We start from the raw sequence: 288,358 nt of genomic DNA on the forward strand, positions 1-288,358 counted from the left end.
TTTTCGTGATTAAGGGCTGTAAAAATCAATTTGACTTGACTTGACTTGGAACATGTGGGCAGTGCACCTGTCGCATTTGTAGCGAGAATCTCCATCCGCGGATGATACAGCAAAGGATGCATCAAACCAAACTTCTGCGTTTAAGGCCAATCAGGGTAGAGAATGGTCAACTGCAGGCAATATGAAGATGGTAAACAAACAAATGGTGGAACAAGCAATTATTGAAGTTCATGGCACCCCGACGTCAAGATCTCCAACGCCAACACACTGTTAACATATTTGTTGAGTTGAAAATGTGCAGTGAGTTTGCGTGGATGAACATGTCGTGTGATTTTGGTGAGATGTTATGATGTAGCCAAATCTTCGGTGAAAAAATAGTTTCGGTTAAGCTAGCACCAAGATTGTATATTTAACTGTTATATAAAAAAACATATAAATAATGATATTACGAATGTTCCCCGCGACCCTACTGAGGATAAGCGGTGCAGCTAATGAGATGAGGCGAGATGAGATATTACGAATTTTACCCCGCAATTTGCAATCTGTCTGTTTACGTGCTACAAATTAAAGATCTAATCCAACAAAAATGGCGTGCTTAATGAAGACTAAAAGACAAAAAGTGGACAATGAAAACCACTGACAAATATGCGTCCATCTTGCCACCTGCAAGCACAAAACCAATGTGCTCTATGTGTTTAAAGTGAAAATGTGAAGCGCCATTATGTTAAAAAGCACAGATCTTTTAAAAAGAAGTTTCCTCCAAAATCAGAACGGAAATGTCAAGAAATTGACTGGATGAAGCAGTCATATGAACAGTCCAGCAAGGTTATAGTTAAATCTATGACACAACAACAGATTGTCGTGGGTATTGCCCAAACATAAGAAGCTTTTCTCTGATCGAGAAATAATAAAAGAGTGTTTGGCGGAGGTGATGGCAGCAATGTTTGAAGGAAAAGAAATTAGGAAATGACAACAAAAATGAAACCAATCCCACTCTCAGATTCATTAACCACAAGACACACTGAATTACTGGCTGATGTTGTGACAAAACAGCTTTGTGATGGCAAAAGAAATCCTTAGTTTTTTGTTCGGACAAAAGAGAACCAAATTTACCTCTTGAATTGCCTTGCACTTGACCGTCATAATAAATGGACCAATGCTTGTTTTAAATAAAACAATTGTGGATCTTTAAGATTTGTATTTGAGGACCCCTGAGCTAAATCATTTTGTTTCTCTCATTTTTAGTCTCTGCTGTAGTTTTTGTCACCATTCTATGCCAGTTATTAAAATTTTTGTAGTTCCTGATGTGAACAACGTAAGAGAGCGAGACAGGGTGAGCAATTAACTCTGCTGTGCCACTTGTGCAAAAATATAATCATTATATTTGCAGAATGATTGTATAAGAGGAAGAGGCTGCTGCTACAGTTAAAAAGCTGGATCCATGAATTGAAAGTTTTCATACGAGATCATGTGCATACCCGTATGCAGACAGTCTGCCATACTCTGTTTGATGCTATCATGGGTTTTGTGTACCTACACACTCTTTGTTTATTTTTGGACTCGATCCGCACATACATTGGCGTTACACCACTACACCTGATAGGAGCTTGTGGACATCCGCTACAAAGATCGATACATCACCATGGAATTGGCAAAACCACTGTAGATTGTTATTGGGCTCAGGAAGGCAGAGGCGGTGTCGGTAGAGGAAGCAAGAGCTACCGCTGCGGCTAGGTAACAACTCTCGATATTACAGGAAGTTTTGAGCCTGTATTTCAATAATGCCATATGCATTACCCATAAAACAGATAAACCTGGAGCTACACCTCTTAGAAAACCAACTGTGGGATTTTAATCATCAAAGAGACCTGGCTTAACAAGATACTAGCATGCAGCTAGCCTGCCGCTCTAAATCGCTTTTTCCGCTGAATAAAGGGAGAAGCCCTCCAATTTATTAGTGCTATTGTACAATGACAATAAAGACCATTCATTTATTTCTACTGTTCATTATCGACTTTAGTTTGATTGTTTTATTTACTGTTCGTATATTTGCCTGCTAGATAGTAGAGAAAGAGGGTCTCTTCTCCGCATGCTCAAATCAAAATCTGGGTTGCAAGACTTACACTTGTGAAAAGAAGGGCTGGAGGAGAGCGGTTCCCTCAAAGTATTTTATTACAATAAAACACATTATACTGAATTAATTCTGGGACGGTGATTAAAAAAACAGCTATTTTTCGTGTCACGAGGTTGTCAACAACATGGCTGATCATAGTTCAGAGAGGTAACTTCAATCGTCACGCAGAAATCCGAATACCATTTAATTCTAAATACAGGATAAAATCGCTACAAATGTAGACTAAATGACAGGTCAAATTAAGACAAGTAAATATGTCACTCAAATATATTGATAATCATGTCGTGGATTAATTACAATAAAATGAATACAATAAGAACACAGTTAGATAATGAAAATAATCAAAGTATTGGAAAAGTCATCCAATTTTGACTTTACATATACAGTGGAACCTCGGTTCTCGACCATAATCCGTTCCAGAACCCTGTTTGAAAACCAATTTGTTCGCTCACCGAAATCATTTTTCCCATTAAAAATAATGTAAATCGTTTTAATCCGTTCCAACACCCTGAATGCTTACCTTGAAAGTTTAACGCAAACATAAAGCATTATCTTAATCATCCGTACAAAAGATTACGCTAACATTAACGTGTAAAAATAAAAAAAATCAGGTCGTTTACAAGTCATTTAGCACCTGGGTACGGAGGTTCCACTGTATTGACATATATAAATATTCTAACACTGGCTAACGACCAATAGGAACAGCGCAAAGCTTGTGTGGGGCGGGGCTGAGTGTGCCACCCACTAAAGGGTTCAGGTCTAATTGGTCCTCGGTGACCCCTGGCATGGGCTGGAAGCGGAAGTTTTGGAGCAGCGTCACAAAGAAGAGGAAGAGCTCCATGCGGGCCAGACTCTCGCCCAAGCAAACCCGGCGACCTGCAGCATATCCAAGACATTTTTTTGGGTTGGAACAACCAGCAGGTTCATTCTGTATTAGTTAGATACTGTATCAGACAACAAAAACATCCCATTGTTTGCCGCACCTGCCGAGAAGGGCATGAAGGCATCAGGCTTGAAGAACTTGCCATCCTTGTCCAGGAAATGTTGGGGATGAAACAGATTAGGCTTCTTCCACTTGCTATCGTCATAAAGGACGGACGTCAGGAGGGGGCACACAGTGGTGCCCTGAAAGTCGGTCGCGAGGTTAGACGTAAACAAGTAAAAAAACGACTTATACTTGGTTGCACACTTGTAAGAAAGTAGAATATTGAGGTAAAGTAAACCCATCTAAGAAAGGTTTACCCACCTTCTGGATGAAGTAACCCTGGAAAGTGACATCCTGGCTGGTCCTGTGAGGGATCGCCATTGGAACGATATCGGCTAGCCTCTGAGTCTCGTGAATGACGGCGTCTGTGAATGGCAGGTTCTTGCGATCCTCCACCTGTATCTGACGATCTCCAATCACCTGCTTTAGCTCCGCTTGGACCTTGTCTGCGGTCCGTGTGACAAAAAGTAGAGGAACACACTGTAATTTATCCTAGAACAATCCCTGATTATTCAGGTATATTTTGTTCTATCTGGTGTAAGGTGATACAAGTGGCTGAAATGAGTTTCCTCCGCAGGGTGTCAGGGTTCTCCCTTAGAGATAAGGTGAGAAGCTCAGTCATCCGGGGTGAACTCTGTGTAGAGCCACTGCTCCTCCGCATTGAGAGGAGCCAGTTGAGGTGGCTCAGGCATCTGGTAAGGATGCCTCATGGACGCCTCCCTCGGGAGGTGTTCCGGGCATGTCCCACCGGCAGGAGGCTCCGGGGGCGACCTAGGACACGCTGGAGAGACTATGTCTCTAGGCTGGCCTAGGAATGCCTCGAGATCCCGTCAGATGAGCTGGAGGAGGTGGCTGGGGATAGGAACATCGGGGCTTCCCTTTTTAAGGCTGCTGCCCCCACGACCCGACCCCAAATAAGCTACGAATACACCAACCCCCAACACCCTTCCAGCTACTGACACGGTGTTAAAAAGAAGGTCATTTGAAAGAACACCCTTTCCTTTGGATAATTGGAGTACGTGCGCCCCCGTATAGTCAGAACTACACTCATCTCGCTATGCCCCCCTGATGGACAGCACTACGCCCTATGATGAAAAGAGACACACCCGTCTTTCTCTATATCCCTGATGGACAGCTTCAAAAATTCACTACAGTTGTCCACAAGTGTGCTTTTGAACACGTTCAAGTTGTAGGAAAATGACTTACCTATATAGATTTTGAGAAGGAAGCTTCTCACACTTGCTCCAGAATTTTAAATGGACCAACAAATGTTTGTTATAATAATTTGTTTAAATGATTGTTATAAGAAGCGTCCAAAGTAATTTTGGGGACGATTCTCTTATAAGCCTTTGGCTTCGAACTGTCAATTGTTTTTCAAGGTGAGCTGTTCATTTTGTGATAAGAATCTTGAAGCAACATGATTCAAATGCAAAAAAAACAAAAAACAAAAATACAGAATACAAATTAATATGTATTCATAATAAATCTATGATTAAATAATTCGTCAAAGTGTTAGCATGTTATCAAAAGATTGGTGATTCATCATTTATGTCTACATTGCCAGGAGTTTAATTGCAAGTCTTTAAAAGCAGGTGGCATGCTCTCTTGCCCAGGACTCAGGAACCGCAAGTGCCCACGCTCATGCCACGTGCGTCAAGAACTGTCTTAAAGACAAGGCAAGTCCTAGTCCTATGCGCCTCGCTCTTTCCACCCACGCACGCCAAATCAGTTCCGCCTCTCTCTCTCCGAGACACGACCTCCAGATGACCCGAGCGACCACCACGTCTCTTACTCTCTCAAGGTACTTGTACACAACACCCTAACGATGTGTGGTTGGGCGATGGTTTGAGAATAGAAAGGGAGAATATTCACTTAGCTAAGACTTTCTTGAACATTGCCGAAAAAAGTACTAGCCAGATGAATTAAACCGGAAAAACTGTTTGATATGCAGGGTTGGGTAGGGTTACTTTAACTGGAATACTTTCAATTACTTTTGGATTACTCCAATACCAAATATGCTAATAAAAGACAAAAGAAACTAAATATGAATAAATTACTAAATTTTGTGCAGGCTTGGGGAGTAACGGAATACATGGAACGGCAAAAATGATGTTGGCAAGGTGTATGGATTTATTTTCATTTTGTTTCTGTCGCATTTTATGTTCGTTTTGCTGGAGATTAAAGAGATCAAAGCCTGGAGATAAAGCTTACCACGTGTTGTGAGTCATAATTTTATTCATTTGACAGTTTATTTTGTCTTTTATTAGCATATTTTGTATTGGAGTAATCTAAAAGTAATTGAAAGTGATCAAGTTAAAGTAACCCTACCCAACCCTGTTGATATGGATATATGAAAATCTGACTTTAAAATACATATTTACTTTAACTCAATAGCCACCAGCGCCGATAATACTTTGTCAATTTCCATCAAAGGTAATCATCACGACTTAAGGCCATTTACTTAACAAAGCCTAAGCTTACCTGACATAAGCTAAGATAACCTAACCTAACCTTATTTCAAATATACTAAAAGGATTATGAGAGGTCGGCATATGACTTTCTCGATAAAATAATGCCATCAAAACCAAAATTAACCTGTTGTCCACTGTTGTTACCTTGTATGTCGGGATATTTGGCCATGAGGAGAAGGGCCCATCTGAGCGTGGTGGACGTGGTTTCTGTGCCTGCAGCAAACAGGTTCAAGACGGTCTCCATAAGGTTCGAATTGTGGAAGTAGCCGACGTCCCCTGAGTCCTGCATACAAGAGAGGCCCAAATTTGGTTTTACTCTGGATTAATTCACTCACTTCGTAATTGTCAAGAATCCATTGGTGATGAGACCTCCTGTTCGCGCTGCCGGATCAGAAAGGCGTCCACCAAGCCTCGGCTGCATTGCGGGTTTAGGGTCTCCTTCAGATCCTCGATCAGTTTTGTGACCTGCTTCCAGTTGGCCTCTATCTGACTTAGAAGCTCTTCTCTCGCCGCTGAGAACCACTTGCCAAGCCACGGAAATATGTTGTACAACTGTGACAACGCGACATTTTGACACAATGGATTCATCTGTTCTGGATCTGACATCGTTACAAGAGAATGGAGGGCATTTTTTTGGGTTACCTGCATGGACGGAGTACCCAAGAGCTGAATATTCCTGCTCATACGCCGTACCATGGCTGTGAAGGCGGGGTCATCGTACTTGAACCTGCTGCCAAACACCATCGAACAGATGATGTTGGACACTGCGTAGTTCATCGGCTTGTGTGTGTCGAATGCTTCTCCTGAAACAATATCAACCAGCACCGATAATTACTGTGTCAACAAAAATGAATATTTTAGATCATTTCATATGCAAACTCTTCGGATATTGCAGCAATAATCGTATATACCATCTATACTCCTATGTAAGCCTGCTAAAAACAAAGCACAGTTACATTATTAAAATGTGTCACTGAACATGTATTCATGATTGCACAGGTTTTCCAACTACACTGTACTTGTTTCATTATTCAAATCATCACATTATTCATTTAATTATACTAAATGCACCTTATGCCAATTCATACATTTGAGTCTTGTTGTATTTAATTGACGTCATAATATATTATTCATACAATAATTATGTATCACGGGGAGCACGGCGGCGCAGTGGTTTGCACGTGTGTGGCACAGTTCTGAGGTCATGAGATCGAACCTCCTGTGTGGAGTTTGCATGTTCTCCCTGTTCTTGCGTGGGTTTCCTCTGGGCACTGCGGTTTCCTCCCACATTCCAAAAACATGCATGTCAGGTTAATTGGCCGCTCCAAATTGTCCCTAGGTGTGAATGAGCGAGTTATTTGTCTGTCCCTGTGTGCCCTGCGACTGGCTGGCAACCAGTTCAGGGTGTCCCCTGCCCACTGCCCGAAGACAGCTGAGATGGGCTCCAGCACCCCCGCGACCCTACTGAAGATAAGCGGTGCAGATAATGGATGGATGGATATTATATATCACTGTGCTAAACATCTGCAAATGCAGACTGAGGCGTGCAATTATATAGCCTCAGAGGGCGATATTCAGACCAAGGATTCTAATTAGAAAAATCCTCAGCCACCCAGGAATAGAATTAGTAATAATGTTAGCAAGCCAGCAGCACAGCAGCTGAGTGGTAAGCGCGTCCCCGACAAAGTTCTGATGTAATGAGATAGAACCTTCCTGTTTGGAGTTTGCATGTTCTCCCTGTGCTTGCGTGGGTTTCCTCCGGGCACTCCGATTTCCTCCCATAATCCCAAAAACATGCATGTCAGGTGAATTGGCCGGTCCGAATTGTCCCTTGGTGTGAATGAGCGAGTGAATGATTGTCTGCCTGTGTGCCCTGCGACTGGCGGGCAACCAGTTCAGGGTGTCCCCTGCCCACTGCCTGAAGATGGCTGGGATGGGCTCCAGCACCCCCGCAAACCTACTGAGGTTAAGCGGTGCAGATAATGGATGGATTAGCAAGCCAACAGCAAGTGAAGCCATACCTTATATTTTTCTTCTTTTAGAGACTTATGTTCATAATGGAGGAATAACTAACCATCCGAGATTTTACCTGTGCAGAGTATTTTTAGATGAGTGATTCATGAACCATGGTTCGAGGTATGTGTTGGTGATGTATGTGTTGACGTTTGAAGTTGGATCCGGCTATCTCTGTCTGTCCCTCACCCCCCTCATACATCCCCCTCCAGAGGAAAACAAAGCCTGCAACAAGGACAATACAAACATCTCCTTTAAACATGTTCCTTTTTCTTCTTTGTTTTCTTTTATCCTCACTGTAAAATGTGAACCTGGAGTGCCACGTCCAATTTCATTGTCACAATATGTTCAACCCATTTTGTAACAATGACAATAAAGGTATATTCTTTTCTATTCTATTCTATTCTATTGAAGGCAGGTGTACCATGCGACTTATTAAGAAAATGATTCACTAGCTTTGAGTGTGGTTCGAAATGAAAGCGGCAAAGAAACACCCTCAGAGTTGAGAATCCCTTTCCGTACTGGGACTAAGGAAATTATGCACGTCCAATTCTTTACAAACTTGCTCTCAAACCAAATATGCCCCCCTTCTTCTGCTGTACCATGAGAAAGATTTTTTTCAAAAGCAGGTCAAATTTTCTACAAAAAAGAAACCGACTGTGTTCAAAAACCTTGGAAAAAATATTGTTTTTAAATAAAAATAAATAAGCACCTTATTTTACTTATTTTTCTCAATTTTTGCATCAGGTTACTCTTCTTTTAGTTTCACACCCTTTAGGGCAGATCTGCTTTTGTATCATAGGAGCGTTTTTTAAAAAAGAAGTGCCTCAGGGGAAGGCCTTTAGAACAGATGAGACTTTCTTATCTGAAGGCTTTCCTCTGTATCCTCCTTGCAAGTTCAAAACCCATTCATACTTTCTCTCCTTATTTTGAGGGTCCTACCTAAGTTTATCGAAGTAGGGTTAGTTGTTATTCTGACGTTGGCTCACCACTTGTTAAACACATCAGAAATCCCAAAACTTGACATCATACATCTTATGCATTACACTAGTCGCCACTATTAATGCCTCTGTTGAATATATACTGTAACTGTAAACCCTTGAGCATAAATTTCTTAATTTACAAAATCATGTTCTTGATAGAAATATAAAAATCCTACGCATCACCTCTGAAATCGTTGATGACTTCCAAGAGGTGATGACACTCCTCAATGATCTTGTCCTCACAGGCCTTCTTCCCCATCCCAAAGTCTCTCAAGTTACTGAGAGCAAAGCGACGCATCTCCTTCCACGATTCTCCATTGGCCCAAACAACGCCTTCGGCAAAAGAAACAACTTAAGTCACTTTCTGCTGTCCTTATCTTTGAGTGTGATTTGTGGGCCTACCATGGAGCATCTGCCTCTCTTTGACAATATTCAGAGGTTGTCGTTCTCCAAACTCTTCGGCATGCTGGACCAGAGCCTCCTTGACTGTTTTGTAACCGGCCAGAACCACCACTTTTTGGGGGCCCAGGTGGAAGGTGAACACTGGGCCATACTTCTTGGACATCTTGGAAGGAGAAGGTTGGGTTTCATATGACTTCAACGCCAAAAACGTTTGCTTCACAATATCATGTTTAATAACGCCTTCTTTGATATGCCATACTCAAATCAATATTTGATGTTCATAATGTAGTTCATAATGCCGTTTCTACAGGGTCGCATTCATACACAAACACCCCCTATATGCCAAAGTTCCAGAGTTTCAGGGGTTACTGACGTCATAAAGTCACTTTGAAAACACAGAGCGAGCACCACCTCTCTCTCTTTCGGGGACCCCAGGTCTACCCATGCGCGGCCCAACCAAATACGGCTCAAGTACACTTCCTTGTCGCCACGCGTCTCGCCCTCTTAACCAAAGCATTCCGAAGCAACTACGACTTTCTCTCTCTCTCTCTCTCTCCCTCTCAATCTCTCTCTCTCTCTCTGTCATAAGGTGTCGGACAGACCCAAATGCAGGACACAAGGAGACGTAAAACAAAGGATGTGATCAAACCCTACTAGGGGGTCGTTTATTTAAAAGCAACACAAAACTTTACTGGTGAGAAGGGGCTGTGGGACTGGAACTGCTGAGGGACTTTGAGAGGGAGGCATGCGATGGAAACCAGAGAGGTGAGAGAGGTATGGGTGAATACAAATGTTGAAAGGGAGATTTGGGAGCACCTTTTAGAAAGATGGCTTAAGTGAATGATCGTAGGACAAAGAGGGAACTGAAGAAGGTGGTCGGAGTGGGTGAAACTGGAATGAGGAAGGTATTGACAAAGTAGGTGGTGGGAGGATAAGCTTGTCGTTCTAGCGAGGTAAATACTTCGGGAATCAAAACGGATCAGTTACTTGAGGTGGGAATCCGTAGTATTTAGAGTAGAGGTGACTAATTGTCTAATTGAAAACACCCGGGAAGGGGAAATGTGAGGGGGGCTGTAAAATCTGCTTCCATCTATTGGAGAAAAGAGAGACTGCAGACACCAAACCATGACACTCTCTCAGAGACCCAGGTATATTTGCGCAACCCCCCAAAAAATTAACTGCTGATTTGGTGGGGCAGGTCCAACCCTTCCTATACTCCATAGAAAATCGAGATGTTTGTTTATGATCTTTAGTTTGAATCAATTTAGTTGTGTTTTTATCAATCAATGTTTGTGTGTATTTGAATTAGTAATCCACCTTAAACTCAATGAACCTCAAATTAAAAAATAAAAGTGTAGCTCCCTAAAAATTGGACACTTGGCATCCTCTGAAGTAACTGAAATCGGCACTTCGAAATACTAAAACTATTTCCATCTACACACAAGATAAAAACGCTATACATGAAATCGTTGTTCCTTGTGATGTTCCTAGTGTTGGGAGGGATGCCTTGAGTCTTGTCAAACCAACTGCAGGATTCAGTCTGGACAAAGGACAAGGAACGTGTGAGGCTGGGATTTTGGGAATTCTCCACTGACTTATGTTTTTTTTTTTTCACATGTTCTGCCCCTTTGGTATTAAAATGATTGTCAGCTGTTTTGAAAGTGCATTTCTGAAACCATTACAGCCATGTTCTGTACTCACAAGCCCAGAATATTCAGTTGTATGTGTTTGATTTGTTTTTAACATAATGAAACCTTAACAGAAATGCTCCTCACACGTTAGGTCTTGCCACTCAGTTGTTGATTTTGAACACGCAGAGAAAGAAAATGTCTGCCCCCACTGGTCTAAATGTGGGATTCTGATTGCTATAACTAGCTTTAGGGAAGTATCAAAACCAAGTATTGTATTGTAGCAGACTTTCAGAGGGTATAAGGTTTAATAATAATAACTGGATATTTAAAGAATAACAGACTGTCGTTAAATGAATGCACTATTAACACAAATAAAACTAAGGGGAAGTGTCAGAGACCGGAACAGAAACAGGACCCACTTGCGTTGCGTTTCTCACAAGTTTTATTGGAGGAAATGATCCGATGTTCGCTGGACGCAGGAAGCAAGTCGCTCTGGTACTCGGATTATGCTCCGAACGCGTAAGTGGATCTTTCATGGCGCGCGATGGCGGTATCAGGGACGGAAAAAGCGGGTCCGTAGCCGGGACAGGTGGGCGAAAATGTGGTCTGGGTCGGAAGCGAGTCGTAAGCCAGAATAGGAGAGAAGACGTAGTCGGGGACAAAAAGAGGTCGAAAGCCAGGACGGGAGAGCAGACGTGGTCAGGATCAAAAACGGGTCGAAGCCAGGGACAGACAGGAGTAAAAAAACGGGACAGATGGGAGTTAGGGTCGAAAAAGGCCTAGTGTTCACTGAGGTTCGTAGACGGACTGACAAAAGGGGACGGACAGGACTGGGTTCAAATACGGACAGGGAGCCAATCAGAACCCGCAGCAGTTGGACTCAAAAGAGCTGTCATTATGACAGGAAGTGTGTTTCTTCGTCTCTCAATGTGAGATGCGGGCGGACAAACTGTCCGGTTTTATCGATGAGGAACCAAACAGAATTGATGTTTATCAGTTAATTTTAGGTTGATTGCTCTGTTGTAACATAGTTTTCTCAATTTTTTGACTCACAAGAATGCCAGAAATTATTTCAAGCAAAAAAAGATTGTTTGATTTCTTTACAAAAGCAAATGAACAAACAGTGAGTAAGTGACTACATTCAAGTCCTGTACTCATTTTTGTGTCAAGTAAATCTGATATTCTATTAAAAATCAACATCTTGTTGAAACTAATTGTTACGTCAAATTTACCTGATTTTTTTTTTAATGTGAACCACCAACCATTATTATGTTAAGTGATTTTAGAGCTGGATACAATTGTGTGGAAAATATACTATATTATCTTGCCAATAATAATAAAAATGACAGTACAGTAGATCAAAATTGTAGTTGTTTTGCTCTACAGAAAAACAATTGTGCTTTATTAGGAAAAAACATAAATGTTTATTGAAAAAGGCAATGAAGTCAAGTTATGTTTATTTGTATAGCTCTTAATCACAAGAAGTCTCATTGTCATGAACCGGAACAGGAGGAGGACCCAGATGCGTGACGTTTCTCACATAAGCTTTATTTTATGGGAAATGGGGCAGTTATGCACGTTAACCCAAACGCCAGTGATTTGGCGATCGTTGGGCGGAAGACGTAAGGCAGGAGTCGGGCGTGGAACGACAGGAAGCCAGAGGGCGACGAGATCAATACTAATTGCACCAGCAGATATTAGACAGATGGGGTCGATACCGGACAGGATTGATATCGGGCACTGGAGACCGGGGTCCGATAACAAGCAGTACGAGATAGACGGGAACGCTACCAGACACTGGAGATTGATATCAAACAGAACAAAATATCCAGGAACGAAACTGGAGATTGATATTAAACAGGACAAAATAGACGGGAACGATACTGGACAGGAAACACAAGCAGGCCACCGGACAGAGTAAAAGCCCACATATTTTTATGACTCCATCAGTCAGGTTTGCTAAGCGGTTTAAGGTGCTACATTCCTACTCCTGTCATTCAACTTTTATGGACTAACCATTGTTAAAATGACTGAGATTTACAGTACTGAAAACATTTTAGGCAAAACATATTTCTCTTTTTTTACCTCATGGGACATGGTGTATTTGTTATTTAGCGCCTTGTTGGGGTAAAAAAAAACAACTTTATTCAAAAACAATGTACATTGAAATATCATAATAAGCAAAAATATATGTATTATTTTACAAATGTGCATTTTTTAAAAATAGTTTCAGGTCGAAAAAGGAGTACATGTTTTTTCATAACATGAGGCTCACCTAAAGGCTGGACAAAAAAAATGAGAAGAAAAAACGTTGCAGTTTGAGTCTCCGTAGTTCTTATTATTCCTTGTGCTTTGTAGCATTGGTTTTCAGTTGCAGTGCGCAACAGAGCGGCATCTAGTGGTTAGATACATCACAGTGTTTGTTTAAAGTGGATTCTTCAATTATTTTCAACATAATAACCTTACACCAAAAGTACTGCATTATCATTTCCAGTTTTTGGATGGAGAAATTTTAGCTTCACTCAGCGTAAAACAAGCCCACACTCGTGTTGTTTGTGTGTGCATGTGTGGTCGTTAACCATTATTGCTGCTAACTTTTAACTAACATTGTTGGGATCATAGCAAGAGTCCAAAAGTGCAAACATTGAAAGTCCAAGACCAAGTGACAATGGCACTTCATTTTTAGAGTGTTTTTTTTAACCTAGCAAGACTTTCAAAGATATTTACATTTGACTCCACATTTCCCACCAGGAGCAACTTAGGGCTGCTTAAAAATACAAAATGAGAGCACTATATTTCTAGACGACAGCGCCAGGACAACTATACTTTGGAGAATCGTGACAGATTGTAACACAGACGTGTAAACGTCGTCATTTTGTGTTGTTGTGGTTGGTGGTTGCCGTGGTAACGGACCAAATTGTATCTGCTTGTCATCGTTCCTCGAGCATTAAAGGAAAGTCGGGCAATATGACAATAACTCAAATGATACAGAAAGAGATATGTAACATTTTTGATGACTTTCGATGCTGTCCAATTCTGATGTATAAATTGAGGATTTTGTTTGTGGGTGAAAAAGTCGAAATATCATGATTACGTTGTCATTTTGAATAAAGTACCGTTAAACAATGTTCCCTCTAATCTTTCACGGGCCTGGGCGTTCACACAAAGTCGGTGAGCAACACTTGAAACAACAGTGAGTAACAGCAATCCCAAGTGTGGCAACTAAATCATTATTAAACATGTCCAAAACTTGACATCACGTTACATTTTACTGATTTTCCGGCAATACAAAATCATTTTTTACTTTTGAATGAATTGACTAATGTACGATTGCAAAGGTTGTACGGCCTACAAACACCATTTGTTTTTACAATTCTTTCACAAGATATCCATTTCTTTTTTTTCCTAGTATCTTTTGCATAATACTAACATTTTTGGGGGCTTATTTAGTCGGTTGCACGATACAGAACTGTATATAATCACATTTTTTAGTGGAAGTACAATGCTCGCAACAAAATTGACTTGATATAATTGGAAATTATTTGAATGCAACACAAACTTTTTCCGCTTTTTCCCTGTTTTTTTTCTACTTTTTTAAAATTCCTTTAAAAAATCTCATCTTGTTTATTTTTTCCTAGCTGTTACTTTTTTTCTTTTTGTTCTCTATTTACTTTTTTCATTTGTTTCTTTCTTTTCTTTTTTTCTGGCTTTTTCTGAAATTTTCCTTCTTTTTCTCTTCTTTTTGTTACTTTTTTCTCAGCCTTTCACTATTTTTTCATTTTGGTATTTTTTTCTTTTTTGTTCTATCCCCCTTACTTTAAGTCATTTTGTGCATAATTTTACATAATATTTGGTCATGTTGGGATTAAAGAAGCAAGAACCATCCGAAGTGCCGTTTAGGACCCGAAAGAGCCGGTACCTTTTAGTGAGCCGAGCCGAAAAAGCCGGTTCTCGAAAAACTCTACTGACTTTACTCAACTTCGTTCTACTTTGACATTGACTTCAAAATACCGCATTTAGCAGCGTCAGGGGAACCCGTGTATTTTTACCTTCATGCACTGTACTTTTGACTTAATTCGCTTCTTAATTAGCAATTTCGAGCCCTGATTTTTGTGAGCTGGCTAGATTTTCTTGTGAGGGGAAAAGCTCTGTGCAGTGCGCAATTGCGCACACACGCAGCTTAGAGGGAACATTGCCGTTAAACCTCCTGTTTTGCTTCTGCTATGTATTATGTGAAAAATGTTGGCAAAAACATCGACTCATTTATCCTCGAGAAGGTTGCATGAATGTTTTCACATGTCACTGAGGTGTTTTGAGGAATTTGACCACAGAGTGCCGACAATATTAAACAAGCTTGTATACTCGATGCCATTGGCGTTAACTGTGCAGGTAGCTTTAGAGTTAACAGCCTTTTGAAGCATTATGAAACACCGTGAAATCAATTTTAACTGTAAGGTCAAAGCATGCCATCACTCGCCAGAGGGCGCTGTTGGGACTGACTACCTGATTAGGTATATCTGGTGCTCATTAAAACTCGAGCATTTAAGGACAGCTTGGACAGATCCTCAGCATCAGTTTGTTGATGTTCATGCCTTTCTACACCGTTCTCCTAAAACCCTCGCCATTTCCTCTATGAATAAGTAAGACTGTATTTTCATTTTTATGGACTGTGGGCTTCTTTTTTTCCCCTTATTTAATTTCCTTCTTCTACAGTGCGCCTTTTCCTACTTGCCTTGTCCCCATTAAAGACTGTCAACTTGACACATGTGCCTGAATTTGGATCCTCTGCGCCCATTATAACAATAACACTGTGTTTCCAACAGCCATTCATTGGCCTGGTGGTCTGCCCAAGTTTCCCTTTTATAATGAATTTATAAAAACATAAAAACAAAAGCATCAAACTCTTTTTGTATCACCTACCTCCAGCAGCGTCCTGTGCTGCCCAGCGCGTAAGTTCAGATGGAGCAGATTCCCGAGCAGCGGCAGTGGTCTGGGACCAGGAGGCTCTCTCCGTCCCGGTTGTGGCGGTTTGGAGTTGGCTGACCAGGCCAAATAAGCGAGGAGGAGCACCAGCAAAGAGCCCAGAACTGAACTGGAGCTCAGCAGGAACAAAGCGTCTGAATCGTCCATACTTGAATGCATGAGTGATTGTGAGAGCCTTCCCACGTCTCCGCAATACGGCCGGAAAAGTGTAGCAGTCAGCACGGGTGTGGCTTTTTTTTCTCCAGAAAGATTTTTACACAACGTAGATTTTATATGACTAAATACTAGGCTTATGTTTAATGTTTAACACTATTATAAAAATAAAGGAGTTGACTTTTGACCTGCCTGTGATTGGCTTTATGGACTTATGATCCTGGGAAATGAAAATAAATGATCCAAACTCTTAGCCTTCTGGTAGGGGATTGAGAAAATGTCAGAAAAAACTTACCAGATCATCTCAACTTCATTGGGAGTTAATTGCTGGATTTATATGTGTCACTGATCCTAAATTACGTAAATTAGTTATTTTTGAGTCATTGGGTAAAACATTTAACCAAGGACCCGTTTCCGGAGACCTATCTAATTTTTTTATAAATATACATGGAGACATCTACATGTTGTTTTCTTTTTATATTTGTTTTAAATGCGATTAGTTCATCAATTTGATTTTGAAACGATCACAATTAAAGCATTCATTTATTAAGCACCAAAATAAATATTTTCTGCTAGAGTATTACTGTAGTTGCATCGTTTGTAGTGTTTCTGTAGTATTTCCGTAGAAGCAATATTTCTGTTGTGTTTTTGTAGTATTAATGTAGATGTATTAGGTTTTATTTCTTTAGTACTTTTGTAGTAATATTTCTGTGTATTTTTTTCTTCTCAAAAAGGAATCGTAATAATACATTAGGTCCCTGTTTTAAGCCCTAAATTTGTTATTTAGCATTGTAGTATTTTTGTAGTATTTCTGAATCAGTAAAAGGGACAATGGCTACAAACGTGGCACCCAAAAAATCCCTACATGTTTTTATTAGTAGTATTTCTTTGATGATTAAACATCATCATTATACTTTAACCATTTTCGTTTAGCGGGCCAGATTAAAAAGCCTGGCTCATAGTTTGCACACCCCTGTTTTAAACACACCCCTTCTGCGACAAGGGGGTGCAGATTTTTGCAAAATTCTGTTCTCACAAATGGAGATTTTAGATTCAGAGTTACGGATTGAAGATGAGGTTTATACAACTTATTTTTTTGCAATGTTAGATCATAGTCTTTTATTTTATGGAATGGAGAGCTACCAAAATTATTTATATATGCAACGGTTTTGGATACTTGCAATGGCAGCCGATACCAGTTACCGGTATCTGTGCTGATATCATCTTCTTTAAAGATTTTGGTACTTCTTTTAATAAAACCTGTCATTTGTCCAGAGCGAAGGGATTTTACTGACTAATGGTATGAATGTTTACTCAACATTTGAATGTTGGCATTGTAGTAAAGTTGAAATACCGTACGTCATTGCCTATATTTACTCATAATTCATATAATTTCTCTATAACTTTTTATTCATTTAGTCGTAATTATGTAACTTCATTTGTGTTTTTTTATCCAGAAGTAGCCTTATTAGTCTGTGAGTAGAATACAAAATGAGATATGGTAAACAATAAATGTTAGCTCATGAGAAGATGTGTGAACAAGCATTGTCCTGAGTGCCAGGGCGGAAGCCAAGTCCAATTCATCCTTATTGGACGAAATGCAATTGATTTCTTCGGGTAAATGTCGAGCGGTTTGAGCAAGATTTTCCTCTAGGATGAAGAGGCTGTCGTTAGTAGGACAGTGCTCTATTCAACCGTAGGATCCCTTAATGCAGGGATGTCAAGCTTATTTTAGCTGGGGGACACATGCTAGAAAAAAAATCTCACGGGACACAGATTAGTATATTTAAGAGACAGAGAGAAAGAAAGAGGGAGAGGGAGAAAAAAAGGAGAAATAGACAGTGCACAAAATAAAGTGAAATGGAGATCAAAGGAAAGAGGAAGAGAAAGAAAGAGAGATAAAAGAGAGAAACAAAAAGACATAACAAGAGAGAAAGAAAGTGAAAAAGAGAGAGGCGTATAGAGAAAGAGAAAAATAATGAGAGAAGTGAAAAAGGGAGCATAAAAGAGAGAAAGAAAGTGGAATTGAATAAAGGGGGATCGAGGGGGTCTGACAGAAAGAGATGGAATAAAAGAGAGAGAAAGTAGGAAAATAGAAAAAGAGAGCGAAAGAGTGAGAACAAGAGAGAAAGTAATAAAAAAGGTGAGAGAGAGAGAGAGAGAGAGAGAGAGAGAGAGAGAGGAGAGTTAGAAAGGGAAAAATAATGAGGGAGAGAAAAAGAGAGAAGAGGAAATAAATAAGGAAAGAGAAAGGGGGAGAAAAGCGAGCGGAAAAAGAATAGAGAGAGATAGACAGACAAAAAGAGAAAGAGTGGGAGAGGGAGAAAGAGGGAACGAGAAATACAGCTCAGTTGATTTCCGAGTGGTGCCTGGCTTTGGGAACATCAAGTGCACATATTTGATACTGCAGCTCATTTTTCTTGTGCTCCTATCCCCATTGTTTTGCAGGCCGGATTACAACCCTTGGTGGGCCTGATGTGGCCCGTAGTCCACATGCTTGACACCTGTGCCTTGATGTTTAACTTTGTAATAGATTTCCAATAGCTTACAGAGATGACCTTTTGTATAACAATGATGAAAAACCACCTCAGTCTTGGCAATTGTGAATTCCTACACCGATTGCCTGTAGCTTATTTGTGCCCAGAACATTTTGAAAATAAAACCATTGAAAAAACTGCTCATCTACAGCCCTTATTATGACGACCTCTTTTCTCATAACTCGGGTATAAAAACGAACACACGGAGGAAGGAAAGGTGTTCCTCATCAGTATCAGTCTGAACAAAAGCTCCTGAAAATATTCTATAAGGCAGTTGTGGCAAGCGCCCTCTTCTATGCGACAGCGTGTTGGGAAGGCAGCGTCAAGAAGAAGGATGCCTCTCGTCTCAATAAACTGGCTAGGAAAGCGAACTCTGTTGTGGGCAAAGAGCTGGACAGCCTAACAACAGTAGCTAAGAGACGGGCACTGGAAAAGCTGCGGTCAATAATGGACAATCCATCGCATCCACTACACAGCATTATCTCCAGACAGAAGAGCAGTTTCAGCGACAGACTGCTGTCACTGTCTTGTACTACGGACAGACTGAAGAGATCTTTTCTTCCTCATGCCATGAGGCTATTTAACTCTACCCGGCAGAGTAAAGGCCCACATCAAACCACACCCCCCTACATTGCATATCACCGTATTTTATTGCAATATGTATTCTGTGTAGCACTATTTAGATATTCTATATAACACGCTACAGTGGGCATTTGCACGTCACACTGGGTATTTGTATATTGTATTCTTTTTGCTTTATTATTGTTTTGTTCTCCAGCGCAGGGATGCTGCTGGAAATGTGAATTTCCCTTCGTGGATGAATAAAGTATCTATCTATATATCCATCTATCCATCTATCTATCTATCTATCTATCTATCTATCTATTTATCTATCTATCTATCTATCTATCTATCTATCTATCTATCTTAGTGGTATTCAATGTTCCCTCTTATTTTCCACAGGTCTGAGCGTTCACACAAAGTCGGTGAGCAACGCTTGAAACAACAGTGAGCAAGAGCAATCCCAAGTGTGGCAAATCATTATCAAACATGTCCAAAACTTGACATCACGTTACATTTTGCTGAGTTTTCGGCAATGCAAAATTATTTTTCACTTTTGAATGAATTGACTCATGTCCGATTGCAAAGGTTGCAGGGCCTACAAACCTCATTTGTTTTTACAATTCTTTCACAAGATTTCCATTTCTTTTATTCCTGGTATCTTTTGTCGCATAATACTAACATTTTGAGGGGCTTATTTCGTCGGTTGCACGATAAAGAACTGTATTTAACTACATTTTTTGGTTGAAGTACAATGTTGGCAACAAGATTAACTTGATATAATTGGAAATTATTTGAATGCAACACAAACTTTTTCCTCTTTTTCCCAGTTTTTTTCTCCTTTTTTTTAAATTCCTTTTTAATAAACTCTCATTGTGTTTATTTTTTCCTAGATGTTACTTTTTTGTTGATTTTTTTATTCTCTGTTACCTTTTTTCGCTTTATTTGCTTATTGGCTTTTGTTCTGAATATTTCCTGCTCTTTTTTCTCTTTTTCTCTCCTTTTTTTTGTTTTTTTCTCAGCTTTTCACTACTTTTTCATTTTGGATTTTTTTTCTTTTTTGTTCAATTTCGAGCCCTCATTTTTGTGACCTGGCTAGATTTTCTTGTGCGCAGAAAAGCTCTGGATAGTGCGCAATTGCGCACACACGCAGCTTAGAGGGAACATTGGTGGTATTTAACATACCTACTTGTTTTAAAATTACAATCGTAGATCTCTTTACAGACAGTAAAAAGCCCATTAGCCACAAATCGCAACAGTATATTCTCACAATTAACAAACTTTACAAAAGTGTCCAAAGATTTTTATTCACCAACATTGTAAAACACAATTTTTTGTCTATTAGCATCATTTGCGGACCCATGCGTATATGCGCTTCATTTTTAGTTCCCAAATAATCAGGAAAAAAGGAGTACAATTTTCTTCCTAGCTGGCTAGCTCTCAATGGGAATTGCTCGAAGCTTGTGAGGAGAGGGGCTGAGGGTGCCGCCCACCGAAGGGGTCAGGTCCAGCTCGTCCTCGGTGATGCCTTTCGGTGGCCGGAAGTTAAAGTGCTGCAACAGCGTCACGAAAAACAGGAAGAGCTCCATTCGGGCCAGGCTCTCTCCCGGGCAAATGCGGCGACCTGGGGTATTGTATTTTAGAAATACAAAGAAATTTACATTCGACAATATTCATGAACTGATAGAAAAATGTAACTTCAAAGTTCCCCAACAGGATGATTTTTTTCCCCCCAATTTTTTGCTCAGCCTTTCACAACGTTTACGTTTTTTGGGGGTACCTGTAGCAGCAAGATGGGCAGACAATTATGGCAACTTCCTTTCAGTGAGCCTCATGTATGTAAAAAATGCTAATTTCTCCACCTATGAGAACTTTTCAAAATGCATGTCAATATGATATCAATTATCCTCTGCTTATCCAGAGTTGGGTCGCAAGGTCAGCAGCCTTAGAAGGGAAGCCCGGACCTCCTTATCCCCAGCTCATCCGACGGAATCCAGAGGTGTTTCCAGGCCAGCCTAGAGAAGTAGTATCTCCAGCGTGTCCTGGTTCATCTCCAGGGTCTCCTGCAGGTGGGTCATACCCGGGAAACACCCCCTAAGATGCCTGAGCCACTCTGTTGGCTCCTCTTAATGGGTAAGGGAAGCGGCTCTACACTGAGTCCCTACTGGATTACAGAGCTTCTCACCCTATCACTAAGGGAGAGCCCAGTTACCCTGTGGAAGAAACCTAGGATCTTGTTCTTTCGTCATGACTGACAGTTCGTGACCATAGTTGAGGGTAGGAATGTAGAATGACTGCTAAATCAGGAGCTTTGTCTTTCGACTTAGCTACTTCTTCACCACAAAAGACCAGTACAGGGTCCGCATGATGGCAGACGCTGCTCCTGCTCCTGTTCCTTCCTACCCTCGCACGTAAACAAGAACCAGAGATACTTGAACACCTCCACTTGGGGCAGTATCTCAACCCCAACCTGGAAAGGGCATGCCACCCTTTTCCGTCTGAGGATCATGAACTTGGGCTTGGAGGTGTTGATCTTCATCCTGACAGCTTCACCCTCTACTGCAAACCGCTCCAGTGAGAGCTGAAGATCACAGTTTGAGGAGGCCAACAGCACCAAATTATCTGAAAAAAAACTGAGATCTAATGCTGAAGGCCCAAAACCGGACCCCTTAAACACCACAGCTGTGTATGAAAATTCTGTCCATTGAATTTATGAACAGAATAGGTGACAATGTGCAGCCTTGGCAGAATCCAACCCCCTCTGTTAACAATTCCGAGTTACTGCTGACAATGCGGATCAAACTCTGCCACCGATCATACAAGACTGTCTGGTACCCCATACTCCTGACGCACCCCACAGGGCTACCAAAGGAACATAGTCGAATGCTTTCTTTAAGTCCAAAAAACACTTGTAAAATGGATAGGAAACTCCCATACACCCTCGAGGGCTCTTCAGAGTGTTTAGTCCACTCTACCATGGCCCCTACTAAACAATACTGATCCCACTGAATCCGAGATTCAACTTCCTGACGGACTGTCCTCTTCAGCACCTCTGTGTAAACCTTACCAGGGAGGCTGAGAAGTGTGATTCCCCTGTAGTTGAAACACACTATCTGGTCCACCTATACCTGCCAGATGTTTCAAGAGTCCCAAAGCCCAGGAAGACCCAATAAGAATCCCTTTAAAGCTTGACGGCATCCCTCACTGCCAGTGACCACCAACAGGTCTTAGGGTTGTTGCCATGGCAGGCACCGACTACCTCATGGCCACAACTCCGATCAGCCGCCTCAACAATGAAGGCACATAAACATAGTCCACTCAGACTCAATGTCCCTCGGGACATGGGCGAAGCGAAATTTTGCAGGAGGTGGTAATTGAAACTTATTCTTACAGCATATTGTGCTAGACTGCCTATCATTTAAACCAATACAGTAATACCTCGCTGTATTGCTTACTTTTTCCTGTTTTGCTACTTAGCCTGATTTTCATCATGCATTGTGCTCCAAGTCCTGATTGGCTTTACAGTCACCCTGCCCCTTTTCTGCCTGTGTCTGCCAATGTGTCAATAATGTTACGGTCTAAGTTGTGCGCACACATAAAACAGCTTGGTGCACTTACATTCATATGAGCCAATCTGTTTCAATTTCTCTGAAAGAGAGCATGTCAACAAAACGCTCTGGGGCTACAAAAGCTGACAAAGGCTGGCTATAAAATATCATCTGAAGTAAAAAAAAAAAAAAAGAAGTGTATGGTGTCCTGAAATCATTTTCAACCCTGTTTTGGATCAATAGTGCAATATAGCAGCATGATTATGTTCTACATTATAAGTTGGCAGGACAGAAGTGATTTAAAAAAAATGCTTACTTTTATTTATCAAACAAATACTAGAGCTTGTAAATTGTTTTTTGTTTTTTACTTTGTTTTTCAATGTATTTAATAAATTCATATATAATTAAAGGTTTCTGCTTTGTGGGATTTGACTATCAAGGGCCCATTATGAAAAGTGAAAAAGAGGAATTACTGGTAGCTCAGGAGGTAGAGCGCTTGTCTTGGGATCAAGGGATCCCAGTTCGAATCCCGGCTCATCCGTGTTACATGTCGAAGTCTCCTTGGGTAAGACACTGAACCCCTAATACCCCCAATAAGCAGGTTAGCGTCTTACATGGCTGCAATACAAGGCCGCTATTGGGAAATGTGGAGCACATTGTAAAGCGCTTTGGGAAGTCATTGACTTGAAAAGCGCCATATAAATCCGGATCATTTCATTCATTTCATTTTAATGAATGATGTTATTTGAGCACTAAAGTGTCATGGTTGCCATGGCGCCCAGTTGGCTGCGCCCATTTGGTACCAGCTGCGGCTCGTTGAGAGATTGGCTTTTTTCCATATAAAGCTCAGCGCTCTCTTGCTTTCTTGTCAGCCCGTCAAACGAACTTCTGCCCACAAAACGTGGGTTCTGACTCGGTCCTGTTTGCCTGTTGATATCTTCAGTCCGGTATTGTTCCCGTTTATTTTTGTCCGGTTTAATTTCGGGTTCCAGTTTTGTTTCCGTCTATTTATGTCCTGTTTATTATTCCCATCTAGTCTATCCTGTTAGTTATCGATATCCTGATTTGTTGTCAATCCTGTCTGTCCCTTTCTGTCCAGTATCAACCCCATCTGTCCGATATCAACTTAGCCAATTGGAATCGGTCTCGTCGATCTCTGGCTTCCTGTCCTTCCACGCCAGACCGACTTCCTAACGTGCATGACTCCCCATTTCCCTCAAAATGAAAGGCTTGTGTGAGAACGTCATGCGATTGGGTCCTGTTTCTGTTCTGGTTCTGACATAAAGGCACCAGATATTAGAAAATGTCCTTTTTAACTCCCTAAATATTTGCCCGGCAACAGATAACAACACAAATTTCCGGATGTATGCCTCACCTGCCGAGAAGGGCATGAAGGCATCGGGCTTGACAAACTTCCCATCCTGGTCTAGGAAATGTTGCGGATAAAACGAGTTTGGTTTTTCCCACTGGGTCTCGTCAAACAGGACTGATGTGAGGAGGGGGCACACGGTTGTGCCCTGGGGAAGAAAACAAGTTTAAAAAAAAAGCCAACATCATTGGTCCTCTATACCAGTGGTTCTCAACTTGTCTGACTTTATGACACACTACCCCATCCTGATTATGTGTCCTGACCCAAATCAAGAACAAAATTCTGACTTCCTAAATGTATTGAATGGGAAAAAAGTGTATTTTAGACAAGAAATAGTAGAATATATTCATGTTTTTAATAAAATGACCAGCTAAATGTCTTCAGGTTATAATATTCCCTCTAAAGGTAAATTTACTGCATTTTTAATGAAATCTTAAGCCATTTTGTTTTTTTCATGTATAATATGCACAAACACCAAATGAAAATGTGACTACTATGGTATGGGGGAGTGGGGTGATCCCTTAACCACTAGGGTCGTAGGGGCACCATTCCTGTGGTGTGTCTTGGTAAAGTAGTGCCTGGTGGCTCCCATCCCTCTCCAGGCTTACACATGTTTAAAAGAACTCAACTCAAAAGCAGAGAAGCGCCACTCTCTGGACCTAAAAATGGTCAACTTTGTACCCGTATTTACCTATTTCATCCATCGATTTTCTGCATACCTCTTTAAGGCAGGGGTATCAAAGTCAAGGCCCAGGGCTATTTGCACTCCACAGGATGATAATGTGAAACCCCCGCCTAAATAAGAAAATTAAAGGAACAGTGTATATTATTTGACCACTGGATGTCTTAATATTCTGTTGTGCAACCAAAAACGAGTACTAAAAATCACAACTAAAAATGAAAATTATGGATACTCAAAGTGACCAGAAATCATAAATGTTCTTTTTTTCTCCTGCCTTGCCTGTCACCAAGTTTTTGGTGTTTTGTGTATACGTAGCAGCAAGATGGTGCACAATTATGTCAGGTCCCTCTAGGTGAGCCTCGTTTTATGTAAAATATAACAAATTCTTAACCTATAAGTATCTAAAGACAAGAAACATATATCTGATGGTTGTGAAGGATTTTGCTAATTATTAAAACAATATCTTTTCTATTTTTAACAACTTTTTTCTAGCAAGCACAGAATGATACACACTGTCCCTTTAAGTACAGCCCCAGCTGACCTTGGGTCAATGTATTACTGATTGACTTATTTATTTTCATATGAATTCCTAATGTGTTCTTTTTAATTAATATTATTAGATCTTATTTCGTGTTGAGAATTTAAAAAAAACAACGATATTGCAAAACAGTGGACATTTTTTTTTCTGATTTATTTTTTGTGGAAAAACAGATTTTGCCCAACCTCACGCAGACCATAGCTCCAGTGGCCCCCATGTAAATTGAGTTAGAGACTACTGCTTAATTAAGGGACTTTTTGTTAGGGTCTAGCAGACCTCCCACCACCAGAGGGCCCCAACTGGCGTTTTAGTATCACACACATGTGCCCAATCATCGTGAACTCTTAAAAAGGATTGTTCTGTTCGAGTCGTTTTGAGTTTTTCTGTCTTCCCTTGTCATTTTCACTTTCACGTCAGGTTTGTTTGTTACTTTGTTTTTTACTTTCTGTTTTTTTGTTTTTCCTTGCAGTTTGATTTAGATCCCCCAACCCAGAGCCAACCGACCCGGTGCTCATTTTCACTAACAAGCAGGTTTTTTTTTTTTTTTTTACTTCCAGAGTACTGTCACCTGCTGTAATTTTCACTTCCATGCCAGGTTTGTTTGTTAATTTGTTTTTTCCTTGCAGTTCAGTCGTTTTTAGTTTGAACTTTGTCGAGTTTGTTTTTTGTTTCTAGTTTTTTGTTTGGAAATGTTTCTAGTTTATTACCCATTTATTTGAGTGGTACTTTGCTCTTGATTTTTGTTAATAAATACCGTCTTATTTAGGAAAACCTCTGCCTGCAGTTTCTCTCATGGGTTCGCTAACATCAAATCAGAACAATACAATAACCTGGAAGTCGTTTTGGTTATCTTGGTCATTTTTGTTTAAAAACCGAACGTGAATATATATTCTACTATCTGTGGTTTAAACTTTACATCTTTCTATTCCATACATTTGAAAAGTGGGTCCTTAGGTCACACCTGAGGAGAACCACTACTTTACATACAGGGAGTGCAGAATTATTAGGCAAGTTGTATTTTTGAGGATTAATTTTATTATTGAACAACAACCATGTTCTTAATGAACCCAAAAGTCTCATTAATATCAAAGCTGAATATTTTGGAAGTTGGAGTGGGGCTTTTTTAGTTTTAGCTATTTTAGGAGGATATCTGTGTGTGCAGGTGACTATTACTGTGCATAATTATTAGGCAACTTAACAAAAAACAAATGTATACCCATTTCAATTATTTATTTTCATCAGGGAAACCAATATAACAGCTCAACATTCACAAATATACATTTCTGACATTCAAAAACAAATCAGTGACCAATATAGCCACCTTTCTTTGCAAGGACACTCAAAAGCCTGCCATCCATGGATTCTGTCAGTGCTTTGATCTGTTCACGATCAACATTGCGTACAGCAGCAACCACAGCCTCCCAGACACTGTTCAGAGAGGTGTACTGTTTTCCCTCCTTGTAAATCTCACATTTGATGAGGGACCACAGGTTCTCTATGGGGTTCAGATCAGGTGAACAAGGAGGCCATGTCATTAGTTTTTCTTCTTTTAGACCCTTTCTTGCCAGCCACGCTGTGGAGTACTTGGATGCGTGTGATGGAGCGTTGTCCTGCATGAAAATCATGTTTTTCTTGAAGGATGCAGACTTCTTCCTGTACCACTGCTTGAAGAAGGTGTCTTCCAGAAACTGGCAGTAGGACTGGGAGTTGAGCTTGAGTCCATCCTCAACCCGAAAAGGCCCCACAAGCTCATCTTTGATGATACCAGCCCATACCAGTACCCCACCTCCACCTTGCTGGCGTCTGAGGCGGACTGGAGCTCTCTGCCCTTTACCGATCCAGCCACGGGCCCATCCATCTGGCCCATCAAGACTCACTCTCATTTCATCACTCCATAAAACCTTAGAAAAATCCGTCTTGAGATTTTTCTTGGCCCAGTCTTGACGTTTCAGCTTGTGTGTCTTGTTCAGTGGTGGTCGTTTTTCAGCCTTTCTTACCTTGGCCATGTCTCTGAGTATTGCACACCTTGTGCTTTTGGGCACTCCAGTGATGTTGCAGCTCTGAAATATGGCAAAACTGGTGGCAAGTGGCATCTTGGCAGTTGTACGCTTGACTTTTCTCAGTTCACGGGCAGTTATTTTGCGCCTTGGTTTTTCTACACGCTTCTTGTGACCCTGTTGACTATTTTGAATGTAACGCTTGATTGTTCGATGATCACGCTTCAGAAGCTTGGCAATTTTAAGAGTGCTGCATCCCTCTGCAAGATATCTCACTATTTTTGACTTTTCAGAGCCTGTCAAGTCCCTCTTCTGACCCATTATGCCATAGGAAAGGAAGTTGCCTAATAATTATGCACACCTGATATAGGGTGTTGATGTCATTAGACCACACCCCTTCTCATTACAGAGATGCACATCACCTGATATGCTTAATTGGTAGTAGGCTTTCGAGCCTATACAGCTTGGAGTAAGACAACATGCATAAAGAGGATGATGTGGTCAAAATACTCATTTGCCTAATAATTCTGCACTCCCTGTAAAGTGACTATAAAAGCTTTCGTTATAGTCCATCAAGTGAAGTTTTCCACCGTCAACTTTTAAAAGCAACATCAACGATAGAATTAATGAATTAAAAATAATGTTAGCAGACCTTCTTGATGAAATAACCCCTGAAGGTGACGTCGTGGCTGGTTTGGTGGGGAAGTGCTACGGGTGCGATATTGCCCAGCCTCTGAGTCTCGTGGATGACAGCGTCTGTGAAGGGTAAGTTCTTTCGGTCCTCCACCTGGACCTGACGATCTCCGATCACTTGCTTCACCTCTTCCTGGACCTTATCTAAATGTTTACAAGACAACAAATCCGTGTAACTTAGATCTGTGTTTTACAAGCAGTGTGCTGGTAATATCAGTGTCTGAAATAACGTCTGCCCGGGTGCCCGACAACTTTTTCGAGAAAAACAAAAATCTTTTGTTTTTTTCAAATCAAACGTTGGCTTTATTCCGATTTCGAAATCTTCGTTCGGTTTGGAAATTTCGGTTCGTTTGGCAATTTGCATACTCTGGCAGCCAATCAGACGCCTGCATTGAATAACTTTGTGCTTCTGGACTCTCTCGAGCGTAATAAGGTTGTGCATTTGCATATCATTTTCCAAAGTAGACGTACAGAGAACACAAGAAAAATGGATAAGTGGTTAGGAATCAAGCCAAAACCTCAGCCCCAGAAGAAAGATTCAAAAGAAGCTAACAAAATTAATGACACTACCAAACGTAAACGTACATTAAAAGCATCGTGGAAGAGGAGTTCACGTGGCTTGTAGCAGACATTGCAATGAATGAAGATGAGTAAATACAGGTACTTACTGATGGTAGGTGGAAAACGGCGATCTCATATACATGCAATGAATATTATACGTAGATTTATCTCATCTCATCTTATTAGCTGCACCGCTTATCCTCAGTAGGGTCACGGGGATGCTGGAGCCCATCCCGGCAATCATCAGGCAGTGGGCAGGGGACACCCTGAACTGGTTGCCAGCCAATCGCAGGGCACACAGGGACAGACAACTCGCTCGCTCATTCACACCTAGGGACAATTTGGACCGGCCAATCCACCTGAAATGCATGTCTTTGGAATGTGGGAGGAAACCGGAGTGCCCACGCAAGCACGGGGAGAACATACAAACTCCACACAGTAAGTCCGGTAGCTGGATTTTAACCCACACAGGAGGTTCCCAATACCTTAGAACTGTACCGCACATGCGCTAACCACTGCGCCGCCGTGCTGCCCACGTAGATTTATAATAAACTTAATTCTAAAGTGTTGTTCTGTTATATGTTCTGATTATCAATCTTTAATACTTTGCAACAATGGGGTTTTTTTTTTTTGCAATTAGTCGTCTTATTGTGTTTCAAGTTGCGAAAAATGGGGCAGGCAACTTAATGGCTGGGCAGGCAACTTTTCAGAGTTGTCTGCCCTGGTGTCCGCAAATTTTTTGGCATGAGTTTCAGTCACTGGTAATAAGCCGAAACGTTCTACCCTGATCCGACAGCAATTTTCTTTTCTTTATAATCAAGTAAAACCAGCATCACTGAAACTTTGAATTGTTGCAGACACAACTTTAGGTATTGGGGGTGATAGACCCCTGGGGGAAGCAAGAACTGGAGGCAAGGGTGCTCAAAATAGGGATGGTATTTAATACCAATAGGAGTTGCAAAGTGATAAACACGGGTTCACAAAACAACGAAATGTCCAAACAAAAAAATCTCCAAATCAGAAACAAACTCAGAAACAAACTCAAAAACTGTAAATATCAAATGTAAAAAAACAAAGTAACAAATAAACATGTGGGCAATGAACCAATAACCAAATGTCCAAACAGGAAACACGAAACAAAAGAAAAACCTACCTGGCATGACGATGGATATGCAAATGACCCAACCACAAGTGCTGTCCAAAATATCCTTTAATAGACGATGTGTAATATTTAATGCCCCGTAAGTGGTAGCAAAAAAAACCTTCTTTCAGTTAAAAAGAAAACATTCATTTGAGTACTAGGCAAACATAGATGAACTGTCATGCCAATGTTAATCTTTATTATTATATTCATTGGTCAGGAAATTTGTATCTCTTTTACATAGCGTAATCTATTGTCATGATTACTGATGTGAATCACCTGTGTTCGCTAATTTGCCGCCTACCATTCTTATTGGCTCGCTGTCTCTCCTTAAACCCAGTTCTGTCTTTCCCCTGCTGTCAGTCTGTCTGTGAACTTCTGTGTATACAAGGCAAGCCTTTTGCCACCCTGACTCCCACCTGTCCCGTTTTTGCTTCCGTTTGTCTCTGGCTACGACCTGTTTTGATCCCGACCACGTCTGCTCTCCCGTCCCGGCTTTTGACCCATTTTTGTTCCTGACTACGTCTACTCTCCCGTCCTGCTTACATCTCTTTTCTGACCCTGACCACGCTTGGCTCTCCCAGTCCCGGCTACCGACCAGTTTTTCCGTCCCTGACACCGCCATCGCTCGCTATGGAAGATCCACTTCGGTGTTTGGATCACAATCAGAGTACGACAGCGACTGGCTTCCCGTGTCAAGCGAACACGGGATCATGGGCGCATCAATAAAACTTGTGGTAAACGTTACGCAATTGGGTCCTGTTTCCGTTCTGGTCCTGACATCTATACCTAGTAGTCCCCCCTGTGTTTGTCTGGCATTTTGCTGCTTCGCCATGCTCATTTGACACTGGTTTTTGTTTGCATTAGAAAATACATTGCTACCAGTGGTCAAATTTTACACAATGTACCTTAAAAAGGTTAGGATAACTTGGGACAGGAATGTCATTTATATCAGTAGGCAGCAGATTATTATTTATTTCTTATGATATCCGAATGATCTGCTCATGAGGTAGCACAGTATATTTAATATCTTATTATGGTTGATAAAGCTTTTTAATATTGCATGTCAAAAAACAAAAACAATTGAATACAATAAACCAAATTGGTATGGATGGGTGCAAATCAGAACGTGAAATATAGTCATCTATCAATTCATTAACCACCAGTTGTGTTAACATCACGTCAATTACCATCTACTGCAAGGGGGCTCCAAACGTTTTCAAGCTGAGAGTTTCTCTTTGTCACAAAAGGATGCAAAGGGCACACTGTTCTATATGCATTTTTAACACAATAACTTATTATGTTATTACTAAGTCGTTACTATGTTATTACCAGTGTTTGGCACGTTACTAAGGTAACAAGTTATAGTTACCCACTAATTCTTGCAAAAGTAACTGAGTTAGTAACTGAATTACTCAATAGTAAAATTAACTAGTTACCGGGGAAAGAAACTATTTCTGTCACTTTGAAAAGAAGTTGTATGTCAAAAAATTCGAAATTTCCTGAGTAAATACAGAACACCACAGTGAGGTCTTCGACAGGAGTTTACTTGAAGAGATGGCAATTCTCACTGGTTTTAGAAAAACCCTTTTTTATTCTGCTCTGCTCACTAAAAACAGCCGGTTCTTTCAGGTCCTAAATGGCACTTCGGGTTGTTTTTGTTGCTTTAAGTAATACGTTACTAGTTATTATGTACGGCATGACTTAAAAAAGAGTGGGGAAAAAAAAAAGACAAAACTGGAAAAAAAGAAACAAAAGGAAAAATAAAATAACAAAAGGGAAGAGACAGATAAAAGAAGAAAAAATATAAACTTTTCTTTTTCTTTATCTTAAGACTGATAAACACAGATATCAAATGTAAATATTTATAAATATACACAAAAGATCAAATACCAAACAATTCAAACATTTTTGTGCTCAACATATATAAAGTCAACAACAAATTGCAAAAAAATGCATATTGACCAATCACACAAGAAAAAAGGCACTGTTGATCGGTGTGTAGCTGGATCCCTTTGGTCACCTTTATAGAGACGATTCGTTTGCGAATGACAGGAGTCGGTAAATTGTCAGATATAGGGCTCACATTTTCGCCAATCATCCTTCATCCGCTTTTTTCAGTCCATGTGTGAACACGATATTCGTAATTGCTATATAGCAGTCGCTGTTTTGAATGGCGAGATGATCCAAAATGACGTGACTTAAACAACTCGGAGGGCAGAAAACTGCACTGCTGAAATTAGCGTCAGGTCTGCCAAGGGGGGGACACGCCACTGTTGGCGTTCTGCAGTCAAAGTAACCCACCGCTTTCGACCGTCAATAACGGTAACAGCGGTGTAATGACGAAAATAGTTCTAATTAAGTTTACCCTGTTACAAAAAAATATAACCGCATTATACCCAACGCAGGTTCAGTACTAGGTTAATTATTGGAAGTAGGGTTGAATAGACTCAGTCAACCACTAAAAATCCCTTTTACTGTAAATTCAACTCGACCTAGCACTGGTGAGCTATTTTCAAAATAGGTCTGTTGGCACCTTAGCTATCCTTAGGCGACACCCATGTGCCAGCGGGCACCACGTTGGAAACCCCAGATCTACAACAATCATCATTACTTACGTCCATTGGAATAAAGGAATGAGTGAAGTGTAGAATATTGTATTGTCCAGATGTGTTTTTGTGCAAATATTTTGTTGTTCCCTTTTGTTAGAGGTTGATATTGTTCGTGCCGTGTCCAGAATAAATTTAATTCATCCCCTCCCTGATTCCTCAAAATACTAATTACTTTTAACCTGGTTTAACTCGTAAATCAAGTGTTAAACTGGCTTAAGTGTTTCCCCTCAATAGTTAAAGCGTCAGAACCAGAACAGACGGAGGACCCAGGCGCGTAACATTTTCACACAAGCTTTATTTCACGGGAATGGGGCAGTCATGCGCATGAACACAAACAACAGTGATTCGGCGATCGCTGGGCGAAAGAAGTAAGACAGAAGTCCAGCGCGGAAAAACAGGCAGCCAGAGGCAGACGAGATCGATACCAGGTACACGAGCAGACAGGGAACAGACGGAATCGAAGGGTTAAAGTGCATTTAGTGCTTCAATAGAACAGTCAGGGCAACTTTAAAGATTTAACCTAAAATTTAAATTAACAGTAGATAAAAGGATCAATTAACATTTGGATAAAATAATACGTTTTTAATAGGAAACACATTGTAGTAAATATCTGATCATATAACTAAATGATCTAATGACATTTTTTTTAAACAGCGAACAATGATGTGTAAGTGTCATGAACCGGAACAGGAGGAGAATCCAAATGCTTGACGTTCCTTACACAAGCTTTTATTTTACGGGAAATGGGGCAGTCATGCACGTTAGCCCAAACGGCAGTGATTCGGCGATTGTTGGGCGGAAGACGTAAGGCAGCAGTCTGGCGTGGAATGACAGGAAGCCAGAGACCAATGAGATCGATACAAATCGCTCAAGCAGATATCAGACAGATGGAGTGATACCGGACAGGATGGGACAGACAGGGTTGATATCAAAACTGGATATCGAAATTAAACAGGGCAAAATAGACAGGAACAATACAGGACAGGAATCGCAGGCAGGGAACCAGACAGAGTCAAAACCCACGTCTTGCGGGGCAGAGGGTTGTTGATGGACTGACAAAGGGTGAGTGAGAGCACTGAGCTTAAATAGGGAAGCCAATCTGTCAACGAGCCACAGCTGGCACCACACGGGTGGGGCCAATTGAGCGCCACGGCAACCGTGACAGTAAGCCCATGATCCAATAAAGTTTCTTAGAAAAGACATCAAAGACATCATAGCAAGAACCAATAGCAGGTCTTTAGTCATCGCTCGTTGCGGGCAGGACGATTAGCAGCAGCAATTGTTGGCAAGACATTGCTGAGAAAACCAAATCCATCCTTTTCGTTTTTTTGACTCCACCCAGTGATGGTGTTATTCACAATACACAAAAAAACCCGATTTTGACGAGTTTTGGCCAGGTTCTTTTTTTCCCTCTTCCTTGAATCATTGGAAGATTGGAAATTCTTGTGATCCAAGTAGGGAGCTAGCCCAAGACAAGAATCCAGCAAAGATCGAATTAATCTTAAAGCTTTACATCAAGGTTATGGTAGGAATTGGATTATTCCTTTGATCTTGACAGTGGAATTATGAACTTCGAGAAACCAGCAGTACCCATGGATTTAGGATTCCTTTAATTGAAAAACATTAGAATTGTGTTTTTTTCTTATTTGATGAACCTTCTTGTCAATCATTTAAAATGTCAATGAAATGTGAAGTGTATTCCTGTGTGACTTTAAATCCTGACATGAAACCGATTTAGGATGATTCTAAAACCTTATAAGTGCGTATAAATGTACATTTTCCCATTAATAGACTGTAATAAACCAAAATAAGAGTGGATTTTAGTTGTAGATTGAACCTGGCTTAACTCTTCACTCAAGCTTCTGTGCTTCAACTCAAAAGTTAAAACACCTAATCCAAGTTTAAATATACTACAAAGATAAAGGGTGGTTGGCATGTGAAAACTGAATTTCAGTGGTAGGCCACTGTTGTTACCTTGTATGTCAGGATATTTGGCCATGATGAGAAGGGCCCATCTGAGCGTTGTGGACGTGGTTTCTGTGCCTGCAGCAAACAGGTTGAAGACAGTCGCCACAAGGTTCACAGTGTGGAAGTGACCCGCGTCCCCAGATTCCTGCGCACAAAGGAAGACCCAAAATCGACTTTGTTGGTGATCATTCACTGTCCTGGTACTAGTCAAGGATCCACGATCTAGAAAATGACTGTAGGACCTGCTGTTGCTGCTGTCTGATCAGGAAGGCGTCAATAAAGCCTCGGCTGCAATTCGGGTTCAGGGTCGCCTTCAGACCCTCGATCAGTTTAATGGTTTGCTTCCAGTTGGCGTCAACCTGACTATGCAACTCCTTCCGAGCCGAGGAGAACCACTTGCCGAGCCACGGGAATGAGTTGTCGAACTTTGGGAAAGGGATATTTTGACACAATAAATTCTTCAGCAACATGGGAATGGAGGGCGTTCTATATACCAGGAAGGACGGAGACCCTAAGAGTTCAATGTTTCTGCTCACACGCCGGACCATGGCTGCGAAGGCTGGGTCGTCGTACTCGAACCTGCTGCCGAACACCAGTGAGCAGATGATGTTGGACACGGCGTAGTTGACTGGCTTTTGTGTGTCAAACGCTTCACCTGAGGTGAGAACCGGCATCGTGAAATGGTGAATCGCCACAATAACTTGACATATCATACAGGGGTCCCCAAGATGGTGCCACCTAAAGACAGTTGAGGTGGCACGGGACCTGTAGTATTGGTTGATTGAGTCTGTTCAACCCTACTTTTAATAATTAACCTGGTAATAATGTAGTAATAGCAATTACGTGATACATTGTTATTTTAGGAATTTAAATAAATAAATTCCAGTTCATGGGCTTCATGGACCAAAAAAAATCCATTCAAGTATTGATAATCATCTTTTAGGAATTAAATAAGAGAAGAGAACAAGAATCTATTCATGTAAATGTATTTGTTACCTTTCATAGATTTATCCATCCATCCATCCATTATCTGCACCGCTTATCCTCAGTGGGGTCGCGGGGGTGCTGGAGCCCATCCCAGCTATCTTCTAGCAGTAGGCAGGGGACACCCCGAACTGGTTGCTAGCCAATCGCAGGGCACACAGGGACAACTCACTCGCTCATTCACACTTTGGGACAATTCGTACCGGCCAATTAACCTGACAAACATGTTTTGGGGATGTGGGAGGAAACCGGAGTGCCTGGAGGAAACCCACGCAAGCATGGGGAGAACATGTAAACTCCACACAGGGGGTTTGTTTATAGATTTATTTTACATTAAATACAACAAACATGCTTGCTCTCTGGCTACCTTTTTAGCTTGTAGCTATCTTCCTACATTTTTAGATATTTAGCAAGCTTGATGAAATAACACACAAAAATCGTGGTAGTTGAAACCTCTGCATTTCACCTCTGAAACCCTTAAAGACCTCCATGAGTTGATGACACTCCTCAATGATCTTGTCCTCACAGACCTTCTTCCCCATCCCAAAGTCTCTGAGGTTGCTCAAAGCAAAGCGACGCATCTCCTTCCACGTTTCTCCGTTAGACCACACGACGCCTAGGACGAGCCAAAGATTGACGTTTACTTCCTGTGCTTGCTTTCATTGCTAGGTGGTGTACGTGCATACCATTGATCAGTTGTGTGTCCTTGATGGCGTTCGGAATTTGTCGTTCGCTAAAATCTTCAGCCCGCTGAACCAGGGCCTCTTTCACCGCCTTGTAACCGGCAAGAACCAACACTTTTTTGGGGCCCATGTGAAAGGTGAACACTGGGCCGTACTTCTTGGACATCTTGGAACAAGGAGGTAAGGCTTCAAAATAAAAGCCTGTCACATTGACCAAACAACCACAGTATGCTGGAATCCAGCATGCCACTGTCCTCCAGAGGGTGTTAACGAGCAGATAGACAGGAGGATCTCCACAATTGCCTCTCATGTACAGACCTTAAGAATTAAGAATGTAATGACTGTGCGGACAGAGGGCGCTGTCAGATCGTAACTTACAATTTTGATGTTGGGCCTGTGCTTGTTTCCTGACCCTTTATTGCCCGTCTCTACCCGACTAAGGAATCCTGTACCCATGGCAGCCGTGAATTTGTTCAGGACTGTGTTTTTTTGTCAATTGTTTTCTTTCCTTCCGCCATGTGTGGAGCATTCTTTATTATTCCCTTTGCCACCTCACAAACATGTCATTCATGTGTCTGCTCCTGTGTCCACCTTCGTGAAACATAACACAATAGTTAAAATCAGTAGAAATTTGTTTATATAGACTTTTAAAAAAAGAGACTCTCAAAATGAACTGAACAAAAATATGGCACAAATTGTACAATATCAATTAACAAAAGCTTTTTTGTAGTGTTGCTCCAGTTGTGTTGCTTGGTGCATGGGCATAACTAGATCATCTTTGGGGATGCTCAAGCACCCCCAAAAATACATCATTTTTTAATCTCTCTTTTCCTTATTAAAGGAGAGGATAGGCTTAAATATGATGAAACAAAAAATATATATAAAACAAAAATGTGAACAATGCAGTGTCTGGAATAATCTAAAGCCTTGAAATAGTTTAGTCCATTTGATTCGTAGCATCAACCCCTGCTCCTCTTCTGCTTGACTTTGTTATCATCAACAGATATTATTAGATAATATTAGATATTAGATATTAGTCCTCATTCTAGTTGCATTGAATCCTGTTGTGGAAAATAGACTCGCATTTGTAGAATAGAGTTGCATACAGTTAGAAATGTAGAAAAACCTGCTTACGTTGCTTACAGTAGTGAGGGAATGTGGACATCATTCGAGAAGATCCTTGACAAGATAGTCGAGTTTACCAAAATGGGCATGAGACCTACAAGGCCTTTCTTCAAGGACTCTCTGAGCAAACTGAGGCAACAACATGTCCTAATAAGGGTACGAACAACATGTCCGTGTTGATTACTGAGGACTAGGGCCGCCTTTTGGGCTGAAGCTATAAAAGCATTGTTATGTTTGGAGTTCTCTGAGTTCTTTTGGGATGACGAAATAAAAGGCTCCCCCTCATGGCTGGTTCCCGATGTACTTAATTCAATCACGAAAGAAGACTTAAAAGATTATCGAACCTACAACTTCTCCTACATTTTCTCCTACAATCCAATGCAATTTGAATACAACACTATGGGTGCTTAGCACCCACAGTGTCGAATTAGCACCCATAGAGCTCTGAACTTAAAATCAATCGTGGCGATGTGTAAGGTACTTCACCATTCTAGTTGCTAAATTTAAAGTTGCGGTGTTATATGTCAAAAAACTGGGAAAACCAGCAATAAAAGATGTAGCACTTCCTTGTGATTAAAAAAAAACCCAACCTTTTTTTTTATGTCGATTCATATGTTGAGGGAAAATACATTAAAGATGGTGTGTGTCTTTTGAGGTGTCCTTAAAAAATTGAAACATTTTCCTTAACAAGTATGTGTTAACAATTTTCTACTGCGCTTATCTGCTTTCATTTTACTTTTAGCAGAGCTTTTTGGTGCGGAACACATTAGGTTTGAAGAATGGGGCCTGGGGGGAGTGCTGGAGAGTGACGTTATGCTCATCCCCGAAGGTTCTCTTTTCTATTTGTCAGTGTAGAACAAAAATGGTAAAAGTAAAATAAGGCCTACTTCAAGCAGAATGCCAAGAAAGATGAAATATTAAGTTTTTTTCAAGCGAGTCTAACAAATGCACGCACTTGCATGCGCATCATAAATGAGTCGACGGAGGCTGCAATGATGATATGAGCCAAGAGATGGCGGCAGAGAGTAACAGAGTTCCAAACACTGTACAGCGCCTTTAAGTGTTTGGAGAACTCCAAATTTGTTTGCAATAGAAAGCATAATTCTCTGCCTTTTGGACCCGGTAGCAATTTAGGCTGAGCGTTTTGTTGACATGATGGCTTTTAGAGAAACTTGAAGTTGATGAAGGTTGAAGGATGAAGATTTACACGTACGTAATGAACAGTTTAGAGTGCAGAATTATTGACGCAATGGCAGACACAGGCAGAAAAGAAAAGAGAACTGTTGAGCTAATCAGGTAGCGTAACCGCAAAAAATAACCGGGATTCAGCGTGGGATTTCGGTACTGAAAAAAAATTCACGCGCATCTCTGCAAGTGCATTCTTGTGCGTTGTGACCAGTCTTTGGAATAACGCTGTTATAAATATCGCCATTACGTAGCACCATTTCGTAAAGGTGATATTTCTTCAGTAAAAGGGTAACCTAATTGTTGATTTTTTTTTTTCTGCCGTTATAATGACGTATTGTGTCTGACAGTCAAAAGCAGTTTTCCGCTCTACCCCGAGTTGTTTACGCCCCGTTTTTTCATTTCATGTCACCATTCGAACTAGCGACTACCATATAGTTGGATAGCGATTACAAACATAGTATTTATTATTGCACCGAAAGAAAAGACGATAAAGGGCTGATTGGCAGAAAATAAGAGCCCTATACTTGACAGCACCACGATTTGTGTCATTTGGGAACAAAACGTCTCTATGAACCAGCTCTTGGAAGTGAACAAAAGGAGGCTGCCACTTGCCAATCAACAGCCGATTACCTCCAAGACGCCTTTTTTCTCTTGTGATCGATCAATATGATTTTTTTTCATGCATTTGTTGTGCATACAAAAAGGCCAAAATTGTTTTGTAGTTTATATATTTTTTGTAGATTTACAATTTCTTCTAAATTATATTTCCTGTGCTTTTCCTTGTTAATGTAGTCATATAAAACGTATACAAAGTAAGTATATATAAAGTTCATTCTTTTTTCTTTGTTCATCTTTCTTTTTACCTTTGCTATTACATTTTTGTTTTGTTTCCTTTTATCTACTTTTTATTTTTTTCTCCAATTTTAAATCAACCCGTGAATAATGTTACATAGTAATTGGTACTTTAGGGATAAAAGGAACAAAAACAACCTGAAGAGCCTTTTGGGACGTGAAAGAGCCAGTTTATTTTAGTGAGTAAATCCCCCCCCCAAAAATGGTGTTCTAAAAACAGTCGTGATAACCATCTCTTCAAGTAAACTCTCGTCAAAGACATCACTGTGGTGTTTCGTATGTACGTACTCCAAAAAATCGAATTTTTTGACATACAACTTATTTTTAGAGTAACAAAAATATTTACTTTTCCCTGCTAACTAGTTACTTTTACGATAGAGTAATTCAGTTACTAACTCAGTTACTTTTGGAAGAAGTAGTTAGTAACTATAACATAATACATAATCATTGGTAATGTAGGGAAGAAAGCAACAAAAACAACCAGAAGAGTTGCTTGGAAACCCGAAGGTTCTCTAGAAATAGTCAGAATTCATCTACTGTATTATCTGCACCGCTTAGGGTCGCGGGGCTGCTGGAGCCCAACCCAGCTATCTTCAGGCAGTGGGCAGGGGACACAGAGACAGACAACTCACTCGCACATTCATACCCAGGGACAATTTGGACCAGCCAATAAACTTGATATGCATGTTTTGGGAATAAGGGAGGAAACCGGAGTGCCCGGAGGAAACCCACGGGGAGAACATGCAAACCCCACACAGGAGGTTTCGGTGTCATGACCTCAGAACTGTGCCACACACGCGCTAACCACTGCACTGCCGTGCTGCCCTAGTCAGAATTCCCATCACTTGCGGTGTTTTGTATTTCCTCATAAAATGCTAAATTCTTTGACATACGACAGCTTATTTTTAAAGTACCGGAAATAGTTACTTTCCTTGGTAACTAGTTACTTTTACTATAAAGTAATTCAGTTACTAACTTTTTGGAAGAAGTAGTGAGTAACTCTAACTTGTTACTTTTAAAAAGTAACATGCCCAACACTGCTCATTCCTCACCTCCAGGAGTGTCTGGTGTTGTCCTTTCCGCATGTTGAGATCGAAGAAGTTCCCAAGCAGCGGCAGCGGCCTGGGCCCAGGAGGCTCCAGGCGCCCCTGCGACCTGGAGACCGAAGACCAGGCCACATAAACCAGGAGGAGCACCAGCACGGAGCCCACCATGGAGCTGGGGTTTAGTTGGAACAAAGCACTCGAAAGCAATGCGTCCATGCTTGGGCCTTGGAGTGAATGCGCACAATATTGCAACCAGGCGTAGAATAACAATCCCAGACGTCCCCCTCCCTCCACAAGAAGGCGGGACCAAATACAACTCAGGTGAATGACACGTGGTTGTTGATGTTGTTCAGATCACTGTGACTTTTCACACTACTAAATATTGGGCATGATGGAGGTTTAATGTTTAACACTACTGCGGTTCATCTTTGACCCACAGGTGATTGCCATGATGGACTTTTGATCGTTTGCTATAATAAATGGGCAGCCAGGTGAAAGGTAACTGTTGAGCATCTTTACATTGTACAGTTTTGAACTTTTTTACTATTAAAGTATGCCGTTTTTTCCCTACAGTAGCAGAGAGGATTGATATCAGATCATTGAGGAATTCAAAGGGATTGTCAAGTCAAGTCAGGTTTATTTGTTAATTACAAAGTGTCAAGAACTGGAACAGGATTAGGACCCAATCGCGTGACGATCTCACACAAGGCTTTATTTTACGGGAAATGGGGAGTCATGCACGTTAGGCAGCCAGTCTGGCGTGTGAAGGCAGGAAGCCAGAGACCGACAAGATCGATTCCAATTGCCCGAGTTGATACCGGACAGATGGGGTCAATACCGGACAGAACGGGACAGACAAGATAGATAATGAATCAGGATATTGAAAATAAACAGGAGAAACTAGACGTGAACAAAAACAGGAGAAAATAAAGAAAATAGCAAAAAGCGCCATTACGAGACGAAACATGAACATGAATTCAAGGCGGACACATTAAAACGCGCTGTGTCCAGGTACGGCAAACAAACACAGACCCTGAAAACATTTGTCACTGCTACAAACGCCACCACTGAAGCAAGCTATCACATTGATCACTGCATGGCAAAGCACGCAAAACCAAGTACTGATGGCGAATATATTAAAGGTGTGTGTGTGTGTGTGTGTGTGTGTGTGTGTTTCAAGTTTCTCAAATAAGATTATTGATGAATGGTATGGTAGCTGTCCATATCACTTTCCACATGTTGCTCTCAGTCATTTTTTAGTTTGTTGATGAACAAGAATAGTGGAAGATAAATTGGTCAGTTAGACAATTTCAATGAATATCCATATTGTATATTCGGACTGGTGTAAAATGACAGCTCTGTTGGAAATAAAAAAAAATGTGCGAGTCATTAATCTTGGTTTGGCACACCTATTTACAAGGACATTTAAAAGTGGCACTCCACACCGAAAAGGTTGCTGACCCCTGCTCCAGAGTATAAGTCGCACCAGCCAGAAAATCCATTATAAAGAAGGAAAAGCATGCATAAGCCGAACTCGAAGTTTAGGTTGCACCACTTGCGACTTACAGTCAGAAAAACACAGTAATATCAGAACGCATCTAATGTTTGTTTCTTGTTGCATCGACTTATTTTCATATTCTATTGATGCTTTAATCCAAAAGGAACAGCGCGTAGACTTCGCTTAAAAGTCAAAGTAAGACTAAAAAACGTCTTTCTCTATGATACCATTTATATATTGCATTCTTGCTCCGCCAATCAAATGATGCAGAATGTGTGGATTTATTCTTTTAATCTGACTGTGCAACACCATACACGAACCCCACCGAATGTCACTGCATACCGCCTACACCCAACACGTACTGACTTTATGATTTCACTCTCATTCTATCATTTATGCAACAATTAGGTTAAGTCAAGTCAAGGGCTCAAAGGGCTGCACAAACCACAGATTATTGCAAACTTTAATATCCCCCTATGTTCCAGTCCCGGATCCTTCGCTCTGAAAATGCTGGTCCACCAGTGATCCCAAGAGCCAAGAAGAGATCCACAGGTTCAAAAGTGTTTTCCATTCGGGCCCTTGTGCTGTGGAATGCTCTGCTCCCTGAGATTCGATCTGCAACGTCAGTGGAACAAAGTATCATCACCTCTACCCTAGTTTACCAGGGCGACTGAGCGTCGATTCATAATAGAAATGAATTGCTCGTTGACACCCACACAAATGTTTTGATTCGGGAATGACGTGATTTTAAAATAATTTAATGGACAATATGCGACCATATGAAATGAAATGATCTGCATTTATATAGCGCTTTTCAAGTCAATGACTTCCCAAAGCGCTTTACATTGTGCTTCACATTTCCCAATAGCGGCTGTGATCTGTGCAGCCATGTAAGGCGCTAACCTGCTTATTGGGGGTAATTGGGGGTTCAATGTCTTACCCAAGGACACTTCGACATGTAACACGGACAAGCCGGGATTCGAACTGGGATCCCTTAATCCTAAAACGATCGCTCTACCTCCTGAGCTACTGCCGCCCCATACGTCATGACAGATATTGTGAAAATTATCAACAAAAGGCATGCAAGAAAGGCACCTAGATTAATGTAGTTATTTACCAGGCGCCTTGTCATGAGTACTGATGCGGGGAACCTGAGTCTGCTCCGTTGGCGCCAACAGCCGGGGACGCTGATTGGCTGCTTCGTCTTCTTTAAACCCCCGCCTTCCTGCCAACACTCGTCGGATCGTTTGTGAACTTACGCTACACGCTAGGCAAACGTTTGTGACTCCTGACTCTATCCTGCCCTGTTTTTCTGTCTGACCTGTTTGTTTTTGGTCCTCTGTCCCGGCCATCGACCTGTTTTTCCTCGCTCTCGACAATGCCTGCGCTCGACACGGAAGTGCCACTTCTGCGTTTCCAGCGATCTGCTACCCGGGACCGACGATCCCCGGATCGTGGGTGCAAGTCCTTTCCTCCTTCTTAATAAAATGGAGTAAAACAAACGCAATTGGGGCCCGTCTCCGTTCCTGGTCTGTGACACGCCTGTCCTCACAAAGATCGAGGGGATGCTGGTGCCAACTGGTAACTGGTTTCCAGCCAGGTCCAGGGTACACAATGACATACAAACAATCATCCACACATTCTGACAATAGAATAAAAATCATTTTTATTGTGTTGCCCATGGGGAAATTGTTTTTCTATAATAAATAATTTGTGTGAGGTGTGGGAGTTGATCCCTTAACCACAAGGGTTGTAGGGGTACCATTTCCTGTGGTGTGTCTTGGGCGACTACAGCCTGGTGGCACCTATCCCTCTCCAGGCTAACAAATGTTTCCAACTGGTCTCGGGGGCCTTTTGCGTGTCGGGCGAATGTGTTAACCACTGACCATAGAAACACATAATTTACTGTGTTTAAATTTTAGTGTAGGGCTAAAACAGATGCAAGTTTATCAGGAAGTGTTTCTCATAAATATTTTGTGCTTAAGCTTTTTTAATCAGTATATTACCAACAATAATTTAATGCCGAAAATGAATTAATAATTTGAATAAGAAAATTCTACTTAATTATATGTGCATCTATTTTTTTCTTCTACAGTGAACGTCCAAGCTACTCAATTTTTGAACCTTTTTTATAATATACCTCATTCATGACGAGCAACTCAGTATCTCACAACAAAATGTTAATTAACAATATATATAACGAAACACACGTACAATATAACGTTTTAAACTACATAAATAAACATGTTTGAAAAAAAAAATGGAGTAAGATTATTTTGTATTTTGTAAATAAATACAACATTTTGTAAGGGCATGGAGCCCTGGAGGTTGACAGGTATGATGCACTGAATTGTATCGTTGCAGTTGTCACTATCGGGGGAAGTAAATTAGGCCTCAATAACACATCCCCTATGGTCACGATGGTTTGACTCGGTGTCATACCAACGACGCTAGAATTATTATTGTCTTTGTAAACTGTGACATGACACATGCAGGGAGGAACAATGGAAAGGAGTCATCTTAGTAGATTGAAGGCAGTGTGTTAAAGTTAAACTCTGCGGTAATGAAGCACATACAAAAAAGCGCCCATCTTTGGGAACGCCCTTTCCCTTGTGTTTGGTAAGCCCAACCCACAGTAGGGCAGGACCCGACAAGTCATTTCAGGTCAAGCAGTTAGTGCTGCCAAACTTGGCTTTATGCACTACTAAATTCTATGCATAAAATTTGTTTAATCTTTCACTAACACGTTGATCTTTGATTTAATTGGCTTTATGGGATCATGATTCTCTGATGTAATAAGCAAATTAGTCAGTATAAAGATAGCAAAATGTGTTCAATCAGCTTTATTGAACAGCAAAGTCAAATACGAGTTTTTATGAAGTGTAAGACAAGCGTTGGCAAAACGACAGCCCACAGGCTGGCTCAGGCCCACAAACAGATTTAATTCAGCTCGCGAGACAAAGCTGAGAGAAGCACAGGAGAAAAATAACCTGCCATTTTAAATGTGTCCACTGGATGTCAACAAAGCTAAGTAGACACTCACAAAATAAACCACCCAATGTACCTGTATTTGTTGACTACCATTTATCAACCGCAGTACAGTTGAAGAAACAAACCATCCCGATGCTGTTTGACTTAAAGTAGAAGCGACGGACGCGCTGTTAGATACAATATGATCGCACTCTCCTGGATTTCATAGTCGGTGCTCCTTCATGTGCCCCCACTAAAACTTTCTGGATTTTCCGGGACTATACAGGCACACATAGAAACCCCAAGTTGAGAGATTTTAAAGTGCGCCTTAAATAACGGAAAATATGGTGAACAAAATAGGAAATGCATAGAACTTATACTTAAATGATACTACATACGGTAACTGATTTGCCTTTGAGAAACATATAGAGTGTCCTCTCGTGGCTAACGTGTTAATTGTTGCTAAAGTTAATTTTAGTGATAAAACCAGATGACGTAATGTTAATTTATGTTCTATTACATAAATCATTTAATTTAAATGTTTTTTGGTATGCAACCCTAATTATTACTGTACTTTTAATGCTATGCACATTACAGTCCAGTCCTTCATTATGAAAATTATATCACAAAAGACAGGTTTTTGGGGGTGCGCTTTATGATCCTGTGCACCTTATAATGCAGAAAATAGGTTAATTCAAATTAATTACGTTTTTAGTTATTTTTTAAATTCAATCTTTTTGCAAAACCAATTGGATAATATTGTGCCATTTCAAACAAATAGGCAATGAAACATAACTTGCGCATGTCACGGTTGGCATGGTGCCCAATTGGCCCTGCCGGTGAGGCGCCAGCTGCGGCTCGTTGAGAGATTGGCTTTCTGTTTATCTTAAGATCAGCGCTCTCTTGCTTCCTTTGTCAGTCCGTCAAACGAACTTCTACCCCACAAGACGTGAATTCTGACTCTGTCCTGTTGTTATGTCCAGCCCATTGTTCCCGTTTATTTTTGTCCTGTTTAATTTTGGGTTCCAGTTTGGTTTCATTCTGTTTTTGTCCTGTTTGTTATTTTCTCCAGTTTTTGTTCTCGTCTAGTTACTTCTTTTTATTTTCGATATCCTGATTCGTGATATATCTTTTCTGTCCCGTCCTGTCCGGTATCTGCCCCATCTGTCCGATATCAACTCGGGCAATTGGAATCGATCTCGTCTATCATTTCCCGCCAGACCGGCTGCCTAATGTGCTGACTCCCCATTTCTCGTAAAATAATGGCTTGTGTGAGAACGTCACACGATTGGGTCCTGATTCTGTTCTGGTTCCTGACTGCGCAGGTAAATGCAAGCGGATATATGGATTGGCTTATGTTATATTTTGTCCACAGGCATTTCTAAGGAATTGGATTCAAGATCCTTTCTTGGAATGTACAAAAAATTAAAGACATCAATCAGCCATATTTATTTGTCCGGCCACGTCTCAATGCAACATTTTTCAACCCAATGCAGCCCGCGACTCAAAAACTTTGCCCCCCCCTGGTTCAAGATCATCAATTTCTGATTTAAACATTTGTGCAAAGATTGCAGACTAGTGAAGAAAAACAAATATATGATTATAGAATTTGCTGGCTAGCCGGCAACGGGAACGGCGCAAAGCTGGTGTGGGGTCGGGCACAGAGTCCCTCCTACGATGGGGGTCATGTCCAGCTCGTCCTCTTTGATCCCCGGAGGAGGCCGGAAGCTGAAGTGCTGCAGCAGAGTGACGAAGAAAATGAAGAGCTCCATGCGGGCCAGGCTCTCTCCCAGACAAATCCGGCGACCTGCAGTGGAACCAGACGTGGGTAGAGTAGCTTAAGATTTTACTCGAGGAGAGGTCCTGTTACTTCTGAATAATATGACTCAATTAGAAGTAAAATGTAGTCATCCAAATAATTACTTGAGTAAAAGTAAAAAAAGGACTATGTGGAAAAACTATAGTACTCAAGTACTGAGTAACTGTAGCAACGTCTTATTTGTTATCCACAATAAATTATTCATAATAAAAAAAAAAATAAGATAATCAAGGTAAAGTCAAGTACTTTAATAAACAATAAAATTATGATAGTATGGTCCAGAGCTGCACGGCGGTTGAGTGGTTGGTGCGTCCGCAGCGCAGTTCTGAGGTCAGCCTTCCTGTGCGGAGTTTGCATGTTCTACCCGTGTCTGTGTGGGTTTCCTCCGATTTCCTACCACATTTTAAAAACATGCACGTCAGGTAAATAGGCCGGTCGAAATTGTCCCTAGGTGTGAATGAGCGAGTGAGTTGTCTGTCTCTGTGTGCCCTGCGACTGGCTGGCCACCAGTTCCGGTTGTCCCCTGCCCACTGCCCAAAGACAGAACCCTCGCGACCCTACTGAGGATAAGTGGTGCAGACAATGGATAGGTAGTATGGTCCAGAGTAAATGTCTCTGTCCGAAGTTGCTATGTGTATTCTGGGTAGACCTAAGACATGCTTCTGAAAGACCTGAATGAACCACATCACCGTTTTTATAGTTCCGTTCCTATGGTAACGCACAGGTGCCATGAAAGTAAATAAGAGAATAATTAAAAAAGACTAAATCCATCCATCCATTATCTGCACTTCTTATCCTCAGTAGGGTAGCCGGGGGGCTGGAGCCCTTCCCAGCTATCTTCGGGCAGTGGGCGGGGGACATTCTGAACTGGTTGCCAGCCAGTCACTGGAAACCCAGAGACAGACAACTCACTCGCTTATTCATACTTAGGGACAATTTGGACCGGCCAAATAAACTGACATGCATGTTTTTGAAATGTGAGAGGAAACCGGAGTGCCCGGAGGAAACCCACGGGGAGAACATGCAAACTCCACACAGGAAGGTTAGATCTCGTGACCTCAGAACTGTGCCGCACATATATAAAATATAAATCTTATGAATGTGTTCATGTGTTTAAATGTGTACATTTTTAATACTTTCGGAAAATTGGATTGAATATGTTTAAATGCCAATTAAGGCCTTATTTTTAGAGTAATGAATTCAATGCCTATTAAGACTTTTCAAGGATCCACTGGACAATTTTTGATGGAACAAACCAACTGAACAATTCAAACAAGGTAGAAAATAAACCAAAGAGTAAACAGAAATAAGCAAGCAGCAATTCAACAAAAACAACTATTGAAGATACACACGCCGTCAAATTCTACCTAACAACAGTTGATTGTGAAGTTGTTTGCGTACCTGCCGAGAAGGGCATGAAGGCATCAGGCTTGATGAACTTCCCGTCCTGGTCTAGGAAATGTTGCGGATGGAATGAATGCGGTTTCTCCCACTGGCTCTCGTCATGGAGGACGGATGAGAGGAGGGGGTACACTGTTGTGCCCTGCAGGGTAAGGAAGAAAGACAAGGTTTAAGGAAAAGCTCTAAAACTCAATTTACTTGGGGGGCTGCCAGAGCTAGGGTCGGGGTAAAGTCGGGGCACATAGGGTTTTACACAAGAAAAGCTCTGGTATAAACATTTCACCGTGATCAAATATCTTTATTTTCATACCAAAAATAAATTATTAAAAACAAAAAAACTACATATGAGGACAATTCAAGTCAAGTCAAGTCATTTTTATTTGTATAGCCCTAAATCACGAAGAGTCTCAAAGGGCTTCACAGATTGTTACACTATATTACACAAACTATTTTCAACCGACAAGAGGAGTAGGTTATTCATATGCAATGGAGTAGAAGTGAGTTTTAAGTTTAGATTTAAACATTTCCACTGAGGTTGCAGATCGAATCTCAGGGGGAAGAGCATTCCACAGCACATTAAATACATCTTTAATAAATGAACAAAATATAAATAATATCTGAAATAAAAAATACTTAATTGTCACGGTTGCCATGGCGCCCACCTGTGTGGCCCCACCTGTGTGACAGGCTGCGGCTCATTGACAGATTGGCTTCCCTTCCATTTAAGCTCAGTGCTCTCACTCTCACTTTGTCAGTCTGTCAACGAACCTCTGCCCCGCAAGACGTGGGTTCTGACTCTGTCCAGTTTCCTGCTTGCGTTTCCTGTCCTGTTTCCATTCATCAATCCATTATCTGCACCACTTATCCTCAGCAGGGTTGCGGAGGTGCTGGAGCCCATCCCAGCAATCTTCGGGCAGTGGGCAGGTGACACCCTGAACTGGTTGCCAGCCAGTCGCAGGGCACACAGGGACAGACAATTCGCTCGCTCATTCACACCTAGGGAATTTGGACTGGTCAAATAACCTAACATGCATGTTTTTGGAAAGTGGGAGGAAACCGGAGTGCCCGGAGGAAACCCACGAAAGCACGGGGAGAACATGCAAACTCCACACAGGAGGTTTGACCTCAGAACTGTGCCGCACATGCGCTAACCACTGCGCCGCCGTGCTGCCCCTGTTCCCATCTATTTTTGTCCTGTTTAATTTCGATATCAATCCTGTCTGTCCTGTCCTGGTCGGTATCGACCCCATCTGTCCGATATCTGCTCGGGCAATTGGTATCGATCTCGTCGGTCTCTGGCTTCCTGTCATTCCACACCAGACTGCTGCCTAACGTGCATGACTCCCCATTTCCCATGAAATAAAAGGCTTGTGTGGGAAACGTCACGCAATTGGGTCTACCTCCTGTTCTGGACGTGACATTAATAAACTAAATGTGTGCAGAAAAATCCAATATTATTAAAATTCAATCGTGCAAATTTGAAACTTTGTTACTTTCTGCCACCATCTCTTGGATCTCAGCATCAGTCAGCTCCAATGTTTCCTCAAAGCTGCGCGCGTGCGCAATCGCGCACTATCCAGAACTTTTCCGCACACAAGAAAATCTAGCCAGCTCCCAATAATCAGGGCTCGAAATTGCTAATTAAGAAGCGAATTAAGTCAAAGTTACAGTGCATGAAGGTAAAAATACAAGGGTTCCCCTGACGCTGTGTTCTAAATGCCGTATTTTAAAGTCAAGGTCGAAGTAGAACGAAGTTGAGTAAAGTCAGTAGAGTTTTCGAGAACCGGCTTCTTCGGCTCGACTCACATAAAGGAACAGGCTTTTTCGAGTCCTAAATGGCTCTTCAGGTTGTTTTTGCTTCTTTCATCCCTATATGACCAAATATTATGTAAAATTATGCACAAAATGACTTAAAGGAAGGGGGGAATAGAACAAAAAAGAGAAAAAAATACCAAAATGAAAGACCAGTGAAAAGGTGAGAAAAAAGAAACAAAAGGAAGAGAAAAAAGAAGGAAAAATTCAGAAAAAAAAGTCAGAAAAAAAGTAAATAGAGAACAAAAAGAAAAAAAGTAACAGCTCTGAAAAAATAACACAATGAGATTTTTTGAAAGGAATTAAAAAAAAATAGAAAAAAACAGAGAAAAAGAAGAAAAAGTTTGTGTTGCATTCAAATAATTTCCAATTGTATCAAGTCAATCTTGTTGCGAGCATTGTACTTCCACTAAAAAATGTGATTATATGCAGTTCTGTATCGTGCAACCGACTAAATAAGCCCCCTAAAATGTTAGTATTATGCGACAAAAGATACCAGGAAGAAAAAGAAATGGAAATCTTGTGAAAGAATTGTTGTAAAAACAAATGATGTTTGTAGGCCGTACAGACTTTGCAATAATAAATTAGTCAATTCATTCAAGTGAAAAAATTTGTTGCATTGCCGGAAACTCAGCAAAATGTAACGTGATGTCAAGTTTTGGACATGTTTGATAATGACTTAGTTGCCACACTTGGGATTGCTGTTTCTCACTGTTGTTTCAAGCGTTGCTCACCGACTTTGTGTGAACGCTCAGATCCGTGGAAAATTAGAGGGAACATTGGTCAGCTCATTCATCAAGTACGAGCATTTCGTTCCCAAATAAACTCTCCTATTTACATCTTCTTAGGGGTTTTGGGTTGGCTTTTGTACTGTATTTCTGAACAGGCTTTTTCTTATTCCTAAAAGTTTGATGCTTAAAAAAACTCTGATGATGAGCATAAAGTCTCGTATTTTACATAGTGAAATCCCTACCTAAGATCAATGCCATGTTTTTAGTCTGGCAACTTGCTGCTACGCTGTGCTCTCTAGAGGTCAAATATTACACACCGGGCTAACCGTCCCAGGTCCAAGCAATCCTTTGTTCCGCATTTCAATTTCAATAAAATATTTCATGATTCATTGCAGTGATAAATCGAATAAGCCTATTTTTTGGCGCTACTGCTGCAACAACTAATCGATAAAAATGATGATTAAAAGTGTTGGAAACTAATTAGATCAATTCATTGTATTATGTGATTTATGAGCCACTAAGTACGTTACATCAATGCAAATAAGAGTTCACACAATTCTGTTGTAGAACCACTTTGGTCCGGCGCCTTTTGCAAAGCAACTGTAGCTGTATTTCTACGTCTTTTCTCCCTTTCCCTCTCTTTTTCTCTCTTCTTATTTCTCACTATCATTTCCAACTCTTTTCCTTTCTTCCTCTCATTTTTTTCTCTTTCTTTCTCACCATCTATTTTTTCAATTTCTCTCTCTCTCTTACGCTTTGTATTACTTCTCCCTTGATCTCTATTTCTCACTCTTTTTCGCTCTCTCTCACGCTCACTCTCGCTTTCTCTTCGGTCATTCTTTATATCTCTTCCTTTTTTCCATCTTTTTCTTTTCTTTCTTCCTCTTTCTCATTTTTCCTCCCTTCTTTTCTTTATGGTACTTTCTCTGGATGTTGATCTCTCTATTCTTCTCTTTCTCCAACCTTCTTAACTCTCTTTAATTCTTTCTTTATCTATTTTTCTTAAATATACTAGTCAGGCCCCATGAGATTTTTTTTCTAGCATGTGGCCCCCTGCTAAAATAATGTTGACACCCCTGTTTTAAACTAGCGTCTTGCAAATGGTCTTCAGGCCATGGGTATGAGATGCCTGATTTAAGGGGGGTTTGTTTTTTTGGGGGTGGGAGACAACCGCAAATACTTATGTGAAAGCACTTTTTGGGATATTGGGACTTCCCTTGAGTTTTGTTGTATTGACTGTAAGTTAAAAGTGTCTGCCCATTTGCCGACCTTCTTGATGAAGTAACCCTGGAAGGTGACGTCCCGGCTGGTTCGGTGAGGGAGTGACATGGGAATGATGTCGCACAACCTCTGCGTCTCGTGGATAACGGCATCAGTGTAAGGCAAATTCTTGCGATCCTCCACTTGTACCTGACGATCTCCGATCACTCGCTTGAGCTCCGCTTGGACCTTGTCTATGTGTTTATTCAAAGAAAACACAGTCAGAGTCAATTTAAATGGACAAATTGGTACTCATCTGCGAGCAGAAGAAGATCCAACACCAAAAAGGAAGGGGTGCGTGTAATATTTGACTACTAGATGTCGCTGCAATGTGTAGTGGTACCTTAAACGAGTGCTACAAATAGGGTTCCTACAGCTTAAGACAAGTTAAATTCAAGACTTTTTAATGTCTTTTGACATCCAATTAAACTAACTCAACAAAAAAGGAAACACCAGATTAATTAGAGGCAATTACAAAACACTGTTTATTTCATTTATTTTTTAAATCCCATTTTGGTACATCTTTCCATCTTTAAGACATAACACTCTCCAATGTTTTAGACATGGAAAACAATGAATAAAAAGGACTTTTCATGGATCATTAGTCAAAACTAGCAGATATCTACTAATTCTACTAAGAACTCTTATGCTACAGTACATTCATGATGCATTTTTATTATTCTTATTAATGTGTTCACGTTTTTAAGGCTTTCAAAAGTTGAATTTAAGACATTTTAAGGCAAATAAAGGCCTTGTTTTTAGAATGATGAATTCAATGCATTTTAAGTCTTTTCAAATCCGGAGGGAACCCTGTACAAAGCACAAGGAAGAATACAAACTACATATAATCAAAGTGACCAAACCTTTGTTTTTTTTGTTTTTTGGGGTTACCTGTAGCAGCAAGATGGCGGACACACATGTCAGCTGCCTATAGGTGAGCCTCATGTTATGAAAAATAAATACATATTTCTCAATCTATGAATATTTAAAAATGTGTCTTTATGTGATAGTTCCTGTGATTTTGTTTATTTTCTTTAATGAATAAAGATTTTAACACTAGGAGGTACATGTAATAGACAATGTCCCTTTGAAGAACATCTAATTTTTTGTTTATATAGAGTATTCATTTCCTGCCAAGTCTTAACTACCCGTGACCTCGACAGGTAAGAGCTTTTATTTTGAAATCATTATTCAGGAAAAAAGCAGAGGAACAGGAAGTGAAATGGACAAGCTGTAGTCTAATTAACAAATGGAAAATGTGTAAAAATGCCTTAGGTAGAATTCCATTTCACTAATTGTAGTTGCTAATGTTATTATGCTAATGTGTTTTAGGTCTGCCGCGTTAGTTTTTAAGACACATACATAAACATTTGCCAATTTTCAAATGTTCATGCATTACCTAAGCTTAACATACAACATTATATTAGTTTAGCTTACTTTATTCCAGTTTTTATTTTATTTGGCGAAACAAATGCCTGAACTAGAGCTACTATTAAAAATGTAATTATTCATAATGGATAAAACCATTTTAAAAAGTTGAAAAAAATGAGAGTAGCATTTTAGAGGGACATTTTAGGTTGATAGTGCTTCGTGGACAATGTTATCACTTCCATGGACATTGTTTATAATCTAGTGCCTCCAAATGGTAAAAAAAACTTCTGAAGTCGAAGTCAGAAGTTTGAACGTAGTGCAGTTGTGAAACCGCAAATCACTGCGGTTTTTTCAAGGTTTTGTAGTGAGTGATGGAGTTTTGGCCAACCACAATTATTACTGTTCGAGTTTTAAACGCGCCGACCATTTAGAGGCAAGTTTTAATAACAGCACAAGCCAATAAACGCTATTCAAAGTTTGCAAGCATCAACGCTATGCCACACCCACCGCGCGAGCTCATTGAGTGTCACGGCGGACTTTGTAAACATAGTCCCAGAGACAACAAACGAGAAGGAAACGAAGCTTGCACGGAAGAAGGGCGGGATATCACTTGTTTGGACCTATTTTGATTTTGACAAAGCGAACGTGGAACAGAAGAAAACGCTCGTTGCAGAATTTGGTCCAGAGGAAACACGAGTCCTTTGTACCAGCACTTTAAAAATTATCACTGCGTGTCAAAAAGGATTACAAGTAAAAGAAGGTGCATCTACAAGTGGACTGAGAGGTAAAGAAACCTCCATCAAAGCGGCATTTGCGCCTTTCACGCCATACAAAAAATTGTGACCATAGTATTCAGGTAACGACATAGAAAAATAGGGTTTTTACTACTGTGCATGTAGGAGATCGGCCCGCCAGCCATCTTGTTCGGCTGCCCGGGCCTCTCTGACCACATCCGGTTCAGTAGGCGTATTTATAGAGTGCTTCGAGGTCCTAAGATTACCCACAATGCATTGCTCGCGCCCATTTTGGAAGTCCACAAAGCTTTTCACTTCATTGTTATTGTTCAGCGAACCAGTTAGATTCTACATTGTAATGCCGAATACGTGCGTTATTGTTGGCTGTTGTAGCCGAGGGGAAAAGGGTGGGAAGGGCTTCTTTAGACTTCCGAAGTGTGTTTACGATCAGGAGATTGAAGCTCAGGAGAAAAGTGAACGGCGAAGACGAATGTGGCTGGCAGCTATCAACCGGTCGAATTTGCCAAAGCTTGACTGTGTTCGTGTTTGTTCTGACCACTTTCTGACAGGTAAATTGAATTATTTATGATGTAGAAATACATTTTAAAAAGGTTATGGGACATGTGTACTTCATGACAACAGCTCGACGACCCCAAACTACTTTTATAACATATATGTGAGGTATTTCGCCGAAAACGACATTTAAAAACCGAACAAAACTCTGTTTCTCATTCGTACACTATTTTGGTGGAGAAATTCAACGCGGTTTCAGGGAAAGAGAGTCTCCTTTCCTCAGTCAACTCGCGTCAATAGAGGATTTAAAGCCCCCGAAAGCTAAGCTAACTTAGCCACCGATGCGCCGTTCGGAGAAGCGTTGCCTTTCCCGGGTTGTTCAACATAGAACAAAAGGGAAGCAACATGAGAACAACATTCCCCTAAACCTGCAACACAGTTGCAATAGGCACACAGAATCGATGATGACTTGTCAACAATGTTCCATGGTTGTAAACTTGGCTGAGACAAACTCTGAGAATGTAGAACTTTCCCTTTCACAATCTTGTTTTCATCACCTTCGCTTGTGTGCACAGACACATCCCGAACCCAACCAGACACAAATCTGTTGTATGCTTCCATACTTTTGTAATTTTGAAAATCCTTCAGTTCACAAAAGATAGTTAACAAGTTCGATGTAGGTCACACACGGCAACAAATCGGGATCAGACTTCCAGTCCTTGTTTTTAATTTTGTAGGGATCCAATTTTCCAATAAAATGCAACTTCGCAGCGTACCGCTCGCGTGCTTGCTTGTCTAAACTCTCCACGTAGTTTTCCATAGTGTTGATGGACAAAATCCGTACACAAACAAAGCTAGTTGAGTAAATAAATAGACAAACTGAGTAAATATTTGCTCCTCTCGCTATCACCGCTTGTAATCGACAGACTTCCAAGATGGCGGCACGAAGCCGTGTTACTATTTTTAGCACAAAGCGCGGAGCCCTCTATTGAAAGGTCACGCATGCGCAGTGAATACAATAGAGTCGCGCATGCGTATTACATTACAATAGAGTTAGACTGAAAACGTAAATCTTTGAAAATGTGACTGTGTGTGTGTGTGATGATTACTTGTATATTAAAAACAGAAAAACAGGTTAAACAAATTAATTTCATAGCAGTCTGAAATACACAATAACTAAAAGTAGCTTACTTTACAGATAGGTACTTGTATTGATTGAATATTTGAAAAGTAAAAAATGGTCAAGGGGGGCGCCAGACTGCAGAAGTTTGGGAACCATTGCACTAGACAATAGAGCAACATCTAGAGGTCAAATATTACACCATGTCCCTTTAACCCCTTACCGTTCCTGTTCACCTAAAATCCCAATCCAAGACGTCCCCAAAGTACTGTAAACTGAATGCTGTTTTTGAACCGTTTTGGTCTCTTTTGAAGGGTAACACTATGAAGTTTTTTCCCAAACGTGCAACTTAAATCGAGTAGTTTGTGTTGGAACACACAGAAAAAGGTTTTTATTCTTGCCTGATTTTTTTTTTGCAATCAAATGTCTGCAGATGAGTGTAGCATGGGCATCTTATCAGGAAAACAGGTGAGACAATAGCTTGAAGCCTTACCTACTACCTTGTCAAAATTGATCACAATTTGAAAAGCTAAACATTGTGTTTTACGCATTTTTCCAATAATAGGTCGAGGCGTTTGTAAAAGTGGCCATTTAGAAACAAACCGTTCACAGCCCTAAAAACTTTGCATTCGTGTATTTAACTTCGGCCATTTTTTATACATTGCGAAAGAGTTGTAAATGTTTGACTTCTCTTTTCAAATATTAATCCATGAATGTGCACACTTGAACGTAATACCTGCGCGTAAAAATGGATCCCGGGTTGCATTTGTGCACATATATTCTCAGCTCTGATTTAAATACAGGACTAGGAATTGGGTAACCAATGTTTCAATCCACATTTGAATCAGTCACTATTTGTTTAATAAAAATTCAAGCCGAATTGGTCATGAAGTTTTTTTTTACAGGCCCTTTTACGTTGTCACAGGATAAGGACTGTGAAAAGAAGCTTGCAATTGGCCAAGAGTGGTGTCAATCAAAATCTCAGAGAATGACAACTGTACTGGAAGTTATCTGACGAGTCGGTTTATTTTTAAAGGAGAGTTTTGAGCCAAACAGATGGATTACAAAATGATTGTCAAACGAATCAGGAATGCTTTTAGGCGGATTTTTTTTTCCCTGTCAGCCTTATCGTTTTGGGCAAAATATTTTACATGGTTGGATTCACTTGACTCTTGAGAATATAAGCAGACCATGTTTGTGGGAAACCGTTTCATGAGTGGAATAATGCAAGACTTTAGGGTGAGTTATAAGAGTTCTGGTATCATGTTTCAAGCGGATCGTTATGTTTCTGTGATGAGTAATTTTAAAATGGTCATCATATCTTAAATTTCAAAAGTTTATGCTATCCAATGATATGCGGCATGACATATTCCAGTGAATTGTGACATTGTGAGGACAGGATACGGCACCTTGTTTGACATATTTTACGCATATACTAATTTTTTGCGACGTTTTAAAAGCTTATACATTACCTTTATGCTAATAAGCCTAGCTAGCTTGTCATGCCCATAGTGACATGCTACGCTACTTGTCAAAACTTATTAGTCATAATATGTATAAAATAGTGAAAAGTTTTTAATATATTGCTTACCACGGAGCCGATTATCGCACATGCAAAGCCAAGACAATACTGATCAAAATAGGTTCCGTCCGATATTTATAGAACACAATTTTAACTAGTTTACAGTCAAGGTGTCACACCAACAGAACCCGCTTTGGCTGTAAATTGATAAATAATCCTTTATATGGAAGCTAATTAAACAAGCTATTTTCATTGTTGAAGCTCCAGCAATTTGTTGGGGTGAGCGGTAAGAATGGGCGGAGCTAGCACAGTAAGCACTGAAGGTAAATATATAGTTATCCTCGATTGCAGTATTCTGTGACATTTTTACGAAACAACTTTGCTTGCACCTTGTTTTGAAACCATTAAGGACAGAAAATGACAGTCAAAATGATCCTCAATCTTCTTAAGTAACTGCGGAAGGGAGGCCGATTTGAAGTGGTATATTGTTATAGAACACAGGCTATGGCTTAATTACTATTAATAGATTTTTTTCAAATCATCCAATGTCACACGGTGAAATAAAATGCGCTGAAGAGTTAGCTTATGTCTGGAGAGTGAGTTTTGCAATTTTGTTGAATTTTGCCTTAAATATATGTTGTAGCCCTCTCTCTCTCTCTCTCTCTCTCTCTCTCTCTCTCTCTCTTTCTCTCTCTATCAATAAATCTAAATATGTTTGCTTTTATGGCTCTTTGGGTCACGAAGGTTCGGAACCCTGATTTAGAGGGAGAAAAATGAACATTCCGGATTTTTTTTTTTTTTTAGAATTTACAGTTTTCATAGAAAATGCGTACTTTGTTATTTACTGTAAACTAGAGATGAATCGTAATACTTGGTAGCTCCGCGAAACTATCCATGAGATGTTAATTGTGTGTTCACAAATTGATTGTGATAATGTAATGCAGGGGTGTCAAACTCCATTGAGCTGGGTGCCACATGCTTAAAAGAAAAATCTCACGGCAAAGGGGAGAGAGAGAAATGGAAAAAAAATGAGAAAAAGTGGGAAAGAGAGGGGTGAGAAGGAAAGAGAAAGTTAGAGACAAAGAAAGAGAAAAACAAAGAGAGCAAGACAGAGAAAGAAAACAATAGAGAAAAAAAATGAAAGAGAGAGAGAGAGAGAGAGAGAGAGAGAATATAACGAGGGAAAGAGAGAGTGTGAGAAGGAAAGAGAAAAAAGAGAAAGCAAGAAAGAGAAAAAGAGAGCACGAAAGAGAAAAAAAATGAGTAAAATGAGAGAGAGAGAGAAAGAGAGAGAGGAAGAGAATTATTACTCCAGATGCTTTGCTATTTAAACTACACTATGCACTGCACTATGTTTGTTCACTGCTCAAACAGACACCGCACAAAAAACAAAAAAAAAACACTACCTCATACGAATATAATGTTACTCATGTCTTGTTCTTGCACATGTCGACTGCACTACGTTTAATGCTCAAATTGCACAATGTCTGACCATTTCCTGTTTCATGCTGACTATTTTTGCACTATGATGACTTTGCACCAAATGCAATATTGCACAACCGTTACGATACCGACGTTATCACGACAACCCTGTATGTAACATCCCACATGCCGACATTTCTTGTGTAAATACCATGTAAATTATAACTATAGCCTTATCCCCCTTGTCTTATAACATTATCTTCTCTGTTCCTTTATCTTCTTGCTCATACCTCACTATGAATGTGTAAAACTGGAGTGTCATGCCCAATTTCGTTGTCACAATATGTTAGCCTATTTGTAACAATGACAATAAAGGTATATTCTATTCTATTCTATTCTACAGCTCATTTTTCTCTTGCGCTTCGAACAGTGTTGGGCCGCCTGTGTGACGCATGTGATGTAAAGGTTGTTTATGGATGGATAGTTTTTATGGTAAAATAAGCAGCTGAATGTGTTTGATTCATTACAGGTATCTGATTTCAATTTAACACTAAAACAAGTATGCGAGTGACCTGAATTGCAACAACCAACAGATGAGTCACCATTCTTGTTACCTTGTATGTCAGGATACTTGGCCATGAGGAGAAGGGCCCATCTGAGTGTTGTGGACGTAGTTTCTGTGCCTGCCACAAACAGGTTGGAGACGGTCATTAAAAGGTTTGAATTGTGAAAGTGGCCCACGTCTCCTGAGTCCTGTGAACAAAGAAATGGCCGTCATTAGTTTTTTGGGATTCATTCTTTCCCTGGATGGTCTTCAAGGAACAAAGATCGTGTAACCTCCTGTTGCTGCTGCCGGATCAGAAAAGCGTCGATAAAGCCTCGGCTGCTTTGTGGATTGAGGGTCTCTTTCAGTCCATGGATCAGTTCCGTGGCTTGCTTTCGGTTAGCCGTCCCCAGAACACGGAGCTCTTCTCTCTCCGAGGAGAACCACTTGCCGAGCCAGGGGAACATGTTGTACAACTGAAGAAAACCGACTGTTCAATTGATATGTTTTTCGTCATGTTCTCCCCCCGCCTGCGTAGGTTTCCCCACTCCGGTTCCCTCCCACATTCAAAAAACACGCACATTAGGTCAATTGGCCGGTTCAAATTGTCCCTAGGTGTGAATGAGCGAGTGAGTTGTATGTCTGTGTGTACCCTGTAACTGGCTGGCAACCAGTTCAGGGTGTCCTTGCCCCAGCCCGAAGATGATTGGAATAAGCTCCAGCACCCCCGAGACCCTAATGAGGATAAGTGATGCAGAAAATGGAGGGATGGATGTTCTTGGACATTAAACGTGACAAAGAAATGGATGGTGTTGAAGGTACCTGCACGGATGGACCGCCCACAATCTGAACGTTTCTGCTGGTGCGCTGCACCATGGCTGTGAAGACGGGGTCACTATACTGGAACCTGCTACCGAACACCATTGAGCAAATGATGTTGGACACGGCGTAGTTGATGTGCTGCTGATTGTCAAATGCTCTACCTGAAACGATGACCAGCACCATCATTGAAGAAGACCAACAGGGTCGGTACACCTTTTTCATGCCAAAACTCAAGCACTTATCAAGCACTTTTAAGGCCAATTCGTCCAGTTCCTTTAAAGGGAGAAATCCAGCACCGATCAAAAGAACTTTTTTTTTGTTGGCTTTGACTACTAAAATAAAGTCGCTTTTGTGCTGCTAATAAATACTTTTCGATATTGTACTCTGTTTTATCGATGATCAACTATCTTTTTGTGCTATAAACTGACATGACTTCTGCCATCCTGTTTCAACATTGCATGCACAGCTTCAATACTTCACACTTGTTTACAAACACGGAAAGGGCTCTATAGATATTGGGTAATGATGGACTTCCACATGGAAGACAAAAAGAAAAGAAAAGAAAGTACTCTATGTAAAAAGCATAAAAATGTGGATGCATTTTAGTGATATTGTTTGTTCCAAAGCAGAGTGCATTGAGTATTTCAATCTTGGAGACTGCTAATTTATTTATATTTTTGGGCTGGGTTTTTTTTCTCAGAAGCTGTGACTAAATTGGTTAAAATTGAATTGTAAATAGTTAATTTTTCTGTACATTTTATCAATTGTAGAGTTAATAAAAGTTGTAAAAGTATTTTCAGGGATTTTGTGTTTTTGTTCCACTTTAAAACTGTTCAGTGTGTAAAAATCTGAAATTGTTTTGTATTTTACCATTTTTTGTAGATCTGTGAATATTTTCATTTATTGTTCATGTGGTTTGCAGGGATCCCCTGCAAGATATATATGAAACGACTAATTATGAAATTATTTGGTGAATAATGTTTTATCATTATTAATAATATTTTACAAAAAATATTCTAAAGAGACTTTTGGGAGCCAAAGGAGACAGCTCTTCTCAGTGAGCCGCTTCTCGAAAAAGAGCGGGAATTCCCATGACTAGTCTGATAAACCTGTCCTGCGACAGTAGGGGGCATGACAACTAAATTATGAGAACTGGAGCCACCATCAGCGTCGTTTTTACACCCTATTTTTAATTTTTATGACTTTAAAAGCGTCGTCTACTGAGTCAATTTGTTAGGGTAACGCGGAAATGGAAATAATTTCAAGCATTTTCAAGCACTTCAATAAAAATTCAAGCATTTTCCTGACATTGAAAACACTGTTAAAATTAAAGCATTTTCAAGCATTTCAAAGCACCGTTCAAACCCTGGTAAAAAGACACCACCACACAAGAAGCTGATTGAGCTTTCTTACGACATACTCCAAAAGGTATTTGTCCGTATTCTGCTCTTGCGCCATTCTCAGGGATCGTGCACCTAATTCATGGCCAAATCCAAGCACTTTTTAAAGACTTTCAAGAGGTGGTTCTTTAGGCACCAAATAAAAGTTACAAATGTAACTATGGTTCTATGAGTCCCGCACAACCAACAGAGACCCCCTATCACTTGGAATCCTGGTGTTTAAGCAAGAACATTCCACAGGAAACAAACAAACATGTGGTGAGACTGGAATCAGCACACTTCAATAGTTCATTATTTTGTTGTTATGGTGTTACAAGTGCATATTATGTGGGTAATTGTCATTCTCCTCACCTTTAAATTCTTTGAAGACCTCTAAGATGTGCTGACACTCCTCGATGATCTTGTCCTCACAGGCCTTCTTCCCCATCCCGAAGTCTCTCAGATTGCTCAATGCAAAGCGACGCATCTCCTTCCAGGACTCTCCATTGGTCCAAATAACGCCTTTGAGTGGGTGAAACCATTTCATTGACTTCCTGTTCACTTAATAAACACAAGCTGAATATTTACCGTGTTCCAGCTTGGTCTCTTTGATGGTGGTCAGCGGATCTCGTTCTCCAAACTCTTCAGCGTGTTGGACCAGAGCCTCCTTGACTGTCTTGTACCCAGCCAGAACCACAACTTTTTTGGGGCCCATGTGAAAGGTGAACACTGGGCCGTACTTCTTATACATCTTGGAATAAAAAGGTTTGGTTTCTGAGTATAGTCCACCCAAAATGGTTTGCCCATACAATGTTATGTTCAATAGAACCACAGGAGTCTAGAATTAACATTCTGATCATTATAACAAGAAATGAACGAGTACCAATACCTAGAGTTGGTAGCCACGCAAGCGTTTTTGGTAGTTTACTTTTTGCAGTTTAGCTACTTTGTGGATTTTCATCATACATTGTACACTATTGCAGGTCCTTTTTGGAATGCAACCCCTGCAAATAGAGATAACTGTATTGGTAGCAGTATTGGCTGCCTTAATGAGGCTATTCAATAATAATAAATGAGAGATTGGAAGAATCATGAACTGTCGTTAATTTGTATTAGTGCAATATTAAGGAAAATGTTGAATGCTGAGGTCATGAGATCGAACCTTCCTGTGTGGAGTTTGCATGTTCTCCCCGTGCTTGCAAGGGTTTCCTCTGGGAACTCCGGTTTCCTCCCACATTCCAAAACATGAATGTCAGGTTAACTTAATGTTGGTCCAAATTGTCCATAGGTGTGAATGAGCGAGCGAGTTGTCTGTCTCTGTGTGCCCTGCGACTGGCTGGCAACCAGTTCAGGGTGTCCCCTGCTCACTGCCCAATGATAGCTGGGATGGGCTCCATCACCTCCTCGACCCTACTGAGGATAAGTTGTGCAGATAATGGATATATATATATATATATATATATATATATATATATATATATATATATATATATATATATATATATACTTTAAATAGATGTTTGACAATGTTTTATTTGCAATATTATATTTACAAATATGGGCCTATATGATGTTCTGTGTACTTTTTCTTCAGATGGCTGTGCATTGTAGTGTTGTTAACTTTTAACTGGTGGTGTTGGAAAAATACCAGCAAAACGAGCTTAGAGTCCAAAAGTTCAAACACTAAACCGTAGTAACCATCCACTGGCCATTGCAATTATAGTAAACGATGAACAAAACATCTTATGTAAACTTGAATCGAACACTAAAAAAATTAGAGTAGAAAAAAAAATCACATAACTTCCTCAAAAGTTTGCATCAACAAAAGCCTAACAAACTGACCTCCAAGAGAGTCCGATGCGGTCCATGCAAGTTCAGAAGGAGCAAGTTCCCGAGAAGAGGCAAAGGTCTGGGCCCCGGAGGCTCCTGCTGCTGCGGATCCGGCGAACTGGAGACCGATGACCAGGCCACATAGACGAGGAGCAGTACCAGTATCGAGCCCAGCAAAGAGCTGGAGCTTAGTGGGAAGAAAGCAACTGCAGCGTCCATGATTGAGAGTCCGACTGGTGACTGCGGAGAGGACGCCCCCTCCAATGTGTTTACGGAACCGATCACTAAGTCCAACCCACAGCAGGGCGGGACCAGAGAAGTAGAAAAAAAAGCACCGAAACGAAGTACAGAACTGTATTAATGATATACCTGTTAGAAAACGATGAGAAACATGAAGTTTCTAAAATAAATTGAATAAAATGTACAGGTCTCAGCATATTGTGCACAGGTGATAAAGTTTATTATTTTCTGTAATGTACTGATTAACATAAGACTTTCATATATTTTAGATGCATTACCATACCTGTCAACCTCCAGGGCTCCATGCCCTTACAAAATGTTGTATTTTCCCTTACAAAATACAAAATAATCTTACACCATATTTTTTTCCAAATGTGTTTATTTATGTAGTTGAACATGTTATATTGTGTATTGTGTGTTTCGTTATATCATATATACTGTTAATTAACATTTTGTTGTGAGATACTTGTAAAATAAGTTATCATGTTATTACTTTGTTGTTAGTGCTTGAACATCAGTTTAATTCTCGTAAGTACATGTAAATGGACTCAGTCTACCAATTAAAAAAACTATTTTACCAGAAAATCACAATGACCTAGAATTGATGAGCTACTTTCAAAACGGGTCTGCGGGCAGCTCAGTTGTCCTTAGGGGGCACTCTTGTGCCCGCATGAACCACTTTGGGGACCCCTGCCCTAGACCAACATGACGGTACAGTCAGTTTTGGTTGACATAAAATCACTAATCTCCATTTTGCTGATAATATCGCCATACTGGCAGGAGAAAAGCAGGAACTCAGAGATCTGGGCAATCACCTGGACAAAGAATCAACCCAGTATGTGATGGAAACCAGCACAGAAATAACATTTTATGAACAACAACCCCCAAGGTATGACTACAAATATCACCATTAACCACCAAGAGCTTGAACCTGTAACCAAATGTAAATATCTTAGAGCTGTCATATCAGAAAAGGGGTCAAAACCAGAAATTACGGCCAGGATAGCACAAAACACAGCCGCATTTTTCAGACTCAAACTCATTGGGAGGGACAAGAAAATGGCACAGAAATCGAAGATCAGACTCATGCAAGCGCTGGTTATCTTCATCTTCCTCTACGCTTGGGAGACATGGACTTTCACAGCAAAGCTGAAAAGGAAAGTCCACGCCATGGAGATACGAAGCTACAGGAAAGTTCTAGGCATCAGCTAAAAGCTTATGTGACAAACAAAAAAGTGCGCCTCACCATCAGAGGGCACATTGGAACCTATAAAGAACTTTTGTCAACTGTGCGCAGATGAAAACTGTAGTAGTATGGTCATATCACAAGATCACCCGGACTGGCCAAGATTATTTTCCAGGACACAGTCCAAGAGGCAGAAGAAATATTGGGCCAACATCAAAATACATTTTTTTGGTACAACATTCTGTTAATGGGTTTAATCATCAAATTACATATTTATTAACAATGCTCTAAGAACATATCTTCAGGTGCAACTCTGGCGCTCACATCCAATCAAGCACTCTGAGTTTGTGTGCAGTTGGGCTGAGGGTGAAGCCCATCCGTGGAGTCAAGTCCAGGCTGTCCTCTGAGACACCCAGGGGAGGTTGGAATTGGAAGTGCTGCAGCAGCGTAACAAAAAAAATGAGGAGCTCCTTGCGGGCCAAGCTCTCTCCGGGGCAAACTCGACGACCTGCAACAAATGGCAATGCCATGAGAGTCTTTTCTGGACTGAATTTAGGTTTCCTACCTGCAGAAAAGGGCATAAAGGCGTCTTTCTTGACAAACTTCCCGTCCTTGTCAAGAAAGTGGTCTGGATGGAAGGAATATGGTTTCTCCCACTCGTTTTCATCGAAGAGAACGGATGCCAGGAGGACATGGACTGCTGTGTCCTGTTCACACATATATGCGCACCCTCAAGAGGTTAAAGTCTTGATACAAAGTTCTGCTGTAAACCAAATAGTAGTCTGACACCCACAGGAAGAGTTTAGGCCTAAGAAATAGTACTATTCCAGAGGGAAACTAATTCAAGAAATGTTTCAAGTCTCCCCATAAGGTTTTAGAATACTATTCCTACCTTCTTAATGGAGTAACCCCGAAAGGTGACCTCAGTGCTGGTCCGATGAGGGAGGGCGAGGGGTAAGATGTTCGCTAGCCTCTGTGTCTCGTGGATGACGGCATCAGTAAATGGCAAGTTTTTCCGGTCTTCTACCTGGACTTGACGATCCCCAATCACTCTGCGCAGTTCCTCATGGACTTTATCTGCATGAAAGGGAAACCAGACCTTGATGTCCTGATACTGAAGTCTTGAAGGTTTTTTCTGATCTTACATTGGATGTCAGGATACTTTGCCATGAAGAGAAGAGCCCACCTAAGCGTAATGGCGGTGGTGTCGGTACCAGCGACAAAGAGGTTCTGAACTGTCCACATCAGGTTTTCTTCATGGAAGTGATGTTTTTTTATCCCGCTTTCCTAAATTCAAGTGATCATGGACATGGTGAAGAAAGTATTTTAGGTCTTCAGTATTTCAGCTGTAGATAGGTCAGGTTGTGTTAATCATTATATGATTATTTTTGGTCTTGGGGCCTCAACAAGCTAAGGTCAAAGAATTTGCCTTTTAGCAGAATTAGTTTATTTGTCAGAATAAAGGGCAAAATATCAAACATTTTTTATCTCCATTCAGAGGGAATGTAACAATGGGACACCAAAATGGGGGCAAAGATGACACCTGACACATTTTTGAATCAAGTCTGACTTAGTGTTGACTCTCTTCTTGAGATTGTATCTTAATCATGTCATATTTTCTGTTTTTTGTTTGATACCACTGAAGATGGGGATAATAGGGACCTCATTGGTAACCATGGACCTTTTATTCTCCAGCATTTCTACAATAACTTCTGCAGAAATCCACTCGTCTATGGAAAAATTGCCAATCTTCCGGAAAATAAAACAGAATAATTTATAGGCGGTAAAAGATAGAAACAGGTGGTCTGATCATGTTTGTTTTTTATGTTGGATATCTAATTTGTTGTCATCACCCAAGGCTAATCAGATATGAGGAGAATTTGAGTGATGTAATTTTCAGAAGCCTGCCTACTAAAATCCTGTTTATCATGCATTCTTGCCTTCAGACTGAGTTGAAGGTTTATCTTTGAGCAGGTTACCAATCATCATGTTTTCGATCTGAAAAGATTGTAAACATGAACAACCAACCCGAAACCTACAATAAAATCTGATTGAACACCTTTAAGTTTTATTCCATTTAGAACTGCAGAAATTAAGGGCCATTTGCCTCATTTTGTTCCATCCTGTACAATTTTTAAAGTGTTTACAGGTGCTTAAAAACTGCTTAGCTATTTGGAAAACAATGTGTGTTGTACACGGGACTTATTTAAACCTGTAGCACAAGCGGGTTTGCACCTCCAGCTGTTGCTTTCGCACATAAAATGCGTCCACCAGGCCTCTGCACGAGAACGGGTTGAGGGTTTCTCTCAATTGCCTCAAGAGCTCCAGGTTCTTTTCCTTGTACTCGGCCGTCAGTCGAAAAATCTCCTTGTTCTGCGAAAGCCACCTGCCAATCCACGGGAACAGGTTGTAGACCTTGGAAGGGCAGAGGATAAACGCCATAGTAAAGATGCACACAATAGAATAGTGGTTTAAACTTTTATTACTTGGGCGGCCGGTGACCCTGCTAGCTGAATTTTCCGATCCATTCCATCAACCATGTTTCTGAACTCGGCATTATCGTAGTCGAACCTATTCCCATATACGATGGAGCAGATGATGTTGCAGACTGCGTAGTTGATTGGATGCGTAGTGTCAAAGGCCTCGCCTAGTATAGAAAAAAAAACGCTGACTATGAGATCTATGATTTTGAGATCCTTACTATAGATTTGTCAAATATTGGTACATCATATTTCAGAATAGAATTTGCAGATTTTTTTTCCATAGTTGCCTTTGAGAGCATAATTTTTAAGTCAAGATTGGTTCTTAGACAAAAAGCAACAGCACTCAAACCTGCAGTTTCTGAAAAGTTCAGGAGATGGCACTAATGCACCATAAATAACCAAGGACCACCCAACATTGTCAACATATTGTTTTTTATATTTTGGTAGTATTTATTTAAAAAAGAAATATGCATTTCCTAATTTGGTATAAACTGTCGTAGTAGACTACGGAAGATTCATAGTATCTTGAAAACTATTATCACGTTTCGTGGCTCAACTTGTCGGCGCCTGGTGCCATTAGCTAATTTCGTTTTTATAACACTTTAATCATCCACAATCGTCCAGTAAAAATTGAAAACTGACATTTATAGCCATCAATAGCAGTGACATTGTTGAACAACTAACCGCGGATAGTTCATGGTTTTAGTAGATGTGATAGTTTAGGCATTACCAATCATGGTCCTCAAGGGTATTGTAAGTTTTATGTTTCCATCTTTGATTCTGATTGTTATCAGGCATAAATGTTGACAAGCTGATTAGGTGTGTTGGAGGACAGAAAAGACTAAAACCTGCAGGTCCCAAGCCCTCAAGGACCAGGATTGGTCTATGAAAAAGCCTGGAAAATACGGTTGAACATTACTCTGAATGACAATTTACCTTCAAAGTTCCTGAAGACTTCCAAAAGGTAACGAGATTCCTCAATTATCTTGTCTTCACAAACCTTCTTCCCGAAGTCTCTCAGGTGAGTCAAAGTGAAGCGTCTCATTTCTTTCCAGGAGTCTCCGTTACTCCACATGATCCCTTTCGGTTTGAAAGTAATGTAAACAAGCTGTTCTTTAAGAAGGCGATCACGTCCTGCTCACCGTGCCCATCATTGTATTCCTTCACATTTCCAAATATGTCTCTATCGCCAAACTCCTCAGCACAGTTGACCAAGGCTTCCTTTACCACATTGTAGCCGGCGAGGACCACCGCTTTCTTGAAGCCAAGGTAGATCGTAAAAACTGGACCATACTTCTTGGACATCTAATGTCATAGAGAGAAAGTGTTAACACAATTAAGCAAGTCCAAAGTTCACTCGAGCCACCAACTTCTCTTTTTTGAACAGAAGAAACAAGATGTAGGTTCAGACCTCCACCAGGGTGTAGTAGGGTCTCTTGAGATCTAGCTGCAGGAGATTCCCCAACAGAGGCAGCGGTCTTGGACCTGGCGGCGCTTTGTCGCTATCCTGCCAGCTCACTGTGAGCATTAAAAGACCAAGTAGGATGACGGCTGCGGCCAGCATAGTTGACAAGCCGTTGCCGGACAGAAGAAAAACGTCCAAGATCCCCATCTGCAGAACTGTTCGGTATGAAGCTGCACGGCAACACAAAATGTTGAAAATTGATACAGTGAAAAGCAGAAGGGGCTCATCCAACCGGTTTTGTTGCCAATATTTAAGAAGAAGTCTTGTTCACACATGGAGCACAGCATTCCAAGTCTTGCTTTGACCCTATTGTCACATAACTGAAATGTTGAGGTCCATCAGAAAGATCAATTGCCTCATTGTTTACATGCAAACTTATTATATCCTTATATTTTACAATCCATTGTTTTATTGGTGAGAAAGAAGTGAGCCACTCTAAATCTATTTACTCTAACTTTAAACGTTGCCTCTTGACCAAGGGTAGGCAAACTACGGTCCAGTGGGCATATACAGCCAACTAAGGTTTTTAACCCAGCTTACCCCCTACCCCTAATATCTGTGAAAATATAATAATGTCTATGATGGAAAAAAGTTGTACTAATCAGAAAATATTGTCTCTCTTATTGACTCTTCCTTCCAGTGCCACTTAGAGGGTTTTTGTTTTATTTATTTGTTGTTGTTTTTTTTATAGTTACCAGCCATTTTATGTCGAAGGCTAATTGTCATGATTACCGATTTAGAGCACCTGCGACTGCTTGATTGGTGCCTGGACAGCTGATTGGCTGATGCACTCTTTTTAAACCCCTGGCTTCCAAGAGGAAGCCGTCAGATCGTTATGCGAACGGTTGCCACCAGCTCAGTAAGCCTTTACATCCGACTCTGTTCCTGCCCTGCTTTTCTCTACCTGATCTTCGTTGCCAACTTGTTTCCGGACCTGACTTTGTCCCGTTCTGTCTGCCTGGTACCTGATCTGTTTTGCCCCATCACCTGCCTGCCTCCTGTTGCAGACCTCGTTTCCTATCTTGACACCGCCTTTGCTCTCTAGTCCTGGCCAGCGACTTGTAATTCCCGCATGTCTTCGATCCTCCTCGCTAGCAAAGAAGTGCCACTTCCGCATCGCCCGCTCCTCTTGTCCATCAGCCATCGGATAGAGGAAGCAAGCCCTGCTCTCCCTCTTTATTAATAAAAACTGAGAAAACGAGCGCTATTGGGTCCTGTGTCCGTTTCTGGTCTGTGACTAACATTGTTTTCATTACACTGTGTAATATTTGACCACTAGATCTTCCTTTAAATAAAAACAAATGCTACAAAGCACGAGGAAGAACACAAAATCATAACCACGCGTGGTGACCAAACAGTACAAATGTCTCTTCTGATTTTTTTAATCAGCCTTTCACAAGATTTTGGTTTTTTGAAAGGTACCCTTAGTAGCAATCATGTCGGCTCCCTCAAGGTGAGCCTCATGTAACGTTGAGTAAATAAATTTCTTGACTAACGAGTTTAACCCTTGGATGCATGACCCACAAGTTGATAAACTCTTCCATGAGTGGGGTCGAAAAATAATGCAGATAAAAATACTAATGTCATCATGTCATAAACATTTTTTATGAGGAATACCTAAAATCTGAAAATATTCACACTTATTTTATTTTTTAAAGATATTGAAGAATAACAACTAATAAGTTCATTTTTCTACCCCACTTATAAATCCTATGATTTTAAAAAATACACATTTGGTTTGTGTATTTTTGGTAGTTATTGAAATCGATATGATTATCCTTAATAAATAATGTATTTCTTTTCATGAAGGTGCTAAATAATAAACAGTCCCTTTTTATACTAGATTTTCCCAAAGATCTCTGTGTGACGGATTGAAAATTGAATAAACTAACTACACTACATCCAGTAGGAGGTGCTATACTATATCCTAAGGCGGTGAAGGAGCGCTAGCGTCTAAGATAAGGCTTCACTCTGGATTTGAAATGCATTTTTTATGCACGGTTTTGACCTTTACAGCTGGATTTCCTGCAGTTAAACTTTTGAACATAAGGAAATTCCATCTATTTGAGTTGATTTCTTTATATAAAAAAATGCATGTATTTATGTTATAACCGATCTTTGTTCTACAGTAGGAACAAAAAATAACGGAAGACAGATTGAAAGAAAGAAAGAAAGAAAGAAAAAAGAAAAAAAAAAGAAAGAAAGAAAGAAAGAAAGAAAGAAGGAAAGACAGACAGAAAGACAGAAAGACAGAAAGAAAGAAAGAAAGAAAGAAAGAAAGAAAGAAGGAAAGACAGACAGAAAGACAGAAAGACAGAAAGAAAGAAAGAAAGAAAGAAAGAAAGAAAGAAAGAAAGAAAGAAAGAAAGAAAGAAAGAAAGAAAGAAGGAAAGACAGACAGAAAGACAGAAAGACAGAAAGAAAGAAAGAAAGAAAGAAAGAAAGAAAGAAAGAAAGAAAGAAAGAAAGAAAGAAAGAAAGAAAGAAAGAAAGAAAGAAAATCAAAGACAGAAAGAAACAGGGACAAAGTAAGAGAGATAGAGAACCAGAATGAAAGAAAGAGAGAGAACTACAGAGAAAGAGAAGCAAGAGAGAAAAAAGAGAGAGATAAAGAAAGAAAGAAAGAAAAAAAAAAGAAAGAAAGAAAGAAAGAAAGAAAGAACGAAAGAACGAAAGAACGAAAGAACGAAAGAACGAAAGAAAGAAAGAAAGAAAGAAAGAAAGAAAGAAAGAAAGAAAGAAAAGACAGACAGAAAGAAAGTCAAGCAATGCTAACTTTTGTATTGACATTGTCAATGTTGTTTTTCATTGGTTATTAATGATGCATTAATGCTGTCCGATGGACAATCTGAGTAACAACAGGTTTGATATGCGTTTTTTCAGTGTAACAACCACTTTCAACTTGTGTATCATTTAGCACCACCTAGTGGATAAAAACCCTTTTTCTAAAGCCATGAAAAAAAAACAACTGTGACAAAGAGCAACCTTAATCAGATGGGTTGCTGTGACGTTGTTCTTAAATTTCAAAACATTACATGTTTTCTTTAATTGAAGTTTACTATGTTTTGTGTACTGTTACCCAATGGTTAATCTATTGCGCCCTTGTCATCCTGGAAGGGGGATTACCACTTGTAAGGCCCCTTCTCAGGGTTTCTTATTTTCCTCGTGCTGAGGTTTTGTGTTTTTCCTTGCCCGCATGATGGTTTAAGATCAGGGGATGGTGTAATTGTAATCCTATACAGTCCTTCGAGACATTTTGTGATTAAGGGTGAAGGATTTTATAGATTTTTTACTTAAGGGATTTTTTACGATCAAATACAAATTACATTTGATGCAAAAAGCTGTGGGGCAGGTCATTGCAACTTGGCGGAGAATGATGTTTACCGAAAACAGCAGGAACTGGGACAAGGGCTGACGCAGGAGGAGCCTCTGTGACACAGGAAAGCAGGCATTGTTTGGAGAAGTTGTTATGATAAGCTTTGCTGATATGAGTGTTTTAGACATCGCGGCGCCCTTCGGCGAGGAGGTGGTGAAGCTGGCACCTGGCACGCCCATGGGAGGAGCCGGCACGCCAGCTTGTGAAAAGACGTGGGAAAATCGTAGAAGAGAGAAGATCGAGAGAGACACATTCAAGAAAGGAGGCTCAACGAAGAGCGACAATAATTCGGCTAATTCGATGGAATTCACCTAGTTAAATACTTTATGAAAATAAATCTGCCCCCGTGTGAATATGTCGGCTATTCCTGTCCATCTTTTCCCAGAAAGAAACGAGCATGCATTGTTAGGAGAATGAAGTTTGTGTTTGGTTAATGGAGTCAGATAACTAATTCGAACAATTTGGTAAAAGGTACATTTTTAATGTATTTATTTCCTAACAAGGGCTATAAAAATGTGACTTGACTTGACTTAATCCTTTCTCTTTGCAGCAACACTTGTTTACGCCTTCCGCCACCAAACCCACCAATTGGAGAGTAGCAGTCGAAGGCGATGCTCCTTCTTCCCGCCTCTCATTGTTGGTTCGACCAATAGGAAACCAGCCAACCACACAGATACGAGCGACTCGACAACAGTAGGGCACCGTTTTCTCACTGGTGGAATAAGCATGTAAGAAATGAAGGAGGGAGCACTTGCAGGAAAATGTTAGCGGGATTACAAGCGAGGTACACGAAAGAGTGATTTTGGAACGAAGAAGGCTCACAAGAGGTAATGAACAATTTTCTCCAGTATGAGAGGCAACGGGCACCGCAGTGTACACGAACTAGGCGTCAACGCCAAGGAGAATACTGTATGTCTCTGATGGAGATTTTCAAAGTTAAAATACTTATGGGTTTACTTATGTTCTCTTCAATTTAATAACGTTTTGTCGTGACACAATGTCTTTTAAAATATTACATTTAGCTTTTAGCTGTACTCAGTATTTTAGTCATACTCAATATCCTAAATTCATATACGCATTCTAGCCTTTAGTTTGAATTTTGTTGTACAGTATTTCCAGCTTTAGTAATATGAGCGCGAGTTTGACAATTGTGGGAAGAAAGGGGATGAAGTTGCAAATGCTCTCAGTGCCAACACTAAACTATGAGTGCACCCGAATATAGTTGATATTTTTGCATATTTTCTTTTAGAACATTTCGATTAATTACGTAATTTTTTTGACGTCTTTACAATGACGCCAACGTGTGATGCGGTGAGTTTGAAATTACGAGTTTGCAACGAATGTCATTAAAAATGCAGTTGTACACATTATTTTAAGTTCATGCAACAGTTGTTTCTTTGCACAGTGAGCGAATGGAATTTTATCGGAGAAGAATATGACTTCAAAAGTAAGAAAGAAGCAAATTGACCAGGCGTTGCATTTGGGGGGACTCTTGACATCATTGTCACAGTTGTTGTGTTGGACCCCCATCTCTACCCCTTTCTATTTTTAGACTTTTTAGATCCTTTCCCAGTAAGTTAACAACTAAATAAACACGTTTATTATATTTCCTATCAGGGCCCACGCTGGGGTAGAAGTTTTAACGTTGTCAAGTCATGTTTATTTCTATAGCCCGTACCCACAAAACATCTCGAAAGACCATCGTTACAACATCCCCTGATCTGAAACATACACGAGGGCAACAAAAAAACTCAAAAACCTCTGGATGGGAGAAATGAATAACCCTTGATAAATTCGCTCATGAGGTAATCCCACGTACAGGATGACGACTAGCGAACACTCTCAAACCTTTGGATTTCTTCTTGGCTCTGGGAATTACTAGTAGACCAGAATTTTCTGAGCGAAGGCTCAGGGCAGGACCATAGGAAGTGGCAAGTCCATGAGAAATGTTGTATGTTACCAACAGAACCTTAAAAGTACAGCTTAAACTGAGAGGGAGCAAGTGCAGTTCAGTTAAAATTGGAGTAATGTGGTCAAACTTTCTTGTCGTAGTTGAAAGTCTTGCTGCAGCATTTTCTACCAGCTGCAATCTTTTCTTGACATACATTGAAAGACTAGAAAGTTGTACAATTCATTAATCGAGACGCAAGGTGACAAACGCACGAATTATCTCACCATCTTAGATAGATAGATAGATAGATAGATAGATACTTTATTCATCCCCGTAGGGAAATTCACAATATTTTTTGCAATCTCGCGAAGATGCAGAAAACAATTATTCTAATAATATTCCTAATGCCAATCTGAAACGACAGATCAGCGTCAAAAATGACAACTACATTTTTAACAGAGTTCGCTTCCCGAACCTGATAATCCACGGAGCACCCACTGGTGATATCCATTTCTTTGCATTCTTCTGACTTTCCTAAGAGTCCGATGTAATTGATGAGTTTATTTTCAACATAACGAGTTGCTAAAATACTAGCTGTAGCCGTAGCCGTGCTTAGCAGTTTGTTCTGGAAACAGTGACTTGTGTGCTCGCCCCTCTGCTTGACAGCCTATCACAGTCATGCACTCACCGTCCTTCCAACACACAAAGCCTTCCATAACCTGCCCCTCTGATAGCATTTGCTGTGTACTGTCACCTGAACACAATACACACTGTGTTGATATCAATGACAATAACGACAATTACATTTAAAATCCAGGAAGAAGTGAACGAGCGATAACCAAAGTATGAGGTAGCGAGGGGTCTCTGTACTTTTGACTGTGTTGTTTTTAGGTTCTTGATGTTTACATTTGGTGTTACCAGGTCTCCAAGCATGCTCTCATCAACACGAGGTGCAACCAGAGTGATGCTCCCTTAGCTAAACTCGTCTGTCCGTCATCCTCCTCTCCCTCGTCCTTCCCATGACCGGCCCGGACCCCCCGAGCCGGGCTACTGCCCACCCAGCCAAATTGAGCCGGCACGGGCGTTCCAAAAGTTCCAGCGCCCGCTGCCTGCTGCGTCGGGTCGCCAACGAGGAGTCGAGCGAAGGCAGCAACCCCAACTGCGAGGAAGAGGAGAAGGACGGAGGCCAGCTATTCAACGTTAACCGGGCCGGTTTTCCTATCGAGGCGGACACCTGGGAGAGGATGTGGGCCCATGTATCTGCCGTGCACCCCGACGGCCAGGAGATGGTGGATGGCATACGCAACGCCGACTACCTACCAAAGGTAGGACAGACTGGCAACCTTTACTTGTGAAGATTTGAAAATCCACAATATAGAGGGTTTGTACGGGTGGTTGAAATCCTTGAAAATGCTTGAATTTTAATGTTGTGTTTTCTAGGTCAGGTAAATGTTTGAATTGTGGGTGAAGTTCTTGACATTATTTCCATTGTCATGTTTCCTGGCAGTCAGACTCGATAGCTGTTTTGAAATTCAGAAATCTTTTTTAAAATTCCGTAAAAATGACACCGATGGTGGCTCTAGTCCTCATTATCAAGTTGTCATGTGAAGCGTTACTGCCCCCTACTGTCATGGGAATTCCGGATTCTTTTCAAGACTCTTTTCTGCTCGGCTTACTGAGATAGCTCCCAAACAGCTCCTCAGATTATTATTTTTTGTGATTTATTATTTATAGTAATAAAACATTCCGCACATAATTATTTTGTAATTAGTCATTTCATCTTTTTGCAGGGATCCCTAAAAAACACAAGAAATAGCAAAATGATCAGCAGATCAGATGGAAAGATTGAATGCACTGCTTCAATCTATCTCATGAAAAACCTGGCTTTTTATTAATGTGTACAACCTGGCTTTTTCTGCTTTATATGCTTTCAGTACTTTCTTTCTTTTTTTTTTGCTTTCCGTATTCAACTCCATTATCACCTAACACTTATAGAACCTTTTCCGTTGTTTCAACAAGTGTGACGTATTGAAGATGCGCATGTATTGTTGAAGCAGAATGGCAGAATGTTAGTTCAGAGCAGCCTATTGACACAAAAATATCATATGTTATAGATGGGAACAGCGAAAAATAACCCAAAGTATGTGCTAGCAGCAAAACAGCGATTTTCTTTTAGCCATCAAAGGCAACAAAAAAAAAAACCTTCTTTTCATAGGCGCTGGATTTCTTTGAAGTTACTGGACAAATTTGAAAAATGGCTTTAAAAAAGCTTTCCCTTATATCATCTTCCTCCCTCCATCTCGCTATAGCCTCTGCCTCCCTCAGCTCCATGGGGAGCAGAGCTTTCAGCCGCTCTGCCCCCCAGCTCTGGAACTTAGTGGCGCCTGACCTACGAAATTCTGCGACCTTGTCCATTTTTAAATCCCGACTCAAAACTCACCTCTTCAGACTTGCCTATTCTTGAGCGTCTGCCTCACACACCACCCCTTTTAACTATAATGCGTTTTATTGGCTATTTATTACTTGCTTTCTTTACTCTTGTTTTACTCTTCGTTTATTGTTGTGTCCTACTCATATGTACAGTGACCTTGGGTGTCCTGAAAGGCGCTTCAAAATACAATGTATTATTATTATTATAATTTAATTTGGCCATGTGTTCATTTACGCCCAAAAATAGCATCAACGGCAAAAAAACGGCATTGTTTTATACTGCACTAAATAGTAATCTTATTTTATTTCAAAAGCTATCCAAAGCTTGCTCATTTTTTTCCGCACCATTAGGTAGCGTCAAAGTCTACACTTACATTTACGATCACATTTTTAGGCTAAAAGAAACCTGTTGTGTTCTATGCTGAAAACTAGCATTGTTTTACGAATATCTTTTACTAAACAGAAAACTTAAGAGGCCTTTTTTTCACGCTAAAAATAGCCTCATCTTGTTTCAAAGAAAATAATAATATTGTTATCTTGGTGTCGTAGAAAAATAGCCTTATCCTTACTAGGATTGTCTTCTTCTGCTAGCATCTTTTTTGTCTCTGCCAAATTTCTGCGCCATAAAATCAATCGTTTTTAGACTGAAAGCAAGTTAATTTGTATTCTATGCTGGAAACTAGCATTGTCCTTATCTGCTACAAAAACTATCATTATACTTTTAATAACTTCCTCTACTACATGGAAAACATGTGTTGCCTTTTTAACCGAAATTTAACATTCTCTTCTATTATCCGAAAAATATTGTTATCTTAGTGTCGCAGAAACCTACCGTAAATTCCGGACTATAAGCCGCTACTTTTTTCCCAAATGTTCAGCCCTGCGGCTTATTCAGTGGATCGGCCAATATATAGAATTTTTCTAACGGCCACCAGTGGCGCTGGAGTATAAAAGGTAAGATTAAGATCAGTAGAATATGTGCGCCAAGAAAGACTGCAACCTCTAAGCTTATGCATACATTGTCTGTTAAGTAAAGGTACGTTCCGATAATGAGGAAGACGCCCTTGATGGCGATAGTTATGAGGAGGAAGTTGAGGACGACCTGCAGTGAACTTCACAATTAACGGAAGCTGTTTTTAACAGACACGTTGGATGCATTGCGAGCGTGATCATACTAGCGTGTTGGTACCTTTCAAAGGCACGGTTTGGGATGAAAGTTATATTATTTTTATTAAAGCTTTGAAAACTCTCTCGGTGTACCGTCTTTCTTCGTAAATATGTGTATCATGTATAATATGTATTTGCAACTGTATATTTTTGTAATGCATTTATTATTAGAGATTTATTCTGTTATGTGTTCTACGGGCCAATCAAAAAGAAGGGTTGGAGCAAACGCGGGCTGATGGGAATTGTGGTAAAGCTGAGTTACCGGTAGATCTGTCTGTTGTCGCAGTGGATAATAGTGGATATATATTTTTCTCACCCTTAACTTGGGAAATAAACATTTTGTTTCCTTGGATTACTTTCAACGGGACCCGGACTTTACAAGTCTGCATCATACCTTAATTACGGGTATCATTTTCCATTTATGATGCCGACTGCTGTTCTAGGATCATGCACATGACCTTAGCTTGGCCTTTTGGCTGAGAGTAAGTGTCCCGGCTCCTAGGCTTTGTAGCGTATTATGAACTGACTGATAACGGATAATGGATAATGAATAACGAAGATAGAATAATATCCCTTAAAAACTCTAAAACGCCTGGTGGCTAGGACCTTGACTCATGAGATTCTAATTAAATCGGCATGTGTTGGAGATGGAATAAGAGCTTGCTCTGTCCACTCCACGCATTGGCCCGGTATTGCAGTACCTCCGGGAACGGTGCATTCGCAATGATGGCAGCAAGGCTTTGAGGCTAGGACCTTAGCTTGGCCTTTTGGCTGAGAGTAAGAGTCCCGGCTCCTAGGCTTTGTAGCGTATTATGAACTGACCGACAATGGATAATGAATAAAGAAGATAGAACAATAACCCTTAAAAATCCCTTCCCCCGCTAGGACCTTGACTCAGCCTCTTGGCCGAGAGCAAGTGTCTCGGCCCCTTGGCTTTGTAGCGTATTATGATATGACCGATAATGGAACAGTGGAACCTCGGTTTTCGAACGCCTCTCAGTTTCGAACAAATCGGTTCTCGACCATAAATTTAGAGAAATTCTTGCTTCGCTTTTCGTTCAAAAAATCGGAGTTCGAACGCCGGTACGCGGCGTACGAGTGTAGATTGCCCCCACCCCTCGTGAAGAACTGTTGTCACGGCAACGCGCACACCTTTTCTGTTTTTGTTTTTCAAAAGCGGTGAAGGGAGTTTTTTAACCCCTAATTATGCCTCGGAAGAAGGTTGGTGCAAGCAGCAAAGTTGCTACAGGTGAAAAAGAGGAGTAGTGCGTACAACTATTGCATTTAAGAAAGAAATAATAGCAAAATATGAAGAAGGTGTGCGAGTTTCCCTTCTTTCAGAATACAGCATGGCTTCTGCCGACCGGTAAGAAATCCTATTCAAAATTCTTTTCTTTATCCTTTAACCGCTCACCACTTGTTGTGGAGACCTGGGTGCTAAATGACGTGTAAACGACCTGATTTTTTTATTTTTACACGTTCATGTTAGCGTAATCTTTCATAAAGAAGATTACGCTAACGCGAACGTACGATTAGCCTGGGTTAGCTTTACGTTAAATATTCAAGATAAACATTAAGGGTGTTGGAACGGATTAAAACAATTTTACATTACTTTTAATGGGAAAAAAGGGCTTCAATGATCGTACAAATCAGTTTTCGTACAAAGAAATGGAACGGATTATGGTCGAGAACCGAGGTTCCACTGTAATTGATAAAGAATATAGAACAATAAACCTTACAAAATCCCTTAATCACAAGGAGTCTCAACGCTGAAAATGAATGTTGTCTTTTCCACACCGAACTCTAGAATACTTATATTCTGCACCAAAATGTAGCATCTTGTTCTATGCAAAGGAAAAGCAATATTTTAGAATTGTCTTTACTTCTGAGCCAAAGAGTAGTGTGGTCTTCTACTACTTCTACTTTTTTCCTGGGACAAAATTTAGCACCGTATTATATTCCAAAAACTAGCATTGTTTTAGAAATCAAATTGTATTTATTCTTCTGAGCCAAGAAGTAGTGTGATCTTCTACTAAAAATGTACAGCGATCCCTTTATGCAGTGATTGGGGACCAGAACCCCCCAAGTGAATATCCACAAAGTAGCGTCACACCTTTATAAAAGCCCCCAAGCAGAGAAACTTACTGCGAGATGACTTCATTACAGACTAAGAGTATATGACTGTAACAAAATAACATCTCTTGATCTACAAGTAATAAAACAGATCACATAATTGCAGTTGAACGAACGGTTTTATCGTCATTATACAAAGATGAAACTAAATTGGTGGAGATTCGTAACATGCAGCTTCAGGTATGAGCGGAGAGCCCCCACCTACTTCAAAACGCATGCCTTTTCCTCCACATTCTGGTAGGGGCTTTATTAACCCTCAACCCCTACGCAAAATCAGAACACTTGGATCCTCGCCACACTGTCATGGACATTGGAGCCCTTCTGCCTGTGGGTGTACGACTCCAAGCGGCTGGCTAGTTGCACTCTTGTTTTAGGTGTCCTCGAATTGAACCAAGTCTCTGCGATGATTGAGATACAAGAGTCCCGAATATAGCCGTTTCCCACAACTTGGAGCTTCATTTCGTCCATTTCATGGGTAATGAACCTGGTGTTGCAGACTTTGCACAGGTTGCTTATGAGTTTAGCTACAAAGCTTAGCCATAGCAGGAAGCAGCTTCTCCCTGACACCACCTCAGTCGTTTCTCGAACCCAATAATAATCCATTGCGCACCCGCTGGTGATCACCATTTTCTTGCACTCTTCTGACTTTCCTCTGAGTCTGATTTGATTGATGAATGTTGTAACGAGCTGCTAAAAGCTAGCTGTCGCTATGCTTCCCGGTTTGCTTTGGGAGGTAGCGCCCGCCCGCTGTTTGACTGACAGCATACACAAGCCTGTCACAGTCGTGCACACGGTCACACCCACCCAACTCAAAGCACCCGACCTAATCTTTCCCCTCTGTCAGCTGTCTATTAAAGACACAATGCATGATACATTGGGATCAATGACAGTAAAGACGATTCAATTCAATTAAAAATCCAGCGATTACCGAAGCGCGTAGCAGCGAGGGGTCTCTGTAATTTCAATTTTTTCACAAGGAAAACTAACGTTGTCTTGTTCCACACCAAACGCTGGCATGCCTTTTATCTGTGCCAAAATGTAGCCTTTTATTTTATTACAAATATTAGCATTGCTTTCTTAGCAGCACAAACTGTCATGGTCTTCTACTGCTAAAGCTAACAGGGGCTTCTGCATCAAAAGGTAGCACCATCCTTTTAAATAATTTATCGATTTACTACATATCCTACTGGGCTTAGAGGGGGGTTGAAAAAGTAGCATCTTATAGTCTTAAATCCAGTAGCTAGTTTATTATAATAATAATAATAATAATAATTTCCTTGTATTGTCATTCTGTGTAACAATGTACACAGAACGAAATGTCGATTGCACCTGACCCGTTGTAGCGAGCCGATGCAGCCGCAGCCAACAGAGGGCGCCGCCGACCACTTTTTAAGTCTTAGGAATGACTCGGCCGGGGCGCGAACCCGAACCTCCCAGTCTCAAAGCGGGCGCCTTACCATCTAGGCTACTGAGCTGGTATCAGCCCTATTCCAGATAAAGTTTTTTCCTATTCATCTTAAAATGTTACTTGCATTAAATGCTTTGATTTCATTTGACATGCTAATAAGTAAGCATCTCGAAGCATTCGGCTACACGTACAATTCTTTACAACTGCATGAACATAACCCGCACTGAAAGCAAAAGTAGAGAAAGAAAAAAATACATTCTTTTCCCGCGATACAAATCAATCAAGAACAATCATCCATTCATGGGAGCACTAATGTGTTTACGAGTTAGCTTGACCCAGAGACAGAAATATGCACACACAAATTTCACGCTCCGAGGTGGAAACCTTACCCTTTGCTGCAGCAGCAGCAGCGTCGTTCTTGCTAGCCGAAAAGCCGTCAGCAAAATCTATGTATCTACTTTGACCCCAAGATGATTCGCACAGACTAAGGATGGAACAAATTAATATTTCAAAACCTATCCATTTATCTATCTACCTTGGTCACAACCCTCAAGAAACGTGACCGACAGCAAGACAAACATCCAAAAACAAAGAAAATAAATGGGAAAAATAGCAACAACAAAAAGAAAAAACACACACACAAAAGCTCTAGCTTCCACTACATTTAGACCTCTTTCCTGCATTGCACTCATAACACCATCCATCCACGTCAATTGGGGCCTTCCTCTTGTTCTCCTTCCATTTACTTCAGCTCTGTAGATCCTCTTCAACATTCGCTCCTCATCCATCCTCTCCATGTGTCCAAACCAACCGAGTACTCTCTTATCCACACGCTTACTCAGTTCCACTACTACTCCAGTTCTGTCTCTCACAATTTCATTTCTCAATCTATCCAATCTTGTCACTCCCAACATATTCCTCAAACCCTTCATCTCAAAAACATTTAATTTCAAAACCAGATCAATTTATTATTTTTTAATGCATGGTTGAAAAAGTCCAACACTTTATTGTAAAACCTGATTCAAAAACATAGCAAACAAACTGTACTGTACAACTTACTTTCCCGGGATGCCAACGAGGTATTTCATGCCATTTGTTTCTATTTTTCTGACGCAATACCAATTCAATTTGTTCCTTTCTTGGTGTTATTTTAAAACGTCTCATATGAGTAGTTATTTTCTATATATTGTTTACTGGCAATTTTTGAGTTGATTACCGTACTTACAAGCTAGCTATAAGGCAGACCTAAAACCCAGAATTTGCTTCTGAGTTTCCCCAAAAGTTAATCTTTTCTGGTTCTTGTGATTTTCTAAAACTTTCCCATATTCTAATCTTGATCTAATATACCGGTAAGTATTAATGTTTGTTAGATTTTTTCACCAGCTGTTATTAATTTCATTACCGTATTTGCTGGATGATTAGCCACACCTTAAAACCCCCAAATTACCAGATGTTTTGAAAGTGGGATACATCAATCGATTCAATTTACTTTTGAAACCAGATTTCATTTTAATTGTTTTATTTTTTCTGTCATTTTTTAATGCAACCCTCTCTCTTACAGTACTTTTATTGTCATGCGCCTTATAGTCAGGTGCGCCTTATTCATACAGAATATTTCATAATGGAATATTTTGAGCTAGTTCATTATTAAGTCTTAGATTCTGGAAAATGCAGTAGTAATATTTCCACACCACAGTGGTTAGCGCGTGTGATCAAACCTTCCTGTGTGGAGTTTGCATGCTCTCCCCGTGCTTGCGTGGGTTTCCTCCGGGCACTCCGGTTTCCTCCCACATTCCAAAAACATGTGTGTTAGGTTAACTGGTGACTCTAAATTATCCCTAGGTGTGAATGGGAGAGTGAGTTGTCTGCCTCTGTGTGCCCTGCGACTGGCTGGCAACCAGTTCAAGGTGTCCCCTTGAAGCTGGGAAGAGCTTCAGCACCCCCCGCGACCCTACTGAGGATAAACGGTGCAGATAATGGATGGATGGATAATTGTCAAGCCAGTAAAAGTTGGATTTTTTAGTAGCTGATGGTTGTCATACAAAACGATTTATACATTCTATTGTATGAGGATTAAGTGATTGGAAAAAAATTAAGATGCCGAAATCGGCATTAAAAACACATAAGCCCACTTCAATATTCCTAGAGCATGGCAGGAAATGCAGTTTATTGGAATTTGATGAGAAAAAAGTCTTGCTGAGTCTTGGAGAGTCAAAATACTTGTTAAATAAATATTTATAATTGATTTGTAATCGATTTGTCCATTGGCAGGCTGGTAAAAAATGGAGGAATGAGGTATTTAGCCATCAATGGCAGTTTATTGGTGATAGATTATTGAAATTTTCATGATTACTGATTTGGATCACCTGTGCCCACTCATTTGGCGCCAGCCTCTGCAGGCTACCTGATTGGTTGCCTGTCCTTTTTAAAGCCCAGTCCTGTCACTCTCAGGTTGTCAGTCCGTCAGCGAACCTCTGTTGTTACAAGGCAAGCATTTTGACCCTGACTCTCGCCTGTCCCTTTTTTGCACCCGTTTTTCCACCCGTTCGTTCCTGATCTCCCCGTTTGTCTCCGGCTCCGACTTGTTTTTGAGCCCGACCACGTTTGCTCTCCCGTCCTGGCTTACGACCCGTTTTTGATCCCGACCACGTTTTTGCTCTCCGGCTATCAACCTGTTTTTCCGTCCTTGACACTGCCATCTCCCGCTTCGAAAGATCCACTTCCGTATTCGGATCATGATCTGATTGGGTGAGTGGCTTGCTTCCCGCGTCCAGCAACCACCGGATCGCGGGCGCTCCCCTTCCCTCTTTCTATCAATGAACTTGTGGTTAACGCTACGCATTTGGGTCCTGATTCTGTTCTGGTCGTGACAGAAATGTGTCACCGGATTTAGTCATAATCGTGTACGTTTTTTCAGATGTATCAGTTTCATTCTTTTAACTCTTCACATAAATTGTAAATGTATTTATTTTTCTTCCCGTTTTATCAACTTTTTGCCACAAAACATCCATTTATCTAAGTCCTAAGTCAGGCTTCTTTAATGCGGTACCTGTGGGCACCAGGTAGCCCCCTAAGGACACCTGAGTAACAAGCGGGACAGGTTTTAAAAATAGCTCACCAGTGAAGGGTCGTTGCGATTTTCTAGTAAATAGGATTTCTAACTGACCTTATGTTTTAGTGTTTATACAAAACTGTCAGTCCATCAGTAATAAAAATTAATCTCATTTTAAAAATGTTGGTGAGCCCTGTTATAAGTGCTATTCTGATTTGCTTTTGGGAAGGGGTCTCATCAAGCCACCTGTATGATTCAGTCTGGACAACGGACTGGTGTGAAGCTGTTGCCTTGAGAATTCTCACTAACATCCGTGTTCCGTCCCTTTGATATACAAACAAATATCAGCCATTTTGAACGCACACCTGTGAAACCATGACAGCCACGTTTTGTACTTACAATCTTTTCTGTTTTATTTAGTTTATTTGTTTCATTTTTACAAAATCCTCTTAACTGCTCACTCCATCGCTTGTCTCTGAACCCGGTTGTTGATTTGAAGACATGGAGGTAGAAATAGTATGTCCTCCTTCATTCACAGATCACTGATCCCTTGTCCAGGGTCGTAGGGGCACCACTTCCTGTGGTGTGTCTTGGGCAAGTATAGCCAGACGGCAACCGTCCCTCTCCATGGTGTTTTCTTTTTCCATTGTTACCAGTAGCAGGAGAAGCCTCCTGATCTGACTCTGATACAGCAGGTTCATCATCTGATCGCTGTTTTTGTTGTTGTACATGCAGCTCTTCAAAGATGAGCTTATTGTCATGATTACTGATGTGACACACCTGTGCCCGCTCATTTGGCGCCAACCGCCGCGGGTTCTGATTGGCTCCCTGTCACTATTTGAACCCAGTCCTGTCAGTCCCCTGTTGTCAGTCCGTCTGCAAACCTCAGTGTATACTAGGCAAGCCTTTTTTGACCCTGACTCACACCTGTCCCGTTTTGCTCCCGTCTGTCTCCGGCAACGACCTGTTTTGATCCTGACCACGTCTGCTCTCCAGTCCCGGCTTACAACCTCTCTTTGTCCCCGACTACGTCTTCTCCCACGTTCTGGCTTACGACTCGTTTCCGACCCCGACTACGCCTTGTCTCCCAGTCCCGGCTACCGACGGTTTTTTCTGTCCCTGACACTGCCGTCGCTCGCTACAGAAGATCCACCTCAGTGTTGGGATCACAATCCGATTGCGAGAGCGACTTACTCGTGGGCGCAGCCCTTCTTCTTTCCTTCAATAAAACTTGTGATAAACGTAACGCAATTGGGTCCTGTTTCCGTCCTGGTCCTGACACTTATTTGGTAATCTATTAATGTACTTTAGATTAATTTTTGACTTTTGAAAGTAAATAAACAAATAAATGATTTTAAAATAAATACATGTTACTTTAATACAGTTCTAGTTTTGTGGTACAAATATAAATATGACACAAGAATATTCTCGGATGTCTACAGGGCGAAGGTTTTTAGCTTCGTACTGCTCCATACTCCCCTTTCTCGGTGCTTGCGTGGCATTGGGATCTCACAAAGAAAATAATCCCCCTCCATTACAATCTGGCCAGCGGATAATCTCCGGTCACCAACTGGATGCTTTCGTCAGGGAGGTACCGATCACGCTTCCTCGCGGTGACGAGAGGAAACAGAGGAAGAAGGCGGACGAAACAGGAAGTTAGATGGTTTAATTGGGGCCTAGTGCAGCTGGCCTGGCGGGAAGCGTGACTCACAGGAAACATTTGCAAGGCTGTTTAGTCAAGATTTGCTTGGGCTAGAGAGGCAAATTAAGCTATTGAATGATATAAGGCACAGGTGTCAAACAGGCGGCCCGCGGGCCAGATCAGGCCCGCTAAGGGATTGAATCAACACTCAGAGAAGCGCAAGAGAAAAACAAGCTGCAGGTTGAAATATGTCAACTTGATGTTGCCAAAGCCAGGTGCCTCTCACAAAGACACTGTACTTGTATTTATTTCTCTCTCTCTCTCTCTCTCTCTCTCTCTCTTTCTTTTCCACCCCTTTTCTCCCACTCTGTCTCTGTCTCTTTCACTTTCTGTGTCTCTCTTTTTCTCTTCCTTTGTCACTCTTTGTCTCTTTCTCTCTGTCTTTTAACCTCTTTTCCTCTAACTTCCTTTTTTCCTTTTCTCCTCTCGTCATACCCTTCGCGCTTTCTTTTCTCTTTTCTCTCCTTCTGTCTTTCTATTTCTCTTTGGATTTCTTTCTTCCTCTCCCTTTCTTTTCCCCCTCCCACGACTTTTTATCTTTTGTTTCTCACGCTCTCTCCCTCTTATTTCTTTATCTCTTTTTCTTTCTCTTTAATCTACTAGTCCGGACCCCGACAGAATGTTTGTTCTATTGTGTGGCCCCTGAGTTAAAATGAGTTTGACACCCCTGTTACAAGGCAAGAGTCACCAACACGGTGCCCGAGGGCACAAGGTAGCCCCTAACGACAGTGACTTTCAACCAGTGTGCCTTGAGACCTTGTCTTGTATGCTGCAGCACATTACTGCTATTCTCTTTTTATATACTCATCTTAGTCATGAGGTAGCACAGTAGCCTATATTTGATAATTTATTAATTCATATTAATTAATTGTTTGCTTGTGAGCTTTAATTGTGTGCTTATGAGTACAGAACAATGCTGCATGGTTTCACAAAATATGCTTCAAAATGGCTGGCATTAACTTACATACTGAGAGGGTGGACTATGACAAAAACGTATCATTAGTGGACAAACAAAATATGCTGTTGTAATAGATGGCAATCACTTTCATACTAGAAAGGCAGACTATGACAAAAAAATGGAAGATAAGTCGAAAAACTCTAACTACAGCCATTTTCCGGTCTGGGTTTAGCAGGTGTTGACTCGAGGCCTTCCCCTAACAGCAAACTAAACATAATTTGGAACAAAGGAGAGACTATATAACATCTAAATGAATGGATGTATCGAAAGGACAAATTATTACTGTGTTTTTTTGTATAACATGCACTCATGCATAACCCGTCCCCAAAATGTTTGACTAAAAATTGGTATAAAATTTTGTTTCCCTGTTTCTCAGCTTAAACAAGGCATTATCAAGGACAAACGTTGAATAATTGTGGCTATAGTTACAGCGTAAACTATGAACAGAATACCAACATAAAATTATTAATGTATTAATTAATGCCCTTCAAAGTCTGAATCATCATCAGATACCAAAATGTTGTTACCCTTCTCATGCTTTTTTGTGTGTATTTGTATCTTTCTAGAAGACTTTGACATTCGTCTCTGGTACTGTGGATAATGATAAGGTGATAATGAGATCAAATCCAAAGCTATTTAAAATGTCATCTGTACCATTAGTGGTCTAGTGGAGTGCTTTTCAACCTGTGTGTCGGGGCACACTAGTGTGCCGTGAGATCTTGTCTAGTGTGCCGCTGGAATTTACCCAATTTTATCTTTCCAAAAAATCAGGCCATTATTCAGTATTTTCGCTATCTTCAGACGAGGAACTGTAATAGTCATCCATATCAGTAAGTGGCAGTAGATTTTTATATACTAATTATCTCCTCATGAGGTAGCACAGTACATTTAATCACTTAATTTGTTTAACAAAACGGTTCAAGATTGCACTGTAAAAAATAAAACCATAAATAAAGCACATCATTCTTTTTTATTTTAGGAATTATTTTCCTTTTTTTATATACCGTAAATTCCGGACTATAGAGCGCACCTGACTATAAGCCGCACCCACCACATTTGTGTGATTTGACGCTTTTGTACTTGCACAAGCCGCACCCATGTATAAGCCTCGGGCGCCCGTAGTAAAGCTTGCGACGCAGTCACAAGTCTATCCCGGGTCAGGCTGTAAGTTACACAATTGCAACTTCATAGGTTTGAACAAATTTATTGACACTAATAACAGAAAACAAACAGTGTGAGGTCTGAATAACCCTACTTGACAATCTCAACAGCAATCAAGCACATTCACAATATTATATCTCAATATGACGTTTAACAGCAAACACAATGTGAGGTTTGAACAACCCTTCTCGAAAATCTTAATAGCAATCAAGCATATTCACAATTTCGTTATATAACATCTTTGTTAGTGTCAATAGATCCGTCCAGGCCAAAGTCGATTGTTTTTTAGTCTGAACAAATCCACCGACACCAACAGCAGCAAAACAAACACGACAATCTCAACAGTTATCAAGCATATTCACAATTTTGTTATATCTGACAATATGACGTGTCGGCATGACATTTTAACATTTTTTTCCTGACATTTTCAACATCAATTAAACAATTTCAGAGTTATTATCTTTTAACAGTAGTTAACAAACGTGTAAAGGGCAATACTATTGCAACTTCATAGATAGTACACAACTCAGGTACCACAGTTGACGTCATAAATAGAAAATGATACCCGTAATTAAGGTATGATGCAGACTTGTAAAGTCGGGGTCCTGTTGAAAGTAATCCAAGGAAACAAAATGTATATTTCCAAAGTTTAGGGTGGAAAAAATATATATCCACTATTGTCCGCTGCGACAACAGACAGATCTGCCGGTAACTCAGCTTTACCACATTTCCCATCAGCCCACGTTTGCTCTCCCCCTTATTTTTGATTTGTCCGTTGAACACATAACAGAATAAATCTCTAAAACAAATACATTACAAAAATATACAGTTGCAAATACATATTATACATGGTTAGACATATTTACGAAGAAAGACGGTACACCGGGAGAGTTTTCAAAGCTTTAATAATAATAATATAACTTTCATCCCAAACCGTGCCTTTGAAAGGTACCAACACGCTAGTAGGATCACGCTCGCAGTGCATCAAATATACCTGTGGAAAAAAAAAAGCATCCCGTAAAAGTGAAATTTCTGGTAAGTCGTCTTCAACTTCTTTTTCACAACTATCGCCATCAAGGGCATCTTCCTCAGTATCGGAACGTACCTCAACTTTACAGATAATATATGCTAAAACTTAGAGATTGCTGTCTTTCTTGGCGCACATATCCTACTGGTCTTAATCTTACCTTTTAAACTCCTGCGCCGTTGGTGGCTGTTAGAAAAATTCCATAAATTAGCCGCTTCACTGAATAAGCCGCGGGGCTGAACATTTGGGAAAAAAGTAGCGGCTTATAGTCCGGAATTTACGGTACTAATTATCTGTGTAGGAGGTAGTACAGTGAAATATTTGACATAACTTCATTTTCAAAAATTTTCGACGGACGGTGTGCCTCAGAACCTATTTATAAATAAAAGTGTACCTTGCTTCAAAAAGGCTTGAAAAACACTGGTTTAGTGGTTAGGGTTCGGCTCTCACAGCTGCAACCTGGGTTTTATTCCCATTTTATCCAATGTTTCGCGATATTTTCGACTGGTCAGTCATTGCATAAATACGGTAATATAATGTAGTTCTGTAAAACTTCGTGTATAACGCGCGCCCAAACTCTGAGTTCTTTTGTAGGTTAAAAAAAAAACAGTTCTACGAATATAAATATGGTACATGAAGAAGTAAATAATCACAAAGAGAATAATCATTCAAATAGATGAATTGGGTGTGTTAAAAATGACCAAATGAGTGAAGGGGATATGAATGAAGGAAATAATAAAAAGGTTATAGCTTAAAACTTCTGTGACTGTCTGGCAACGAGTTCAGGGTGTCCCCTGCCTATCGCCCGAAGGTGGCTGGGATAGGCTTCAGCACCCCCTAAGACCCTGATGAGGATCAGTGGTGCAGAAAATGGCTGGATGGATGGATAGCTAAAAACTCATACAATATATGCATTGACACATTTCAATATTACAACAAAAAGCATATCAAACTGTTAGCAGTGTCTGAAACTCATGACAAAAAGTTGTCGGACACCAGGGCAGACAACTCAGAAAAGTCACCTGCCCAGCCGTAAAGTTGCCTGCCCCATTTTTCACAACTTGAAACACAATAAGACAACTAATTGCAAAAAAAAAACATTGTTGCAAAGTATTAAGGCTTGATAATCAGAACATATAACAGAACAACACTTTAGAATTAAGTTTATTATAAATCTACTTATTACATTATTTACATGTATATGACATCGCTGTTTTCTATCTGCCATCAGTATGTACCTGTATCTACTCTTCTTCTTTCAAGCCATGTGAACTCTTACCACGATGTTTTTAATGTACGTTTACGTTTTGTAGCGTCATCAATTTTGTTAGCTTCTTTTGAATCTTTCTTCTAGGGCTGAGGTTTTGGCTTGATTCTAACCACTTCTCCATTTTTCTTGTGTTCTCTGTGCGTCTACTTTGGAAAATGATATGCAGATATACAGCCTTATAAGGCTCGGGAAAGTCCAGAAGCACCAACTTATTTGATGCAGGTTTCTGATTGGCTGCCGTGTATGAAAATTACCAAATGAACCTAAATTCCGAATATTCCAAATCGAATGAAGATTTCCAAATCGTTTGATTTGGGGGAAAAAAAAAATCTTGAAAAAGTTGTCGGCCACCCGGGCGGAGACGTTGTGTAAGTTGTACGCCCGACGTAAAATATGCATGCCCCGGGCGTCCGGGCAGACGTTATTTCAGACACTGCTGTTAGCTCTTTTTATTAATCAGTGACAAAAAAGTACAATAGATCTAGCTTTCAGAAAGATTGATGACTCCTTATTTAAGGCTAAGGCTGTTCAGAATTGTTCAAATCCTAATTTAGTGGGCGTGGCTCCAACTAAAACACTCACAATTCTTGTCTCTCCTCTGTCAGCATCACGTCCCCCTGCTTCCCACCTTCAAGCCAGCAATGTCGGTGCCAGACTGGCTGGTGGTTGTCCAGAATTTCATGAAAACTCTGCAGTATCCTTTTTTCACGGGGGGAGACAGATGGTCCGTTTGCACACAATCAGCAGGACGCTTAACCGATCGCACCAGATACAACCACACAGGAACGCAATTCTTCGAGATCAAGAAGAAGCGGCCCCTCAGCGGGTCGGTGACCTTTAAAGTCAAAATTCTAAACTACTGTATTTATCTGGACTATAAGGCGCACTTTCGAAATTTCGGGCAAATCATGGGTATTCAAACGTCCCTTATATTCCGGATAATATGGTTGTTTATATTTGTGATTTTAAAAATCCTATATGTGCTTGTATTCAACTAAAATGAATTAAAACAATTGCAAGAATTAATGCTAACTAAAAATGCAAAATTTCCGGAAATATCCTGTCTGCAGGTTGATGGAGACGGCGCGAGAGATGGTACGGGAGTCCCTGCCAATCAAATGTCTGGAAGCCGTCATCTTGGGAATGTATCCTTTTCCACTTGACAGCCTGCTGCTCAAGATACCTCGCCTAATTACCGTGAATTCTCGACTAAAAGCCACCACTTTTTTCTTCATTTTAAACACTGCGGTGCAGCTTATTCTTTTTTTTCCCGCTGGACGTATGGTCGCAATGGACGTGATCGTTGCAGAATCATCGGGGGAGATGTCTAATACAGAAAAGTAACAAATTGTGCCGCGATTAAGACACTTGTTCGTGGACTGTTCATAGCTGTGAATCTAATTCAAGTACTGCAGCAGTCAATCTTAATTAGATTGGCATTGACTTACATGCAGGACCGGCCCAAGCCTTCCTGGGGCCCCAAGCAAAATTTGATTTGGCGTCCCCTATTACTTGCTAAATTGTATCCATACTAGAACTTATTTCATCTTGTACTCTAGGGGTGGTTAACTATTTGGAGTCAGGGGCCGCATGTGACATGTTATACTTCGTTTTAATTAGATTATTCAAATTGGTTTTGAAACAACCACAATTAAAGCAAAATAGTATATCGGGTCCCTGTTTTAAGCACTTCATATGTTATTTAGTTTTGAAGCATTACTGTAGGGTTTTTTTATTTTTTTCTAGTATTTCTGAAGTCGGACTTTTACTCAAATTCTGTAGTTTTTTTTTCAATGTTACTGTAGTGTTACTTTTGTACTATTTTTGTACTACTTCTGAAGTACTTTTTATGTAGTATTTCCATAGTAGTATTTTGTCAGTATTTCTGTTGTACTTTTGTTGTATTTTGAAAGTGGATTTTTTTGGTATGTCTGTCGTATTTTCATAGTACTTTTGCATGATTACAGTAGTTTTATGATTATAGTATTTTTGTCGTATTACTGTAGTAATATTTTTTTTGTATTTTTTTTACTATCTCTGTTATATTTTGTAGTATTTCCATATAAGAATGTTGTATATCTGTAGTATTTCTGTAGTATTTTTGTAGTACAGTGTTACAGCAGTTTTATTTTTGTAGTATTTTTTATAGTACCATAAGAGAATTTTTGTGGTATTACAATAGGTGTATTTTACAGTATTTCCATTGTAAACATATTGTAGTAGTATTTTTGTAATAATAATTCTCTAGTCGTTTTTTTATACTATAGTATTATGTACTGGTATTTTTTTAGTATTGCAGTAGAAGTATAATTGATGTATTTCCAAAGCAGTCTTTTAGGAGTATTTTTGTAGATGTTTTGTTTTATTTCCATAGTAGTATTTTTGACACATGTCTTTAATATTTTTGTAGTATTATTTTAGTTGTCTTTTTGTAGTATTTTTGAAGTGAATAATTCTGTAGTAGTATTCTGTAATACACTAGTATTACTGTAGTAGCATTGTGTAATAATTCTATACTCTTATTTATTTTCAGAATGAAAGCAAAATAATATGTGAGGTCTGTGTTTTTAAGCAATATATTTGATATTTAGTTCTGTAGTTATTGTGTAGTATTTTTGTTGTGTTTCTGTAGAAGTATTTTTGAGTGGACACACAAAGTAACAATTAGGACAAGGCAGCCGTTTGGCTCGCTTATGCCTTGTGAAAACAAAACTCAACGTACTGTACTGACTAAACTTCAGAGGCTTGTACACTTGCTGTGCATATCAGACTGATCTTAAGCTCTCTCATCCTTTGCACACAACACAAAGTGATAGAGAGGAGACAAAGTATTGTTACTACCACATACATGCCAACACTAGCTACTGCGGGGATGAATAAAGTATCTATCTATCTATCTATCTATCTATCTATCTATCTATCTATCTACTAAATAAGGATGGGTACACAATAATTATTGAGCTAACAGTTATTGGATTGATCACAGCCTAATATGACGTCACAGTTTTCGTCTCAATAGAAAAAAAATACTTGATATCAATATCAAACCGGCTGATGGTACTTGTTAGAAAAATTCTTAACATTTATGTATAAGATTGGTTTGTGCAGAAGTCGCAGTACTTGGTCTTCTCTATATCACTTTGTTATGTGTGCAAAGGATGGGATAGTTTAAAAGTGGGGTGTGTCATTTGAAGTTTGCTTTAAAAGTTTAGAGTAGAATATATTTTCTATGTGGTAACAATGCCCTATTGAGTTAAAACTGCCCTTATGCTTTATTTTCTACTGTGTATGTTTGCTTTTAACTTACTTTTTAGTAAACCTGGCCGCGTAAAACACATTTGTGATGAGGAATGGGGGTGGGGAGAGTACTGGAAAGTGACATCGTGCTCGTCACCGCGGATTTTTGTTTTGTCTTATTTGTTAGTGTGGCATGAAAAAAGTGAAAGTAAGAATAGGCCTTCTTCAGGTAGAGTCTAAACGCAATAACATTTGAAAAATAATTTATCTAAGGGTGTCAAAGAAATACACATACACGCACACACATCATGATCAAGCTGACTAAGGCTAGAATAATGACATAATCTGGGACATGGCCGCTCAAGTGAAAATGTTCTAAATACCGTACAGCTCAGTTCAGTCTCATGTCTCAGCATGCATAAAGGCTGTTTTGATCATATGGGCTTCTGAATTTTAGTCAGTACAGTGCATTGAGTGTTGTTTTGAGAACGTTTTTGTTGCACTTGACTGAAATTGACTGCTGCTCTAGTTGATAAAGATTGACAACTGCAGACAGTCCACTGTCCTCAAAAGAGTGTTTTAATCACGGCACAATGAGTTACTTCTCTGTACTAGACATTTCCCCGCTGATTTTTTTTTTATGTGAATAAATGAACATGAATCAGTTCATTTGTATGGCTGTTTAAGCCCAAAGTTGAGTTTCTTACTTAACGTTTGCCCATGCGGCATTTGACAAATTGTTCTCTGTCGTCCGGAATTAACGGTATAAGCTTGACCCCCCTCGGACCCAAACCCAGATCGCTTCTCTCCAGCTGCATCGTTCCCCGATTAACGGGTATTAGGTCACATTTCTCCGCATGCTTGTAAAATCCAGCTGACAGCATGCCACACCGCCGCCATCCTCTGCTGTTCTTATCCAATCTTGTTGCCAGGCAACAAGCGCTGACTTCAAAGTCACCCTCCTTTTACCAACTTGCACACTCGCATGCACAGCTTCCCCGTTATTGTAAGGATTGCGGTATAATCAGCTCTCATTAGAAGAAAGCTCAATTGAGATCATTGCAGGTCCCAGTTAGGTGACACATTGTGGGCTGAATTGTAAAACAAGAACCCAGCAAGAATGCATGTTTATGTTCCGGTCTTCAAAGACAATCTGTTTTTTATTAAGCCTGTTCACAATACATTTGCAGCGCTATCAAATCCTAAGAATCTTCCGAAGTTAATATGCCAGTTCGTAGCGAATTAGTAAATATGTTTTCTCTATAAAAACTGCAAAAAAAAGAAAAAAACATGTTCAATTTTGTATTGAAATAATTGATTTCTACTAGTGATGGGAATTACAGCTTTTTTTTTCAGAGAATCAACAAAAATCATCTCTTTTGGCTCAGCTCACTAGAAAGTCTGCTCTTTCGTTTACCAAACAGTTCTTAAGGTGGTTTTGTTGCTTTAACCGTAAATCTAATCCATTTAATCTAAATCTAAATTTATATATATAATCCAGATTTTTGAGTGTGTGTATGTATGTGTGTGTGTGTGTGTGTGTGTGTGTGACTGAACCAATTTTTCTGAAAATTATCACAGTTGTACTTTAGGCCTCTTGGAATTTTTAGCTAGGTTTGGTGTCATGGCACCCACAATAAATACCAACAAATTCAATAAACATCTGCTTTCGTGACAAACGGCTGTGGATCTTCATGCGGCAATGCTGCTCTTTTGCACTTCCTAGTGTCTCCATAGCTTTTTTTCAAGAATAGAATAGAATATACCTTTATTGTCATTGTTACAAAATGGGTACATATTGTGACAACAAAATTGGATGTGGCACTCCAGTTAGACATTTTGAATGCAAAGATAAAAGATTGAAATTGATAAAAAGATAAAAAGAATTTGGATATGAATGAACACAAAATATTTACACAAGAAAGTATGGTCATGTAAAAGCAGAAGATATTTACATTGGGTGTTTACTCACAGAACCACAAACCACAGCCCCAACAACCTCACTGTCGGAGTTTATAAACATATAAACTCATTGCTGACAAAAGTATTCAGATAAAGGCATAAAAAAGAGTTTAAAACTACTGCGCATGTAGTGAAGTCGACCCGGCAGCCATCTTGTCTGGCTAGCTGGATCGCTCTGACTACATCCGGTTTCAGTAGACATATTTATTGAAAGGTCAGGCATGCGCAGTAAATGAATAGAGTCGCGAATGCGTGTTACATTACAAACAATGGAAATAGACTGAAAACATGGATCTTTGAAACATGACTATGTGTGTGTGTGTGATGATTACTTGTATATTAAAAATAGAAAAACAGGTTAAACAAATTAATTTCATAGCATAGGAGTCTGAGAAATACACAACTAAAAGTAGCTTACTTTACACTCACCCAAGTAGAATGCCCGGCAAAGTCAATACTAGCAACACCTGGCCATTATGATTGTTCCCAATAATCTTCTGATGGACATTTAAAAAAAAAATCAACACAAAATCACCATATCAACAGCAAACAATCTTAACATTAGACTCCGCAATAATAAAATGTTATTCCATTGCCAGGAGATTTTAGTCATTTTAATTTCATTTTTTTCTTATTTTGAAAACGTTTATCTATTTTTTAAGGAATATAAAACATGTATACCTATGTCAACTCCCTCTACACGAGGCTTATGTTTTGTAAAATACATGCACATTTCTCAAAATGCGATTTAAAAAAAAATGCTCTTTCATATCATAGTTCCTGTCTTCTGCCAATTATTTATATCGATATGGTTTTCTTTTTCACCACTAAGAGGACAATAGAACAACACAAACATTTGCAGATCCCATTTGTTAATGAAGATAGCATGCAAACAATGACAGTAGACGGAGGAAGTGTCACATTTAATATTTTGTCGCAGTAGTAACTTTAACCGATTAAGATGGTGGCCTAGCTTGGGAAGAAAATCCAGGGACCCTCCTACCTCGGTTCTTGGGCCAGGGTCCGGTCCCGGACTTAATTCAGGATAATAATGATTTGTCGGATATGTAGGCGCCTTTAATGACACTCAGGGTTAGAAACAGATTTAAAAAAAACTAGCATAAAAACAGGAATTTACATAAGTACCAGGTGTTTCAAAATGTTTGATATCCTTTGAATATTAATAATACATAAATGTATTTCCATGTACTAACGCACTAGCAAATAGTTTGCATATAAAAAGTAAAACATAGTTATCTACTGGAGACTGTTAGCCAAGACATGCTTCAGCGTGTATGGCAGGAGCTGGATTACCAACATGATGTACTGTATTCCCTGGCTCGGGCGGTGCACGTATTGAACATTTGTAGTTCTTACATAATCTACATGCTTTAGACCAAAAACTAGTATTTCAATTATTTCAGGGTTAAGACTTAAGAAATTGTGACATCCATCTCATCTCAGAAAGCAGGCCACCTAATTTCCACAACTTAACGGAGCAGTTGCCTCCATTGACAGATAAAGTTGAGTGCCATCTGCATAGCAGAAGCATATAGATAATGAAAAGGAGGGGACCAAGTACTGAGCCCTGTGGAACGCCACAGGTAACAGTAAAAGGCTCAGAAGTCATATCAGCTTAGCACAATTCATCCTACCTGAGAGGTAGGATTTAAGCGATGAGAGACAAATCCATTTTTCCAGCCCCTTCTCAAGTCTTCTTTAATTTCCTCAAGCTGAGGTTTTTCCTCTCCCTGATGTAGGTTTCAGATCCGGGGATGCTGTAATGGTGGTCTGTGCAGCGTTTGAGACTTTTTGTGATTAAAGGCTATACAAATAAACATGACTTGACTTGACTTAAATATCTCATTCAAGTTTTGGAAGAATAAATTATGTAATCATCAATGTTATTACTTTTAATATATTTTGTTTCAACTGTACTTTCAGTGATATTTACATATCAAAGGATTTCAATTTTTAAAGACCCTGTGTATAAAACTTTTGTATCTTCTTTCACTATTCCTTGAAAATTTCTAAACCTTGGGGATAATATTCATATTTAAACACTATTACTTCAAAAACTCAATTTTGCGGACACACAAATATTCTTTAGAATTCTGAAGATTACAATATGTGTTAGTGAAAGCACAGCGTCACCAGCTCTCAACAAAATCATCTACTGCAATAATGTATCTTTATTATGCAGGAATAGGAAATACTTTAATCTCCTTTTCACCTCCCTCATTTTCAGTAGAGGATTATGCTTCATGACAGCGACCCAGATTCTGGATGTTATTGTAGTTGAGTAGTCGCTTGCTTGGTTTGGTGCTGTGTGGTTAACAACATGTAGTAACTAGCTGGGAAAGGGTTGAAATCCTTGTTAGTAAAAGTGGTTGAATAGAGTCACTCTGGCCTGTCAAGACATAAGCATTAAAAAAATAATCAGAAATAGTTATTTCGAACTGTAGCGTACAGAGGTCAAATCAAGTCATGTTTCTTAGTACAGCCCAGGTGTCGGGAACCTATTGTGAGCCATATATGGCTTTTTTCACGAGTAAATATGTGTCATGATTACTCATTACACTCACCTGTGCCCGCTCGTTTGGCGCCAGCTGCTGCTGGGTACCTGATTGGTTCCCCCTCCTGTTTAAACTCGGTGCTCTCACTCGCCCTTGGTCAGTCCGTACTGTCAGAACCAGAACAGGAGGAGGACCCAGATGCGTAAGGTTTCTCACTCAAGCTTTATTTTACGGGAATGGGGCAGTCATGCGCGTGAGCACAAACGCCAGGGCGCAAGTAAGAGGTCCGGCGTGGAAAAACAGGAAGCCAGAGGTCAACGAGATCTATATCAGATACACAAGCAGATACCGGTCGATACGGGACAGACAGGATTGATATCAGGAGACTGGAGACAGATAGACAGGACGAGACCGACGGGATCGATACCAGACACTGGAGACTGGAGTTCAATATCAAACAGGATGAGATAGCCGATACTGGAGATTGTAGCAAGGTATCAGACAGGGTGAGACAGACGGGATCGATACCAGACACTGGAGTTCGGTATCAAACAGGACGAGATAGATGGGGACGATACCCGATACTGGAAATTGTAGTAAGGTATCAAACATGAGGAGACAGACGGGATCGATACCAAACACTGGAGACTGGAGTCAGATATCAAACAGGGCGAGATAGATGGGATCGATACTGGACAGGATACACAAGTAGGATAATGGACAGAGTCAAAACACACGTCTTGCGGGTGCAGAGGTGTGTTGACGGATTGACAAAGGGTGAGTGAGAGCACCGATCTTAAATAGGGGGAACGGCAATCAGTCAACGAGCCGCAGCTGGCGCCAAACGGTTGGGGGCAATGGGCAACCGTGACAATAGGGCTTTGAGATCAAATTGAATTTTTGTTAGATTTTCTTCACTCAAAAAAATGTTTAGGTATTCAATGTGGTCACAAAGGCAAAAATGCCAGACATTATTTAAAACGTCAGCTCATGGTTTTATACTGAAATGTATTCGTATTTAAACTTAAACCATACTTCTGACTCGTGTGTTTCGATTTTTTTAGAATTGACCCAAGGAAAAATATTATCAGGCCCCAGCGAGAATTGAACTCGCGACCCCTGGTTTACAAGACCAGTGCTCTAACCACTGAGCTATGAGGCCTCACGTTCAGATGCCGCCCATAATTCATTCTTTAGCCGTAGTGGCATATGACGGTGTATTTTATATGTTGGGTTTCCGTTTAACACATAATGATATTTGAAAAAAAAATCTTTTCGAGATTGTTTCACAACAGTGTGACTGTCTCGTGACGCGTCACCAGCCACCCGGAGGCGCTTTCTTAAACGAGCCATTTATAATTCACAGCACCGATATTTCTTCAGCCTCTGTTTTTTTAAGTCCTTCACTAAAACATTTATGTCACACAGTGAGATGTTAATTGTTTATTTCGCTTAAATCGATTTAATTCTCTCACACTAGTCTCGCCCGTCGCTGAAGCCGTTTCGCAGTACGATCTCGCGGTACTTGGAAAACACGCGAGAATTCAAAAGCGATGGAATTAAACTAAAACTACAATACAGTATACTATACTGTATTGTAGTTTTAGTAGAACCTATACTGAGTATAGGTTCAATGCTTATAGCAAGACACATGTGTGCCTTGCATTTTTTTTTTCATACATAAAACTAGTTATATATCTTATTTTCCCCATCTTGCTCTAAATGAGCTAAACTATTTCCCGTAGCAGACAATTGTACTCACTTGGAGTATTTGGTTAAAAATAGTACAGTACTGTATAACATAGCGGAAAACCAGACCAATTGTACTGTAAACACATGTAAAAGTTTTCTTAAACTGTATTTTACCTCTTATGAAGAAAGTGTTGTTTTTGCATAACTGATTTTTGCACAATTCATTGTAGTTTAATCTAATTCTATTAGGTCAAATGTATTCCAGTTGAGTGAATAATAGATTATTGCTATTGTTATTGTTTTCTTTGAAGTCAATCTAGCCCACTTTTGCTAAAATAGAAAGTACAGGCTGTCTTATGTCAAGGAAATGTATCTATTGTTGCAAATTCGACATTACTGATGGAGCAAATAGAAAATATAAATTGATGTGATCAATTTTGAAAATATTTGGTGGCTTTTCAGTATGTTCAATTATCACCTTTTGACCAGGGTTTGAACAGGTGCTTTAAATCCTTGAACAGGCTTGAATTTTAATGCTGCTTTTTCAATAATTGTGAAGTGCTTGTAAATCCTTGAAACTGGTGCCACATTGCTCAACAGTGACGCCGATACTGCTCTCTGGTGGCTTTGCTTTCCATTTTATTTGTTTTTTCCTCGTGATTAACTGCAGCTGACATTAGTTTGTTCACCATTGTCCAATGGCATGTCTTCGCCCTTTATGGGTCGGGCCAAAGAGGACAGGTGCATGCTACACTTAAACAGGGCACTATGAAACGTGTATTAGTGCAAGGATTACTTATCAATGATGAACATTTAAATTCATCCGTCTTGATAAATGCACACGTAAGTTTAAAATCCTATACTTATAAATTTCAGCTTAAAAATACATGATTTGCACCAGATGCCCGCCGTGATACCGGTTTGGTTTTAAAGGGAAAATCCTTACATCAAACTCACAGCTACCTGACCAACGGGATGACGTCGTTGGAGCGTTTTCCCATCAGCTTCAAGACCCAGTTCTCTGGTCATCACTTCCATCACGTGGTTTTGGGCGTCTACTGCAACGGGCGCTACGGATCGCTAGGCATGAGCCGCCGCCGGGACCTTATGGACAAACCGCTAAGCCATCGAACGCTTGGAGAGCTGGTGGCCGACTTCGAGAACTCCTACAGGAGATACCAGCACAGCCTCAAGAAGGTTTGCCCAACAACTTATTTTCAGGGTTGAGGTGGTTACTTTAAAAATGTATTCCGATACAGGTACTATTTACCTGTTTAAAAAAAAACGCAAAATTTTACCCTCGATACAGACGCAAACGGCTGTGTGACCGGGCCCTAAGTCAGTTGAAATGAAAAATGTCACTCCAAATATATGTTGCAAACTATATATAACAAAATATTTTTCGACATTTTTAGAATCGTTTGCTTTTAATTCCACCCATTGGTACTGATATTCATGTCGTGGAGCTTAGCCATCACTTGCAGGTATTGTAGTAGACAGGCATTGTGGGAAATGTCGTTGTTTTTTTTTTTTTTCGTTAAAGCACTTTTTTGACCTGTATTTTTAGATGCTCAGACAATTTAAGCTCTCTCTGTCAACATAGAATAATGTGACTGGCCACATTTGCCCCCCGGGCAATGAGTTTGACACATGTGCTCTAGTAGTACTTTTTTTTGGTATCTTAACTACTGTCTGGTATCGATCCCGTCTGTCTCACCCTGTCTGATACCTTGCTACAAATTCCGTTACATGTACTCCGTTACTCCCCGAACGTGCTTATTTTGGAAACTCGTCAATGGGTTAGTTTTCTTTGTAACGTGTGCCCGCTTTTTTTTCCAGGTTAAAATCGGCCTGTACGTCCCCCACGACCCCCACGTGTGCCAGGCCATCGAGTGGAAGTATTTGGTACTCAACTCCGCCAAGATGGCCGCCCCGGAGATGAAGCGTGAGCTGGAGAAACACGGTCGAGACATGAGGATGAAGGTATTGTGTGTGATTAGAAATGACTGACCTACATAAGTGATGACTTGCGGCCAGTTTCATCTGCTGTCATTTGACACTCCTAAACACACAAACGCAAGGACACACACACAGTCACACACAACACACTTTTGCAAAAACACAACTGTCAGCTGTGCAAGGATTTGCTGTGATCTCGGCTCAGTCCCCTAAGAATGAAATTTTTATAAATATACTTCAGGGTTTATGAGCAACTGTTGCTCTCATCCTTACACTTTTGCATCATATAAAACAAAACAAAAAATACAGACTTAAGGGAATTCAATTTTGGTATTTATTACCTACCTCCAAAATGTTTCAAAAGTGTTTTTACTTGACGGCGCGGCAAATTGCGAAAAATCTGCTACGTAAACCCTTCCCCCACGTTGTGACCTTTTTGGGGAAATATATTGCAGCTAAACAGTGTTGTCAGTTATAGGTGGGCCACAATAGCACGATTCTGTAGCCCAGAATTTTTTAAAAAGGGAGATTTTCCGTCCCCTGCTTTCTAGTCGACCAGGGATAATGATCACCACTACAACTGTGCATTTAAGAGGGCCAAGACAGCTTAAGGCAGTGTAGGATTGGGGGATAGTCGATCAAGGTCGCACTAGTGCAAAACAAGAACTACCAGGCCTGTCAAAAGGTGCACTTGGCAGGGCACAGCTATAGTCGACTGGGGATAATGGGATTGTGACTGCACTGGGAATGGTCGTTTTTAATTCCCCACACATGATACAAAGTTGCTTTTAAAGTCCTCGCTCTCAGCAATAGTTGACTGGGTACTGTGTATTGAATCTCAGCCAAACAGTGCTGTTCATTTTAGGCTGGCCAAAATGGCATGCTTCAGTGGCCTGAACCAAAATAAAATGTGCTCTATTGACCCCTGCTCTCAGCAGTAGTCGACCGAAGATAATTGATCACGGCCACAACTGTGTATTTTTTTGTTGTTAGAAGGGCCAGAATGACATGCCTTGTGTCAAAAGGCCTTTTGCCAATCTTCACTCTCAGCAAAATGGGATTGGTGATAATAAATCGCAGCTGCATGAGTGCAGTTCATCTCAGGCAAAAATACAGTAACAGTAAAAAAAGAACTGCCAGGCCTGAAAATACCGTGCTGGTCCCCGCTTGCAGCAATATGTGATCAGGGATAATGGCCATATGAATGCATTACAATTTTTGGTGGGCAGAGTGGGGGAAAAAAATCACTAGGCCCCCAAAATAATGTGCTATGCCGACCGGGGCTCGCATCGATTTTTGAGCAAGGGTATTTGTCACGATGTCGAAGGTGGACCCAAATGTGGAGATGCTGGTGTGCTCAATAAAGTATGGTTCATTAACAAAAACAGGAAGAAAACAAAAACAAACTAGGTCTTAAAACCACTTGTAAAGTGTCCAAACCCGGAACAAAAACCCAAACCTGAGATGGTAACGAAGACAGATGGAAGTAGCATGAAAATGACCATGAGCTGTCGTGACAGTCGATATAAAGGCTAGGATGGTTAGGGACAGGTGTGCTGGGATCCGACACACCTGCGCCCAATTACAAACCTGATTGGGGCCCTCTTGGGGAAGTTAGTGCACCAGATCGTGACATTACCTCCCCCTCAAGGGCCGAATGCTAGACAGACCAAAATAAAAGACAGAGGCTGCATGAAAGAGACCTTCACTGAAACGGGGGATAACTGAAGTCCATTGTCCGTCCCTGACAAAACCGGGCTAGAAGCTGACGAGGACTCTTTTCCTCGCCGCCAGGACAGGGACTTTCTTGTCCCTGAAACTTGGGATGTCGAGGGCCTTCGTCTTTCCCTGCTGGAGTAGGGACAAAAATCGGCCAGGTGACTTTCACCGCACCGCCAGGATAACAACCTTTTCGGGGACCAGAGGTGACTAAGGAACCTTCTCCTCAGAACAGGAAACAGAAGCAGTCGAGGAACCCCCTCGCCGTCAGAACAGGAAATGGGTGCAGCAGACATTCCTTTAATGGCAAAAGTAAAAAGACTCAGGAGATGGACACTTCCTGCTGGATCCTCTACTGGTCGGGTCAATCTGTCATGATGTCGAAGGTGAACCCAAATGCGGAGAAGGCCGGTGTGCTCAACAAAGGATGGTTTATTACAATTTACTGGAACAAACAGACAAAAACGAACCAGGTCTTGAAAGAATTTGCAAAGTGTCCCAGACAGAAACGAAAACCTTAACCTAACATGGTAACAGAAGACGGATGGAAGTGGCATGAAAATGATACTGGCCTGACAATCAGTGAAGTGTCCCAACAGTCAATATAAATTCTAGGATGATTAGGGACAGGTGTGTCCAATTCCTTGATATGGGCCCTTTGGAGGAAGGTAGCGCACCAGATCATGAGAATAATGGATCGCGGGATATTTGTCAACCTGCGATCCATTGAGGCCTGAAGGATTTTATAAATTTGACTATAAGGGATTTTGTACGATCAAATACAAATTACATTTAATGCAAAATATATTCACTGGCTAAGCTGTGGGGCAGGTCATTGCAACTTTGTGAAGAATGATGTTTACAGAAACAACGGGAACTGGGACAAGGGCTGCTAAGATAATCAGCACATCCAACGACGGAGAGGGGCCCTGATGACGGGGGATGGCAGGCGATGTTTGGAGAACATGGCCCTGATGACGTAAAAACGCGCGAGGATGTTTTGACCATAACAGACATCGAGGAGCCGTGGAGCCCACGTGGGGGGGCTTTTCCTGACGTGCCCATGGGAGGAGCCGACACGCCAGCTTGGGAGAAAGACGTGGGTCGAGAGAAGAAGATTGGAGAAGATCGGAGAACGAGAGAGACACTTATTCGGCTAATTCGATGGAGTTCACTTGGTTAAATTATTTAAGAAAATAAATTTGCCCCCGTGTGGAAATGCCGCTCTCTTGTCCGTCTTTTCACAAAAAGAAACGAGCATGCATTGTCAGGTGAATGAAGGTTATGTTTGGTTAATGGAGTCAGATAACTAATTCGAACAATTTGGTAAACGATACATTTTAATATATTTAATATCAACAGGCCGCAAAGTACTGTTCTACATTGATTCTAATTCAAAGGCACAGGATGACCTATTTATCAGAAGCGATGACAACTGTCTGGAGCTGTTCTCACTGCGCCCCAAAAAGCAGTCACACGTTTATCCTGAGTCAGCACTCAACCACCCAAAGCCGTTCACTTCCTACACTTTGCTCTTTGTATTTATCCGGTGGTGGAGTAAGTATGTGTGAATAATTGTTTTTATTTCCCTCTTCCAGATCTTGAAGTCTTCCACCGCCCAGTCGCCAATCAAAGAGCGCTGCCGCGGCAAGTCCTTGTCGCCACGGCGCTACCGTCAGGGCGGCAGCCCGCAGCGACGTCAGGCTCGACGTAGGGACAAGTCGTAAGTGTGCCGCCTTGCGTTTCAAATGTGTCGTGCGTTTCTTGGTTTGTGTGTTTGTGAATGTCAGCTGGATACGAAACACGATCTGACTTGGGTGACAGCTGCAAGCCACTAGCACATATAAGTGTGTCTTTGCAAGGTCACATGACTGAAACAGTATCAACAGTTTTAATGCGGGATGGGGAAATACAGATACTTTTTTAGGGTCTCTGCACTCGCCCATACAATTCTCGGTAGAGGTAATATCTTGGGCCCGGACCCGAAGTTCGGCATAAAATGTCAATCATTAATTCGGGCTGGGCTTCTTTCTCGACGTTTTTTGTTGTTTTTTTCCCTTTGTGGAGGATCTGCACAGTATTCCTCTAGTTTCACTCAAGAAATTATTGGGATGACTATTTTTTACTTTTACTCGAGTGATACTATTCTGATACCAGCCATTTGTAGGTACAGTGGCTTGTGAAACTATTTGGCCTCCTTGAACTTTGCGACCTTTTGCCACATTTTAGACTTCAAACATAAAAATATAAAACTGTAATTTCTTGTGAAGAATCAACAATAACTGGGGCACAATCATAACGTGGAACACACTTTATTGGATGTTTTAATCTTTTTTAACAAATAAAAAACGAAAAATTGGGTGTGCAAAATTATTCAGCCCCTTGACTTTCAGTGCAGCAAACTTCAGTTCAGTGAGGATCTCTGAATGATTCAATGTTGATCTAAATGATTTATGGAATCCACCTGTGTGTAATCAAGTCTCTGTATGAATGCACCTGCACTGTGATAGTCTCAGAGGTCTGTTTAAAGCGCAGAGAGCATCATGAAGAACGGGGAACACACCAGGCAGGTCCGAGATACTGTTGTGGAGAAGTTTAAAGCTGGATCTGGATACAAAATTTTTCCAACCTTTAAAGCCATAATATTGAAATGAAAGGAGTATCGGACCACTGCAAATCTACCAAGATCGGGCCGTCCCCCTAAACCTTCAGCTCATACTAGGAGAAAACATACAAGAGGCCCATAATCACTCTGGATGAACGGCAGAGGTCTACAGCTGAGGTGGGAGAATCTGTCCATAGGACAACAATCAGTCGTATACTGCACAAATCTGGCCTTTATGGAAGACTGGCAAGAAGGAAGCCATTTCTTAAAGATAGTAAAGAAGTTTGCCGCAAGCCACCTGGGAGAGACACCAAACATGTGGAAGAAGGTGCTCTGGTCAGATGAGACCAAAATCTTTTTGGCAACAGTGCAAGACGTTATGTTTGGCGTAAAAGCATCAGAGGTCATCACCCTCAACACTCCATTCCCACTGTCAAACATGGTGGTGGCAGCATCATGCTTTGGGCCTGGTTTTCTTCAGCAGGGACAGGGAAGATGGTTAAAATTGATGGAAAGATGGATGTGGCCAAATACAGGACCTTGGAAGAAACCTTGATGGAGTTTGCAAAACACCTGAGACTGCGACGGAGATTTGTCTTCCAACAAGACAATGATCCAAAACATAAAGCAAAAGCTACAATGGAATGGTTCACCAAAAAAACATATCAAGTCAAAGTCCAGACCTCTATCCAATTAAGAATCTGTGGAAAAAACTGAAAACTGCTCTTCACAAACGCTTTCCATCCAACCTCACTGAGCTCAAGCTGTTTTGCAAGAAGGAATGGGCAAAAATTTCAGTTTCTCGACGTGCAAAACTTATAGAGAAATACCCCGAGCAACTTGCAGCTGTAATTGCAGCAAAAGGTGGCGCTACAAAGTATTAACTCAACGGGGCTGAATAATTTTGCACACCCACTTTTTCGTTTTTTATTTGTTAAAAAAGTTTAAAATATCCAGAAAAGTCTGTTCCACTTCATGATATTGTCCCATTTATTGTTGATTGTTTACAAGAAATTACAGTTTTATATCTTGATGTTTGAAGTCTGAATGTGTCAAAAGGTCACAAAGTTCAAGGGGGCCAAATAGTTTTGCAAGCCACTGTATCAGTGCTCTCCAATACTGATAAGAGTGTTTGTATTTGTGCTGATACCAGCGTTTTTCAATGTATCTGTACTCACCCATACCAATACCAGGTGTTCGTGTTGGGGAAGATTGCAGCCTTTATGTATAAAGGCTCCAATACCAATAGCAGTTATTGTATCGGTGCTAATACCAGCCTCAAGTTATATGTACTCACCAATACCTGATGTTGGAGCTGATTTCAGCTCTTTTTTAAAATATCAGTACTCTCTCATACAACAGCTGGTATCGCATCAGTGCTGATACTAGCCTTTTATAAGTATTCTACTATACTGTCACAGTTCCCATTGCCCTCATTTGGGCCCCCCGTTTGGCACCAGCTACTTCTCGTTGCCTGATTGGCTTCCCTCCACTTTAAACTCAGTGCTCTCATTCACTCCTTGTCAGTCCATCAACAAACTTCTGCACTTGCAAGACTTGTATTTTGAGTCTGTCCGGTATCCTGCTCATGTATCCGGTATCGATCCCCCCTGTCTCGTCCTATCTGGTATCTTGTTCCAGTCTCCAGTTTGCGGTATTGATCCCGTCTGTCTCGTCCTGTTCGGTATCTCGCTCCAGTATCCGGTATCGATCCCGCCCGTCTCGTCCTGTCCGGTATTTTGCTCCAGTCTCCGGTATCGATTCTGTCCGTCCTGCCCTGTCCGGTCTCTTGCTTGTGTATCCAGTATCCGGTATAAATCTCGTCTGTCTCATCCTGTCCAGTAACTTGCTCTAGACTCCGGTGTCCGGTATCGATCCCGCCTGTTCTGTCTGGTATCTTGCTCAAGTCTCCGTTGTCTGCTATCGATCCTGTCTGTCTCGTCCTGTCCGGTATCTTGCTCGAGTATCCGGTCCCATCCTCTCTGCATCTTGTTCCAGTATCCGGCATCGGTCCTGTTTGTCCCATCCTGTCCGGTCCAGTATCGATTCTGTCTGTCCTGCCCTGTCCGGTATCTTGCTCACGTATCCTGTATCTGGTATCGATCCCGTCTGTCTTGTCCAGTTTCGATCTCTTCTGCCCAGCGATCGCCGAAACCCTAGCGTTTTTGTTCCCACGCATGACCCCCCCATTCCCGTAAAATAAAGCTTGTGTGAAAACGTTACGCGTCTGGGTCCACCTTCTGCTTGGGTTCTGACACTATACCATGAGCAGGTATAGGTTTTGGTGCTGATACCAGCCATTTTTAGGTATTAGTACTCTCCAATACTGACAGCAGTTATTGTATTGGTGCTATTACTAGCGTCTTTCATGGTATCTGTACTCACCCATACCAATACCAGGTGTTAGTCTTGGTGCAGATTCCAGACTTTTATTGAAGTTTCAGTACTCTTCCATACTGGTAACAGGTATCCATATATGTGGCAATAACAGCCATTTAAAAAAAAAAAATCTGCACAATACCATTATTTTTTGTGGATGGAAGATCATTTTTATGTAGTAATGATATCAGTATTAAAGATTACAGAGAAAGTATTATATCTTTATTCCTTTTATGTCTTTGTTCAGGCCAGCATGCGTGGAACCCAAATCTCCCGAGCTCAGCACACTGCCCGATGGATACCAAATCCGAATCTGAACTCCCAACATCCTTTTTTGCCTTCGACCGTAGCCAATCGGCTTTGACTCCGCCCACACGAACGCAAACCATCCAATCACGAAAAACTTGGTGACGAATCCCCGAGCTGGTACATATCGCCATCGCCACGACGACGACCACCAACGGCTGAAGCACAGATGAGGACTTTTAAAAAACACAAAAAAGAAGACGATAATTACGCAAGTGGTGCAGTTGATTTCGTTTCTGTAGTCCTCTTGAGTGCCTTTGACGCTCATGGACGTCAAAGTTCAGTTTTGACTGAGCATCAACTTTTAACTGGAGTTAACGCGAGAACACTCACACATGAAGTAAATTGTCGATATTCAGACAAATCAGCTTTAGTAGTTATAAAATGTTACTTTTTTCCAACCAATAACATTTGTTTTCAAAGAGACGTAATATTGCACGGAATTGTTATTATTTTTTGAATGTCTAGAATTTTCGTCAGATGTAGCATTTTACGATCTATGCACATGTCAGAATTAGGAGGACGATCGCTCCTCGAATCTCATCCTTCTGAGCTTTCAGTACTGTAATGTGAAATATGTCATGTTTTTACCGGTCGAATGTTTTTGTGTTTTTAATTGTAATTGACATTTTGAGTGTGAAGCGGTTGTATTCCGACAAAAGGCCTTTTTATCGTAACGCTCACTTGTACAAAAAATGTGAGCGAAAGTGGCCTCTTATCATAAACATGGATGTTTTTTTTTTATTTATAGCACATGCATTGAAATATCTGAGTTTTTTTAAGTCTAAACCCCGAAAATATGTGATCCGAAACTTGTCGTGATGTCATCGGAATGTTGTCATGACAACGCATATGTTGCGCATTCAATAAAATGGCCGTTTTTCTGGAGTCACTTCAACAGAAGCACCTAGAGTCGAGGAATGAATTAAAGGTCTGATGTATAATTTTCATTTAGTGTTGTTTTTGCTTTAAGGAGGGTGTGGGCAACTATTCGGGGTCAGGGGCCACATTGAGTTAACGAAATGGGGTCATTGTCAGAACCTTAACAGGAGGAGGACCCAGATGCGTAACGTTCTCACACAAGCTTTATTTCACGGGAATGGGGCAGTCGTGTGCGTGAACACAAAACGCCACTGATTCTGCGATCACTGGGCGGAAGAAGTAAGACAGAAGTCCGGCGTGGAAAAATTGGAAGCCAGAGACCGACGACATCAATATCAGATACACAAGCAGATACCGGACAGACGGGGTCGATACCGGACAGGACGGGACAGGCAGGATCAATACCGGAGAGATGGGGGAGATACCGGACAGGATCAATACCAGATACACGAGCAGATACCGGACAGATGGGATCGATACAGGACAAGACAGACAAGATCGATACCAGATACACAAGCAGATATCGGACAGATGGGGTTGATACCAAACAGCAAGGGACAGACAGGATTGATACCAGATACCCAACAGATGGGATCGATACCGGACAGAACGGAATAGACAGGATCGATACTGGAGACTGGAGTCAGATATCAGACAGGACGAGACAGACGGGATCGATACCGGATACTGGAGACTAGGCAAGATTTCAGACAGGATGAGACAGGCGGGATCGATACCGGAGACTGTTGCAAGATATCAACTGGACAAGACAGAGGGGATCGATACCAGACACTGGAGACTGGAGTCAGATATCAAACAGGACGAGATAGATGGGATAGATACCAGACAGGATACACAAGCAGGATACTGGACAGAGTCAAAACACACGTCTTGCGGGAGCAGAGGTTCGTTGACGGACTGTGAGTGAGAGCACTGAGTTTAAATAGTGGAGAAGCCAATCAGTCAACGAGCCGCAGCTGGCGCCAAACGAGCGGGGCCAAGTGAGAGCAATGGCAACCTTGACAGTCATGGGACCAATCTTGGAGACCTATCCATTTTTTCATTTGTAAAAAAATATACATGCAGACATACACATGTTGAGGTGGAACAGCGGCGCAATGCGTGTGCGGCACAGTTCTGAGGTCATGAGATCGAACCTCCTGTGTGGAGTTTGCATTTTCTCCCCGTGCTTGCGTGGGTTTCCTCCTGGCACTCCAATGTCCTCCCACATTCAAAAAAACACATGTCAGGTAAATTAGCCAGTCCAAATTGTCCCTAGGTGTGAATGCAGGAGCGAGCGAATTGTCTGTCCCTGTGTGCCCTGCGACTGGCTGGCAACCAGTTCAGGGTGTCCCCTGCCCACTGCCCGAAGATAGCTGGGATGGGCTCCAGCACCCCTGCGACCCTATTGAGGATAAGCGGTGCAGATAATGAATGGATGACTGGACCATACACTACATGCCTCATACTATACTTTTCCTCCGTGTTCATAGAAGGCGAATTATCATTTTTTTACCCTGATGTTAAGACCTATATATTATCCTTTAAAAGTTTAATAAAGTTGGAAGCAATTCTGTATTATTTTTTTGATGACATATTCCGAACACGTACCGATGGCACGCTTTAAATTGGGAATACTGTATAGCGTCATTGGAGTAATATTCAGACAGTTTACATTTGATACCACAAGGAGGCACTAAAGCTACATTAATCGTCGGAGATCCTTCAAATGCTTTAAAGCAGAGAGGTAAATGGTTATCATTACTGTATATATACGGCGCTTTTGAAATCATTAAAGACTTTCCATTGCACTTTACATTGTGCTTCACACTTGTCCATTCACACACACACAACCTACATGTAACTTGGAGGAGTTGGGACCCAAGACAGCTTGCTCTACCCCCTAAGCTATTTACTTTTCTATACTTTGAAATGGGTTTACTTTCTACTCTTTTCACTATTTGCACTTTGGCTTCACTTTCAAAATATGGTGCGATGGAAGGTTGACATTGTTTAACAGTACTTGTATTTTGTTTCATTGCTGCTTTTTTTGTCGTGCTGTATTTTTTAGATTTATATTGAATTGTTTACACTATTTGAATGTATTATAGTTGACTTTATATTATATTATATTTGTATCCTCGTAATAATGCTCCTTTATTTTGGTAAACTCTCCTGACCTTGGTTTTGAAACATTTGTAATAGAAGCCTTGTAATTTCGTAATGAAATAGAAAATTCTTATTTCCAAGCAAAAATGTTTGGTTAAGATTGATACCATCCTGTATTTACTTGGATTGGATCATTACCAAAATTTCCTGTATCGCTTATGTCTACAAAAAGATGGACATTAGGCACCTATTTGACTTGAAGGAACACTGTGTAATATAAGTGCCTCCCAGAGGTTCAAAAAACATTTTCAGTAAAACAAAAAGAACATTGATTTGAATAATGGCCAGCACTGCGGCGCAGTGATTAGAGCGTGTGCAGCACAGTTCTGAAGTCATGAGATTGAACCTTCCTGTGGGGAGTTTGCATGTTCCCCCTGTGCTTGCGTGGATTTCCTCCGGGCACTCGAGTTTCCTCCCATATTCCAAAAACATGCATGTCAGGTTAATTGGCTGGTCCAAATTGTCCCTAGGTGAATAAGCAAGTGAGTTGTCTTTCTGCGATTGACTGACAACCAGTTCAGGGTGTCCCTTGCCCACCGCCCGAAGATAGCTGGGATTGGCTTCAACACCCCCGCAACCCTACCGAGGATAAGCGGTGCAGATAATGGATAGATGGATTAGAAAAATGAGCAAAAATATATAATCTATCATAACAATGTTATTTTTTATAAATATTCATAAGTGGAGAAATGTTTATTTCTTTAACATAAGGGGAATTGCATACCTAGTAGTTGCCGCCATGTTTGTCTGCATGTTGCTGCTAAGCCGTGCTCATTAGGCAATGGTTTTCATTCACCTTAGACCATAGAGTGCCATCTAGTGGTCAAATATTATACAATGTACAGAGCCATTAAGTCATGGGAACCTCCTGCGTGGGTTCAAATCCAGCTCCCGGCCTTACTGTGCAGAGTTTGTATGTTCTCCCCGTGCTTGCGTGGGTTTTCTCCCGGCACTCCGGTTTCTTCTCGCATCCCAAAGACATGCATTTCAGATGAATTGGCCAGTCCAAATCGTCCCTAGGTGTGACTGCGCGAGTGAGTTGTCTGTCCCCGTGTGCCCTGCGATTGGCTGGCAACCAGTTCAGGGTGTCCCCTGCCCACTGCCCGATGATTGCTGGGATGGGCTCCAGCACCCCCGCGACCCTACTGAGAATAAGCGGTGCAGCTCATGAGATGAGATATTTATATATATATATATATATATATATATATATATATATATATATATATATATATATATATATATATATATATATATATATATATATATATATATATATTTTAAGACAAAATTTAAAAAAAACACCGAAACCCTCTCTCCTGGCAAAAGCTAATACTTCAGCACACTTTATTTCTCTGTGTGACATTTGATGATTTGTTCAAATGCATGAAATGATAATACCTGTGTCCCGTAACAAATATGGATGCTGCGGCTCGATGCTCTCCAGCAAATCTTCTATTTACTACCGTTTTTTGCTTTCTTTTTTGGACACATGCGTGGCCAAAAATACTTACAGTAGGGACGAACTTATTCGATTGGGTGGGCGTCTAAATTTCGACTTTTCGGGCACTTTTTACACCGCCTATGATATACCGAGCGAACTTCAAAGAGATCCGGCAACCTTGTGGACAACTATTCCTCCTAATAAACGACGACAACGGCGCCGTAAAGACAGAAAACAGAAGCGTGGTTGCCGTGCGGGTAGATGTGTGAAGCGTGCGAAGTCGAAGGAGCAAGAAGGACGCGAGGATGTGACTGATTCCACCATTCATTCCTCGCTGGACAACCGACGCTTTAAACTCAACGCTCACGAACGGCCCCAACGGCAAATCTTGTGACGATCTCTACAAAGAATACAAAGACTTCAGCTAAGTCAAATAATTCAGCAAAGCTAAAATTTGGTCTTTTAAATATTAGATTGCTTGCTCCTAAAGCTTTACTTGTTGATAACATTATTCGTGATTTTAAACTTAACTGTATCGGTCTTTGTGAAACTTGGTTACGCCCGGATGAGTATTTAGCGCTAAATTATGCTTCACCCCCAGACTACGTGAGTAGCCATGTAGCACGCACGTTGAAGAAGGGTGGCGGTGTCGCGCTCATTTCTGAAAAATCGCTCAAATTTAATCCTCGTACCTCTAATAATTACAAGGCGTTTGAGGCTCTTGTGATGCGGTCCTCTCTATTGTCAATTTATGTAATAACTATCTATCGCGCACCTGGGCCATACACAACTTTCTTAGACGAATTTGCTGAACTTTTGTCTGAACTAGTAACCTATGCAGACAAAATTATAATTATGGGGGACTTTAACATTCATATGAACTCCCCACTCAGTTCACTTACTATTGCGTTTGGGCCTCTAATTGATGCATTTGGTTTTAATCAACTGGTTGATTTGCCAACCCATAAAGATGGAAACACGCTAGACTTGGTTCTGACTTGAGGAGTTTTAACCTCAAACATAACGGTGTTACCCTGTACTACCGTTATCTCGGATCATCATTTAGCTACATTTGAGGTGCTAGCTAAATGTAGTGCTAAAAAAGCTGAAGGATTTAGCGGACGCAATATAAGCACTGGCACAGTTTCTGAGCTCTCTGAACTTCTTCCAGGAGCAGTTGCGTCCTTTCCTTCATACAAAGACTCTATCGACTCCCTCAGGAATGAGTTTAATGCTACCCTGGCTAGTGTCCTGGATTCAATAGCGCCCATACGGCTAAAATCACAACCTAAAAGACGCACACCTTGGTTTACTGATGAAACTAGAACCGTTAAACAAGAATGCAGGAAATTGGAAAGAAAATGGCGCGCTACCAAGCTTGAGGTTTTCCATCAAACCTGGTGTGACAGCTTGTAAAAGTATAAAGCGGCCCTTGCCTCTGCAAAATCGGCCTACCTTTCGAAGGTGATTGCGTCACAAAAGAACAATCCCCAAGTCCTTTTTGACACTGTAGCATCGCTTACAAGGCAACCGACTATCTAAGATAGTTCCACCCACTCAGCCCATGACTTAATGGTCTTTTTTACTAAGAAGATTCAATGCATACAGGAAGAAATTGCTAAAGACGTCATTAATACAACACATACTAAAGGGCTGAAATCTACAGATGCACGACAGGGTGGCTGTCCAGGGAATCTGTCCCGTTTTAGTGAACTGTCACTCGATAATCTTAAACAGGTGGTGAATACGGCCAAACCGACAACTTGCCAGTTCGACCCGCTCCCAGGTTCACTTATTAAAGGTCTTTTTGGCGTCCTTGGACCTTCAGTTCTAAATATTATAAACATATCACTTTCCTCAGGTGTAGTTCCAGGAGCTTTTAAGTCCGCTGTTATTAAACCCACACTGAAACGACCCAACCTTGATCCAGAAAGCTTATGTAATTATAGACCTGTGTCAAACCTACCTTTCCTTTCTAAAGTACTTGAAAAAGTAGTGGCACAGCAGCTGAATTATTTCATATCCGAGAATAACCTTTTTGAATCTATGCAATCAGGATTCAGGGCTAACCACTCTACTGAGACAGCTCTGATTAAGGTAACCAATGATATCCTACTGGCAATGGATTCTGGCGCTTCATCACTTTTGCTGCTGATGGACCTTAGTGCTGCTTTTGACACAGTGGACCATAATATCTTACTAGAACGGTTGGAAAAATGGATTGGTCTCTCAGGAAACGTCCTCTTATGGTTCAGATCTTACCTCTCAGATAGGACGCACTGTGTTAAATATGGCGAAATGACATCTGAGCCCTTTAGTGTTACCTGTGGTGTTCGGCAGGGTTCAGTACTTCGCCACCCCTTCTTTTCAGCATCTACATGCTTCCATTAGGTGATATTATTCGCAAGTATAATATCAGTTTCCATTGCTACGCAGATGACACTCAACTATATCTTCTGATGGAGGAATCTGCCACCCTAAACTGTGCAAATTTGGAGGCCTGCCTCACTGAGATAAAAAAGTGGATGTCACTCAATTTCTTGCGTCTTAACTCTGAAAAGACCGAAATGTTAGTCATTGGTCCATCTAAATGCCGCGACTTATTCTCAAAAACTGCTGTGAACATTGACACATCACACAGAGTGACTCAGTTAAAAATTTAGGTGTCATATTTGACCCTGATCTATCCTTTGAAACACATGTAAAGAAAATTACTAGAACCGCTTTCTTCCATCTTCGTAACATTGCTAAAATTCGTCCTATACTGTCTCAGTCAGATGCGGAGATTATAATTCATGCGTTTGTTACCTCCCGTCTTGATTACTGTAATGCACTACTCTCTCGAAGTCCAGAATCAAGTGTCTTCAGCTGGTACAAAATGCCGCAGCGAGGCTTTTAACTAGGACAAAAAAGACCGATCACATCACACCGATTTTGGCTAACCTGCATTGGCTCCCTGTTAGCCTTAGATGTGATTTCAAGGTTCTCTTAGTATTATACAAAATCATACATGGACCTGCTCCCTCTTATCTTTCAGATCTGATTTCCCCCTATGTCCCGGTCCGAAGCCTACGTTCTGAGAGTGCCGGTCTTCTGGTGATCCCAAGAGCAAAGAAGTGTTCCGCTGGTTCGAGAGCGTTCTCCATCCGGGCACCGGTGCTGTGGAATGCTCTTCCCCCTGAGATCCGATCTTCAACCTCAGTGGAAATGTTTAAATCTAAGCTTAAAACTCACTTCTACTCTATAGCATATGAATAACCTACTCTTCTCGTCGGCTCCAGATCAGGGGAATGTATAATAATAGTCTGAAAAATAGTCTGTGTAATATAGTGTAATAACCTGTGAAGCCCTTTGAGACTCTTTGTGATTAAGGGCTATACAAATAAAAATGACTCTGACTCTTTCCCGCCATTAAGGCTCATTTCGACCCTCATTTTAGCTGTAAATGATGGTTTCAAAACAAGGTGTGATCAGAGTTGTAGAGTAAAAATGTCCCAAAATACTGCAAACAAAAAAGATGGGGATGTGTTTAGGGGAGTGTGCTATTTGTGCACAGATTCGCCCACCTCTACCACTCACCCAAATTGGTCTGGGTGCTTGGCTTGCGTGTTTGGGTTTTTGCAGTTTGTTCTGTTGGTTTTCATCATAAATTGTCTTAACAGTGAACATAGATTGTTTAATGAGCTTCCATACAAATGATTCTTTAGAGACATAGAAACAAAACGAGGTCTGTTGGTGTAACACCGTGAATATAAACGTTTTTAGAAACTTTGTGGACCAAACAAACTACTCATTGTGTTTATTCGACTTTATAAACCTGAAAATTGGAATAGCATGGTCATCCCCAAGCCAGTTGTACTCATAATAGGAGCCATATCTGGCTCGTGAGCCATATGTTTTCAACCCCTGCTGTATCAAAATGTAGCTCACACTGTGTAATATTTGACCATCACAGTAGATGTTTCCAAAGTGTGTAGTACAACTGTAAAGTACTGCTAAAAAGCACAAAGAAGAATACATCTACGGACATTTCTTTTTCCCCCCAGCCTTTGGCAAAGTTTTGGGTTTTTCGGCCACCCTGAGCAGCAAGATGGCCGACAATAATGTTAAATGTTGATATGTAAAATAAATACAGATTTACATGATAGTTCATGTATGTTTGCCCAATATTTAAATCGAAATGATATTTTTTCCTGAATCCTTTACATAGGAGGGGTAGTGGCTAAATGATACAGGGTCTTTTCAAATTTAAAAATGTCGCGCTATAGAGGGCTCCGCGCTTTGTGCTAAAAATAGTAACACGGCTTCGTGCCGCCATCTTGGAAGTCTGTCGATTACAAGCGGTGATAGCGAGAGGAGCAAATATTTACTCAGTTTGTCTATTTATTTACTCAACTAGCTTCGTTTGTGTACGGATTTTGTCCATCAACACTATGGAAAACTACGTGGAGAGTTTAGACAAGCAAGCACGCGAGCGGTACGCTGCGAAGTTGCATTTTATTGGAAAATTGGATCCCACAAAATTAATAACAAGGACTGATCCCGATTTGTTGCCGTGTGTGACTTACATCGGACTTGTTACCAGCTCAGTAGCCTAGATGGTAAGGCGCCCGCTTTGAGACTGGGAGGTCGCTGGTTCGCGCCTCGGCCGAGTCATACCTAAGACTTATAACATTGGTAAAATGGCGGCGCCCTCTGTTGGCTGCGGCTGCATCGGCTCGCTACAACGAGTCAGGTGCATCGACATTTCGTTCTATGTACATTGTTACAAAGAATGACAATACAAAGGAAATTATTATTATTATTATTATTAACTATCTTATTTTCCACCCAAGTCCCTTTTGTGAACTGAAGGATTTTCAAAATTACAAAAGTATGGAAGCCTACGACAGATTTGTGTCTGGTTGGGTTCGGCATGTGTCTGTGCACACAGTATTTAACCTAGCCATACTTGAATGGTGTCGACACATGTACATGAAGTACACATGTCCCATAACCTTTTTAAAATGTATTTCTACATCATAAATAATTCAATTTACCTGTCAGAAAGTGGTCAGAACAAACACGAACACAGTCAAGCTTTGGCAAATTCGACCGATTGATAGCTGCCAGCCACATTCGTCTTCGCCGTTCACTTTTCTCCTGAGCTTCAATCCCCTGATTGTAAACACACTTCGGAAGTCTAAAGAAGCCCTTCCCACCCTTTTCCCCTCGGCTACAACAGCCAACAATAACGCACGTATTCGGCATTACAATGTAGAATCTAACTGGTTCGCTGAACAATAACAATGAAGTGAAAAGCTTTGTGACTTCCAAAACGGCCGCCAGCAATGCATTGTGGGTAAATCCTAGGACCTCGAAGCACTCTATTGATGTAATATTCTGACTGTTTATGCATAAAACCACAAGGGGGTGCTAAATCTACATGAATCGCCGGGGGGGGGGGGGGGGGGCGGGGGGGCTGGGGGCTCCTTTAACTGTAATGATGTAGTTTTGAGACGACCAATTGCAATTGTTGTTTTTTATTTTTTTGCTGAATCATCTGTTCATCAAAGATAGTCGTGATGTTTGGTTTCAACTTTGTCCTCATTGTCATTTGTATGTCTGCCAAAAATACAAAAAAACATGAAAATGCTCCAGGACAAAATATCAAATTGAGTGCTTAAAACAAGGTCTAAAATATTATTTTGTCTTCATTCTGATTCGAAAAAGATACTTTACGGATACTACAAAAATACTACAGGAATATCGACAATTACTAAAGATATACTTCAAAGATACTAGTATGCAAGTACTTTAAAATACTTCTACAGAAATACTACAAAAACACCACTACAGCAACATTATAATACAAAAATACTGCTACATAAATATTACGACAGAAATACTACTACAGAAGTAGTACAACATAACTACTGTACTATAAAAATTCTAACAGTAATATTAGAAAATACTTTAGAAATACTACAAAAATACTTGTATGGAAATATTTCAACAGAAATACGACAAAAATACCACTACAATAACACTGTAATACAAAAATGTGGATACCAAAATATTATGACAGAAATGCAACAAAAATACTTCAACAGAAACATTGCAACAGAAATACTACAAAAACACCTCTACAGTAACACTATCGTACAAAAATACTGCTACAGAAATATTACGACAGAAATACAACAAAAATACTCCTACAGAAATATTACAACAAAAATACTACAAAAATACAACTACAGTAATATTACAAAATACTTAAGAAATACTACAAAGATACTTGTATGGAAATACTTCTACAGACATACTACAAAAATCCCACTACAGTAACACTGTAATACAAAAATACTGATACCGAAAAATTTTGCAAGAAGCTACAAAAAGACTTCTACAGAAATATTACAACAGAAATGCTACAGGAAGGAACTACAGTAATACTACAAAAATACTACAGATATACTACAAAAGAATTACTATGAAAATACTATTAAATACAACTACAGAAATACTAAAAAAAATAAAAACTACAAAATAAAACAATTGTAATACTACAACAAAACTACTACTGCAAAAATACTACGATGTGGTGCTAGCTCTCAATTGGACTGAACCATTTCAAGGCAGTGGAGTATTTCCTACACTGCATTGTTCACATTTTTTTTTGTTTTACTCTATCCTTTACCTAGTGTTTTTCATCATATTTAAGCCTATCTCTATCTCATCCTTTATTAAGGAAAAAAGAGTTTTAAAAACGCTATAATTTTGGGGGGTGCTTAAGTACCCTACCAAAACGGGCTGGTTACGCCCATGAAACTCACCAACATTTAAAACATACTTTACGAACGTGTCTTCCTGAAGTTGTTTTTGTACTATAATTCACAATATAAGGTCAAAAACCTAATTAATATTTAATGCTATTTTAACTGGCTTGAGAATTGCATGAATTAATCATATATTTTTCACACATGTATCAAAAACGTTTGCAATAATGTGTGTGACAATTGTGACATTTTTGGATCCGATTCCACACAAGACTTCCTTCGAACAGTGTGTCCGTTATTAGACTGGAATTTATTAGACTGATAAGGTAACTATGGGTCAAAGTTATGTAAAGATTCTGCCTCTTCTACTTACGTCATGCTATTTGCAACAAATCCAACTTGAGGCTAGTAAAGCTGAGCAACCGGATCTTTCTAACAAGAGAACATGCAAAGAGTAAGGCTTGCCTTTTTCTAGTTCAACAAGACTGTAAAAAAAGAGACAAAGAAGAACGGAGAGTGGATAGTTACATTTTAAAACTTTTCAGCAAGAGAGAAGCTAGGCCCAACCCGAATGTACCAACATGGCCTGAAATTCGGATCGGGTCCGGTCGGCCTCTAGGCTGAAAGTGGCGGACAAAATATTTTCCTGCTTGCTCGCTTCGGAGTTGTCTGACCATTCACGATTAAATCAATATATTTCACTGTACAGCTCGGTTTCTTCAAGTCTAACCGCAGTTGGCATGATCACTTTGGTTAATTATCACTCAGTAACCAAACTAGTTTGTCAAACCAGTGACATTTTTAAAGTCCTGGTTCAAGTCAAAATTTAACTTCAGGTATAGTTCTGAGCGTAGCAGCATCGAATGGCTGAAATGTGATTGGTTAAATGATTGAATATGAACGTACTTATTGGGAAGCAGCCCAACCTGTCACGGTTGCCAATTGGCCCCGCCCGTTTGGCACCAGCTGCGGCTCATTGACTGATTGGCTTCCCTCCTATTTAAGCTCAGTGCTCTCACTCACCCTTTGTCAGTCTGTCAACGAACTTCTGCACCCGCAAGAAGTGTGTTTTGACTCTGTCCGGTATCCTGTTTGAGTATCCTGTCCGGTATCGATCCCGTCTATTTCGTCCTGTTTTGATATCGGCCTCCGGTCTCCAGTGTCTGGTATCGTTCCCGTCTATCTAGTTCTGTCTGATATCTGTCTCCAGTCTCCTATATCTGTATTCGATACTGTCAGTCCCGTTCTGTCTGGTATTGGCTCGTGTAACTGGTATCAATCTCGTTGATCTCTGGCTTCCTGTTTTTCCACGCCAGACTTCTGTCTTTCTTCTTCTGCCTAGCGATCACCGAATCACTGGCGTTTGTGTTAATGTACATGACTGCCCCATTCCCGTAAAATAAAGCTTGTGTGAGAAACTTTACACATCTGGGTCCTCCTCCTGTTCCGGTTTTTGACACAACCACGGAAAAAGCGACAAAAGGGAGTCAATTTAAAATTCTTTAACAAGTTTTGATGGACAAAATATAAATAACACCACATGATTCAGATATTTTTTTAGGCCAGCATTGAATGCCTTGTGAGCCTCACATAGCGTTTACATGATAGTCCTCCATCTTGTTGGTACGGGAATCGAAAAGATCCAAAAAGCTCCAAAAGTGTGTGCAAAATAATTGGGAATATGGTGCCAATTGGCCGTTTTGAGTCTCCATAATTTTTATTCTTCTTTGCACTTTTTAGCATCTGTATTTGGCCGCATGACATGATACTGCAACATCTAGAAGTCAAATAATACACACTGTCCCTTTGGAGCTTAAATAATTTTGCTTACATTTCTGATGCATTTACAACTTGCGCCGGGCTCCAAGCACTACCTAGCAAATGTTTGCCCATTCGTCCTGCCATTCTTTTAATCTTATTTTCTCTTTAAAATCCTTATTATGTGTTAATCCCGGAGTGCCATGTCTAATCTCATAAACAATGTACTGTATATTGTAATTCTTATCATTTGTGGTCTCCTCTACTGAGGAGGAAATGCAGGTTATTCATTTTGGTTAATAATCTTGCTCTATTTTTTAATGTTTTTCAAGTTTTACTATATCTTTATGATGTTTATCAATAGAAAAAATAAAAAGGTACGAAAATAGCAACTACAGAAAAAACACGGACAAAAATAAAATTAGTAAATTTAAAACAAAATATACATTTTTTGACTACATTCAAAATGAGTAAACAATAATTAGGTTGAGCAAAAATATGTGCAAAAAAAAATTGACTTTGTTTCATTATTTTAAAAAATGACAGCCCAAAATTAGAGTTCAGAGATTTCAGTTCCTGATTTTTTTTCTCCGCAGTCGCATTTTGGAGTGTTATCTTTAAAGGAACACTGTGTAATATTCGACCACCAGATGTCGCTCTCATGTGTAATGCAAGATGAAACGAGTGCTAAATAGCACAAGAAAGAATGCAAAATACGGAGCCTCAAAGACCCAAAAAGCACACTTTTTCCTCTCATTTTTTCTCTCTTGCTTTTTCTCTCTCTACTTTGCTCTCTCTCTCTCTCTCTCTCTCTTTCTTGCCCTCTCTTTCTTCCTATCTATCTCGCTTTCCCTCTCATTCTTTTCTCTATTTCTTCCCATCTCTCTCACCGTCCCTCTCTTTCTCTCTTTATTTCTCTCTCTTTCTCACTCTCTCCCTCTCTCTCTCTCTCTCTCTCTCTCTCTTCCTGTCATTCTTGTGTAGTTTCTGTGCAAAATATGTACTGTAATTTGCAATAAGCTGGCGTAAACTACAAAAGATTCAAAGTATTTGGTAGCACGGAGTATATATCCCTTAAGGAGATCATTAGTATATAAAAATACTAATCTGCTGACACCTACTGATATGGATGAACATTACAGTTACTTGGTTAATCACTGGAGGAGAAGATACTGAACATTGCCATCCTTTTTTGCGAAGATAAAACTTTGCAATTTCCCCGGCACACTGCTTGAAAATCACTCAAATAATAAAGTAGTAGGCTATATAATAATAAAAATGAATAGAGCCCAATATTACATAAAAAAATATGTATCTTATATTGTACAAATGAAGGGATAGTTCTACTTCAATTAAATATATGTAAATATGAATGGCTTGTTAGAAAAACAAATGCTGGGATCTTTGAACCATCAGCTAAAACACTTGAAGTAATAAGCATCAGATAAGTAATTGATACTGTATTATATGACATGATGGATTTATGTTGATGACATATTTGCTGACAGCATGGAATGACCTTTTTTATTATTATTATTTAGGGTTATATAAGAAGCTCGCAGTAGGAATCGAATGTGTGCGTTCTCAAAACATGACCTGACACCAAATTGGGACAAGAAGAGCCTGGGGAGCCAAATGAGGGCCTCTTGTTTATATTCCTTGCCAGGAAGAGTGTTGTTACAGATGTCAGATGAAACAATGAAATAATAACCCTTAAAATGATCATTTCCATGCTTAATTAGCTCGTGAAATGTCCAGATTTCCCCTTTATGATATTTCATACCAGATAAAGGGGCCACATTCTCAGAGATTTATAATCAGGCAGTCAAGGGGACCCCTTTAATACATATAGACCAATAGCAACGTGGTGTAGGCGTAGTCTGGATGATAGCTTAACTCCGATTGGTGTAGCCTGCCAAAAAGGGCGCAGCTACAACTGTCAGCCCGACCAAAACAGGGAGGCCCGCGAGCAAGAGCAGCAGGTCTCGGAAAAAAGTACAAGAAATCAAATGGAACGACAAAATTACATTTAAACAAAGCAAACAATAGGTAAGACGAAACAACGACGCCTTTTTTACTTGTTTTTGAACTTTTTGTCCTCTTTTCGTCATTATTATTAAAAGCTTTTACTACAACTAGCGAATACGTCATTAGGTGACGTCGGGAGAACCTTATTTTGGAGGGTGGTGGTGGGGGGTGACTCAAATTATCCTCATCACTGAATTAAGTATATGAATAATCTCTAAAATGAAGAAAAATAAGGTCTACATGCAATTTCCCAGTAAAAGTCGATTCCCAAGTAAACAAAATGTCATTCATAATTGTGCAATTGTGAATGATCGTGTTGTCCCGATTTTAAGGACCAGTTAGTAGTTTTTTTTATACAGCTTAAATGGAAATGTAAATAAAAGCTAGATGTGTTTTTTTCTCCTGTTGGCACCAATCTAGCAAAAGTCAGCACATTAAAAGTTAAATAAAATATCATTTAGGCCAGTGTGTCTCAACTGGTCAGGACCGAAAAGTGGGGTGCCGACTCGTTTTTTTAGGGGATCACAGGCTTTTTCCCTGGCAAAATTATGTTAAGAAGAAAAACAACGGAGGTTCTATTACACTCCTGAACAGTAGATGGCGATAATGCCCTGCTTGATCTCCTCTACCTGTTCAGTCAATTGGCAAGGGACCACATCTCATTTTATTGTGATTTGGTGGTCGTTATTTCCTTTTTCTGCCCATGATAACGGATCCCAAGGAAGTTAGTGATAGGGGAAGAAAAAGAGGAAAACGGTAACCACAACGATCAAGACAAAGAAGGAAAAAATTGCGAAATACAAAAACGCAGTGTCTGCTCTTGAAGGGCTGCTAGAAGGTACGGCAAATGGTTTAAAAATGTTATATTTTTAGCTTTTTTAATAATATGACCATTATTAAGTACATCATTATATAATTATCAATGTATAGTTAAAATCTTGAATTTCTTTTAATAGGTGGTCCTTTTAAAGCAGTTTTAGGGGGTCTCTTGTATGGACTTTGAGTATATATGGTACTTAAAGTTGTTTGTTCTTGCTGATCATTTTATTTTAGGGAAAATAATAAAAAAGTGAATATATTTGACTATCTTTGCCTTAAACTTCACAATCCTTTCATGGGATAAATCTGAGATGCCGACATTTTGTTCTTGATTTAGGTCGCATCTTGTCATTAGGGTAGAATGGTGGGTTCTCAAGTCAGACCAGTTGAGAACCACTGATTTAGGGTTTATTTTTCTTTCCAAGTGTTTATCAACAGAATTTCGGCTCATTTTGACCCAAGGACAACAGGATTGTTATGAATGCATGATTCATTGTGTGAAAAAATTAAAAACACAAACAGGAGCAAAAAATGTATTACAATGTCTGACATGAATGTACAAAGGCCCACGAAATTCCATGAAATAGCAAAAAGCAACAAAGAAACATGGAAAGCATGGAATACTGTCATAAGTGTGTGAAGAAGTCAGCAGAGGTTTCTACAAAAAAAATGCACGGAATAACTTAACCCCCCCTCACCCAAAACAATCAATAAGTTATTTTGTATTTACAAAAGCTCACAGGAATAACCTGCATTACCATTTTAAAGGGGCAGTGTATATTATGTCATACCTGTCAACTTCAGCCAATTGTCTCCCCTCAAAAATGATTAGTTTTCCTTTTTAAGCGATGATAAACCTTACAAACCCAACATGGCACCTATTAAATCACAGCAAAACAGACTATGTAGAATGAAAAACAAAGCCATTTAGTGTAAACAAGTTTATTTTATTTACTTCTATTGTCAAATATAGCACAGATGAAATTACTTCCTCGTTCCTGCATCCAAACATGCAATTAATAAGGCACAATACAAATAACACAGAACTATGAGAACAAATAGCAGAAAGTTTACATGTCACTGCATTGGGTACTGCAACCTAAGAAAACGAGTGCTAAGAAGCTCAACGGAGAATACAAACTATGGACACTCAAAGTGACCAAACTGTACCCCTTTTCCTAATTTTGTTAAAATAAATGCTCATTTCCCGACCTACGCGAGTTTAGAAAAAAATGTGTGTTTACATGACAGTTTTGCTTATTATTTAAATCATTCTTGTTGTTTTTAATGAATGCCGTTTTTAACCTCTAGGGGGCGCTGAATAATGCACAGTTTCTAGAAATAAATTAGCAACAAACAGGATTTGAGTTCATATGAAAACACCAAAGAATAAGAAATATAACAGTGGAAACTCAGCGCTAGTGTATAGTAACACCCGCACAAATGGAATCGAATGGAATAAAATTAAAATAATTTGATTTTATTATCTATCTAACATTTGTCTCTTGTACTGTGACTAAAAGTAGTGTGATAATGAGATAAAATATCCTGGCTTATAGTTAGGCTAATGGTATAGAAATAAGTAATTTTAAATAATAAGAAATAAAACACTTATTTATCCCTTGTCATTATTATACATTACAGTCTAAGCAGTCTAATCTTTATCAGTTATCAAATAGAATAAAACAATCTAAAGATCTTATTCAAATGTTTTTGTTTTCAACAGCTAGTGCACCCCCTTTCTAATTCTGCTGTGAAATGTCAACCACCCTGCTTTGCAAATGTTTGCTGCTGTACCAACTGATGAAGCCTATGTTTGCTTTTTTCCACGTATGGTGCGGCAGGACTGCCTCTAGGTGTTTACAAATGAACTGCAACAGCCAGACCAAGATGATACCCGTGGGGATCCCCCCGGGCGACGACACGCACAAAAAAGCCGCAGGTAATTAGAATTAAAGTTAGCTTTATTTTCATTAATAGCAGAACAGTGAACAATATTACTAATACAGTAATCCCAATTTTGAAACGTTCCCCCTCTAACATAATGCATTTTCAACAATGAAATAGGCACTTTACTAATTCGCGCCCGTTAAAGGCACACTGTGTAATATTGAACCACTAGATGTCTCTGTATTGTGTCGTGTAACTGAAAATGAGTGCTACAAAGCACGAGGAAGAATAAAACCTACGGAGGCTGAAAGTGACCAAACCACACCATTTTTCTTTTCGTTTTTTCCCCAGCCTTTCACAAGGCTTTTTTTTTTATTTGGGGGTACCCGTACAGCAAAGTGTCCTACAATGTTGTCAGCGTCCTCTAAGGGAGCCTTATGTAAAGAAATGCAGAATTATATTATTGATAATTAATGTATTTTTGCTTATTATTCAAAGTAATATTGTTGTTTTTTTTATTGAATGAAGTATTTTTTTACCGCTTGGATGTGTTAAATAAGTGAGCAAAGGGCGGCCTGGGGGCCACATTCGGTCTAGAAGGCTTTTGAATGTGGCCCACCGAACAAAAATGGTAACTATATCATGGCAATGTATGTAATAGTAAATAAAGCACTAAAGTGCCCATTTTCCGTTTGTGTGTCTACTACAGAAATAGTACCAAAAAAATACTACAAAACTAAATACCAAATTTAGTTCTTGAATGCAGGGACCTCCATCCATCGATGTGGAATGGTAAATTTGTTTCTCTGCACTATTGTACTTACAGCGTTATTGTTACAGTGTTATTGTTACTGTTTACCTGACTTGTTTACCTGACTGCCCATTTTGCACATCTGGTTAGCTGCTCCTCTTGCACTATTTGCGCTACTGTAAAATACTATACATAGCCATAATTATTTAGTATATTATTAGTACTCAATACTCCAACTCAATACAACATTTTATTTATATCTGTACATTCAAGAAAACTGTGCGGGTCAGATGTATCGACATTTCGTTCTGTATACACGTGTACTAGAATGACAATAAAGTAGATCTGAATCTGAATCTGAATCTGAATCTGAATCTGAATCTAAATGGTCTGCATTTATACAGCACTTTTCAAGTCAATGAAGACCTCAATCCATTATCTGCACCGCTTATCCACAGTAGGGTCGCGGGGGTGCTGGAGCCCATCACAAGTATCTTCGGGCAGTGGGCAGGGGACACCCTCAACTGGTTGCCAGCCAATCACAAGCAGGGACCTAATATATTATTTTACTTTCATTATGAATAGAAAATAAAATACTGCAGAAATACTACTAAATATGACTGCAGTGATAATACTATCATACACAAATATCACTACTGAAAAACTACAACACTAATACTACAGAAATACTAAAAAATACAACTACAATTTTACTTAAAATACTACATAAAAACAAAAGAAAATACTACTTCAAAAACACTACAATGTACTTCTACAGAAATAGTTAAAAAATGCTAGTACAGTAATGCGAAAAAGATACTCCAAATTCAAAACAAAATGACTACAAACCTAAACATCAAATATAGTGCCTAAAACAGCGACTTAATATATTATTTTAATTTAATTTGAAAATAAAAAAGAATAGTATGAGATAAAGAATACTACCACAGAAATACTGTAAAATACTACAAAAATACAACTACAATATTTTCTAAATACACTACAGAATTATACTACAGTAATACAGAAACAATACAAAATACAACTACAATTTTACTTAGAATACTACATAAAAACTACGAAAATACTACAATGTACTTCTACGGAAATAGTTCAAAAATACTAGTACAGTAGTGCGACAAAGATACTCCAAATTTAAAACAAAATGACTACAAAACTAAACATCAAATATAGTGCTTAAAACGGCGACCTAACATACTATACAAATAAAAATGACTTGACTTGACTTAATTTTAATTTTGAAAAGAAAAAGAATAGTACAAGATAAAAATAGAAAGAATACTACTTCAGAAATACTGCAAAATACTACAATACTACAATATTGCTAAATACATTACAGAACTACTACTACAAAAATACAACAAATATATGACACATTTACTTGAAAACTAAACATCAATTATACCTAAATTACTCTTTTTGTTTTCATTCATAACCAATTTGATGAAAATAATCTATTTAAAAACGCAAATGGGTAAAATGAGATAGTTTTCAAGGCCCCTTTTTCAACGTAATGTGGCCCTCGACTCTAAAAGCTCTGCTCACCCCTGTGCTAATGAATGCACAATGCCCCTTTGAAAACACAAATGTCTGCTGAAATATCTAACTTCAATAAGAAAACTCATTCTATTTTCTGTTCAATAAGAAAAACACTCCAGCCGACATGTGACTATACAATGTCTGTTCATCGTAAAAAAAAGAGCGCCAAGTTATTTACAATGTACCGCCATGACCAAATAGCTGTGGGGATGAGTAAATCATGGGATTTTTTTATTTTTTTTTCTCCTAACAAATACAACGATTGGGCTGTGTCAGTGTTCTTGTTTACCGTAATTAACGCTCAGTCAGCATTTTGATGAGCGAGTCCACTGATGACCTGTCCTGGGATATTTTCCACAATTCACAACTCTTACTTTTGCGTGAGCTTGATAAAGAAGTCTACACACCCCTTCTTTAAATGTATCAAGAAAAAAAGAGATCAAGATAAATGATTTCGTAACATTTTCAATCATTAATGCGAGTTTCGACCAGTCCAATGATTGCCTGGGAGGACAAGTAAAATTGCTAAAAACAAATAAACAAACCAGTGAGAAGGAGGTGAGCGGGTGTGATTGTTAAGCCCGGCGTTGTTTAAAGTCCAATCTACAAATTTACATAATTGCTCATTCAGGCGTTAAAGCTTCTGAAATATTTTGAAGTCAAAGCAGCCCAAAAAAAACAAATAAAACTGTTAAAATTTCGGCCTTTATTATACAATCAATTTACAAGATATAATATTATTTTTACAGGTCGGGTGTGCTTACTTCAGGCTGTTTATATAACTCAGTTGATTCTATCATCCACAATGAGGCCTCTTATAATGAAGGAAAAGGATGTGTTATACCAAATCTCTTTCTTTCTATCATCTTTGATTGGCAAACGGTAGACATAGAACTAAACTAGGTCTAAATCATATACAATACACAATATATATAATACGAGACATATGTAATATATATATATATATATATATATATATATATATATATATATATATATATATATATATATTTTTTTTTTTTTACAAAATAACCATACCCCTCTAGTACGGTTACAAACAGCTACAAACAAAGCTAAAGTTTTACTCACATTGATTGACCCGGAGGTAATTAGGTTTGACAGTTTGCACGGCATGTGACTATTAGCAGGGCGAGTCAATTTTTGGGGCTAATTAACATAAAGTAAAATATGGCAAAGGTTTACTATCTGTAAAATATGTCAAGCTTATTTAGACAAAAACTAAGAACAGTGTTGGTTATTCTGACTCCTAGATGTCGCTGTATGGTGTAGTGCAGATTTTTTGTATTTCATCCATCCATTATCTGTTCCGCTTATCCTCAGTAGGGTCACGGGGTTGCTGGAGAACATCCCCGCTGGCAACCCTGAACTTCGCAGGACACACAGAGACATACTGCAACTCACTCGCTCATTCACACCTAGGGACAATTTGGACCAGCCTATTTATCTGACATGCATGTTTTTTTGAATGTGGGAGGAAACCGGAGTGCCCGGAGGAAACCCACACAAGCACGGGGAGAACATGCAAACTCCACACAGGAAGGCTGGTGGTTGTTTTTGAACCCATGACCTCAGAAATGTGCCGCGGATGCGGTAACCATTCAGCTGCCATGCTGCCCTTTTGTATTTTAAATAACTACAAATAGAAAAACATATATAAGAAAAGCAAGCTTAATTAGGGATCTCCCTAAGAGGGCCCACAAGGACAGCTAAGGTGCCCGCAGACCTGTTCTGAAAGTAGCTCACCATTACTAGGTCATTGTGATTTTCTAGTAAGAGGATATTTTTAGTGTTTAACTAAGACTATTTAACCCTCCTTCGTAGGGGAAGGAGCAGGTGTTTGAACACCACCTAGTGCCGTTTTATATAAGTGCCTGTAGTAGCCTCTTGAAAACAGCACAGGTGATATAAGAGGCCATTCACCTACATCCCCAAAACTAATCAGTGTTATTAGTGGCCTAAAACAGTTTTAAAGGGTTATGCACTGTAATTGCTGCAATACAGTTGTTGAAACTACACACTTGAAGGCGATAAGAGTTATGTTACAAGATCGTTTACATTCAGATATGTCACCACCGTAGGATGAGATCGCAATAAAACAATAATACTGAATGATGTGATTGTCAAAATTTCGGAACAAAATAGTTTTTCCTCAGTGGTTTAGATTTTAGCCATCCCAGCCATCTCCGGGCAGTGGGCAGGGGACACCCTCAACTGGTTGTCAGCCAATCGCAGGGCACACAGGGACAGACAACTCATTTGCTCATTCACACCAAGGGAGAGTCTGGACCGGCCAATTCACAAATGCATGTTTTTTGGAACATGGGAGAAAACCGGAGTGCCTGGTGGAAACCCACGCAAGCATGAGGAGAACATACAAACTCCGCACAGGAAGTCTGGACCTGGATTTGAACACACGCAGGAGGTTACCATGACATGAACTGTGCCGCACAAGCGCTAACCACTGCGCCGCCGTGTTGCCCGTTCGTGTTGCCTGTTATTTTTAAATCCATTTGAGGTTTTTTTTTTTCATCTCGCAGGTGCTCAACACTCTAATACAAACTGTCCATTTTTTTTTTGTTGGATTAAAACAATATATATAAATATCGTGATTTATAACAATAAACTTTTGTGTGAAACCCGCATACGTAAGATAGCATAGTATGTGGAATTATCTCTCTGTATGCTTCAGGGGCTGACGTAACAATGATATATGAGGCATTGAATATATAGTTACATTTCCAAGAAAAGCCCCTGTTATGTGGGCGGGCCCAAAGCCAATCCAGGCCTATACAGCACATGTGTCAACCTTTTCCTTCCAGGGCCAAGGAAAAAAAGGGTTCAAATATATGATATTTTGGACGGTTTTTGTGTCGATATGGAACCGATATCTGATATCAATATCGGTCATCAGTCATTTAGCACGTACAATAAAATGATTTGTTTATTGTTTTAGTTGTTTTTTTACGAATCAAAATCCCAAATATCTTCCATTAAGTTCAGTTAACATTTAACATTTTTATTATATTTGTACCTCATTGTACATAGTTAATTTGTATTTTTGGATGTTTAGATATTTTTAAAAAGCTGTACACTTTTCTTTAGGTACAGGTATCAATTTGAATGAATGCCATGGGCCGCAAATAGCCTCTAGACCGTAAGTTGAACACCAATGCTAGAAATTTTAGTCCTCAAAGGGACATTGTGTATTATTAAGCACCTACTAGTGCTTAAAAAACCTTATTTTGAAAAAAAAAAACAAAAAACAATACTAATTTGGAAAATAATTCTGAACTATAACAGATGCTAATAAATGCTCTTAGGTCTAAAATGTGTATTTATTTTATATAGCATGAGCCTCTCCTAGAGGGAGCTGACATTAACCATAAACAGGCTGGGCAATGAAAAAAAAGTAAGAAAAGTAAACAAATTTGCTTTTTGGTCAGTTTGGGAGAGACGAATAAAAGTCTCCGGAAAGACGAGGAAGTTTGATGAAAGGTGCATAACTCCGACCGCAAAAGGAGACGAATAGAGACCGGTGTGCTTGCTATGTTAAAATTGTTGGCAGCGGGCAGCATTAAACCAAATAAATAAAGCTGCCACCTTAAGACATTACACCCCAATTGTAGGTTAGGCATGGAAGAAAGTGATGTGTGACCACCAATATCATGTGATCAGTCTAAAAAATGATTGAGGCGTGACATAAAATAATTGAGACCCACTGATCTAATCAAATTCATACCTACTTGCTCTGTTTTCGGTCAACAACACGCATGCAACCTGGAAAGGGGTCTATAGCGGTGCTTATTAAAGTCAGCCTTGCCGCTGCACAACAGAATTGACGGATTGACTACTAAAATTTTTTGCTTGTGTCGTCCATCAGGCTGCAGCTGGCTGGTGGCGTGTGCGGCTGTATCGGCTTCCCTTAGCGGCCTGATGCTAGGCTACGAGATGGGCCTGACGTCGGGCGTTTTGCTGCAGCTTCGCGGAGTTCTGTCACTATCCTGCAGCCAGCAAGAGCTGCTTGTTAGCTCACCGCTACTTGGGGCCCTGCTCATCTGCCTGGCCGGCGGACCCATCCTGGACCGCTACGGTCGGCGGCGTTCCCTGCTGCTTAGCGCCGCCCTGGTGGTTGGAGGCACGGCGCTCTGCATGCTAGCCGCTTCTCTGACGGTGCTAGCATGGGGCCGCGGCGTGGTAGGCATGGGCACTTCGCTTTCAGGTACGGCAGCGTGCTTGTATATCGCCGAGATTTCGCCGAGGGAACGGCGCGGCCTGCTGGTGACGCTGTACGAACTGCTGCTGGTGTTGGGCGTGATGCTGGGTTTTGGATGCAGCTATGCCTTTGCCGCCGTACCAAGCGGCTGGGTTTACACTTTCGGACTGGTCATCCCACCGGCGCTGATCCAAATAGGGGCTTTGGTCTTCCTCCCGAATAGTCCGAGATTTTTAGTGGCGAGGGGACGATCGGAACAGGCGAGGGAGGTTCTAGCACGGATGAGGGGTGGAACCAAAGAACATATAGAAGTAGAACTCAGGGATATCCAAATAGGGCTAAAGGAGGAAGCCGAGCACACCTTCCTGGAGCTCTTCAGCGCCAAATCCAATCTGAGGTCCCGGCTCCTTACAGGCGTGGTTCTGGTTTTCCTCCAGCAGGCCACAGGGCAACCCAACATCCTCTCTTATGCTTCTCCGCTATTACGCGGCGTTGGGTTCCAAAGCGATGCCGCCGCCACCCTGGCGTCTACAGGTTTTGGTGCCGTCAAATTGGCGGGCGCCATCCCGGCCGTGCTGCTAGTGGACCGGGTAGGACCCAAGAGTTTCCTGTGTGTGGGCACCGCCGCTATGGGGTTGTCTCTAACAGCGCTCGGTGCTATCACCCTTCACGGTCACACCCAATTGAGCAGTTTGTGCGTTAGCCACCCGTTGCACAACCGCAGCGATGAATCCTGGGACAACGAAACGGTTTTCAGCGGCGTCCCCGCCTGGCGGACTGAGGACGAACTTGTGAATGACAACGAGGAATCGTCTTCGCTCAAGTGGGTGGCGCTTGTCAGCTTGTTGGTGTTTGTGGCTGGATTCTCCATCGGACTCGGCCCGAGTGAGTACAACCGAAATTGTCTTTTATTGTCAATGATAACCAGAGTTGGGCATGTAACTGAAAAACAGTAGTGAGCTAGTTACTTTATGTGAAATGTACTTTATTTTCTGCACTATGAGACGCACCCCCAAAAAATAGTATTTTGTGTTATATTTAAGATGCAAGAAATTAAAACTAAAGTAATAGGCAGGGTTGCATAAAAAATACATTTCAACTAAATATTCCATAGAACATGAATTAAAATCAGGTTTTATTACAAAAACAGGTTTTAGCACAGACAATTGACATTTTAACCACAAAAGGGCACTTGAAGACCACTCTTTTCGAAATGGCAGCGCACACTAGGGCAGAAGCTAATGGCTATTAAGCTAGTTTTAGATTTCTTAACCTTTTCTCATTTATCTACCTTCCCTTTGGGATACATGCCTGGCTAATAATCCCTACAGTCGCGACACACCCGAATCTCATTGATTTAGAACTGACGCTGGATTTTAGCTTTACATATCCCACAGGTGGGGGTTGAGGGAGGACTCACAGAGCAGGCTATGTGGTGGGAGAGGGACACTGGCGCGTATACTGGCTGGATGCCAGACTGATCTTACCCAGGGCTGGCCCTATTACAAGGTCCTCGTTGCACTAGCTTACATCTTGGAGCAGGAAAGGCGGAAGAAGCACCAACCTCAACCTAGTCCAATTCCATCCAGTTCTTCAGGGATGGGGAAAAACCAGCATCCTCAAGTAGAGCCTCCTGCAAACAGCAGGGTAGACCTGGGAAGGAAATTACACTTTCCCCAGGTAGTCCAAACTTCCTTGAGGCCAAACAACATGATTTGGTAAGAAGAGGCCCAAAAGATCATCCTGATTGAGCCAACTGTACTGTGGGAAGATGGATGCAGCGACGTCCATGAAAGGAAACACGCCAAATATCAAGAACTGGTCCAACAGTGCAGGGACAAGGGATGACAGACCTGGCTATTCCCAGTGGAGGTCGGGTGCAGGGGCTTCCCAGGACCGTCTGTATGGGACACATTAACAGCTCTGGGAATAAGTGGAAGGGAGAGAAAGGCAGCTGCCCATAGGGTGGGGGAAGCCGCGGAGAGAGCCTCTTGTTGGCTCTGGAGTAGGAGAGAGGAGTTTAGCTGGGGACCAGGAGAAGATGGGCAGTGACTGGCCATCACTGCCGGCCCGCCAACCCGAGGGCATTGTGGTTTAGGGTCGAAACGCCCAGTGACAGTTGGACACCACCTGATGTGAAGGCTATCATGCTACAGTTACAGTTTGAGTGACTGCAAAGTTAGCACTGATTCGAAGTGTATGTCATAGTAGTATATACATTGGGAATTACACACGTTTTTTTAATTGTTGCTGCAAAAATGTTATTGCACTAATTTTCATTTGTTTCGTTACTGCATTGTCACAAAAGTTTAATGAAAATTAGTCCAATAACATTTGTATTATTCTTCATTGCATTCTTCTTCTTATAATTATTATAAGGTAGGCTGTTTCTCTGAGCAATGACTATAAAGACTATTCTAATTCTATATATTTCTCAAAGGCAGAACAGTTAACCGCATGCTGTATCATTTAACTGAAACTATGCACTTTCAATTTTTTCCACCGTATTTTTGGTATATGAAGCGTAACGGATTATAAGGCGCAATTTCATATTTCTGTCCGATTTCGGATTTTCAGTTGCGTCTCGTAGTGCGGAATGTACTCTCTGTGCGGTTTCACCCGCAAAAAAAAAGCATAGTACCTTAGAGTACCTCATTATCTGCCATGAGTGTGCGTTCGACAAATATCACGTTTTAGAAGCACTCAAGTATGTGTTGTACTGGGCACATGAGGGCCAAAGTACACACGCTATCAAACAACTGTGGTGTTAGATAATCTAGTACTACTAATAACCTCACATGACATTTTTGTTGTGTGTATGTTTGTGTACTTTGGTGTTGCAGTGGTTTACGTGGTCATCAGCGAGATTTTCCCAATGGGGGTCCGAGGGCGGGCCGTCTCCGTGGTGTCGGCCGCCAACTGGGCCACCAATTTGCTCATCTCTATGACTTTCCTGACCCTGACGGGTATGTTGACACTTTGGGGGAGATTTCAGACCAGGGCCGATTTTAGGTTCTTTGGGTGGGCTGAGCACCTAGACCAGGGGTGGGCAAACTACACAGGTTTCTTCAATGGTCAGAATATTATGAAGATATATATAATAGTAAATATAAAACTGGTAATAAAAAAGTTTTTTTTCTATGTCTACTTCGTTTTTGTTATCCTTTTTGTGTCCGCAACAAAAATACTACAAAATTAATATATATGTATAATATTTAGTGCTTGAAAACAGGGACCTAACATATAATTTTTTTTATTCATTCCGATAATAAAAAACCTATAGAAATACAACAAAAAGACCAGTACAGTAACACTATCCTACAAAAATACTGTTTGTCACGACCAGAACGGAATCAGGACCCAAATGCGTAGCATTAACCACAAGTTTATTGATAGAAAGAGGAAGGGCAGCGCCCGCGATCCGGTGCTCGCTGGATGCGGGAAGCAAGCTGCTCATGCGATCAGATCGTGATCCGAATACGGAAGTGTATCTTTCGTAGCGGGAGATGGCGATGTCAAAGATGTAAAAACGGGTCGTAGGCCGGGACGGGAGAGCAGACGTGGTGGGATCATAAACGGGACGTAGCCGGAGACAAACGGGGAGATCAGGAACAGAGAGGTGGAAAAACGGGAGCAAAAAACGGGGCATGCGGGAGTCAGGGTCAAAAATGCTTGCCAGGTAGAGGTTCGCTGACAGACCGACAACCGGAGAGTGAAAGGACTGGGTTTTAAAAGGGACAGGAAACCAATCAGGTAGCCCGCAGCGGCTGGCACCAAATGAGCGGGCACAGGGGATGCTAATAAGTAATCATGACACTGCTACATAAATATTAAAACAGAAATACTACAAAAATACTTCTACAGAAATCTTACTTTGGAAATACTACAAAGATACGACTCTAGTTTTAGAGCCATTTAGGAGTAACTGGGATGATTTTAGGAGCTTGGTACGGATTAATTGCTTTTGAGTTATTTCTTATGGGTACCCGCGGACCCGTTCTGAAAATAGCTCACCGGTGCCAGGTCATTGTGACTTTCTAGTAAAATGATTTTTTAATTGATTGTCTGAGTCCGTTTAAACACTATCTTTAATAATTAACCTGGTAATTACATAGTAATAACAGTATAAATTGTTATTTTATAAATTCAAGTGAAAAAATTCCTGTTCATAGGGTTCATGGACAAAAAATCTATTCAAGTATTGCTGATTATTTTTAGGCACTTAACTATGAGAATAAAATGAGAATCTATTCATGTATTGACCATAATTATTCATCTTTTTACTGGTTTATTTTACATGAAATGCAACAAACTAAATTCCAATTGTATGGGTTTTATAAAGCGAATGAGCAAAAAAATGTAGCTAGGTATCTTGCTAGGTCTTAAGCTTTGTAGCTAGCTGTCACCCTACATTTTTAGCCATCTAGCTAGCTTTTAAGATGTTTTGCATGCTATCTAGCTAACATTATAGCTTGCAAGTTATCAAGCTAAATTTTGGTCTCCTTTCTAGCTACCTAGCGAGCTTCTTTTTTTTAGCTTCCTATCTGGCTCTTTAGATGGATTTTTACTCTTAGCTTACTATCTGGCTAGCTTTCTAGCTTTGTAGTTAGCTATCTTCCTAAATTTGTAGCTTTCTCGCTAGCCTTTCACATGTTTTGCATGCTATCTAGCTAACATTATGGCTTGCAAATTATCAAGCTAAATTTTGGCGTCCTTCTAGCTAGCTAGCTAGCCTTTTTAGCTTTCTATTTGGCTATTTAGATGGCCTTTTACTCTTTTAGCTAGCTTTCTAGTTTTGTAGTTGGCTGTCGTCCTACATTTTTAGCTATTTAGCTAGCCTTTCACATTTTTTGCATGCTATCTAGTTTACATTATAGCTTGTAAGTTCTCAAGCTAAATTTTGGTCTCCTTTCTAGCTACCTAGCGAGCTTCTTTTTTTAGCTTTCTATCTGGCTATTTAGATGGCTTTTCACTCTTTTAGCTACAATCTGGCTAGTTTTATTAGCTTTGCAGTTAGCCATCTTCCTACATTTTTAGCTTTCTAGCGAGCCTTTCACATGTTTTGCATGCTATCTAGCTAACATTAAAGCTTGCAAGTTATCAAACTAAATTTTGGTCTCCCTTCTAGCTAGCTATCTAGCCTCTTTAGCTTTCTATGTGGCTATTTAGATGGCTTTTTACTCTTTTAGCTAGCTTTCTAGTTTTGTAGTTGGCTATCGTCCTACATTTTTAGCTTTCTAGCTAGCTTTTCACATGTTTTGCATGCTATCTAGCTAACATTATAGCTTGCAAGTTATCTAGCTAAATTCTGGTCTCCTTTCTAGCTAGCTAACTTCTTTTTTTTAGCTTTTTATCTGGCTATTTAGATGGCGTTTTACTCTTTTAGCCAGCAATCTAGCTCCCATTTGTTTCACCCATTCAAATAACTTCCAAGCTACCTTTTTAGCTATTCAACACGTTGCTATTTTAGAAATGCATATTGAAGTGGGTGCCCTGGGCGCTAATTACGAGCAAAAAGTAGCTTGACGCTTGAAAAAGAATGCAGAACCCCTGAGCTAAATTATCTGCCGACAGAAAAACAACTTTGACTTGCAAACCTGTTTCTAGTTATACAGTACTACATATTTTCCTTCCATTTACTAACCAACGTCATTCCAATGCACGCACAAAAAAAAAACCTTTTGGCTGCACACAATGTTCTATACTATGTGTACTATTAGTGTGCATCTGTTCCCACTTACATTTTCAATTCCTGAAAGCAGCAAGAACTCGTAAACGTTTTGTTTTCCCAGAAAGGATCGGCGTCCCAAACATGATGTTCCTCTACGCCGTCATGAGCATCGTTTTGCTGGTTTTCGTTATCCTCTGCGTGCCCGACACCAGGGGACGCACCCTAGAAGAAATCTCCAAAGAACTGGCAAAAAAGTGAGTGGGCACTGGATTCCAGTGGCGGGCCGTGCTTATCACACCTAAGCCTTTGGTAGTGCTTTGTGTGAATCAATCCAACCCTCAATAACTATTTTAGGGTTATAAACAGGGTTTGTGCAATTTTTTTAGAGCCAAATTTAAGCACTTTTAGGGCCAATTTTTCCAGTACCTTCAAAGAAATCCACTACCAAACAAAAGAAGGGGTTTTTTTGTGTGTTGGCTTCAATGACTAAAACAAAGTTGCTATCTTAGTGCTAGCACTTACTTTGTGCTATTTTGCCCTGTTTCTTCGATCTGTTTGTGTCAATAGGCTGCTATAAACTGATATGAATTCTGCCAAGCTAAATACGCAAAGGGCTCAATAGGTGGCGGGAAATAATGAAGTTCAATACGGAAGACAATAGAAAAAGACAGAATGTACAAAAAAAGGAGAAAAATGACCAAATTTTGGACTAATTTTATTGATTTTAAATGCCCCAAAGCATAGTGCATTCCATTTTTTAATCTTAGGTACTGCTGATCTGTTGCTTTGTGCTTTACTTATTTCGGTGAATATTTTGATATATGTTTTATGTGTTTTTCAGGGATCTCTTGCAAAACAAATAGATTTAATAATTCATAAATAAATCTCTCTCTCTTTCTCTTGTTCTCTCTCGCTTTCTATCCCTCTCTTGTTTTCGCTCTCTCTTGATTTCTCTCTCTTACTCTTTCCCTCTTACTTGTTTTTCTCGTTTGTTAACACTCTCTCTTGTTCTCTCTCTCTTGCTCTATTTCTCTCTCTTTTGATCTCTCTCTCCCTCTTTCTTTTTTTCCGTTTCTGTTTAATCCACTAGTCCGGCCCCGGGAGATTTTTTTTCACCTTACCGTGTGGCCCCCAGGCTAAAATAAGTTTGACACCCCTGGGCTAAAGCAACAGCTTTATTGCTACTTATTTTATGCCTCAGAGCCTGCAGAGCTTATTGTAAAGGCCTTTATGTAGATGTCTGACCCTGGCAACAAGTAATGGCTGAAATGTGATTGGTTAAATGCTAAAATATGAACGTAAATCTGGAAGCAGCGCAACCTTGGTGAAAGCAATAAAAGAAAGCTGGAAATTTTCAGATATTTCATAAGTATTCGAGGGGAAATATACCTAACATGATTCAGATATGATTTTTTTAGGTCAGCAAAGAAGGCCTTGCAGGCCCTGACGGTCCACCACGCCTGGATTCTATCAAGCTACCAGTCCCTCATCTGTGTTTTTTTTTCCTCAATTCATCAGGAAACATCTTAAATTTAGCCTGTGCAAGAAGAAAAGGAGAAGAATGTCCAAGGAGATGCCACCGGACATCCTGTGACCGCCGTCGTACACTTCAAGTTTTTCATGGAGGGAAAAATTGTCCTACAACAACACAGGTGTCAAACATGTGACCCGCGGGCCGGATCAGGCCCGCCAACAGATTAAATCCTGCCCGCAAGACAATGCTGAGAGAAGTGCAAGTGAAAATTGGGCTGCAGTTTTAAGTAGGTCCCCTTGATGTCACCAAAGCCACTCGCAAAGCAACTGGAGCTCTCTCGCTCTCTTTCTTTTTTCTTTTTAATCTCTTTTCTTTCATTTTTCTTTCCTTTTGTCTTTTCTTTCTCTCTCTTCTTCTTCTTTCTCTCTCCCTCTGTCTCTTTTCTCTCCCCCTCTCTCTCTTCTTTTCTCTCCCTCCCTTCTTTTTCTCTCTATCTTCTTTTCTCTCTTTATTTTCTCTATTTTCCTTTTTCTCTCTCGTTTTTTTCTCTTTCTAACTTTAATCTACTGGTTTGGCACCTGTGGGATTTTTTTACTAGCATTTGGCCCCCAGCCAAAATGAGTTTGACACCCCATGTACTAGTAATAGCAGTATTTTTTTTAGGTATTTTTTTCTACTAAAATGCAGTGCACTTTAATCAATGTTTTTTTGTTCTGTAATAAAGGGACACTGTAATATTTGAGCACTTGATATCACTATATTGTGTCAGGGGTCTCCAACATTTAGTCCCCAAAGAGCAACTTAGAAGCCTGCAGATTGGGTCATCGTGATTTTCTTGGAAATTTGCTTTTTTACTGGCATGAGAAATACTTGACATGATCATTTTAATTTGAACCCTTCTTCTAAAACTATAACCTGCTAATAAGATATCGTAATAACATAGTAATTACATAGTAATAACTTAAGTTGCTATTTTTCCAATTCATTTCAAAGCCCTTTGCGCTAACCAGTAACAAATAAGAAGCTCTTAGTTTCAAAAAGGTGGCAACCCTCTGGTGCAACTGAGAATGAGCACTTACAAAGCATAAGGAGAGTTACAAACTACGGAGACTTAAGCTGCTTGCGTGGGTTTCCTCTAGGTGCTCCGGTTTCAAATCCCAGAAACTCGCATGTCAAGTTGTGAATGGGCAAGTCAGTTGTCTGTCTCTGTGTGCCCTGCGACTGGCTGGCAACCACTTCATGGTGTCCCCTGCTCCCTGCCTGAAGATAGCTGGGATGGGCTCCAGTGTAAAAGTCAAGTAAACAGTGCCACCACCAGGGCAAAGTAAGTCATTGCAGTCGATTGATTGGTTTAGATCAGTAAAATCGTGTAAAATTGACATTTTCAGCAAACTAATTTTTCAGTAGTATGCTTTATTTTTCAAACTACCAACCTAACCTGCATATTATAATCATGGATGTCGAGGGATCTTTTATTAGCATAAAACCTTTATTCACAGACAATGGAAAATATATTTTCATGTTCGGGATTGAATGCGTTCACTAGTTTATTTTAACAGTTGGGTGAATGTAGATTTACACTTAAACTGAATCACCACATTTTACAAACTCAAGTGGGAGTAATGAATAAAAAAAATATTACTGCCTGAACTGTCGTGTTGGTGTCATAAATTAAAAAGAAATACAAAACAAGCGTTATCAGTGCATAGTCATCAAAGTTGGACTACGTCAAATCCAATTACTAGGCTGGGCCGACTAAAGGAGAGTATATCCTTTACTGCTCTCTAGCTGCCAGAGGGAGTATTGTTGTTCATTTACTGTATTTTAAAAAAAACGTAGTTTGTGGTAAAAATTACCTAAAGACTCGTCCATGTTTTTGACATACTCAAGATGTTATGGGGGGCTGGATTAAATTATTCAACGGGCCAGGTTTGGCCCGCGGCACATAGTTTTGATATGGTTGGTGTAGATTATCATTTGGTTGGGAGAGCAAAAAAGCAATATATAAATTATAGTATCGGAAAAAAAGATGTTTTATTGTCTTACTTATTTTCCTATAAATAAAGAACCATTAAAAGAAGAAATCTGGTGTGAATCATGTATGTTCCAGAGCCACATATTTGTGAGTTTTAACCCCGTGTGTGCATTTATCAAGAGACGATTTTTTTTAGATTTTGAATAAATCGCGAATTTATTTGTCAACCTGAACAAGGTTTTTCTTTTTTGGACAAATCCGTTCCCCTATCGGTGATATGGTAATATGCTTACATTTTCAGTTGCTGGAATTTTTTTTCCTATTACTAAACACTACCTTCCTTTTGATGCTTGGTTCATCATTTTTATCTAATCCTTACACTAATACACGTTTTATACTGCCCCGTTTAGGTGTAGCATTCACCTGTCCTCTTGGCTGCAACCCCTAGGGGGCAACATTGTACAGACTTACACAAGCTGCCGTTAATAACAAAGGAAGAAATGCAATGGAAAAACGAAGCCACCAGAGAACAGTGTCAGTCTCATTTATAAGCAGATTCAAGTTCATCCATCCGTTCATTATCTGCACCGCTTATCCTCAGTAGGGTCGCGGGGTTGCTGGAGCCTATCCTAGCTATCTTCAGGGGCAGTGAGCAGGGGACACCCTGAACTGGTTACCAGCCAGTCACAGGGCACACAGAGACAGACAACTCACTCACTCGTTCACACCTAGGGACAATTTGAACCTGACATGCGTGTTTTTGGAATGTGGGAGGAAACCAGAGTGCCCGGAGGAAACCCACGCGAGCACGGGGAGAACATGCAAACTCCACACAGGAGGTTTGATCTCATGACCTCAGAACTGTGCCACACACGTGCTTACCACGGCGCTCCGTGCTGCCAGATTCAAGTTCAGTACTTCTCTATTCTTTGGCGAAGCCATGGAAGGAAATTTCCGAAATTCTGGTCCACAATCCTTTGTCTAAGGGAGGAAAGCAAGGCGCCATCAACCCTGTGTACAGTGGAGATGGGGCGTTGTTGGACTTGACCCGGGACGTTGTAAAGCGATGTGCAGAATACCTCCTCAATCCCACTAACTTGTCCTCCTGTGAGGAAGCAGAGCCTAGGGACTCTGAGGTGGGCTCTCATATGTCTGGTGTTGAAGTCACTGAGCTGGTTTGAAAGCTCCTCAGGGGCAAGGCCCCAGGGGTGGATGAAATCCGCTTGGAGTTCATTAAAACTCTGGATGTTGTGGGCATTTCATGGTTGACATGCCTCTGCAACACGGCGTGGACATCGGGGACAGTAGTTCTGTAATGGCAGACTGGTGGTTGGTGTTATTTAGAAGCTTTACTCAAAAAGTGCTATATAGATGCAGACCATTGACCATTTACGTTAGCGCCCCTCCGTTTGTCAGTGCGTGTTTCCTGCCAACGAAACAGACGCGCGCTAAAAATGAACGAATCACGACGGTTCCTCAAGCGAAAACATTGCGTTCTTTCCAGCCAGCGTGGACAGATGACTAGGGCTTTGTGCAAAAAATGACCGTGCTGTTTCGTGCATTATGCCCCGAGAGCGTTGTACCTCGCGCATCAAGTGTTAAACGTCATGAGACAAAACATGAACATGAATTCAAGGCGGAGACTTTAAAACACGCTGTGTCCAGATGCGGCAAACACAGAGCCTGAAAACCTTTGTCACTGCTAAAAACACCACCACTGAAGCTATCTAACAAATTTCTCACCGGAAAACCATTTACTGATGGCGAATATTTTAAAGAAGTGTGTGTGTGCGTGTAAGCGTGCCTTCTGCATTGCTGTTGTTATTAAGTTTTTATAGTTTCTGCAACAAGATATCATTGATGAATGGTATAGTAGCTGACCATATGACTTGTTTTTTGATTGTAGTTTATAGTTCATGAAGAGTGGTTGATTCTGGTTCATTCTTGTGGTAAAAAGTTGAAGTAGTTAATTGATGAACAAGAATAAAGATAAATAGGTCAGTCATACCAGTGTTTTTCAACTAGCGTGCCGTGAGACCTTGTCTAGTGTGCCGCTGGAATTTTATCTTTTCGGAAAATCAGGCCATTATTAAGTTTTTTTGCACTCTTCAGACGGGGAACTGTAATAATCATCCGTATCAGTAGGTGGCAGTACATTTTTGTATTCTCTTTATGTACTAATTATCTGCTGTTGAGGTAGCACAGTACATTTAATAACTTAATTTGTTTAACAAAGCGGTTTAAAATTGCTCTGTTGAAAATAAAAACATAAATCACATCCTTCTTTTTGATATTTTAGATACTAATGATCTGCTTATGAGGTAGTACAGTGAAATATTTGACATAACTTCATTTTCAAACATTTTCGACAGCCGGTGTGTCTCAGAACTTTTTTATAAATAAAAGTGTACCTTGGTACAAAAAGTGTTGAGAGTTATACGATTAAAATGTCTATCCATGTTGTATTTTTGGACTGGTGTAAAATGACAGCTCTGTTGGATAATAAAAAAAATGTTGTGCGAGTCATTAATCTTGGTGTGGCTCACAGATTTACAAGGACATTTGAAAGTGGCAATCCGCACCGAAATGGTTTGCCGACCCCTGCTCTACAGGTTCCTTGGGGTGCATGGGAGTTTGCCCATCTACCGTAAATTCCGGACTATAAGCCGCTCCTGTTTTCCCAAACGTTCAACCCTGCGGCTTATTCGTTGATGCGGCCAATTTATGTAATTTTTCTAACGGCCGCCAGCGGCGCTCGAGTTCAAGGCACATGACGCAGCTTACAAGCTAAACGCAATCGAGCAGTCCGATAAAGAAGGAAACAAAGCTACTGCACGCAAAATTTACCATGCGAGCGTGTTGGTAGCGTGTTTTGGAATGAGGGAGCGTGGGACAACGTCTATATGACAAAGTCTCTTTCCTATACTAAAAGAGGACAACTTTGATGACGATAGTTATAGGGAGGAAGATGAGAAAGGTTTATCGTGACTTCTACATGAACTGAATGTTTTTTTTAACAGACCCGTTAACTGAATTGCGAGCGTGTTGTTAGTAGCGTTTTGCTACCCTTCACAGACACGGTTTGGGATGAAAGTTATATTATGATTATTAAAGCTTTGAAAACTCTCTCGGTGTACCGTCTTTCTTTGTAAATATGTATAACCATGTATAATATGAATTTGCAACTGTATATTTTTGTAATGTATTGATTTCTATTTATTTTGGACACTTATTCTGATAAGTTGGGCAGCACGGTGGCGCAGTGGTAAGCGCTTGTGCGGCACAGTTCATGTCATGGGAACCTGTCGTGGGTTCAAATCCAGCTCCAGACTTCCTGTGCGGAGTTTGTATGTTCTCCCCGTGCTTGCGTGGGTTTCCTCCGGGCACTCCGGTTTACTCCCACGTTCCAAAAACATGCATTTCAGGTGAATTGGCTGGTCCAAATTGTCCCTAGGTGTGAATGAGCGAATGAGTTGTCTGTCCCTGTGTGCCCTGCAATTGGTTGGCAACCAGTTCAGGGTGTCCCCTGCCCACTGCCCGGAGATGGCTGGGATGGACTCCAGCCCCCCCTCCCCCGCGACCCTAATGAGGATAAGCGGTACGGCTGATGAAATTCTGATAAGTCTTGCACTGACCAATTAAAAAGAAGGGGCGTAACAGACGCAGGGGATGACAGAAAGTGGGGACCGGTAAAGGTGAGTGTTTGTGGACACGGCAGACAAAGGTGGATATATATTTTTCCCACCCTTACCTTTGGAAATATACACTTTTCTTCCTTGGATTACTTTTAACGGTGCAGGTCTGCATCAAATTTTAACTACCGGTATCATTTTCTGTTCATTTTGCCGGCTGTGGTTTTTAAACTGCAATTTATGTTCAGTTCGCACTGATCGCTGTTTGGCCCTGGGGCTAGGACTTTGACTCAGCCTCTGGGAACAAGTGTCTCGGCCTCTTGACTTTGTAGTGTATTATGATTTGGCCGATAACTGATAATGGATAATTGATAAAGAATATAGAACAAAAACCTCTACAAAATCCCCCCCTCAGTTAAAATCGCGGGACTCAAAGTAGGGTTCGGGTTCATTTTGTGATTGTGTTACATGTTTAAATGAGGGCGCATGTGGCTTATATAAGTACAAAAGAGGTTATCCTCTTAAAATGTGGTGGGTGCGGCTTATAATCAAGTGCGCCCTATAGTCCGGATTTTACGGTACATGTGTTCTGTGGACTTCAGAAGGCCTTTCTCCGGGAGACCTGTAGGGGGCGGTTCAGTAGTATGAGGTTCCTGATTTTAAAAAGTTAATATTTTTGGTTTATATTTCATTGCTTTGAATTTCCAGGGTATGTTGTGTTGGTGATCAACTTTAAATCTGTTAAGTTTGTTAATTTTCATTTCATGAGTTTTTCGGGGATCCATTGCAAAACATATTACATTGCTATTTACTAAATAATTTGATGCAGTTTTTATTATTGATAATATATCAGGAAAAAAAATTATTTGTGGAGCTATTTGGGAGCCAAAAGAGATCTTCTTAGTGATCTGAGCTGAAAGAGCCGCTCCTCGAAAAATTGCCAGAATCTCTATGACTAGTCTGATAAACCTGTACTTTTGGAGACAGTAACGCTTCACATAACTCGAAAATGAGGACTGGAGCCACTGTCTGCCTCATTTTTATGCACTTTTTTATTTTTATTGTTCTTCATTTAAAACTTTGGCCTATAGAGCCAGACTGCCGGGAAAAACGGCAGTGGAAATGTCAAGCATTTTCAAGCACTTCGCCTAAAATAATTTTTCTGACCTTGGAAACACATTATTAAAACTCAATTTTCAAGGATTTCAAGCATCCTTACAAATACTGTAAATCTCATGTTGATGATGTCTGTGTACTGTTTGTTGAAATGTTCATTTCATAATATCAATTTTGCTGGCATTGCATTTTGTTCCATATGACATAAGAATATTTTTAACTAACTTTTGGGGAAATCCATTGAGATTCAGGGATCTCACCTAACAAACTTGAAAGTTGGAAAAATGCGCAAAATTTAGTCTTGCCAAAAAGATCTGGAAATGTTGATTACTTTTTTTACAGTACTGTTTTTCTATAGGGATATCAAAGTAAAATTAGTAGATCATTTGAACGTTTCTCAGAATAACTAGAAATTCAATTTTTTTTTGTTCTACAAAGAAAATCAAAGGGGTTAAATTGGACATGTTCATGTCGCCTTACCCCGGGTTTTGTGATACAATATATATATATATATATATATATATATATATATATATATATATATATATATTGTAAGTTGAAACACTTCATTGTTAAACACAAGGGCCAAAACTGTCTGACATACAGTGGCTTGCGAAACCATTTGGCCCCCTTGAACTTTGTGACCTTTTGCCGAATTTCAGACTTCAAACATAAATAAAACTAATTTCTCGTGAGAATCAAAAATAAGTGGGACAAAATTATGAAGTGGAACACACTTTATTGGATATTTTAAACTTTTTTAACAAACAAAAAACAAAACAGTGGGTGTGCAACATGATTCAGCCCCATTGATTTGATACATAGCAGCGCCACCTTTTGCTGCGATTACAGATGCAAGTCACTTGGGGTATGTCTATCAGTTTTGCACATTGATAAACTGATATTTTTGCCCATTCCTCCTTGCAAAACAGCTCGAGCTCAGTGAGGTTGGATGGAACAGCAGTTTTCAGTTCTTTCCACAGATTCTCAATTGGACTAAGGTCTGGACTTTGACTTGGCCATTCCAACACCTTGATGTGTTTTTTGGTGAACTATTCCATTGTAGCTTTTGCTTTATGTTTTGGATCATTGTCTTGTTGGAAGACAAATCTTCGTCCCAGTCACAGGTCTTTTGCGGACTCCATCAGGTTTTCTTCCAGAATGGTCCTGTATTTGGCCACATCCATCTTCCTATCAATTTTAACCATCTTCCCTGTCCCTGCTGAAGAAAAGCAGGCTCAAACCATGATGCTGCCACCACCATGTTTGACTGTGGGGATGGTGTGTTAAGATGTTATGTTTACACCAAACGTCACTTCTTGCATTGTTGCCAAAAAGTTTGATTTTGCTCTCATCTGACCAGAGCACCTTCTTCCACATGTTTGGTGTGTCTTCCAGGTGGATTGTGGCTAACATTAAACAACACTTTTTATGGATATCTTGAAGAAATGGCTTCCTTCTTGCCACTCTTCCATAAAGGCCAGATTTGTGCAGTATACGACTGACTGTTGTCCTATGGACAGATTCTCCCACCTTTGTAGACCTCTGCAGTTCATCCAGAGTGATCATGGACCTCTTGGCTGCATCTCTGATTAGTTTTCTCCTTGCATGAGCTGAAAGTTTAGGGGGACGGCCTGATCTTGGTAGATTTGCAGTGGTCTGATACTCCTTCCATTTCAATATTATTGCTTACAGTGCTCCTTGGATGTTGAAGGCTTTGGAAATCTTTTTGTATCCCAATCCAGCTTTAAACTTCTCCACAACAGTATCTCGGACCTGCCTGGTGTGTTCCTCGTTCTTCATTATTTCTGCGCTTTAAACCGACCTCTGAGACTATCACAGTGCAGGTGCATTTATACAGAGACTTGATTACACACAGGTGGATTCCATTTATCATCATTAGTCATTTAGATCAACATTGAATCCTTCAGAGAAGCTCTCTGAACTTTTAAACAGAAAAATTCAATAAATGTTTCCAACACAGGATTTCGAGATCTAAAAGCTCTCAATGTCCCAAACACAACACACAGTTGCTTCTTTTTCCAACATCTTTATTTCTATATAAAATACAAAAACAAAATCACATCTTAACACGATGATAAAATGTAGCAGAGCCGAGACAACAATAAACGCCGCTCGATCCCGCTTTATAAACTGATTTAATCGGGATTAAGAGTAACGTGTGTAAAACGTTCATTGCTGCATTCAGGTAGCATGAGCATAAATATGAAAACGTCACCTCATCGCGGAACCGGAACACAGCTTCTATATTTATCCGTTAAAACCTGATACACAAAGACATCCTCAAATGTTACTTAAAACGCACTCGCGGTCAGACCTGGAATAACAATAATAAAATATTTACAATTTACAACGAGTGTCTCGAAATGTACACGTGTTTGGCCGTTAACCGGACCGGTTTGTAATCTTCCACGGACGGAGAAAACCTTCAACCTCAGTTTTTGTTTGTCGAGCTTTTTTGTTCCTCGCTTGCGTGACGTAAAATCCGACAAGCGCCTCACTTGCAGAGCGGCTTCTTGCACTCAAAGAGGAGGGGGTACACTTGCTCCACTGCCGTGGCCACATTTTGCACATTTGGTCCTGCGGGGGTCGCCGGGTAATGTAACGACAAATGAGCTTAGTCAAATCAAATCAAATGGATTGGTACTGAAGTACCAAATTAAAACATTCTGTGTATTGTGAGACAATAAAATCACCTCATTCATCCTCACTCAACAACCCAAAACACCTAATAGACGTACACACAGCATCGCTAAAATGCAACAAAATAAGCCAAATTCAAGCACTTTTAAAGCCAATCTTTCATTTTTTCCAGTACCTTCAAAGAAAGATATCCAGCGTCGAACAAAAGAATGTTTTTTTGCTGAGTTTGATGACTGAAATGAAATTTCTGTATTGCTGCTATCACGTACTTTGTGCTATTTTGAGATGTCACCACCCATGATCTTCTGTCAATCACCTGCTATAAACTAACATAAATTCTGCCATTCTGCTTGAACAATGCATGCGCAGCTTGGCTACGTCACACTTGTTTACAAACACGGAAAGGTCTCTATAGGTGTTGGGTAATAATTAAGTTCAATACAGACGACAAAAAAAAGAAAGTACCTCATGTATAAAAAGCAGAAAAATTAGCCTCACTTGGACTAATTTTAACGATATTGATCGCTCTGAAGAAGAGTGCATTCAATCTAAATCGACGGCTGATCTTTTGTGTTTTGTTTTACTTGTTTTAAATTATTTTTGGAATGTTTTTCAAAGGATCTGTGTTTAAATTTCAGAACCTTATGTTTATTTTCATACTATTGTACTACTGTATTTTTTTATACAATGTGATACTTTTGCATGATTTTTGGTTATTTTCGGTACTTTTATACTTCTATTTTTGTACTTTTTCCAAACTTTTAAGCACATTTTCACACATTTTTCTACTACGTGTCTCCTAAAGAAAAATGCGTTTGACACCCCTGCATTAGAAAAACACGTGATGAGGTTGTTGTTGAAAGGTCTTTGGTTCAAGACCGAATGGAAACACGTTGGCCTGGAGAGGGATGGGCGCCACCAGGTTGTACTTGCCCGGGCCACACAGAACTAGTAGGGGGGAGAGGGAGAGGGAGAGGGGCAGGCAGAGAGAGAAAGACAGGCAGGGAGAGAAAGAGAGAGAGAGAGAGATAGAAACAAAGACACAAAGAAAAAAAGAAACATAAAACAGATAAAGAACAAAAGGGAGAAAAAGAGAAACAAAGAAAGAAACAAAAAGAGAGGGAGAGAAGGAAAAAACACAGCTAGAGAAAAGTAGAGGAAAAAGAATAGAGGGCATAACAAAAGGAAGAGGCAAAAAGAAAGAGTGTGAAAGAGAGAAAATGGGAGAAAGAAAAATAAACAAAAAAAGAGAGAAAGGAAAAAAAGAAAAGTAAAGGGCAAGACACTGAATCCCTAATGCCCCCAATAAGCAAGTCGGCGCCTTGCGTGTGTGAGTGTGTGTGAATGGGTAAGTGTGAAGCAAATTGTAAAGCGCTTTGAGAGGTCTTCATTGACTTAAAAAACCCCACATAAATGCAGACCATTTACCATTTACAACTGGTCCTTTGCGACTTGCGCTTAGCTTTAGGTAAGATATCGAATAATGCAGTTTATTTTTCTCTTGTACTTCTCTCAGCATTTTCTTGCAGGTCACATAATGCATAAATGGGTAAACGCAACAATTTTGAGCATATTCTCTTGTGTGTGTGTGTGTGTCTAGGTGAGATACCTGTGACTGTGAGGCTTCCCGTGGAGAACACCTGGATGGTGGCCCTGATGGTTTTAATTCTGTACGTGGCAGCAGGGTGGAGCTCGGGCTCGTAACTGAGAAAAAAAGAATTGCCACTCTCAACTGCTTTTATGTAAACCCCTTGTCTCGCCACTAGAGGCCAGACCTGATGCATAAATTTAAAGAAGCAAAAAAAAGCAGGAACAAGTGACGGGACATGAAAAACACGGTCATGTGTAGCACAGCCACCTGGCAATGGGTCGGTTCTTCTTCGTGAAGTCCGTCAGGTGGATGGCAAAGGGCATGGAGCAGACGGCCAGCACGTTCACTACCTTGAATGCCGAGAACCTCACCTGAACGCAACAGTTTTATTCAGGGTCAACTCATGACTAACAAAATTCCTTAAAGGCAATAAACCTGGCAACGATATTGGAATGCATGCAGGATAAACATCAACCACATCAATGAACATTCTCACCTTGAAGCCAATTTTTTGCAGGCATCGTGCCAACCGGCGAGCACCTTGCTTTGCCTCTTCCTCGCTGAAAGATGGAGAAGAGCAACAAGGGATCAGACGGGGCCGATAGTGATCACTTTTTAACGGAGATACGGTGCCTGGCAAAATTATTGGCCTCCTCAAAATATTTTTGACATATTGCCATAGTTTAGACATCAAACTTAAAAAAAAAATGTAAGTACTTTCTTAAAAGTCAACAACATGTAAGACAGAATCGTGGAAATAAATACATTTATTCAACATGTTATATTGTGTTAATAAATAAAAACTTTAAAAGAGGGCTTTCCAAAATATTGGACCCTGGCTTGGACATTCGCCTTTGTATCATTAGTTTTAAACCATTCTTCTTCATTTTTCGGTCGTCGTTCTGTTGGATTGAAAACCTGCACCGCCTTTTTTTGGTCTCTTGCAAACTCCCAACAGATTTTATGCCATTATTGCCCAATATTTGGCTCCATCCATTTTACCATCAACTCTAACGATCTTCCAAGTCCCTGCTGGAGGAAAGCAACCCCAGCAAACGATGCTGCCACCACCATGTTTGACAGTGAAGATGTTTTATAGGTGATGTGCAGAGTTACTCTTATGCCTAACAAAACACTTTGAATTCGGCCCAAAGTTTAATTTTGATGTCATCTGATCAGAGCACCTTGTTCCATGGTACCATGGGCCTTCTTGCAAACGGCAAACAGGACCATTTATGGTATTTAGAAAGGGCTTTCATTTTTCGAATATTCCATAAAGGGCAGACTTAAGCAGAGTACGACAAATAGTTGTCTTACGCACAGACTGTGCAACCTCAGCAGCGTATGCCTGCAGGTCATCCAATGTGAACATGGCTCTCTTGGTTGCTTAACTGATTAGTTTTATCCTTGTTTGGGGTGAAAGTTTAGCGGGACGGCCAGGTCTTGGTACGTTTGCAATAGTTTTGAAATAATTCCTTGCACAGTGCTCTGGGAGATATGTTAATATCACAAAATATTTTTGTATCCCATTACTGCTTTAAACTTTTCCTGCCTGGTGTGTTATTTGGTCCTCATAATGCTGTTTGTACTCAGTGTCTGCTTTCATAAACCTTTGAGCCCATCACAGGTAAATGTAAATTTAAGTCTCACTTAATGAACTCTGTTAGCCACTGTTAGTTATTTAGGTCTACACTGGATCATTTAAAAGTCATCACAGAAATTCTGCAATCACTTGGCTGAGCTGAACCTACTTTTAATTTTTGCTGTAAATATAATATGAAATGTTGAAATAACTTGGCTACACTACCCGGTTGTGTCTCACATGTTGTTGACTTTTAGAAAATATTTCCAGTATTTTGCTTTCAATCAGGAGTGTGAAATGTGGCAAAATTATAAAAGGGTTTTGGGAGGGCCAGTACTTTCGCTAGGCACCGTATATCTAGCTGAATCACAACTTGATAGCTTTAGACCATTTTAAATGCCAATTTCTCATTAAAAATTTAACACTTCATTTTGCTCTCATCACTCGTCGGGGAAAATTCAAGCACATGTTACACCCGGCGCCCTCTCCCATCCAGTGAAAATGGCTGGGAGCATACTTTTGTAAAAACAACAGTGAGGACGTTATACTTTGCTTTTCATTTCTGAGCAATGTTCATGAGAACTGAGCGTTTATAAAGTGAAGCTCATTGGAAAATGTTTAATTTAAAGAAGTACTTAAACGTCAGACATCTGAATTATAACGGAGAAAACATGCAGATTCCAGAGCTTTTTTATGGAGGACTGATTCTGTCATATGTAGAAATAAGCGTATCAAAACCATCAATATAGGCCAAATAACTAAATCACGTATTACCAAAATAGAAGACATATTTGGTCAACGAGTGCACCGATCACCTGAAATGCAAGAAAACATGCAAGGAGGACTGTGAGAAGGGCAGTCAGATTAAAAAAAAATGTCCATCCCTTCCGAAAGCTCTCCTCCTAACGCCTTTTTATTAACTCTTCAAAGTTACAAAAGTCAGATCATCCTTAAAGAGTGTGGATATCAAAAAAACAGCAACAGAATTGGCCGATAGCGACAGTCATGCAACAGGAATAGAAAATGTAAAAAACAACGAACAACAGTGAGTCCAAATAGGGAAACTGGCATCACATGAAACCTTCTTTGCACTCGTCCAATAGTAACAAACGTATCAGTTTAACAGTTCAGGCAGTTTAAAACCCCCCTTACACCCCTTTCTTATTTGAACAACATTTTTGTGACAAAATACATGACAAAAAAACAAAACTGATGACAACATATATGAAGAAATACATTGTATTTATGTCATATTTCAGCATAACATGATTTATTTTTGTGTTCGCCTATTTAAATGGCATATATTTGTAGATATTTAACCCTTTATTGAACAAGTGTCACACAAGGCACCTGGAATCGTTTTGTTATTTAGGCTAAGAAAGTGTCAGAAATCATGTTCAGTGTTTACTTTTGGCCCCTTTTTCAGAAAAACATGAACTTTCAATATCTGGCTATATCTACCATCACTATGTATTATTACAATGTAATAAGAGTTCAAAAAAAAAAAAAAATCAGACTTGGAATTTTCAGGATTATAATGAAGTAGAGACTGGAACTGAACATGAACACATTGTAAGACAACATAAACTGCAAATATGAAATGTTATAAAAGTATACAAGAAAGTTTTTGGAGTCTTGCTCTCTCAGTTCTCCATATATTATCAACTATTTTTAACCATGACCAGGCATTTTATGGGCTCGTAGAGTAAATGGCGAGGCAATTCCTGGAGACAGAGACCCACATCATACATGACCTATCGGTACCCCAATTTACTGCCCTTTTGACAATCAAAACTAACAAAGGAATTTTCAAAGGGTTCAAGTGTGTTTTTAAATTGTTTGTAGATAACAAAAAATTATTTACAAAATGTATAACTAATTATGCCCCGTCTGTGTCATTTCTTGCCTGCGGTCAGTCTGTTGTCACATGTGGATGGCCTGTGAGATACCATTGTGGGAAGTTGCTGCCACTTTGTGGGTGTTTTGGAGAATTACTTGGATTTAATTCGATTTTTTAAATTTAAATAACAGTCACAGAGTTACGGTATTTCAAATAAAGCTTGTCAAACGGGGGCGCTGGCGCACCCATGGTAATAAGAGGGTTGAACATTTAATTCTACATATGTCTGGATCAGTCTTCCATTCATTTTTGTTAAATATTTTAAAGTTCTGATGCTTGTCATTTTTTTAACACCACACAAGTACAATGCAGGAAGAGAATTGTCTCCACCATAACCTTCCTATGAAAACAAGGCCCTGTTGTATCATAGGGAGATTTAATCTGGGTTTAAAATCCCAGGTTACTTCTCCTTCAAACTGCATCTTTTTGACTTACCTTGTGGCTCCAGTGCAGATAATTTTCCCTGAGGACCAAATGGATGCAGTTATCTTGGGCTTGCGAAGCTTCATGAGTACTTTCTGAAACATAACAAAGTTGCTTGTTTCTATACACTGAAAAGGTGCTCTTGAGTGCAGAATATTTGCATTCATAACACGGACCAACTTTTCTAAAAACACTGAACGACTTCCATAAATAACACACATCTCTGGCATTCAATTTCAAATGCATTTCCGAACATTGCACATTTAACGCCCTATTTTCAAAGATAAATATTCTTGCATAACGCACACTCAAGTGTGTATAATAAGCCCCCCTAATTTTTGATTAAAGATCAGAATAAAATGTTGTATTACTTTTTCACCGCTTAAACTAAGCATTGTAAGTGATAAAAGTTGTTCAATATGTGCATCCGTGATAAATATCAATTATTGACAGTGTACACTATGAACACAATTCCAAAATAAAATTTACAAGATTTCATTTAACACCCCAGTGTGTAACACTTGAACACTTGTTCTGTATTGTCTAATGCGAATTAAAACCAGTGAAGCAGAGCACAGGATAGCAGGATGCTGCCAGACAAACATGGCCGAGACCTTAGGTAAGAATTCCACTATGTAAAAGAAATTTCTCAACCTATAATATTTAATAATAATTAACAATGGCAAAACTGTTTTTTTTTGCCTAGTATTCAAATATAAGTTTTGTTTTTTTAATGAATGAAAGTTTCTTGTACCACTAGAAGCCACTAAATATTACACACTGCCGCTTTATTTTCCTTTAAAGTCTGATTCATTATGCTTTTTTGGTTTTATTTATATCTTTCTGTTTTTTTCCCATTTTGCTCTGGTACTGTAAATTTTGGCTACCTGCTTGATTTTTGTAAATTTAATCGTGATCGGCAACTAAAAGCTTGACAAAGGCGTTACATGAAGAAGGTTTCCGCTTCGCAGACCCAGTTGCCGTCTTAACGGGTAGCAATATATCATTAAAAATATGAGAAGACTGAATTTAAACTTAACTCCCGATATTGGTAATTGCGAAAAACTGCAATGTTTAAGTCATGTTTTAGAGTGGGCCAGGTGAGGAACGAAATTAAGAGGTGACTTGCCTCTGCGAACGAACAATCAAGAATTACCATATTTATTATGGAACCTATAAATAGACTCAGTCAAACACGAAAAATATTATATTTACCAGAAAATTTACAATGACCCAGTAATGGTGAGCTATTTTCAGAACAGGTCTGCTGGCACCTCAGCTGTCCTTATGGACCGCGGATTCAGGTTGTTTTCTTATATTTTTTCTTCCTTGATTTTCTATTTTTAGTTATTTGAAATACAGAAAAGGCGGCACAGCAGCTGAGCAGTTAGCGCTTCTGCGGCACAGTTCTGAGGTCATCGGTTCAAATCCAGTTGCCAGATTCCTGGGCTGAGTTTGCATGTTCTCCCCGTGTTTGCATTGTTTTTGCCCGGGAACTCCGTTTACCTCCCACATTCCCCAAAACATGTGTATCAGGTTAATTGTCCATTCCAAATTGTCACTAGATGTGAATGAGCAAATGAGTTGATCTGTCTGTGTGTGCCCTGCAACTGGCTGGCAACCAGCTCAGGGTGTCCCCTGCCCACTGCCCGAAGATAGCTGGGCTCCAGCACCCCCGCAACCCTACTGAGGATAAGCGGTGCTGATAATGGATGGATGAAATATAGAACCTGAGGCGCAAGTCATATATTGTTACTAACAGGGTTGGGTGGGGTTACTTTAACTTGATTACTTTCAATTACTTTTGGATTACTCCAATACCAAATATGCTAAAAAAAGACAAAAGAAACTAAATATGAATAAAATGACTAAATTTAAGTAGAGTAACGGAATACATGGAACGGCAAAAATGATGTTGGCAAGCTGTTTGGATTTATTTTCATTTTGTTTCTGTCGCATTTTATGTTAGATTTGCCGGAGATCAAAACCAGGAGAGAAAGCTTACACGTGCTGTGAGTCATAATGTTATTCATGTTTAGTTTCTTTTGTCTTTTATTAGCATATTTGGTATTGGAGTAATCCAAAAGTAATTGAAAGTAATCCAGTTAAAGTAACCCTACCCAACCCTGGTTACTAATAATAAACTGTGTCTTGTGGCTTGAGAAATAATAATGTGGTTGCATTCAATGTTTTGCGATTGTGGTCAGCGATATTTTCAACTTCAATCACTGCAGAAATACAGGAATATACTACAGTGAAATCTTGTAACGTGCACCCAAACTTTTCGAGTTCTTTTTTTAGGTAAAAAAGTGTGTTTGCTATATGCGAATAAATATGTTACATTGACACGAACATGAATCCATACTAAATCTAAAACATGAAAACAATTTACATTAAAAAACACCTTACCCCCACCTCTGGCTTGTAGATGACATTGGTTCCTTCCAGAGCGATGGTGCGCAGGTTGAGGTGGCATCTAGTCCTGAATGTCGCCACCACGTTGGTGACGATAATATCCAGAGTGTCCTCATTGCTGGAATCCATGGAAGTGGGTCTATGTGTCTATACAAACTAATGCGTGTTGCTGAGGGAACCACACCGGGCTCGCGCCTCACTCGTCCGCCATCGTCATGATGTTGAGCGCCCGTTGCCTGCAGGGGATACATCACAAATGTCAAATATCACCTGTTTGGTGGAGGGAGGTGAGCATTGGCTCTCACCCGGTCTCGTCGTGCCCTAGTATCTCAGTTGTTCTGACATATCACGTTCGATCCTATTTCATTAAAATTCCATGAGAAAACATCCATTTGTCCAAAGTTTTTTGGACTGTACTGTTGCTAGAGCAGAGGTCTCCAACGTGGTGCACGCTGGCAGCAAGTAGCCCCCTAAGAAAACATGAGTAGCCCGCAGACAGATTCTGAAAATACCTCATAAGGTCTTTGCAATTCTCTAGTATGTTATTTCTAACTGGCATGATGCTTTAGTGGTTTATGTAACGTCTAATAATTACAAAAGGGTAAACACATAGTGAAGACTTAGTAATAACAGAAGTAATTAATTTCAAAATGTATATCAAAATAGTAGCCCTTCACGCCAATCAGTAACAAAAAGTAGCTCTTACCTTCAAAAAGGTTGGTGAACCCTGTGCTAGATAGTAAGAAGGACGACAAGCCAAAAAAAAAAACTCAGAAAATATCAAATGTATACTGAGGGTGAACCACTGAGGAACATTTCTTAAATGTCTGAAAGGTGACTATTATAATGATGTAAGACACAATAATGGGTTGAAAAGATTAATAGAAGACGCATCCACTATTAGCCTTTGGGTCCAACAAGTCATCGCTTTTTTCTTTATGGGAAATTTGCTAATTTTGAGATTTGATGTTTGTTGCAAATTTAGGAATTTTGTTCCTGCTAAATGTTATTGCACTCTTTTATTCTTTGCATTATTGTCAAGGTGCGCTATTTTTCATTAAACTTTTTTTATGATGCAATTACAGTCTCCAAGCACTGCCTTGTAAATAGTTTTACCTATTTTACCCGGGCTTTCATTAGTTTATCCTGGAGTGCCACGTCTTATCTTGTTATAATCAATGTTCACTATGTTGTTAACGGTAAATGGTCTGCATTTATACATATATTATAAACATATATTGTATTCCGTCGTTAATCAATATAACTGTTAACTGTTGAATTCAACGACAATAATTGACAATTCTAATGCTAACACACCAGAATACAAAAAATAAACAAATGTGAAAAACCAAAACAATTGATGTTTTTGCTCAAATTTGTACACTAATACGGACCTCAAATAAGAGCTCGTCGTGCAGTCCCAACCAATCGTATGTAGGTTATAAATGTAAGATGCAAACAAGTGTTTTATCCCTTGAGTTTTTTTTTTAATTTTCGTTGGCGGTTATAGGTCAACTTTAGCTTACTTGATTGATATATTATCCAACATAGTATCTGATGATCGACTAATTGACTGTTAAATTACCTGGTTAACAACCCCCCCTAAGTAACCCTACTAAAACAGAAAATCATTGCAACAGACCTTGACTTTGATATGATCTGATTGAAATATCCACCTGACATTGGAGATCTGTAGCCTCTTACCTGGCTAGGACAACAATAGCACGTTGTTTGCCCTTTACTACAAAACGGCAACGCTTGGCGAATTAAAGCAGTGAGCGTGCACATCACAAGTCCGCTTGCCCAAAACGTTCTGTCCCCTCCGATCCAACACACAAAGCCTGTGTTACACCTAAATCTAGAGCTTTATACAAACTCTCACAGAATGCCATCGCGACTTTCCGCTGCGAATATCCATGACAGACACTTTGATGGATAAACGTAATAGTTGAGTTGGGACGAAGATACGAACTTTAACAAGCAAATTTACGTCAGGGAAAGAGTTAATGTACCGGGTAGCTTGGATGCGAGGCTAAGCTAAGCTAGGCTATTATCGATTTCAGGGGGGCGGGGGTTTTGATACGCTTATATTTACCTTGGGGTTACTATTGGTTGTAAACCACCACAGCGCAAAACTTCTTATACACATAATATTCGCGTTTCGACTTAAAATGTATAGCCACGTACGAATAAATACACTACCAGTGCGGTATTAAGTATGAATGAAAAGTTGTAGCATCTCTAGCTAGCAGTTTAGCCACCTCCTTGTGTCAGTGTGCATCTAAGGAGATTCCATTTAGTGATTTTTGTTGCTTTTGAAATGTTCCTTTTTGAATTGTTTTCAGTACCTCGTTCGCTTGTCAATGCGGGAGCCCCCACGAACTTTAACAAGCACCGTCAACTGTTTTTTTTTATTATTATTCCCTCCTCGCAGGTTGCGGATAGAAAATACAAATGACTGCGCCAACTAAAAAAAATAACATTTCCGGGTGGGGTTAACAAAATAAGAGCTTAGAAAACAAAACGGTCAAACGATTTCCGCTTTCATAAAAATACGTTTTTTTTTATTATGAGTAAGATAAATAAATCTATATCGTTAAACAATGCCCGGGAAGGCATTTTTACCATGACACGTGAAGGCAGCAGGGGAACTTCCCCCAAAATAGAAATGATAACATCTATTCGTATTATCTAACAACATATGACTTTACCTCTTGTCAAATGGGCACCCCTTGGTTGCAGCTTGCTGCAAAGGTGTGCAGAGAGACTGGGGGACAGCACGAGGTCAATTCACCTCCGACCGCATCCCTCAAAATGAACGACCTAGATGGGTGAAGGATTCACTATATTACTATTGAAGGATTTTATACATTTGACTATAAGGGATTTTATACGATTAAATACAAGTTACATTTATTGAGTGCAATGAAGATTTTCACTGAGTGGGCTTCAGGTCACGCTGTTCCAAATTTGGAATGTTTTGGCTGGGGAATTTTGATAACAGGACTCTGACGGAGGACAGCAGGCGATATTTGGGGAACAAGGCCCTGATGACGTAGAAACGCTCGGTGATGTTTTGGTTAATTCCAGACATCGCGACGCTCTTCCCCGAGCCGTGGAACCCACGTGGGGGCTTCCCTGGCACACCCATCGGAGGAGCCGGCACACCAGCTTGCGGAAAAACGTGGGCCGGGGATAGAAGTGGAAAGATCAGGAAAGGAGGCTTGACAGAGACTCAAGCGACACATTCATCCAACCATCCATTATCTGCACCGCTTATCCTCAGTAGGGTCGCGGAGGTGCTGGAACCAATCCCAGCGATCTCCGGGCAGTGGGCAGGGGACTCCCTGAATTGGTTGCCAGCTGGTCGCAGGGCACACTGAGACGGACAACTCACTCACTCATTCACATCGAGGGACAATTTTGGACCAGCCAATTAACCTGACATGCATTTTTTGGGGATTGTGGGAGGAAATCGGAGTGCCCGGAGGAAACCCACGCAAGCATGGGGAGAACATGCAAATCCTGCACAGGATGGCTGGTAGCTGGATTTGAACCCATGACCTCAGAACTGTGCCACATACGCACTAACCACTGCTTTACCGTGCCGCCTTGATATTCATAAGGTTGAAAATACTCGTGTGAAATGGATAAAATATGCGATACAAAATAAATTGGAAGGGGCCTAACCCTTTTTGACCCAAAGAACCATAAAAGCATAAATATTTAGATTTTTTATAAGAGAGAGAGAGCCACTCTATATATCTTAAGACAAAATTCAAGAAAACCCACTTTACAGACAAAAGCTAATTCTTCAGCAACATTTATTTCACTGTGTGACGTTAGAGGATTTGATGTCATTTATGAAATAATAATAATAATGCCATAGCCTGTGTCCCATATCAATATCATATACCTCTTAAAATTTGTCTCCCTGCCACAGTTACTTAAGAGTGATCAGTCTCATTTTGACTGTCACTTTTGTCCTAACTAATGGTTTCAAAACAAGGTGCGAACAAAGTTATTTTGTAAAAATGTCACAAAATACTGCAAACGAGGATACCAATGTATTTACCTTTATTTATTTCTCTCTCTCTCGCTCTTGCTTTTCCACCCCTTTTCTCCCACTCTGTCTCTGTCTCTTTCACTCTCCGTGTCTCTTTTTCTCTTCCTTTGTTGCTCTTTGTCTCTTTCTCTCTTTGTCTTTTAACCTCTTTTGCTCTAACTTCCTTTTTTCCTTTTCTCTCTTTTCTCTTTCTCTCCTTCTACCCTTCACGCTTTCTTTTCTCTTTTCTCTCCTTCTGTCTTTCTATTTCTCTCTGGATTTTTTTCTTTTTCTTGCTTTCTTTTCACCCTCTCTCACGACTTTTTATCTCTTGTTTCTCACCCTCTCCCTCTCTTTCTTTGTCCCACCCTCTCTCCTTTTCCCTCCCTCTTTCTCTTTTTTTATCTCGTTTTCTTTCTCTTTAATCTACTAGTTAGTTTTTCTTTCTCTCTTCTCTCATGCTTTAGATTTTTTAATCTTTCACACTATCTTTCTCTCTTTATTCAATTCTCTTTTTTCCCATCTCTTTCTCTCTGCTGTAGTTTTATTTTTGCCACTTTATGTCACCTAAGCCAGGCACCACTAACAAAGTAGTATTCACCCCCTCTCTCTTTCGTTGTTTCTCTCTTTTTTATCTTACTCTATCCTTCTTTCCTTCTTTTTTTCTCATTTTCTCTCTCTCTTTCTCACTCCATTTCTTTCTCGAGCTCATTTTTTTTCTTTCTTTCTTCTCTCATTCTTTAGATTTATCAATCTTTCTCACAATCTTTCTTTATTTCTCCTTTTTCCCATCTCTCTCTCTGCTACAGTTTTATGTATAGCCACTTTTATGTCACTCAAGCCAGGCACCACTCACAAAGTAGTATTTCTTTCTCTCTCTCTGTCTCTCTCTCTCTGTCTCTCTCTCTCTCTCTCTCTCTCTCTCTCTCTCTCTCTCTCTCTCTCTCTCTCTCTCTCTCTCTCTCTCTCTCTCTCTCTCTCTCTCTCTCTCTCTCTATTTTACTCTGTCTCCCTTGTTCACTCTCTCTTAGTCTCTCTTTTCCCGCACTCTCTTACCTTCTTTCTTTCTATTAAACCTACTAGTCCGGCCCCCATGAAATTTTTTCAAACTTGTGGCCCCCAGTTAAAATGAGATTGACACCCCTGGTTGAGATGATAGTTCATGTATGTTTGATTATTTATAAATTAGAATGTTTTTTTTGATGAATGATGTTTTTTTTACCTCTAGGGGGCCCTATACAACCCACCCTGTCCGTTTCAAACCATGCAAAACACTTTTTGGGCGTGCATAACATTGTTCTTTTATTCTAAAGTCGTAAAATGTCTAATAAAATCAAATGCAAGTGAGTTATTGTGTTTACGAATGTTTCTCAAACGCCAATATTGCACTTAACGTGGCTCTCGTAGACAACAACGCATTGTGTTACGTGTTTACTCTTGGCTTGACGTTTAAAATGTGGCTATTTAACTCCATCTCCAAGTGGAAGAACATCTGCTCTGGAAAGGTTCTGGAGAGGAGTGCAGAGATAATGTTTACAAGCCAGTGGGAATGTTTGTGTTATCAATGAGAGAATTGGGCCCCATGAATGAGACGCGCAAAGAGGACTCTGTCTTCCTAATTCAACCAGCGCAAGAACCTTTCTTGAGAAGTTCGATCTTTATTATCAAGGTTTAGAGGGGGACGATGCTAATTTGTTTCTTGGGGTTTTTAAACCTGTGTGCCATGAAACCTTGTCGTGTGTGCTGCAGAACGTTACCCAATTTTTCTTTGTAATAAAGCACAGCATTTTTCAATAAGATTGCTTTCTCCCCATAATCAGCCAAATTACTATCATTCAACCATATCAGTAGGTGGCAGCACATTACTACTTTCTTCCCTTTATATATGGGGCGGCAGTAGCTCAGGAGGTAGAGCGATCGTTTTAGGATTAAGGGATCCCAGTTCGAATCCCGGCTTGTCCGTGTTACATGCCGAAGTGTCCTTGGGTAAGACACTGAACCCCCAATACCCCCAATAAGCAGGTTAGCAGCCTTACATGGCTGCACAGATCATGGCCGCTATTGGGAAATGTGAAGCACAATGTAAAGCGCTTTGGGAGGTCATTGACTTGAAAAGCGCTATATAAATGCAGATCATTTCATTTCATTTCATTTGTGCGTATATTCTAATTTTCTGCAAACGAGTTTGTACTTAGGATTTTGCAGTTGGACCCAAGTGTGTCATGAACCAGGTCAGGAAACAGGAATGGAGATGGAGTAACGTACTCACAGTTTATTAGGGAGAGGAGGAATGCGTGCACACTCGATCCGGGGATCGATGGTTGCGGAAGAGGATTGAAATCCGAACAAAAGAGTGGTCAAAATCAAACAGATCAGGCCAAAAATAAAACAGGATCAAACACAGGCAAATTCACAGAATTAGGCATTTCAGTTTAACGGGAGTCTTGCAGACGCTCTGACAACTAACGGCTCAAATGGCCGCGTTTAAGGACTCCCAGTGAGCAATCTGTCAACGCGTTTCAGTCGGTGTCCATGGGCGGGGACAATTGGGCGCCGTGGCAACCGTGACAGAACCTGGCGCCACACTGCTGGGGCCAATTGGGCGCCATGGCAACCGTGACAAAGTGAAGGGAAAGCAGGAACTGAGGCAAATATGCTCTAAAAGAGTGATGGTATTTAGTAACAAAATGAGGTACAAAATGAGAAACAAACGATTCACAAAACAAATTATATGTCCAAACATAATCAAACCTCAAGGTAAGTGGGCTCTTAACTACTAACAAAATGGCATGGCGTTGGAAATGCAAGAAACAAAGTAACAACCAAACAAGTGGGCACTAAACTACAAATATCATGTCCCAACATGTCACCAGAAATAAATGGCAGACGGTACGTTGGGAAGGAGGCGTGACTTATTGAAGAACACCTAACTAACGGAAACTCCCTGTAGCAAACATGAGCACACAATTGACTTCCAAAATGTGCTCTATTATTGTCATTTTTTGGTACCATTAATAATTTAATACACCAATGCCTGGTGAAAAACATGGGAAAAGATCATAGTGTGGTTCGCCGCTCCGAGACAAAATAGGCATGGAGTGTCTCGGCTAAGTGTTAGTTTGCAAGGTGATGTCGACAGTTGCCTCTATTTCTTTTATTAAATGGTTATTATGAAGCAGTTTAATTTAATATGTAGAAATTTGTAACTACACAGTTACTTTCGGAGTAACAGATACTTTTTTTCATCAGTAATCTGGGGGTAAAGGGATAACTTTATAAATGTAGTGACTAGTAACTTTAAGTAACTACTTTTTTATTACTGGCCCAACACTCCTTACGTTTTTGCAGATTTTCGCAAATGACTAGTGGGATTTAATTGAATCCCTGGAGCTGAGGTTAAACGCAAAATACTTTTGTTGTATTCCAGATTTAGAGATTGTGTTTTGGGAATACGCACAAGTGAGACAACGACGGACAGCTTGTGAGTCAATCCAGCAACGTGCCAGTGCAGTTCTGGGATCTGCCATGTATAAACAGAGACGTGGGAACAACCCGGCCTGTTTACATCATCTCCATTCGCAACTAGGCCCAATAGACCACACCGTGATGCACAGATTCAGTTTGCAACTTTTAAGGTGCTCAATGTGCTTAATAAACCATGTTTCCACAATTTCATCATTGAGGAAACGATAAATTTCATTGGATTGACAATTCAGTCGAATGGAGCAACGGTGTCTCGTGTTGTTGTCTAGTTTATCTTTGCAAAAAAGCATAACATTGTTCAGTTTATTTGCCTTCTTCTGAGTAAGTGTTATTTTCATATCAGTAGGAGGCAGCGAATTACTATTTTCTCCTTTAATTCTTATATAGTAACTATCTGCTCATGAAGTAGTACATATTTAGTATGTTATTGTCAGGAACTGGAACAGGATCAAGACCCAAATGCGTGACGTTTTTCACACAAGCCTTTGATTTGACGGGAAATGGCGAGTCATGCACGTTAGGCAGCAGTCTGGAGTGAAATGACACGAAGCCAGAGGCAGACGAGATCGATACCAGTTGCCCGAGCAGATATCGGACGGATGAGGTTGATACCGGACAGGGCAGGACTGACAGGATTGATATCAAAACAGGATATCGAAATTAAACAGACAGGAAGAAAAACTGGAGATGATAATAAACAGGACAAAAATAGATGGGAACGATACCGGACAGGAAACGCAGACAGGAAAACGCAAATAATTAAAACCCATGTCTTGCGGGGTGGAGGTTCGTTGACGGACTGACAAAGGGAGAGTGAGAGCATTAGGTTTAAATAGAAGGGAAGCCAATCTGTCAACGAGCTGCTGCTGGCGCCACACGGGCGGGGCCAATTGGGCGCCATGGTAACCGTGACAGTTTTCTTGTTTGATTAAGTTTTTTAAGATGCACATATGTTAACAGAAATCAAATAATCTCCAAATATTGCACATTATTTTTCAGATTTTAATATTCTGTAACGAAAAAAAAAAAAGAAGTGCGAAGGTGATAAAAAAGGTTCTTCCTCTGGTAGATTCCTTTTGCTAATTCCAAGTATATTATTTTATTATTTTTCATAAAACTATATAAAAACATGGTAAAACTTGAAAAAACTGGTTAATAATAAAGTAAAATCCAAAATTACAATCCGAACTAAATAAATTAAACTGGTGCCGAGAATCAATTTTAAAATATCTCAGATGGACATAGTGCTGGGAATTATTTCAATCAAACAAAGTGTTCAAAAAACCCTGAGAAACACTGTTTTAGAGTTAGTAAATGGATTACTATTTTCTTTTCTTATGGTAGCATAGTTAAAGCTTTAGAGCTGTCATGGTGGAATTAGCTGCTTATCTCTATTGAAAGAAACTTTACCTCAGTGCTGTCAAAGTTAAAGCTTTAATTCTGAATTAAAGGTTTGAAGTTAATTAAGACTACATTGAAAGCAGATTTTAAAGCTCAAAAACAAGTGCTAAAAATATCATTAAAGAATACAAACTACGGAGACTCAGAGTGACCAAACTGCATCGTATATCTTGTATGTATTTTGCCCAGCCTTTTGCAATTTTTTTGCGTCACGTTCTCCGAGGTGAGGATTAGAAAATAAAAATGGGAAAATTAATACAAAATTATCTATCCATGACTATTTATAAAAATGTTTTTATTTTTTTGCCTTTTTTTTCCAAATTATTATTATTATTATTTTAAATATATTACCCTAACCATGTTTATGTGATAGTTCATGGGTCGAGAAAAGAGCCGTAAAAGTAAAGATATTTTGATTATTTTTTGGGGAAGGGAACTACACCATATATTTTAAGACAAAAATCAATAAAACAGCCAAATCGTCCCTACAGACAAAAGCTAATTCCTCAGCACATTTTATTTCACTGTGTGACGTTTGATGATAAGATAAGATCTACGACATAATAATAATGACAGGGCCTGTGTCCCATATCAATGTAAAGAAACCACTTAAATTTTGTCTCACTCCAAAAGTTAGGGTTAGGGTTGGGGTTATGGATATGGTTAGGGGTTAGGGTTAGGGTTAGGGTTAGAGTTTATGGTTATGGTTATGGTTATGGTTATGGTTATGGTTATGGTTGTGTTTGTGTTTGTGGTTGTGGTTGTGGTTGTGGTCAGGGTTATGGTTATGGTTATGGTTATGGTTATGGTTATGGTTCTGGTTATGGTTATGGTTATGCTTAGGGTTAGGGTAAGTGACGAACCTTTAGGGTTAGGGTCATTTATTTAAAAATAAATAAATAAATAAAAATTTAAAAATAGATTAAAAAAAATACCCCCCCAAAAAATAACAATAGTAATAATAAAGATAACAATAAATAAAATTAAATTAAAAAAATAAGACAACAGACAAAAAAGGATTAGGGTTAAGGTTAGGGTTAGTTAGAGTGAAGGGTTAGCGTTCGGGTTAGGGTTAGGTTAGGGGAAGGGTTGGGGTCATATATTTTAAAAATAAGAAAAATAAATAAATAAGTAAAATTAAATTTTAAAAATGAATACATAAAAATATACCAAAAATATATGATAATAATAATAATAATAATAATAATAAATAAAATTGAAAAAAAAATCAAAAAACAACAGACAAAAAGGATTAGGTTTAGGGTAAGGGTTAAGATTAGGGTTAGGGTTAGGGTTAGGTTTAGGTTAGGGGAAGGGTTAGGGTTTAGGCTTATTGTTAGGGTTAGGTTAGGAAGCAATCTTTCTATCTCAAGGTCCCCCAAAAAATTGGAGGTCCTTGAGAAATTAAGTTTCTGCACTGGCCATTCAGGAAACTGGAGCATTTCTTGTCTTACCTGCGTTTGTTTAGTCCATCTGGAAAGAGAGTGTTAAGTTTTCTTATCCAGTGTTTTTCTGCCTTACGTCTTTTTCCTTGTGTCCAATTGCTGTTTGTTTGTAGGCCCCATATTTCTAACGCCTGTAGTCCATGTAGTATAAAGTGGGCTACAAGGTGTGTGTTACTTTGTCTAATGTTCCTAATGTTGTAAATGTGTTGGGCTAGGGCTAGGGTTAGGGTAAGGTTTAGGGTAAGTGTTAGGGTTAGGGTTTGGGTTAAGGTTTGGGTAAGGGACAAGGTTAGGGCTACTGCCTTCGTTACGGTTACGGTCATATATTTTAAAAAAGTAAAAAAATAAATATATTAATAAATAAATAAAAATATTTAAAAGTAAAAAAAAATAATAAATAAATAAAAAAAAATAACAGACAAAAAAGGGTTAGAGTAAGGGTTAGGGTCATTCATTTCAAAATAAATAAATAAACAAATAAATAAAATCAAATTTAAAAAGTAAATACAAAAAAAATACACAAAAAATAAAATAACAATAATAATAATAATAACAATAATAATAAATAAAATTTAAAAATAAATAAATGAACAACAGACAAAAAAGGATTAGGTTTTGTATAAGGGTTAGGGTTAGGGTTAGGGTTAGGGTTAAGGTTAGGTTTTCTAAGCGCCACTAGCAGGTGCCACTAGCAGGTGCTCAGATGCCAACTCAGATTTCAATTGGTTAAACCTGGGGTTGGGAACCATTTTTACCCAAAGGACCAAGCAAGGAAAAATATGTAGATTTTTTTCCTGAGAAGCCACACCATATATTTTAAGACAAAATTCAACAAAACTGCCAACCCAGTTCTCCAGACAACAGGTAATTCTTCAGCGTTTTTTATTTCACTGTGGACGATAGCTTATTTAAAGCAATCCATGTAATAATAATTATGCCCATATCAATATCAATTTGACCCTTGAAATTTGTCTCCCGCTCGCATTTACTTTTGAGTTTTGAGGCTCATTTCGACTTTCATTTTTGTTCTGAGTAATGGTCTCAAAACATGGTACGAGCAAAGTTTTCTTGTAAACATGTCACAAAATACTACAAATGAGGATATCAACATATTTACCCTTAGTGCAAATGGCACTGGATGAGAAAGGAAAAGGAATGCGTGTGTCCTGGAGGTAGCTCCACCCATTCCCTACATTTACCCAATCAAATGGTTTGACGTGCATTGCTAGAGCTTTTGGGTCATAAAGTGTCTCAACAATTAACATAGATTGTTTAATATGCTTCCATATAAAGGATCATTTAGCGAGCCACCGCCAAAACGGGGTCTCCTCGTGTGACACCTTGACTGTAGACTATAGTTAAAATTGTTTGATATATATATATATATATATATATATATATATATATATATATATATATATATATATATATATATATATATATATATATATATATATATATATATATATATATATATATATATATATATATATTGGATTGACTCACCTGGCAATAATATTGTCTTGGCTTTGCACTTGTGATGATTGGTTCCCCATGAGATAATACATCTAGAAATTGCACATAATGTATACTTTCTCCGAGCCATATGTCCTTATGAAAAGAGCCTTATATTAGCCGATTCCATAGATTCCTGACCGGTGATACTTTATGTAGTTTTACTCATTATTTAAATGAATACTGTGTTTTTGTTAATGAATGACGTTTTTTTTACCACCAGGATAACAAAGCTTTTTTGGTAATTTATTAAATGTGAGAAAATTCCGTGAAATATCTGTGAGCGATGCAGTTTACTCAATAAAAATAACATTTCAGAATTCCAGTTAAAGTCAGCTTGACCTGTTTAAAACAAAGACACATTAAAATGTCTTTGTTTGTATTTCTGTATAAAATACAAACTCTCTCAACGACAATAAAAGTTATTCTCAAAGGATTTTGAATTTGTTGTGTGATGGTTTTATTAAGGAATTTATAGTTGTAAAATACGCTTATTGACATGAACATGATCCATTGAGGTCACAGATAAAAGCGCCAAGATGAATTACACGAAGGAAATTAGATGACTTAACTTTAAAATAAACAAGGGAGAAATTGAGTGAAATCAACATCGCTCCTCTGATGAATAGCGAGCAGGTGGGCTTAGAATACAATCGTAATACGATCGCTGATCAAAAAATATCATCCAAAAAAATGGCCGCCAAGCCTTGCGCAAATGACGACGCTAGCGCTAGTGATGTATGCGTTCGAGCATCCGTTCTTCTTTTTTTAATCGTTGTTTTTGTGCGCTTTGGAGCCAAGCCAATGATTGCTCATGCGTCAACGTTATCGTTTGCAAAGCTAGTCTAAACATGGCTACGGGTTCCTCTGCGTTTGTGCAGGTGTGTTAATGTTAGCGCGGTAAATCAGCAGCTACGAGGTTAGCATCATTTGTCCCACGAGCTTCGACTCCTCGGATGTGAAAGGACGAAACTTTTATAGTTTTTTTTTTACCCTGTCTTATTTTGGGGTAACATTAAAAAATTGACACCTGGCAACATATTAAAAAAAATAACCCACATACAGTGTCTTGCAAAAGTATGAGAATTTGACCTCAGCAGTTTACAGATCTTTCCACAAATGCTCTACACTCTACAGGTACTGAGAGCGCGGTTGGAGGTCTGTACTGTGGCTTGGCCATTCTGTTATTTTTAAACCATTCTATTGGATATTTTGCCATTATTTTTAGGGTCATTTTCCTGTTGGAATGTGAACCCGCCCCCCATTCTCAGGTCTCTTGCAGATTGTCTGCCAGATTTGCCCTGTATTGAGCTCCATCAATCATTCCATCAACCATCTTTCCAGTCCCTGCTGAAGAAAAGCAACCCCAGAGCATGATGCTGCTACCCCCATGTTTGACAGTGAGGATGGTGTGTTAAAGTTGATGTGCAATGTTACTCTTATGCCAAACAAAACGCTTTGCATTCAGCCCATAAAGTTTCATTTTGGTCTCATCTGACCAAAGCACCTTGTTCCATGTGGCTTCTTGCAAAATGAAAACAGGCCTTTTTAGGGTATTTTTTCATAAGGGGCTTTTTTGTTTCCACTCTTCCATAAAGATTTATGCAAAGTGCAACTAATAGTTGTCTAATGCCTAGATTGTCTCACCTCAGCTGTGTATGCCTCCAGGTCATTTAATGTTATTATGGGCCTCTTGGTTGCTTCTGTGATTAGTTTTCTCCTTGTTTGGGACAAAAGTTTAGAGGTACTGCCACGTCTTGGTAGGTTTGCAGTGGTTTCATCCTCTCTCCATTTTGAAATTATTGCTCGTGTTCAGGGAAAACGTGTAGATGTTTCAAAATATTTTCTGGCTCCCATTCCTACTTTAAACTTCATAACATTAGTCTCTCCTTTCAAATACTTCTGAGCCTATTGCAGGTGCATTTAAACTGAGGCTTAATGACACACATAATTTTTAGTCATTTGGGTCGACATTGGATCATTCAGAAGTCATTAGGGAACTTTTGGAGTCAGTTGGCTGAGCTGAGAGAATAGGGGGGGCAATATTTTTGCATTACCTACTTTGTATGGGTTTTGTTGGTTATAAATATAATATAAAATGTTGAGGAACTTTGGTTTACACCAAGTTTGTGTCTCACATATTGATGATTCTTAGAAAATATTTTAAGTTTGAAGCCTAACTATCTACCTTGGTCATATCCCTCAAGAGGGGGTGACCGACAGCAAGACAAACACATACAATAACAAAGAAAAGAAAAGAAAAAAACCACACAGAAATTGTCCAATTGCCCAAACACCCAAACAAGTTAGGCACCTCGGCACCTAAGTTGGTCATGCTTTCGTCCCTCCAGATGAAACGGGACACATGCCACTTGGGTCAGGGTGGCACAACACAACAGTCCTATGTAGAAAAAGAAATACAAAATATAGGGCCCGACAGCTTTCACTGGTTTACCCCTGCTGCATCATACAGGTGCCCTGCCCATCCATTAGAACGCGTCCAAACATCCCACTATCCTTTTACAACACCTCTCCACTCATTCTTATCACCAACAAGAGCTCTAGCTTCCACTACATTTAGACCTCTGGCAATATGACCACGAGTTTTTTGGGGCGCAAATACTTTTTCTAGGCACTGTGTGGTGCATTATTTTGCTGCTTGGTGGTCATGGCACATGCATACAAGGAGGAGCAGCAGATTGTCAACAGAAATGCAGATCAAAATGGAATGGAAATTGCCTGCTTCTATAATCATGTTGGAATCATTGTCTAGGATGCATGCAACCAGCAACCTTCTAGTTCAAGGTCATTAACCAGGTTGGATTTTTTCTTTCTTCTTGATAATGGAAACGGTAACATCACCAGCAACTCAAATAGAAGAAATTTGTGAACTCAATGTGACAAGAACACTTTGGATCTTCACAAAATGGGCCAAGCACAATATATCTGACAGGCTTTTAATAGCGGCCTGTTTAATGGCTTCCTGCCTCGAAGTCGTACACCCAAAAAATCTTGAGAACTTTTTGGTGCCTTTATCCTCATCTTATCTTTTGTTTCAGGCTGAGCAAATGAGTTTGACATCCTCTGCGTATTTCTTAAACGTAATCGTTGCCCCCCCCCTTCCCAAGCGCCCCCCACTCAAGGCGAACCTCTGCCGCCCACGCTTTGCTCTCGGCGGACGGCTAATACGTGGTTAGCAATGAGCAAATGTTTTCATGATAAAGCCCTTTTCCGGGAATCTTCTCCCAAACGGTCGTGGCCTTTGGATGACTCCCCGAGGAGACCATTAATTTAAATATCACTTGTGTGTGTGTGTGGTGAAAGGTGCAAATCTTGCATTAAAACAACACACACACATACCAGTATGATCAAAAGTAGATTATTGTAAATTCAGCTTAACTGATCAAAGTACCCAAGGTCAAATTTAAGAATAAAAGTCAATTTTGTCTTTGTTAAGCTGCAGGTGTAACTCTCATCTATTTCTTAAATTTTAAAGGGATGCCTAAATTCTAAAAAATACAAAATGTGAAAAAATAGTTTTTTGCACAATATCCATCTAGTGTGCCGTGAGGCCTTGTCTAGTGTGCCGCTGGAATTTGCCCAATTTTATCTTTCCAAAAAATCAGGCCATTATTCAGTATCTTTGCAATCTTCAGACGAGAAACTGTAATAATCATCCATATCAGTAGGTGGCAGTAGATTTTTATTTATCGTTACTTTTTATGTACTAATTATCTGCTCTTGAGGTAGCATAGTACATTTAATAACTTAATTTGTTTAACAAAGCGGTTTAAGATTACACTGTAAAAAAAAAAATAAAGCTATAATTTTTTTATCTTAAGTATTATTTTCTTCTTTTTATGTACTAATTTTCTGCTTATGAGGTAGTACAGTGAAATATTTGACATAACTTCATTTTTCAAAAATTTTCGACGAACGGTGTGCCACGGAACGTTTTTATAAATAAAAGGGTACCTTGGTTCAAAAAGGGTTGAAAAACACTGAGTTATACAATAAAATGTCCATCCATGTTATATTTGGACTGGTGTAAAATGACAGCTCTGTTGTATAATAAAAAAATGTTGTGCGAGTCATTAATCTTGGTGTGGCACACTGATTTACAAGGAAATTTGAAAGTGGCATTCCACACCGAAAAGGTTGCTGACCCCTGCTATATACTGTATTATTTGATTTACTTCATATTTTTGTCTTCATTATGCAGTGAGAAGATGTGAGCACACCGCAAAGAGTCAGTCAGAACCCGAACTGACGGTGTACCCTGACGCGTAACGTTTTCACACAAGCTTTATTTTGCAGGAACGGGGCAGTCATGCGCCGTAACACAAACGCCAGCAATTCGGCGATCGCTGGGCACTGTGGAATGCTCTTCCCTCTGAGATTCTGCAACCTCAGTGAAAATGTTTAAATCTAAGCTTAAAACACACTTCTACTCTATAGCATATGAATAACCTATACTTTATGATAATAATATGTGTATCATTTACCCTCATGTAGATTTTCGATGAGGGGATGGTGTCATAATAGTCTGTAATAATAGTTTGCAATGGTATTTGATCTGTGCAGCCCTTTGAGACTCTTTGTGATTAAGGGCTATACAAATAAACATGACTTGACTTGAGAGACGGGATCGATACCGGAGCAAGATACCAGACAGGCCGAGACAGACAGGATCAATACTGGATACAACAGCAAGATACCGGATACTGGTTACACAAGCAGAATACCGGACAGGACAAGACAGACGAGATTGATACCGGATACTGGAGCAACATACCGGACAGGACGGGACAGGACAGACAGAATCGATACAAGACAGGACGGGGAAGAGAGGATCAATACCGGATACCGGAGCAAGATACCGGACTGGACAGGCAAGATCGACACCGGATACTGGAGACCGGCGCAAGATACCAGAGAAGACGAGACACACAGGATTGACACCGGAGACTGGAGCAAGATACCGGAGAGGACGAGACAGGCGGGATCGATACAGGATACTAGAGACTGTAGCATGATACCGGACAGGACGAAACAGGCGGAACACTGGACAGAGCCAAAACACAAGTCCCGCAAGTGCAGAGGTTTGTTGACGAACTGACAAGGAGTGAATGAGAGCACTGAGTTTAAATAGGAGGGAAGCCAATCAGGCAACGAGCAGTAGCTGGCGCCAAACAGGCGGGCCCAAATGATGGCAATGGGAAACCATGACCGCAAATGTAAACGTTTTTTTCGCATGTCTGCGACAAATGACCCATTTAGGTTTCAGATTATTGTTTTTTTCCCTTTAATGGAAATAACAAAGTAAATTAAGAAACATATATAATAAAATACCAATCATTTAATTTGCTTTTCAACTGAAAATGTACATTCAGCTTTTTAGTTTCTTTCTCAAATTTCTTCTAGATTTTAGCTCCTTTTCCTCCATTTTAGTAAATTATATTTGTACTTTTATTTTACAGTTTGGAGATGAAAAACACACTGCCAAAAGTCCACAAAATATGTTTTTTTTTCCGCATGACTATATTTAATTATGGATTTAAGTTACAGAGTATTTTTCCCCCTTAAAGCAAATAACAAGGCAATAACAATTATATTTGTGGGCCAAATTGTAAAAAAATTTATTAGGAACGACTACATTAAAAAATCAAATTGCTAGTTCCCTTCTGTAGTTTTTAATATTTTTTTTTACTCATTACATCATATTTTCGGATTTTTATTTATTTCTATTTTTTTTATTTTTGCAGTGTAGAAATGCAAGCACAAAGCAAATCTTTTTACACATGACTGCGACAAATTATCCATTTAAGTTACAGATTAATGTATCATTCCCCTTTATTACAAACAAAAAAAAACCTAGAGCAAGTTTGAAAATGTGCCTAAAAACCATTTCACCAAACTGGATGTGATGTTTACAAATGGATTATAGCACTCTTATTTCAACATTCATAGTCAAGCGCCAAGATTACATTAACATTTTTTTCTCAAGTATGCTAGCGCATATCTGTGTTGAGCAGGCCCCGCCCGTACTTCAAATCCATGCCAAGCCTCTGCAAAGGAAGTACTCGTGATGATGTATGTTGTTTTTCTTTATGCTTGGCCTTGTTTTTCCAACTCCTTAGAAACAGATTGTAACACTTTTATTTTGTTTTAGGGATGGTTTCCTTTTTTGCCCATTTTTGTTTTGGTTCCAAGTGAGTTTTTAATCAATTTTCAATGACTATATCAACCAAGCTTTCATAATAGGAATTGATCTTCACATGGGATGAATAATACATACTTGAGTGTGTCCCTGGGAGTACTTAAACGCTGTCTTTGGAGACGTTAGTTGTCAGAGCGTCTGCGAAACTCTTGTGTTCTGTGTGTGAAATGCCTAGTTTTGTGAATTTGCCTGTGTTTGATCCTGTTTTATTTTCGGCCTGATATGTTTGATTTTGACCACTCTTTTGTTCGGATTTCAATCAACTTCTGCGCCCATCGATCCCCGGATCGAGTGTGCACACATTCCTTTTCTCCCTTGAGTTCTCATTCCTGTTTTCTGTCTTGGTTCTTGACAATGTTAGCATTTAGCTAAAAAAGCCAAGTATAGCCACTTAAAGAGACATTGTGTATTATTTAGCGCTTCCTAATTGTATAAAAAATGTAAAATATTAATGACATATTTTGGGTCACATCCTGATTTGCTGCAAATAGCTTTTTTTCCTCATTTTAATATTTTTTTTATCTTGTTTTAACAAGTACAATGTAAAGTCGAGGAATCGCCGGTGGTCAGCAGCCAGGGAGAAGAAGGGATGGAAGAGGTGTGAGGCTGCGTAGTGGAGGAATTGGGAGGGGATGCAGAAGAGGCGAGGAATATATGCAAGTTCCTGATGAGCTAGATAATATCAACCGTCGCCTTACAATGGCTGAGGCATTCAGACCTTTTGCCAACAGAACAGGTTTGTAATCTAACAGTTACTATGATACTGTATCATTTCTTTACAACGATGCTAATGAATCAATATACTGTATGTATGTTATACACAATGAATTTTTATATTTTGTATTTCTTTTTCTACATAGGACTGCAAGACAGCATCACAGGGGTGGCAGAAGGCCCATCTTCTCCTGTTAATAGGAGGAATACTCTCAGTTGAACCGTGCCAATTGTCTTATTTCCACATTCTGTCAGAACCAGAACAGGAGGAGGACCCAGACGCGTAACGTTTACTCACAAGTTTATTGAGATATAGAGGAAAACAAACGCCAGCGATCAGGTGCTCGCTGGACGAGGGACGCAAGCCGCTCATGGAAGTCGAAGCGTGATCGGAATGCGGAAGTGGATCTCCCGGAGCGCGAGATCCTAGCGTGGTCAAACGGGCAAAACATGTCGATAGCCGGTGCGGGAGATCAGAGCGTGGTCAGTGGTCAAAAAAGTGTCGTTTAGCTGGAGCGGGAGATCAGAGCGCGGTCGGGGGTCAAAAATGGGTCGTTTAGTCGGAGCGAGAGATCAGAGCGTGGTCAAAAGGACAAAACGGGTCGATGCCGGAGACAAACGGGGAATCAGGAACAGAAGAGTGGTATACGGATGAAAACGTGACAGACGTAGAAGTGCTTGTCTTGCGTATGCAGAGGTTTGCTGACAGAATGACAGCGAGTGATTGGCGCACTGGGTATGAATAGGAGGAGAATTAATCAGGCAACAAGCAACAGCTGACGCCAAACGAGCGGGCACACGTGAGGGCAATGAGTAATCATGACGCATTCATAGTTTTGCTTCTGTTTTATGTATTCTTTTTAATGTTCTGTGCCGTCTTTTGGCTTCTGAATTGCCATCACATGGTCTGTCAATAAATTGTACGAACTGTAAGTGTAAACGGAGTCTTGTCCAGTCTCTTACAATCAATCTCCCTCATTCAAAAGTTTCCTTTACAATTGTCATCAAAACTTATGTAAACCATCTTCAGCATTAAAGTTTTCCACCGGAGTAGCAAAGTAAGCGTTACATTTAGTACATGACTAACCAATTTCACTGTCCTGTTTGTACACAATTAAACAAGGACTAGTTTACAGGCTTGAGGCGTCGTTGCTGTCATGCAATTTCCACGTTACCCAGTGTTCTCTTTGTCAAGAACTGGAACAGGAGGAGAACCAAAATGCGTGACGTTTCTCACACAAGCTTTTATTTTACGGAAAATGGGGCAGTCATGCACATTAACACAAAACGCCAGTGATTCGGCGATCGATACGAAATCGATACCAGTTACACGAGCCGATTTCGGACAGAAGATGTCGATACCAGACAGAACGGGATTGAAAGGATTGATAACAGATATAGGAGCCTGGAGAATGACAGGCACGATACCAGACACTGGAGGCCGGAGACTGAAATCAAAACAGTACGAAACCGAGGGGATCGAAACCGAACGGGATACACAAACGGGAAACTGGACAGAGTCAAGACCCACGTCTAGCGGGTGCAGAGGTTAGTTGACGGACTGACAAAGGGGGAGTGAGAGCACTGAGATTTAATCAAAGGGAAGCCAATCTGTCAACGAGCCGCAGCTGGCGCCACCCGGGCGGGGCCAATTGGGCGCCATGGCAACCGTGACAGCATGTTGATTTTTAGATCAGGTGATCGTGTCATTGTAATACTGTGCAGTCCTTTGAGACATTGATGTGATTAAGGGCTATATAAATAAATGTGACTTGACTTGACTTGACTTAAGACTTGTCATACTGACATCACTGACATGTGTTCTTTGACACAGAAATTTAATTTTGACAATAGATTTTGGCACATCCTTTATTCAAAACCAATATATTTTTATTTTAGATGATTAAAAAAAAAAAAAAAAGAAAACCTGCTCCTATTTGTTCTTAAAACTTGCTGCTGTTGGTTATATGTATTGTATTGCACAGGGGAAGAGGAAGACATGTCGTCTGTCCTGTATGTTGTGCATAGACAGTAATGGTGGAGTTGAGAGGAAGTTAAGAATCTTGCACCAAAAATGGCTTTTGCGGGTTATCTATTGAGTTTTCCTAGTTGTTCGATGGAATTTAAGAAACGACAAGCTGTTTTCAAAATTATAGTCCAATCTGAGAAATGTATTTAAGAAATTGAGAAAAACTGTAAGGGCTTGCAGCCTCAGGCTCCTACGGTTCTTTCGAAAACGTCCCGTTTTCTCCTGGGAATTGCAAAACAAAAATGGGATTCTTAAAATTCAGTTTTGCGCTCCAGTACAAAAAAACGGTTGGGCATTGTCATGGTTGCTATGGAGAATAATTGGCCCCACCTGTGTGGCGCCAGCTGCGGCTTGTTGACGGATTGGCTTTCCGTCTATTTAAGCTCAGTGCTTTTCCTTTGTCAGTCCATCAACGAACCTCTGCCCCGCAAGACGTGGGTTTTGACTCGGTCCTGTTTCCTGTTGGTATTTCCTGTCCAGTATTGTTCCCGTTTATTTGGTCCTGTTTAATATCGGTTTCCAGTTTCGTTCCCGTCTAGTTTGTCCTGTTTGATTTCGATATCCTGTTTTGATATCAATCCTGCTTGTCCTGTTGTTCAATATCGGTTTCCAGTTTCGTTCTCTTCTAGTTTGTCCTGTTTATTTTTGATATCCTGTCTTGATATCAATCCTGTCTGTCCCGTCCTGTCCGGTATCGACCCCAGCTGTCCGATATCTGCTCGGGCAATTGGTATAGATCTTGTCAGCCTCTGGCTTCCTATCATTCCATGCCAGACTGCTGCCTAACGTGCATGACTCCCCATTTCCCGTAAAATAAAAGGCTTGTGTGAGAAACGTCACGCATTCAATTTTTTTCAAATAATAATTGCTTGAAAAGTGATAACATGACCTGAAAAAAAAAACACCGAACCAGATGGCAGGTTTTTGATTTCAATTTTTATTGAGCGCCATGAAGTGCAAGCTCCACTTGCCCATTATAAGCATACTATGTTCTTTAGCATCTACATGGTTTGCATGAGGAAGGCTGGTGAGGATGCACCTGACCACACAAACTCAGAAGTACATGCAATAAATAGTGTGTGCTTACTGTGGCTCTTTATTTATACTCAAAGGACAGATAATGACTAATGGGACAGTCTTAAAACGACATTTGTTAGGATAAAAAATTTCCTTCGGCCTCACTCTGTAAAAAAAGCTGTTTTCTTATTTACGAGAGCCGTACTCATAAACGTATCTGGACAGGAGATAAAATGGAAACGATCCCGCTTGTGTAAAATTTCACCGCTAGATGTCGCTGTATTGCGTAGTGCAACTGAAAACCAGTGCTAACAAGATAGAGTGAGAATACAAACCATGGAAATGCAATGTGACCTGAAGGCACCATTTTCTCTCTCGTTTTTTCCGCAGCTTTTCGCAAGTTATTGTAGGTTGCCGTAGCAGCAAGAGGGTGGACAATCACGTCAGCTCCTTCTACATGTTATGTAAAATAAATTCAAATTTTTCAAGTATTTCAACAAAGTTTATATGATACTTCATGTATTGCTCATTATTCAAATCAATATATTTTGGGGGGATTATGTTTTTTTATCACTCTGGGGAGCTAAATAAAACACCTTCAAAGACACAACAGATAGAAGTTTTTTTAGCAAAGACTAGTTTTATTGTAAAAACTGGGATTTTTTTTTACAAATAAATGTAAAATAATATTCAAAATGTGACTATTTGAACTAGTTAGTTCTATATAAGCGTTATTGTTTTATAAAGATAAGTGCAGATTGTGGCCATCCATCAATCCATCATCTGCACCGCTTATCCTCAGTAGGATCGCGGGGGTGCTGGAGTCCAACTCAGCTATCTTCGGGCAGTGGGCAGGAGACACCCTGAACTGGTTGCCAGCCAGTTGCAGGGCACACAGGGACAGACAACTTACTCACTCATTCACACCTAGGGACAATTTAGACCGGCCAATTAACCTGACTTGCATGTTTTTGGAATGTGGGAGGAAACCGGAGTGCCCGGAGAAAACCCACTCAAGCACGGCGACAACATGCAAACTCCTCACAGGAGGTTCGATCTTATGACATCAGAACTGAGCCGCACACGCGCTATAACCAGTGCACCGCCGTGCCGCCTGCAGATTATTGTAATAAAAAATATATATATCTTTTTTGTTTATTCCTAATTCAATTCATCCCTCAATGGTTTATCAAAAAGGATCAATTTTTAAATGTTTTTAAAAGGTTTTATAAGTTATAAATAAATACAGTTTCTTTGAGGGCCCGGTCACACAGACATTTGCGGCTGAATGACGGCCAGAAATTTTTGCCTTTGAGGCGGACGCTATTGGACGTATTGAGCTCGCAATGGAAACGAATTAAAGCTGTGCTTAACTCGGATCCGGGAATTCGCGCGCGGGTGGAAGTACAAATAATGTTTGCCCTGCTCATTTGTTCGGAGCGCGAGTTGACAGCCCTTAACGAGCGTAGTGACGCTTAAACACGACCAGAAGTTTCTGGTCGTGAAGCAGATGTTGCAGGGGCGCTGTGAGACGTTTCGAGCCCGCAAAATAGACGAGAGAGAGCTTTTCTTTACTCGCGGTCGCAAATTTTCACGTGGTTGGGCGCGTTCAAAACTTTTGAGCAGCTCAAAAGTTTGAGCACGTGTTCAAAACGCGTGCCGCACACGTGGTCAACACGAATTAATGACGCAGAAATGACGTGCTATGGTCGCAGCCAGGGCGCAGATACACTTGGGTAGGACGCGGGGAATCGTGGGTGGAGCATGGTAATAGCATGTTCTGTGCCTGTATCGCGGTGTTATTACGTGAAATTAGCGTGTTACGCATGTGACAGTCAAACGCCTTTCTCTGCGTATAAACAGCGTAAATGCCGAGTGTGCTCGTGACGTCAAGGGGGGGGTACCCGTCAGTATAGTTTCCCTAATTATAATAATTGGGAGATCCTAGTCTACATAATGCGATTATTTAGACCAAAAATTGTGATCTTATTTTAAAAAATGCGTTTGTTATCATGGAAGGAAAAGTCACGTGAGGGGATGGAGCGGTTTGGTTGGTTGTTGTTGGTCTAAACACGGATATGACCGTCAAATGACGCGATGAAAAGAAGGAGAACAGTCGCCGGCGTCTTTTTTCCGGCCACATCACAGGTCAAAAGCAGGTTGGCCAATTTTGCGCATTTTCCATTGCGGGTAAACACGGGCGAAAAAAAATCCCCAAATTTTAGCCGTCATTCAGCCGCAAATGTCTGTGTGACCGGGCCCTAAGGTAAATGTTTCCATATTTCATTTTTGGGGGGGAATACTGTGAACACAAGGGGGCGTAAGACGGGCATAGCCACCAAAGCCACCCATGCTCCAACCTCGCTTCTTCTTCTTCTTCAGTCAATTGGTGTCGTCCTGATTGTGTTTAAGAAGGGCCACATCTCATTTTATTGTGATCTAGAGTGTTTTATTATCTTTTTTGGCAATGAAAATGGGTTCCAAGAAAATGAATGATAAGGAAAAGTGGAAAACAGTCTCAACAACTAATGAGTTGAAGAAAAAAAAATATTGCTGTCATGATTGCTGATTCGGGGCACCTGCGAATGCCCCGTTGGCACCAACAGCCCTGAGCGCTGATTGGCTCATTGACTCTTTTTAAACCCCCCGGCTTCCAAGAGGAAGCTGTCAGACCGTCCTGCGAACTTACGCTTTTGCTAGGCAAGCACCGTACCCTCCGACAATCTCCAGCCCTGTTTTTTCCTGCCAGTTACCTGTTGCCGACCGGTTTCTGGACCCATTTCTGCCCTGCTCTTCCGTCCCGACCATCGACCTGTTTTGCCCAGTTTCTGCCTGATACTTGTTGCCGACCTTTTTTCTGGACTCGATTACCGCCCTTGCTCTCTTGTCACGGCTACCGACCAGCTTTCCTGCCACCTACGACTATACCCGCTTGGCGCGGAAGTGTCACTTCCGCTTTCCTGCCATCAGCCACCCGTGTCCAACAATTATCGGATCGTGAAAGCAAGCACTGCTCTCTATTTCAATAAAATTGAGTTTAACGAACGCTGTTGGGTCCTGTCTCCGTTTCTGGCTTGTGAAGATTGCAAAATATGAAAGTGGTGCATGAGTGTCTGCTTTCGAAGGGCTGCTTAAAGGTACAGGAAATGGTTTAAAATTGTTTTATTTAAATATAATTATAGGCATTTTGGGAGGTTTGGGGTCTTCTCCCCTCCATGAAACAGACCGGGACCACATCTCATTTTAATGTTATCCAGTGTGTTTCATTGTCCTTTTGCCAATCAAAACGGGTCCCAAGAAAATTAGTGATGGGGAAAGGTGAAAAACAGGGTCAACAACGATGAGTTGAAGAATAAAAAAGATTGAAAAATATGAAAGTGGTGTAGGAGCGTTGATAATCATTGTTTAGGTACACATTCCCTTAATAGTTTGAGCACGTATTTTTTTAGTATGCGCCCATTTTAAAGCAGTTTCAAGGTATTGGATTACATGCGATAAGGGCTTATGTGTGAGTATATACAGTAGATGTCTTTTTATGCTGCTCTACAGTATACGGGGATGCTTTACAAAAAGGACCCGTGTCATGAAGTGAGACAGAGGTGGTCGGCCATTTTGTTTACATTCCGCAAAGGAAATGAAAAAAAAAGTCAGAAAGGTAAAAAATCTGTGAAAGTAAGTGAAACAAATGAACATGTAAGCCATCATTTACTACTTATGTAAACACAGATCGTGGCGTGAACTTTTGGTGCGCAGCAAGCACCTGCACTAGCGTGTGCGCTAGCGTGTGCGCTAGCATTTGTGTGTTGTGTGTGTCGCCCGCCACATGTCCGTAAGTGCGAGGTCGAACGGACAGACGTGACGTCCCGTTTGGCGAGGCAGAAAAATGGTCCGTGAGGTTTATTATCTTTAATTAGCATCAGAGGCGGAAAAGGTAGATATGGAGCGCCATTCAGTTGATTGATGCCTTTTTCCACGTAAATTTGAACCTTGACGTAAATACCCGTCAGTGTTAGTGAATGATTCACGAATACTCATCACTACTATGTACGTAATTTACTAAACCTGTGTTTTTACGTTTGAGGGTTTTTTTTCTAACAAAGTAGCACAGAGCCCTGCGGTTAGCTTAGTGAGCAGTATTGGTGCATTACTGAGAGACAGTTATAAGTTCCAGTTACGCCAAAAAGTAGTGTGTTAATCTAATTACAAATTACCCTATTTTACTCACATAGAAGCCTCTTTAAAACAGCCACATAATAAAAGAAATAGAAGAAAATGTGTTCACCAACCTATTAAAGCGGTAAGGCCTTCATATTTCTAGGCTGGTGAAATCTTGGGGCTTGTAAATGAATACAAGACACACCATATCCATTTTGTATCAAGGCTTCAAACTACTCCAAGATATCCTTCTCCATTTCTGGGTACTGTCCAGGATATTGTCTTTTTTCTCCAGACATGGTGTATTGAAAAATAAATTAAAAAAATATATATATTCAGTACATTTGTTTGTTGATCCTGTATAAGCCACGCCACCTCCCCATGCGCTGCTTCCTAAAAGGACCCCTGATTTCAGTATTTAATTTTACAGTTGTAAATTTTGATTGGATGTGAGTATATACAGTAGGCAGAATATATCCATGAGAAGAAATTCAGTGTTCTCATACTGTGTTTGAGACAGCGCTACCTTCACTGTATACAGTTGTACTTTGTAACTAAATATAAATATCACCTTCCTCCAGAGAATATTTTCGGCGTATTGACGGTTGCACTGTATTTGAAAACATGAGTGATGCAGGCTGATCCAGCATTCTGCATTAAACAAGTAGTGGAATAATGATGCAATGCAGCACCATGTTGTATCAGTAGTAGCTATACAAAATTGTGTTCATAACATATCAGAGTGCTCATTACCGGGAAAAGTAATCACATTTGAGGAACGTGTTCCATTGTAACACGTTTCATTGTAATGCATTTGTCCCTACACTGCTAACCACACACACAGCAACGTAAAGTTTAGGATGACATCTTGCTGTGTTTTGTACAACTTTTTAAAACGCGTATGCATTTTCTGATTTCAGTATTTAGTTTTATAGTTGTGAATTGGGCCTGGATGCAAATTTACATGGTAAGGAGAATGTCTCTCTGGGGAAAAATTCAGAGTCCTTGTACGCTGTGTTTGAGACAGTGCCACAGTAACTGTATTCAGCTGTACTTTGTAAATCCAGATAAACCCGCCAATGCTACACTATATTTGTGATATTTGCTGCTAGCTTGTTGGCATATTGAGGGTTGCATGTTACATCATAAGCAAAGGAGGAACAGTTAGCGATCAGCAAACGTCATAATCCTTAATCTGCTTTTAGTAAGTAACGAAGTAACGCATCACGTTGTAATGCTAGCTGAGTTTCAAAACATTATTAATGACGTGACAAAACTTGCTACAGAAAACTTTACTGTGGCTTTTGCCACATTTTAGACTTCAAACATTCAGGTATAAAACTGTAATTTTTCTTGTGAAGAATCAACAATAAGTGGGACACAATCATGAATTGGAACACACTTTATTGTATATTTCAAATTTTTTTAACAAGTAAAAAACGGAAAAGTGTGTGTGCAAAATTATCATCCCCTTTACTTTCAGTGCAACAAACTCTGTTCAGAAGTTCAGTGACGATCTCTAAATGATTCAATGTTGATTTAAATGACTAACGATGATAAATAGAATCCACCTGTGTGTAATCAAGTCTCTGTATAAATGCACCTGCACTGTGATAGTCTCGGAGGTCTGTTTAAAGCGCAGAGAGCATCATGAAGAACAAGGAACACAAAAAGATTTTCCAAGCTTTAAACATCCCAAGGAGCACTGTGCTAGCAATAATATTGAAATGGAAGAAGACCACTGCAAATCTACAAAGATCGGGCCGTCCCCCTAAACGTTCAGCTCATACAAGGAGAAAACTAATCAGAGATGCAGCCAAGAGGCCCATGATCACTCTGGATGAACTGCAGAGGTCTACAGCTGAGGTGGGAGGATCTGTCGATAGCACAACAATCAGTCGTATACTACACAAATCTGGCCTTTATGGAAGAGTTGCAAAAAGGAAGCCAGTTCTTAAAGATATCCATTAAAAGTGTTGTTTAAAGTTTGCCACAAGCTACCTGGGAGACACACCAAACATGTGAAAGAAGGTGCTCTGGTCAGATGAGGAAAAAAATCGAACGTTTTGGCAACAATGCAAGACGTTATGTTTGGTGTAAATGCAGCACAGCTCATCACCCTCAACACACCATCCCCACAGTCAAGCATGGTGGTGGCATCATCATGGTTTGGGCCTGCTTTTCTTCAGCAGGGACAGGGAAGATGGTTAAAATTGATGGGAAGATGGATGGAGCCAAATACAGGACCATTCTGGAAGAAAACCTGATGGATTCCGCAAAAGACCTGAGAATGGGACGGAGATTTGTCTTCCAACAAGACAATGATCCAAAACATAAAGCAAAAGGTACAATGGAATGGTTCACCAAAAAACATATAGAGGTGTTGGAATGGCCAAGTCAAAGTCCAGACCTCAATCCAATTGAGAATCTGTGGAAAAAACTGAACTGCTGTCCACGAACGCTTTCCATCCAACCTCACTGAGCTCGAGCTGTTTTGCAAGGAGGAACGGGCAAAAACATCAGTTTCTCGATGTGCAAAACTTATAGAGATCTACCCCGAGCGACTTGCAGCTGTAATCACAGCAAAAGATAGCGCTCCATAGTATTAACTCAATGGGGCTGAATCATTTTGTACAACCAGGAATGGGCAAAAATACCAGTTTCTCCGTGTGCAAAACTGATAGAGGAGACATACCCCAAGCGACTTGCAGCTGTAATCGCAGCAAAAGGTAGCTCAATGGGGCTGAATAATTTTGCACACCCACTTTTTCGGGTTTTTTATTTGTTAAAAAAGTTTAAAATATCTAACAAAGTTTGTTCCACTTCATGATTGTGTCCCACTTATTGTTGATTCTTCACAAGAAATTACAGTTTTATATCTTGATGTTTGAAGTCTGAAATGTGGCAAAAAATCACAAAGTTCAAGGGGGCCAAATAGTTTCGCAAGCCACTGTAACTCTTTTCAGGTGTACCGGTACTTTGAAAATCTAGATAAACATGCCCACGTTACAGTATATTTACGCTTTTTGTTGATGGCAGATTGAGGGTTGTTTATTACATCGTCAGCAAAGTAGGACCCGCTAGCGATTAGAGAACGTCCTAATCCTTATTCTGGTTTTAATGAGTAACGAAGTAATGCATCGTTTTGTAACGATAGTTGAGCAGTGTTCATTTTACCTCTGAAAAGTGGTGGGTCCCGGGGACTCGCATGCTCAAAAATCTATGGGTCCCAACAGAGACCTATGGGTCCCCAAAGTTTAGTGTTATCGCGGTTGAAATTGTTACTCGGCGACAAATATATCATACAAATTTATATATTCATTCAGTTTTAGGTAATACAAAGCAAGTTGTCCTGCCACAGTTGTAATGCCTTCTGAAGGTCCAATCCATTATAATCCTCCTCATAGCGTAACCAGGAATATAATTTAGTCCATGGCAGAAAAGTCCTTGACTTGCTCGAAGTATCCTTTTGTTTATTTTCTTTCGTTGAATCGTTCGCTTCAACACACACGTTTTTCTTGTCTGCGCGATCTTCCGAAGAATTTCTCTGCCGTTTTTTTGTGCCGGAATTATTGCCGTTGCTATGACTTTCTGCATTATGTTTCGACTTATTACTGACATTGAAGAAATTAACAATTTTGTGTTGATTTTCACCTTTCCTCAACGACAAGCACAACAACAATTACCTAATCGCGAAGCAACGAGATCTCGTTTGCCGAGATCGCCGTGCAGACGAAAACTCGAACCGCGAGACCAAAACAGCAATGGCGGATCTGCCTGATGAAAAGTTTGGAGTGCAGTAAATCTTTGTTATAAAAAAAGGGTAATAATGACAATTTTGTGTCAAAAAAGTTGCGCTCCTGGGACGCACGTTGATTTAACACTATGCGTCCCCGGCAAAAATGATGCGTCTAGGACGCAGGGATGCGGGCAACGAGAACATTGGTTGAGTTACAAAATATATTAATGACGCGTTACAGCACTCATTACAGAGAAAAGTCATTGCATTTCAGCAACATGTTAGATTAAGCTGGAAAACACACATCAGACACATACAAACTAAGTTATCTAAAAGCATTTCAATAATTAATAAAGCCAAATTCCTCTTAAACTATAATGCATTGTATTTATTATATTGTTCTATAGTTCTGCCATACTTAACATATTGTGCAGAGGTCTGGGGCAATAATTACAAAAGATCCCTACAGCCCCTTTTTATCCTCCAAAAACATGCTATTAAAACCACACACAGGGTAGGATATCGGGATCATACTAATCTTTTATTCCTGCAGTCCAAATGATTAAAACTGGATGATTTAGTAATTTTTTTCACTTTACAACTGCGATTTAAGGTCAACAAAATCACAGTGCCAGAAAACATCCAGAAAACGTAAATAGCCGTCAGTGGCATCGAACGGTCCACAAACTCCGCGCTTAGCATTTCATGGGTTATTTCAACCCAATGGAGCAATTGCCACGAAGTGCCAAGGTTAGCTTAGAGGGCTAGCGCACATCTGTTTGCAATTAAGGCAAAAAGGCGAGATGCTTTGGCATCTGTCCTCGGCAACTAAGTGGAGCGGAGCTTGGGTCGCACTCACGCGTATAAACAAACACGTGCACAAGCTAATGAGCGATCGCACACTTATACAAACGCACACAGACACACAAATGCATGGACGGGCATTTGTCTGCTTCCTGCCTTTGGGACTCAAGGTTCAGAGGATTGTGGGATTCCCTTGTGATTTGTGTGTGTGTGTGTTTGTATATATACCGGGGCGTCTTTTTATCACTAGTCACATCTCACCTCTTAGTCATCTCCTGTTGGCCCCCGGTAGCATTATGTCGAAGTCTCTCGAGGCCCCCGAGCCTCGCTCTCCTGAAAACACGGATTACGGTGAGATGTCATCCCAAAGGGGTTAGATTAGGGGTCAGGAACCTTTTTGACCCAAAGAGCCATAAAAGCAAAAAATTGTTTGAAACGAAATTGAGAGAGACCGTCATATATTTTCAGCTAGACAAAAGCTAATTCTTCAGCACATTTTATTTCACTGTGTGTCATTTGATGATTTAATTAAATGTCCATCCATCCATCATCTGCACCGCTTATCCTCAGTAGGGTCGCGGGGGTGCTGGAGCCCATCCCAGCTATCTCCGGGCAGTGGGCAGGGGACACCCTAAACTGGTTGCCAGCCAGTCGCAGGGCACATATGGACAGACAATTCGCTCGGTCATTCACACCTAGGGACAATTTGGACCAGCCTATTAACCTGACACGCATGTTTTTAGAATGTGGGAAAAAAGAGGAGTGCCCGGAGGAAACCCACGCAAGCACGGGGAGAACATGCAAACTCCACACAGGAGGTTCGATCTCATGACCTCAGAACTGTGCCAAACACGCGCTAACCACTGTCCTACTATGCTGCCCTTAATCAAATGTATGAAATGATAATAATGCCAAATCCTGTGTAGATCAAACATCAAACATTCCGGGTGTATCCAGCTACTCTGTTTGACCCTCACCCCCCCTCATCAACCCCCCGGAGGAAAACAAAGCTTACTTACAACAAAGTCAGTTAGTTCTTTGTTCTTTTATCTCTTAGTTTCCTTATCCTCACTGTTAATGTGGAACTGGAGTCTTCCAATTTCGTTGTCACAGCATATCCCCTGTTGTAACAATGACAATAAAGGCATATTCTATTCTATTCTATTCTAAAAAATTGCCATTTACAATTTCTCTTCCACCTTCAGTTAAGAGTCTTGAGGCAATTTTTTTCCCATGAAATTTGTCCTTAATAACGTTTTCAAAACAATGTGCATGCAAAGTTTTTTTTGTAAAAATGTCACAAATTACTGCAAACAATAAGCATATCGTCATTTTCACTTTTGGTGTAGACTGCACTGACTGAGAGAGAGAGAAGGAAGTGCCTAGCGCTGTGCGCAGGGATCCGCCCACCTGTACTGCTTTGCCAGCGTTTTTATTCATTAGTTTAAATGGTTTCTTATCGAACTTCTGCATTAAGTTGCTTCGGCTTTATATAGACCAAAATCGTGATGAAATCACTTGACTTTGGAACACTAGAGAGATGTGCAATAGTTACATTTTATCTCGGAGCCATATGTACTCATATATGGCTCCTAAGCCATAGGTTCCATACCCCTGGATTAGAAAATATAAAGTCTCCTCACGCAATGAGAATTTTTTTTTTAATTTTCTTCTGGCCTATTAAATGCAGAATGCTATTTGCATGCATGCACCATATTGCCCGGGTTTGCGGAAGAGAATTTAGTTTTATTAATGTATTACTAACAGGTAATTACTGCGTTATTAACTGTGGTAATGCATTTTGACACATTACATCGCCCCTTTTTTTGTGCAAATTATGACTTATTACATAATCTTGTTATCGTTATGTTTTTTATCTTGCCTTTTCAACTGATGCATTTCAAGTGTGTTATTTGGATGTGTGCACCACATTGTCCCAGTCTGTGGAAATGAATTTGTTTTATAACATGTTATTAATGCGTTTTTCCCATTATGTGTATTGACGCATCACAGCTACATTTTGTATTTGAAAATCTTGACTGTATACGTAATATTGAATCTATTGTTGTGTATTTTAATCTTCCCATTCAATTGATGCACTTTAGGTTTGTTTTTTATGTGTGTGCACCACATTGCCCTTGTTAGTCGAAGATCATTTGTGTTATCAATGTATTATTAACATGTTGTTACTGCGTTATTACCAGTGTTGGGCGCGCTACTTCTAAAAAAGTAACTGAGTTAGTAAATCTATAATTAAACAAGGTATCAGGGACATTTACTGTTTCCGTTACTTTAAAAAGACCTTGACATATTCTAAGCTGTCATATTGTCAATTGAAGTGTATTTGTGTTATCGAACCTTGTAATATTTATTGCACCTCACCAGCAATACATTTATCCCACACTTGAAGTGCAACAAAATAAACAATAAACCATATCATCAGATGACAACCAGCAGTAAACAATATAAAGTGAGTTTAATAATTTAAATTTTACTCTCACAACCTGGGACAATTGATCAAGTAGACCTAGCCTACTGTACCTCAAGTATTTTGTTCACAACAAAAGTCAACTGTAAAACAATATAAAGTGAGTTTCACTCGATTGAATGAATAACAATCTCAAGTCAGATAACCGGTCAAATAGACATATGCTACTATACTTCAAGTATTTTCACACAAAAAGGTAAACAGTTCGACAGTAAAATACACAACAAAGTGTGTTAAACACTGCAGTGAAAATCTAACAATCTGAGACAATGAGACATTCTGTCGGCCTTCCATCATGTATCCAGCAAACCAGACTATCCTACCCGTTCTCGTACCAGTGATTGTATTCGAGGAGCAGAAGCTTCACAAATCTCGCATCAGATTGCTTGTTCTTCAACAAAATAGACACTTGAACCAAAGGTTAACAACAAACAAATTTCGCATAGCACAGCTTAGCATAGTGGTCAAAAAACCTTTTACCTTTACGGGTCAAATACCTGCCTGACAATACAAGCAGTGCTACTTTTATACACCACCAAATTAACGTGCGCCACTTAGTGGAAAAAACAAGAATAACAGTGAATGACACATACATTTTGGCTCCTACGGGCGATATTCTCAAACGTACAGGGATGACAAATTAACAGAGCAGAGTAGACTCCTTACAGCTTATAGTTTTTTCAATTTATTCAAATGAACACACCGCTTTTGACCATCAGTAACAGTAACGGCAAGAAAAAAACAAGTAGTTAGATTACTCTGCTCCTGAAAAAATAATGCCGTTTCGTAACGGTGTCATTCTGGTTATCACCATTGTAATGTTTGTTGACACATCACGGCTACCTTTTCCTTTTGCAAATTTTGACTTATTACATAATCTAGGTCACAGGTGTCAAAGAGGCGGCCCGCGGGCCAAATCAGGCCCGCTAAGGGATTGAATCCGGCCCGCGAGACAACACTCAGAGAAGCGCAAGAGAAAAACAAGCTGCGGGTTGAAATATGTCCACTTGATGTTGCCAAAGCCAAGTGCCTCTCACAAAGACACTGTACTTGTATTTTTTCTCTCTCTCTCTCTCTCTCTCTCTCTCTCTCTCTCTCTCTCTCTCTCTCTCTCTCTCTCTCTCTCTCTTTTGCACCCCTTTTCTCCCACTCTCTGTCTCTGTCTCTTTCACTCTCTGTGTCTCTCTTTTTCTCTTCCTTTGTTCCTCTTTGTCTCTTTCTCTTTCTGTGTCTCTTTAACTTCTTTTGCTCTAACTTCGTTTTTTCCTTTTCTCTCTTTCTACCCTTCGCTCTTTCTTTTCTCTCCTTCTGTCTTTCAATTTCTCTTTGGATTTCTTTCTTCCGCTCCCTTTTTTTCCCCCTCTCTCACGACTTTTTATTTATTTTGTTCCTCACACTCTCTCCCTCTCTCTCTTTCTTTGCCCCCCCTCTCTTTCTCTTATTTCTTTATCTCTCTTATTTCTTTCTCTTGAATCTACTAGTCCGGCCCCCGACAGAATGTTTGTTCTATCGTGTGGCCCCCGAGTTCAAATGAGTTTGACACCCCTGATCTAGGTTATTTATCGTTATGTTGTTTTTTTTTAATCCTGCCTTTTTAATTGATGAGCTTTCAGTATACATTTTTCAGAGCGATATCAAGAGCGTGGTTGTGGTATCATTTTATTCCAGGGTGAAAATGGTGAAAGTAAGAAAATGTTTCAAATACAGTCCAAACACCGAACCCAAACCTCCAAACAGATGAAAAAGGAAGAGTTAATTCGAGCGCAAATAAGAATTTCACATACTTGCAGGTGCAACAAAAGGAGCTGCAATGATAATTTCATCCAATAGATGGCGGCAGCAAGTATATTTTAGTAACATACCGCACCTTTAAGTTTTCTACTTGTATGTGTGCACCAATTGAGCCCAATTTGTTGAAGGATATTTGTTTTATGAATGTATTGTTAACATGTCATTACAGTGTTATTACCATGGTAATATGTAATTGACCATTTATCTTGCAAATTTTCACTTATTACATACTTAAAGCTCTGGTGAAAACAAAGGAATATAATATTGAAGTGAACTAAATGTTTATTACTGTGTAACAACGATTCAATAACACTTTAACGTGTAAATTGTCATGAGCTCTCTCTCTACTGGTAACCAGCACCAAACGCCTCCTTGCTCTGTTCCACCTGTCTGTTCTCGTTTACCACCAGTTGTTTTGAATTCCCTGCCAATTAAGCTCTGTATTTAAAGCCGTGCCTTACAGCCTACCTTTGTCAGATCGTCTGCAAAGCCTACACCCAAAACCGGTTTGTCTGCGCTTCTGACTCTGAACCTGGACCTTTTTGGCCCTTCTGCCTTCGCTTCTGCCCTGGTCTTCCAGACTTGGGTTTTACCTACTCCGAGACTTGCCATACCAAGCTTGTTGCTCAGTTTTCACTTTGTTCCATCTTTCGAGCCATCTTCCTCAAAGGTAGTCCCAAATCTCCACTTCAAGATTTCTCTTTACTCCAAGGCCCTCTCCCCCGTTTCCCCCATTGTCAGGACCAGAACAGGAAACATGACCCACCCGCGTAACGTTACTCACAGTTTTATTGGGGGAGGAAGATAGGAGCGCACACACGATCCGGAGATCGTTGGTCGCGGGGAGTAGGTTGCTCAGTGGAACTTCCGTGGCTAGGGATGACGGTGCCGGGAACTGAAAAAGTCTAAATAAAATAGATCGTGAGGGGAGAAAAACAAGCGCAAAAACACAGGGAAAAAAAACTGAGATTTGCAGACGCACTGACAAAAGGCAACCGTCATGACAGCTTTTAAATACCGATAGGGAGCCAATCTGTCAACAAGCTTCAGCTGGTGCCAATTGGGCGCCATGGCAACCGTGACAGAAGCTGGCGCCACACGGAGGGGGCCAATTGGGCGCCATGGCAACCGTGACACCCATCCCTAAATAATTTCTTAAGGTGACGCAATTGTGGTCCTCGTCTGTCTGATCCGTGACATAAATGTCTCCCCTTTCTGTACATTCTCCTTGTGAAAAAGGTTATCACTTATTCAGCTCTCATGTTTTTCTTCTAGCCTGTTCAACTAATGCACTTTCTGTTTTTTTATGAGTGTGCACCACACTGCCCACACTGCCGGGATTTGTAAAAGGTAATTTGTGATATGACTATATTTTAAATGAAACAGTTTTTCAAGAAACTCAAGGCAAAAAACACTGCTGAGGACCAATAAACTAAAATAAATTATTATTTTTATCATCTCCTTTGTTCTTTTTTACATGATGTGCCTCTCGTCATAATTACCGATGTGAATCACCTGTGCCCGCTCATTTGGCGCCAACTGCTGCGGGTTCTGATTGGCTCCCTGTCCCTATTTAAACCCAGTCCTGTCAATCCCCTGTTGTCAGTCTGTCTGCGAACGTCTGTGTATACAAGGCAAGCCTTTTTCGCCCCTGACCCCCACCTGTCCCGTTTTGGCTCCCGTTTGTCTTAGGCTACGACCTGTTTTGATCCCGACCACGTCTGCTCTCCCGTCCAGGCTTACGACTCGTTTCCGACCGCGACCACGCTTTGCTCTCCCAGTCCCGGCTACCGACCAGTTTTTCCGTCCCCGACACCGCCATCGCTCGCTACGGAAGATCCACTTCTGTGTTCGGATCACAGTACAAAAAAAAACACTCCTGGCGGAATACAGTGATGCTGAAAATTGGGTATGAGTGATACAAGTGTGTCTAGAACTATGATTGCATGTTATTGTTGCTGTTGTTATATCATAACTGTTACTATTAATAGTATTACAATTGTTGTTATATAATTGGTGTGTTTAATGGGGAAGATGAAGGGGTAGGGCATATAACCATTTGTTTCTGACTACCCCTTTTCGAACATATTATGTAATGTTATTTTGTTGTTGAGTTATTGTTTTTGATCTGTTTCTATTTTAATGTTCGAATAGAGTTTTCATTCACAATCAGAGTGTGAGAGCGACTTGCCTCCCGCGTCCAGCGAACACCGGGGCGCAGCTCTTCCTCTTTCTTTCAATAAAAATTGTGGTTAACGTTACGCAATTGGGTCCTGTTTCCGTTACGGTCCTGACATTAAACTTGTTATTACAAAGTTAATGTGTTTATGTCTTCCTTTTTCGCTTTCACTTGATATAAAGCAAGTTGTATTGTTTACAAGTTACAAATGTATCACTGTGATACTACTGCTTCAATAATATTTTTCTTTAGCAAAAGACTTCACTATACACTAATTCTACTTTGAAGTCATGTTTATATACATGTAGTAAAGCGCAGGCCAGACACCAGGCCATTGCATTTCTGTGTGTATGTAACACTTAAGTATACATAAGTCAAGTAATTCATTCCTGTCGCGCTCCAGGGCTCCATGCCCTTACAAACTGTCGTATTTTCCCTTACAAAATACAAATAATCTTACACCATATTTTTTTTTCCAACGTGTTATATTGTACACGTGTTTACTTATATCATTCTCTACATATTATTTATAATAAAATAAAAAATAAAACAATTAAAAAAAATCAAAAAATCAGGAACAATCAGTGTCAGCGTAACTAAAATATTCGTTAATAACACTTTCAATTTAAATTTGTAAATAAAGATATTTTTGGGAGGAAAAAATGAGCAGGCATTTCTATTTTGTAAACCAAACCACAAAATCAACAATTGATGTGTAGTGCCTAATTTCGACTCCCCTTCAAAATCCTCCCCCGCTCACATGAACGCGCATTCTGCTGCGCCTCCGACAATCGTGATCGCATTCTATATAATAGGCTTATCAAAACAATAAAGCTATTGCCGGAAGCGCAGCAGAATGCTCTTTCACGCGAGGGGTGGGGGAGGATTTTGCAGGGGAGTCGAAATTAGGCACTACAGCGGCAGAGGCATGCGCAAAGTAGCATCAAACGATAAAAAAAAAACGGCTACCGCGGCAGACTCGTTTGACTTGATTGATTTGCTGTTTTGTCATAGTCGGTGTCTACCGGATGGTACCCATCATTGACAAATTTGCGTTTTTCCGTACAGATACACTTGTACGTCTTAAAATGCATAATAAACGTACTTTGTACGGCCAAAACGAACAGGTTGACAGGTATGTAAACTAATAGTCAAAAATAACTATAAAATGGTTAGAACCAGAAAACAAAAAACAAACCTCGGAAACAAGGATAAAACTACAGATAAGAAAAAGGACAAAGGAAAATGACTCAACAACAGGTGCTGTCCAAATTGTCCTAATGAAGGGTCATGCCAATTAGGGACAGGTGTGGGGTGATTGGACACACCTGCCCCAATTGGAATCCAATTAGGCGCCAGACCCAAACATCGAGGTTTTTCTTTTACCAACAGAAAGACTTAATAATATCCAAACAATTAATAACTCTAACCCTCGATTTGTTTTAAAACAAAATATTTATTTGAATAATAAGCAAAACTACATGAAATATCAATTAAACCTTCATTTTTCAAATACTCGCAGTTGGAGAAATTTGCATTTATTTTACATAACATGAGGCTCACCAAAAGGGTGCTGACGTAATTGTTGGCCATCTCGCTGCTACGGGTACTCTGAAACCACAAGTAAAATGGTGCGCTTTGGTCACTCTGTAGTTTGTCTTCTTCTTTGTGCTTTTTAGCACTTGTATTTGGTTGCACCATACAATGCATCGAGTGGCCAAATAATACACAGTTCCATTAAGAAATAGGTGTCAAATATTCGGCCCACGGGCCAGATCAGGCTTTTAAACCAGCTTGCGAGACATTGCTGATAGAAGCGCACGAGAAAAATGAGCTGCAATTTAATATATGCAAAGCAACTGGAATTGTATTTCTCTCTCTTTCGCTCTTTCTCTCTCTCTCTCTCTCTCTCTCTCTCTCTCTCTCTCTCTCTCTCACTCTTTCTCAGACGCTTTCTTTTCCTCTCTTTTTAATCCTTCTTTCTCTCTTTTGACCCTTCTTTTTTCTCACTTTCTCTATCCCTCTCTTTCTCACCCTCTCTCTTTTTCTTTCTCCTTCTGTACGTCTTAAAATCCATAATAAACGTACAGGTTGACAAGCATGAGTAATTGTACAAGCTCCCTCCTCACTCCTTATGCATCAGGCTCACTCCCTACAGAAGAAGGAGAATACAGGGGAGGGGGTAGTAGCGCTATGTGGTAGCCCGGGAAGGGTCTCCATCATCTCCCCACGGGACCTGCGAGGAGGAAGGGAGGGAGACGGCTCAAGCGGGCATCGTCTCTGGTCCAGTCAACACGTCGGTTTTATCCGCTGATGGCCGGCAGACCGCCGGCCAGGCGCGCATCTCACATGAGCCTGGAGATTGTTATGCTAGCCCGGGGGACGACGCTGCGTTCAGGGACTACTCCTACAGGAATCTCTGATAGTGCGAGCAAATGAGATAATCAGTGTAGGTCCATATCAGGGAACTTGGAGATATGATGCGGTGAGATCATAATTGAAAGCGGTTTTAGAGCGCTCTGAAAGATCGACAGGCTACATCAAGGGTGTCAAACAGGCGGCCCGTGGGCCGGAGCAGGGATTGAATCCGGCCCGTGAGACAACGCTCAGAGAAGCGCAAGAGAAAAACAAGATGCAGGCTTAAACTTGATGTTCCTCACACATACGCTGTACTTGTATTTCTCGCTCGCTCTCTCAGTGTCTCACTCTCTCTCACTCTCTCGCTCTTTCTCTCCCAATTGTTTCTCTATTTCTTTATCTCTCTCTCTTTATCTATTTCTTTCTCTCTCTTTCTCTCTCTCTCTTTCTCTAGTTCTTTCTCTCTCTCTCTCTCTCTCTCTCTCTCTCTAGTTCTTTCTCTCTCTCATTCCCTTGTTTGTTTCTCTAATCTGATCTAATCTAATCTAATCCAATCATGCATTGTAATGGGAAAAATTTAGGTATATGTTGATAAGTTAACAGAAAACACTTATATAAAGATTCTGATATAGATGAAAACATATTTACCTAAGTATTCAGTGTCCATCCATCCATTATCTCCACCGCTTATCCTCAGTAGGGTCGCGGGGGTGCTGGAGCTGTCTTCGAGTAGTGGGCAGGGGACAACATGAACTGGTTGCCAGCCAGTCGCAGGGCACACAGGGACAGACAATTCGCTCGCTCATTCATACCTAGGGACAATTTTGACCAGCCATTTAACCTGACATGCATGTTTTTTTGGAATGTGGGAGGAAACCGGAGTGCCCGGAGGAAACCCTAGCAAGCACGGGGAAAACATGCAAACTCCGCACAGGAAAGTTGGTAGCTGGATTATAACCCATGACCTCAGAACTGTGCCGCACACGCACTAACCACCGCTCCCCCGTGCTGCCCTCTCTCTAATCTACTAGTCCGGCCCCCAGGTTAAAATGGGTTTGACACCACTGGGCTACAATGAGAGGGCATTGGAACAGGTACAATATTAGGTACAATCAGGCCCCTTTTCAGCCCGGAGTTTTCTACCCAAAACTAGCCTACTTAGCTAAGAAAGTGTTATGATTACCGATGTGTTGCACCTGTGTCCGCTCCTTTGGCGCCAACTGCTTCGGACTCTGATTGGCTCCCTGTCCCTATTCAAACCCACTTCTTTCTGTCTCCTGTTGTCAGTCTATCTGCGAACCTCAGTTTACTCTACGCAAGCTTTTTTCGACCCTGACTCCCACCTGTTTTTGCTCCCGTCTGTTCCCCAGCTTCGACCCGTTTTTTGATCCTGACCACGTCTACTCCCCTCTCCTGGCTTTCGACTCGTTTCCGATCCCGACCTAGTTTTTTGCTCTCCTGTCTACTGTCCCGTTTTTGTTTTTGTTTTTTTTTCAGTTCCCGACACCGCCATCACTCGCCACGGAAGTACCACTTCCGTGTTCAGAGCGACCTGCTTCCTGCGCCCAGCGATCACCGGACGATGGGTGCAACCCTATCTCTTTCTTCCAATAAAATTTGTGAGAACCGCTACGCAAGTGGGTCCTGTCTCCGTTCTGGTCCTGACAGGAAGAGGAATTGGAATGAATGGAACCGCAGCAAGCTCTGATGATGCATTTTGATAGGTTAACAGAAAACACTTATATAAAGATTCTGATATGGATAAAAACATATTTACCTATGGACAATATCAGTATTTTAAAATCACCAACTGATTGTGAGGCTTCACACTAAACTCTTATATCTCTTATGAAGTAGCTTCACTAGACACATTTTTGTAGAGGTCTGCAACTTTGTTGATGACAATGTCATTGTCATACTGATGGAAGGAATAAAAAACTCTCACATGGGTCGCACTAGTAGATTCATCAGAAAAAGAAAATGAGATAGAGAGAAAGACAGAGGGCTCATGAAAGGGAGTAAAAGAAACAGAAAAGACAGAAAGAGTAAGAAAGAGAAAAAAAGAAGAAAGGGAGAAAGAGATAAAGTAAGAGAGACAAAGAGAAAAGGACAGAGAGAGGAGCATAATTAGAAAAAGAAAAAAGAGGGAAGAAAAAGACTGAGAAAGAAAAAGAGGGAGACAGAGAGTGTGAGATAGAGTCAAAAAAAGAAAGAGTTTGAAAAAGAAAGGTAGAAAGAGAGAAAGAGAGATTTTGAGAAATTCAAAGAAAGGAAGAAGGAAAGAAATACAGTAGCTTTGTGAGTAGTGCCTGGCTTTGGCGGCATCCAGTGGACATATTTCAAACTGCAAGTAATTTTTCTTTTGTGCTTCTCTCAGCAGATTCTCACAGGCCAGATTAAACCCTTTGGTGGGTCGGATCTGGCTGGGGGGCCGCATGTTTGCCACATATGGTCCATAGACATAATTTTAGGTGGACGCAAGACAATGCAGAGAGAAGTACAAGAAAATTAATGAGTTTGTATTGGATCGAAAATGACGAAAATGAGTTTTAAATATGTCCACTGGGTGTCACCAAAGCCAGGCACCACCTACACAGCACTCACTGTAACTGTATTTACTGGCTCACATTAATCAACCAGAGAACATTGAGAGTACCCATTCTGATATTCTTTCACGCACTGTTTAGGCAGTGCTTGTCATACAGTTGGGCGGGCCCCCCTAGGAGGTGCAATGCTCCGTTAAGGGGAGGGGGGGCGCCTTTGATTTCAGAGTTGTATCTTTAACTTTCCCAGTAAAGTGCATTTGCACCCCCAATACACTAGGGCGCAGTGGTATTATCCTTGGCAGAATTTTTTCTTTACCTTTAGCCTCCGTGCACTGCATTAAGCACAGAGTTTAAGCATTACGTATGAAGTGTAGACACGAGGTGCAGCACACCTTTTAAAAGTATTTTGTCATGACTGCCGATTTAGCGCACCTGTGACTGCTCAATTGGCGCCAACAGCCCTGAGAACTGATTGGCTAATGGACTCTTTTTAAACGCTCGGCTTTCAAGTGATCCCTGTTAGATAGTTATGCGAACCGTTGCTCCCAGCTCGGCAAGCTCTCACGTTCAGACTCTGTTCCTGCCCTGCTTTTCTCTACCTGATCTTCGTTGCCAACTTGTTTCCGGACCTGACTTTGTCCCGTTCTGTCTGCCTGGTACCTGATCTGTTTTTCCCCGCTACCTGCCTGACTCCTGTTGCCGACCTTGTTTCCGAACTTGACACCGCCCTTGCTCTCTCGTCCTGGCTAGCGACTTGTAAGTCCCGCCTGTCTTCGACCCTCCTCGCTAGACACGGAAGTGCCACTTCGGCATCTCCTGCTCCTTTGTCCGTCAGCCATCGGATCGTGGAATCTAGCCTTACTCTCCCTCTTTATTAATAAAAACTGAACAAACGAGCGCTATTGGGTCCTGTGTCTGTTTCTGGTCAGTGACATATTGAACACAAATGCAGAGACAGGCGAAGAGAGACGGGATAAAGAGACAAACAAAAGTCCAATACCAAAAGCTAAGACGAAGAAGTTTGACGAGGCATAAGTAGCACTTCACTGCAACCACGGAGGGAGACGAACAAATACTGTTTTGGATAATAAGCAAAAAAAAAAACATGAACTATGAAATCTTCCTTCCCTTATCGCATCTTACACAATCCCACACAGATTTGTTAAAAATTTTGGCAGCGGAAAGCATGAAGCTAAATGGATTGAGCGGTCACTTAAAGACATCACAACCCAATTGCAACCGTAAGACACTTGAGGTTGTTTTTTCAGCGAAAAATGGTGTAGATTTGGCATAGACGAAGATGACATGTTACCACCAATTTGAAGACATCCAGGGGACATTCTTGAAAGTGCATTGTTTTTCTTTCATGCTTCCCTAAGCATTGTCTCGCGGGCACACAAAATCATGAGGTACGCCACATGTGGCCCTTGGGCCATGAGTTTGACACCGGCGGTCTAAAGGGAAAACTAAACTATAGAGTCTAAAATAGGGGTCTTCAAAGGGCGCCCAGTTTGGTTGTTTGAAGATAAAACAATACATAAGTCATTGCTACAATAACTCAGTACTTGGTGTCCATTATATGCACCGCTTATCCTCAGTAGGGTCGCGGGGGTGTTGGTGCCTATCCCAGTCATCTTCAGGCAGTGGGCAGGGGACACCTTGAACTGGTTGCCAGGCAGTTGCAGGGCACACAGAGACAGACAACTATTTTTGGAATGTGGGAGGAAAGCAGAGTGCCTGGAGGAAACCATCGCAAGCACAGGGAGAACATGCAAACTCCGCACAGGACGGCTGATAGCTGTGTTTGAACCCATGACCTCAGAACTGTGCCACACACGCGCTAACCACTGCGCCGCCGTGTTGCCTACTTGAGTTGCCCTTTCACCAAATACTTCCTGCGCTTTGTCTTCTTTAATTCTTATTTTCTCTTTTTTCTCTCTGTCTTTGTCTCTTGTTCTCACTTTCTTTCTTTCATCATTTCTTTCTTTTTCTGCCCTTTTCTCCCCCTCTTTACCCTCTTTCTTTCTGTTCCTTTCTCCCATCTCCGTCATTCCATTTCTCTCTTTCTCCCTCTTTATCTCTCTTTCTCTCTCTCTTTCTTACCGCCACCCCTGCTATAGAGTCTCAAATAGGGGTCTTCAAAGGGCGCCCAATTTGGTTGTTTTAAGATAAATCAATAAATAAGTCCTTGCTACAATTACTCAGTACTTGAGTAGTCCATCCATCCATCCATTATCTGCACCGCTTATCCTCAGTAGGGTCGCTGGGGTGCCCAGTCACCTTCAGGCAGACACCTTGAACTGGTTGCCAGGCAGTCGCAGGGCACTCAGAGACAGACAACTGACTCGCTCATTCACACCTAGGGACAATTTGGACCGGCCGATTAACCTGAGATGGATGTTTTTGGAATGTGGGAGGAAAGCAGAGTGCCTGGAGGAAACCCACGCAAGTATGGGGAGAACATGCAAACTCCGCACAGGAAGGCTGGTTGCTGGATTTGAACCCATGACATCAGAACTGTGCTGCGCTTCCCACCTGTAGTACTTGCTTATTGCTAATCGTTTAGCTTACATTGCCCGAATCGCATGGAGCTGAAAGTAAATTGGATATTTATTTTGCCAATATTTATTTTCTCGGCTCGAGGCGATAAAGTGCTTGTGTTGTTTGCATTCTGGCTGCCGGAGTTTGTTTGCGCTCGACTTGTTTTGACTCCGAGTGTTGCGGCTGGACCGAGAAGAGGAAGGAGATGGGATTTGCAGGGAGGGGGTAGTTAATGTGCAGTGCGTAAGACCAGCCCACGTAAACACACCCGAAATCTTCAATGGGAGAATACTTGCCTGTGTCCCTCAGCTTTGTTTATCAACCAAAGACTCACTCACAGTGACAGAGAACAGGACAGCACTGCTTCTGGGACCTTCTCGGGGTAACCATTAATGTGATTTTGGTGAAAATGAATCAAACTAACCTTCTTTGTTGTGTCGAAACAAAAACTGAAAGAGGGAATTCAGGTTTATTACCCAAACATTCAAGGCAGGGGTCGCATAATTGCGGCCCGGGGGCCAATTGCAGCCCGCAGGGTGTTGGTCTGAGGCCCCAGCCTTAGTATGAAAGTGTAATGGGACATAGTATTAAGCGCGTGATAGCGGGGAAAAAAAATAATTCACTAACAAAACAGATACTGATTTCAAAAATAAGCAAAAATACATAAATAGAATAGAATATACCTTTATTGTCACTGTTACAAAATGGGTTGAACATATTGTGACAACGAAATTGGACGTGGCACTCCGGGTTCACATTTAACAGTGAGGATAAAAGAAAACAAAGAAGATGAAGGAACAAAGAATATAAGGTTATAATTTACACAATATTTACACAAGAAATGTGGGCATGTAGGATGTTACATAGTTTTGGGATCGTTTAAACTCTGAAATCTTCCTTCCCTTATCACATCTTACCGGGGGTCGGCTCCCATACACAGTCATACGACTGTTCACGATAAATGAGTTCTACTCGACCGATATTTTGTGTTATTGGGTGGACCCAAACGCAGTAAGCAGGAAGCATGGAGGGTGCTCCAAAACTATGTAGAATAGAATGGAATATAATTTACTTTTATTGTCATTCTTTGTAACCCTGCACACAGAACAAAATGTCGATACACCTGACCCGTACAGTTAAACTGTAGCGAGTCGATGCAGCCGCAGCCTAACAGGGCGCCGCCATTCTAGACCCAACTGCTGTGTTGGGAGTCATTAGGTGACCAAACCCCCCAATTCCAACCCTTGCCGAGCGCTAAGCAGGGAGACAATGAGTACCAATGTTGTAAGTCTTAAGTATGACTCGGCTGAGGCTTGAACCAGCGACCTCCCAGTCTCGGAGCGGGCTACTGAGCTATGTGTCATGATTGCCGATTCAGAGCACCTGCGACTGCTTAATTGGCGCCAACAGCCAGACAGCTGATTGGCTGATGTACTCTTTTTAAACCCCCGGCTTCCAAGAGGAAGCCATCAGATCGTTATGCGAACTGTTGCCTCCAGCTCAGTAAGCTCTGACGTCAGAGTCTGTTCCTGCCCTGCTTTTCTCTGCCTGATCTTCGTTGCCAACCTGTTTACGGACCTGACTCTGCCCCGTTCTGCCTGCCTGTTATCCGATCTGTTTTGCCCCGTTACCTGCCTGCCTCCCGTTGCCGACCTCGTTTCCAAATTTGACACCGCCCTTGCTCTCCCGTCCCGGCAAGCGACTTGTAATTCCCGCCTGTCTCCGATCCTCCTCGCTAGACACGGAAGTGCCACTTAGGCATCTCCTGCTCCTCTTGTCTGTCAACCATCGGTTCGTGGAAGCAAGCCCTGCTCTCCCTCTTTATTAATAAAAACTGAGACAACGAGCGCTGTTGGGTCCTGTGTCCGTTTCTGGTCCGTGACACTATGGTATTTTATCACAGAGCAATTGGCAAAGTAATAAACTAATGGTCAAAAGTAACTATAAAACGGTTAGAACCAGAAAACAAAAAACAAACCTCGGAAACAAGGATAAAACTACAGATAAGAAAAAGGAAAAATGAAAATGACTCAACAACAGGTGCTGTCCAAATTGTCCTAATGAAAGGTTATGCCAATTAGGGACAGGTGTGGGGTGATTGGACACACCTGCCCCAATTGGAATCTAATTAGGCGCCAGACCCTAACATCGAGGTTTTTCTTTTACCAACAGTAAGACTTAATAATATCCTAACAATTAACACTCGATTTGTTTTAAAACAAAATATTGATTTGCCGCTTTCTTTTCCTCTCTTTTTTATCCTTCTTTCTCTCTTTTGATCCTTCTTTTTTTCTTACTTTCTCTATTACTCTCTTTCTCACCCTCTCTCTTTTTCTTTCTCTTTTTTCTCCTTCTCTCTTTCTCTCTTTTTTGTTTACTTTCTCTCTTTCTCACACTTACTCTTTTTCTCTTCCATTCTTCCCCTTTCTCTCACGCTCCCTCTCTCCCCCTTTCTCTATCCCTCCCGTGCTTTCTCTTCCTTAATTCTTATTTTCACTTTTTCTCTCTGTCTTTGTCTCTTTCTCACTTTCTTTCTTTCATCATTTCTTTCTTCCTTTTTCTCTTTTCCCTCTTTCTTTCTGTTCCTTTCTCCCTTTCTCTGTCGTTCTATTTCTCTCTTTCTCTCTCTTTATCTCTCTTTAATTCTCTCTTTCTCTCTCTCTAGCTCTCATTTGATCCTTCTTTTTTTCACGTTCTCTTTCACTTTCCTACCCTCTCTCTTTTTATTTATCCGTTTCCTCTTTGTTTCTCTTCCCCTTTTCTTTTTTTCACTTTCTCTCATTCTCATGCTCACTCTTTATCTTTCTCCTTCTTACCCTCTCTCTCACAATCCCTCTTTCTTTCTCTCTTTCCCTCTCTCTTTCTCTTCTTTCATTCTTATTTTCTATCTTTTTCTGTCTTTGTCTCTCTTTCTCACTTTTTTCTCTCATCATTTCTATTTTTCGTGTTTTTTGTCCTTCCGTTTCCCTCTTTTTATTTATCTTCCTCTCTCCCTTTTCTCTGTCTGTCTGTCTCTCTTTCTCCCTCTTTATCTCTCTTTCATTCTCTCTTTCTCTTTTTTCTTTTATTTAATTTTCTCTCTCTCTTCTACTCTTTCTCCCATTCTCTCTCTCTATTTATCTCTCTCTCTCCTTATCTCATTTCTCTCTTTTTCTCTCCTTTTCTCTCCTTTTGTCTCTTTCTTTCTCTCTCTTTCTCTCGGTTCTACTAACCTGGACCCAGGGAGATTTTCATTCTAGCGCGTGGCCGCCAGCTAAGATGAGTTTGACGCCCCTGCTTTAAGACGTTGCCCCCCAAAAGATAGAGAAACACTGCAATGATAAAATAAAGACATTACCAAAAACCTGCAAAGAGTTGAGTCAATGTGTGACTCCGTCTAATCGTATTTACACAAGTGGCCCCTCCGCCGGATGCTCCCATCACCGAATATCAAAAGGATTGTTATCTTTTTGAAATATCATAATAAATTTTCATATTTGCACGGCAATAAACACGTTCATAACTCTCCCTTGTTTTCCTCCACATCCTGTCCTCTTCACTCCCTGTTGGGTCTTTTTTTTTTTACACTTTGATTTTTCCATCCTCAAGACGTACTTGAACCGAGAGGAAACTTTTGTGTATTTGTGTGCGAGTTTGTGTATCTTGGATGTGTGCGTATGCGTCGGGGGGGAGTTGCCGGGTGATAATGGACAGAGAGCCAGTATGCTGGGACAAAGATGGATGATGTTTTTCTCACCCCCGGCTTCACTCACAGATTACAGTTGTTATTCCTTGCCGGCAACTGCTAAACATATTTTACATTTTCCTGTTTGTTATTTACGATTGAACTCTCTAAAAAGCAACAAATAAAACATAAAGAATGTTTTCCTTTGAGGTGAATGAGCAATATTTCTTGTTAGGCCTGCCATACATTGAGTTGTATTGTTTTTCAAAATAAAGTAAACAGCTCGATGGCATTCACAAAGAAGCTCATTTATGACAAAAGTACACAATCGTAGATTTTCTATCTTAAGAATGCTTCTATTTCATCTAGCGCGGGGGTCACAATCCTTTTAAAAGTGGAGAACTACTTTTTTGTTACTCATTAGTATGAAGGGCTACCAGTTTCTGCATTTCTGAATGATCAACTTATGTTGTTACTATGTTGTTACTATGTTATTAAAATGTTATTACCAGGTTGTTATCATGACAAATACGGTTAAAAGTACACTACTTCATGTTGACCACTAAATGTCGCTTTATCATGTCAAGTGCTTCAAAGCACAAGAAAAAATAAAAACTACAGAGACTTTTGGGAATTAAGCTATTAAAATGTACCGTTTACCAAATTATTTGAATTAGTTATCTGACTCCATCAACCAAACATAACCTTCATTCACCTCTTTTCTTTTTCGGGAAAATATGGGCAAGAGACCGGTATTTCCACACGGGGGCAGATATGTTTTCTTAAAATATTTAACTAAGTGAATTCCATCGAATTAGCCGAATTATTGTCGAATTAGTCGAATTAGTCTTCGTCGAGCCTCCCTCTCAGTTGTCCCTCGCGATCGATCTTCTTCTGTCTTCTGAAGTTCTTTTTCAAAAAGCTGGGGTGTCGGCTCCTCCCATGGTGCGTGCTGACTCCTCCCGTGGGTGTTCCGAATTGCATAAAATCTCTTATAGGAAAATAAATTAAATATAAAATCCTTTAAGACTCAAAGTGACTCAAACGCACCATTTTATTTCTTTTCGAGGTTTATGGTTACCCGTAGCAGCAAGACATTGGACAATAGTGTCTGCTCTTAGTGAAGCTCATATTCTGTAAAATAATAACAAATTGCACAACCTGCGGGTATTTACAAAACATACTGTGAATGATTTCTAATGCCTGTTAGAAATCAAATTTCCCAGAAAGTCTCAATGATACGGGGGGCTATTTTCAGAACTGGTCTGCGGGCTACTCAGGTGTACCTGCCAATTGCACCCCTTATTAATGATTGCATTTCTCCTTATTAAGCGATAATAAACCTTACAGGAACAACACAGCAGATACTTACTCACAGCTAGACAGACTATGTCTATGACTAAAAAGATCATTTGTGTAAACATGTCTATTTTATTTACCAAATAAATGTTTGATCAAGGATAACATCTTATAGTGTAAATTAGTAAAACTGGCAATTTAGATTAAAGCCGATATGGGGAAGGCACGATTAGTCGAACGAGTTCAAAAAGAAAATGTTCCGGTGCAAAAATTGTTTTATGGTGTACACAATTTGAAATGATCAAAAACCCTATAAAATATGGGGGAAACTTATCCTGTGCCTTCATAAGGACACGTTGGGACAGCACCCATTTATCATCGTCCATTTTTCCACCATCAATATCACCATCACCTTTTTCCCAGTTTCATCCTGATTTGTGAGGTTTGTTTATTGTTTTCTGGTTCAGACTGTTTTATTGATGTTTTAGACCATTTGTCGGTTACTTTTTTGGGCATTTTGTGATTAAATACCATCATTTTTGAGCACCTTGCCATGGTTCCTGCTTCCTGCTTTTGGGTCCGCCTCAAAATCACAAAAGGAAAGGCCTAAATATTATGAACTCCCGCTTTCTTGCATTTCTTCCAGAAAATTCCACTTCGACATCGTTTAGCAAAAGCAAGCGTACTATCAGTGACCAAATTGTTAGATTAGACGATAGCGAGCAGCAACATCTGGAATCCGTCTCTTAATGGTGTCACCGGACTGCCACAGTGACCTTTGACACTTAACCGGCTAATTAGCAGCTCGTCCTTCCATAAGGGTCCGGGTCCCCCGTTTTTGTCTTTCTACAACCTCTCTTGCTACTTCCACCTGTTGCCTTGTGTCACAGGCCGGTCAGGGGCGAGGGGGAATCGTTTGGACTTTGTCTTAAGAATGGCGATGATCCCTTCCGACACCAACATTTAACAGAACAAAATTTTCAAATTTACCTTGCCCAATGGTCTAATACACGTGTGTCAAACCCGTGGCCTACGGGCAAAATGTGACCCACCACATCATTTCCTATGGCCTGCAAGAGCTTAAAATGGCTGAGCAACTAAAACATTCTGCCCGCGGGCCTGATTTGGCCCACAAAGGTTTTTAATCCGACCCGCAAGACAGCGCTGAGAGGAGCGCAAGAGAAAAATGAGCTGCAGTTTTAAATATGTCCATTTGATGTCGCCCAAAGCCAGGAACCACTTGCAGAGCAACTAAACTATATTACTTTTCTTTCTCTCTCTTTCTCTCCCTTTTCATTTATCGCTCTTTCTTTTTTATCTTTCTATAACTCATTCACTCTTTCCTTCTTTTTCTTACTTTCCGTGACTCCTTCTTATTTCCTTTCTCATGCTCACTGTTTTTCTTTCTCTTTCTCACTGTCTTTTCTCTTCTTGCATTTTTGGATCTTTTTTTCTTTTTCACTTCTATTTCTTTCTCTTTCTGTTTCTTCCTTTCTCTTTTTTACCTTTCTTTCTCCCTTTCACTATTGAGCTCTTTCTCTCTCTCTATTATGCTCTCTCTATTTTGCTCACTCTTTCTCCCTTTCTCACTCTCTCTTCCCTTTTCTCTTTTTTTCTGTCAATCTGATTGTCTCTCTCTCTCTCTCCTTCTCTCTCTCTCTCTCTCTCTCTCTCTCTCATTCTTTTCCACCCCTTTTCTCCCACTCTGTCTCTTTCACTTTCTGTGTCTCTCTTTTTCTCTTCCTTTGTGCTCTTTGTCTCTGTGTATTTTTAACTTCTTTTGCTCTAATTTCCTTTTTTCCTTTTTTCTCTTTTCTATCTCTCTCTTCATACCCTTCGCACTTTCTTTTCTCTTTTCTCTCCTGTCTTTCTATTTCTCTTTGGATTTCTTTCTTCCGCTCCCTTTCTTTCCCCCTCTCTCACGACTTCCCTTTTTATCTCTTTTGTTTCTCACGCTCTCTCCCTCTCTCTCATTGTCTTTCTTTGTCCTGCCCTCTCTCCCCTTCCCTCCCTCTTTCTCTTATTTCTTTATCTCTTTTTTCTTCCTCGTTAATCTACTAGTCCGGCCCCCGACAGAATGTTTGTTCTATCGTGTGGCCCCCGAGTTAAAATGAGTTTGACACCCCTGTCTTAGGTTGTGCTCAGAACTGCCTCAAGGTAAAAGCAGGGTTCGTACACCTTTTTGAGGCCAAGTCCAGGGACTTTTCAAGCACTTCCAAGGCCAATTTAAAAAAATTTCAGTACTTTCCAGGCGAGAAATCCAGCACCAATCAAAAGATAATTTCTTTTGTTAACTTTGATGACCGAAATACAGTTGCTATCTTGCTGCTTTCACATACTTCGTGCTATTTTGAGCTTTTCCTATAGAATAGAATAAAATAGAATATACCTTTATTGTCATTGTTACAAATGGGCTAACATATTGTGACAACGAAATTGGGCATGACACTCCAGTTTTAAACATTCAAGTGGGGTATGAGCAAGAAGATAAAGGAACCGAGAAGATATTGTTATAAGACAAGGGGGATAAGGCTATAGTTATAATTTACATGATATTTACTATCTATGATGCACGATGTTTTTGTGTAAATGGGCTGCTCTAAACTGACATGAATTCCGCCATTCTGCTTTAACAATGCACGCACAGCTTGGCTACGTCACACTCGTTTGCAAACAGGAAAATGGCTCTGTGGTTCAATGTGGAAGACCAGAAAAGAAAGTGCAGCATTTATATAAGGCAAAAAACGAGCCAAATTTGGACTAATTTTAATTAAAGTCCTTTCTCCAAAGCAGAGTGCTCTCAATAATTTAATCTGAGACACAGCTGATATTTTGCTTTTTGTTTGACTTATTGACTGAATTTTAAAAATATATATATATATTTATTTATATATTTCATTTCTTCATAACACAAAAGAGTTAATATTTTCAATGTACATTTTATTGTTTTGTAATTTCGTGTTATTGTTCGAGTATAAACCTGTTCATTGTGTAAAAGCCAAAATTGTTTTGTATTTCACTATTTTTTTGTAGATGTGTGAATAAAAATCCCCATGCCTTGTAAGGCATCAACTTGTTGAGATTTTTGTTTCCTGAGGCTGAGTAAAAACGATACCAAGAGTGTGGAACTTTCAGTCTTTGTTCAAACCGCCTCTTACAGGAACTTAGATTTATGTAGTGGTAGTCACTTGTTATTGATTTTGTATTTTGTTCTGGGTACCCGCAGCAGCAAGATGACGGACAATCGTTGTCAGAAGGACTAGATCAGAACAGGAAACCCCAGAGCGTTCATTACAGTTTTTTATTTAGGGAAGCGTACAGGGCTAGCGGGAGACGCGATGGCTGTCGTACGTCAGCAGCGTAGCCGTGAAGACAGCTTCGGAACACGTAGCCAATCGGAGTACGGAAGTCTAGCAAGTCAAGTTTACCGGGACTGGAGAGAAGATCGTAGCGTGGGACGGAAGCAGGTCGGATCGGAGGCAGGCAGATACAGGTAAACAGATCAAGACGGAACAACATACAGGGAACAAACGTAATCCTCAGACGAAGAGGTCTCTGCGTAGCGTGCTTAATAAGGGAACATAAACCAATCAAAGAGGCGTCCACGTGATGCTACAGGTGACTCTAGTTAGCAATCACGACAATCGTGTCAGCTCCCTTTTGCTGGGCCTCAAGTTCTGTAAAATGTATATCAACATAAGAGTACAGAGACCCCTCGCTACTTCGCCCTTCAGTAAACGCTGGTTCGCTACTGTGCGGATGTTGAACTGAATTGATTTTTTCTTCATTGTCATTGACTTTCATTGTATCGTGCATTGTGTTCTGTTAGAAAGCACAGATTATGGAGATACTCTGTGTTAGGTGGGTGTGACCGTCTGTGTTGCTGTAAGCTGTCAGTCAAACAGCAGGCGGATGCTGCCTCTGTAAACAACCCAGGAAGCATAGTAAACGATAGCTTTTAGCGTGTTGTTTCATTGAAAATAAATGTATCAATCGGACTTTAAGGAAAGTCAGAAGAGGGCAACAAAATTGTGATCACAAGGGGGTGCTCCGTGGATAAATATCGGGTTCCAGAAGCAACGCAGCGTCTGGCAGAAGGCAAGAGCGGTGCTGCTGGTCCAGCCTACCGCTTACAGCTAAGCTAACAACTCTACAAAGCCACCTCTGCGTACCCTGTATCTTGCCAGCACCAAGTCCATTATCCATGGCACAGATGACCGGGAGCAACAACTCGTGGGAAACCACTACATTTGGGGAGGTTTTATTTCAATCATCACCGGAGATCTGTCTCCATTTGAGGAAAGCCAATGCTAGTGCACAGCTAGCTAGCCGCGCTCTAAATTGCTTTCTTACAATGAAAGAAGAAGCCCTCGAATTTTGTTTAACTTTTGCATTAAGACAAAAAAACCATGTATTTACTGCATTTATATCGGAGTTATTATTAATAGATCTATAAGTGTTACTTTGTGACAGTCATAAACTCTCAGCCTGTAATGGGGGCTTGTATAAGGCTGAGACACTACTAAGAAACTAAGGAATCTCTGAATTTTAAAAAAATGGATACGTCTGAGCATACTTCATTGGAACAGTTTTTCAGGAAACGCCAGGCACAAAACACTGCTGACCAGTGAACAAAAAGGCCAATTAAAAGGTAAATTATTATTTTTATTATTTCCTTTGTTCTTTTTTACATGATGTGCCTCTTGTTGTCATGATTACCGATTGGAATCACCTGCGCCCGCTCATTTGGCGCCAGGCGCTGCGGGCTATCTGATTGGCTCCCTGTCCCCTATTTAAACCCTGTCCTGTCACTCTCCTGTTGTCAGTCCGTTTGCGAACCTGTTTTGACCCTGACTCCTGCCTGTCCCGTTATTGCACCCGTTTTTCCACCTGCCTGTTCCTGATCTCCCCGTTTGTCTCCGGCTACGACCCGTTTTGATCCCGACCACGTCTGCTCTCCCGTCCCAGCTTACGACCCGTTTTTGATCCCGATCACATTTTTGCTCTTCTGTCCTGGCTATCGACCCGTCCCTGACACCGTCATCGCCCCTACGGAAGATCCTCTTCCGTATTCGGATCACAAGAGCGACTTGTTTCCCGCATCCAGCGAGCATCGGATCTCGGGCGCTGCACTTCCTCTTCCTATATCTCAATAAATTTGTGAGAAACGTCACGCGATTGGGGCTACCCTGTGTGCTGGTCGTGACACTCGTTTTAAGTTTATTTTGCGGTAATCTAATTTTAACAAGAAGTTGGTTTGTGTTCTGAGGCACCTTTCTTTGGCAACATCAAGTTGACATATTTCAACCTGCAACTTGTTTCTCTCTTGCGCTTCTCTGAGTGTTGTCTCGCGGGCCGGATTCAATCCCGCGGGCCGCCTGTTTGATACCTGCGATTTAAAAAATATATATATATCATACTTTTAAGGGGCTTGGAACGGATTAGAACATTTACATAAGAAAAGCGCCTCTGCTTACAAATGCTTCAGGTTACAATGCTACTCCCAGAAGGAATTAAATTCGAAGTAGAGTTATCACTGTATATACAATGACACATTTCAATATAGCAATAGTAACTTTCCAGGCGGTAGATTTCTGTATGTACTCGTTCAAGCTAAATTATTGGTTCTGAAGAATAACAACAAGAAGAAAATAAAGAGGGCCTGCAGCGCTCATAAAATTATGTTTTTACAGCAAACAAAGGAGGATGTATACATTTCTTTTTTTGCAATTCACAAGTTATTTGCGTCCTAACGGCTCAGAGGTGCATCATCAATCTCCTCGACTCCGTTATTATTTTTCCGCTTTGAATCGAAGGCCACCCAGGAAGGACTCTGCCTCCTTTCGAAGCTATCTCTTGGTCTTCCGTCTCGTAATCCGCCAGTTCCGTTTCGCACACTTTGCGCTCCCGCAAGGTGCTCGGTGCATCGTCGCGACGGATGTGAAAAGTCCAAACAGGGGATTGTGAGGTACCCCGTATCCATTACATCAGAGGGGGCCGAGGCGCCAGTTTGCCATTTGAGACGTGACACCCTTCCCCCTTCTTGTCCTTGCCCTCCACCCTGCAAACTGGCATAATGGGCTGTAAATTATGCGGGATGTGGGAAGAATTTTTTAAACTGCAAAAAACTTCCCATTAAGTCTAATTATGTTTCAATTTTGTGACAGAGAGATGATTTTGTACTGTAAAGTCAAATCAAGTCAAGTTTATTTGTATAGCCCTTAAGCATAATTAAGTCTCAAAGGACTGTACAGACTACAGACTATTATTCCACCATCACCTGATCTAATATCTACACAAGGGTAAGGGAAAACTCAAAAACCTCAACATGAGAAAAATGAAGAAACCTTGAGAAGGGACCGCACATGAGTCAATCCCCCTTTCAGGATGACCAGACTGCAACAAAGGGACATCATCAACACAAAATAATGGTCATTCATAAGCTACAGAATAGAAGTGTGTTTTAAGCCGAGATTTAAGGTTGCAGATCGAATCTCAGAGGGCACAGCATTCCACAGCCCCGGGGCCCGAATGGAGAATGCTCTACAACCTGCGGATTTCTTCTTGGGTCTTGGGATCACTCGTAGACCAGCATTTTCCGAGCAAAGGCTCACAGCGGGAACATAATGATATTAAATCTGAAAGATTTGAGGCGGCAAGTCCATGCATTATTTTGTAAACCAACAGACGCTATAATCACGTCTTAATCAGACAGGGAGCCAATGCAGTTTAGCTAAAATCGAGGTAATGTAATCAAACTTTCTTGTCTTAGTTAAAAGCCTCGCTGTAACATTTAGTACCAGCTGGATGATTTTGATGCTAGACTTCAGGAGACCAGGAAGAGTTAGTTGAAGTAGTAGATCGAAGAAAGAGACGAGAGGTAACAAACGCAGGTTGTTACCTTGCACAGTGTGGATTATCTAGCGCCCCCAAATGTCAAAAAGAAATTTGAATAATAAGTGAAAATATCTGAAGCATCATATAAAAGTGCATTATTTTTTAAACTCTTAGGTCGAAACATTATCATTCTTCCACAAATTGAGCCACAATTGTCGACCATCTTGTTGCTATGGGAAACCAAAAACCTGAATAAAACTGTGATAGGTTTATTCTGTTTTAATATTGGATACCTGCAAAGTTTTCACCAGAATTGTAATTCGACAATTATTGCGCACTGTTGTTTGTATCACGAACCAGGACAGGAAAACTGAATAAGAACCCAATCGCGTAACGTTACTCACAGTTTATTGGGGAGAGGAGGATTGAGCGCAAACTCTGTCCGGGGATCGATAGTCACGGAAGTAGCTTAAAATCAGAACTTAGGAGTGGTCAAAATCAAACAGATCGGGCCGAAAATAAAACAGGATCAAACACAGGCAAAAACGAAGATTCACGAGTCTAGCAGGAGTTTCGCAGATGCTCTGGCACCTGGCGATTCACAAGACTGCGTTTAAATAGTCCGGCAGCAATCTGTCAACGCGTTTCAGCTGGTGTCAATGTGCGGGGCCAATTGGGCGGTGTGGCAACCCTGACAGAACCTGGCGCCACACGGCGGGGACCAATTGTGTGCCATGGCAACCATGACAGTTTGTTATTTTGACTTACTTTATTTCCGCTATTGCTGTTCTTTGATCCCCACATCCCTGACCTGTATCACCAGATCTGCTTTGGTAAACTTAAGAGATGTAATTAAAAGAAAGAGCTCAGAGTAGGACTTTTAGAACAGGTTTGACTTTCTTATCTGAAGGCTTCTCTCCCTGTCCTTGCAAGTTCAAAATCCATTGATGTTTTCTCTCCTTTTTTTGAGTGTCTACTAAACTTTAAACTTAACAGACTTGGCAAAAATGAGAAGTCAGAGGCTCTGTTTTGGTCACTTTTAGCATGAATTTTTCCTTGTGCTTTTTAGCACCTCGCATTCTCCAACATTTAGAGGTCAAATTTTACAAACTGTACCCTTGAAAAAACAGTTCAGTTAGAAATGTGGGTAAAATTTAAATCAATCCACTACTGGGATGACTTTGACCCAGCATTTTTGGGTTATTTTGCAGATTGAGTTGGTTTGTACTCTTAAAAAAATGTTTAATATAGATATTTATAAATATTTCCCATTTTTGTTGAAAAACAAACTTTGTGGCAATGATGTTATTTATTTTGCTTTTGTGTTATATAAAAGGCTCAAAGGCTCTTTGTCTGGTAAAGGACTTTGCGTTTTATACATTTTTGTATCTATATTCAAATGATTCATGCATTTAAATTAATAGAAAACTAGATGGATAAAAAAATGAAATGATTCATTCAGAAATAAAAAAAATATAAAAAAAAGAGTTACATAAACACATAGATAAATAATTCAATAAAACAGTTTAGTTAAAAATGCATACATAAATCATTCTTTTTTTCATTTCATTGAAAAAAGATAAACATATACATAAATAGGCAGCACGGCAGGGGAGTGGTTAGCGTGTGTTCAGCACAGTTCTAAGGTCCTGTGTGGAGTTTGCATGTTGCATGCTTGAGTGGGTTTCCTCCGGGCACTCCGGTTTCCTCCCACATTCCAAAAACATGCATGTCAGGTTAATTGGCCGGTCCAAATTGTCCCTAGGTGTGAATGAGCGAGCGAGTTGTCTCTCCCTGTGTGCCCTGCGACTGGCTGGCAACCAGTTTGGGGTGTCCCCTGCCTACTGCCCGAAGATGGCTGGGATGGACTCCAGCCCCCCCGCGACCCTACTGAGGATGAGCGGTGTGGATAATGGTAGGATGGAAATTTGTACATAAAAATCAAAATAAATAGATGTGGAATGAAGACGTACTCAATGAGCAAATGTCCACAACTATGTGTACTTTTCCTAAATTAATTGAGTCAACTGACCTGTGTGAGTCAGGTTATCATAAGTTTTTGTACTTTTTTAAGGATACCAAAGGTGACGACTGGAGTAAAAGCAAATTTATCCATGACAAGTATTGTGTCTTAGTTTGGCTGGACAGTAAAAGCAAGACTTTTATAGTGACAGAGAGGACACATTTTCTTTGGTCTTGTGCCAATAAGCACATTGACTCTATAAAAGTTGGGAAACACTGTCAGATGATATTCTGTACTTTTAACTAATTGTCCAATAAAAGTGATGGGAGGTTTGGGATGTCCATCATCCTCGTCCTTTTCTGTTCTCATGCGTGCGGGCCGCCGCCCTAGGACATAAAACAAAGTCCGCAACTCACTTGTAAGCGCACCCAAGTTCTGAACCCAAAACCTGCAAAACCCGCCACCACTCCCAACATGTCCACAGGCTTCCTAAGACAACGAACTGGAATAATGTGCTGAGGGTTATGGGGGATGTGGGTCAATTATGCCAACTAGGATAAACCTTCCAATTACAAGGATATTGTGCATTGGTTATCTCCTTTTCGTGCAGGGGTTCTCTCTTTTCATAAGTACATATGGCTTGGTGAAAAAATACTACTTGCCCAACTTCTTCCATAGTGTTCCAAGTCTGGTAACTCAATATTTGGTTTGGAGGTGAATAGCCAAACAGCCTACATTTAAATTCTGTTACTTTTTAAATTCCATGTCACTAGGAGGAGGAAACCAGTGTGGATGATATAAGAAGACTGTTAATTTTGCAGAGGAGCTCCTCTGTGAAATTTAGAGGTTCCACATGTCCTGCTTTATATGCTGTACTTTAACTGCTTACAATGTATCTAACAAACTGACTTTTGAGACTTGATGCAAAATCCATAATCGACTAGTACTTATTTAAAGAGATCCAAACTGAAACATTTCACAATGTGTGCTAAAGATCGTTTTGCATAAGCAGGATTTCAAAACATAGATCTCGCCTACTGCATTTTATCTATTATTTGACATAACATAATAGTTAAACCACCAAATTCTCAACACTGAAATTCTTTTCACAGGAAATGACCCAAAAGGCATTTTCAGTTTTGACAAAAAAATATGTTTCTTAAAAAAAACAGAAAGGGTCTTCTTTGTCACGACCAGCACACAGGGTAGACCCAAACGCGTAACATTTTCTCACAATTTTATTGAAAGAAAGAGGAAGGGCTGCGTCCGCGATCCGATGCTCGCTGGATGTGGGAAGCAAGTCGCTCTCTAAATCGGATTGTGATCCGAATACAGAAGTGGATCTTCCGTAGAGGGCAATGGCGGTGTCAGGGACGGAAAAACAGGTCAATAGCTGGGACAGGAGAGCAAAAACGTGGTCGGGGTCAGAAACGAGTCGTAAGCCGGGACAGGAGAGCAGACGTGGTCGCAATCAAAAACGGTTCGTAAGTCGGGACAGGAGACCAGACGTTGTCGGGATCGAAACAGGTCGTAGCCAGAAACAAACGGGAGCAAAAAAGGGACAGGCGGAAATCAGGGTCAAAAAAGGCTCCCCTGTATAAACAGAGGTTTGCAGACTGACTGACAACCGGAGAGTGAGAGGACAGGGTTTAAACAGGGAGACAATCAGATACCCTGCAGCGGCTAGCGCCAAATGAGCGGGCGCAGGCGATTCCAATCGTAGTCATGACATCATTAAAGATTTATGTTGTAATGACATGAATTCTAAGGAGGGATGAAACAATCGAAGCTGGCTTTCATTCGGGCGGGCAAAACGGGCTCTGCCAGGCTTCTAACAAAACGACTTTTTCAAAAAAGGTTTCTGTACACCCCTACTTCCACGTTTTTGTTTGGTGTTAGCCGCACATTTATTAATATCTACATGCTAACACAACCGAGCTAGCTTACTACAGTTGAGGAGTTTTAAGTCGCAAACACTTACTCTGTAACAATCAATCCGTTTGTACCACAGGTGGATTTGCTGGCCCTAAATATGTGCAAGGAAAATTATATGCGTTTGCTTCTCAAGTTTTCTTTCCTTTCCTCATGCTGAGGGTTTTGAGTTTTTCCTTGCCATCATGTAGGTTTTAGATCTGGGGATCAAGTAATAATAGTCTGTAGTTTGCAATGGTCTGTGGTCTGTGCAGCCCTTTGAGACTCCTTGTGATTAAGGGCTATACAAATAAACATGACTTGGCATGACTTGACTTTCTATTTGGCCATTTAGTTGGGTTTTTACTCTTTAGCTAGCTATCTAGCTCCCTATTTTTTGCCTGTTTACCTTTCTAACTATCAAGGTAATTCATTTGCTATTTAGCAAGCCACCTAGCTAAATTATATATAATATCTGCACTATATGGGCAAGCTATGAACTCCATTGACACTATGTGTAATGAACATAAAGGCGTTCAAGTCTATTCTATTCTGTTCTATTCTATTCTCTCACCTCATCTCATTAGCTGCACTGCTTATCCTCAGAAGGGTCGCGGGGGTACTGGAGCCCATCCCAGCAATCATCGGGCAGAGGGCAGGGGATTCTATTCTATTCTATTCTATTCTTTTATTAAGTGGCTATTTTAAATCAGTTTTAGGGGTCAGCTCAATGTGAGTATAAACAGTAATTTGTAACAAGATATACTTTCAGAGTCACGTACTACTTTTGGGTTTGATATGGTGGTAACGCAATCACCTTTTAAGTAACAAGTAAATGTAAATAATTCTTCTTTTTTTATAACGTGCACAACACTGGAGAGTATAGTGGTACATATTACTTTTTTTTAGTGTCCAATAAAAAGTGATGGGAGTTTTGGGAGGTCCATTATCGGTGTCCTTTTCCCCTCCCATCGGCGCAGGCCGCCGCCCTCGCTCATAAAAACTAAATTCGCAACACTCAAGAGCGCACCCAAGACCCGAACCTAAAAACCGCAAAAAGCGCCTCCGCTCCCACCATGTCCACGGGCTCCCTAAGCGACGTGGACGACGAGCTCCTGGACGGCATCCTCAAGTTCGCCTCGGCAGAGAGCGCCGAGGACAGCTCCAACGGCGAGGCCGGCGCCCCCACGCGCACAACGCCCACTAAAAGGCGCAGGACCTCGGCGCGCAAGTCCTGCAAGAACTCCGCTGGGGAAGAAAGCGGCCCAGTCCAGCGGGAGGGCAAACAGGTGCAAAGAAACGCGGCCAATGCACGTGAACGAGCTCGGATGCGCGTATTGTCCAAGGCCTTCTCGCGGCTCAAGACATCCCTTCCGTGGGTACCGGCCGACACTAAGCTTTCCAAACTGGACACTCTGCGCCTGGCGTCCAGCTACATTGCGCACCTGCGCCAGGTGCTTGCCAACGACAAGTACGAAAGCGGATACGTTCATCCCGTCAACCTGGTAAGCCTGACAGACAACGTGCGGGGCTTAAGTATATGAAATACAGCAGGGGTGGGCAAAATACTACCCGAGGCCCACATGTGGCCTTTTTAGTCAGACTTTTAAATCCAGCCTGCCGTGAGACAATAGTCAAAGTATAATGACAATATATTATAAACCATATAAAAAAATGTAAGGGTTTTTTGGTGCCTGCTTTGTCCCCACTGTCCCCTTGTATGTCAACAAAATATGACTACAGTAAAAATCTAAAAAAAAATAGGAGTATTTTTAAAATTGCTGCAAAACTGAATATTAGATGTTGTGCTTAAATTTAAAGATTTGATATATATATATATATATATATATATATATATATATATATATATATATATATATATATATATATATATATATATACATATATACAGTTTTGCTTTCGTTCTGAAAAGAAAAAAATACAGACGGAAATACTACAGTAACACTACAATACAGAAATACTAATGGAAAAAATCTACATATAAGAAATACTACAAAAAATACTACCGAAATTTGACAAAATTGTAATACAGAAATACTACAACAGTTATACTGTACTACTAAAGATTAGTGCGTTCTGAACTCCCTCTGTACATTTATAAATAATGAGGCTGCAGAGAAAATGTCATTGGAATTTTATGTTATTGACAATCAAGACAATATTGAATACTATAAAAATACTGCTACATAGATACTACAAAAAATACTTTTACAGAGATACTAAAAATCTAATACAGGAATATTTAAAAAATACTATTTAAAAATGTCTAGTAATACCAAGTAAATCTTGTCCAGTAATACTCCCAAAAAATCATGTCGCAGTTATAATACAAAAATACATTTACAGAAATACTACAAAATACATGTACAGTCATACTACTCAAAATGTTTGCCCACCTCTGCTTTAAAGTAGAAAAGATGTCGGGTAAAATGATGCAGTTTTTTTTTCTAGATAGATAGATAGATAGATAGATAGATAGATACTTTGTTCATCCCCGAAGGGAAATTCACATTTGGCTGCCATTCGTGACGGCGCCGGAAGAAAAGATTCAATTTGAATCATGTACAAACAAACAAACAATTGAATTATGTACAAAGAAACAAACAAACAAAATATTCATGTTTCAATAAGTGGAGTGTTAATAAAATAGGTGGAAAATAATTTCTGATACTGATATAACCAGGTAAAACTAATTTTAAGTTACCTGTCCAAATGAATGTTGTGCCATCTCACCTTTCCCACTCTCTCCTCTCACCTTAGAGTAAAAGAATACAAACTCTGAAATGTATGTTTCCAAATACAATGTGTAAAAGTACACACACACGTTATAATTTTTGTATTTTCAATATTTATAATGTCTTTACACTTTCTAGTTTGCATTGATAATCATTTACTAGGAAATGCTAGGCCAGTCTCTAACCTTGAAAATATTTTCGCCTGTATATTCCGACATTCTTTATCTCATTTTCCTGTTTTTATCCTTCATTACGTGTTCATCTTGGATCGCATGACTAATAATGCTCTAAATGATGTTCACTATGTTGTTATCACAATTCTTATCTCAATTGCAATCCCACTGAGCCCTACAAATGTGAACATTTCAAAATAATTTTAAAAACATTTCCTTGGGTGAAAAATAGACGACGTAGTATTTCCTTCATCGTCCCGAACGCTCAATCTTATTTTCTAATCATTCATTTTGATTTGCTCCAACAGGACGATTTATCGTCACGAAATAATGGAGCTATTTTTTTATACGTGTAACAGAATTTGAGATTTGCTCGAGCAACCGTTGATAAATCCAGCAAAAAAAAAAGTTAAGCAAGATAAGTTTCATAAACAGTGAAACTGATGTTTCAACGTGTGTCATGATTAAAATATCTTATTGTGCATATTTGTAAATACCCCTTTCAAGTAAAACCTGACCAACTATGTGTCTAATACAGAAATAATCATCCCAAGTTTTAGTATTATACAAAAATATGTATGCAAAAACATTCTTAACACCTATTCATGCCACACTACAAATAACTAACACTCTTTTGGAGTTAACACCGTAGATTCATGCCCAAATGTTCGTATACCAATGCTTGTCTCTTGAGTTGTATTTTCTGCTTAATTATTTGTTGATGTGTTTTTAAAAACCATAAAATAATAGAAAAATAAATATTATAATTTGATTAAGAATAAGAATTGTCTTAAGAATAAGAATTGTCTTTATTTCCTTGACAACAACAAAGGGTTCATTGTTTAGAACTAAATTAGATTTGGCAATCCAGGATAAATGTGTAATAAAGACCTAAAATAGAAACATAAGATTAAAGAACGTCAGGATAAATAGGCAAAAATATTTACAAGGTCGCGCTGCTTAAATAATACTGCAATAAAAAGAATGCATTGTAACAATAGTGTAATGAAAAAGTAGTGCAAAAAAATATTAAGCAGCAATAAAAATTCACAAATAAGTCAATAAATAAGATCTGAGTACCCATTTTTTATGTAACTGGCAATATGTATATTTCTAAGTATTGATATCACCTAAGAGTAAATCAAATACCCAACATGCCTTGGAACTATTTACTTCTTTGGTGAAAAGTAATTTATTTTCTTATTGTTCTGTTTTTTGCTTAATCTTGACCATTTGGTTGTATATGTTTCAACTGTAATGTAAAAATGATCGGTATTCAGTTGTTGTTTTTTTTTAATTGAAAACAATGAAACAAATCACAACCCAGTAAAACATTTTGCTAGGTTAATTTATTTTCCTTTATTAATGGTCACCCACAAAGAAGATTGCACAGGATGCCAGTTCATTATTTTTAGATTATACCTCATTGTTATTGTTACTTTTATGCACTGTTTACATCAGGGGTCTCAAACTGAACTTTCTTAGAGGCCGCTGGAGCTAGGGTCCAGGTAAGGCAGGGAATACTATGGTTTTCTAAAGGAAAATCTCTGAGAAAACCATCAAAGGTTTTTAAATATATTTTCCCCCCCACACTAAATAAAGTTGAAGAAATAAAGTTAACAGATTTAGGATTAGTATTAAGGTAAACAAGTCAATAATAAATAACTACAACAATAATCCAGCAAATAAGTAAGTAATTAAGTACTGATTCTACACAAAAAATAAGGATTAATATGAGAATGACTTAATGAGTAAAAATGGGCTCAAGTTACTTCATATTAAGGCCGGGGTTCTCAAACCATAAGCCCAGGGCTGCCAAAGGCCTGCACACCGCAGGTTTAAGACCACTAGTTTACATCATTTTTCCAATAACGTTGCTTTTATTTAATTTTCACACACTATAGGCTTTTTGTAATTTAATTTTAATAAAAATAAAAAGGGGCTTATGAGTGACCCTTTGGAATTCGGTATTGTTTTTTTGTACAGTCTTCTCCTGTTCTTGCAAGTTCAAAATTCATTGATGTCTTCTCTCCTTGTATTGAGTGTCTGCTAAAATATGCACCTAATCAAATTTCAACAAATATTGAATTCAAATTTTGGAAATGATCTCCACGCTTACCTTTCTTTTTGCTTTCTGCAGACATGGCCCTTCATGGTCGCAGGAAAGCCTGAGAACGAGCTGAAGGAAATGCTAAGTTCTTCACGCTTATGTGGGACCACGGCCTCGTGACCAAAAATCACTTTGGATACCTTTTTTGGGTCACCTATGGGACTGCTGACCCCCGTCTCATCTCCTTTCCGAGTGGGAATAACGGCTTGGACTGGTGGCATGTCCTCCTCCTTTCGTTCCCGTAAACAGAAACTATTTAAATGATTTTTTTGTAGTCACTATCGTCTTTGCTGGCCCAAAGACAAATTGTGTTCTTTTTGTAATATGTACATTGCATAAACATTTTTAAGTCACTCAAGTCATATTTATTTGCACAGTCTCGAATCACAAAAGGTCTTAAAGGGCTGCACAGATCACCATTACAACAATCCCCTATTCTAAAACGTACATGAGGGCAAGGAAAAACTCAAAAAAACATCAGCATGCGGAAATTAAGAACCTTAAGAAGGGGCCGAACATGGGGTAATCCCCCTTCTAGGATGACCAGGCTCCAATAGATGTTGTAACAATACACAAAATGTGGTCAACCTCAACAATAAACATGGTAATAACAGAAATCATGCAAAAAGTCCAGTTGAGAGCAATGACAAAATCTCGAAATTTTGACCGATCCAGCAGTTTTTAGATCTGGGTTGTACAACATTTGTCAAGCCGAGAGCTACTTTTTGTTACTATTTAGCGCAAAGGCCACCCACTTTGATACATGTTTCCAAAATAGTAATTTAGCTAGATGGCTTGCTAAATAGCAAATGAAGTACCTTGATAGTTAGCTAGAAAGGTAAACAGGTAAAAAATGGGGAGCTAGATAGCTACCTAAAAGAATAAAAACCCAATTAAATAGCCAAATAGAAAGTCAAGTCATGTTTTTTTGTATAGCCTTTACTCACAAAAGAGTCTCAAAGGGACAGACAACAGATTGTTGCAAACCACATACTATTATGACACCATCCCCTGAGGGCAAACAATACACAGATATTGTCAACATAAAATGTAGGTCATTTATATGCTATAAAATAGAAGTGGGTTTTAAGCTTAGACTTAAACATTACCACTGAGGTTTCAGATCGAATCAGGAGCCCGACTGGAGAACGTTCTCGAACCTACGGATCTCTTCTTGGCTCTTGGGATCACTCGTAGACCAGCATTTTCAGAGCGAAGGCTCTGGACCGGAACATAGGGGGAAATTATATCTGAAAGATATGAGGGAGCAGGTCCATGCATGATTTTGTATACTACCAACAGAACCTCAAAATCACATCTTAAGCTAACAGGGATCCAATGCAGGTGAGCTGAAATCGGGGTAATGTGAAGAAAGCTAAAAAAAAAAAAGCTTTTCAGAAAGCAAACCAGATTTGGTAAGATGAAAATATTTGAGGGCAGACTATTCAGCCTGGCATTCTTTGAACAGTCTTTAATAAATTCACCGTTTTGAGAAATGTTGGCGGTGCTTAGCAATCAGCGTCACAACCTCGTAGCTTGCCTTTGTAGCATTGTCATTTGACTCCAATTTCCACTTGTCCTGGAAGCCGTGGCCTTCACAGTCAACTTTCCTTTTTTTGGGGGGTGGGCGTAAATTCTGTCAGAAAGCCAAGGGCAAGGGGCCAAAAAATTACTGCTATCATCTGGTGAAATGGTGTTTTGAGTTATTTTATGCTGTGGTCAACATTACTGGTGGGCCACATATTATTAACCGCGGGCCAGTAAAAGTTTGATCACAGGCCGTAACTGGCCCCATTTACTTGGTAAGCTGATAAAAATCTTACCGATAAATAATAAAGTTTCTTGCGGTACTACCAAAACAGCGCCTACTTGTTGAAGAATTCGCACAAAATAGCAAACAAGCCTGAAATTGTGCAGATGCTACAGATAAACATATATATTTTCATTAATTTGTACATTTCTTTGTTTGGTGTGGGCGTTTTGGGTGTGTGTGGTGACCTCACCTCTGTTATCCCCCTTTTGGAAATCGAAGCCAAACCGGAGCAGATAAGTGGCAGTGTTTTTGCTAAAAGATAACGCTGGACGCGGTCGCCTTCGAATAAACAAACGCCGGCCCTGCAAAAGACGACTCTTGAAACAAGTTGGATAGTTTCAACACCGAAATAGCAAAACATTCGTTCAATGCTTTAAAGAGGAAGTTGGTTTTTAAATAAGGAATTAAAAGAGGAGAAAACAGAGGGGGGAAAATGTGCGTTAATCCTGTTGAGAGTGCTTGTTTTAATTCTGCTGGGTTATGACCGGTGATGTTTACATCCCACGGACAGTTATTTATGCGTTCTGACAAAAGGCATCTCTCTTTCTCTCTCTCTGGCTCGCTCTCTGATAGCGTTTTCCTTTTCATCCCCATTTTGTTGGCAAATAAACACAATTTTACGGCGAGCAAGCTAGCAGGCGTAATACCTGAACATTTTTAAGAAAATGGAATCATTTTTGTAGTTGCGTGGAAACTAAGAATGTTGAATTGTCCATATTAAGGTTTTCATTGCGAATATATTTGCATATATATTGTTATGTAGGGAAATTATTTTGCCTGATAAAGGGACAGTGTGTATTAATTCTATAGATGTTGCTGTATTTTGTAGTGCAACAGAAAAAAGTGGTAAAAAGCATAAGGAAGAATACAAACTATTGTCATGAACCAGAACTGGATCAGGACCCAAACGCGTGACGTTACTCACACAAGCCTTTTATTTTACGGGAAATGGGGAGTCATGCACGTTAGGCAGCAGTCTGGTGTGAAAGGATAGGAAGCCAGAGGCCGATGAGATCGATACCAATTGCCCAAGTTGATATCGGACGGATGGGGTCGATACTGGACAGGACGCGACAGACAGGATAGATAATGAAACAGGATGTTGAAAATAAACAGGACAAACTAGACAGAAACGAAAACTGGAGAGAATAATAAACGTGACAAAAATAGACGGGAACGAAACTGGAAACCGATATTAAACAGGGCAAAAATAAATGGGAACAATACCAGACAGGGAATACCAACGGGAAACAGGGCCAAGTCAAAACCCGCGTCTTGCGGGACAGAGGTTCGTCGACGGACTGACAAACGAATAGTAAGAGCACTGAGCTTAAATAGACGGGAAGCCAATCTGTCAATGAGTTGCAGCTGGCGCCACATGGGCGGGGCCAATTGGCGGCCATGGCAACTGTGACAACTATGGGGACTCAAAGTAAAACACACTATTTTTCTTCAATTTTAATTTTCTAACATTTTTGAGGTAGCAGCAAGATGGTGGACAATTATGTCAGCCCCCTTAGGGTAGGACTTATGTTACGTAAAATACATTTCTCAACCTTCCAAGTATTTTTAAAAATACAGGGAGTGCAGAATTATTAGGCAAATGAGTATTTTGACCACATCATCCTCTTTATGCATGTTGTCTTACTCCAAGCTGTATAGGCTCGAAAGCCTACTACCAATTAAGCATATCAGGTGATGTGCATCTCTGTAATGAGAAGGGGTGTGGTCTAATGACATCAACACCCTATATCAGGTGTGCATAATTATTATTATTATTCCTTTCCTTTGGCAAAATGGGTCAGAAGAGGGACTTGACAGGCTCTGAAAAGTCAAAAATAGTGAGATATCTTGCAGAGGGATGCAGCACTCTTAAAATTGCCAAGCTTCTGAAGCGTGATCATCGAACAATCAAGCGTTACATTCAAAATAGTCAACAGGGTCGCAAGAAGCGTGTAGAAAAACCAAGGCGCAAAATAACTGCCCGTGAACTGAGAAAAGTCAAGCGTACAGCTGCCAAGATGCCACTTGCCACCAGTTTTGCCACATTTCAGAGCTGCAACATCACTGGAGTGCCCAAAAGCACAAGGTGTGCAATACTCAGAGACATGGCCAAGGTAAGAAAGGCTGAAAAACGACCACCACTGAACAAGACACACAAGCTGAAACGTCAAGACTGGGCCAAGAAAAATCTCAAGACGGATTTTTCTAAGGTTTTATGGACTGATGAAATGAGAGTGAGTCTTGATGGGCCAGATGGATGGGCCCGTGGCTGGATCGGTAAAGGGCAGAGAGCTCCAGTCCGCCTCAGACGCCAGCAAGGTGGAGGTGGGGTACTGGTATGGGCTGGTATCATCAAAGATGAGCTTGTGGGGCCTTTTCGGGTTGAGGATGGACTCAAGCTCAACTCCCAGTCCTACTGCCAGTTTCTGGAAGACACCTTCTTCAAGCAGTGGTACAGGAAGAAGTCCGCATCCTTCAAGAAAAACATGATTTTCATGCAGGACAACGCTCCATCACACGCATCCAAGTACTCCACAGCGTGGCTGGCAAGAAAGGGTCTAAAAGAAGAAAAACTAATGACATGGCCTCCTTGTTCACCTGATCTGAACCCCATAGAGAACCTGTGGTCCCTCATCAAATGTGAGATTTACAAGGAGGGAAAACAGTACACCTCTCTGAACAGTGTCTGGGAGGCTGTGGTTGCTGCTGCACGCAATGTTGATCGTGAACAGATCAAAGCACTGACAGAATCCATGGATGGCAGGCTTTTGAGTGTCCTTGCAAAGAAAGGTGGCTATATTGGTCACTGATTTGTTTTTGTTTTGTTTTTGGAATGTCAGAAATGTTTATTTGTGAATGTTGAGCTGTTATATTGGTTTCCCTGATGAAAATAAATAATTGAAATGGGTATACATTTGTTTTTTGTTAAGTTGCCTAATAATTATGCACAGTAATAGTCACCTGCACACACAGATATCCTCCTAAAATAGCTAAAACTAAAAAAGCCCCACTCCAACTTCCAAAATATTCAGCTTTGATATTAATGAGACTTTTGGGTTCATTAAGAACATGGTTGTTGTTCAATAATAAAATTAATCCTCAAAAATACAACTTGCCTAATAATTCTGCACTCCCTGTAGTTGTTTATACAATAGTTTGTGTATTTTTACTAACTATTGAAATAAATATCATATTTTATTGAATGAAGTTTTTTGTTACCACTAGGAGCTGCTAAAGAACACACACTGACCCTTTAACTAGATTTCACCCTCAATTTTTGACTTGTTCTGTTATGTGTACCATTAGGTATTGAGAAAAATAAAAACATGTTTTGGGGGAAACTTTACAAAATGTCTCTGTACTTCATTTCAGCAAGTACTAAAGTTCTTGTCTTGATAGGAAACTTATAGTAATGGTATCCATTTCGTACCTAGAAATAAATAAAAAATAAAAATAAGAAAACATATAAGTCCATTTTAAAAAAATGGTAAAGTTGTCCTGTTCTCTAGAATTTAATTCTGCTCATTGAAGTATAATCTTTGATATTTAACTTAGATTATATTGTCATGTAATCTTATTTTTAACTTGCCTTGTTTTGCAATGTGCAGCTTTGAGTATTGAGAAAAAAATAACATGTTTTAGGAACACTTTATGAAACGCACTAATGGTATCGGCACTTGGTATCAGCGAGCACTAAAGTGTTCGCATTCATTTTCACAACCAGAACCGAAGGAGGACCCAGATGCGTAACGTTAATCACAAGTTTATTGAGATATAAAGGAAAGGCAACGTCCGCGATACGGTGCTCGCTGGAGGTGGGAAGCAAGTCGCTCAAGTGGCTCTTCTGGAGCGGGAGATCGTAGCGTAGTCAGACGGAAAAACAGGTCGTTAGCTGTTAAGGGAGATCAGAACGTGGTCGGAGTCAAAAACAAGTTGTCAGCCGGGATTCGAGATCAAAACGTGGTCGGGGTCAAAAAAAGGGGCGTACCGGGAGACAAACAAGGAAATAAGGAACACACGAGTGGAAAACGGGTGACAAAACGGGACCGACAGGAGTCAGAGTCAAAAATGCTTGCCTTGTGAAAAGAGTGGCTCGCTGCTGGACTGACCACAGGCGAGTGAAAGGACTAAGCCTAAATAGGAAGGGGAACCAATCGGGTAACCAGCAGGAGCTGGCCCCGAACGAAAAGGCACAGGTGAGTGTAAAGCAAGTCTAAATAAGAAAAAAATGAATATCTATATATCTGTAAATGTACCTGTAATTTTGCTTCTACATCTCAATTTTGACTTGATTTCTTTGTTTATGTGTAGCTTCAAGTATTTAAAAAAATATATGGAAAGTGCTAATGGCATTGACACTTTGCATCATCCATCCATCCATTATCTGCACCGCTTATCCTCAGTAGGGTCGCGGGGGTGCTGGAGCCCATCCCAGTTGACTTCAGCAGTGGGCAGGGCACACCCTGAACTGGTGGCACCTGGTATCAGCAAGGACGAAATCATCATAAATGTTGATATCAGTCTGAAAAAAGTGGTATCCACTACATCTTGAGAAAAACGATCACTTCATCCCTCCTCTTTGTCGCCGATGTCACGTTCACCTACGTCCTCATCACTCGCTTCAACCACTGGTTCGAATTGATGCGGCTGTCTATCAAATTCACTGGCACTATAATTATTTTTTTTTCTCTAGACAAGGGACAATCTTTCGTCATAATCAACCATAAAATCGGGGCAGAGTAGCCAAAATGTTTACTCAAGTAAAATTACTGTTACTTCAGAATAATATGATTCAATCAGATGTAAAAGTAGTCATCCAAGTGATTACTTGAGTAAAAGTAAAAAGGTACACGATGAAAAACCTACTCAAGTACTCAGTAACTGTAGCAACGTCTTATTTATTAATTCATTTTCGAACAACTGTTAAATCGATCATCAAATCATTAAAGTCCCTCCAATCAACAATATAAGCCATTTTATTTGAAAATTAAATAAAATAATCAAGGTAAATTCAAGTACTTTAATAAACAATACAATTAGAATAGTATACAACAAAGAAATAAATTAAGCAAAATTAGCACATTTAAAGCCCCAGTACTTTTATAACAAGCTATGTAAGCAGAACAACAAGCTAGCCCAGGGGTCTGCAACCCAAAATGTTGAAAGAACCATATTGGACCAAAAAACAAAAACAAATTTGTCAGGAGCTGCAAAACAAGGAAATCGCTAATGACGCGACTACTTGTATGACACCGTCTCAAGTTTATCAATGAATTACAGAATGTTTAATTGTTTTGAAAAAAAATTAAAGAAATACAATTAGGATATCCAATTTTTGATGTCATTTTTATTTTGAGGATTGAAAAAAACAACAACAAAGGTGCATAATGTACACTTTAACAGGGCAACAAAGAGAGTGCAATATAACAATGCAGCATGTATTTATAAAAATTAAAAATAAAAAGTAAATGAATTACATTAATAGAGTTTAACTTTGATTTCTGTGCAGTTATTTTTCTCTTTTTACCTTTGGGTTCCATGACGGATCACACACACACACACACACACACACACACACACACACACACACACACGCCAGTTTGCTACCTGCCTGCTCGTGACAAAGCTCTTTCAAAAGACGGGGCTTGGGCTTCACAACTCAGGGATAAGACAGGGGAGACAGAGAAAACAAGCTGAGGAGCGATACACGTACTTACGTGGAGGGGATTAAGTAACAGGTTCAACAAGGCCTAATGTACAAGAGGAAGTGTACAGTTTCTTCTTCACCAACATACTCATGTAAAAGTAAAAATTATAGTTATTTAAAAATACTCCCAGAAATACATAATGTACCAAAACTTAAAGTAAATCCAAAAGCAAAAGAAACTTTGTTTCCAAGTTTGCCTCACATGTTGTGTTAACCGAATTCACCATTATGAAAGTGTTGGGGATTTGTGTCAGAGCTATACAGAAAACAAGCCATGTTGTTCTAATTTGAGACTAAACTTCTCGAGTCTCCCGGCATGAAATAGTTGACAAAATATTTGCTTAATTGTTAGGAGGAACACTACACGTTCTGTGCCCAATTGAAAAAAAACATTCTCTGTTTGAGAATACCTTTAACTAAAGCCCAAGTGTGTAATATTTGACCACAAGCGCGCACTGTTGTCTAATGCGAACGAAAACCAGTGAGTAGCAGCTAGATGCCTGATAAACATGGCGGCGACTGCAAGACATGGATTCTACTATGTTAAACAAATACTCATTTCTCCGCTCATGATTTTTTTTTAATTTTTTTTTTTAATGTAATTTGGTATGACCAGTTTAGGGTGTCCCATGCCCTCTCCCCGAAGTCGGCTGGGATGGGCTCCAGCACCCCCGCGACCCAACTGATGATAAACGGCGCAGAAAATAAATGGAGTGAAGTATAATAGATCATGACTTTTTGTATAGTATTCAAATCAATGTTTTTTTTATTGAATTACATTTTTTGTACCACTAAGAGGCAATAAATATTACATACTGTCCCTTTAAAGAGATTTAGGATCATTCAACACTGGTCGGGAGAGTCACTTCCCATTTGTAAACATCACATTACACTTTACGGTTGGCAGAAACACTATTACTATGCCATGCGCAGTTTTTACTCATTTCTTTCTAAAAGTGATTCCGCAGTGCTGTGGTTAGATCAATCGCCTGACACGCGAAAGGTCCCCGGTTCGAGACCGAGTGGAAACAAATATTGGAAAGGGATGGGCGCCACTGGCTGTACTTGCCCAAGTCCCACCACAGGAAATGGTGCCCATACGACTTAAGTGGTTAAAGGATCCAATCAATCAACCAGAATAAAATGAGTAATAATATCTGTTGATGATAAAAAAGTCGTGGTTATTGGGTGCTAAAATAATTGTTCGACATAATTACTGTAAAACATTCCTTCACCGTAATATACCTGAGCCTCCACACCACAAGAACCGGAACAGGATCAGGACCTAAACGCGTGACGTTCTCACACAAGCCTTTTCTTTTACGGGAAAGGGGGAGTCATGCACGTTAGGCAGTGGTCTGGCGTGGAAAGACAGGAATCCAGAGACTGACGAGATCGATTTCAATTGCCCGAGCAGATACCGGACAGATGGGGTCGATAGCAGACAGGACAGGACAGACAGGATGGATAATGAAACAGGATATCGAATTAACCAAGACAAAAATAGATGGGAACGAAACTGGAAACCAATTTTTAACAGGACAAAATAAACGGGAATAATAGCGGACAGGAAATGCCAACAGGAAAACAGGACCGAGTCATAAGCCACGTCTTGCAGGGCAGAGGTTCGTTGACGGACTGACAAAGGAAAAATGAGAGCACTGAGCTTAAAAAGACGGAGAGCCAATCGGTCAATGAGCCGCAGCTGGCGCCACACGGGCGGGGCCAATTGGGCACCATGGCAACCGTGACACCACAGACTCCGCTGCTATGGCGCAAGTGGCACTAGCCGAGCGAAAGAAGAGCAAGTAAGTGGGCGAGAGCAGTTCTACGAATCAAATGGACTGAACCATTTCAAGGCAGTGAAGTATTTCCGACGCTGCATTGTTTGTTGTACTTTTTTTTTTAATGTGCCCAATGAGCGGGACTCTTTCTGGGCACCTTCTAGCTCAGCCTGAGACTCTTCATACTTCTGTTTCCACTCAGCAAGAATCTGGACAAAACATGATACTTATGTTTCTTAATAACAAAAAAGTATATGTGTTGACCTCCAGCTTAGAATGTGCGAGCAGTGCGCAATTGCGCACGCGTGCAGCTTAGATGGAACACTGATCGGAACCACCACAGACTCTGCCGCTATGCCGCAAGTGACACTAGCCGAGCAAAAGAGGAGCGAGAGAGCCGGTAGGAATCAAATGGACTGAACCATTTCAAGGCGGTGGTGTACTGTTTTCCAGACGCTGCATTTTTCATTACATTTAAGCATATCCTGTCCTTTAGAGTTTTAAAAACTATAATTTTTGTGGGTGCTTGATCACCCCCAAATAATAGCAGATGACGCCCATAGTTAGTAGGCTTGTTAGTAAGACTGTTAGTCTGGTTCCTTATTCTCTTTTCTTCAGTGTACTAGCAAAGATCATACAAGTACGTGAACCTTCATCTGGAAGTGGAGGATTTATGATGAAATTCTCCATCAGCGCTGCTAATTTTCATCACACCTCATCTCAACTAGTTGGCGCCGACACAGAGAAAAAGACGCACCGAAGTCACTTCAAGGGCCTGCACCTAATACATCACAAGTGACGTGGCAGGACGCCCCCCCCACCCTCCCTCACCATCACAACAGCACCCTTTGAGAGACCACCTGGGAGAAAATAAACTTGGCCGGCGACCCCCTCAAACGCAAGGGAGGGCTGGAGTGGAAAGAGGGATTCCCATACTTGCTAATAGTCTTGTTGGACCTCAGCCCAAAAAGCAGAGAGAAAAAAAGACATTTTGTTGCAGCTGATGCTGTCATTTGTTGTACTGACCTCAGTGAGTTCCCAGGAGAATTTTGGAGGACATCCTCCTAAAAGTTGAGTCCCTGTAAAGTAAAAATAAAGTCTAGTAAAAAGAGTTTGACAAGTACGATGCATTTGAATAAACCTTGAGGCATCTACTAAATATATTAAAGGAAACTTAAGTTGCCAGAGCTGTTTAATCAACATTCTGCCTTATGAGTTCATGAATGCTCCTAATCTAGAGAGCAGTGACTTGCAGTAAAGGAAACAAACAATTCATTTGTAATGTATTGCTCTGCTGAGCGTCTGTAGATGCAGAGTGTTGCACGCAATTCTCTTGCCTCATGGCAGAGGGCGATAATGAGACCATGGTTTCTGACCCAAATAATAGAATTAGAGATGGTATCGACAAACTAACAGCAAGTCAGGCCAACCAGTAACTATTTCCTCATTGCATAGAATTTTTTTTTCGAATTGGAAGATTGACTACCAATGAATGGTTTTATTCAAGAGGACCAGCAAATAGACCTTACTTATAAGTTAGGTATGAAAATAAAACGTTTTTTCTATGCCACACTTTACATATTGTTTTCTTGCTTTGCAAATGAAATGATAAGAAAGATGAAGGTTCATTCATTCCTAAATCTGACTTTACCTTGTGTCCAGTGTCAAGACCAGAACAGAAGGAAGACCCAGATGCGTAAAGTTACAAGTTTATTGAAATAAAGAGGAAAGTCAGCACCAGCGTTCCGGTGCTCGCTGGACGCGGGAAGTAAGCCGCTCACGGGATCGGAGCGTGTTCTGAATGCGGAAGTGGATCTTCCGGAGCGGGAGGTCATAGCGTAGTTAGACGGAAAAGCGGGTCGTTAGCCGGGACAGGGGATCAAAACGTGGTTGGGGTCCAAAAACGGGTCGTTGGCCGGGACAGGGATCAAAACGTGGTCGAGGTCAGTCGTAGCAGGAGACAAACAGGGAAATCACGAATGGACGAGTGGAAAACAGGTGACAAAAACGGGACCGACAGGAGTCAGAGTAAAAAAATGCTTGCCTTGTGAAAACAGAGGTTGGCTGATGGACTGACAACTGGCGAGTGAAAGGACTGAGCTTAAATAGGACAGGAAACCAATCAGGCAACCAGCAGCAGCTGGCGCCAAAGGAGCGGGCACAGGTGAGTGTAATGAATAATCATGACAACCGGAGCCTTTTTGTAACCGTAACGCTGACATCTCGTGGTCAGATCAGATACTTGAACTCATTAGTTGCAAATTACCTTCACTATTTATGCTATGTAATAATAATGTAAAAAAAAAAACACATTTAATTTAGCAGACTAAAGTTGTGTACATTACATTCTCAGTGAAAGGCATGAAAGGACAAACTAAAAAAAAATCAGTTCCACATAGCATTCGGTGTGGTATCCTGGAAGCACGGAAAAAAATACAATGAGTAATCAACACATCCCAAAAGATCCATTGCTGTTCTTTGCCCAGTCTGGAGGATATTACCAGCTGGCAATACTACAGCAGAGTTGTCGACATTATAAAGGACTCTTCTTAAAACCTCTTTTACCTGTTGCCGGCTGGTAGTTGCTACAGGTCCCTAAAAGCGAGGACAAACATACTCAGAGACAGTTTATTTCCTCGGGCCATCATCACCCTAAACAAGCGTGCAAATATATATCATGTGACTTATTTGGCATTTTTTGTTGTTGTTGGTAATGTTATTGCACTATTCTTTCATTGCACTTACTATAACTTGAACCAGTCTCTTAGCACTATGTTGTTAATACTTTTTCCATTTTTTTTCCTGTTGTCATGATTACTGATGCGATGCACCTGTGCCCGCTCCTTTGGCGCCAACTGCCTCGGACTCTGATTGGCTCCCTATCACTATTTATATCCACGTCTTTCTGTCACCTGTTGTCAGTCCGCCTGTGAACCTCAGGTTACTCTAGGCAAGCTTTTCCACCCTGACTCACTCCTCTTTTTGCTCCCGTCTGTTTCCCAGCTTCTACCCGTTTTTTTATCTTGACCACGTTTTCTGCTCTCCTGTCCCGGCTACTGACCCATTTTTTTCCGTTCCCGACACCGCTCAAGTGCCACTTCCGCGTTCAGAGCGACCTGCTCGACCGTATCGTGTGTGCAATCCTATCCTTTCTTCCCCAATAAAACTGAGAGAAACGTAACGCAAGTGGGTCCTGTCTCAGTTCTGGCCCTGACACCTGAATTTTTTTTTTTTTTATCTAATTTTTTCTCTTTATTACATATTTACTCTGAAGTGTCTAATCTCTGCGCATACAATGTTTCACTGTGTTATTATTATTATTGACGGAAAAAACAAGTTGCCAATCTAATAGATTAATCCATGGGCGTAACCAGTTATTTTTGGGTGGTGCTCAAGCCCCCCCCAAACTCAAACCAAGCACCCCCCAAAAATGATAGAGATTTTAAAACTCTCTTTTTATTAATAAAGGACAGGATAGGAGTAATATTATGAAAAACACTTGCTAAAATCTGATGAAAAGTAAAACAAAGCAAAATTGTGAACAACACAGCGTCAGAAATACAGCACTCCAGTCTGGGGGAGCTCTGGTGTATTACCGTAAAAGCATGTTATTACGGAAGCCCAAGAGTGCCTTAACTCAACTTTAAAAACGTTTAATTAATAAAAGCTGCCTTAAAATGAACATTTAATTGGTAAAGTAAAAAACCTTACGCAAAATATTTTAATCAAGACAATGTCATACTTTAATTTTACTTGTAGCACTTTAAGTGAAATGGAAAAAAAAATGTTTTGAACCAGCGAGACACTCTGGATGCTCAGCACCCCCAAGGCGCTCAAGCTAAAATCGCCCCTGGATGAATGAATCCATGGGGATTTTTCTGCTTACTTCACTGTATTCAAAGTGTTTTCCTATTTTTCTTTGAAGCTGTCACCTGATCGACGTTGCTTTCCAATCCTCAGTTGAATTTGTTTCACTTCTTACCAGAAGGTGGCGACATATTATTATTATGGGGACATTAGCAAGGCGGGGTAGTGGTTATCGCGTGTGCAGCACAGTTCTAAGGTCTTGGGGTTCAAATCTAGCTATTGGACTTCCTGTGCGGAGTTTGTATGTTCTCCCCGTGCTTGCGTGGGTTTCCTCCGGGCACTCCGGTTTCCTCCCACATTCCAAAGACATGCATTTCAGGTGGATTGGCCGGTCCAAATTTTCCCTAGGTGTGAACGAGCGATCGAGTTGTCTGTCCCTGTGTGCCCTGCGATTGGCTGGCAACCAGTTCAGGGTGTCCCCTGCCCACTGCCCTATGATTGCTGGGATGGGCTCCAGCACCCCCGCGAACCTACTAAGGATAAGCGGTGCAGGTGATGAGATGAAATGAGATGATTTATAATGAGTATAATATTAAATATAACGAATTATTTCCATTAAATTAAGCTATGCAAAAAAATAAAAAATAAAAATAGCAGGACGCAGCTTTGTTGTTGTCCACTGTTTACTGGCCTTATTTACTGTTTACTACGGTAAACAATATGAATGTAAAAATAAGCAAAAATATATGAACTTTGATATCAATGTGCAGTTGGTGATGTCACGTGTGTGCAAAGGCTCAATACGTAGTTTTTTGTGTTTGGTATAGAAGTAAAACACTCTCCTTTATTTATTCTATAGCAGGGGTCTCAAGCCAAGAGCTACTTTTTGTTACTAATTATCACAAAGAGCACCCCGTTTGATATTAACTTATCATGTTTTTACCTTGTCGTTACTATGTTATTACTATGTCATCACTAGGTTAGATATTGAAAATGGGGTTAAATAGACTCAGTCAACCACTAAAAGAAATAGATTAAAAAGATAAATCATAATGACCCAGAATTAGTGACTTTCTTTCAGGAGTGGTCTGGGGCACCTCAACAGATTTTAGGGGGCACCCTGGTGCCCGCAGGCACCACGTTGGAGTACTACGCTTTATAGCCTATGAATGACCTGTGTATTGCAACATCCATTGCAGCCTCAAGTGCAGTTGCTTCTCAAATTGTCTTTATTTTCCTCATGTTGAGGTTTTGAGTTTGTCCTTATCCTTCTGCAGGTTTTAGATCAGGGGGTGGTGGAATAATAGTCTGTATGAACTAGTCATTGGTCTGTGCAGCACTTCGAGACTTTTTGCGATTAAGGGCTATACAAATAAACACGACTTGACTAGAAAAGCGACTGCAACGTTATTAAAATGCTAACAATCTCGAAGTCGTTTTATTATTGGAGCAAAATATACTTTTTTTTTTGCCAAAATCAAAATATATTCGCCATTTTTTATTACAGCTCAGAAGATTAAAATATTTACAGTGATTATTATTTCACTTATAAAACTTCTCAAAACAACTCTAAATCGACCAGCATGACCCAAAAAACAACAACAGAAATTCTGGAATCATGATAAATCCTGTGCTGTTTGGATATGCTTTATGGCCACTAGGGAGCAGTATGATACAGTCATGAATACATAAATGAAAACGAGTTTCCCAAATACTTTAAGTGAATGAGTAGGCCATCATAATTAATTTAAGAATTGTAAACTTAAACTCTTACAACTTTATGACTCTGAAACCCTTTTTAACCAAGACACACTTAAAAAAAACAGTAAAAAAATAAATAAAAAAGAATCTCCAGGCAACAGTCCATTGAAAACAAATTTCCAGCGCCAGTTTCATGGTTTTTTTAAACTCTTAAATCATCAAGGTGCCTAAATTGATTATATAATATTTTGTCATCATTTGTGGTCACTGCGACTGCTTATTCTCAGTAGGGTCGCGGGGGTGCTGGAGCCCATCCCAGGTATCTTAGGGCAGTGGGCAGGGGACACCCTGAACTGGTTGCCAGCCAGTCGCAGGGCACATGAACAATTTGGAATTGAACTGCCATGGAGTACCCACAGGAAACCTACACAGGCACGGGGAGAACATACAAACTCCGCACAGGAAGCCTGGTAGCTGGACTTGAGCCCATGACCGACTAACTGTGCCGCGATAAGTTAACCACTTAACCACTGTGCCACTGTTTCAGTTATTATTTTTCTTATTTTACTTGAAGCCCCAGTGTTTAATATTTGACCACTAAACAGCACTGTATTGTCTAATGCGAATGAAAACCAGTGCCACACAGCAGAGTCTAGAAGCAAGTTGCCTGACAAATCTGGCAGCATCCTTAGGTAGGGATTCCATTATCCACCATTTCATTATTTTTTGGAACCACTAACATTGACCAAATATAACACACTGTCCCTTTAAAAGGGCACAGTGTAATATTTAGCACACCCTTGTGGTAGAAAACGTTATTGATTTCAAAATAAATCAATCTTGATTTGAATAATAAGCAAAAAGACATTAACTATCAGATAAACATGCATTATTTTAAATAGATAAGTTAAATAAATTTGTGTTACTATTATCTGCTCAAAGGGAGGAATGTTACAGTTACTCGGCTGATCACTGGGAGAAAGCAAAGATATTGAACAATGGAAAAAAAAATTTACTGCTAAAATTGGGCATGTGTGGAAATATTGGTTGGAACCAATAGGTGGAACCGACGTGATTGTGTTTGGAGGTGACTAGGGACATTAAAGGTAAGGGACAGTGTGTTGTGAGATTCCAATGCGCTTGGATGTAAAATTAAAGCAGCATAAACATTGTGAGACTTAGTCATACAGACAATGTATAGAACATTGTTACATGGCGTTAGAATTGGGATCTAATTCTCCGAAGACTTCCTGAGGGCATCTCGGTGTTGTAGGACCTTGGTGCCTGGGCTTTGCTTGTGTTGACCCTAGGTTGCTTTGGGTTTTTCACCCAGACTATCTGTCCTGGTCTCCTGTCTTTGCTGACACCAAGGTCCTACAACATTTATGCTAATTGTTAGCCTATATGTTGCTTTTACCATAAATCACTGCTACCTCAAAGCTTTTTAGGTCTTTTTCCTCGGTCGCTCGGGGGGTTTGATTTTCAGAACGGGTCTGATTCAATTATGTCGATCAAAGCCTCCTCCAAGGGTAAACGAAGGTCACGCACATCTACGTAGTAAGAGCAGTGTTAGTGCAGAGAAAGGGGGCGCCGCGTTAAATGATGTTTGAGCAGGTGGGCACAATTACGCCATGCGTGGGGTTCCCCGCTTGCACAAGAATTACCCCGAGTGTTGTTTTTACGGGATTCAAGTCAATTACAATTAGGAAGACATGAATCACAATCACCTGCCATGTGTTTCGGGGGGTTTTCTCCACGTCCTCCCACTCGGTAGACCAGATGACTCGATTTCCTGGTGCTTTCCTTCTTAATAACGCCACTTGGAGTGATAGGGTGCAGACAAGAGGGATCTCATACAAGTCTCCATTCATTCCCTGACGGCATTCGCAGGAAGCCGAAACGCGACGGGTCAGTGCGTACATAGAGGTGCACAACACAGACCTTTCAGTGTTGATGCCCATGAAGAAGCTAATCCCCTTCCCATGTGTGTATCTGTGTGTCTGTGCATTTGTGTGCTTAAACAAGAAGCCAGCAGCGGTGTATGTATGTGCAACTCACCAAAATGGCCCTCATGTTACATTTATTTATTTGATCTTAACTCGCTATCCACTTTGGTAGTTAAAAGTCACTTTAAAATGCCAAACAGCAGAAGACCAAAACTAAAACACGCTGGTTGGTTAGGATTCGGCGCTCTCACCACCGCGGCCCTTGTTCGATTCCCAGTCAGCGAACTTCTTTCAGTCCTGTGGTGAGGTGCCCTCTCCCCCGGAGAGGTGAGAAAATTCTCCCACCGTGGACCACTGCGTGTCGTAAGAGGCGACTAAAGTGGGGGGAGCGAGCGGACTGGGGATCCTCTTCTCTCTATCTCTACTCCCTAAGAGACAGCAAGGCAAAGAAAGGAGGCTAGGAGACCGAAAGGCCCCGCAAACCCTAGTTATAGGGTCACTAAATGTGAGAGGATGTGGAAGTAAAGCGACTGAGTGGAAGAAAGAGGCGATCGGAAGGATGATGGCTAGTTTTTATAATAGTCATATTTGACTACGTTTACATCAATGACTGTGGTGAGGTACTTTTTTGGTGAGGCACAGTCATATATAAAGAACTACATTGCAAAAACACATATTCCTTTAGCCACAAAGTCGGGCAAAACAATAAAGAACCTAGAAAAGCCCACCATTTAGTTCACAAGACCTTTCAATTTTTCTAAAAGGCACACAGAAGCAGGGCACACCAGGGAAGTGACCAGACTCCCCACCTGTATAATAAAACTTTGAACCCCCAAAGTGTTCATTTGTGATCAAAAGATGAATAAGGTGCCTATGCATGTCGTCATGATTCATGCCAGAGGTTTAATTAGCCGCGTGTCCGAATAAAATTTCGCCAACTACTCAATCAGTCAATTGGAGAACTTTATTTTAAAAAGCATCAACAGGAAACTTCGACTGGTCACAGGACATGCCTCTGGTGGCAGATTACATCATCACCATTTGAAAGGGCAGGCGGGAATGCCTGCTCCCTCCCTTTATTAGCACCTGCTTTCAGGACCGTGGCTGGGAGTGGGGGGGGCATGGCCGGCCTGTGCCCCCTTGGATAATGGGGACAAAAAAGGCCAAAGTCCAGGGCCGTGGACCCTCGGCAATGTAGCCTGGCAGACGCCAACCACGAGGCCTGCATGGTCCGTGTTTTTCCCTCCCTTTCCATGGGATGAATGCTTGAAATCTTGGTTTTCTTCAGGGGGCCATGGGGTGGCCATTTCCACACGTGATGCATTGTCTGACAAAAATGTAACACAAGAAAAAAATTCCTAAACAAACCATTTCGAGTGTTTTGGGGCAAATATTTCATTCTTACATGCTATAAAGTATTTCCTAATCGGGTCTATTGATCAGTACTTTATTGATTTGATTTTCCTTGACATGTAAATACATCATAGTTGGTTTATGATAAATACTAGAGATAAAATGCTATTTTTGATGGTGGATTGTTAGCCCCATCCAATAGGCAACTGAAAATCAAGGTAGAAACTCAAACAAATAAAACTTAAAGCAATTATTCCTACACAGACCTAAAAATAAACGAACCTACATCTTATTCATCATTCGATTGGCAGAGCAAGAAAGCAATATATAAACTGTTGCATAGAGAAAAACGCTTTATTGTCTTACTTTAACTTAAGGTGCTGCTCTTTTTGAATAAAAGCATCAATCGATGGAATCCCTCATTCTAAAATAAAATGTCCAGGTAACAAGAAAAAAAACATTGGATGGATAGCTGTTAGCTTGCTAATTTTCGTTCCCAATGCCATGATTGTTTGGGGCTGAGGTGTGCACCGAATCAGAATCCTTGGTCTCACTATCATCCTCTGCCACCACCACCAGGCAAGAGAATTGCGTGCCTCACCCTGCGTCTGAAGGCACTCAGCACAGTAATACATTACATATTATTTAATTAATAATATTCATGATCTAGCAAGAACATTCGGCGAATTTGAAAAATCCAATCAAAAAATTGTCAAGTTAATTTTATATTTCTATCAAGACAGGTGAGGCACTGCCTCCCCTGACTGCCTGTCATCACTTTACATGCAAAAATAGTCCGACTGAAATCAGAAGTTCGAATTTTTGGAGCTTTTCAAATGTATTGTTTTAATGCCTAGAAACAAACGAATGGCACTGTATCCATACAAAGTTCGACATTGTCATGGAAAGTCGTACAACTCCGAAACGGGAAACCGCTTCGCAAGCGGGAAAAGGTTTTGTCCGCCACTTTTAGCCTAGAGGTAAGATTTTCAGCCTTCAGGTCTGGCCGGGCTTCTCTCTCGCTGCTTTTTCCCCCCAGTTATTATCCACCCGTCATTGTTCTTCTTCGGCTCTGTTTTTTTTCCAATCTTCTTTACAAAAGACATCTGCCATTGTTTTTCTTTGTTTCTGTTTGCTCAGTCTTGTTTAACATAGATTTCATTACAAAAGACAGGCTTTGTGTGTTGCGTGTCACTAATTCAGACTGGATCAAAGGCCTAGGTGTGAAATACTGTACATGGCCACTGATTATTTGCAAATAATAGTGATCAGTACAAAATCAAAATTGCATTTGTATATTTATATAGACCAGAGAAAGATCATGAAATTAATTTAGTAAGCAAACATCAATATTTTTTATATAAATTCCTTTTTTAAATTGATATCCACCCTTCATTGTTTTTCTTTGTTTCTTTTTGCGCAGTCTTGTTTAACATAGATTTCATTACAAAAGACAGGCTTTGCGCGTTGCGTGTCACTAATTTAGACTGGAGCTAAAGGCCTAGGTGTTAAATGCATGGCCCACCACCCACAAATTGCAAATAATATTGAACAGCAGGGAATTAAAATTGCATATATTTATGTATATATATATATATATATATATATATATATATATATATATATATATATATATTCATGTACAGTATATACAGCCCAGAGAAAGACCATGGAATTAATTTAACAAGCAATTATTCATATTTTTGCTGTAAATATATAAAACACGTCAATTATTGTAAAAGTGATCCTGCAAAGAAGGCCATTCAGGAACACCTCTGAGAACAACCCACACGTGGATTCAATTATTATCCGGTGAAATTCCTCAAAAGTAGTCGGCAATAAGGAAAATATTCCTCTAATCTGGGGTCTTCCTCAAGCTGGGTGTGAAGGAAATTCAAAAGGGGGGTCCCCCGTTTAATTGGGTCCAGATTTGACCACCCTATTGAAAAAGCAGCGGCTTATTTGGCCGGGGCGGGGATTTTGCTTGTGTGTGAATAAACGGGCGAGGAGCCTCCAAACGCCTTATAGAAAGCAGATGGAGCCAAGCGAAGAAAGAAAACAGTCATTTCCACATGAGAGCTGAACGAAAAACGGGACGAGGGACTCAAATTAACGAGAATTTCGGATGGAGATCGGAAAAATCTCCTGTCCTTAAATGAAACTGAAAATATTTTTCGCCCTTTTACCTGTATGTGTCATCAGTGGCTTCTGCATCATTGTGTCACAGCGCCCAATATACTGGACTGTCTCAGAAAATTAGAATATTGTGATAAAGTTCTTTATTTTCTGTAATGCAATTAAAAAAACAAAAATGTCATACATTCTGGATTCATTACACATCAACCGAACTATTTCAAACCTTTTATTATTTGAATATTGCTGATTTTGGCTTACAGCTGAAAAAAACTCAAAAATCCTATCTCAAAATATTAGAATACTTCCTCAGACCAAGTTAAAAAATTATTTTATAACAGCAAAACTAAATCAAACATTTGAAAATGTCCATTGATGCACTCAGTACTTGGTTGGGAATCCTTTTGCACGGATTACTGCATCAATCCGGCGTGGCATGGAGGCAATCAGCCTGTGGCATTGCTGAGGTGTTATTGATGCCCAGGATGCTTCGATAGCGGCCTTCAGCTCATTTGCATTTGTAGGTCTGGTGTCTTTCATCTTCTTCTTAACTATACCCTACAAATTCTCGATGGGGTTCAGGTCAGGGGAATTAGCAGGCCAATCAAGGACAGTGATGCCATGGTCAGTGCACCAGTTACTGGTGGTTTTGGCACTGTGGGCAGGTGCCAGATCATGCTGGAAAATGAAATCCTCATCTCCATAGAGCTTTTCAGCAGATGGAAGCATGTAGTGCTCTAAAATCTCTTGGTACACAGTTGCATTTACTCTGGACTTGATGAAACACAGTGGACCAACACCAGCAGCTGACATGGCTCCCCAAACCATTGCTGACTGTGGGAACTTCACACTGGATTTCAAGCAACTTGGATTTTGCTCCTCTCCAGCCTTTCTCCAGACTCTGGCGCCTTGACTTCCAAATGAAATGCAAAACTTGCTTTCGTCTGAAAAGAGGACTTTGGACCACTCTGCAACTGTCCAGGGCTTCTTCTCCATAGCCCAAGTCAGACGCTTCTTCCGTTGTCTTGAGTTCAGAAGTGGCTTGACCATGGGAATACGGCTATTGTAGCCCATTTCCCGGACACGTCTGTGAACTGTGGCCTTTGATACCTGGACTCCAGCTTCAGCTCACTGTCTTTGAAGCTCCCCCAAATTCTGGAAGCGGCTCTTCTTCACAATTTTGTTAAGGCTGCGGTCATCTCTCTTGGTTGTGCAGCGTTTCCGGCCATATTTTTCCCTTCCAACAGACTTTTTGTGGATATGCTTTGAAACTGCACTCTGTGAACAGCCTGCTCTTTGAGAAATTTCTTTTTTTGTCTTACCCTCCTGATGGAGGGTATCAATGATGGTCCTCTGGACAGCAGTCAGATCAGCAGTCTTCCCCATACTTGTGATTTAGTTTACTGAACCAAGCTGAGTGTTTTTAAGGCTCAGGAAACCCTCGCAAGGTGTTTCGAGTTAATTAGATGATTCAGGTGATTAGTTGAATAGCCTACTTGTATACTTTTTCATGATATTCTAATATTTTGAGATAGGATTTTTGAGTTTTCTTAAGCTGTAAGCCAAATTCAGCAATATTCAAATAATAAAAGGCTTGAAATAGTTCAGTTGATGTGTAATGAATCCAGAATGTATGACATTTTTGTTTTTTTTATTGCATTTCAGAAAATAAAGAACTTTATCACAATATTCTAATTTTCTGAGACAGTCCAGTAAAATGGTGCATAGCAAATAATGTGACTTGTTTAAAGTAATCTGTTTCTTATTTACAATTTTTTACCCTATAGAACATAGGTGTCAAACACGCGTCCCTCGGGACCGATCAGGCCCGCCAAGGGTTTTAATCCGGCCTGCGAGAACATGCTGAGAGAAGCTCAAGAGAAAAATGACTTGCAATTTGAAATACGTCCGCTCGATGCCGCCAAAGCCAGCCACCACTCACAAAGCAACTGGAGCTGTATTCCTCTTTCTCTTTTTCACCCTTTCTCTTTTTTTTCTCTTCCGTATTCTCTTTCTTTCCCCCACTTTCTTTTCTATTTCTCTCCCTCTTTGTCTCTATTTTTTCTTTCTCTCTCTATATGTCTTCTCTCTATTTTTTCTCTCCCTTGCAGTCTGTCCATTTCTTTGCTCTCTTTTCTCTCAATTTATTTATTCCTTCTCTCTCCCCTTTACCTTTCTCTCTTGCTTTTTTTTCAATTCTCTTTCTCTGTCTTTCTAACTTTTTCTCTTTCTCATTTCTTTCCTCTCTGTCTCTCTCTCTCTCTTTCTCCCTTTCTCTCTCTGTATCGCTCTATATATTTTTTTTTCTCTCTTTTCTTCTGTGTCTCTCTATTTCTTCTCTCTCACTCCCCCACTATTCATTTTATTTTTTTTTCTCTTATAAGGTAAACTAGTGTTTACAGACAAATAATGAAATACATCTCATCTCATCTCATTAGCCATACCGCTTATCCTTATTAGGGTCGCGGGGGGGCTGGAGCCCATGCCAGCCATCTCCGGGCAGTGGGCAGGGGACACCCTGAACTGGTTGCCAGCCAATCGCAGGGCACACAGGGACAGACAACTCACTCGCTCATTCACACCTACGGACGATTTGGACCGGCCAATTCACCAAGTCAGTATTCTAGAATAAAATCAAATTAAAATATATTAGAATCATACTTAAAATAGGCAAAGATTGGTCATAATCTTTGGGCAACAAAATTATATTTAATATTTCAAATCATATGCCATCTGGTGTATATATAAGGTACTGTACATATTAAATTTAGCAAAGTTGAATGTTTTGTAACTAGTGTGAAATAAAGTATATTCTTTATATGTTAAGATTAAAAATATGACAAATAAAAAATGATACCTAAAATAGGCAAAACTCAATTTTATTTTTACGGTAATAAAAATTATATTGAAAAATACTATATCTGGTACTGTATAAGGTAAATATTAAAATTAGTCAAAATTAAATGTTTTTTAATTAGGGTAATATTCATTTATTTTTTTTAAATTGTAATAGAATAAAAGAATATGTTAAAATAAAAGTGACACTTAAAATGAGGAAAATTTAATTTAATTTTTAGGGTTAAAATGTATTGAATTATCCAGTAATATTCTAAATGATAGGCCATCTTGTATATATTAGGTTTGGACTAACCACTAGGGTTGCCAACATATGTTTTACCCAGTCTTGAACCTTAGTTAGGTATATATTCAAATCTGCAAATTTTAATTTTTTATTAACAAGCATAATCAAAACGTATTTTTAAATCCATTTGAACAAAACATATAGTAAAATATAAGTGATACACTCAAGATTTATTTAATTTAATTTTATAGTATAAAATATCAAAAATTGTGCACACTCTGGTATATATTATTTCTATATTAAAATTAGTAACAAACTAAAAATAAACCTGAAAATAAAAACATTTTTTTTTTTACATTTTATTGGATTAAAAAATTGTAAAATACAGTACAAGCAAAAATTAAAATGTGCAAAATTTAATTTAATAATGTTATAAGAATACCTTATACCCAATATTCAAAATCATCTGCCACCTGGTCTATATTAGTTATTATATCTAGTACATAAGTAAATTTGTCCTTTTATGCATATATATATATATATATATATATATATATATATATACCCTACGTTATGCACAATCCTAAAAGCTTCCTTCAATAATTGAATTTTATATTGCTCTTATATGTATTTCCACAAATCTGTATTTAGGTACGGCAAATTAATGAACTGTACATTATATGAAGGGTTTTTGGGTCAAATATGAGTCTTCATCGACTCATAACTGCAGTGTCTGCATCTTATTGTGCATTGAATGTTTTTATACAGCACTTTTAGTTGAATTCCGTAAAAGTACAATATCACTAAATTTGGACTTGGCTCTGAATGTGTCAGGACCAGAACGGAAACAGGACCCAATCGCGTAACGTTTCTCACAAGTTTATTGAGAGAGAGAGGAAGCAAGTCGCTCTCGCAATCGGATTGCGATCCGAATACGGAAGTGGATCTTCCGTAGCAGGCGATGGTGGTGTCAGGGACGGAAAAACAGGTCGGGACAGGAGAGTAAAAACGTGGTCGGGATCAGAAACGAGTCGTAAGCCTGGACGGGAGAGTAGACGTAGTCGGGATCAAAAATGGGTTGTAAGCCGGGACGGGAGAGCAGACATGGTCGGGATCAAAGCAGGTCGTAGCCAGAGACAATAGGGAGAAAAAAAACGGGACAGGTGGCAGTTAGGGTAGAAAAAGGCTAGCCTAATATACACTGAGGTTTGCAGACGGACTGACAACAGGGGACTGACAGGATTGGGTTTAAATAGGGACAGGGAACCAATCAGAACCTGCGGCAGGGGCCGCCAAATGAGCGGGCACAGGTGAATCACATCAGTAATCATGACAGAATGACCTGGTGCATCAAAAAATAGTCTCAGGACGCTCTGCGCCGGACCAAACGGGTACTACAAGCATGCACATTATTTGCATTGAATAGACTTTCTGAGAAACAAATCCATTATCTAAGTCACAGGCGTCAAAGATACGGCCTGCAGGCCAGATCAGGCACTCGAGACAACAACCATCACCAATCAGCTGCAGTTTGAAATAAGTCCACTAGATATTGACAAAGCCAGACACCAATTGCAAAGCAGCTGGAGCTATCGTACTTTCTCTTTCTCTTTTTTCGCTCTCTTTCTCATTCTTTCTTTCGCTTTCTCTATTAATTCATTTTTCTCTTTATCTCTTACTCTCTTCTTTATTTATTTTTTTGCTCTTTCACTTTTTCACTCTCTTCTTTCTGTCTCTGTATACCGCTCTGGTTCTCTTTTTTTCTTTCTTTTTTGTATCTTTCACTATCTTTCTTCTCTATTTCTCACTCTCTCTTTTCCCTTTGTCTCTCCTTTTCTCTATCTTTTTTCTCTCTTTTTTCCCTCCCATTATTCACTCTCTCTCTCTCATTTCTGTCTTTTTTTACCCATGTCTCTCTCTTTTTAATTTTGTCCTTTTCTATCTCTTGTTTCTCTCTGTCTTCCTCTCCGTCTCTTTTTGCGCTCTCTCTCTCTCTCTCTCTCTCTCTCTCTCTCTCTCTCTCTCTCTCTCTTCTCTCTCTCTCTCTCTCTCACTCTGTGTGTTCTATTTCTCTCACGTTCTCTTTCTCTCTCTTTCTGTCACTTTATCTTTCTTTCTTATTTTCTTTCTGTCTTTCCTTTTTGTTTCTATCAATCTTTCTTTCTCTCTCTTGTTCTTTTTCTCTCACTAATCTTCTAGTACGGCCCCCATGAGAGTTTTTTTTCGACCTCCAAGCTAAAATGAGTTTGATAACCTTGAACTAAGTCGTTGCCAATGCTCTTAATAATCGATTTTATTTGATTTTATCGATTTGTTGTTGCAGCCCCCCCAATATTACATGTTTGCATTAAAAACAGTTTCATTTATTAGCACATTAGATTGATCTTTGGTCTTTAGGACATTTCTGAATACCTCCTATAAGAAGTATTTTTTTTTTATATTGATCCAGCTTTCAGTCCACTTTTTCCTCTTTGGATGCCATTTGTCCACCTTGGTTCAACTGATGCCCTTCCGGAGAGCCGAGTGTCAGCTTTCTTCCCCTGAGGATGACAGACCCCCGAAGCCAAGCATCCCCCCAACCCCACCACCCCTTGAACAGCATGCATTTTTAATGGGCACACTCATGCAGCGGACAAATGATTTTTATTTTTGACAGGGACGGGTGGAGGGGGGGGGCTCTCCTGTTACATAGGGACGATAGGGATTGAGAGCATGCTAGCTCAAGCTCGAGCGTGGTTAACACAATGCAACGTTAAGAATGACATCACATGTGTTAAAAACTTGACTTTTTGGTGTGTTTTGTACTACTTTCTACAACTGTTCACTTATGCTTATTGCCAGTATTGGGATTAACACGCTCCTGGAATGCAATTATTATTAGTACTGTAACGTGTTATTGATACCATTCGTAATTCTACTGTTACAATTTGATGCATTACTACATCACCACTTTAGAATTGCAAATCATAAAATACAGAGTCGGACAATTGTTGAGTACTCTTGCTCCATTTACGTTGTCACATAGATCCCTCATTTCGGAAAAGGTAAATACACCCTGAAGGGGTGTTTGTATTTACATAAAAAATAGGAATGAATACAGTTCCTATGAGGGTCGCTGAATTTCTCCACATGTAGACATTCTCCCTACGGCATATACTCACATCTAAGCCAAAAATACTGAAATCAGGGAATCGGTTTTACACCCGTATTTGGTTGTGTATCACCAGTAACGAATGTTAGGCAGCGCAAGAGAGGGTGTGGCTTATACAGGAACAACGAAATCAATGGGGCAAACTTATGTCACGACCAGAACGGAAGTAGGACCCAAATGTGTACGTTAATCACAAATTTATTGAGATAAAGAGGAAAGGCAACACCCGCCATCCGGTGCTTGCTGGACGCGGAAAGCAAGCCGCTCGCAGAATCGGAACGTGTTCCGAATGCGGAAGTGGATCTTCCGGACAGGAAGATCGTAGCGTAGTAGACGGAAAAACTGGTTGTTAGCCGGGACGGGAGACCAAAATGTGATCGGGGTCAAAAAACGGGTCCTAGCAGGAGACAAACAGGGAAATCAGGAACGGACGGGTGGAAAACGGGTGAAAAAGTAGACAGACGGGAGTCAGAGTCAAAAATGCTTGCCTTGTGAAAAGAGGTTCGGTGACGGACTGACAACAGGCGAGTGAAAAGACTGAGCTTAAGTAGAACGGGTAACCAATCAGGTAGCCAGCAGCAGCTGGCGCCAAACGAGCGGGCACAGGTGAATGTAATCAGTCATCATGACAACGTAAGAACATAATTTACAGTAAAAGTGTGCTGATTTTTGGTCTTTTCATAGTTAAATTATTTTTTGCAATACACCATGTCCGAGAAAATAAAACATTTTGGACAGTACCCAGAAAAGAAGAAGGAGATCTGTGAGTGGTTTTAAGCCCAGAAACAAAACGGATATGGAGTGTCTCAACTAAGCTGTTTTGATCGCACAAGCTAAGAATATGAAGGGTTTACTGCTTCCACGGGTTAGTGTATACATTATTGTCTATTTCTATTATTATGTGGCTATTTTTAAGCAGTTTAACGGAGTCTGTAATTTGTAACAAAATAGTTACTTATATAGTTAAATAGTTACACGCTACTTTTTGGAGTCAGTGATTTTTGTTTAAACGAGTAACTACTAATTGTAACAAATTACAGTATTATTTTACAGTAACGTGCAAAACACTGGTGGTGAAAACAATGACACACACACCAATGCAAGGTTTTGAGTGACATCACTTTTCAAACTCTACATCTTACTGTGTTTTGTACTACTTTCTACTACACATATGCTTAATGCTGTTATAAACACACCCACACATATTCCACTTCCCACGCAGTGTTTGCCTAAGTGTCCACTTGAGTAATGACGGGCTCCTGTCCAAAACGGGCAGCCCACCGACGGTCTTCATTAAATGAGGATTAGAGCCAGTCTTAAAGCCATTAACGCCGGACTTTAAAACCCGCTGTAATTCAGTACCAATCAAAATTCGAAATCGCATTGAGAGACCACGTGAGCCATGATCGGTGGTTACCTGAGACGTGAGCAACTGTCAGAACGTTTACAATAATTGGATAAAGATGAGAACATTGTTGATATGCGGGTTTGTAAGGTCATATAAATGCTTGCAGGAATTCGAATATGCTTTTACTGTCTTCGGGTTGTCAATCCCTCACGGGTGCCTTCCGAAATGGGCCTGAGAACGTCATAAGCCGCAAGTAGAAACATTTTTTAAAATTATTCATCGAATACAGAGAAACTTCGCTTTTTCGGGCTTTGGTTATCGCTGGGTCACCCCCCCTCGCGGATTTTTAATTGAATAGTCTTTATTGTCTTTGACATCAATGCATCGCTCATTGTGGTCAGAGGGCACTGAAAAAATGCTGCGCAGGGCAGATTGTGAGCGAGTCTGTTGTGTGGACTGTTACGAATTAAAATATATCATTTACCAAATTGTTTGAATTAGTTATCTAAACAAACACAACCTACATTCTCTGAACAATGTGCGCTCATTTCTTGATGGGAAAAGATGGACAAGAATAGCCGGCATTTTCACATTGTAATTTCTTAAATAATTTGGCTTAGTGAACTCAATCGAATATTTGGCCGAAGTAGCCGAGTTAGGGTCGCTCGAGTCTCCATCAAGCCTCCTCTCTCGATCCTCTTTCTTTTATTCTCGACCCACGTCTCTCTGCAAGCTGGTGTGCCGGCTCCTCCCATGGGTGTGCCAGGAAAACCCCCGCGTGGGGTCCACCCCCTCACCTCGATGTCTGGAGAAACTTAAAACAACACAGAGCGTTTATCAAAACAATGCCTGACGTCCTTTGTCAGAGTCCTGTTATCAAAATTCCCTAGCCAAAACATTCCGAATTTAGAACAGCATGACCTAAAGCCCACTCAGTGAAAATCTTTATTGCACTCGATAAATGTAATTTGTTTTTAATCGTATAAAATCCTTTATAGTAAAATGTAAAAAATCCTTCAGGACCTAACTGTGATAGGCCAGTCTACGTTTCCCAATCAAAACAAAATGGGAAGGATAGCGGCCGCTAGCTTTTAGCGCCTCATTAAATTGAAAAGTAATTCATCAATTGAATCGGTCGCTGAGGAAAGTCAGAAGAACGCAAAGAAATGCTGAACACCACCGGGTGCTCCATAAATTGTTATCGGTCCGGGAATCCACTGAGGCAGCAAATCCACTGAGAGAAAGCAATAGCAAGGCTGAAGGTCCGGCCTACTGCTACGGCTAAGCAGACAACCCTCACAAGCTACCCCTGCAGAGCCTGTGTTTCACCAATGCCAAATTTATTAACCATGAAATAAATGACCTGGAGCTACAACGTGTGGGAAACCGCTCCATTTGGGACTCTTTTATTTAAATCATTGCGGAGCCTTGGCTCAAATCGATGACACCCAATGCTAGCGCCCAGCTAGTCTGACACTCTCTGAACTCCTTTCTTACTCTGAAAGGAAAATCCCTCCAATTTCGTTTTACTTTTGTGTAACGACAATAAAACATCCATTCAACTGCAAATATATGTTATTTGTAGTTTTATTTTGTTACAGTCGTCGGTAATGACATCATCTCGAGGTAAGTTTTAGGGGCTTTTATGAAGGTGCTACGCTACTTCACAGATTTTCACTTTTCACAGGTGGTTTTGGTCTCCATTAAACCGCGAAAACCGAGGGATTTCTGTACTCTATTGTACATTGAAAGCAAAGAAAAAAGCTTATTTACAGGCTCAGCACCCCTGCGACCCTACTGAGAGTAATCTGGGTGATCAAAAATGTGGACTCATTCCTATTTAAAAACTGCATAAGACCAAAAACAAACAACATGCTGTAAATAATTGACTATACCTTTACTAAAAAGATAACTGCAAACAAAAACTCAGATAAACGCAGTGGTGGACTGTCCAGGGCTTGCAAAGACTTCTCTGCTGGCCTAAAAATATCTGAATCATGTCATGTTAATTATACTTTTTCCATAAATACTTAAATATTTCCAAATTTTCTGTCAGCTTTCTTTCATTGCTTTTCTCCTAGTTTAGCTGCTTCCAGATGTCTATCACATTTCGGCCTTTATTGGTTGCCAGGGTCAGAAATCTATCCGGAGGCCTTCAAAATCAGTTCTGCAGGCCCTGAAGGATAACATCAGTGTCCATAAAGCTGTTGGTTTAGCCAGACGGATTTGTAGTTGGCAGAACATGCCTGTCTTGAAGGCGTAACGAAACATCAGCAGTTTCACAATATATGATTTGCTAAGAGGCGGTAACAAGAGTATCACAACAAAAAACGTAAGTAGAGTAATTGTGTTATAGCCCTAAAAGGGATTTTGAAGGTTGGATTGATTCGTACGTTATGTAGCACCACTTAAGCCTAAGAGTAAAATGCACGGCCTACCACTGGTAAAATGCTGCGAGGAAGGGAACGAGCAAACTTAAGAGGAAAAACGCTCAGTCAGGTTGGCCGAGCGAGTATTCCCAGGTGAGACCGCAGCATTCCCTCCAAGCACTTCAATGAACCACTGTGTACGTGGAGAATGTGACTTTGAATTTGTTATCATTGGCTGGAACATTTATGTTCAGTTCCAGTTTGGCTGCGAGCTAGAAAAAAATAGGACAAAAAAAACAAGGCACACACATTTGAACAGATAGCGATGACAAATTCGGGAAGATTTTGCATCAGTCTATTTTTAGCAGTGTTTGTGTGTGGCAATAGACCAAGAGCCACACACAGAAACTGTATGTACATATATATATATATATATATATATATATATATATATATATATATATATACATAACAGGTATGTCAGTCGTATAATGTTAGTTGGCTGTGTGCTTCGGGTCGTAGTTGTGTTGGAAGATCACGATCTTCAATGCTCTGACTGAGGGAAGGAGGTTATTCCCAAAAATCTCACAATACACCGGCGCAGTCATTCTCTCTATAATGCAGTGCACTTGTCCTGGCCCCAGTTGCATATATATATATATATATATATATATATATATATATATATATATATATATATATATATAGGGGGCAGCACGGCGGATTGGCTGGTCCAAATTGTCCCGAGGTGTGAATGAGCGAGCGAGTTGTCTGTCCCTGTGTGCCCTGCGATTGGCTGGCAACCAGCTCTTCGCCGTGTTACAAGTTAAAGTCTTACTGATTGTATGGGGTGGACAGGTGTCTTTATGCAGCTAACAACCTCAAACAGGTGCATCTGATTGAGATGGTCTTCTAATGGGCGGACTAACAGGTCTTTCAGGGTCAGAATTCCACATAATACATGGATGTTCAAATACTTAGTTGCAGCTATATCACACAAATATATCGTTAAAAAAATCATGCATTGACATTTCTGAATTTTTCTTTTCGGTGTATCTCTCTTACTGTGTTGATGCACCTACGATGAAAACTTGAGACTGCTCCATGATTTCTAAGAGAGAGAAAAAGCAAAATAGGGTGTTCAAATACTTATTTTCTTCACTTAAGGTATATAAATATGTTTTGGACAATAACTGAAAAAAAAACAATGAAATTATGGCAGTATATAACATTAGACTAAGTTCTAAAAGTTAAAACATTGTTATCGATACAGTATACTCTTTTACTCTCAAGAATGGCTTTTTCATGATATTGTTGTTTTTCTTTTCTTTGTCTTTTGCATTGTTGTCTGGTTTCATATAATTCCTGTGTTTTGTAGCTTTATATACCTTTAAAGTGTGATACTTCCATTAGAGCCCCTAGCCAATCATAGTTTGTGAAAACAGTTACGTTTCCCAAGGCCCACTAGCAGGGGCTGCTGCACGAACTCGGAATCTGATTGGCTAAAACAACATCTTCATCATCACTTATTAGTTATGCCTCAGGGTCTGGAAAATTGTGAAGGCCTCTGGGAAGATTAGTGAACCTGGCAACGAGTAATGGCTGAAAAGTGGTTAAATGCTTAAATATGAGAGCTGAAGGTGAAGGACATTTCCGATGTCTCGCCGCGTGTTTTTTTTTTTGGGACCAGACCGAGTATTCGGATTTTGAAAAAATAGAGCCGGAGAGAAGCAATGAAGCTGAGGACATTTATTGAAAAGTTTCAAAATAAAGACAAAATCAAAGTGCACTCTGGTCCAGTCGAAGAAAGGCATCAACAAATGTTTCGGACCCTCTCTTACAGAAGAAAGGCGTGGATTGTGCAAAACGTAAAAATGAAACAAGCTCTTCTGGAAACTCACATTAGAAGATAAAGAAATGATCTCAACGAACAAGAGACTTTTGACTAAAACTGCACACAGCTTGATTTTGAAGGTTGTATGATAAGATAAGGGTAGAAAACCATTCCTGGGAAAGTACTGATACGAAAAAATACAGCAAGTAAATACTTCACTCAAATGTTTGGATGAACATAAGTCAAGTCAAGTCATGTTTATTTGTAAAGCCCTTAATCACAAAGAGTCTCAAAGGGCTGCACAGACCACAGATTATTCCAAACCACAGACTATTATTACACCATCCCCTGATCTAAAACCTACATGAAGGCAAGGAAAAACTCAAAAACCTCAACATGAGGAAAATGAAGAAACCTTGAGAAGGGACTGCACATGAGGTAATATGAGTGTATTTATAAAACCTAAAATGAATAATGTGATTATCAAAGTAATGCTGTGATGATCAAATAATAAACTTCATACGTAGCTAGAAAACTCATGTTATGGCGACATCATACTCAGTGACCTGTTTTAATAATCTAACACAGCACACATCTGGAAGCAGCGCAACAAGGGGAAGAGCAATGAAAGAAAGCTGGAATCATTTAAGTATTCATGGACATAATATAATTAACATCACATGATTCAGATATTCTTTAGGCCAGCAGAGAGGGTCTTAAAGGCCCTGATGGCCCACCACTCAGGTAATCATAAACGGTTACCCTGATAAACAACATTCTTCTTAATCTGGTTCTGAAAGTAGGAACCTGATTTGGGAGTTGTTCAAGGAAAACCCATCATTTCCATGCCCATCATCTGCCATTGTCTCCCCCGTCTGGTTTCTGCTCCACTCATTTCACACACGATGGTGCAGTGCCGTTCGGAAAGGGAGGCCGGGCGGGACCACCCTGGGGAGAAAACTGTGGAGCGAGGGATCACGTTACTCCCCAAAAATGCATCGGGCCTACAAAAGAGCAATGAGACAGGAGGGTGATGGAGACAGGGCTGCTGGATGGGGGGCAGGATGTAGTGGGGGGTAACAGGAGAACACATGAAAGAGTGCATTAGTGAAGGGGAGGGAGGGGAGATTGATTGGGATGCAGAGATGATGAGTGCTGAAAGCATGAGATGGATGTGTTTTCCTTGATGAATCCGCATTTCATATTGGTACAAAAGGGACATTTTGATATATTTATTCGATGGTTTATTGACTGAAACAAAAAGCTAAACTGGAACTGATGCTGACCACTACTCACATTCACACATGCTCTTCTAAGTCAACACCTGCATGGATGCATGCAAGATTTATGAAGTTTTATTCAAGTTAGTGCACAATCCCTCATCCGGCTGGACATTGCATGTATTATTCAAGTGATAAATATCCCGCGGCATAATTATACACATGTAACTCAAACCTGAGCAGGGGCAGATGATAAAGAAAGGTTGGGTGCATATGAGAGGGGACATTCCATACACAAAAGTGGCTCAACCTTGCTGAAGTTAGTATTGTGATGCAATCAAATCGTGACCAAAGTGTATCCCACCTCTATTGCAGGGCCAGATTGGGTTAAAAAATATGCGGCCGTGGGACCCCGACCTGGAGACCTAGCAATTTTTTCTATAATTAGCATTTATGAATAAATATATATGCAGACATCTACATGTACATATTCTAAATATTTTTTAATATATGTATCAAAATAGATTAAAAGAGATAGGTCAGAGGTCCAGCATTCAAATCCAGCTGCCTGCCTGTCTGGGCAGAGTTTGCATGTTCTCCCCGTGTCTGCGTCTGTTTTCCTCACGGCACTCCGGTTTCCTCCCACATTCCAAAAACAAGCATGTAAGGTTAATTGGCCGGTCCAAATTGTTCCTAGGTATGAATAAGCAAGTGAGTTGTCTGTCTCCTTGTGTCCCCTGCCCACTGCCTGAGGATAGCTGGGCTCCAGCACCCCCGAATCCCTCCTGAGGATAAGCGGTGCAGATAATGGATGGAAGCGTCCTGTATTAAGCACAAAATTTGTTTAGTTTTTTGGCATCAGTATGATACTTTTCTAGTAATTTTGTTGTAGTATTTCTGTAGTGCTCCTGTACTATTTGATTGTATTTCTGTATTACTTTTGTAATATTTATTTGGTAATATTTTGTTGTATTCTTGTTGTAGTATTTTTGTAGTAAACACACAAAAGAATCATGGGAACCTGATATAGGCAAAAATCTCAATTTGGCCCCAAAAAGTGAATTATGCAGTAATGTTATTTATGTGAAGATATATTGTCATTATTTTCTGCCATTTTTGTTTGGCAGGGTATATTAAAAACGTATGAAGGATAAATTGTAAACATTTCAAAACTACCTACTTTACTTCAGATAGTATTTTGTCTGCATCCTGTGGACGATATTGGAAACACAAAAATGTTGTGTAAAACAGCTTTTACCTTCCTTTAGCATGTGGAGTATTCCAAGTTAGTTGGCAATGGAACACCGCTTCCTCTGCCTATTGGTGCTTTTGTGGATCCAGGGTGCTTTGTTGACATGATGGCTCTTAGAGAAACTTGAAACAGAAAAAGATTTGAGAATACGTAGTGTAGGTCAGGCAGTTTCATTTAAGTGTATAACTTGGACATTATTGACGCACAGGCAGACACAGGCAGAAAAGGGGTGGGGCGACTGGCCAATCAGAATGCAGAACACAATAAACCATGAAAATCCCTGCAGTATCAAACTGTGATACAGCGAGGGATAACTTGGCACGCACATATACATGCACACATTGCTCGATTGCTTCTCAGTCTGGCCTGTGTAATGTTATGGATGCAGATTGAACGTGCCATTGTGGACCACACAGAAAGAAGGACGTGTAAAATGTGTGTAGCTTATCTTTATCAGTCACACACACAAAGATGGTCAAGTTCTTAGATTAAGTGCTGTCCTCTGTTCTCTCACTCTTCAATCCCCCCAAGAGTGGATCGATACTCACTCAGCATCAGGTTGCCGTTAATGTCTTCGTCTTTTTTAACCAAGCGCTCAATATGTGAGCGTGCGCTACAATTAAATGGCCAAGATGGCCCCTGTAGGCCCGAACTCACAGCTCCCCTTAGGGATTTTAGTGAGCAAACTACGGCACGTGGGCTATGTGCGGCCTGGAAGGTATTTTAATCCAGTCCACCAAACGAAAATATAATGAAAATACAGGAACTACTGTCATTTTAGATGTATATTTTTCTATATCTATGATGTTTTTCTTCACGTTTTCAAGTTACTTATTCATATAGTGCTTAAAAACGGGACATAATTACTTTGCTTTAATTCTGAGGGAAACGTTCCATTGATAAACAAACATAAAACTAAATATATCACATACATGTAGACGTCGGCATGAATATTTTTTTATAAATAAGGTTAGGATAATTTGGGTATTTTTTTCCTAATAGCATATCAGCTGAAATAAAATCAACCTTTTTTTTTACCTCCTAATGCGGACCTCTACTCAAAATGATTGCTCCCCTCTGTTATAGACACTTGATACACTAATAACAGTAAAACGTGAATGATAATTAAAATGCCATGTAAAGTGTCCTGTTCTAAAATCAAAATAATCTGTGTAATGTTTGTACAAACAACAATTCTAATGAGATGTTAAAAAATGACCAGGGAGTGTGCTCGTCTCCGTCCATTTCCTGTTGGCTGTGTTCACTTGGCTCTTTCCTCATTCTCTTTTAATTGTGGCCTCCTCTGTTTGTTTTGCTTTATTCTTTCATTACTTGAAACAACATAGCCAGCATTCCAGTTGTAATACAGTTGAGATTTAGTGTCCGTGAGGGGATTTGTGGTGAGAAAGAGAGCTAATTAGCCATAATCTATTCTTAAAATGAGAATTATTTTTTTAAACAAAAAAAATCATGAAATGTTTTGACAAGCTTTCATTCAAAAAGTCGACAAAGAGGCACTGTACATTATCAGTAAGCCCTATGAATTAATTTCCTTGTTCAACGTCTTTAATGAGACATGGTCATTATCTCCAAAACTTTAGAGGATCAAAGGATAGATAGAAACAAGTGTATGAATGAATGAAAAATTTGAAAATAAATAAAAACATATGTCAAATGAACACATCAATAAATCATGTAGTACTTAAATATCCATCCATCCGTCAATCCTCTGCACCGCTTATCCTCAGTAAGGTTGCGGAGGTGCTGGAGCCCATACCAGGTGTCTTCAGGCAGTGGGCAGGGGACACCCTGAACTGATTGCCAGCCAGTCGCAGGGCACACAGAGAGACAGTTCGCTCGCTCATTCACACCTAGGGACAATTTGGACCGGCCAATCAACCTGGCATGCATGTTTTTGGAATGTGTGAGGAAACCAGAGTGCCCGGAGAAAACGCACACAAGTACGGGGAGAACATGCAAACTCCACTCAGGAGGTTTTATCTTATGACCTCAGAACAGTGCTGCACACCCGCTATAACCACTGTGCCGTCGTGCTGCCCCGTATTTAAATATATATGGCATAAATGCAATTTATTTAGCTAGGTATGCATTTTGTCATGTATTTGGTCGTCTATTTTGTTGAGTAATTCATCATCTGTTTTTTTGTGTATTTTTACCATTTTTTGGTCATGTTTTTTGTTGTGTATTTTGTCACTTATTTGTCAGTTAGTTCAGTACTTATTTCGTCATATTTTTTATTGTGCATTTTGTCGTTTTATTTCAGTACTTATTTCGTCATGTATTTTGTGTGGATTTTGTCATGTATTTTATTATTTATTTTGTCATGTATTTTGTATTTTTTTTCATGCATTGAGTCATGCATTTTTAAATTCATTTCGTCATTTATTATGTACTTATTTTTTCGAGTGTTTTCTCATGTATTTCGTTGTGTATTTTGTCTTTTTTGTCATTTATTCTGTCATGTAAATTCTCATTCATTTTGTATTATATTTTGTTGTGAATTTTGACATTTATTTTGTTATGTATATCGTCTTGTCTTCTGTTGAGTATTTTTTCATTTAATTTGTAATGTATTCTTTTTTTTGTCATGTATTTAGTCATGTATTTTGTTGTGTATATTGTCACAACAGACTCTTATTTAGATGAGGAGGCATCCTAGTATCCTGAGCTTTTTAACAATCAACCAATCGGTGAAAAGCACCGCCAGTTTGACCCACCCCCTCATTTGAATATTATTTTGTGACAAAATACACGACAATTTTTTAAAAAAACACCTATATACATGAAAAAATAAATGAACTAATTTGAAATAGATAACAAAATACATGACAAAATAAATACTAAAAGAAATTAATGTCAAAATTAATGCTAAAATACATAAATACAGTAGAGGAATTCTTAGCATTTATGACATATCTAAGAATTGTGTGATTTATTTTTCATTTATTTATGTGCGTGCCAAGTTATCCCTCGCTGTGTCACGGTTTTCATACTGCGGGGATTTTCATGGTTTATTGTGTTCTGCAGTCGCCCCACCCATTTTCTGCCTGTGTCTGCCTGTGCGTTAATAATATCTAAGTTATACACTTACATAAAACTGCCTGACAGACCTACATTACGTATGCTCAAATCTTCTAAAAGTTTCTCTGAAAGCCATGAAAAATAAATCATACAATTCTTAAATATGTCATAAATGCAAATACATATATCCAAAAAACACCTCACAGATTTTATTGCATTTGAAAATGAAAGAAACTACATAAGTAACTCTAAACTCCATGTCTTCCTCATTAGGATTTATGACATGTTTTAGTGGTTGCATCCCTGCAGTAATCGATGCATCAAAAGGGAAACATTATACATGTGAATATGAATTACAACAAGTGTAAAGACACTTGTGCAGTGGAACCTAATCTCCTTCCCACACTTTCTCCCATACAAAGTGTGTGTAAGATGCATATACTGTATTAGACTTGCAGCAGTACAAATCACAAGTGATTTTCCCTCTTGAGTCCCTCGACAAAAGCCATCAAGATTTAACACTTTTAACATGACAGAACACAGTAAGCGCTGCTGAACTTTCACTTATATTTTCCCCCTTTTTCACTCCCCTCCATACAATGTGTAACGATAGATGACAGATTATTTTTAAACTCACTTACGCCCATGGCAACCTATTTTAAACAGATCTAACATTGGCCATAAATGACAGTAAATGGGTAAAACAGTAGAAATAAATCGGCAGTAAATTGAAAAAATAAATAAAATAATATCTATATATCATGTTTTGTTCTGTTTTTAACATACACATAAATGTATAAAACAAATAAATGAAGGCATATATCGCAAAAATAATCATATCTTTTGTGTTTTATAATATATTATGACATAACGATTTATATGATAAGTACATGTTTTACTATGGGCTTAACATATATGAAAATTTAAAAATATGAAGGCATAGTTGTGAATTTCCCTGCAGGGATGAATAAAGTATATATCTATCTATCTATCTATCTAGTTCCAAATCTACAGTAGATCTAATCTAGTTATTCTAAAACCAATTTAGCAGTTTATTTATTTTTCATTACATATTATAATAAAAATACATATATGTCAAACCTTTCTGTGTGGAGTTTGCTTGTTCTCCCCCTGCTCGAGTGGGTTTCCCCTGGGCACTCCGGTTTCCTCCCACATTCTAAAAACATGCATGTCAGGTTAATTGGCCGGTCCGAATTGTCCCTAGGTGGGAATGAGCGAGTGAGTTGTCTGTCTTTGTGTGCCCTGCGACCGTCTGGCAACCAGTTCAGGGTGCCCACTGCCCGGAGATAGCTGGGATGGGCTCCAGCACCCCCGCGACCCTGCTGAGGATAAGCGTTGCAGATAATGGATGGATATAATATATCTTTCCTAAAAAAATCCAGCTCTATCTATTCCAAATTAATCTCACTCCAACTGCATTTTTTTCCTGTTATGTATTATGATTTCATAATTAACATAAAACCTGATGGTTTAATATAATTTTAACATACGCATAAGTATGTAAAATATCAAATGAGGGCTTGGGTCAATCTCACTCAAATTTAGCAGTTTTTTTTGTTTTCCATTATAAACTATGATAAGATAAATTATATGTTTTATTATCTTTTCACATACACATAAATAAACTTATAAAATCAAATGAGGGCGTGGATCAAAATCTAGATCCGTCCAAACTGAATTGCTTGTTCTAATTTTGCAGGTTTTTTTCGTTTCCTATAATATATGATAAAATATTAATATAATAAACATGTTTATTTCTATTTTAACATGCCGGTACACAAACATGTATCAAAAGAATCAAATCAAAATCAAACTTATCAATTGCAAATATTCTGTTCATCTGAAAATTTAAAAAAAAATACTAAAAATGGACGTAAATCTTTCTCGAATGGCAGCAACAATATAACTCTAGTGTATACACTGTATATCAAAATGAGAGAGTATTTAATAATTGTATTGTGTGTATATCATGCGACTATAACACAAATTGACTAAAGGCATCTCGGGAAATTATTTTTCAGAAAACAAAACTGATCAAAATTAGAGAACACACTGATCCAGATGAGAGAACACTAATCTCTTTTGCATGGAGAAAAATTCTGAAGGTTACAACTGTCAGCAATTAGTAAGAAGTGTATAGGCCTCTGCTCTAATGTGATTTTGGTCCATTCCTTTTCCAGCCTCCTCCACAATTTGGGGATTGTAGTGGGTTTCTTGACCAAAACTGGATCACCAAGGATTTTCAAGAGGTTCTCAATTTGATTGAGGTTAGGACTCTGGAAAGGCCATGCCTTTAATTCAAGGTTTTCACCCTCGAGGAAATATTTTACCTGCTTTGCTGTGTGACATGGAGCATTGTTCTGCATATTGACTGCAGGCTGATTGGGTGATGAATGCAGTTAGGAAACCATGTGCTGTTCAAGAAGGTTTTGACACAGATTTGCATTCACTCGGCTTTTTGATTTATTTTGCTAATGAGAGGTTTGGTCACTGCAGTGTGATCCTTCAGTCCAAATGCTCTTAAAACAGTTAGTCACTGTATGGCGAGGCAGATCCTTACCCTGTTCAGCACATTCTAGGTGCAGTATGGAAACTATTACCCATTGACATCGTCCGCAGGGACCTGTCGTCTCTTGCATTCGTTTTTCGTGGACGACCAGCCTTCTTGGGCGACTTGATTGAGTTGGTAGTTTGGTAAAGATTCAATACTCTTGAAATCAAAGATTCTAAGCGATCAATTTGTCTTGCTTTGGCCTATAGGGTCATCCCTTTCAATTTCATATGGATAACCTGCTGTCGGAGGCTTTCAGTCCCTTTAGAACAGCCCACCATCTAGCAAAGTCAGTAAAACTGGGAGTAGAATGCCAGTTAAACAAGGGTTGACAAATAATCAAAGGGAATTAGCACCATGTTCTAGATTAGCAACATTGAGCTGGAGGCACCTGAAGGTGTGCTCTAATTTTGATAAGAACATTTTTGGCAAAATACAGGATTTTTGATGAAATGCCTTACCAATTTTGTGAAAAACTGTTGTAGTATCATGGTATAGACCAGACATGGGGACTTGAGACTTAGTGACTTGGACTCGAGTCGACTCGAGTCGCTGTTTTTATGACTTGTGACTTGACTTGGACTTGGCAATCTAAGACTCGGGACTTGACTTGTGACTTGACTTGCCCAAGAAAAAAATACTTGGGACTTACTTGGGACTTGAAGGTGAAGACTTGAGACTTACTTGAGACTTGCACATGTGTGACTTGGTCCCATGTCTGGTATAGACACAGTAGAATGTCCTTAATTAAGATTCAAGGATAATTTATCAATCAAACAAAAGCTTTTTGAATATATTTTTTTTGTCAAAACCAGAACTTTGCCCATGCGTGGGTTAAAACTTTTGAAGACTGGTCATGTACTTAAACGTTATGTCTGTCCCAATAAAACATTCCCTCCACATAAAGCCAAGTGTCCTGGAACAAGCCTACATTACCCCCATCTATTCTGTAACCACTCCCAAGAGTACTGCGGTAAACCCAGAGTGGCCAACAAGGAAAATGGGAAACTCATGAGTGTGAAGGAAACACTTGTTATAAATAAAAAAGATTAAGTAGTAAATCAATAAATATGATTTTTTTTTTTCAAATAGAGTCGCATGACCTTACCAGCTCAGTAGCCTAGATGGTAAGGCGCCCGCTTTGAGACTGGGAGGTCGGTGGTTCGCGCCCCGGCCGAGTCATTCCTAAGACTTAAAAAGTGGTCGGCGGCGCCCTCTGTTGGCTGCGGCTGCATCGGCTCGCTACAACGGGTCAGGTGCAATCGACATTTCGTTCTGTGTACATTGTTACACAGAATGACAATACAAGGAAATTATTATTATTATTATTATTAAGCTCGCCCCTTCCTTGTGCGCATGACAAAGTGAAAAAGAGGGAACCTAGCATTGCTACGACTCGATAAAAAACTCAGATCAGGCTACTGAATTTTAGTCAGTACAGTACATTGAGTTTTGTTTTGAAAATGTTTTTGTGGTACTTGTGCGCATATGTTAATGCCAATTTTATTAATATTGACTGCTGAGCTCATTTATTGAGATTGACAGCTGCAGACGCATTCCGCGAGCGAGTGTCTAAATCACAGCACACTATGTTACTTATCTTACTAGACATATTCCTGCTGATGTTGCCAAGATTGCGATCTTACTTCATAGGGACAGTGGGAATCTCGTTTATTCATTCATACACGTAACTAATCGGATGACAAAGCTTTCACCTTCCTAATGGAGTCTCAGTTAATCCCGCCGTCTACCCATACTTCAATGAATTGATTCACCTTCAGAGTACTTGGCAGAAATCCCATTTGATCATCACTTGCTGCAAGCCCTCTCAATGCTTTGTTTTTATTTAACTGTTGGATCCCTGCCAGCTGCTAGCCGTCAGCCGACCAGCAGGGGACCTGACACGTCGAGATCCGCGGGAAGGGCCCGGCGTGCTTCTGAAAATCCCGCTGACACAAAAAATAAATAAATAAGCCGCATGGTATTGTAAGCTGCAGTTTTTAAAATATAGAAAAAAAGTTGCGGTTTATAGTCCGGTAGCTAAAATTTGTGACATTGTTAGGGTCTGATGCACCCCCAACGACCAGAGGGCCCATACCGAGGTTTGAACTAGGCACATGTATGTCCAATCACCACACACCTGTGTCTCATTATCCTGCACCCTTTAAAAAGGACATTCCGATCTTCGCACGTTTGTTAAGTCATTGTCATTTTTTATTTTGTCTGGCATTGTCCTCCTGGTTTTCATTGCCATTTTCATATCCACCTTCATGTCAAGATAGTTTGTTTCCAATCTTTTGTTCCTTGTATTATTTTATTTCCTGTTTCAGTTTTTCTAGTTTGGAATTTGTCGGGTTTGGTTTTTGTTTCGGATTCCTTGTTTGAACATTTTAGTTGCTTTGTGTTCATTTGTTAGTTTGTTACTTTGGTCTTAGAGTTGTAAATAAATTAGCATTGTTTTGAGCACCCCTTGCCTCCAGTTCTTGCTTCCCCCACAAGGGTCCATTTATCCATCCTCCAAAACATAACTGACATCGCCATATCAAACAACTGCAATTCAAATTTTTGAATCTAAGTAAAGCCAGTGGCATGGACTTGGTCATGTCTGCCTGAAATAACCCTCATTTGGCAATTGAATTTGGGGCTGTCGAACGGGAGTGGTCCTAGCTGGAAGTATTAATCATAAATCATGTCTGAAACGCTGCCATGTCACATGCCAGGCTGCGCTACTAATGGCCAAGCCCATCTTTCATCTGGTATTTTTATCTTTGCTCCCTGACACTTTGGACTTTCTGGAAGCGCCCTCTCGTTTTACGCCGTCAGCTCCTTGGGCCGGAGCGAGCACAGGTTCCGTGCGTTTCTAAAAATACCGGCTAAATGGCGGCCATTTTTTGGGGGGGACTGTGAGAAAAGGGAGTGCCATGACTCGCATGGTGGTGTGTTTTTTTTTTAAGCTCCCAGCCTCGCAGACAACAGCTGGCTTCCCAAACAGAGGGGTGCATCTGCCTTGAAATTCCACAGTCTGACACCTCTAAAAACACCTGGACATGCTTCCTTTGTGCATCGTGTACTGCCAAGTGTTCTAAGCTCGCCTGACACGCAGAACCACTGCAGCTTCCTTCTATTTTGGGCTCCTTCACAACTTGTGCAACTCATTTATTTGGGTAACAAGTGTCAATCGTGAAAGACACGGAGAAAATTAGATAAATAAAATGGACTTTTACGTGTGAAATTATCTACAGAATTAAGGTAGTCTAAATAATTTTAAAAAATGTTGACCTTCAGAAACAGACCAATCATATACTTGCATAAATAATTAGGTTTAGTATTAAAATAATCAGGGTATTTCTTTTTTTGTTTTTTGTCGGGTAAAAACAAAATGGCTTAAAAGGGAATGTGTGTAGCGCTTCCTATAGGTAAAAAACGTAATTTATTAAAAAAAGTCATTCTAGTTAAACAGGGGGTGTGCAACCTGTGGCACAAAGGCCGCATGCACCTCTTAAGCGCTGCCCATGGCCCCTTGGACCTTTTTCAAAAATGGAAAAATGTAAAATTCTTTAAAACTGTTTTTTGTTGGAGGACAAAACCAAACAAGGAATTCAAGCATTCTAAATGTTTCACAATCTTTGGGAAATGTTTCGAATAAATATTAAATATTAAATAAGTAACTTTTATCACGGATCCTTTTTTGTTTGAAGAAAAAAGGCTTTTAATTTTTTTCAGTCCCAGGCATACTTGTTTCATTTTTGTCTGTTACGGCTCTTTCAACATTTTAGATTACTTACCTCTGGTTTGAACAATAAGCAAATATACATGAACTAACATATAAACATGCTTTTTAAAAGGAAATACTTATAGGTCGAGAATTTTAATTTATTTCACATTACATTAGCTTCACCTACAGGGAGCTAATTGTCGGCCATCTCTATGCTTTAGGTCACCAAAGACCAAGAATAAGAATACAAAGGGCGTGGTTTGTTCTCTTTGAGTCTCTGTAGTTTTTATTCAAGCACTTGTTTTAGGTTGCACTTCACAATACAGCCACATCTAGTAGTCATATAATACAAATTGTTCCTTCAAAATGTTTAAAATACTTTGGGTTGTTATTAAAAACACAACCCCATTTTTTTCTCTATTCTAATTAATCATTTGGGTTTTTTTAAGTAGTTAGCCGAAATAATGAAAACATTTTCACATTAATGTACCGAATCCCTTTGCCTCTGCTTGCCTCTGCTTTTGAACTTCTACAGGGGGCCACAATCTTCACTAAGCTTGACCTGCGAAATGTCTACCATTTGGTCCGAATCCGGGAGGGAGATGAGTGGAAAACAGTGTTCAACACACCCACCGGCCACTACGAGTACCTGGTAATGCCATTCGGGTTAACCAAAGCCCCCGCCGTTTTCCAATCCTTGATTAAAGACATTTTACGAGATGTGCTCAATCACTTTGTATTTGTGTACCTGGATGATATTTTGATTTTTTCGAAGTCCCTCGAGGAGCACCAGAAACATGTCCAGCTCGTTCTCCGTCGTCTCCTGGAGAACTATTTGTTAAGGCGGAGAAATGCGAGTTCCATGCTGAGACTGTTTCGTTCCTGGTCTACATTGTGTTGGAGGTGGACGCCTCAGATGTGGGAGTTGGTGCCGTCCTGTCCCAGCAGTCGAACAAGGACCAGAAGATGCACTCGTGCGCCTTCTTTTCCCGGCGGTTATCCCTGGCCGAACGCAACTACGATGAGGGGATCGTGAGTTGTTGGCCGTCAAGCTAGCACTGGAGGAATGGCGGCATTGGTTTGAGGGGGTAACGGTGCCGTTCTTAGTTTGGACCGATCACAAAAATTTGGAATACATTAGATCAGCAAGGCGACTAAACCCACATCAGTCACGTTGGTCCCTGTTCTTTACCCGTTTCAATTTTACCCTGTCCTACAGACCCGCAACGTGAAGCCCGACGCCCTCTCCCGGCAATTCCAGAAGCCAGACAAGCAACCTCAGGGTCCTGCAACAGTTCTCGCATGGTAGTGGCTGTTTCCTGGAATATTGAAGCCCGAGTCAGAGAGGCGCTACCAGATCAAGCCGGTCCTAGCTCCTGTCCCGAGGGCCGACTATTCGTCCCTGAACCCTTACGGTCTGAGGTCCTTCAATGGGGGCACGATTCTCGCCTGTGTTGCCACCCGGGGTCGGCTCGGACCCACAGTTTCTTGTCCCGACGTTTCTGGTGGCCTTCCGTGGCCAAAGATGTACGAGGATACGTTTCAGCCTGTCAAGTATGTGCCCAGAACAAGGCCTCTCACCAACGCCCGGCCGGTCTACTACACCCTTTTCCGGTTCCCCGCCGGCCGTGGTCCCATATCGCCATGGACTTTGTGACAGGATTGCCAGTATCTGAAGGGGTGACAACCGTACTTACCATTGTGGACTGGTTAAGCAATATGGTCCATTTCATGGCACTACCCAAACTTCCCTCCGCCTAAGAAACCGCGCTAGCAGTTAAGCAACACGTATTCCGCCTCCATGGCATCCCTCAGGACATTGTCTCAGACCAGGGTCCCCAGTTCTCGTCCGGTTTTTGGAAGGAGTTCTGCCGTGTGCTGGCAGCCTCGGTCAGCCTCTCATCAGGGTTCCACCCTCAGTCCAACGGTCAGTCATAGCGGGTTAACCAGGATCTGGAGACATGGCTCCGCTGTATGGCCTCTCGTGAACCATTGTCTTGGGCTCGGCAATTGGTATGGGTGGAGTACGCCCACAAATCCCTGGTTAGCTCCTCTGCGGGAATGTCCCCCTTCCAGTGCGTATATGGCTACCAACCACCTATGTTCCCAAGCCAAAAAGGGGAAGCTTCCTGCCTGTCCGTAACTGCTAATGCCCGCCGCTGTCGACGAACCTGGGCTCAAGTCTCATTCAGTCGGGGCTAATCGACAGAGCAACCCCGCTCCGAACTACCAGGTCGGCCAGAGTGTTTGGCTTTGCCACTGAGGGTTGAGTCGAGGAAACTGGCTTCTCGATTTCTAGGCCCGTTCCCCAAAGAAAAGATTATCAACCCCTCAGCGGTCAGTCTCCGCCTACCAAGGTCTATGAAGGTGCATCCCATGTTCCATGTCTCCCGGATCAAACCTGTCAGCCAGAGCCTGTTGGCACCCGAAACGCCTCCTCGCCCGGCTCCGCGCCTTCTGGACGGGGAACCTGTCTACACTGTGCGCCGCTTGCTCCGCTCCCGACGCAGGGGTCGAGGACTCCAGTACTTGGTCGACTGGGAAGGATACGGTCCGGAGGAGAGGTCATGGGTCCCCATTGATGACCGACAAGCGCCGGCGTCACAAGCCAGCTTTAACAACTCTTTCCAATAAAAATTCCTTTGAAACAAACGCTATTGGATCCGAGTGTCCATCCTGGTTCATGACATATAGAGTTTTGTTGAGTTTCAGTTCTGGAAGCTGCAGAATACACTTTGTCATCACATACAATGCTGTAAAAATGAATATTACCAGTGCTCTTAGTAGCTTGTACTGTATAACAACAATTCTGAAAATGTCATCAAAAAGATTTAATGAGTAATGATTTAGCAAAGTGTTATAATGTGTTATTGTCTCATTATTTTGATTTATTCTGATCCACTCTTAGACTTAGATGACGAGTTCACAATTCACAACTGCTAGAGTCATAGGGGGATCACTTCCTGTGTAGCCAGGTTGTACTTGCCCATCCCTCTCCAGGCCATTTTTTGGGTAGGGGTTGTCTCCCCCACATGAAAAATATATTACTGCTTTCCATAGTGGTACTACTTAGATACAGCAGCGTTCATTAAATAGTGACTGTTGTTTTTCGGTGTTAAGCGTCATCCCGCCCTGCGACTGGCTGGCAACTAGTTAAGGGTGTCCCCTGCCCACTGCCCGAAGACAGCTGGGATGGGCTCCAGCACCTCAGCGGCCCTACTGAGGATAAGCAGTGCAGATAATGGATGGAAGTGTCATCCCCCTCTTCAAAGATGAGCTGGATCTAAGGTGTACATTTTTGTAAACTAAACATTTCTAAATGTGAAATTTTACCATCATACCTTAACTAAATTCAACATGAAACTGTCAAAACTAAAATGAAGTTGAGTTGTTAATCAGATAAGTGGTACTCAATAAGTAAAAGCAAGCAGATAGCAAGAAAGCTACATGGCTAGTTAAATTCTGTTTAATTATAAAACATACCACTTAGTAACATTGGAGTAAAATGATATTACTAGACTGTAATGTTTACAATTTGAAAAAATAAATTCTACAATTTGAATTGGGAAATCTAAACACTAGAATTGTCAGGACCAGAACAGATACAGGACCCAAATTGTGTTGCGTTTCTCACAAGTTTTATCGGAGGAAAGTGAAAGGGCTGCGCCCACGATCCGGTGTTCGCTGGACGTGGGAAGCAAGTCGCTCTTGTACTCGGATTGTGCTCCGAACGCAGAAGTGGATCTTCCGTACCAAGCCATGGCGGTGTCAGGGACGGAAAAACGGGTTGGTAGACAGAACTGGGAGAGGAAGGCGTGATCGGGGTCGAAAGCGAGTTGTAAGCCAGAACAGGAGAGTAGACATAGTCGAGGACAAAAAGAGGTCGTAATAGGGAGAATATACGTGGTAAGGAGCAAAACAGGTCGTAGCCGGAGACGGACGGGAGCAAAAACGGGACAGGTGGGAGTCAGGGTCGAAAAAAGGCCTACCCAGTATTCACTGAGGTTCACAGACGGACTGACAACAGGGGATTGACAAGACAGGGTTTAAATAGTGAGAGGGAGCCAATCAGAACCCGCAGCGGTTGACGCCAAATGAGTGGGCACAGGTGAATCGCATCAGTAATCATGACAAGAATTATTGTTTTCCCTGTCCTCTTCCATCTTGTTGAGCCCTGGGCTCAATTTTATTTAATGATATTTTAGTGTGCACTTTAATAAATTGTTTGAATATTAAATGAAAATGTTTGACCTATTTAGAAATGTGAAAATGATGTATCTAAAAAATAACAATAATATCACTCCCATGAGGAGCGTTGTCCACAACGTGCATGCGCAGTAGCGGCTTCCAGCTAGACGCGACTCGTAAATAATGAAGTTGGCGCAAATGGCTCTCCAGCAGCCTGCGGCGCCCCTCTCCCTCTCCTCCAACTTGGACTTGGCCGCTGTCAACTTTTCCAAAAGTCAAGACTTTGTTAGCTTCATGTTGTTTTCAAACTTTGTTTAGGGGTTGGGGGACTCAGCTCCTTTCCAGCGATGTTGTAAACAAGTGAAGTCAGTGACAGCTCGGAAGAAGAACAGCACGTTATTGCGATGTGCTTTACCAGCAAGTAAACCGGACCTGGGGTCAGACTACTTCCTGGCATAGCACAGGTATTACTCAACAATTTTTAATTTTATTTTTAATGTTTTCATTTATCATTTAACAAAAGTGTGACGGATGCCGAAAAAATTGTGTTAACATTTATTCATAATCGAATTTTACAATTTTTTGGAATCTAAGTGAATGGTCAATGTTCCATGTAAGTGGTGTGTTTGGTATGTTGGTGAGAGATATGTCCACTTTTGGCATATTGATTAATAAAACAGCAAATTTGAACAAAAATTAAAACATAAAATTATAATTATATATATATATATATATATATATATATATATATATATATATACATAAAATGAAATGAGTGTTTTCAATTTAATGAATTTCTGGCCTAGAAATCTGGTGGCGTAAATCTTTAATGACTACTGTATCATTTAGAAGTTTTGGGTTTATTTATTTTTTTATTTTTGAAAGAAAACATTCATTTGTCCTTTAAATTCTGAAAAAAAAATCAACAAAACCATTGGCAGTTTTTTTAATACTAGAACATTCTTTACTATTTTTCAATTTATTTGATCAAATCCTCTTAACATAATAGACCTGCAATCTGTCAAATCAACTCCAAATATTTTTGTAAAGCACTTTTCAGATATTGAGTTAACACTTAAGATGCTTTGTTAAATATTCAATCTACAATAGGGAAATAAAATCCCCTCCTTTTCCCCACCTAAAAAACAGAAACACCATATTCAAAGACTCATGAAGTGAAAAATATAAAATAAATATTTAAAAACAAACAAAACAAAAATTACCATCATGGCAATTATCATGTTGAAGTTTTGGCCACATTTAGTTTTTATTGTAAAAAAAAACCCCAAACATTAAATCATTAAAATACTGAAATAATTTGATAAAAATAGCATTGACCGTTTTTTTTATCAATTAAACATTTACATTAATATGTTTTATGTTTCTTTTCCCTAATATTTTGGACGTGAAATCTGTCATATTTATCATGTGGAAGTTTTGGCAATATTTTTTTACTTTGAAAAAAAAAATCATTAAATCATCATTTAAGTATTTAACAATTCAATAAAAAAGCCATTTTTTAAAAAACAACTAATTCTTTATTTTTTTTAATTTATTTCTATTTTTAAAACTTTTTCCGATTTATTTGACATGATAAATATTGCAGATCAAATTCTCTAAATATTTTGGGCGTGCTATTCGTCATATTTTTCATGTTGAAGTTTTGGCGATGTTTATTTTTTTATCTTGAAAGAAACATTAGATCATCATTTAAATACTGAAACAAGTTAATAAAAATATTGGCTGTTTTTAAATAATAAATCATTTTGTTACTGTTTTTCATGTTAATTATAATGAAATAATTAAAGTGCAACTTTTGTATGAAATAAATCTGCTATATTTATCATGTCTAATGATATATTTACTTTTTACTAGTAAATTAAAAAACAATAATCAGATCGCAGCACATATTTACAAAGAAAGGGTGATATAAATCCGTCATTCATATCATGTTGAAGTTTTGGTCATATTTATTTTTTTAGTTTGAAAAAAACATTGAATTGTTATTCAAATAATGAAACAATTTAATAAAAAACATTGTCAGTTTTTTGTTTTAATAATAAATGATTGATAATATTTGTTCACATTCGTTTAATCAAATTATCTGACATTCAATATGTCATATTTAAGTTTTGGGCATATTTATTTTTTATCTTAAAAAAAACATAACGTCAATTTTTGTTTCAAAATATTTGATCCTTTTTGTTATTATTTTTTCCCATTTATTTCATTAAATCCTTTCATTTTTTTGACGTGCATTCTGTAATATTTATCATGTCAAAGAAAGGATATCATATTTACTTTTTGGTCGTCGATTTCAACACAATAACAAGGTTATATCCGATATTTACATAGAAAATGTATCTCTTTTATGTGGTGATATCCCCAATCATATCCAACGCGTGTGTGTGTGTGTGTGTGTGTGTGTTACAAGTGAAATAAAATATGCGGCCTAAGAGGTACAAGCTTCTCCATGTCTTTCCTTACCCCACGTGGCGTTTGTGTTCCTGCCTGGTATGTAGGAAACGGGAGCACCTTGGGTTCTTTGGTCTGCCCTCGACGACAAGACTGCTTGTGCGGGGGCCACCACGTCCTAATCCGCATACTGCAAGTTTCGATTTCACATGTATTCAGAGCAGACATAAATTTAAGGGCTATAGACGCATAACTGGAATGACTTGTGCAGATGTCATTCTTCGGCTCGGGAAATAAATTATCTTATGGCGGGCAATTATAATTCATACTTGCTGTGGCTATTCTGGACGAACGATCTATATGTGTGTGATATAAGAGAAGATTATTGTTGTGAGGCAAAGCAGAATCACATATTTTGACCATTATTAAAGAAATTTGAGCACCCCTACATAAATAGTTTGTATTTAGGGCCTCATCTCAGAGTGGTATTAGTATAATACCCGGTAATTATTAGCATGGTTGCCATTTGATTTGGTAGCAATTATTACAAACACCTCTCAGAAAAAAGAAGGGTATTTCTGTACTATGACATATTGTCAAAAATAATATAATATCTATAAACATTGTGCGTAATCTACTAATGCAAGGGAAGGCCCAAAACAGATTTTAACATATTTCTGCACTGTTTTACGACAGATAGATAGATAGATAGATACAACACAATGGGATTTTTTTTACAGCAGTAGAGTGTGACTAGCATTGAGCAATGAATGGGAATTTTTATTTTTCAGCTTATTGGAATTTGTATTAAGATTTGAACTCACCTTAGTATGATCAGGGAATTTATTTTGATTCACTTGTTTGAAACCAATATTAAATTTAAATCTTGAGATTGATAGATAGATAGATAGATAGATAGATACTTTATTCATCCCCGAAGGGAATGTCAGTATAAAGCAGGGGTGTCAAACTCATTTTAACTCGGGGGCCACACGATAGAACAAACATTCTGTCGGGGGCCGGACTAGTAGATGAAAGAAAAAGAGATAAAGAAATAAGAGAAAGAGGGAGGGAAAATGAGAGAGGGCGGGACAAAGAAAAAGAGAGAGAGGGAGACAGCGTGAGAAACAAAAGAGATAAAAAGAAAAGTCGTGAGAGGGGGGGAAAGAAAGGAAGAGGAAGAAAGAAATCCAAAGAAAAATAGAAAGACAGAGAGAAAAGAGAAAAGAAAGCGCAAAGGGTAGGAAGAGAAAAGAGAGAAAAGGAAAAAAGGAAGTTAAAGCAAAATAAGTTAAAAAGACACAGAAAGAGAAAGAGACAAAGAGCAACAAAGGAAGAGAAAAAGAGAGACACAGAGAGTGAAAGAGACAGAGACGGAGAGTGGGAGAAAAGGGGTGGAAAAGAGAGGGAGAGAGAGCGAGAGAGAGAAATAAATAAATACAAGTACAGAGTCTTTGTGAGAGGAACCTGGCTTTGGCAACATCAAGTTGACATATTTCTACCTGCAGCTTGTTTTTCTCTTGCGCTTCTCTGAGTGTTATTTCATGGGCCGGATTCAATCCCTTAGAGGGCCTCATCTGGCCCGCGGGCCGCCTGTTTCACACCTCTGGTATAAAGAAACAACATAAACTGAGATAATTAAGTATTTAAAACAACTAATTTTTAGATCAATATAAAATGTGTAAACATCCATATGAATAATATATAATAACAAGTAGATTGCTTTGACCAGAGGTGTTCAAAATGTTCTCTCTATGGGCCACGTATGGGAAAAATAAAGGACACAAGGACCATTAAGATTTTCAACTATTATTTACCAAGTACACAAAAAAACAACAACAATTTTACAAAAAAGGAAGCCTTTTATGAAAATAAAAGTTAAAATATTTGTTTCATATACGTAGGTGACCATTTTAAATTCTAGTAGACACTCAAATAAAGACATAAATTGATTTCAAATTTGCAAGGACGTCAGGGAGAGAAGTCTTCAGATAAAGAATTCTTATGGATTTTAAACTTGCAAGAATAACAGAGGAGCGAGCCCAAACTTCAGGTAAGAAATTCCAACCAGTTGTTACCTGAGCCCTTTCTTTTTATTACATATCATGGGATACTAAGGCAGATCTGCTCTAAACGGTGGGGAAATCAAAGAAATAGTAACATGATTGGCCGATAGCGACGATGATGAAATTGTCAAAACAACGAACAAAAGTGCGCTATAGTCAAAATAAAGAACTGGCATCCTATAAAGCCTTCTTTGCAGGTGTCCAATATTAAAAACATAAAAAAACGAATCAGTCGGGCTGCTAACAATGGTTGGAAACACTTGGTTAAGCCTATATGTAGGCACTCTCTTTTTTTCTTAATACATAATTGTATTGGATTAAGACTTGGTACCTGCAAAAATTGTATCTCAATTATTTTCTGGAGCTCAAAAATGTTTATATTCCTTTTGTGCAAATCAAATTCATTAAATGGTTCAAAATGATTTGCAATTTTAAGGTGCAGTCATATCCAAGCGGGCCGCTTCACCGCAAGCCCAGCCTGCGGTTTGTTGGACATATATGATCACATTGTAGGCCACCTTCTAATCCTTCATACCCTCATCCCCCTCCCAGAAATCTCTCCAACACGCCAATCAGCATACCTTACAGTGAGAAATAGAATTCTCTCTTGTGGGACAGTGGAGGAAATGGCAAGCATCATTGATTGTGCATGCAGTGTCAGGTGACCTCTAATCCCCGTTGGGCCAGAGGATAGCAGGAATGAAACTAATGCAAGCCTTGTTAGAACTTTTGATAGAGGGGGGTTGTTAATTGTTTAAGAAATGTCCTGATGGGAGATGGACTAGAAAGTCCGAAACGGTGAAGGTGCATTGTTGAGGTTATTGGTGGTGGCCGTGTGCAAATCAATTCACTAAAGAGCTGCATTATTGTCTTGGGTTTCCAACAAGGGACAGCTATGAAAAATTCAAAGGATGTCACGACTTTGACTCTTATCAAATGGGAAAATGTCAGTCTTATCACATTTATGGAGTGAAATTAGTCATAGTGCCCTAGGCTAGTTGAAGTATTCTTTATTTAACATTATGCAGTTTAGTGCAATATTCAAATTTAAAAAAAAAAATTTGGCACAGTGCAAGACATAAGTCTATGAATAAACCTCCATCCATTTTTTTAATTAACCGTTTATTATTATTACACACTGTTAATTATTATTTTGACAACTACATATTGTTCAGGGTATCCAACCTTTTTCACGCTGAGAGCTACTTTTTGTGACTAATTAGTCCAAATAGCCCCCAGTTTGATATTAATTTCTAAGATAAGAACTTATCATGGTATTAGTGGGGTTTTACTGTTATTACCAGGCCAATTATTGGAAGTATGGTTAAATAGACTCAGTCAGCCACTAAAAAAATCTTTTTACTAGAAAATCACAATGACCTAGCACCGATGAGCTATTTTCAGAACTTAGCTGTCCTCAGGGGTCACCCTGGTGCTCACGGGCATGACCTTGGAGACCCCTTGTTTACATCATTGTCGCTATTGGCCAATCATGTTGCTGTTCTTTGATTTCAACACCATTTATGGCGGACCTGCTTTTTGTAACTTAGAGGATTCAATAAAAAGAATGAACTCAGGACATTCAAAATAGATTTGGAATTTTTCATCATTAGGATTTTTGTACAGTTCTTTCCTGTTTTCCTTGCAAGTTCAAAATGTATCAATGTCTTCCCTCCTTAAATTGAGTGTCTACTAAACTATAAACTTATCAGCTTTTCAATGGTGCTTTGCATTAGCAAAACTAGCGGGCTAAAAGAAAAACTCATGTTTGTTTACTGATGCATCCACAGTACTATTGAGGGAGCAAATATTTAAAATGTTACTGGCCTTAGCAGTGACATTTCATGGTTTCGGCTGGTTTTGATTTAAGATACCAAAATATAGATAACAGAACATTTTCACCCTTTCTGTTTCCTACTGTCACAGAATCACGTCACAAAGCCATCGGCCGTTCAGTGTTCTTGTCCTTTAGCGTGTCTGTCGGGCCAAACGTGCAGATCATTTACTCGTCTCCCTTTTCATTGTTGATATTTACTCGTGCAATTATCTCTGCGCTTGGTCCTCGCCTGAAGACGATACGCCGGCCGGCCGGACAACCGCCTCCCGTCCGTCTCTTGTTGCTCACACATAAACACAACGGTGGAACCCCAGTCTGACACATCAACACACACTCGGAAGAAAGGTGTTTTGGCGGGTTTTGAGCATATTATGTTGAGTGTCTTTTTTGTTAAAATCCATAAAGTTTTAAGCATCAGGAAAAATGTACCTTTGAAACAGGGGCAGGAATCAACGGAATTCATTAGATAAATTAGTATTTTAAAAATACATTTTCGAGATATTGCATTAAAGTTTTAGATAGGTACTATCTACTTAAATCTGGCATTGAAGCACATTTTGCACAAGCTTACGGTAAGTATTTATTACACATACTAATGAATTTTAAGTCAACTGCAAAGGTGGGGTGCGGCATTTGAAAACTAAAGGCAGCAATCATAACATCTAAGCCGGGAGATGGCGGCAGAGAAGCACATGATTTGCATGGATATCTCAGACTCACTTGATACACTCTTTTTTTTCATCTATTTGGGGGTTTTACAGTCCTTTGAGATTTCTTGTGATTAAGGGCTGTATAAATAAAAATGACTTGACTTGACTTTGTTCCGCCCCAAACAAGACTGATATAAATAAGATAAAAGCATGTAGGCGCAATGAAAAATAGAGAAACTTTTTAAAGACACCTCAAACAACACAGCCCACCTTTCAATGTGATTTAAAGTCAATTGTTGTTGTCTGGACAATTTGTATACGGTTTTATCTTTTTTTAATCAATCAAACGTCCTTTAAAAAATGTTCATCAGGTTAGGTTAATTGTTATAAGTTTTAATTAAAATAAATGGTAAGTGTCCAGATTTAAATATATCTAGACTTCTAATTTTTTTGGTCCTCTTTTTACTTTGAAACACTCTTTAAAGATATTCCTGTGCACCTGTTTTTGTTTTTTTCTCGATCATAAGTGTTCAGTTCTCTAAAGAAGAGGTCAATCGTGCATGCTTCAAGTCGCTTGTCATACTTTTTGATTTTTCTCTCTGAAACTGCCAGATAAAAGAAAATTAACATCATATATTACAAAACCTGTTCAAAAACGTAATTTAGTGGAACAAAACTTTGCTAGCTTGTGTGTAATATTTGACCACTAGATGTCGCTGTAGAGTGTCTCACCTAAAAAGGGTGCTACAAACCACAAGGAAAAACAAACTACAGTAACTTAGTGACCCAACCGCATCACTTCTTTTTTCATTTCAGAAGGTTTTTGGGGGACAATCATGCCCACTCCATCTAGGTGAGCCTGATTTTATGTAAATTATTTTTCAAAAGGTCTGTTTATGTAATAGTTCATGTTAGTTTGCGTATTATTATTTTCATTCTTTTTTTAATGAATCAAGCTTTCTTTACTACTAGGAGATGCTAAATAATACACAATGTCCATTAATTTCTGTGCCTATTCACGTGGCTTTACATAATCAGAATACTGGCAATAGTACCTTTCCAATCAGATTATTGCCTGCACGGAAACATAACCACTGTTTTTATCAGGCGGATACTGATCATGTTACCCGAATAGTACATGAATGACATACTGTGATTTAAAGAAGTACTTCATGTTCTTACGCTTTTCTTTGTAGTTAAAACGTGCGAAGTTCAAAGTCTGCAAGCCATGGAGGACTCACAGGATCTCAACGAGCCAATGGTAAGATATTGCATCTTTACTCTGTCCGTGTGTAGTGTAGTGAGAACTTCATGTAAAAAAAGGTATAACGTATGTTCACGCCCATAAGCCGCACTGTGTGAAAGGGTGCAGTTGGTTCTATTTCAGAATTTAACACTACTGGAGGCGCACCCGCCTGATAAGATGCGGGTGCCCTTAACTTGTTTCCCCTCTCTCATACAAGGTCAAAATGTTTTACTGTTCTATTACATTTCCCTCCCAAAAGTATGTTTGAAAACGCTTTAGTAAGGTTTGCGCTGCGAGGGGGGACATTTTCTTATTTCAACATAACTGAATTTTGCTAAACTTAAAACAATACTTAGTGGTGCAACAAAAAGTGTAATAATAACATATTAAATTAAATGAAATTACAATTACTTCAGCTAACAGCTCCTGTACTCACTACAATTTTTTGGGAACAAATCATTGAAATGTATGTTTTGAAGTTCTGTAAATTCCGTACCACAGAGCGCACTTGTTTGAAAGCCGCATGCTCAAATTTAAGAACGAAAATCAATTTTGTCTTTATACTCGCTTCACCAAATTTAAAGCAGAAAGCTTCAACAGCCATAAAGATGAACTAATTCAAGTCACAACTAACAACAAACCCTATCTGAGTGGGAATTCAGCGTTGACGCTGGAGAATGCCATCAGTGCTGTGCACCCGCACCTGACGCTGTTTTCAGTTGTGTTGGTTTTCAGTTGAGTTCTGAGTCGTTAACGTCGCGTAAGAGATTACAAAGACGAACACATATAAAGAAAACGCAAATGAAGGCTGCATTGCGTAAAATGTGAGCTCTATATTTCTAGATGACAGCGCCAGGGCAACCGCACTGTGGAGAACAGTGCCAGATTGTAACACAATTGGAAGTTGTCATTGGTGGTTTCGTCGGTAATGGACCAAATTACATTCGTTTGTTATCGTTCCTCAAAGATTAAAGAAACCTGACATTGACACTGATTTTATGGAAAGAGAACAGAAATGTTTTTGATAAATATCTCCCACTGCAGTTCAATTCCGTTGTAGAAATTGAGGACTTGATTTAATAGTGAAAAAGTTAAAATATTGTGAGTATAGTGTAAGTATTCAATGAAGTACTGTCAAAAAATTATATTTCGCTCCGTAATTGTATTACAGAAATCCCTCAGTTTTTGCAGTTAATGCGGACCAGAATAATCTGTGAAAGGTTAAAATCTGCAAAGTAGCATTGCATCTTAATAAAAGCCCCCAAAGGTAAACCTGGTAACAATCCCACGAAGCAGCCGCTGGTGATCATAAATTTGTTGCGCTATCCTGACTTTCTTGAGTCCAATTCAATTGATGAATTTCTAAAAGCTAGCGGTCGCTCTGCTTCCCAGATTGTTTATGGCGGCAGCGCCCGCCCACACCAGCCTACCACAGTCGCGAACACAGTCAGTCACACCCACGCAAAAGAGGGCCCTCCCTAATGTGTTCTCGTGGCGTGCTGTCTAACAGAGGACAATGCACCATACAAGGATAAAAATGACAATAAGGACAAAATAAATTCAATTAAAATCTGCAAAGGAGTAACCCAGCATTAACCGAAGCATGAAGTAGCGAGGGGTCGCTGTATTTAATTACTGTTAGACCTGTTTTTCTCCTGTCAATGTATTATATGAATACTGTTGGCAAAATTATAAAGGGCATCATAAATGTTTCCAGACACCACCTCGGTGTGCATAAATTGTGGAAAAGAGCAGCTCGCCGTTTTCCTCTGTGCTGCCACAAAAAATTAATAAAACACACCGTATTTTAAGCCACAGTGTTTACGATGTAGCAAAAAAGTAGTCTGGAATTTACAGTATTATCCGAAAAATGATTTTGAACCCTGTATATTGTCCCAAAATCTGTGCGTGACACAGGTACATTGTTCCCATTTTGCTTATTTAAAGATTGACCACATATTGTTGGGAAAATGATTTTGGCTGCGAACAAGGTGCGCTCGCGTTTCAAAGTCGTTACTCAGCTACCAGAACAGGTGAAATTTCATCTCCTTCACCAAGCCTTCGGACTCAAACCCGGACACGCCCCCCCCTTGCTCTGACCTGCCAGCCAGCACTGTAATAATAGCGCAAAGTGGGCCACAACGCATGAACTATGTTGTTTTTCCTCCGCTTTTTATGTTACCCCGCGAGACACCAGCAGTGTGGATTACAGGCAGACCCCGGTGGACCGCTGTCACTCAAACTTACAGTCAACAAAGAAAGGGGCAGAGGGAAGAAAAGAAAAAGAATCAGCTCTTGTCTTGCGCTGTGGCTTTATTAAATATTAACGCCTTTATATTCCTCAGTTACTTCACCTGCTTTAAATAGGCTGTGACATCACTTTTAATGCGAATTTGAGCTTAACATTGGCCACATTGATTCATTGCTGGAAATGAGATATTGAAACGGGCACACAGATTTCAATTGTTTGTCCAAATGTGTGTTTTTAGGATGACCGAGGGAAAATATTGAGACTTTGAGAACTTGTAGAAAATAATATATGTCATTCAGTTTGGAATATTTACAACCAAATGACTGATTTATGACTTGATATTTAGCTCCTAAGGGTGGAAAATAAATCAAAATAGATTAATTCACAATTTAAAAATTGACAATTTAAAAATTTACTTAAAGGTACACATTTTAGAACTGTATTTGAAATTCTGAGAGCTGGTTCTGGTTAATAAACACTAGTTACTAACTAGTAAATTTCAGCAAGTTTGTTACATCTTGCATAAGTTTTGGTTAAAACTGAATAAAAACCAGTAAACCTTCGCAAAATCGATAAAACTGTCTTCTAAAAAATATGTGGTGGGTGATTAATTTTTAAAAATAGTTAAATAAGAACCGTACCTGTCAAAATTAATTCCTTTCAATAAAAACCAAGAAACGAGTGCAAGTGATCTCAGTTTTCCTTCCGTCCTGCCTGACAGTACCGACTTACTGATAATTATTAGCTCGCCAGTTTGGTAGGTATGAAATAAAGGTGCATATAAGTATGTGGTGAATAGTAGTTAAAATGTAATAATTTTCCAATTAAGATCTTCGAATGTATTTTAAATACGGCAGAATAAAAATGTACTGAAGGAGGACAAACAGTTTTTTTCCTCTTTGTGTTTGAATTAACATCCTGTTTGCAAAACGAGAAGGGTAAAAACCAGCGCTGGTGTTAAGCAGTTCCGTTAAAGGGACAGTGTGTGATATTTAGTGCCACCTAGTAGTACAAAAAATGTTCTATCTATAAAAAAAAACAAAACATTGATTTGAATACTAGGCAAAAATACATTAACTATTACCAATGTTAACGCTTATCAAAAATCATAGGTCGAGAAATTTGTATTTCTTTCACATATTGGAGTCCATACCTTAGGTTGGGGCCATGTTTGTTTGCTGTGGAACTGTTTTTTTTTTGTATTAGACAACACTGTCATCTACTGATCAAATATTACACACTGGGCCATTAAGGTTTTTCACTACGGTAAAAAACATTTTAGTAAAAATAATAAAAAACAACATTCTGGGATAACGTGTACAAAACAAGTGTGTAATGGTTTTACAAGTGCACTTTTAAAATGTCCGACAATCATCTATATAAAAAAATTGTCGAACACAGAAGTTAGTGGAAAATTCCTGAGGCACCAGCTTCACACCCATCCTTTATCCAGACCTAATCCTGCACGTGGTTTTTCTAGACTCAATGCCTCCCTTCCACTATATCAGAACACCACTTAGAACAATGCAAATACTGTATAGCCAAGATAAACTGATACATCATGTCAACAAGTGAATACAAAAAGAAGTAAATAAGTAAATGACTACATTCGAAAATGGGCATAATCATAAGGTGAATTAAATGTAACAAAGTTACAAACTTTTTTTTTCTTTTTTTCCTCTTTAAAGTCCTTATTATATGTTTACCCTGGAGTTCCATGACCAATCCCGATGCATACAATGTTTCACAACAATGATATCAATAACAATGAAGACAATTCAATTCAATATTCTTGTGATCATTCAGAAGAATGGAGGATATAACTCGAAAACTCATACAATCATGATTATATATGGAGTGACACAGTTCAATATTAAAACAATACCGATATGTTTTTCTGTTCTGGACGCTCTGGTGCATTTTAAATGTTAAAATCCACAACAAATTTTATGTAACCACAGAGATGTAAACAGGCAGGTGAGAGTTGTATGGAGGTCGCCTCCGGGCAGGGCGGCCTCGAAAAATACCCTTAGAAAATACTTCTCATTGTGGAAAGTTACCCAAGGCCAGAGGAAGCGTTCCTTAAATGAACAATGTATACGTATTGTATTACAAGATCAGCTTTCAGTAAACATGTTACAGCGATGACATTTCAGCAGTTAACGAGGGAAATTTGGCCTTGACTTTTGTTAGTTTTCTTGTTTTTTTGTGTTAGACATATTTCAGGAAATTCCCTTAATGGGATCATGGAGTAAACGACTACTGCTCATTTTCCTTTTTTGAAGTTCGACATTCATAGTGAAAGTAGCCAATTGGGTCATTGAAAAAGGCGTGTGTCAGGTGACCAAGAAAACAGAGCTTGCGCACAAAGTTTCTGGGAGTTGTCTGTTGATATTCGATAGCCCTGGACTTCCATGGCCAAACCCTTCCCTCTATGCCCCCTGCTACCTTTTAAAGTCCCTCCACTTCCTCCCTGCACCCTCTGTTTCCCAGCACGTCATCTGGGTTCCAGTTCCGAGGGTCAACCTTCCATCTGGGGTCCCTCGGGGGTAGCCTAGAGGGAGCCTGGGTCACGGCCAAAAGTGGTTGCTAATGCTACTTTTAGCCTGTTTAACTGTCCCACTCCACCTGTTGTCACGTACTTGTTTAGCTGTGGCGATATGGTGTTAACAATTCCCCCCCCCCGCTGTGTGACGATAATGACGTCTTCGTGTCAACTATGAGTTTGATTTAGCATTGACGCGTGCTAAAAGTCTACTCACTTATGCTCACTGTATAAGTGTTGACTAAAAGGGCTTTCATTTTGTGTTAATTTGTGTCCGGAAATGTTACAAGAGTTCTGGTAGGCACCTGAATGACAGGATATCAAAAACTAAAAATTGATCATTTTCTTCTCCTTCACTGAACACATAGTTCCTTACGTGATAGCTATTATTGAATTTATAAGTGTGTCAAAATGTGGTGACATAGTCCATTGGTTCTCAAATAAGGTTACGTGTACCCCTTGGGGTACACAAAAGAGGCGCAATGAGTTGTCTGAGGTTTTAAAATAAATCCAAAAAGAATCATTCATATTGCAATCATGTAAACGCAATTCCTAAATGATTTCATTATTTTAGGAAGATTGTACATCAAATTAAAAATTGAAAAAATATGACCCACACCATATATTTTAAGACAAAATTCATCGAAACCGCCAAACCCACTCTCAAGACAAAGGGTAATTATTCAGCGCATTTTATTTAACTATGTGTCATTTGATGATTTGATCAAATATATGAAATAAGAATACTGCCATATCCTGTGTCCAATATCAATATGAATATACCACTTAAAATTGTTGCCCCATCCTCAGTTACTTAAGAGTGTTGAGGCTCATTTTGTCCCTAATAATGGTTTCAAAACAAGGTGCAAGCAAAGTTATTTTATCACAAAATACTGCAAACGATAAGGATACCGGAGTATTTACCTATGGCGCAAACTGCACTGAGCAAGAAAGAGAAGGGAGTGCACTGCGTGCAGAGATCAGCCCTACTTCACCACTTACCCAATCAAATAACTAAGTGGTTTACTGGCCTTTTTTAAAGTTTATAATTTAATCAGTCAATCATCATAAAATATTTCAACAGTAAACATACATAGTTTAATGAGCTTCCATTTAAAGGGTTTTTCAGTGACCTACCCCCAAAACGGGGTATGTTGGTGTGATTCTCTGACTGTACACTATAGTTGAGAATGTACCCAATATATACAAGACTGAACCATTGATCAAGTTAGTGTTGCTTTGGCTTTGCATGGACCTAAATCGGGATGAATTTGTGTGACTCTGGAACATCAGAGAAATGTGCAATTGGTAAATTTTATCTCTGAGCCATATGTACTCATGAAAAGAGCCATATATGGTTCGCAAGCCATAGGTTCCTGACTGCTTTAGCATTTTTACCCCAAAATCGTACATCGTGATGGAATAGGACTTTGTTGACTCAGGGAAACATTCACACAGGCTATGCTGTAAGAATCCATTGACTGAATTTTGAGCCTTGGAGAACATCAACAGATTCTATCTGCAGGTGGTCTTTATTTTATGATTGCATTCCATTACTAATGCCGCCATCTGACTTGCATTTGTGCTTAGGTCTTTCATGAACATTTGCCAATAGCATAGTGATATAAGCTGATTACTTATTCTACTAGATTTTAAACTTTTAAGGTTTCCAAAGGACCAGAAAAATCATCATGATAGAGGCGAGTGGGAAAATGTTATTCTAAGTGTAGCAGTATTCCTGTGTCGTTGAGGGAGAGGCGTGCAGTACAGCAGCTGACCCACTTAGTTTGCAATTGAGCGACTGCAGTGACCAAGTTAGAAAAGGCAAAGGGGGGTCAGGTTGCACCCCTCTTTCACCCTGGCAGCCCTATACAGTCACACTCGCATAAACATACATGTGGGGGGGACAAGTAACGCGAAAGCAGAATCCCACCGGCATCAGCACCATTTTTTATTAATCTGCCCAACTACAAGGCAGGTGCTTGATGGGGGAACCAGACCATCACAGCCAGTGTTGGATGCGTTAATGAACAAAGTAAATAGTTACAGTTACAAGTTACTTCTTTTCAAAAGTAATTGTGTGTTCGTGTACAACTTCGACCGCAACCATGTTGACGCACATGCAGACACAGGCAGAAAAAAGGCAGGGCCACTGTTTAGACAGCCAGAATGCAGAACACAATACAAGAATAAAACCATGAAAAGTAAACTGCGGTACAGCGAGTCATTACTGGCCTGCAAAAATAATTTTACCGATAAATAGTCCAAAATTCAGCACTCTTTTACTGCAAATTCTATGCTCACATTTGCTCCAATTATTTTGTTTCTTTATATGCCATACCACCACCCTACAAGCTGCCAACCTTTTGCGACTGATGACACACACCCTATATGCGCATATAAACTGACCCCTTGATTTTAGTATTCTGTTTTGTAGTTGTCAATATAGCTTAGTCGCGAGTATATACGGTAGAATATCAGCAGGGGGGAAATTAGCGCCCTTGTGCTGTATTCAGTTCTATTCTGTTGGTAGATGCAAACCTGCCCACCAAAATGTTATGATGTGTTCAGAGTTGTGTTGTGTCAAATTGAGGCTCTTATATTACTTTGCTAGTGAAAGAGGAAAATACTTTGTAACTTATATTTTGCTTTTATAGACTAGCAGAGTTAAGCACCATGTCTTAACGACAGTCGAGTTCCAAAATGTTATTAATTACATGTTACAGTACTTGTGACAGAAAAGTAATTTTGTTCCAGGAACGTGTTCTTTTGTAACGCATTACTCCCAACACTGGTCACAGCTAAGCGTTGGCAGCCGTTGAGTTGGATGGCATTCTCACCCTGGCACAGAGGAGCGCCTCGGTTTAAGCCTAGTTTACAGTCATTCTCGTAAGATTGATACCTTAGATGACAGCTGAGTCAGTCTTTGATTTGCCACTTTAATCCAGGGAACATTTTTTCAAATATGAGGTTACATTTAAAATGTTTACTAGATACAATGGAGCACTGATTTTAAATTTATATTGTAAAGGATTCAATCTTACTGGTTTTATTTTTACTAGATATCAAGCAATATCAATAAATGTAGAATACTCAATTTGTAGACAGTTTTTTAACATTGTGGTTTGAAGTCACAAACTGTTCAGTTCATCTAATAATGGTGAGAAAAACTCGGCAACTTTGAACAAACCTAATGTGCCCATCAGTGGCATGTGGGCAGTACTGCAGTGGTCTCGAGCGAGCCCATGCCCCCCATCTTGCACCGTGCATGCCTCCATTACATGCAGAAGATGATTTACGAATTTTTCACACTGTAAGGCGCACCGAAATATAAGGCCCTCCTCCCAAAACATAGTCTTTTGTCATACATTTTTCACATTGATCCTTTACACACACGTGACCTAACCACGTGACGACACCATGACGGACGGCAGTAAACCGTAATAAACAGTGGGTATTGCCAGTAACCAGTTACCACAACAAAAAAAATTATACTATTCAAAACTATTGGCAATGACTAGTCAAACGAATATTGTGCTGCTTACGAATAAGATTGCTCACATTGTCGGAAACCATAAAGAGCACCATTTAGAGAAACTGAGGATAGCTTTAGCAGGCCTAGCTACACCCATACAGTTTTCTTTCTGACATATTCTCAGATCTAACCGAATACTCCAGTCTGCCTGACTTCAGTCCACACAATCTGTACTACAAGATTGTGGGGTATACCCCATACACCAGCGCTGATCTAAAAGCTTAAGAGTCTGGAAGGCAACCAGTTCTTCGTAGCTCATACACGTTGCTGTGTTTTTTTTTTGCAAACAGTACTGCACGACGGGGCATTGGCACCTTGTATAGAAATCACTTTAGAGCATTTTGAAAATATTTACTTTTGCAAAATTACGTTTGTTTTAGTTTTTTTTAACGTTCGCTTTCAGTTTTAGCAGTTGATAATTTGACAGTTTATTTTGGCATAAAAACATTTACGGTAGAGCATGTAACAGTTTTCAAAACATGTGATATTTGGAAGATTATGTTTTGAACCGCTGGTTAATCACAATAAAAGCAGCTTGTTTATGTAGTTAGAAATGGCAACTTTAAGACACTAACGTAGATCATTTATCTTATGATAAGAACAATTACAATTAAAATGATCAACATTTTCTGTCAATGGGATATGCTTTCATTTTGGCAGTGAAGGATTAGGTTACTAGAGCAACAGATGTTTTTTCACACTGACTCATAACTTATATAATACTGCACTCACATTATGCGTATGAGATAAGTGCATTTGGTAATTTAAAGCCATAAACACTAAAAGATGCAACAGTCCATCTTTATATACAGGGTTCGTACGGGTGGTTATAATCCTTGAATATGCTAGCAATTTCAATTTTGTGCTTTCAAGGACTAAAGAGTGCTTGAATTTGGGGTGAAATGATTGTAAATGTTTGAAATTGTTGCCATGTTGCTCAACAAGTCTGCTTAAAAGGGACACCGACACTGTTCCTCGGTGCATATCTTCTTCCCTTGGGCTTAACTGTAGCTGGCATTAGTTTCTATGGAATTGTCCTCAAAAATGTCATTGCTCCCTACGGGTGGCACCCAAGAGGACAGGTGCATGCTACACCTAAACAGGGCACGGTGAAATGTACATTAGTGCAAGGAGGACATATCAATTTTAGCCATTTTTTATAGGCTATGCAAAAATTAATGTAGCGTTTCCCGGTGTTAAATTGTAATGGGAAGAACTTCCTGCAACTAAACAATATAAGCTACATATTACTGTCATTTTTATCCAACACCTACATGGGAATAGATTCATCTAAAAAACGTTTACACACATTGTTAACATCCACAAGTATTTTCGCGATTTACTCAAGATTGAAAAATCATTTGTCTTGAGAAATGCTCACGCAACATTAAAAATTACATATATATATATATATATATATATATATATATATATATATATATATATATATATATATATCACATTCACATTGGAAAAGTGCTTGAATTTTCCCATGAAAAAGTGTACAAACCATGTACATAAAAGTGACATTATTTTAAGACTAGTTTGTCGTAAGAAACTTTGTGCGCAAGCTCTGTTTTCTTGGTCACCTGACACTGCCTTTTTCAATGACCCAACCTGCCTGTAGAGTTTCATACGAATTGAAAATATTTTCAATGTCCATCTCAAATAACCAACTGATTGATTCCCAGGTTTATTTTAGTTCTATGTGTCAACTGTCTTCACTTCTTGGTTTTAGGAATTTACGGACAACCGGGGAGCATCAAGCATCCATCAATGATCCTTTTGTTGCGTCCAACAGAATTTTTTTTGTTTTGCGTTGCCAGGATCTTGATGCCTCCCTGCTGTGTCACAAAACCTCCTGAGACAGGCAAAGCCTAGCCTGCTTGTGTTCAAAGCCGGACTGTTTTTTTCCTAGTAGGGAGTGTGTGTGTGCGAACCTGACACAACACTCCATAAAAC

General features: G+C 40.0%; 9 protein-coding genes, 1 non-coding gene and 1 pseudogene across 29 annotated transcripts in view; 5 read left to right on the forward strand and 6 right to left on the reverse strand.

Annotated features, from left to right (window-relative positions):
- Nucleotides 1-2,299: 2,299 nt before the first annotated feature.
- On the reverse strand, nt 2,300-15,749 carry LOC148346575 (cytochrome P450 2K1-like). The gene is made up of 9 exons (XM_088325657.1): nt 15,540-15,749; nt 8,989-9,151; nt 8,770-8,919; nt 6,233-6,393; nt 5,960-6,142; nt 5,735-5,873; nt 3,381-3,565; nt 3,118-3,259; nt 2,300-3,010 (listed from the first exon to the last, which is right to left on the reverse strand). The coding sequence occupies exons 1-9, from the start codon at nt 15,747-15,749 to the stop codon at nt 2,820-2,822; spliced, it is 1,524 nt and encodes a 507-aa protein (XP_088181783.1). The 3' UTR covers nt 2,300-2,819.
- A 4,391-nt stretch (nt 15,750-20,140) lies between these two features.
- Nucleotides 20,141-40,106, reverse strand: LOC148346576 (cytochrome P450 2K1-like). The gene is made up of 9 exons (XM_088325685.1): nt 39,847-40,106; nt 35,633-35,795; nt 35,413-35,562; nt 34,457-34,617; nt 34,205-34,387; nt 33,969-34,107; nt 27,640-27,824; nt 23,777-23,918; nt 20,141-20,477 (listed from the first exon to the last, which is right to left on the reverse strand). The coding sequence occupies exons 1-9, from the start codon at nt 40,054-40,056 to the stop codon at nt 20,287-20,289; spliced, it is 1,524 nt and encodes a 507-aa protein (XP_088181811.1). The 5' UTR covers nt 40,057-40,106; the 3' UTR covers nt 20,141-20,286.
- Nucleotides 40,107-44,166: 4,060 nt separating this feature from the next.
- On the reverse strand, nt 44,167-62,845 carry LOC148346577 (cytochrome P450 2K1-like). The gene is made up of 9 exons (XM_088325686.1): nt 62,601-62,845; nt 61,347-61,509; nt 61,131-61,280; nt 59,380-59,540; nt 58,851-59,033; nt 58,628-58,766; nt 51,341-51,525; nt 47,529-47,670; nt 44,167-46,115 (listed from the first exon to the last, which is right to left on the reverse strand). Exons 1-9 carry the CDS (start codon nt 62,805-62,807, stop codon nt 45,925-45,927), a joined length of 1,521 nt encoding a protein of 506 aa, XP_088181812.1. The 5' UTR covers nt 62,808-62,845; the 3' UTR covers nt 44,167-45,924.
- Nucleotides 62,846-64,158: 1,313 nt separating this feature from the next.
- LOC148346578 (cytochrome P450 2K1-like) lies at nt 64,159-68,109 on the reverse strand. Its single transcript, XM_088325687.1, has 9 exons — nt 67,909-68,109; nt 67,640-67,802; nt 67,434-67,577; nt 66,501-66,661; nt 66,250-66,429; nt 65,160-65,301; nt 64,907-65,091; nt 64,580-64,721; nt 64,159-64,522 (listed from the first exon to the last, which is right to left on the reverse strand). Exons 1-9 carry the CDS (start codon nt 68,107-68,109, stop codon nt 64,335-64,337), a joined length of 1,506 nt encoding a protein of 501 aa, XP_088181813.1. The 3' UTR covers nt 64,159-64,334.
- Nucleotides 68,110-72,004: 3,895 nt separating this feature from the next.
- vash2 (vasohibin 2) lies at nt 72,005-108,862 on the forward strand. 4 transcript variants are annotated; one of them, XM_088324929.1, is made up of 10 exons: nt 72,683-72,785; nt 74,047-74,079; nt 74,151-74,554; nt 90,143-90,231; nt 90,307-90,363; nt 90,608-90,682; nt 99,904-100,141; nt 100,784-100,927; nt 104,221-104,345; nt 107,854-108,862. In XM_088324929.1, exons 3-10 carry the CDS (start codon nt 74,249-74,251, stop codon nt 107,921-107,923), a joined length of 1,104 nt encoding a protein of 367 aa, XP_088181055.1. In that variant the 5' UTR covers nt 72,683-72,785; nt 74,047-74,079; nt 74,151-74,248; the 3' UTR covers nt 107,924-108,862. The 4 variants fall into 4 exon arrangements, with proteins under 4 accessions (XP_088181053.1, XP_088181054.1, XP_088181055.1 ...); XM_088324927.1 differs by lacking the exons at nt 72,683-72,785; nt 74,047-74,079 and adding an exon at nt 72,005-72,165; XM_088324928.1 differs by lacking the exon at nt 74,047-74,079 and having other exon boundaries at nt 72,647-72,785.
- On the forward strand, nt 77,283-77,549 carry LOC148346580 (U2 spliceosomal RNA; annotated as a pseudogene).
- trnat-ugu (transfer RNA threonine (anticodon UGU)) lies at nt 98,342-98,414 on the reverse strand. The gene has a single exon. It is a non-coding gene; the product is annotated as a tRNA-Thr (tRNA).
- A 13,969-nt stretch (nt 108,863-122,831) lies between the features above and the next one.
- slc2a12 (solute carrier family 2 member 12) lies at nt 122,832-140,084 on the forward strand. 4 transcript variants are annotated; one of them, XM_088325092.1, is made up of 6 exons: nt 122,832-122,972; nt 125,615-125,712; nt 131,873-133,090; nt 135,049-135,171; nt 137,998-138,130; nt 139,395-140,084. In XM_088325092.1, exons 2-6 carry the CDS (start codon nt 125,637-125,639, stop codon nt 139,468-139,470), a joined length of 1,626 nt encoding a protein of 541 aa, XP_088181218.1. In that variant the 5' UTR covers nt 122,832-122,972; nt 125,615-125,636; the 3' UTR covers nt 139,471-140,084. The 4 variants fall into 4 exon arrangements, with proteins under 4 accessions (XP_088181218.1, XP_088181221.1, XP_088181219.1 ...); XM_088325093.1 differs by lacking the exon at nt 122,832-122,972 and adding an exon at nt 123,131-123,789; XM_088325094.1 differs by lacking the exon at nt 122,832-122,972 and adding an exon at nt 123,159-123,222.
- An 8,023-nt stretch (nt 140,085-148,107) lies between these two features.
- On the reverse strand, nt 148,108-159,161 carry tbpl1 (TBP-like 1). 11 transcript variants are annotated; one of them, XM_088325207.1, is made up of 9 exons: nt 158,997-159,137; nt 157,355-157,380; nt 156,954-157,118; nt 156,643-156,884; nt 154,246-154,328; nt 150,825-150,888; nt 150,596-150,699; nt 150,347-150,441; nt 148,108-148,674 (listed from the first exon to the last, which is right to left on the reverse strand). In XM_088325207.1, the coding sequence occupies exons 4-9, from the start codon at nt 156,775-156,777 to the stop codon at nt 148,592-148,594; spliced, it is 564 nt and encodes a 187-aa protein (XP_088181333.1). In that variant the 5' UTR covers nt 156,778-156,884; nt 156,954-157,118; nt 157,355-157,380; nt 158,997-159,137; the 3' UTR covers nt 148,108-148,591. The 11 variants fall into 11 exon arrangements, with proteins under 11 accessions (XP_088181333.1, XP_088181332.1, XP_088181340.1 ...); XM_088325206.1 differs by lacking the exon at nt 158,997-159,137 and adding an exon at nt 158,353-158,889; XM_088325214.1 differs by lacking the exon at nt 158,997-159,137 and adding an exon at nt 158,291-158,352 and having other exon boundaries at nt 156,649-156,884.
- A 58,650-nt stretch (nt 159,162-217,811) lies between these two features.
- tcf21 (transcription factor 21) lies at nt 217,812-222,184 on the forward strand. Its single transcript, XM_088325126.1, has 2 exons — nt 217,812-218,297; nt 221,862-222,184. Exons 1-2 carry the CDS (start codon nt 217,869-217,871, stop codon nt 221,949-221,951), a joined length of 519 nt encoding a protein of 172 aa, XP_088181252.1. The 5' UTR covers nt 217,812-217,868; the 3' UTR covers nt 221,952-222,184.
- Nucleotides 222,185-270,017: 47,833 nt separating this feature from the next.
- The window catches only part of eya4 (EYA transcriptional coactivator and phosphatase 4), an 81,912-nt gene continuing 63,571 nt past the window's right edge, over nt 270,018-288,358 (forward strand). For 3 of the 4 annotated variants that reach the window (XR_015848246.1, XM_088324768.1, XM_088324767.1), the window contains exons 1-2: nt 270,018-270,315; nt 278,016-278,080. Coding sequence is in view for 3 of the 4 variants with exons in the window: in XM_088324768.1 (XP_088180894.1) it covers nt 278,048-278,080 (33 nt within the window). In the remaining variant the exon portion in view is untranslated. The remainder of the gene's footprint in view (nt 270,316-278,015; nt 278,081-288,358) is intronic. The other variant, XM_088324769.1, reaches the window with a different exon arrangement.

The sequence above is a fragment of the Urocampus carinirostris genome, chromosome 20 (assembly GCF_059441175.1).
Source record: "Urocampus carinirostris isolate Australia breed hairy pipefish chromosome 20, RoL_Ucar_1.0, whole genome shotgun sequence".
Classification (NCBI taxonomy): domain Eukaryota; kingdom Metazoa; phylum Chordata; class Actinopteri; order Syngnathiformes; family Syngnathidae; genus Urocampus; species Urocampus carinirostris.

Excerpts from the sequence above, each read along its gene's own strand:
- LOC148346575 (XM_088325657.1), bottom strand. The coding sequence starts at position 15,749 with ATGGACGATTCAGACGCTTTGTTCCTGCTGAGCTCCAGTTCAGTTCTG. Across the intron at positions 8,920-8,988 it reads AGAGAGGCAGATGCTCCATG|GCGTTGTTTGGGCCAATGGA; the intron begins GTAGGCCCACAA and ends CTTTTGCCGAAG. Across the intron at positions 5,874-5,959 it reads TCCGGCAGCGCGAACAGGAG|GACTCAGGGGACGTCGGCTA; the intron begins GTCTCATCACCA and ends TCTTGTATGCAG.
- LOC148346576 (XM_088325685.1), bottom strand. The coding sequence starts at position 40,056 with ATGGACGCATTGCTTTCGAGTGCTTTGTTCCAACTAAACCCCAGCTCC. Across the intron at positions 35,563-35,632 it reads GGACACACAACTGATCAATG|GCGTCGTGTGGTCTAACGGA; the intron begins GTATGCACGTAC and ends GGCTCGTCCTAG. Across the intron at positions 34,388-34,456 it reads TAGGGTCTCCGTCCTTCCTG|TTCGACAACTCATTCCCGTG; the intron begins GTATATAGAACG and ends CCTTTCCCAAAG.
- LOC148346577 (XM_088325686.1), bottom strand. The coding sequence starts at position 62,807 with ATGGACGCTGCAGTTGCTTTCTTCCCACTAAGCTCCAGCTCTTTGCTG. Across the intron at positions 61,510-62,600 it reads CGCATCGGACTCTCTTGGAG|ATGTATAAGAAGTACGGCCC; the intron begins GTCAGTTTGTTA and ends TTTTATTCCAAG. Across the intron at positions 47,671-51,340 it reads AGGGTTACTTCATCAAGAAG|GGCACAACAGTGTACCCCCT; the intron begins GTCGGCAAATGG and ends CTTACCCTGCAG.
- LOC148346578 (XM_088325687.1), bottom strand. The coding sequence starts at position 68,109 with ATGGGGATCTTGGACGTTTTTCTTCTGTCCGGCAACGGCTTGTCAACT. Across the intron at positions 67,578-67,639 it reads GGAATACAATGATGGGCACG|GGATCATGTGGAGTAACGGA; the intron begins GTGAGCAGGACG and ends TCAAACCGAAAG. Across the intron at positions 66,430-66,500 it reads CAGGGTCACCGGCCGCCCAA|GTCTACAACCTGTTCCCGTG; the intron begins GTAATAAAAGTT and ends TGCCCTTCCAAG.
- vash2 (XM_088324927.1), top strand. The coding sequence starts at position 74,249 with ATGACCGGCCCGGACCCCCCGAGCCGGGCTACTGCCCACCCAGCCAAA. Across the intron at positions 74,555-90,142 it reads ACGCCGACTACCTACCAAAG|CATCACGTCCCCCTGCTTCC; the intron begins GTAGGACAGACT and ends CTCCTCTGTCAG. Across the intron at positions 100,142-100,783 it reads ACCAGCACAGCCTCAAGAAG|GTTAAAATCGGCCTGTACGT; the intron begins GTTTGCCCAACA and ends TTTTTTTTCCAG.
- slc2a12 (XM_088325092.1), top strand. The coding sequence starts at position 125,637 with ATGAACTGCAACAGCCAGACCAAGATGATACCCGTGGGGATCCCCCCG. Across the intron at positions 125,713-131,872 it reads CACGCACAAAAAAGCCGCAG|GCTGCAGCTGGCTGGTGGCG; the intron begins GTAATTAGAATT and ends GTCGTCCATCAG. Across the intron at positions 133,091-135,048 it reads CTCCATCGGACTCGGCCCGA|TGGTTTACGTGGTCATCAGC; the intron begins GTGAGTACAACC and ends TTGGTGTTGCAG.
- tbpl1 (XM_088325205.1), bottom strand. The coding sequence starts at position 156,777 with ATGGATTCCAGCAATGAGGACACTCTGGATATTATCGTCACCAACGTG. Across the intron at positions 150,889-154,245 it reads ATCTGCACTGGAGCCACAAG|CGAGGAAGAGGCAAAGCAAG; the intron begins GTAAGTCAAAAA and ends TCCATCTTTCAG. Across the intron at positions 148,675-150,346 it reads GGGAAGCCTCACAGTCACAG|GACCAAATGTGCAAAATGTG; the intron begins GTATCTCACCTA and ends CGACCCCCGCAG.
- tcf21 (XM_088325126.1), top strand. The coding sequence starts at position 217,869 with ATGTCCACGGGCTCCCTAAGCGACGTGGACGACGAGCTCCTGGACGGC. Across the intron at positions 218,298-221,861 it reads ACGTTCATCCCGTCAACCTG|ACATGGCCCTTCATGGTCGC; the intron begins GTAAGCCTGACA and ends TGCTTTCTGCAG.